This window comes from Somniosus microcephalus, chromosome 3, assembly GCF_052327205.1.
Source record: "Somniosus microcephalus isolate GS21.2 chromosome 3, FLI_Smic_1.0, whole genome shotgun sequence".
Classification (NCBI taxonomy): Eukaryota; Metazoa; Chordata; class Chondrichthyes; order Squaliformes; family Somniosidae; genus Somniosus; species Somniosus microcephalus.
The window spans coordinates 27574884-27808980 of record NC_140989.1 but is presented as its reverse complement, the minus strand read 5'-3'; the positions used below and the strand labels follow the sequence as shown (position 1 = coordinate 27808980).

The following is a 234097-nucleotide window of genomic DNA, read 5'->3' as shown; positions in this document are numbered from 1 at the left end:
GACGCGTCGGGCTCTTAGGCGGTCTGCCCCGCGGTGGGGGTTGGCCCACTTGAACGGGTTCGTCTGGCTCTAGGTGCGCCAGCTTGAGCCGGTCGACTGACACCTTGTCAGTTCTGCCGCCCACTTCGAGGAGGAAGAACTTGTTCCCCGCCTGGAGTACCTTGTAGGGTCCGTCGTATGGGGGCCGTAGAGGTCCTCGGTGGGCATCATGGTGCACGAAAACAAATTTGGCCATGTGCAGGCTAGGTGGTACGCGGGTTGCTGGTTCGCCGTGCCGGCCGGTGGGTACCGGAGTGAACTGTTGTGCTCGGTTGGCGAAAGCGCGGCGTCGCTGGTCAGCTGACCAGGGGGTCGTGGCGGTGGGCAGGAACTCTCCGGGTACGCGCAGCGGCTGGCCGTACACGAGTTCCGCCGCCGAGGCTTGCAGGTCTTCCTTGACCGCGGAGCGTAGGCTGAGTAGCACCCACGGGAGGCGGTCGATCCAAGCCTCATCCTCGAGGCTGGCGCGGAGGGACGCCTTCATGGACCTGTGGAAACGCTCGCACAGTCCGTTGGCTTGGGGGTGGTAAGCCGTGATGCGGTGAACGGCCACCCCGACGTTTTGGGCGATGGCGGCCCACAGATCAGAGGTGAACTGCGGGCCTCTATTCAACGTCATGTCGGAGGGGACGCCGAACCGAGCGACCCAGGTACCGATGAACGCCCTCGCGATGTCGGCGGTGGTGGTGGACGTCAGTGGAATGGCCTCGGGCCAGCGGGTGGTACGGTCCACGATTGTCAGCAGGTGCGTGTGACCTTGTGATGGCGGCAGGGGGCCGACGATGTCGATGTGGACGTGGTCGAACCTTCTTTCTGGCACGGTTAACTCCTCGAGTGGGGCTTTGATGTGCTGGTGGATTTTGGCATGCTGGCAAGCTATGCAGGATCTGGCCCAGACACGCACATCTTTGCGCAGGCCGCGCCAGACAAATTGGTTGGCCACCAGTCTAATGGACGCGCGGGTGCCGGGGTGTGAGAGGCCGTGGACGATGTCGAACACCCGTTTTCGCCAGGACGCCGGGACTACGGGGCGGGGTTGCGCCAAGGAGGTGTCGCATTTGACTGTGACGGCGGACGGGCCGCAGGCGACGTCGGTCAGTCGCAGCCCTGGGAGGGTAGTGGGCGCGGAGAGCAGATCGGGGTCGGTGCATTGCTCCGCTGCCAGTTGAGCATAGTCCACTGCCAGGTGGGCGCCGTGGACGGCGGGGCGGGATAGGCAGTCGGCCACCACGTCTCGACCGGAGACGTGCCGACACCGCGGCGAGCTGGCGTTGTTGCCTGGCTGACCACGGGTCCGCAGATTTCGCCATCGCGAATGACGGGGGTTTGTGGTCGACAAACGCGGTGAAGAGGCGGCCCTCCAGAAGAAATCTAAAATGGCGGACTGCCATGTACAGTGCGAGGAGCTCGCGGTCAAAGGCGCTGTATTTGGCCTCCGGGGGGGCGCAGTTGGCGGCTGAAAAAGGCCAGCGGTTGCCAGGCCCCGTCGACCCACTGTTCGTACACGGCGCCGACCGCTTGGTCGGAGGTGTCCGTGGTGAGGGCCACCCTGGCGTTGGGCTGTGGGTGAGCGAGCATGGTGGCGTCGGCGAGCGCCTTTTTGGTTGAGTCGAAAGCGGTCAACATGTCCGCCGACCACTCGATCGCCATTCTGTCTTTCTTACCCCGGAGGGCTTCGGATAGGGGCCGCATGAGGGAGGCCGCTCCGGGAATGAAGCGGTTGTAAAAGTTGATCATCCCCAAGAACTCCTGGAGGCCTTTGATGGTGGTAGGCCGGGGGAACTGCTGGACGGCTTGCACCTTGGCGGGCAGGGGAATGGCTCCGTCCTGCGTGATGTGGTGGCTGAGGAATTCGATCCTGCTGAGGCCGAATTGGCACTTGGCTGGGCTGATGATGAGTCCGTGCTCACTGAGCCGCTGGAACAGGGTGCGGAGGTGCTCGATGTGTTCCTGCTTGGAGGAACTAGCTACCAGGATATCATCCAGGTAGACAAAGAGGAACTTCAGGTCCCGGAGGACCGAGTCCATGAGCCGCTGGAAGGCCTGGGCCGCGTTTTTGAGGCTGAAGGGCATTCGGAGGAACTCAAATAGCCCAAAAGGGGTGATTATGGCCGTCTTGGGAACGTCCGTGGGGTGGACTGGCACCTGATGGTAACCGCGCACCAGGTCGACTTTGGAGAAGACTGAGCGGCCGACCAGTCTAGCCAAGAAGTCTTGAATGTGCGGTATGGGGTACCGATCCGGCGTGGTGGCGTCGTTTAGGCGCCGGTAGTCCCCGCAGGGGCGCCATCCCCCGTCGGGTTTGGTGACGATGTGGAGTGGGGAGGCCCAGGGGCTGTTAGAGCGGCGGATGATGCCGAGCTGTTCCATTGTGGCGAACTCGGCCCGCGCGATCTCCAGCTTGGCTGGGTCCAGCCTGCGGGCGTGGGCATACACCGGTGGGCCTGTGGTGGAGATGAAGTGTTCTACCCCGTGCTTAGCAACCTTCGCGGAGAAGGTCGGGTTGGTGAGGGCTGGGAACTCAGCCAGGAGTGCTGAGTAGTCGTCCGTTGAGCGGGCGCGGCACTGCCATGCCATTTCGGTGGGTTGGGGGGGGCCATGGCACCCGGGACAGGTGACATGGTGTTCATGTCCACGAGGCGGCGCCGAGGCATGTCGACCAACAGGCCGTGGGCGCACAGGAAATCCGCACCGAGGAGCGGGGAGAGCACCGTGGCGGTGATAAACTCCCAGTGGTAGCGGCGGCCTGTGAGGTCGATGGTGACGGTGCGGGTGCCGTACGTCCGGATGTCGGTGCCGTTGGCGGTAGCCAGCGCAGGGCCGCGGCCGCCTCGCTGGATCTCGAGGGCGGACGCGGGGATGATGCTGCGCTGCGCGCCCGTGTCGCATCGGAAACGGCGTCTGGAGGCGCTGTCCGTAATGTACAGCAGCGCGCCTGCTTGCCCCACGGCCATCGTGTAGGCCGGTGTGGGGGCGGTTGGAAACGTGCAGGGATGGCTGCAGCGGCGTGCCCGTGCGCCGAACTGGGTATGGAAGTAGCAGTAGCCCTGGGTCGGAGGGCTTGGGGGACGCGGGGGCCTCGTGGCCGAGCGATAGAGGGTGGAGCGCGCGCCGACGCTGCGGAGGCCAGGTCGGGGGTGACGGCGTGGTTGGAGCTGGCGGACCGGAGCTTATCGGCTTCGTCGGCCAGGGCCTCGAGGTCCGTGAGGCTGGACGCCACAATCGCCGGGCGGATGCTGGGAGGTAGTTGGCGGATAAAGAGCGTGCGGAAGAGGGAGCCGGGCAGTTTCTCGTCGGTCAGAGCAAGCATGTGTGAGAGCAAGTCTGGCGGCGTGGAGTCACCGAGGCCCGGGAGGTCGAGGAGGTGGCAGTTGAGCACGAATTGGGAGGCTGTGAATATTTTAATGAGCGCGGCCTTGAGATGTGCGTACTTGCCTTCCTCCGGAGGGTTTTTTAGCGTTGTCCAGACTTTCGTGATTGTGGAGCTGCCCAGGGGGGCGAGGAGGTAGTCGTACATCGTTGCGTCGGCGGTGATGCCGCGGAGTCGGAATTACGATTCGGCTTGAAGGAACCAGGCGGTGGCCAGGTTCTCCCAGAACTCCGGCAGCTTCACAGAAACTGCGTTTGTGTCAGCCATGGTTACGCTTAGGAGTCGTCCTGAGCGTCGGGGTCACCAATGTAGGAGTCTACGTACTCCTAGCAAAAAATACTGAACTCGGAGAGGTTCAACAGAAAAGGTTTAATTGTTGAGGCTGCATGCTGAACACAAAATGGAGTCAGAGACTACACAAAGTACAACTGTCTTTCCTCAGTGCACAGCTTCGACTGCTCCTCCCCCGCTCTGGGCTTAACTATGTTGCAGATCGAGTTTCTTAAAGGTATGATCCTTCTTAAAGGCATGATGCCTGATTTATAGTCTACGGACCGGAAAGCGGATTGTGTCCGTTCTGTGATCGGTACGCCACAGTACCCAATTTGGTGTCACCTCAGAATCCATTACAAGTTAGCAAGCTGGGATTTACATGCTACAGCCATTTGAGGTCAGCACTCAGACTTCAAATGGCTATGTAAGGACTAAAAATATCCGGGATTGACAGTAATGGACTCAGACAATGGATCAGATTTTCCTGACTTGTGTCAAAGTAATGGCGCATCTACATCATCGGAACCCTTGAACGGTGCAGAAGAAAGAGGAAATTATGGAGTAATTGAGTTATACCATTAAATATGCTCGCCATGGGGCTGCAATGGCGGGATTGGCAGCAAATGCCATAAATTGGACTTTTGTGCTCACCATTAACATCGCAGTACATTTGTGCCACCAATTGCTGGAACATCACTCCGATAACGGCGTAGCATGGACAATGTCGAATCGGGGACCTTGTGAATGGCCTGCCCAATGACTTATTTCTCTGACCAACCACGTGGCACTATAAAATGCTGAAAACAGACGCTATAACTCAGATTAAGGTGAGGCACTGAGAGGTGAGTGACCTGCAACTTCTGAAAACACCTTACATCAACTTAAAAAAAAACTTACATTTAAAGAAGCCTTGTTACAATGCAGAAAAAGTAATTACTGTAACAGTGTCTTGCATACACTTTACCACAGATGTATCTCAAAAAGATCTGAAAAAGAGAGTGTAAAACTTTGGAGAGGAGGACCTGCGAACATCGTGAGAACTTCTCTGATCCTGTGCAGGATGCGCAGTTGGGAATCACAGATCATAACACTCGGAATGGTAACCATTCCTATTTATGAACGTGACGGGTTCATCCACATCGATGGCCGCCTGCACTTTGGGGAAGCCCCAATCCTATGGAAACCAATAGAACTTTGCTGTGCTGGGGACATGTCATATTTGATGAAGTTGGATGTCCTGCGGAATAGGGCATCTGTGACCTGTTGAATGCAAGTCCTCACACCGCGTTGGGTAATGTTACAGAGGTTACTATTGCCTGCCTGAAAGGAACTGCACGTGTTGAAATTGAGGGCTATCGTCAACATCATGGCCACTGAAAAGGCCCTGCGGGAGGTGGACTGTGACTTCGGGTCCTCTTTTATGATAAGAGATGTCTCCTTGGTGAAATGCAGTCTGCTCACGTTTAGCTCCACCATTGTCTGAAAGGACATTAGTTCTCCGCAGGCTCTCTTGGTGGGGTGGAGTAATAATTATACCTGCTCACTGTCCAGCCATGGTGCCTCACTCAACATGCCTGCTCCCTCTGCTTCTCTTCCAAGTCGTCCATTATGATCAGAAACAATGGAACACCAGTGTAGACCAATGCACTACTTTCACCCTCTTCTGCGTGTGGAAATAGCTTTGTGCTCTGAAAATTATTACCTTCTGACAGTAACAGGAGTGTGGATGGCAAGACTGGCACAAAAAGACTGCCAAGAGATAAAAAGAATTTAAAAACCTCTAGAAACAATTAATTTACTGCTAGTGAGACTTGACAGTTGCACTGTTCCCTTTGTTGGCCGCCCTGGTTGAGGGACATGTGAGTGTTGGACATCCTGGAGAGTTATGTGTTGGACATCCTGGAGAGTTATATGTTGGACATCCCGGAGAGTTATGTGTTGGACATCCTGGAGAGTTAATGTGTTGGACATCCTGGAGAGTTAGGGGTTGGACATCCTGGAGAGTTAGGGGTTGGACATCCTGGAGAGTTATGTGTTGGACATCCTGGAGAGTTACGTGTTGGACATCCTGGAGAGTTATGTGTTGGACATCCTGGAGAGTTATGTGTTGGACATCCTGGAGAGTTAGGGGTTGGACATCCTGGAGAGTTATGTGTTGGACATCCTGGAGAGTTAGGGGTTGGACATCCTGGGAGAGTTAGGGGTTAATAATCAAACTTCCTTGTATCTTGGAACAACAGACTTTCTAATATAAACAAGATATGAGAAGCAAGCATAGCTCGTCTTCTGCTATTGACGTCTGAGTATTATCTACGAGAAATGCTTGTGCAAGGAAATAAATGACTGACAAGACATCAAGTATGAGTGATTAAAATATAACTTTATGGCTGGAGTAATAAACACAGGCAGAGGGATCTATTAACTATAGCATAGAAAGATAACGGTTAATAAAATCTACTCTTCAGAGGATTCGAGAAGAGTTAAATCAGGAAGAGTTGTTTGCGAGAAGTAGCTTTGACGTAAACAACTACAACTATTTACTCAAATAGACTGTTTTCACAGGATTCAGGAACAGATATATAGGACAGATATATAGGAACAGGAGTAGGTCATTTAGCCCCTTGACCCTGTTCTGCCATTCAATGAGATCATGGCTGATCTGTGATCTTTATACCCAGCTTTGCCCCCTATCCCTTCAATACCTTTGGTTAACAAAAATCTACCAATCTCAGATTTAAAATTAATAATTGATCCAGCATCAATTGCCGATTGTGGAAGAGAGTTCCAAATTTCTAACCCCCTTTGCGTGTAGAAGTGTTTCCTAACGCCACTCCTGAAAGGCCTGATTCTCTTAATTTTTAGACTATGCCCCCTAGTCCTAGAATCCCCAACGAGCGGAAATAGTTTCTATCTACCCTATCAGTTCCCCTTAACATCGATCTAATCGCCACTTAGCTTTCTAAATTCCAGGGATTGCAACCCTAGTTTGTGTAATCTCTCCTCGTAATTTAACCCTTAGAGTCCAGGTAGCATTCTGGTAAATCCACGCTACATTCCCTCCAAGGCCAATATATCCTTCCTAAGGTGTGCAGCCCAGAACTGCTTACAGCTTCTCCAACCTGTCCTTGTAGCTAAGAACTCCCATCCCCGGAACCATTCTGGTAAATCTCCTCTGCACCCTCTCAAGGGCCTTCACATCCTTCCTAAACTGGACGCAATACTCTAGTTGTGGCCTAACCAGCGCTTTATAAAGGTTCAGCATAACTTCTCTACTTTTGTACTCAATACCTCTATTTATGAAGCCCAAGATCCCATATGCTTTGCTAACTACCCTCTCAATATGTCCTGCCACCTTCAGGGACCTATGCACATTAATTCCCAGGTCCCTCTGTCCCTGCACACTCTTTAAAACTGTGCCATTAAGTGTATATTGCCTCTCCCTGTTCCTTCTGCCAAAATGCACCACCTCACACTGTATTAAATTCCATCTGCCACTTGTCTGCCTATTCTGCTAGCCTTTCTATGTCCTGTTGCAGTCGATTGATATCATCATCACTGTTTGCACCCCCCAAGTTTGGTGTCATCGGCAAATCTAGAAATTCTCCTTTTTATTCCAATATCCAGGTCACTTATATATATATCAATCAATAAAAGCAGTGGCCCCAGCACAGACTCTTGGGGAACACTACTGTCTACCATCCTCCAGTCTGAAACACAGCCATTTACCACAACTCGCTGTTTTCTGTCCTTAAGCCAATTCCTTATCGAAGCTGCCACTGACCCACCTATTCCATGAGCCTCAATTTTGTTAACCAGCCTTCTATGTGGTACTTTGTCAAGCGCCTTCCTAAAATCCATGTGGACAACATCCATTGCATTCCCTTCATCATTCCTCCCTGTTACTTCATCAAAAAATTCAATTAGATTAGTCAAACACGATCTGTCTTTTTCAAATCCGTGTTGGCTCTCCTTAATTATCTTAAACTTCTCCAAGTGCCCGTTAATTTTTTCCTTGATTATTGTTTCTAAAACTTTACCCACCACTGATGTTAAACTGACTGGCCTGTAGTTACTAGGATTGTCCTTACACCCTTGGACAATGGTGTCACATTTACCATTTTCCAATCCTCAGGCACTTCCCCTGCACCTAGGGAAGATTGTAAAATTATGGCAAGCCCTTCTGCTATCTCCTCCCTTCTACTTCTACCCTCTTGTATTCTAGTCCTCTAGATATAAAGGCCAGCATTCCATTAGCCTTTTTGATTATTTTCTGTACCTGTCCATGACATTTTAATGATCTATGTACATGGACCTTCAAGTCTCTGGATCTCCACTGTTTCTAGCTTTTCTCCATTTAGAAAGTACTCTGTTCTATCCTTTTTAGGTCCAAAGTATATGACCTCGCATTTGCCTACATTGAAATCCATTTGACACAGTTTTGCTGATTCACTTTATCTATTAATATCTCTTTGTAATTTTATGCTTCCATCTACACTGCTTACAACGCCGCCTATCTTCATCTGCAAACTTTGATATATGACTTTCTATCCCATCATTTAAGTCGTTAATAAATACGGTGAATAGCTGAGGCCCAACACAGATCCTTGCGGGACACCACTAGTCACATCCTGCCAGTTAGAGTACCTGCCCATTATCCCTACTCTCTGTCTCCTGCCGCTCAGCCAATTTCCTAACCAGGTCAACAATTTGCCTTCAATTCCATGAGTTTCAACTTTAGCTAACAGTCTCTTTTGAGGGACTTTATCAAATGCCTTCTGGAAGTCCATATAAATAATATCCATAGACATTCCCATGTCCACTACTATAGCCACCTCTTCAAGAAATTCAGTCAGGTTCGTCAGGCATGATGTCTTATCTGTGACATGTATCTTTGATGTAGGCAAAATATATATGGTGTATAAAGGAGCATGGTGATCAACAGTTCTTCAGAGGGCTGGAAAGATAGAACTTGAAACCAAATGCCACTCTCTGTGCAGCATAGATCGATCACCTATACTGAATATCAGTAAAGTCTGTTCCATATAAGAACATAAGAAATAGGAGCAGGAGTAGACCATTCGGTACCTCGAGCCTGCTCTGCCATTCAACAAGATCATGGCTGAACTGATCTTGGCCTCAACTCCACTTTTCTGTCTATTCCCCATAACCCTTGACTCCCCTGTAGTTCAAAAATCTGTCTATCTCAGGTTTAAATATATTCAATGACTCAGTCTCCACAGCTCTCTGAGGTAGAGAATTCCAAAGATTCACGACCCTCTGAGAGAAGAAATTCCTCCTCATCTCCGTTTTAATCTCCCTCACCTCTTTTTCCGGTACTTGATGACTGTATTGGTGCCGTTTCCTGCTCTCGCCCTGAACTAGAAAATGTCATTCACTTTGCCATATTAACTGGGATAGTCAGAGTGTGAAAGGCTTAGAGGGTGCGGAATTCTTAAAAGTGCATCCAGGAGAGCTTTTTGAGCCAGCATGTAGAAAGTCCTGCAAGAGAGGGGGCGGTACTGGACCTAATTCTAGGGAATGTAGCCAGGCAAGTGGTAGATGTGTCAGTAGGAGAGCATTTTGGTGACGGTGACCATAATTCGGTGAGATTTAAGGTAGTCATGGAAAAGGACAAAGATGGACCAGAAATAAAGGTTCTAAACTGGGGGAAGGCCGATTTTAATATGATGAGGCAGGATCTGGCCAAAGTGGACTGGGATCAGCTACTGGTAGGAAAATCCACTTCAGAGCAGTGGGAGTCTTTCAGAAAGGAAATAGAGTCAACGCCAAGGTCAAGGGTGGGACCAACAAGCCCAGGGAACCCTGGATGTCAAGGGATATACAAGAATGGATTAGGAAAAAAAGGGAGGCTTTTGGCAGATATAAAGGACTAAAAACAGTGGAAGCCCTAGAGGAGTATAGAAAGTGCAGGGGAGTACTTAAAAAAGAAATTAGGAGAGCAAAGAGGGGGCATGAAAAAACACTGGCGGGCAAAATAAAGGAAAATCCCAAGGTGATTTATAAGTATATTAAAGGCAAGAGGATAACCAGGGAAAGAGTAGGGCCCATTAGGGACCAAAGTGGCAATCTGTGTGTAGAGCCAGAAGATGTAGGTGAGGTTTTAAATGACTATTTTGCATCTGTGTTTACTATGGAGAAGGGTGATGTAGGCATAGAAATCAGGCAGGGGGATTGTGATACACTTGAACAAATTAGTATTGAGAGGGAGGAGGTACTAGCGGTTTTAGCGGGCTTAAAAGTGGATAAATCCCCAGGCCCTGATGGGATGTATCCCAGGCTGCTGTGTGAGGCAAGGGAGGAGATTGCAGGGGCTCTGACACAAATTTTCAGAACCTCTCTGACCACAGGGGAGGTGCCAGAGGACTGAAGAACAGCTAACATAGTATCATTGTTCAAGAAGGGTAGTAGGGATAAACCAGGGAATTACAGGCCATCATTCGTAGGGAAATTATTGGAAAACATTCTGAGGGACAGAATTAGTCTCCACTTGGAGAGGCAGGGATTAATCAGGGATAGTCAGCATGGCTTTGTCAGGGGGAGATCATGTCTGACCAATTTGATTGAATTTTCAGAGGGGGTGACTAGGTGTGTGGATGAGGGTAGTGCAGTTGATGTAGTCTACATGGACTTCAGTAAGGCTTTTGAGACTGGTCAAGAAGGTAAGAGCCCATGGGATCCAGGGCAATTTGGCACATTGGATCCAAAATTGGCTTAGTGGCAGGAGGCAGAGGGTGATGGTCGTAGGTTGTTTTTGTGACTGAAAACCTGTGTCCAGTGGTGTACCGCAGGGATCGGTGCTGGGTCCTTTGCTGTTTGTAGTGTACATTAATGATTTAGATATGAATGTAGGAGGTATGATCAGTAAGTTCGCAGATGACATGAAAATTGATGGAGTGGTAAATAGCGAGGAGGGAAGCCTCAGGCTACAGGACGATATAGACGGGATGGTTAGATGGGCAGAACAGTGGCAAATGGAATTTAACCCTGAAAAGTGTGAGATGATGCATTTTGGGAGGACAAACAAGGTAAGGGAATACACAATGAATGGTAGAATCCTAGGAAGGACAGAGGATCAGAGGGACCTTGGTGTGCATGTACATAGATCCCTGAAGGCAGCAGGACAGGTAGATAAGGTGGTTAAAAAGGCATATGGGATATGTCATGAATCTTATCATTCATGAAGAAATGACTCATGAAATAACAGTGGGTGGCCAGCTGGTGGCGCCGTCCAAGGAGTATGAATACTCGGGCGTGGGCCCAGCTTGCCCAGGACGTTTTTGTAACCGGGAACTAGTGATGTAACTAGAATCCCATGGTTGTGAAACAGTTGATTAAAGCCTTGTTTTACACTCAACCAAGTGCTTAGTGAGTTTTCTTACGTCAATTTAATCAACTGAATATCGGCTCCACGCTCTGAGTGATTTCAGGAACAGCCAGCTACGACTTCAACTGTAAAAGGAACTCCAACATAGTAATCAATCCATCATGGACAAACTACTGAGACCCGCCCGTCTATAGCTGGGCCCAAGCACTGATCCCTGCGGTACCCCACAAGTCACAGCCTGCCACCCCAAAAAAGACCCATTTATTCCTACTCTCTGTTTCATGCCTGTTGACCAATTTTCAATCCATGCCAGTATATTACCCCCAATCCCATGTGCTTTAATTTTGCACACTAACCTCTTATGTGGGACTTTATCAAAGGCCTTCTGAAAATCCAAATACACCACATCTCCCTTATCTAGTCTACCAGTTACATCCTCAAAAACTCCAGTAGGCTTGTCAAACACGATTTCCCTTTCATAAATCCATGTTAACTTTGTCTAATCCCGTTGATATTTTCCAAGTGCCCTGTTATCGTATCCTTTATAATAGATGCTAGCATTTTCCCTACTACTGATGTTAGGCTAACCGGTCTGTAGTTCCCTGTTTTCTCTCTCCCTCTTTTAAATAGTGCTACCCTCCAGTCTGCAGGAACTGTTGCATAATCTATAGAATTTTGGAAGATGACAACCAATGCATCCACTATTTCCATGGCTACCTCTTTCAGTACTCTGGGATGCAGATTATAAGGCCCTGAGGATTTAACGGCTTTCAGTCCCATTAATTTCTCCAGCATTTTTTTTTTACTAATACTAATTTCCTTTAATTCCTCCTTCTGACTAGACCCTTGGTTCCCTAGCATTTCTGAGAAGTTATGTGTGTCCTCTTCTGTGAAGACAGAACCAAAGTATTTGTTTAATTGCTCTGCCATGTCCTTGCTCCCCATTATAAATTCTCCCGTTTCTGACTGTAAGGGACCTACATTTGTTTTCACAAATCTTTTTCTTTTTACATACTTGTGAAAGCTTTTACAATCCGCTTTTATGTTCCTTGCAAGTTTACTCTCATACTCTATTTTCCTCCTCTTAATCAATCTCTTGGTCCTTTTTTGCTGAACTCTAAACTGTTCCCAATCCTCAGGCTTGCTACTTTTTCTGGCAACTATATATGACTCTTTGGATCTAAAACTATCCTTAATTTTTTTTGTTAGCCATGGTTGGGCCACTTTTCCTTTTGTGCTTTTGTGCCAGAAAGGAATTTATAACTGTTGCAATGCATGCATTTGTTCCTTAAATGTTAGCCATTGCCTACCACCGTCATGCCTTTTTTATGAAGCTCCCCAATCTATCATAACCAACTCACTCCTCATACCTTCGTAGCTTCCTTTGTTTAGATTTAGGACCCTAGTTTTGGATTGGACTTCTTCACTTTCCATCTTAATGAAGAATTCTATCATGTTATGGTCACTCTTCCCTAAAGGATCCCGCACAACAAGATTATTAATTAACCCCTTCTCACTGCACAATACCCAATCTAGGATAGCCTGTTCCCTAGTTGGCTCCTCAACGTACTGGTCTAAAAAACCATCTTGTACACACTCCAGGAATTCATCCTCCACAGTATTATTGCTAATTTGGTTTGGCCAGTCAATATGTAGATTAAAGTCACCCATGATTACTGTAGTACTCTTGTTACATGCATCTCTAATTTCCTGTTTGATGCCATCCCCTACATTACCACTACTGTTTGGAGGCCTATAGAGAACTCCCACCAATGTTTTCTGCCCCTTGGTGCATCTTAGTTCCACCCAGACTGATTCTACATCTTGATTTTCTGAGCCAATATCCTTTCTCGCTATTACTGATTTCATCCTTTACTAACAACGCCACCCCTCCTTTTCCTTTTTGCCTGTCCTTCCTAAATATCGAATATCGTTGGATATTCAGCTCCCAGCCTTGGTCACCCTGCAGCCATGTCTCCGTAATCGCAATTATATCGTATCCATTTACATCTATTTGTGCTGTTAATTCTTCTACCTTATTACAAATAAAGGAAACTACGATGGTATGAGGCGCGAGTTGGCTAGGATGGATTGGGGAACGTTACTTCAAGGGTTGACGGTGGATAGGCAATGGCAAACATTTAAAGATCGCATGGATGAACTACAGAATTTGTTCATCCCTGTTTGGCATAAAAATAAAACAAAAAAGGTGACTCAACCATGGCTGACAAGGGAAATTAGGGATAGCATAAGATCGAAGGAGAGGACATATAAATTGGCCAGAAAAAGCAGCGAAATTAAGGATTGGGAGCAGTTTAGGATTCAGCAACGGAGAACAAAGGGATTAATTAAGAGGGGGAAAATAGAATATGAGAGTAAGCTTGCAGGGAACATAAAAACTGACTGTAAAAGCTTCTACAGGTATGTGAAGAGAAAAAGATTGGTGATGTCAAACGTAGGTCCCTTGCAGTCAGAATCAGGGGAATTTATAATGGGGAACAAAGAAATGGCAGACCAATTAAATACATACTTTGGTTCTGTCTTCACAAAGGAGGACAAAAATAACCTTCCAGAGATTTCGGGGAACATAGGGTCTAATGAGAGGGAGGAATTTAATGAAATCAGTATTTGTAGGGAAATGGTGTTAGGGAAATTAACGGGATTGAAGGCTGATAAATCCCAGGACCTGATAATCTACATCCTAGGGTATTTAAGGAAGTGGCCCTAGACATAGTAGATGCATTGCTGGTCATCTTCCAAAATTCTATAGACTCTGGAATAGTTCCCATGGATTGGAGGGTAGCTAATGTAACCCCACTATTTAAAAAAGGTGGTAGAGAGAAAACGGGGAATTATAGACCGGTAAGCCTGACATCGGTAGTGGGGAAAATGCTAGAGTCCATTATAAAAGATGTAATAGCAGAGCACTTGGAAAACAGTGACAGGATCGGACAAAGTCAACATGGATTTACAAAAGGTAAATCATGCTTGACTAATCTACTAGAATTTTTGAGGATGTAATTGGTAGAATAGATAAAGGAGAACCAGTGGATGTGGTGTACTTGGACTTTCAGAAGGCTTTCGATAAGGTCCCGCATAAGAGATTGGTGTGCAAAGTTAAAGCTCATGGGATTGGGGGTAAGGTACTGACTTGGATAGAGAACTGGTTGGCAGACAGGAAGCAAAGAGTTGGAATAAACGGGTCTTTTTCCGAGTGGCAGGCAGTGACTAGTGGGGTACCGCAGGGATCGGCGTTAGGACCCCAGCTATTCACAATATATATTAATGATCTAGACGAGGGAACTAGATGTAATAGCTCCAAGTTTGCAGACGACACAAAGCTGGGTGGGTGTGTGTGCTGTGAGGAAGATTCAGAGAAACTCCAGTATGATTTGGACAGGTTGGGTGATTGGGCAGATGCATGGCAGATGCAGTATCATGTGGATAAAGGTTATCCACTTTGGTGGCAAAAACAGGAAGACAGATTATTATCTGAACGACAATAGATTGGGAAAAGGGGAAGTGCAACGAGACCTGGGTGTCCTTGTGCACCCAGTCGCTGACGGTAAGCATGCAGGTGCAGCAGGCGGTTAAGAAGGCAAATGGTATGTTGGCCTTCATAGCGAGAGGATTCGAGTACAGGAGCAAGGATGTCTTGCTGCAGTTGTACAGGGCCTTGGTGAGACCACACCTTGAGTATTGTGTGCAGTTTTGGTCGCCTTATCTGAGGAAGGATGTTCTTGCCATGGAGGGAGTGCAGCGAAGATTCACCAGACTGATACCTGGGATGGCAGGAATGACGTATGAAGAGAGATTGAGTCGATTAGGCTTATATTTGCTAGAGTTTAGAAGAATGAGAGGGGATCTCATTGAAACTTATAAAATTCTAACAGGACTAGACAGACTAGATGCAGGAAGGATGTTCCCGATGGTCGGGGAGTCCAGAACCAGGGGTCACAGTCTAAGGATAAGGGGTAAGCCATTTAGGACTGAGATGAGGAGGAATTTCTTCACCCAGAGAGTGGTGAACCTGTGGAATTCTCTACCACAGAAGGCAGTTGAGGCCAACTTATTAAATATATTCAAGAAGGAGTTAGATATATTTCTTAAGGCTAAAGGGATTAAGGGATATGGGGAGGAAGCAGGGACAGGGTACTGAATTTGGATGATCAGCCATGATCTCATTAAATGGCGGAACATGCTCGAGGGGCTGAATGGCCTACTCCTGCTCCTATCTTCTATGTTTCTTCTATGTTTCTATGTTCTCCAGCTCCTTGCTAGCAGGGAAGTGCGGGTGGCCCATGAGAGGGGACATGGAAGTGTGGGCTCCTCTCAAAGTGCTTACACTTCTCCCCCGTTGCCACCCCCTCTGTTAGAGCCCCAGATGCCTCCTCAGACCGCGATGCCCGAGTCTGCCCCTGCGCAGTCGCAAGAGGAGCAGACTTTGGCGGGGCCATCAGAGGCTCCAAAACCCAGAGGACGTCCGACAAGAATGTTTAAGCAGTCGCAGCAGGGAAGTGAGCAGGTTGCCTCTACCTCTGCTGAAGCCACAGGGGTAGCACCTCATAGAAGCATGTGTAAGAGATAGATGACACACAAGCAGATTCACAAGGGTAGCCACTTGGGTGTTATATTCAATGTTAATGTCAAGTTTCCATTAATGTGATCTCAACCATAAACATTTTTATTTTCACCACTTTCAAATTTGGACAAATTTGTGTGCACCTTTTGAAGTGGCTTAGTGAGTTGCAGTGAATGGTGAGACATAATGGTACCTCCAGCAATGGCGGTCAGTGTGAAAGGAATGGCTTGGTCACTGTAGAGATCCTTTATGGTGTTGCTGTGGGGTGGTGCCAACCTGGCGCAGCATGTGGCAGCCATATGGGTGTACTGCGTAAAGTTAAGTAAATCTGGCCATGATGAAGCCATCCCTGGCCTCCCATGCAGCAACGTGCTCGGGTGCTGGTGGGATCTGGCCCGCAGATTCCACCAACTCCTGCTCCTCCTCGTCTTCCAGCTGATGCTCATTCTCCTGCTGCTGCTCCTCGTCCTCTGAAGAGGCTGTGTGCTCAGTGCCTTGCTCCTCATGCAGCGTTAATCCTTGCTGCTGCGCTATGTTGTGCGGGGCACAGCAGACCACGATGATTCTGAATACCCTGGCTGGTGCGTACTGATGGCCACTCCAGATCTGTCAAGGCATCTGAAGTGCATTTTGAGCATGCCTATTGTCTGCTCTATGACACATCTGGTGGAAATGTGGCTTTCATTATATCTCTCCTCGGCCTCAGTACTTGGCCTCCTCAAGGGTGTCATGACCACGTTTTCAGTGGATAGCCCTTGTCTCCAGACAGCCAGCCGGAATGTCTGCTCGGAGGAGCTAAGAGCTGAGAAAGGGTGGACTGGCAAAGGACGAAAGAGTCATGGCAGCTGCCAGGGAATTTGGCACACACATGCACATTGAGGGAGTGGAAACCCTTTGGTGGCAAAGTTGATCTAATTGGCTGACTTGTCAACCGGGGCATCGGTGACCTGTGGGATGCATCTGTGGCGGCCGACTACGAGATGCTGCAAATGTCCGCTGCATATCCCTGGAGGGAACCTGAAACAAAGAAGTTGAGGTCGCCGGTGACTTTGACAGCCAATGGTAAGGCATATCCACCTGCTCCTCTGGGCTGCAGGTCTTGCTCCAGCAATCGGCAACTGTCTGCGACGACCTGGCACGATAGCCTGAGCCTCCTTTGGCACTGCTGCTCAGTCATGTTGAGGAAGCTCATCCTCTGCCTGTACATCCTGTGTTGGAGGGTACCGCCTCTGGCACGGTGCAACCCTTCGCTAATGCCCTTTGTCCTGTGCAGCATCAGGTGGTTGAGGGGAAGGTTGGTGGTATTGTTGTTGGTGCTACTGGTATTGGGGCTCATTGTGGTATGATTCTGAAGACCAAGGTGAGACAGTATAAACGGCACCCTTGCTGATGGAATAGATGGCAGGTCAAGTAGAGATGAGAGAAGCAATCTGTCAATGGTGTGATAGGTTCTACCAATGAGGTGAGACTGGTTGGAGACATTGCTGGAAACACTTGCAGCCTCTAGAAAGCTAAATCTGTGCTGGGAATGCAGTCCGCAACAGCTTCTGCCTGAGGAAAGTAACCAGCTCTGAGGTGGGAACTTTGAAAATACATTTCATGCTGTCAACTAATCAGCTGGATCAATGGCCACTCAACTCCCACCTCAGGTTGACTGACATGGTTCCCGAGCTGCATGAATCCCGTGCTCATGCAAGGAAATTTGAAAGGTAGGCTAAAAAAGGCGCTTAAGGGTCTGACAACAAGTTGATAATCATTGAAATTAGGTCGCCCGCCTCTGCCGTTCGGGTCGCTGCCGCACTGGCAAACGAGCCCGAGGGAAAGGTGCGTGGGGGCGCAATGATGGCGGGTTCCCGATCCACTCCAACTTATTTGAAATTTCCCACCCTACCCGCCTCTGATCGCACCCGCACGGACCCCAAAAAATTCCGGCCATGATGGCAGCAGTCTGAGCTTGCATGGCAGCAAGCTGATCTTGAATGACAGTAGTCTAAGCTTCCACTGCAGCACTCACACGTTGGGTGGCTGTGGCTTGTGCTGCATTGGAGTTTGCAACATCAGCCATCAGATGCTGCATCATGGTTGGGTCCACAAGTCCTCCGGCGAGCTGGCACCTGCACTATCCTTGCCCCCTGCCCTGGCTGCAGTGCAATCGAGCCCAGTGTCTCACCACATGCAGATCCCGCGTTTAATCTGTCCTCTTATTAAGTAATGCGCCGTGTCAGTATCTGAGCTGGTGGCTGCAAGTGTGAAATCAACTAACGGTGTCATCATCACTCTCTTGTTGGTGTTCCTCCACTGCGTGACCAGGTTGTACCTCTTGGGTATCTGAAAGGAAAAAGGCACATGGGTAAGGTTCTGGTGAGGGGTGGGGGGTAAAAGTAAGAGGTGCATGCTTACACCATCTTCAGCTTGTAAATCAGAAGAGATTTTGGGACAAGGGGAAAGTGGGATGTGAGAAGGAGAAATAGATATGAGGATACCGTCATCTTCGATGGTTTCAGCCCTGCCGCTGGCCACGAACTTAAAAATGGCTGTTCCAAGACTGGCTAGCACTGTCTCATCCATGGGGATTAGACATGCAGAAGTGCCTGTCACTTTTTGGTTACCTCCTGCTGCCTACCTTGTCCTATAAGAGAGAGGGAAGTGCATCAGTGAGTGTCGTGCAATCTGTTTGGGTGATATGGCTATCATGGTTTAATAGTTTGCAGTGTGTGCAAGCTGTGTGATGTGGGTGTGAGTATTGCAGCAGTGATAAACACGTGAGAGTGAGGCGAACCTATGAATGTCAGGTATGCGCCCTGATTGATAGAGATTGTAGATAGGTGAGTAATGGGGTGTGGTGAATTGAGCAGTGGCTGAGGCTAGTCGTGCAGTTGGTAGGATATGGCATTTGAAGATGCATTCACTGGCCTTGACCACACGTGTGAGGTCATTGAACTTCTTGCGGCACTGCATCCAGGTCCTCGGGGCTTGACTCCTGGCATTGAACTCCTGCTATCTGCTCCCACTGTCCTTTGACCTTGTGACTGGAGGGCCTCCTGCCCCCCCTCCCCACTCCCGCCTACTCTGGAGACAGGACATCTCTGCTCTCCACCTCCTCCACCAAGACCTCCAGTGCAGTGTCCAAAAAGCTTGGAACCTGCTTTCTCCCACGTTCTGCCATTCCTCACTGTTCCCCAGGACAGATTCGCTTCCTGCATGACTCCCAGCACCTGCTGCAGCCACAATGCACCTCCCCTTTAAGAGGTGCAGGCTAGCTTTAAGCAGTGCAGGCTAGCTTTAAGTGGTGCTAGGAAGTTACAGTTTTGGGCCCCATGCTGATGTGTGCAGCCAATCAACTGCAGGTAGCACTTGCTGCATGCAGAAATTCTAATCAGCAGGCAGCACGAAGTTGGCATGCTGCCTGCCTTTCAGTCGAGCGCAGGTTAATTGCACATCATGATCCCTGTGCCCGTTTTCGGGGGCTATCCAATTTAGCCCCCCGAGACTATGGAGCTCTGATATTTCCTTATTCTATCACTTTCACATTGATGTGAAATGGTTTCAAATGCACATAGGGACAAAGGTACTAATAATCCCAGAATCAAGCACGCGGTATGACACTGGACAGCACTAAAGCCAAGCGATGAGAGACTACCTCCAAGGTGTAGTATCACAACACTTCAGTTTCAAGTTGGGTGCAGTCTGGTGCAAAGCAAAATTTAAGTTTCCAGGCAGAACGTGGGAATTTTTAATCAGCACACTTTCCACTAACGTTTAAAACTGGCCAATTAAGCATAACTGAACAGAGAACAACATTGGAACCAGGAACATAGCACAGATCTGCCGTCTGCACAAATTGAGATTCAGCTCAGCAAGACAGGCTTCAATTCCTTGGTCAGAGCAGGCATTGTCTGTTGGTGGAGCACCCCCTGCAGATGCCTTGGCCAAGCCTCATTCTGTGGTGCCTTGCAAAGCAGGGGAGAAGACATCCACACCTAGGGCCCCATTCCAGCATCAATGTGGTGTGACACAACCCATGAGGTGAGCTTCAGGGTTGTTGATAGTGACCAGTGTATTCTGATCTCCAATTGGTATCCAGGCAATTACACAGTACTCCATTTAGGCTGAGCCACAGCTGTAATAGCCAAATAATTCTTATGATTTTTAAAGCTTTCCAGCATGGCATCAACTTGCCCCCATAGTAAGAAAAGAACATAAGAAAAATCAAAAATAATGAAAAGACCATTCTGTCCATTGAAAATTACCTCACTAGTACTTTACCTCTCCCACAATAGCATTCAACTTCATTTTGAAGGCTCCTAATGTGTTTACCTCTGTGGATCCATCATGGAAATTATTCCAAACATTTGAGTAAAGAAAAAACAAAATGCTAGAAATACACAGCGGGCCAGTCAGTATCTGTAGGGCGAAGAGACATATTGGCCTAGAAATTGGGTATAGCCCCGCTTGAGGCGTTAGAACTGGCGATGCGCAAAGTTTATAGCCAGACGAAACTTATCGCTGCCTGGCGAGATATTGGGTTGCATCGCCCCCAAAGGGGATTGAGGCGCTAACTCAGACGTTGCACGGGGCTCCTAAGGCGCAAAAGTTCAGGCGCTACCCAATATCGTCGCGGACGGGCGCAGCGCAGGTGATCTCAATTACCGGAAACCACGAGACTTCCAGGCGCCGGCCGGCTCTTAAAGGGGTTGGTCAGTCAGCCTGAGCTGCTACACTCAACGCCCTGTAGGCCTCAGATTCGGCGCTCGCCCTTCTCTGGCGCAACAAACTTGGTGAGGATGGAGAAGGTGAGACAGAGAGCAGAGTGCTTCAGCACTGAGGCCCTGGACCACTTGGTGTCTGCAGTTGAGCGCCGTCGAGATGTTCTGTATCCTGACAATGGCAAGAGGCCGAATCAAAAGGCTTACCGGCGATCTTGGAGGGAGGTTTCTCAGAGGGTCAACTCCAACAGCTTGGCGACCAGGACCCCTGTTCAGTGCAGGAAGAAATTCAACGACCTCACTCGGGTCGTTAGGGTGAGTGTTGGTTGTGCAAACTTCTGATTCCCTCCATCTGCACCTAACTTCGAGGACCCTGTTGCCATGATGCCCCAATGGCCATCTGTCAGCAAGCACCCATGGCCCTTTCTGGGCACACACATGGACATTTCTCTCAAGGCCACATGTAAGGGCTCTTGCACCATAGGGGGGCATGAGATGATCTCTCAAGGCATCATGTAAGGGCTCTTGCACCATGGGGAGCATCAGATGATCTCTCAAGGCATCATGTTACAGAACTTCCCCTTCTTTCCCCTGCAGTCCAAGCTGGCGACGATGCGGAGGGAGCAGCGTCGAACCGGTGGCGGACCTCCACAAGTGGTCACTCTCGAGGATAGAGTGCACCAGATTCTTGGAGGACGTCTGTCTGGTCCTGTAACCACTGCAGCTACCGACCCCATTCTCGACAGCGAGGGTAAGGCTCTCACCTTTTGCAACTGTCTCCTTCCACTTGGTCCCCCCGCCAGCATGCTTCCTCAGTGTGCCGCAATCTGCCATGCCTTTCCGCCAACCTGTCCTTTTGCTAAAGCCACTCTTCCACCTCCCTGCTTTCAGATGATGCATCACCAGCTGGGGCTCCACGCCCTGAAGCTGCCAGTGCCAGTGCCTCCAGAGTTGAGGATCAGGAGGAAGCCGGACCATCCGCTCCAATCTCAGAGGAGCATACACATGTACAGACTGGGGATAGTAGTTCCCTGGAGGGGAGGGGGCGGGCGCTCTGATGATCAGGCAGTTGCCGGACCAAGCGGCATGCAGCAACGCAAGGGGGGTAGGCAAGTTCGGCCACCGTCTCCCCGGAGGGCAAGGCAGGTAGTGATGACTGCTGCACAGAGTGCAGAGGAGGTGCGTCGCCTGGCTGAAATGAGCACCCAGGCCCGGCTCAGGCACACTGAGCTGATGGCTGCAGTGGGGAGGATGCCTCAGTCAATAGATTCACTGGCAAAGAGTGTGTTGGACTTCGGGGCAACAATGGAGAGGACTCTCCAGGGCTTCGGGGCAACAATGGACAGGACTCTCCAGGGCTTCGGGGCAACAATGGACAGGACTCTCCAGGGCTTCGGGGCAACAATGGAGAGGTCTGTCGAGGGCTTTGGGGCAACAATGGAGAGGTCTGTCGAGGGCTTTGCACCAACAATGGAGAGGACTGTCCAGGGCTTCGAGGCCGCTATGGAAAGGACTGTTCAGGGCTTCGGACAATCCCTGGAAAGGTCTGTCCAGGGCTTGTCCGAGGCAGTGGAGCGGTCAGCACCGGCCTTGTCCGAAGCAATGGAAAGAACTGTCCAGGGCTTCTCCGAAGCACTGGCACCTGGCTCACAGGTCCTCACTGCTGCCACGCAGTCACTTGCCGGCCTCGTCCACACCCAGATTGAGGCAACGCGAACTCTCACTGCAGCCACCCTATCTGCATCAGCTAGGATCACCCCGGGCCCTTCCAGTCCCATACAAGGCCAGGAATCAGTGGAGCATGCGATTGTGGCGGATGAGCCGAGCCGGTCCCCTCAGAGAGCCAGTGTGTCGTCCGACAATGGTGCAGGTGTCCTCTCGGCAGGTGACCATTCCACATGCCAGCGCTGGCACGTCTGCAGTGCAGCTGCCACCACCTGCAGTGCACACTGCTTCCAGCCATGCTCAGATCAAGCATCCTGCATCCGCACCCTCCAAGCCCAGAGGTCGGCCAGGCCGTCCCTCAGGGGCTTCTGCGCTTCCAGACAGTCAGCAGGCGTCCCCCAGCCTTCACCCCGCCACTGGGGTTCAATTACGTAGGAGCAGCAGGGAGGGAAGGGGCCGAGCGCGAAAGAGAAGTCGTTCTCCATCAAGGGGCCAGCAATAGAGGGAGGTCCTGAGACGTTTCTTTGGCCAAACTCAAGGAGACCCTCACCTGTTGGAATTGTTGGAAAAAGTTTGTTCAGTTTGGCGGCTTTGCCGAAGAGTTTAGTGTTATTTTGTTTGTTATGGTTTCTGTTGACATGACGTTGTTTTGCTGTAATGAAAGACTTTTGTGACAATAAAGAGAAGTTTAAATGTGCTAAGGTGTACGTGAATAATTACAGTGATGCTGGCCTTCAGATGCTTTCAAACATCCAAAGTGCGCAGCAGTTAAGACACTCATCATTCCGCCAGAGGGGCCTCGATACGACTCCTCATGAGCCAGTGACGGATGGCCCTTCCACTTTCAGGAGCCCTTCCATCTTCCCCCTCCTGCTCCTCCTCCTCCTCGTCCGCATGCTCCTCCGCCTGCTTCTCCAAGGTCAGAGGGAAGGTGATGAATTGACGCCTTCTCCTATAAAGGGCAGCTGTAACTTGCCGGATGCAGCAGTGGACTGCAGCCTGAGAGATATTCGCGATGTCCCCAATGGCTCACTGAAAGGATCCGTTGCCATAAAAATTGAGGCCAACAGTCAGTTTAGCGGCCACCGACAGAGAGGTCATGCACCGTTGACGCGGCTGCAGATTCTCAGTAAGCAGGTGGCACAGCTCAGTAAAAACGTCCATCCCGATTCGGAGCCTTCGCACACACTGCTCCTCCGACATGTCAAGGTATGACCCCTAAAGACCCTCGCAGCATACCCTCGGATTGGGCAACCTCCATTGCCCCTCCTCCTTCTGGCCAATCCCGGCCCTCCCGCCGTCTTTCTGCCCCTTCATAGTGTTCGGCCAGGAGCCCATCGCCCTCCAAAGCATCTCCCATTCCGATGCCAGTTGGTCAGAAGGCTGTTAGGTCTAGTGCTCCAACTGCTCCGGACAGGTTTGAGGGTCCCAAGTACTCTAATGCTAAAATCCAAAAACTCTGCTCCACAGTAGCTCCCCAACTCTCTCCACCAACGATCGCAATGAACAGGCCAAGTGGCTGAAGCTTCTATACTAGAGCTGTCCCCTTTAAATAGCGCCCCCTGACTCCGAGAAGGGCCTGCTAACGCTCCCTCGAACTGTCACTAATAGCGCTAGGCGTTAAGGCTCCGGGCGCCACCCAATATCCACTCAGGCGCCCCTAAAAGGCGTTGCACAATGAAATGACGTCATTATGTGCTTGCGGGCGCGCGCAAACACTTCGCGCAGGCGTTAAATGTATAGTCAATATGGGAGTTGTCGCTATCTTCATTGCGCCCGCCCCAACATTAGGCAACGCCCCAATTCTCGGTCTCTTAAGGCGCTAACCGCTGGCGCAAACAACCGAATTTCTAGGCCAGTATGACATGTCAGGTGTATACTTCTCATTAGAACATGGAAGATATATACCTGAAATGCCATAACCTATCTTTTCTCTTTACACATGCTGACTGACCTGCTGTGTATTTCCAACATCTTCTGTTTTTATTTCATACTTCCAGCATCTGCAGTTTTCCTTTTTACTTGAGTTGAGCTGTTCTTCCCAATATTTGTTTTAAAATTGTCCCACTATTTTTAAATTAAGGTCTCTGATCCTGCTTTTCTGATTTAATTGGTAATAGTATTCTGGGTTTAGCCTATCTCTACCTTTTAAACATTTGTATGACTCATTGACATTCCTTTCCCGCCTGCCCCCAAAATCTTCCTAGACTGTAGCCTGATCTTTCCTTATTCATCTTTTTATACTTAACAGTTCTCTGCACCCTCATGGTGTGGTACTAAGCCAAAATAGGACAAGAAGGTCCAATATTCTGTGGATAGATAGCCAATCGTATACAAGGCAGCAGTAAGAGGTGTTACAATTAACTTCAACACCTCTCGGCTAGTTACAACAGAGGTTATTGCAGTGCAATACAGGTCATTGTACACAAGTTTATTCTAGAATATTTAGTTATTAATTTTTTTAAACCACCTTTTTAAATGTCTTAATGTTTCAGTCTTTATATAGATCTTGTTATTGCCTTCTTGGACCGACGCCTGCCTCAAAGTTAAGGCTATTATATAGCAGGGTGGTGGAAAAGGTCACCAGTTAGCAGTTACCAGAGATAATTTTCTTAAAGGGAGCTTCATAGAAACTATTTATATGTGGGGAGCGAACGTCAGATAATGAGAAATACCGCAGTAAGAAATCTGTTTTCTGTACATTGGGCTGGATTTTCCAAGCCCTGAGGAGGTGGGCATGGAGGCGGGGCAGCCGGTAAATTAGGATAAAGTGGGGGCGGATGGCAAACCCGCCCCATCCCGCCTCCGTGCCCTTTTGCCAGGAGGCAGGAAGATGTGCTGCCTCGGGTCCCATCTCCTGGAGGCGGGAAAGGCATTTAATCCTTTTAACTGCCTGCTAACAGGTAGTTAACAAGCAGAAAAAAGGATTAGTGCCATTTTACCTTCACAGGTGAAGGCTTCCCGACTTCAGAGAACCCCGCCGGGTTGGAGGAGACGTGGAGGAGGTCTGCGGCGGTAGGAGGTACCTGGAAGTAAGATGTAGAGGTGAGTGATGGGTGCAAGTGTAGAGTGGTAAGTATGTAAGGTGAGTGATAAGTTTTAAAAAATGTTCACTTAGCTTGTTTTCTTCCAGCAGCCTTCAGCCGCGCTGGATTGGGAGAGCCAACATCCTTCTTGTCAATTTCACAGACTGGCTGTTGGAACCTCCGAACCGACAGTCATGTGAAATTTACAAAGTTGAAAGGTTTGATGAGTCCTGAACACAAGGGCTTCACAGAGCTGTCAAATGCTGACATTTCTTCTTTCAAGAAGCCTTGACAGATAGCACGTCTGACGTTGATGTGCTCTGTCAGTGACTTCCTCCCTAATTGGCTTGATGAGCCCGCAGGGCGGGCTTAAGGTCAATCGGGAAAATCCCTGTGGTTGGTCAGGCGAGGATGGAGGTGGGACATTGACACGACAAGCAGCAGTCCCACCTCCAACTCGCCTCTATTCACAAAATCCAGCCCATTGGGTCCATGGAGCAGGTTGTGTTGAACTACTGAGAGCAGGGAGGAAGTTTTTCAGGGGGTCAGTGGGCGCGTTTGGTGGCCAGTTGGGTGGGAAAAACTCACCGCCACGCTAGTTTCCCAGATGTCGGGTCTGTCATTGCTGAACAGACCCGACACCAAACGGCGGGGGAGGCAATTTAGATATTTAAGAGCTTGTTAACAGGCACTTAAAAACTATTTTAAGCTCACCTTCAAATTTTACAAGTTCACCCACGGGTTCCCTGCTGTTCGGGGATCACGTCAGGTAAGCAGGTCGGGAGTTGTGTCACCATGATATAATTTCTTTACTTGACAGCTGCAAATGTGCTATAAAAGCTCCCATCTCATAGCTGTTCACTTTCCAAGATTAGAAGCTGTTGCTTACTGCATTTGGAAGACAGATTGAGCTTTATGCAGGTTGCAAGTGTTTGGAGGTGACTCTGTATCCAGTGTCACCTCATTGGAACAACCTCTCTCACCGTTGACAGATCGCTTCTGTCATCTCAACTTCACCTGCCATCTATTACATCAGCATTGGTGCCCTTGAAACTATCTCACCTTGGTCCTCAGAATCCCACCACGATCAGCCCCAACACCAGCAGCACCAGGCACTCCAGCAGCACCAACAACAACAACACCAACCTTCTCCGCATTCAACTGATGCAGCCCAGGACACAGGGCATCTGCACCTGAGCACATTGCTGTCCAGGAGGCTAGGGATAGCCTCACCATAGTCAGATTTACTTCACTTGACGCTGTACACACTGGCTGCCACATAATGCGCCAGGTTGGCACCATCCCACACCAACAACATCCCTACAATGCCCAAGCCATTCCTTCCACACTCCTCGCCATTGCCGGGGTACCATTATGTCTCACCATTCACTGCAACTCACTAAGCCACTTCCAAAGGTGCACACAAATCTGTCCAAGAACGCAAAGAGCTGAAAATAAAGATTTCAATGTTTGACAGCACATTAACAGAAACTTTACATGAACATTGACTAAAACACCCAAGTGCCTACACTTGTGTGTTGTTACTTGGTATGATTGGACTAAGGTGAGGGTGAGTGTGAGGGTTGGCTAGTGAGATGGGGAAGTGATAATGTAGATAGGGATGGGAGGAGGTGCAAGGTAAGTTGGTGTGAGTAAGGATGTGCAGGAGTAGGGTAGGAAAGGCAGAGTGATGGGGATGTGATCAGTGGCACAGCAGGATGAGGTTTAGTGTGGCTTTGCAATAATGTTTTGTGATCTACTGAGATCATTGAAAGGTTTGCAGCACTGCAGCCTGGTTCTCCTGATGACATCCCTGCTTGTGTCCTCTTGTGCAATGTGCAACCAGGCTGCGTTGATCTCCTGGGGCGGTCTCTTCCGCTGTAATACCTGCTGTAATTTCTGATTCAAGTTCTGTTTCATACATCAGACTTAGGCATGCTAACGTCTTGCTTTCTCTTAGATAACAGAAGATGCCCCACGCAGCTTTCAGTTAGGTGCTGCCTTATTCAACTTTGTATGGTATATGGTGAAACTACCGAATGTTGAAAGGTAATGGTTAACAGTACAAAATAAGTTGTTGATTTAATGCTTCTGTATAAAAGTCATATGTTCAGTAACCTTGTGTTTAGACATGAATATTTCCATGAGGAACTGGAATATGTTTGATACTTGCTGAGAAGGAACTACAAAGATATACAAATACAGCCCAATTTTGAGAGGTTGACATTGCACCTGTTTAAATAGATACCAGAGGGGTAATTTTATGAGACTGCATTACCATCAGGGTGGAGTCGTAAAATTACCCCATAGTTACATTTTTGACTTCTGCTGTGGCAATTAAAGAAGGCCAGCCCCATGGTGCGGGGGGAGGGGGTGCGAGTGGAGCGAGAGCATTTTATACAAATATCAATTTTTTTCCTGCTGGCAGAAACATGAGGTTGAGTTTCCTTCTCTAGTCTAGTCTATTCTGATGTCACTGACAGAAAATATTCCTTTGCATCCCAAGCGCAGGTGTAGAGACCTCAGACTAGCCTGTCCAGGGACTGAAAACCATGAGCAGCTGAGGTTGTCGAGTATCCAACTGGTAGTGTGGTTTCTTGGCGTCCCATAGCTCTGGATCAACTCTCAGGCTAGTTTCAAGTCACGGGCCCTGTTTCTAATGGAGCCACTCAAGGACACACCCCCGTTAATCACATCATGTAGCAACGTAGCAGGGAGGGAGAGAGCTTGTGCAGCAGGCAAAGAAATAACTTGATGTTTGTCAAGAAATATCAAGATTTCTGCAAGTATTCAATGTAAGTAGTGGGGACTGTATTGGTAAGCAGATCTAACCTGAAAGCTCTAGAGAATACATCTGTAACTTGCTCGATGCATCTGTCCACAGCTGTTTGACTTATGGTCCCAGCAACTGCTTGGAATGACCTGGTGACATGGAAGTTCAGATCAGTTGTGAGCTTAACAACCATTGGTAAACTGATACATAGATACATAGATACATAGAAGATAGGAGCAGGAGTAGGCCATTCGGCCCTTCGTGCCTGCTCCGCCATTTAATGAGATCATGGCTGATCCTTTAATTCAGTATCCCGTCCCCGCCTTCTCTCCGTAACCCTTAACCCCTTTTGCCCGTAGAAATATATCTAATTCCCTCTTAAATATATTTAATGAGCTGGCGTACACTGCCCTCTGTGGCAATGAGTTCCACAGGTTCACCACTCTCTGAGTGAAGAAATTCCCCCTCATCTCTGTCCTAAATGGTTTAGCCCTTATCCTTAAATTATGTCCTCTAGTTCTGTTCTCACCCGCCAAGGGAAACATTCCTTCTGCATCCAGTCTGTCTAGACCTGTCAGAATTTTATACACTTCTATGAGGTCCCCTCTCAATCTTCTAAACTCCAGTGTGTACATCCCTAAACTACATAGTCTCTCCTCATAGGTCATTCCCGCCATTCCTGGTATCAGCCTGGTGAATCGCCGCTGGTGCAGGTGGGCTGTCGGTCCCCTAGCAGCATGTGGCATAACACTGCAACAGAAAGCAAATCCTGTGCAAGCGCTGCTCCTCGGTGAAATGCAGGTAGGCACTCCCCTGCCTGTATACTCTTGTGTGGTGCCACCGATGGGTAGGTGCCTCTGGTGCAGCCTCAGCAGCTACATCTCCCTCTATTGCTCCTTCTCCTTCCAAGAAGTAAAGTCAGTGGGAAACCAATTAATTGTGCCCTGTCTGAAAAGGGAGGAAAGTGGCAGCCCCTGTGAAGATAGAAACATAGAAGATAGGAGCAGGAGTAGGCCATTCGGTCCCTCGAGCCTGCTTCGCCATTCAATGAGATCATGGCTGATCATCCAATTTCAGTACCCTGTCCCTGCCTTCTCCCCATATCCCTTGATCCCTTTAGCCTTAAGAAATATATCCAACTCCTTCTTGAATATATTTAATGAATTGGTCTCCACTGCCTTCTGTGGTAGAGAATTCCACAGGTTCACCACTCTCTGGGTGAAGAAATTCCTCCTCATCTCTGTCCTAAATGGCTTACTCCTTATCCTTAGACTGTGACCCCTGGTTCTGGACTCCCCGGCCATCGGGAACATCCTTCCTGCATCTAGTCTGTCCAGTCCTGTTAGAATTTTATAAGTTTCAATGAGATCCCCTCTCATTCTTCTAAACTCCAGCGAGTATAAGCCCAATCGACCCAATCTCTCCTCATATGTCATTCCTGCCATCCCAGGTATCAGTTTGGTGAATCTTCGCTGCACTCCCTCCATGGCAAGAACATCCTTCCTGAGATAAGGCGACCAAAACTGCACATAATACTCAAGGTGTGGTCTCACCAAGGCCCTGTACAACTGCAGCAAGACATCCTTGTTCTTGTACTCGAACCCTCTCGCTACGCAGGCCAACATACCATTTGCCGCCTTAACCGCCTGCTGCACTGCATGCTTACCTTCAGCGACTGCTGCACAAGGACACCCAGGTCTCGTTGCACTTCCCCTTCTCCCAATCTATTGCCGTTCAGATAATAAGCTGCCTTCCTGTTTTTGCCACCAAAGTGGATAACTTCGCATTTATCCACATTATACTGCATCTGCCATGTTTCTGCCCAATCACCCAACCTGTCCAAATCATACTAGTTCCCTCGTCTAGATCATTAATATATATTGTGAATAGCTGGGGTCCAAGGACCGATCCCTGCGGTACCCCACTAGTCACTGCCTGCCACTCGGAAAAGGACCCATTTATTCCAACTCTTTGCTTTCTGTCTGCCAACCAGTTCTCTATCCAAGTCAATATCTTGCCCCCAATCCCACGTGCCTTAACTTTACACGCTAATCTCTTATGCGGGACCTTATCGAAGGCCTTCTGAAAGTCCAGATACACCACATCCACTGGTTCTCCCTTATCTATTTTACCAGTTACATCCTCAAAAAATTCCAGTAGATTAGTCAAGCACGATTTACCTTTTGTGAATCCATGTTGACTTTGTCCGATCCTGTCACTGTTTTCCAAGTGCTCTGCTATTACATCTTTTATAATGGACTCTAGCATTTTCCCCACTACCGATGTCAGGCTTACCGGTCTATAATTCCCCGTTTTCTCTCTGCCACCTTTTTTGAATAGTGGGGTACCATTAGCTACCCTCCAATCCATGGGAACTGTTCCAGAGTCTATAGAATTTTGGAAGATGACCAGCAATGCATCTGCTATTTCTGGGGCCACTTCCTTAAGTACCCTAGGATGTAGATTATCAGGCCCTGGGAATTTATTGGCCTTCAATCCTGTCAATTTCCCTAACACCATTTCCCTACAAATACTGATTTCATTCAGTTCCTCCCTCTCATTAGCCCCTATGTTCCCCGACATCTCTGGGAGGTTATTTGTGTCCTCCTTTGTGAAGACAGAACCAAAGTATGTATTTAATTAGTCTGCCATTTCTTTGTTCCCCATTATAAATTCCCCTGATTCTGACTGCAAGGGACCTACGCTTGACTTCACCAATCTTTTTCTCTTCACATATCTATAAAAGCTTTTACAGTTAGTTTTTATGTTCCCTGCAAGCTTATTCTCATACTCTATTTTCCCCCTCTTAATTAATCCCTTTGTCCTCCTTTGCTGAATCCTAAACTGCTCCCAGTCCTCTGGTTTACTGCTTTTTCTGGCCAATTTATATGTCTTCTCCTTGGATCTTATGCTATCCCTCATTTCCCTTTTTTGTTTTATCTTTATGCCAAACAGGGATGAACAAATTCTGTAGTTCATCCATGCGATCTTTGAATGTTTGCCATTGCCTATCCACCATCAACCCTTTGAGTAACATTCCCCAATCAATCCTACCCAACTCGCGCCTCATACCATCGTAGTTTCCTTTATTTAAATTCAGGACTCTAGCCTCTGAGTCAACTACTTCACTCTCCATCTTAATGAAGAATTCTATCATATTATGATCGCTCCGACCCAAGGGGCCTTGCACAACAAGATTGCTAATTAATCCTTTCTCATTACATAATACCCAGTTTAAGATGGCCTGGTCTCTAGCTGGTTCCTCGACATATTGGTCCAGGAAACCATCTCGTATACACTCCAGGAATTCCTCCTCCACAGTATTGTTACTAATTTGGTTAGCCCAATCTATATGTAGATTAAAGTCACCCATGATAACTGCTGTGCCCTTATTGCACACGTCTCTAATTTCCTATTTAATGCCATCCCCAACTTCCGCATTACTGTTTGGAGGTCTGTATACCACTCCCACTAACGTTTTCTGCCCCTTGGTATTTCTCAGTTCTACCCATACAAATTCCACATCATCAGAGCTAATATCCTTCCTTTCAATTGTGTTAATCCCCTCTTCAACCAGCAATGCTACCCCACCTCTTCTTTTTTGCCTATCTTTCCTGAATATTGAATACCCCTGGATGTTGAGTTCCCAGCCTTGGTCACCCTGGAGCCATGTTTCCGTAATCCCAATCATATCATATCCGTTTACCTCTATTTGCACAGCTAATTCATCCACCTTATTACGAATGCTCCTCGCATTAAGACACAAGGCCTTCAGGCTTGTTTTTTTAGCTCTCTTACACCTTTTAGAATTATTATTTACTGTGGCCATGTTTGATTTTAAACCCTTGGGCCTAGAAATTCAGTTTGGGGTGGCCAGCTCGCTCGCGCCCAGGAAGTACCGCTGCGTGCGGAGCCACTTGCGCCCGCCGGAAATTCAGTTTCAGCGCCCCAACTGGAAGGCGGCCGCTATTCAAGGGTTTCGGCACCCCCGCTTGGGGCGCTGAAACTGAATATCGGCGCGCTAGGTGCCACAGCGCCACCCGCTGCAGAGCGGCAGGCTGCGGTAGGTGCGGGCAGGCGGCCGCCGAAAAAGCGGCCGACCGCACCTCCGCCTTAACTCGCCCCACTAACGCTACAGGACGGCCCCGTTTTCTGATCGCTGTTTGCGGCCGCTGCGGAAGAGGCGGCCGCAACTAAATATGGTGGTCGGGCCGGTAGCGGGGCGGTAGCGGGGCGGTAGCGGGGCACTGCGCACACCGATGACGTCATCGGTGGCGGCGCAGCGCTACTGGCTAACGCCGCCATTACCGCAGCGCTGAATATCGGCGAAAGCTCAGCAAGTGGCGCAAAAGCCCTCTTTGGGCGAAAACTGGGCGCAAAGTCTACTGAATTTCTAGCCCTTGATTTCTCTGACTGCCACCTTTGTTTTTCCTCTTCCTTTCTTTTGCTTCTATCCTTGTTTCCCTTTCCTCTGTCTCCTTGCTCAGGTTCCCAACCCTCTGCCATTTTAGTTTAAACCCTCCCCCAGAGCACTAGCAAACACTCCCCCTAGGACATCAGTCCCGGTCCTGCCCAGGTGCAAACTGTCCGTTTTGTACTGGACCTACCTCCCCCAGAACCGGTTCCAATGTCCCAGGAATTTGAATCCCTCCCCCTTGCACTATTCCTCTAGCCACGTATTCATCTGAAATATCCTTCTATTTCTACTCTGACTAGCACGTGGCACTGGTAGCAATCCTGAGATTACTACCTTTGAGGTCCTATTTCTTAATTTACCTCCTAACTCCCTATATTCAGCTTTTAGGACCTCATCCCGTTTTTTACCTATATCGTTGGTACCTATATGCACCACGACAACTAGCTGTTCACCCTCCCCTTCCAAAATGTTCTGCAGCCGTTCTGAGACATCCTTGACCCTTGCACCAGGGAGGCAACATACCATCCTGGCAAAAAGTCAGATGACAGAAAAAGCAAAAATGCCACACCTATAAAACTTTTCACAGCATCTGTAAATGTAAGCCCTGATTTTAACTCTGGTGGGAGTGCAGCAGGAACTGGGGCGCTGGTGTGAGGCTCGAGCCATTTAAACTCCCGGGCCTTAGTTAAATGTTCAGTGGCAAACTCCCACCCGAACCCAGCATAAATCACTAGGATACAGGTGGGCAGAAGCAGGTTTTTGGGTGCCAGAAGGCCGCCGCCAGGGACTCATGCCGGAGACTGTTCTGTTAAGATAAGTGCTCTGGGGTGAGGACGAGTGGGGTAGCGTAGTCTTGAGGCAACTACAGTCGGGGAGGGGGAGGGATGCTAGGGCAAGGGCAGCCCAAGCACTCCTGGTTTGTTTAAATGGTGTTAAAATCAGACTTTTCAGAGTCTGAGTTCTTTAAATTCTCTTCCGCTTTCATTACATTGCCTAGCAATCCTGAACACCAGTTTTATACTAGTGTGATTCAGCACAAATGATATGGAAATTATGGAAATTGGGACGTACTACATCCCCATGTCATTACTGCCTCACTTGCATGTGCCCGCCCAAAAAAGGACAGGAGTTGCTGTCAGAAAAGACAGCAGAAAATGGGGCCGGAGCCCAAGTGCCTGGAGATCTTGCATAACGGATCTTCATTACGATAGATCTTCTGTAGGTGTACCAGTGATTGTCACATGTTTCATTCTCCTTATCACTAGACGCTTTTCAAAATTTGTGCTTTCTGCACTTACTGGATGAAACAATAAAAAAGTCCATTCCCTTTTCAACATAAAACATAAGTGTTTCTCTCGTGCACACGAATAATGTTTTGCTGAGATTCTGTTCTATACTGCCCTTGTCTCAGCTGACTCCACTTTAATGAACCACTGGGAGACACACACGTCGTCTTGCCCATTGATTTTTTTTTCTCCCACCAATTTTTCTCCTGTGGGGAAGATCCTTATGCTTCACTTCACACCATCTTAGCATAGAAACGCCACCGTATATAGAATTGAGTATGAGCATGCAGCCTAGCAATCTATGAGGTCATGCTTTGTTGAATCAAATGTGCCAGCACCATTGCACCATGTCATAATTTTGCACATGGACCTTAATTATGCTAATTGTTCCATGGTTTTATATCAACATGTACGCATCCACAGAGAGCAAAATTGGCTTCACAGTTAATTGCAGAGATAATAGTGAAAAGAACATAAGAACATAAGAAATAATAAAAAAGTGATTTTGTCTTTGTGCCTTCCTACAGCATATGTCTTTTTTGAGTGTTTATTTTCCTAGCAATGTGCAGCAATTAACAAAATATGATCCTGACATCCTATTGCTTGATGAACCAGTTTAACATTTGAAGATGAAGATGAAGATGATAAATTTAAGATTGAGGTTCTTTACAGACCTATCCAGGAGGATGTAAGTAATTATATGGTAGAAGAGAGGCGAAAGATTTTGGTATTTCTTCTGCATTCTATTTCTTTAAATGATTTTTAAATTCTTACACAGTTTACTGGCAGTCATTTTGTCTATTGTTTGCTATTTAGGAACTCAGGATTTGGGTCGTTGACCCTGAAAAAGCTTCTTCTGCAGAGCTGAATAAAAAAGCTGAAAGGCCTTCTCTAGTAAGAACATAATATATTATTCATTGTTGTATGATTCTTACCTTAATTTATTTTACTGAACAAGATCACACTTGAAAGTTAGTCCTTGATACATATAATCTCTATATACAAATTGAAAGTCTCCCCACTTCATGAGAGAAACACTCAAAACTCAGGGACACATTTAATGTTGAAACTTCCAATCAGGTGACCTACATAAGAACATAAGAAATAGGAGCAGGAGTAGGCCATTTGGCCCCCTTGAGCCTGCTCCGCCATTCAGTGAGATCATGGCTGATCTGATCTTGGGCTCAGCTCCATTTCCCGGCCCGCACCCCATAACCCGTCACTCCCTTAGTGTTCAAAAATCTGTCTATCTCCACCTTAAATATATTCAATAACCCAGCCTCCACAGCTCTCTGGGGCAGAGAATTCCACAGATTTACGACCCTCTGAGAGAAGAAATTCTTCCTCATCTCAGTTTTAAATGGGCGACCCCTTATTCTGAAACTATGTCCCCTGGTTCTAGATTCCCCCAATGAGGGGAAATATCTTATCTGCATCTACCTTGTCAAGCCCCTCAGTATCTTATATGTTTCAATAAGATGCCCTCTCATTCTTCTAAACTCCAATGAGTATAGGCCCAACCTGCTCAGCCTTTCTTCATAAGTCAACCCCTTCATCTCAGGAATCAACCTCATGAACCTTCTCTGAACTGCCTCCAATGCAGGTATATCCCTCCTTAAATAAGGAGACCAAAACTGTATGCAGTACTCCAGGTGAGGTCTCACCAATACCCTGTACAGTTGTAGCAGGACTTCCCTGTTTTTATATTCCAACCCCCTTGCAATTAAGGCCAACATTCCATTTGCCTTCCTAATTACTTGCTGTACCTGCATGCTAAATTTTTGTGTTTCATGCAAAAGTACCCCCAGGTCCCTCTGTACTGCAGCATTTTGTAATCTCTATCCATTTAAATAATAATTTGCTTTTTTATTTTTCTTACCAAAGTGGATAACCTCACACTTTCCCATATTATACTCCATCTGCCAAATGTTTGCCCACTCACTTAGCCTATCTATATCCCTTTGCAGATTCTTTTTCCTCTTCACAACTTGCTTTCCCACCTATCTTTGTATCATCAGCAAATTTGGCTACATTACACTCAGTCCCTTCATCCAAGTCATTAATATAGATTGTAAATAGTTGAGGTCCCAGCACTGATTCCTGTGGCATCCCACTAGTTACCATTTGCCAACCGGAAAATGACCCATTTATCCCGACTCTCTGTTTTCTGTTCGTTAGTCAAACCTCTATCCATGCTAATATATTATCCCCAACCCCGTGAGCTCTTATCCTGTGCAGTAACCCTTTATGTGGCACCTTATTGCACACCCTCCTGTTCCTGACAATGGACTAAATTTGAATTATTAACCTAAAGGGTGTGACTGCCTCCTGGAACACAGTGTCCAGGTAACTTTCCCCCTCCCTGATGTATCGCAGTGTCCGAAGCTTGGACTCCAGCTCATCAACTCTGAGCCGAAGTTCCTCGAGCTGCAGACACTTACTGCAGATGTGGTCGCTGTGGATCACACTGTGTCCACTAGCTCCCACGTGCTACAGCTGCAACACATCGCCTGCCCTGCCATCTCTATTGTATTTTATTTAATTAATTAGGGGTTTTCAAGTTTTGAAATATGAATTATCTATGTTTAATTTTTAATCCCAGCTCTCAATATAAACCAATGCCCAAGTTTAGAAAAAGAGAGAAATACTCACCAACCAATCACTTACCTGCTTTCCTGTGATGTCACTTCTTGTTTTTTGTTGTTCTTCAAATCGTCGGAGGTGCTGCCGCGACCCAGGTCCGCACTGCCTTGAACTCCCGCTGTTTTTATCTGCCACCTCCTCTGGTGCCGCCGCCCAGGTCACGCTGCCTTGAACTCCCGCTGTTTTTATCTGCCACCTCCTCTGGTGCTGCCGCCGCCCAGGTTACGCTGCCTTGGATTCCCGCAGTTTTTATCTGTCACCTCCTCTGGTGCTGCCGCTGCCCAGGTCCGCACTGCCTTGAACTCCCGCTGTTTTTATCTGCCACCTCCTCTGGTGCCGCCGCCCAGGTCACGCTGCCTTGAACTCCCGCTGTTTGTATCTGCCACCTCCTCTGGTGCCGCCGCCCAGGTCCGCACTGCCTTGAACTCCCGCTGTTTGTATCTGCCACCTCCTCTGGTGCTGCCTTGAACTTCCGCTGTTTTTATCTGCCACCTCCTCTGGTGCTGCCGCCGCCCAGGTCACACTGCCTTGGACTCCCGCTGTTTTTATCTGCCACCTCCTCTGGTGCTGCTGCCGCCCAGGTCACGCTGCCTTGAACTCCCGCTGTTTTTATCTGCCGCCTCCTCTGGTGCCGCCGCCCAGGTCACGCTGCCTTGAACTCCCGCTGTTTGTATCTGCCACCTCCTCTGGTGCTGCCGCCGCCCAGGTCACGCTGCCTTGAACTTCTGCTGGTTTTATCTGCCACCTCCTCTGGTGCTGCCGCCGCCCAGGTCACGCTGCCTTGAACTCCCGCTGTTTTTATCTGCTGCCTCCTCTGGTGCTGCCGCCGCCCAGGTCACGCTGCCTTGAACTTCCGCTGTTTTTATCTGCCACCTCCTCTGGTGCTGCCACCGCCCAGGTCACACTGCCTTGGACTCCTGCTGTTTTTATCTGCTGCCTTCTCTGGTGCTGCCGCCGCCCAGGTCACGCTGCTTTGGACTCCCGCTGTTTTTATCTGCCACCTCCTCCGGTGCCGCCGCCACCCAGGTTCCTAGTCTTCTTCCTTCCGCCCTCCACCCATCTTCCCTACGCCCCCACCCATCTTCTTCCCTACGCCCCCACCCATCTTCTTTTCTCCATCCCCCCACCCATCTTACATAAGAACATAAGAAATAGGAGCAGGATTCGGCCCTTCAAGCCTGCTCCGCCATTCAATGAGATCATGGCTGATCTTCTGCCTCAATTCCATTCACCAGCCCTATCGCTATATGCCTTGATGCCCTTACGAGTCAGAAATCTATCGACTTCTGTTTTGAATATACCCAATGACTGAGCCTCCACAGCCCTCTGGGGTAGAGAATTCCAAAGATTCACCACCCTCTGTGTGAAGAAGTTTCTTCTCATCTCAGTCCTGAATGGCCAACCCTTTATTCTGAGGCTGTGGCCCCTGGTTCTAGATTCCCCAGCCAAGGGAAACATTCTCCCAGCATCCATCCTATCAAGCTCTAATAATTTTGTATGCTTCAATGAGATCCCCTCTCATTCTTCTGAATTCAAGAGAATACAGGCCTAGTTTACTCAATCTCTTCTCATACGACAGGCCCTGCATCCCAGGAATCAATCTCGTGAACCTTCATTGCATGCCTCGATGGCAAGTACTGTATATCCTTCCTTAGGTAAGGAGACCAAAATTGTACGCACCGAGGAGAAGTGCCGGGCTCTTGGAACGCAGTCGGCACTCCGCGGGAGGGGGGCTCAGGAGGCCGGGGACGGCAGCGTGGAGAGGTGCTGGCAGGCGGCCAGCAAAAAAAATGGTCGCCCCGCACCTCCTTTAATTAGCACCTGTACCGCCGCAGGTAGGCCCCCTGAACCGTTCGCAAATAGTGTCTGGCGTTAAAGCAGGGGGCGCAACTAAATATCGTGATCGGGGCGGTAGCGGGGCGCTGTGCGCACCGATGACGTCATCGGTAGTGGCGCAGCGCTAACGGCTAGCGCCGCCATTAGCGTCCCGCTAAATTTAGCGGGAGGCATGGCCAGTGGCTTCCGACCCACTTAGCACCCTCTTAAGGCGCTAACGGGTGGCGCAGCCCACTGAATTTCTAGGCCAAAGTATTTAATTTCTCAGCCATTTCCTCATTCCCCATTATAAATTCTCCCATCTCTGACTGTAAAGGACCTACATTTATCTTCGCTAGTCTTTTCCTTTTCACATACCTATAGAAGCTTTTACAATCTGTTTTTATATTTTTCGCTAGTTTGTGCTCATATTCCATTTTCCCTTTCTTTATCAATTTCTTGATCCCCCGATGCTGATTTCTAAAAGGATCCGAATTGTCAGGCTGACCACTTTTTCTGGCAACCTTATAAGCTTCCTCCTTTGACTTAATACTAGCTTTAATTTCTTTTGTTAGCCATGGTTGGATCACTTTCCCTTTTTGGGTTTTTATGTCCTAGAGGAATATATGTTTGTCTTCTTCCCTCCATGCCCCCACCCATCTTCTTCCCTCGACCCCCACCCATCTTCGTCCCTCGACCCCCACCCATCTTCGTCCCTCGACCCCCACCCATCTTCTTCCCTCGACCCCCACCCATCTTCTTCCCTCTAACCCCCACCCATCTTCTTCCCTGTACCCTCACCCATCTTCTTCCCTGTACCCCCACCCATCTTCTTCCTTCTACCCCATCCATCTTCCTCCCTCCACCCCATCCATCTTCTTCCCTGTACCCCCACCCATCTTCTTCCTTCTACCCCATCCATCTTCCTCCCTCCACCCCATCCATCTTCTTCCCTGTACCCCCACCCATCTTCTTCCTTCTACCCCCACCCATCTTATCTCCACCCCCACCCATCTTCCTCCCTCCACCCCCACCCATCTTCCTTCCTCCACCCCCACCCATCTTCCTCCCTCCACCCATCTTCTTATCTCCACCCCCACCCATCTTCCTCCCTCCACCCCCACCCATCTTCTTATCTCCGCCCCCACCCATCTTCCTTCCTCCACCCCCACCCGTCTTCCTCCCTCCACCCCCACCCATCTTTTTCCCTCTAACCCCCACCCATCTTCTTCCCTCTAGCCCCCACCCATCTTCTTCCCTCTACCCCCCACCCATCTTCTTCCCTCTACCCCCCACCCATCTTCTTCCCTCTACCCCCACCCATCTTCTTCCCTCCACCCCAACCATCTTCTTCCCTTTAGCCCCCACCCATCTTCGTCCCTGCACCCCACCCATCTTCATCCCTCCACCCCCCCACCCACCTTCCTTCCACCCCCACCCATCTTCTTCCCTCTGCCCCCCACCCATCTTCTTCCCTCTGCCCCCCACCCATCTTCTTCCCTCCGCCCCCCACCCATCTTCTTCCCTCCGCCCCCCACCCATCTTCTTCCCTCCGCCCCCCACCATCTTCTTCCCTCCGCCCCCCACCCATCTTCTTCCCTCCGCCCCCCACCATCTTCTTCCCTCCGCCCCCCACCATCTTCTTCCCATTCTGCTTACATCCTACCTCAGTCTAGCTGTATGTTCAGTTATGTTTGCTTTGCCATATCATGCAGATTATTTACCTTTGTGCTTCTACACCAGGATAAATAGATTATAGTTTTCTGGCGCTGTACTGATCCCAGACCACTTTTTAGCCTCTTTGGTTCCCTCAATAGAGAGGGAGATCTTATACTTGAACAATTTTTTTGATAACTTTTAAAATTTGGCAGTATGCTATTGTTTATCAGGCCAAGCAGTTTTTTGGTGCCATTTGAAGCCTGATGTCTATGTTTCATTGAAATTTTCCAACCTAGCACCTAGAATGGTTCACCTCTAAGCATTGTCTAGTTTTGTTGATGACAACATCTAAAAGCTTGCTAGCAAAGTGAGAGCACCATGATTTTCTTTTTTTTTTACAAAAGATAGTTGTTTCTGGACATTTTGAAATGGGCGCTCCTCTGAAAGGAGGCAGCTTTGAAATATAATCAAGTATAGGTGTGATGTTCGTTATACTGATCACAGTTTTGAAACCAAATAACTGGCTGGTAAAGGTCATACTTTGTCAATAGTGCAGTGCTCCATATCACAAGTTGTTGATCTTGGTGAAGCTACCAGGGAGTGGACTCCGGGTGCTACCCCTTTCCATGAAAGAAGATAAATAAAGAATGAGTTACACTGGGTATCTTTTAATGGGAAACTTAAGAGTGGTATTTTAAGAACTCCAGAGAGCAGGTCACCTAATTGCTCTGCCAATGTGATTCAGTGGAACCTAAAGAGGGAATAGCTGGAGCGGCTGGAACCGATCATAAAAATAAAGGCCACAAAATCAGTACTATCATATTTGATTTTACTGAGCTATTCACTGTTTAAAACTGATATGTGTTTTCACTCAACAGTTTTCTCGTATTTTGACCAAAGAATTCTTTAATCTGGGACAGGAGCTAACACTGACAACGTTTCCCACAACTCACCGTTATGAATCAGCATTTAATATTGCAGAGGGGTACGTATAGGTTTAACAAAGGATCTTAACTCTCACTCATTCAATCTTCATATACATATAAGAATTGCCATCATGCTGTTCAGAATTTACAAGGACGCCAGAATACAGGAAGGAAAGAAGACAGGCCAGCCAAGCTCTTTCATGAACAAATTTAACCATTTCAAATTCTTGTCTTATCTCAAACGAATATCCATAAACTTTTGTTGAATTAGGGATTGGTCTGAATCCTTCTAAATGCTGTAACTATTACTGCATTGGGTAGCAATCTTTGACAGAAGAGAATCCATTTTAACTCCCCGAAAATCGGCACTCACGGCCTCAAAATGGAATTGGTACCTGTAGTGTATGTGCCTTTAAGAGCCCCCTGTGTACTGTAATGCCGGTAATGGCTACTCGGGCTATATAAGCCTGTATATTGTGTTGTATCAGTTAGTTCACCTCCAGACTTTGTTCAGTAAACACCTGTGAAACCAACTCCTGCCTTCAGTGTCTCTATTAACACACGGATACAACAGTGGCGACGAATTGGAAACGGACTTACCTGCAATTCGGCAGCACCTCAAGGACATCGATTCCTCAGACGTCCAAAGTCGAAGAAAAGCAAGAAAAAAAAACTGTGGTTTCACCAGCTAGCCGAGCTGGTGGCAGGTACTGCAATAATCCTTCCTGGGCGGGCTGGGGCTCCATCGGCTGGCTCTGCGGCGAGGCCAAGCAGTGAAGGCGGAGGCAAGCAGAAACAGACGGGGGGGGCACTCGGGAGACGGCCGGCGCTGCAAAGCAGGTTGGCGTTCGGACCTAGCAGAGGGGGGGAAAAGTCCCAGAGAGTCCGGCGGGAACGAGTCTCCACCTGTAAATAAAAAATTTTTTTTTTTTTAAACCGCGGAAAACCGCGTTGTCAGCAGCAGCAGCGGCGGGAAAGCGCAGGAAGCGCCATATCTTTTCTGCAGGAAAGAAAGAAAAGCGCGGGAAGCGCCATTTTTTTTCCAGGATGCCTAAGGCTGGCAATATTGATGCTTTTGATAACGATATAGAGGATTGGACCACATATGTGGAAAGAGTGGAGGTATAATGCACAGCAAATGGAATAGAAAATGATAAAAAGGTGTCAGTACTTCTAAATCTAATGGGCGCAAAGACATACGGGCTGTTACGAAACTTAATCACTCCAGCCAAACCCCAAAGGACAAGAATTTTAAGGAAATTGTTGATACCCTACAGGAGCACTTAAACCCAACACCGCTGCTGATAGCGGAACGATTCAAATTCTTCAAGAGGAATCAGCACAAGAATGAAAGTAACGCTGATTACCTCACCGAATTAAGAAAGCTATCAAAGCACTGCCAATTCGGGGCAGGACTGGCAGATTCTCTTCGAGACAAATTCGTCTGCGGTCTCCTAAGTGAAGGAACACAGAAAAGGCTGCTTTCTGAGAAAGATTTGACACTGGACAAGGCTTTCAGTATGGCTGTATCATACGAAGCAGCCGCAAGTGGAGCTGCAGAGATACAGCAAAAGACACAGGACTTCGGCACCCATGAAATGACACAGAGTTTCGAGAGATGTTATCGCTGCGGCAGATCCACCCATGACCAGAGGGACTGCTGGTTCAAGGACAAAGCATGCAGGCAATGCGGAAAGATTGGACACATTGCACGGGTATGCCGATCTGGACAAAAAAAATCCACGGACAGGGAAAAAAAAATCAATAAAGAAAAGTACAGAAAGTTACAGTAGCTCTGAAGACCAGAAGAGCGATAGCGACTCCGGAAACAAGAGACTAAGCTGTCTCAAATTCCATAATGTAATTGCCAAAGAAGATTACCAGACCATTTGGGTTACCCTCACGATAACAGGGTCCCCAGTTAAAATGGAGCTAGATACAGGATCAGCTCTGACCATCATAAATCGACGGGATTACGAGCGGCTATTTCTGCATATACCTTTAAAAGACACATCCATTGTCTTGAAAACATATACGGGGCAGAAAGTATACCCCAAAGGAAAAATAAGGGTGCCTGTTGTATACAACGGCAAGGAAATACAGAAGTTGTATTTATACGTTCTACAAGATGGTGGTCCACCGCTGTTGGGACGTGAATGGATAAGGAAGATACGTTTAGACTGGCACTCCATTCAGGCACTGACGGTGACCAGTAAGAAAAAAAATGATGATGACGTCATACCTGAACGATTAAAAGACATCTTGGTCAACGCCAAGGAAGTGTTTCAAGAGAAACTAGGAACCTTGAAAGGCATCACCGCCTCAATAAAAGTGGAAGATGCGGCAATTCCCAAGTTTTTTAAGGCAAGGCCGGTGCCATACGCAATTCGTCCAGCAGTCGAGGCAGAGCTGAAGAATTTGGAAAAGGCAGGCGTATTATCCAAGATAGATTGGAGTGAGTGGGCAACACCCATCGTCCCGGTCATGAAGAAAATGTTGAATAATGATAACTGAAGAACAGAGAAAAATTCGCATCTGTGGAGACTTCAAGGTGACTGTAAACCCGGTCCTTCACACGGTACAGTATCCTCTTCCGAGGATAGAAGATATTTTCGCCTCACTATCAGGAGGGAAACGTTTCACCAAAATTGACTTGGCACAGGCATATCTACAGATGGAGGTTGAAGAGGCCTCTAGAAAGTATCTCACGATAAATACACACAAAGGCCTGTACCAGTACAATTGACTGGTTTTCGGAGTAGCATCAGCTCCAGCTATCTGGCAAAGAGCTATGGAGCAAGTCCTCCAAGAGATTCTGGGGACTCAATGCTACCTAGACGACATCCTTGTAACAGGAGAAAACGACAACGAGCACCTTGCCAATTTGGAGCAGGAGCTCACTAGGCTGAGAGAACGGGGCCTACGAGCAAATCGCCCCAAGTGCGAATTTTTCCACAAACAAATATCATATTGTGGCCACATAATTAATAAGGAAGGGTTGCATAAGTCACCTGAAAAAATTGAAGCAGTCATAAAAGCCCCAGCACCTGAAAATGTTTCACAATTAAGGTCGTTCCTGGGATTGATAAATTACTATCATAAATTTTTACCGAACTTATCCACTCTTCTACACCCTCTTAATGAACTGCTACAAACAGGAGTAATTTGGAAATGGAGCGAAGACTGTAAACATGCCTTCCATAAATGCAAAGACTTAATCACGTCCAAGGAAGTTTTGGCTCATTACAACCCATCACTGCCAATCAGACTGGCGTGCGATGCATCCCCTTACGGCGTAGGAGCGGTATTATTGCATAGATTCCCTGATGGCTCGGAATGGCCGATAGCTTTTGTGTCACGATCATTGAACTCAACTGAGCGTAACTATGCCCAAATTGACAGGGAAGCACTCAGCCTGGTATGGGGAGTGAAGAAATTCAACCATTACCTACACGGACAAAAATTTACCTTGTTGACTGACCATCAACCCCTCATCTCCACATTCAACCCTAAAAAGTGTTCCCATTATGACAGCGCAAAGGCTACAGAGGTGGTCCCTTTTTCTAGGGGCACACCAATATGACATAGAATACAAAGGATCAAAACAGCATGGGAATGCTGATGGTTTATCGCGCATACCGTTGCCAACGGTAGAAGAGGCACCTACAGTAGACCCAGTGGAGATGTTCCACTCTACCATAGTCGAATGTCTACCAGTAACAAATTCTGCCATTGAAAGGGAAACGAGAAATGACCCGACTCTCTCTCTCTCTCTCGAGTCTACGATTTAGCAGTGAAGGGATGGCCAGCACATGGCGAACCACTGTTGCCAGCATTCTCGCAAAGAAGAGAACAGCTGTCAGTGTGCCGAGGAACCTTGATGTGTGGATCCAGAGTGGTGATTCCACCCAAACTCCAGGATAAAGTGCTAAAGGAGCTTCACGAGGGGCATCTGGGTGGAGTGAAACTGAAGAACCTAGCCAGTGCGTTTGTATGGTGGCCAGGTATCGATGGAGACATCGAAGAAATGACCAAGAGCTGCCTAGGATGCCATAAGGTCCAAAACGCTGCACCACAAGCCCCTCTACATCCATGGGAGTGGCCCTCATCTCCATGGCAAAGGGTACACATCGACTTTGCTGGTCCATTTATGGACTCAATGTTCTTAATCGCGGTTGATGCACACTCCAAGTGGCTGGAGGTAATAAAGATGTCCACCACCACCACGGAAAAAACCATCACAGTATTAAGGACCATATTTGCCAGGAATGGGCTGCCTGAACAGATCTGTTCTGATAATGGACCGCAATTTGTGTCCGAAGAATTCAGGAAGTTCTTAAAAAACAATGGGGTTAAGCACTACACGTCCGCCCCATACCATCCCGCCACCAATGGATTGGCTGAAAGGTTTGTCCAGACCTTCAAGAAGGCCATAAAGGCCATGGGTAATGAAGACATAAAACTTCAGCATAAGGTAGATAACTTCTTGTTTGCATACAGGAATGCAACACATATGGTTACAAACCAAACTCACGCCATGATGTTCTTCAATAGAAGCCTAAGATGCCGGCTGGATTTGATCAAGCCAAACATCAGAAGGGACGTGGAGAACCGGCAATTTCAAGGCATGAATGAAAGGCCAACTAGAACCTTCCAGATAGGTCAACAAGTTTTGGCCCGGGACTACCGTACCGAGAAATGGCAGCCTGGAACTATTTGCACATGACTAGGACCGCTGATGTATACCGTGGACATTGGAGAAAGCATAATAAGGCGCCATGCTGACAAGATCATAGTCATCCGAAAAGGGACAACCTACACCACAACTCTATACGCCTAATGATGAAGTAGAGATACCCATAGTATCTACCTCCGATCCAGTGATACTGGAACCAGATGAACCCGACACTGGCATTCAAGCCGAATCAGCCTTGCCAAAAGGACCTACTACACCACCAGAAACTACTACACCACCGAGGCGTTATCCGGACCGAGTCAGGAAGCCTCCAGAGAGACTGACTTATAATTGATTAACTGCAGCAATGTGTAGATTATTGTTCTTGTAACATGTAATTAATGATTACTTAAAATATTATGTACTGGTTGGCTAAAAGGGGAGGAATTGTAGTGTATGTGCCTTTAAGAGCCCCTTGTGTACTGTAATGCCGGTAATGGCCACTCGGGCTATATAAGCCTGTATATTGTGTTGTATCAGTTAGTTCACCTCCAGACTTTGTTCAGTAAACACCTGTGAAACCAACTCCTGCCTTCAGTGTCTCTGTTAACACACGGATACAACAGTACCCTTACCGCACAGTTAACCCTGATGATATGGCCGACGCCATTTTGAAAGGAGTCTACCACTGGTCGTCCAAAGCGCCTGCCTGTTTCAGGCGATAGCCCCCTTTAATATGCAAATAGGGGTCCTATGACATTCTCTGCACCCTACACAAAACATTGTTGGTAGAGCTGCATGAATTTCAACATGAAGTTGCTCTGGAAAATATTTGCTCAAATATAAGCAGCGGTCTATAGATATACAGCAGTTATGCAACGTCAAATCAGGAAACAGTTTAATTTTAACACTAAAAACAAATCCCGTCTTTTCTAAATAGTGTGGCCTAGAAATTGGATAAGGCCTGCAAATGGCTGCGGGCATCGTGATGTGCGACTATACCGCACCCGTTCCATCCATTGTAGGCAGCACACAAACTGTGTGCTGCCTGCTGATTTAACTGACCGCAGCGTGCAGCCCAGCCTTAAATGCGCTGTTGAATGACTGTGTGCCTCAGCAGGGGGGCCTATGTTCATGCGAGGCTAGTACCAATTAAAGTGAGCCTGCACTTCTTAAAGCCATCCTGCACCTCTTAAAAGGGAGGTGCTTTCTGGCTGCATTAGGTATTGGAAGTCGTAGAGGAGTGTGTGACCTACAGGAAGAGTGAAGATGGCGTAACATGGCAGAGAGAGGGCGCCCAGATTTTCTGATGCAGCACTCAACGCCTTGGTACCGGAGGTGGACAGGAGGAGAGATGTCCTCTATCCACGGGGGGCCAGGAGGCCCTCCAGACACACGCTGAGAAGGGACTGGGAGCAGATAGCCATTGCTGTCAATGCAAGCAGTGTAGCCCCGAGGACCTGGATGCAGTGCAGGAAGAAATTTAATGACCTCACATGAGTGGTCAAGGTCAGTGAATTCGTCTTCAAATGCCATATCCCACCATCTGCACCACTAGCCTCATACACTGCTCAGTGGACCACATCCCCATCGCTCACCTACCAACAATCTCTATTGAACATGACTCCTACCTCACATTCATAGCTTCACCTCACCCTCACACACTGCTGCAAGCCTCACACCTGCATCTCACAGCTTGCAAACACTGCTAGCTATTCAATTATGACAGGCACGTCACCCAAACACATTGCACCAGACTCACTGACACACTTCCCTTTCTCTTGCAGGACAAGGTGGCTCACAACCGGAGGCAGTAGGACCTAACCGGCGGGGGACAGGCACGCCTGCATAACCTAACCCTCATGGAGGAGATGGTGCTGGAGATAATTGGAGTGGCCATCACTGAGCCCGTGGCCAGCGGCGGGGCTGAAACAATGCAAGATGTCGGTATCCTCATACCTAATCCTCCTCACATCCCACTTCCCCCTTATCCCACAATCTCTTCTGCTTTACAAGCTGCAGATGGTGTAAGAATGCACCTCTTGCTTTCCCCCCCTCCCCTCACCACAATCCTACACTTGTGCCTGTCTCCTTTCAGATAGCCAAGAACTGCAACCTGGCCAGGCAGTGGTGGAGGAGCAGGAAGTGAGAGAGAGAAGGAAGTGATGCAGAAGAGGCACCATCGTTCCATTTCACACTCAGCCACCAGCTCAGATACTGACACTCTGTGTACTTTAGAAAGAAAAAAAGAAAGACTTGCATTTATATCGTGCCTTTCATGACCACCAGATGTCCCAAAGCGCTTTACAACCAATAAAATACTTTTGTAGTGTAGTCACTGTTGTAGGAAACACAGCAGCCAATTGCGCACAGCACGCTCCCACAAAGAGCAATGTGATAATGATCAGATAATCTGTTTTTGTTACGTTGATTGAGGAATAAATATTGGCCAGGACACCAGGATAACTCCCCTGCTCTTCTTGAAAATAGATCTTTTACATCCACCTGAGCGAGCAGACATGGCCTTGGTTTAACACCTTACCTGAAATACGGCATTTACATCCACCTGAGCGAGCAGACATGGCCTTGGTTTAACACCTTACCTGAAATACGGCACCTTCGACAGTGCAGCACTCCCTCAGCACTGCACTGGAGTGTCAGCCTAGATTTTTGTGCTCAAGTCTCATGGGGTGGGACTATGAACCCACAACCTTCTGACTCAGGCGAGAGTGCAACCCACTGAGCCACAGATGACATTGACGTACCACTGTGACACCCTGCAAGCCCCTTTCAACACTGGTAACTGTAGCCATGATGGCAGCAGGATGCTTCCAAGGCAGCAAGTTACGCTTTCATGGCAACAAGCTGAGCTTGCATGACTTCATCCTGAGATTCCACTGCAGCACTGCAGAGAATAGGGATCTGCATGTGGTGAGACATCAGGCACGAGTGGCCTGCAGCCAGGGCAGGGTAGCACAGGTGCCAGCTTCCTGGAGGGCGAGGTCGCACACAGGTTCTGCTGCACAGGACTCAGATGAGGAGTTCGATGGGGCGGCTTACAGAAGAAGGCTGATGGGTATGCACAATGAAATGCTTGATGCAAGGGCAGGCCGGCCAAAATGCCTGAGAGCAATGTCAAGGAGCTTGGAGGAGTTCGCCACCAACCTTGTGCAGGGCTTTGCACAGAGCTTGGAGCCCATCCTTTTCAGCATGGAAGTGATGGGCAACTCCATTAGCGCACTTGTGGACCCAACCATGATGCAGCGTCTGATGGCCTGTGTCTCAGCTTCAATTGCAGCACAAGCAGAAGCCACCCAATGTCTCAGTACTGTAGTGGAAGCTCAGACTGAAGTCATGCAAGCTCAGTTTGCTGTCCTCGCCTGGTCTGAGACTGCAACAGGTGGCAGATTTCAGTAAGCACCTCCTTAGTGAAGCAGAAACGTCGCATGCACGGTTCCTGTCTGAGGTTGAGGTAGAAGAAGTGCTCCCTGAAGACCCTGGGTGGATATGACCTCCTGCTGAGAGCCCTTCTCTCCTCCTCCCTCTTCGAGCAGCTTGTCCTCCTCTGTGCCGCCTCTGCTCATTCTCCCTATCATGCTGCAGGGTAAGGAGGATACAAACTACAGCACCTGTGTCTGGGAGCAACTGGTCTGTGCAGAAGCCTTGAAGTAACCTGCCACACCACTCCCTGGACACTTCAGCATGTTCAGCTCTGTGTATTTAAGAGAGGGCGTTGGCTGCAGTGTTGAGGTCAAAAATGGCAGCACTGGCATCAAATCAGCATTACACGCTAACTGACGTCACGATCTGCATACTCTGCACAGTTCCAGCGCATGCTCCTATTGCCCGTGGTAGCGACTTCACCAAAATTGTGTCCCGCGCGACCCACACCAGACGGCACCCCTAGTGCTGAAAAACTGGCCGCTATGGAGCCGAATTTCTTGGCCTGTGCCTTTTAGAGAGTTTTTAAAAATGTGAAAGTTGGTATGTACTGTATTACATAATAAAACAGTCATTTCATAAACATTACAATACAAACAAGCTTTATTTCCTCTTTTAGAAAACTCAGGTAAATGCTAACAATAGACAGGTTACGTGACAAAAATCAGGGCACATCTTTGTATGGGCATTTTATAACTTTTTTTACTACATCAATGTCAAGAATCATTTCCTTCAGTTGATTCCATTGGTCTGGCGATAAAGAGGTGCCTTTTTCTCCTGGCTTTATCTCACCATCTTAGTTCATCCAGTATTCTCTGATATCTACTAGGACTTTGCCTTTAACCTCACGCACACTGATGTACCTCAATTTGCCAATCTAAAATAGATTATCATTTCTGTCACTTTTAGTGTATTTTGTAGGTGAGAAGTCTCTCTAGCCCAGAGATTTGTGGCACAGACCTAATCGAACGAACCATAGTAACTCCTGTTGCTAAATTTCGAGTCAGGATTTTTTTCTTTGTGTTCCACTGTATTTCTTCCTTCCAAGTACCGCTCATCATCATGCAAAATAACAACAGAAAATGCTGGAAAAACTCAGCAGGCCAAGCAACATCCGTGGAGAGAAATTAGAGTCGACGTTTTGGGTCTAACCCTTTTTCAAAACTGGAAAGGAAATGAAATAGATCGAAAGGCAGGGGTGGGAGACAACAAAAGAAGTGAAGAGACATTAAGAGGTATTCAAAACGAGACGAGATGGTGATAGGACTAGTGGAGACAAAAGACAGCTCTAGATTAGGTGTGAAATGTTCTGGCAGAATGAGAGACAGCTGCTATGTGGGAGAGAGGAAAAAAAAGGAAAGGGGGGGAGGGAAAAACCAAAACAAAGGGGTGGATAAAAGATATAAGTAAAAATGTAATAGGGGCCGAGGTTATGATCTGAAATTGTTGAACTCGATATTGAGTCCGGAAGGCTGCAAAGTGCCTAATCGGAAAGTGCCGATTAGGCACTTTGCAGCCTTCCGGACTCAATATCGAGTTCAACAATTTCAGATCATAACCTCGGCCCCTATTACATTTTTACTTATATCTTTTATCCACCCCTTTGTTTTGGTTTTCCCTCCCCCCACCCTTTCCTTTTTTTCTCTCTCCCACATGGCAGCTGTCTCTCATTCTGCCAGAACATTTCACACCTAATCTGAGCCGTCTTTTGTCTCCACTAGTCCTATCACCATCTCGTCTCGTTTTGAATACCTCTTAATGTCTCTTCACTTCTTTTGCTGTCTCCCACCCCTGCCTTTCGATCTATTTCATTTCCTTTCCAGTTTTGAAAAGGGTTAGACCCGAAACGTCGACTCTAATTTCTCTCCACGGATGTTGCCTGGCCTGCTGAGTTTTTCCAGCATTTTCTGTTGTTATTTCGGATTTCCAGCATCTGCAGTATTTTGCTATCATGCATCCTGCTCAAGGGAGGTTTGGTGACATGAATTGTGAAATTATCAACAGTTACATTCTGATCAGCTGGCAGGAGGCATAATTTAAGCAAATGGAGAAGAAAAAAGTTTACATAGAGGTTCTCCCCCTCCCTCTTCAGTTCAGTGAAGCGTATTGCTTTTGAATGGTGCTCTGTACAGTAGTCAAATTGAGAATTGACAAAATTAGCAGAAGTGCATCAACTGTGACGGGGCAAGTTGAAGACATGACTGGTGTCCCTGGGATCTCTACTTGTGCTTTGAGTTAATAGGTCACCCAAACATAAAGATAATTTTCAGCATAGTCCTTTTGATTCTTTCAATAGGTACTGGACAGTCAACATTTACAATGTAACTACTGAGATAATTCTGACAATTAGTGGCAGACCTATTACTTTCGAAGATTTATTTATCATGGATACATCCTACACGATTGAAAAACATCTCGATCTCTCTATCATTAAAGCACTTGGGTATCTATCACTGAAACTGGCTCAGGGCAGCAATCACTTGATCGTGCACCACCCATGTTCTGCAAGCAGTGCTTTACTTCTGACAGATTATGGTACCTTTATAACCCATGATGGTTTTATTACGGTGGAGGAGCTGAAAATTGTGCCTACTGAACTACAGCTTCAAGAACAGAACAAAGTAAAAACAGCTGCGTTCGTGGAGAGAGACATCTTATTTCTTATTGGACAGTCAGTTTACATAAGACATGCAAAAGGTTTTTATACAAAACTTGGAGCTGAGAGTGATCTACCCGAAAATGGGATTATTGGCCTACTGAGCAGGACGTCGTGTGCAGCTGTATATCCAATGGTAGGTATATTTAAATTATTACTGAACTAAAAATATTTTTCTCTTCATAATCTTTTGCATTTTTTAACTATCCAGTGGGCCGCAGTTGTAGTTACTTTAAAAGTACCAGAGATAAGCCAGTAATGTTTGGAGGTGAGTAGAATAGGAGACAGCTTATGGAAATAGTCTTTCAATGAACACAGCAGTATCGGTGCTTTTGAAAACAGGTACAGAAACAATGAAAGTCTTTTAAAAGAAACTGTCAGAACATACATGCTATTACAGGGGATGGCTGTGAGAACCAGGATTCCTTTTAAGAGCCTTCCTTACACGATCAAAGGTATGCCGGAGTTTGGCTCAGCTACCTTTTTGTGGCACTGCCCGGGAAATTCAGGTGTCATATCTGAGATCATCCCTTGCATTCAGGTGATATTTACATTGAGAGGTCCCTGCCCTGTTGATCTAGGCCGGCTCAGGCCTTGCATCATTGTCTTGCCATATATTCCTACCCCACTTGGGATGCAGCTACTGACCCATGTGCAGGAATTCATAGCTGTATGGAGTTGCATGACTCCAAGAGATTATCAGAGAAAGTTACTATCTCCATCTCACTAGCACCCTCTTAAATTCTCTTAGGTGGTCAGTTCAGACCACCTATATGATCCCATCATAATAGCAACATCATCAGCCAAGGGAGACAAAACAAAACAAGAGCAGGGGCAATAAGAAGAGTTCATCTCGATCAGGAGAGATTTGGGGGGATTTTAGTGCTGTAGGTTGAGGGATAAATGTTGGCCAGGACAACTGCACTGCTCCTCTTCAAATAGTGCCACAGGATCTTTTACATCCACCTAAGAGGGCAGACAGAAATTTTAATTTGATTTGATAAGGTTTATTTAAAGATTTTTTGAGGTTTATTTACAGTTTATTTGTTTAATTTATTTGGTCCTACCAAAAGAGAAGAGGGCAGACGGGACCTCATTTTAATTTCTCATCCTTCAGTCCTGCAGTGGAGTGTCAGCCAATATGATGTGCTCTAATCTTGGAGTGAGACTGAACCCATGACCTTCTGACTCAGAAGTGAGAGTGCTACCACTGAGTCCAAGGTTGACATCTTACATACTAAAATGTATGCTTCATAGCTGGGCTGACCCACTGTTATTTATACCAGTTAAGTACCTATTTGGATGGTTAACAAGTAACCATTATTGTAGGCGAGCTTGGATTGGCTCAATTGCACATTAGATGTAATGCAAGAAAGTACAGAGTTAAGTCGATAATTGCCACATAAAAGGTTACTGCACAAGATAAGAGCTCATGGGGTTGGGTGTAATATATTAGCATGGATAGAGGATTGGCTAACTAACAGGAAACAGAGAGTTGGGATAAATGGGTCATTTTCAGGGTGGCAAACTAACTAATGGGGTGCCACAGGGATCAGTGCTGGGGCCTCAGCTGTTTACAATCTATATTAATGACTTGGATGAAGGGACCGTGTGTAATATAGTCTATTTTGCTGATGATACAAAGATAGGTGGAAAGCAAGTTGTGAGGAGGACACAAAGGGCTGGATTTTACCAGCCCTGAGGAGGCGGGTTTGGAGGCGGAACTGGTGGAAAAATTTGAAATAATGACAGCGAGTTCCGATCCCGCCACCACGCAACTTTGCCAGAGGCAGTCTTGCAGAGTGTGTTTTAGTCGCGCCTCCAGGCGGCGGGATAGGCCCCTAAGGCACATAACTACCACTTACCTATCTCTATAATGCCATTTTGAGAAGCCTTTTACATTTTGCCACATTTCCAGTATGCTGCACGTCTCTCCTGAAACTCGCCAGCTAATCCTGTCGAGTTGACAAGTGTCTGGCTTCCTAACAGCTGCACCATTAAAACGGAGCTGTCAACAGGGGTCAGTTGCAGGTGGCAGAACTTTGTTTTTTCAGGTCTTGGAGAACTTTTTACAGGTCCATTGATTTTGGAAGTGGTGAAGCTGAGATCCATCTCCACTGTGACCTCCTGGGAAAACCCTCTGCCCGCATTGACTGTGCGCTTCCTCAACGGAGATATCTACCAGCAGCATGGGAACCATTTATTTCCTTTCATCCTGGTCCTCAGATTCGGAGGATGACCAGCCGCGGCAGCAGCAGAACCAGGCACAACAGCAGCAACAACAGGAACACCAACCTGCTGCTCACCCACCTGATGGTGCACAGGGCAGAAGGCGCCAGCGTAGGGAAGCATGTTGCTTTTTACAGGATGAGGATGAGCTTCCACAACGTGACTGAGCAGCAGTGCCAAAAGAGGCTGAGACTTTCGCAAGAGGTAGTCATTGACATCTGCGCAATGCTGCACCAACACCTGGAGCCCAGAGGAGCGGCTGTCAAAGTCACCACCGCACTCAACTTTTTTGCTTCAGGCTCCTTCCAGGGATCATCAGCAGACATCAAGCGGCATCTCCCAGTCGGCCGCACACACTTGCATCGCGCAGGTTACCGATGCCCTCTTTGCAAAGTCGCACAATTACATACACTTCTCCACGGATCAAGCAAGTATAATCGTGTGTGCGGTTGGCTTTGCAAATATGGCAGGCTTGCCAAGGGTGCAGGGTGTTGTAGACTGCACACATGTGGCCCTTAAGGCACCCCATCACAACCTAGCTCTTTTTGTCAACCGCAAGGGCTTCCACTCCCTCAACGTGCAGTTGGTGTGTAACCACAATAAGGACATTTTGCATGTTTGCGCCAATTACCCTGGTAGTTGCCATGACTTGTTCATCCTGCGGCAGTCTAGTGTGCCTCTGCTCTTCAATCCGCCAAACCAACTTTGTGGATGGCTACTTGGAGATGAGCTAGCCCCTGAAGACGTGGCTAATGTCACCGTTCAGGAGGCCATCCAATGAAGCTGAGGAGCGCTACAACTCCAGCCACATTTCGACCAGATCCATCATTGAGCAAACCATCGGCTTGTTGAAGATGTGCTTCAGATGCCTTGACAGATCAGGTGGAGCCCTGCAGTCTCAGCAGCCAAGGTCTCCAGAATCGTCATGGTCTGCTGTGCACTGCACAACAACGCACAGCATCGTGGCTTGCAGCTGCCTGAGGAACAAGTGGCTCATCGCATAGCCTCCTCAGATGAGGAGAATGAGAACAAAGACCTTGCGGATGTGTATCAACCAGCTGCAGCAGCACGTGAGCACGTTGCTGCCCGGGATGCAAGGGATGCACTCATCTTGGCCAGATTTGCTTAAGTTGCCCATTCAAACACGTGCCTGGCACCTACTTACCACACCATAGACAATGGACAAGAACCTGTGGCTTCCTATCACTCTGACCACCATCATGACAAATACAATTCGCCCTGAGCCCTCAATGTGGAACTTCCATTTCTGAATTGACAGAGTCAAGAACTTCAACAGTTTGCCAACACTTCATCATTTTAATACATTGACTAAAGGATGGCATTTAACAATTAAACACAACAGAACACCCAAGTGACTACCCTTATGACTACTTGTGCTTTATCTTCCTCTTACGCGTGCTCCTACGTGTTGCTTCCCCTGTGGCTTCAGCAGATGTGGAGGCCCCTTGCTCACTCTTATGCTGCTCCTGCTTCGACACCTTTGGCGGGCGTCCTCTGGGGTTCCAAACCTGTGAGGACTCGGCAACAGTCTGCTGTTCCTGCGGCTGTGCAGGGGCTGAGACACCCATCTCAGTTGTGTGAGGACTCTGGTGGGGCTCTGACCGAGGGCTCCACAGTGGCATGGGAGTGTGAGTGCTTGGAGAGGAGCCCCTACTTCCTTGTTGTCTGCCACCAACATCCCTCTCATGGGTCAGCCCCACTTCAGAGCTAGCAAGTGGCTTGACAGCACCTTGCTGCACTTCAGGGGGGCCAGGAGGACCCGTTTCTGCACTGGCAGTCCTACTCCAGAGGACTTCCATGAAGGTCTGGTTTCTCTGATCAATAGCTGTCCATCGCTCCTCCAGAGATGTCAGTCTATTCTGAACATTCACTATGTTTTCCACACTCTGGCAACTTAGCTCCCCCATCGCCGTAGCCATCCTCTCCTCTACCGTAGCCATCCTTTCCAGAGAGGTAGCCATCCTTACCACGGAGGTAGCCATCCTTTCCACAGAAGTTGCCATCCTTTCCACGGTGATGTGTTCATTCGCCAATGCCTCCACAAAGGCTCTGCTCATGTTAGAGTTGGACTCCTCCATCCGCTCCACATTCGCAGAAACCCTGGAGACTAAACCTGCCAGAGACTGCTGCACCTGTTCCTGGAGTTCCAGCACCACTTTCCTTCTGGATTGATCCGGAGGCACAGGGTCGACATGCAGCGGAGCCAAGCTGGAAGCGCCCTGCGGCCTCTGACGAGGACTCTCCACTGCTGTCCCTGTCTCCACCATCTGCTGATGCTCACTTGTGAGCTGTGATTCACCAGATAACAACACTATATGTCCCGAAGGTCCCACCGAGGTGTGAGTGTCTGTGCTGGTGCTGGGTGCGCTTAATTCTGCTGACGCTGTGCCCTCAGAGGTTGCAGGTTCCTCTGAGGATCTTTCGGCTCAGCCGCTTCCTCATGGACAGTGGGGGAGTAAAGCACAGGTGGTCCTGTGGGGGAGTAAAGGAATGAGTTAGACATGTGATATAAACGTAGCATGCACATGGAATAGTGCAGATGATCATAAGTCAATCTGTTTGAGCATCAGAAGCCATATCAGTCACTCATGCAATGTCAATAAGAGAGATGCAAAACTATTCTGTCACCAGCTTGCTCTGATGTGCCCGTCTGTCCGTCCCCCACTTCCACATCCTCCTTGGCACCAGCGATCTCTAGGGCCGCCTCTTCTGTGCTGGTAAGATGGGCTATTTAGGCTGGCCCTCCTCTGGTCTTCGCCCTTTCCCTCTTATTGTGGGCTCTCTTTTCCTGCAATGAGGGACACAAGTGGAGTTTGAGTGAGAATGATAGAGTAAGTGTAGATAATCCATAGCATAAATGCTTAGAAGGACACAAAGATGGAGTGAGGTCTCAAAACTAAGGGCTGTGTGTTGTTTGTTGTCGTCATAGCATAACAGTGATAGGGAGTGTGAGGGCAGCATAGTTGAATAGTTAAGTGATTGTGCACATAGAGAGAGGGGATGGTTAAGGATGTAAGGGTAAAGTGGGATGTGTAGGAGTAGGTTGACAATGTAGAGTGATGGCGCTGAGAGGAGATGGGGCACAGAATGAGGGTAAGGGTGATGTTATACTCACTTTGCCTGTTCAGACATGGTAATTGAACCTCTTTCGACACTAACCAGGTTCTGCTGTACATCGATCTGGAACTGACCTCCTGGGCAACTTGCAGCCACACAGCTTTGGTCTGATTAGGAGGTTTTTTCCTCCCAGAGGATGGAAAGAGTACCTCCTTTTGTGCTCTGGCTCCCTCCACCAGAGGATGGAGTGAGTCATCATTAAAGCGAGGTGAGGCCTTGGGCCTTGAAGTCGACTATCCACTAGCTCCAAAAACTATTATGAACAGAAGCAAACACAAGCATATAGGCACAAAATGAACCAAGGCTGCTTGGAGCCCTTAAATGCAGCTGGAGAAATGACATCATCAGAGGTGAGTTTCAGGCCCAAACACTTATTGGGCCAGGGGTTCGAACGCGCTGGGAATCAATTGCCCAATTAGGGCAAAATCGCAATTCTTTTTCCCGCCCGACAGCGGAGGTGGGATCAGGACCCGACGACCACCTGACCCGTCCCCAACCCGCCACCAATCATAAAATCCAGCCCAAAGAATCTGCTAAGGGATATAGATAGGTTAAGTGAGTGGGCAAAAATTTGGCAGATGGAGTATAATGTGGGAAAATGTGAGGTTATCCACTTTAGAAGGAAAAATAAAAAAGTAAATTATTTTTTAAATGGAGGGAGACTACAAAATGCTGCGGTACAGAGGGATCTGGGGGTCCTTGTACATGGAACACAAAAAGTTAGCAGTCAGGTACAGCATGTTGGCCTTTATTGCAAGGGGGATGGAGTATAAAAGTAGGGAAGTCTTACTGCAACTGTACAGGGCATTGGTGAAACCACACCTGGAGTACTGCGTACAGTTTTGGTCTCCTTATTTAAGGAGCAATATACTTGCATTGGAGGCAATTCAGAGAAGGATCACGAGGTTAATTCCTGCGATGAAGGGGTTGTCTTATGAAGAAAGGTTGAGCAGGTTGGGCCTATACTCATTGGAGTTTAGAAGAATGAGAGGTGATCTTATTGAAACGTATAAGATTCTTAGGGGACTTGACAGGGTGGATGCAGAGAAGATGTTTCCCCTCATGGGGGAATCTAGAACTAGCGGGCATAGTTTCAGAATAAGGGGTCGCCCATTTAAAACGGAGATGAGGAGGAATTTCTTCTTTCAGAGGGTTGTGAATCTTTGGAATTCTCTACCCCAGAGAGCTGTGGAGGCGGAGTCATTGAATATATTAAAGGTGGAGATAGACAGATTTTTGAATGATAAGGGAGTCAAGGGTTATGGGAAGCGGGCAGGAAAGTGAGTTGAGGCCAAGACCAGATCAGCCATGATCTTATCGAATGGCGGAGCAGGCTCGAGGAGCCAAATGGCCTACTCCTGCTCCTATTTCTTACGTTCACACATTTTAAGCAAATTGCTCTAAAAAAAGGGAGAAAAATTAGCTCCCATTTACAATGTCCCCCAGTGTGCTACAAAAAACTGAAGTGTTAGCACACCAAGGGGGCTAAATTTGGTTGATTTGCTAACGAGGGTGCTAACGGGGCACAAATCAACTAGCGCATGGGCGCGGTGCCTCTAACGCCTCCCGCAAAATTCAGCATGGCGCTGCGCCGCTGGCGATGACGTAATTGCCGTGCGCAGCACCCCGATCACGCCCCGGCTGTAATACTGGGTGGCGCCCCCCCGACTTACCGCCGGACGCTATGTCCGCCGGGGTCAGGGGGGCCTACCTGCAGCCGGGGCATCACTAGTTAATGGGGAGGTGGCGGCCGGCCATTTTTGTTGCTGGCCGCCTGCCAGCGCCTGCCCCCGTTGCTGTCCCCAGCCCCCGTGAAGCCCCCCCCCGCGGGGTGCCTGCTACTCTTCGTGAGTCTGGCACTCCTCTTGAGTGCCGGGACCTTTACCAGCACTCCCGATCCCTGGTGGCCCAGCTGGGCGCCGGGACGCGCTGCGCTCAGCCCCTTCCCTTTTAGAAGGCCTGCAGTACCGCAGCGCGACGTGCCGCAGTGCCGCGATATTGGCTCGCAGTGCCCCAAGAGGGGCGTGGGGCACTTCCAGTACCGTCCCTCCTCCCTCTCGGGGCGCTACCTGGGAAAATTGGCCACCGGGGCGCTACCCAATTTTTACCCCCAAGTGCTTAAGTCTCATTTTACTCTAAGCTGCCTGAATATGTAGGTGCTTACTCTCAGTTTCTTTTGTACTGGTTTTCTAAAATGTTCTTAATTGGATGATGTCCCACTCTTTAATTGCTCAGCAAATTTAAGCCGTGCATAGGTTCAACCATATAGATCGTGTAGTTTGCAGGTTCAATTCCCAGTTTATACTGAGTTATCTGATTAGGTGCTTGATTAGAGAGGGTAAGATCGACAAGAGTCGCTGCTCTTGATCACCATCCAGCGCACTGTACTTGAAGTGCGTTTGTGTGAATATTCAGTAAGGACAGGATTGTACTTAGCTGTGGTGTTCTCTTTGGTCAAATAACCTGCTGACAATCACTGTCGGGGATCACACATGAATAATGCTCACTTGGTAAAACTGCTGGAGGGCGTCTGAGGGTACCTCACCAAGGAAACAACATCTTCAGGGAGGAGAAAAGAGAATTGGTAGATTTTTAAAAAAAAGAGGAATAATGTCCAGATGATTCCTTGTCCAAGGGATTACAAATTGCTAACACAAAAGCAAAATACTGCGAATGCTGGAAATCTGAAATAAAAACAAAATGCTGGAAATACTCAGCAGGTCAGGCAGCATCTGTGGAGAGAGAAACAGAGTTAACGTTTCAGGTCAATGACCCTTCGTCAGAACTGGAAAAAGCTGGAGATCGAACAGGTTTTTAAGCAAGTGCAGGGGCAGGGAAAGGGGGGAGGGGAGGAAAGAACAAAAGGGAAGGTCTGTGATAGGATGGAAGGCAGGAGAGATTAAGAGATGGTGCAAGGCAAAAGGAGATGGTAATGGGACAAACAACAACAGCACCACCCTTGTCAGCAGGTTTAATGACAATGTTGGGGTTGGATCTGAGAGAATGGAGTGCTGCAAGTTCAGAGGGAGGTGGGTTGGAGTGAGTGAGGGGAGCCGAGAAATTGAGACGGCCGATGTCACACCAGCAGTTTGCAAAGAAAAGATCTAGAGAGGTTAAGAGGCCAAAGGGGGAGGGGTCCAGGTAGAACGATAATTCTGAAAATGGGAGAAAGGGTCAGCTGTGCGGCGGGAAGACTCCTGGCCAAAGAAGTGGGCACGGAGATGAAGGCAGCGGAAAAAGAGCTCGGCATCGTGCCGAGCTCGAAATTCATTGAGATGAGGGCGTAAGGGGATGAAGCTCAGGCCTTTGCTAAGGACTGATTATTTGGGGTCAGAGAGGGGAAGGTCAGAGGGGATAGTGAAAACACAGCAGGGGGTCAGATTGGAAAAAGGGATGGGGTCAAAGGAAAGTGAAAGGGAAGAAGGTTCTGGAGGGGTGTTGGTGTCCAAGAGTTGTTGAAGCTTGCGATCCTTGACACCTGAAAGGAAGAAAAAAAGTTTTTTGTTAAAGCGCCGGATGAGGCAAACGATGAAATGGAGCTGCAGATCACGACAGCTTTGAGATAGAGTGAGTTGGTGCTGCTGAAGAGAGAGGTCAAGAGTGTTCATGTGGCGATGCATGGCATTCAGCGTGGATCTCAGGATACGGCGAGAGCAGTGGTTTGAGGAACGCTGAATATCTTGGAGATATCGGTAGTCCTGGGTGGATCCAAAACATCAGGGGTGGAATTACAGTTGGAACCTGTAACATTTGCATATTGATTTATCATTGGCCCGCAGGCATCTGTAAGGAATACCTATTATATTCACATGTGATCACATGCTGAGTTGTCATTGGCCTGCAGGCATCTGTAAGGACTGCTATTGTTTTGGAGGACCCAGCGTCCTGACTCCATCTGGTCCACACGGTGCTGTATTGATTGAGAAAGCTTACAGACCTGATGCTTCATTAAAAGAGTTTAAATTGTAATACTCTGTTGTCCTGCAATTTATTATTTTTGTACAAAGTGTGCAAAACAAGACATGGTGTCAGAACAGGGATTTGAAATGGACATCGTTGGAGCTCCCTTACCCTGAATGAATTGGGAATCTTTGAACTTACCTAGAGAATGGAGCAAGTTCAAGCAACACGTGGAGTTGATGTTTTCGGGTCCACTGAAAAGCAAAGGGGAGGAAGAAAGATTCAGCTACCTACTCCTGTGGATCAAAGAAAAAGGGAGAGACATTTTTAACACCTGGTCTCTCACCACGGATGAAGCAAAGGTACTGAAAAGTTATTTTGACCATTTTGAATCATATGTGATGCCCAAGACAAATACGATATTCAGTAGGTACAAGTTTCAGGAGATAGTACAAGGAGCTAGTGAGTCGTTTGAACAGTTCGTGACTGAGTTAAAACTGCTGGTAAAAGACTGTGCATATGCAGATAAAGATGAGATGGTCAGAGACCGCATCGTGTTTGGAATACATTCAGCTAAAGTGAGAGAGAAACTTTTGAATGTTGGGTCCGGGCTAACGCTGGACAAAGCTATGGACATAGCTAGATTGCACGAGATAGCCCAAGCACAGTTGAAAACCATAACCGGTGCCATGAGCAGCTCGAGTGAACAGACTGCATGCAGTTAATAGATACACACCAAAGAACACTGCCCAGAGAGCGTGTTTCAGAACAGAAAGAACAGTGAGAGTTCTAAAAATGGGTGACACAGACATAAAACGCTTCAAAAACTGTGGATATTGTGGAAACAACTGGCATGGAGAAAAGGAGTACTGCCCTGCCAAAGGAAGGCAATATACTAAATGTGGTAAACGGAACCACTTTGCTAAAGTTTGCAGGACTGTTTTTGGAAAAACAGTACACACAGTGAGTGAGAGCCAAATGCCAGATAGAGAGCCAAATGCAGAAGAACTGTTTATTGATTCTGTGTCACAGAATAAACAGATTTCAGAGACTGAGCAAGCCTATGCCGATATTGAGATAGGAAAACAGGGCAAAGAGCTTAGGTTTAAACTAGACACGAGCTCAGGTTAATGTAATTCCTCTGAGTGAGTATCACAGCTTGAAGGATGAGTGTGAGCTACAACCCACCTCACACAGACTGACCAGCTATGGGGGTGAGCAGCTCATTGTAAAAGGCACATGCATGATGAAATGCAAGTACAAAGAAAGCGACATGATGTTGGACTTTTACATTATTGACACTCGAGCACCTCCAGTGCTAGGTCTAAAGGCATGTTTAGACATAGACCTCGTCAAGCTAGTGCTATCATTGACAGCACCAGTTGAGAAGCAGACAGTCATGGAGGAGTTTGCTGACATTTTCAAAGGAATCGGACTATTCCCAGGTGAATGCACTATTCACCTTGACCCAGCAGCAACCCCTGTGGTTTGCCCACCGAGAAGGATACCCCTTGCTCTATGTAGTCGCCTGAAGGAGGAGCTGCAGAGCATGGAGAATACAGAAATCGTCCAGGAAACAGAACCGACAGAGTGGGTCAACGCATTGAGAAACCACGTACAGGCAAGCTCAGAGTCTGTCTCGACCCCAGAGATTTGAACAAGGCTATCAAACGCCCTCACTACCCTCTACCAACGCTAGATGACATCACACCCAAGCTAGTGGGAGCATGTTACTTCAGTGTAATGGACGCATCAAAGTACGGACTAGGCGCAGTATTACTGCAAGAAGGAAAGCCCATCGGCTATGCTTCCAGATCTCTCACAGACAGTGAAATCAACTGTGCTCAAATCGAGAAAGAGCTATATGCAATTCTGTTTGGATGTAAGCGTTTCCACCAATATGTCTATGGCCGACAAGTCATTGTGGAATCCGACCACAAGCCCCTCGAGTCAATCATGAGAAACCATTAGCCGCAGCCCCACCAAGGCTACAGAGAATGATCCTTCAGCTACAGAAGTATGACTTCACAATCATTCACCGTCCAGGCAAAGACATTCCTGTCGCAGACACGCTCTCCAGAAAGTCTCTTCGCTACCAGGACAGCAGCCTCAGTGAAGGCATGGATGTGCAGGTGCACATGGTGTACAACAGCTTACCTGTGAGTGACTCAATACTGAAGGAGATCCGAGCAGCAACAGAGAAAGATGCACAACTTGCACTGCTGAGCAAAGTCATACATGAAGGATGGCCTGAGGAAAGGAGGAAATGCCCTCAGAGCATATCTGAATTCTGGAACCAGAGACGAACTGTCACAAATCAACGGAATCGTCTTCAAAGGGGAGAAAATCATCATTCCTACCAGTCTCAGAGAAGAGATGTTGACAAAAATTCATGCTGGACATATGGGCATGGAAAAATGCAAACAAAGAGCACGTGACATTATGTTTTAGCCCGGAATGTGCAAACACATTGAGGACATTGTCGGAAAATGTTCCATTTGTCTAGAACGCTGCCCATCAAATGTCAAAGAGCCCATGATACCTCACCGTATCCCAGTCAGACCCTGGCAGGTCGTCAGCTGCAAGCAAGTGCATGCAAAATGTGTACAGAGACAGCAACACCAAAAGAGATACTATGACAGGTCAGCTAGACTACTGCTGCCGCTGCACAATGGAGAATCCGTCAGAATCCAGGAGCATGGCTACTGGAATCCTGCAGTCGTCATCCAGCCAGCTGACACTGAGCGATCGTATCACATCCGCACCCCAGAAGGACACCGTAATCGCAGGCACCTCCTGAACACCAAGGAACAACACCGTCATTCCGATGAGAGGATCAGTTCCATACCACACAAGGTCGGGACGAGAGGTCAAGCCTAGAGTTATCCTTGACTTGTGAACTGCGAAAGGGTGTAGGCGGATCGCTGCCCTAAAAAAAAATAACTGTACATCGTTATTGAAACGTTGAGATGTTTTCAGTGCTAGTTAAATGTTGAGTTTACTTATATGTTGATGCTACTGAGAACATTATGTAGAAGAAAGGTTCAAAAGTAATGCATAATATTTTCTTTTAAAAGAAAGGGGATGTAACATTTGCATATTGATTTATCATTGGTCCGCAGGCATCTGTAAGGAATACCTTGTACGAGTCTACATATTCCTAGCAAAAAATACTGAACTCGGAGAGGTTCAACAGAAAAGGTTTAATTGTTGAGGCTGCATGCTGAACACAAAATGGAGTCAGAGACTACACAAAGTACGACTGCCTTTCATCAGTGCACAGCTTTGACTGCTCCTCCACCGCTCTGGGCTTAACTATGTTGCAGATCGAGTTTCTTAAAGGTGTGATCCTTCTTAAAGGCATGACGCCTGATTTATAGTCTACGGACTGGAAAGCGGATTGTGTCCTTTCTGTGATCGGTACGCCACACAGCTCCCCCCAGAATCCGCTAGTAGGGAGTGTACGAACCGGCGTGGCGGCTTGATGGCACGGCCGGAACAGCTCTTGGCGGTTGGTGTCGGGAGCGGGGCAGTCGGACGCGTCGAGCTCTTAGGCGGTCTGCCCCGCGGTGGGGGTTGGCCCACTTGAACGGGTTCGTCGGGCTCTAGGTGCGCCAGCTTGAGCCGGTCGACCGATACCTTGTCAGTTCTGCCGCCCACTTCGAGGAGGAAGAACTTGTTCCCCATCTGGAGTACCTTGTAGGGTCCGTCGTATGGGGGCCGTAGAGGTCCTCGGTGGGCGTCATGGTGCACGAAAACAAATTTGGCCATGTGCAGGCTAGGTGGTACGCGGGTTGCTGCTTCGCCGTGCCGGCCGGTGGGTACCGGAGCGAACTGTTGTGCTCAGTTGGCGAAAGCGCAGCGTTGCTGGTCAGCCGACCAGGGGGTCGTGGCGGTGGGCAGGAACTCTCCGGGTACGCGCAGCGGCTGGCCGTACACGAGTTCCGCCGCCGAGGCTTGCAGGTCTTCCTTGACCGCGGAGCGTAGGCCGAGTAGCACCCACGGGAGGCGGTCGATCCAAGCCTCGTCCTCGAGGCTGGCGCGGAGGGACGCCTTCATGGACCTGTGGATTCGCTCGCACAGTCCGTTGGCTTGGGGGTGGTAAGCTGTGGTGCGGTGAACGGTCACCCCGAGGTTTCGGGCGATGGCGGCCCACAGATCAGAGGTGAACTGCGGGCCTCTATCCGACGTCATGTCGGAGGGGATGCCGAACCGAGCGACCCAGGTACCGATGAACGCCCTCGCGATGTCGGCGGTGGTGGTGGACGTCAGTGGAATGGCCTTGGGCCAGCGGGTGGTACGGTCCACGATTGTCAGCAGGTGCATGTGACCTTGTGATGGCGGCAGGGGGCCGACGAGGTCGATGTTGACGTGGTCAAACCTTCTTTCTGGCACGGTGAATTCCTCAAGTGGGGCTTTGACGTGCTGGTGGATTTTGGCACGCTGGCAAGCTATGCAGGATCTGGACCAGACGTGCACATCTTTGCGCAGGCCGCGCCAGACAAATCGGTTGGCCACCAGTCTAATGGACGCGCGGGTGCCGAGGTGTGAGAGGCCGTGGACGATGTCGAACACCCGTTTTCGCCAGGACGCCGGGACTACGGGGCGGGGTTGCGCCAAGGAGGTGTCGCATTTGACTGTGACAGCGGACGGGCCGCAGGCGACGTCGGTCAGTCGCAGCCCTGGGAGGGTTGTGGGCGCGGAGAGCAGATCGGGGTCGGTGCGTTTCTCCGCTGCCAGTTGAGCATAGTCCACTGCCAGGTGGGCGCCGTGGACGGCGGGGCGGGATAGGCAGTCGGCCACCACGTTGTCTCGACCAGAGACGTGCCGGATGTCCATGGTGAATTCGGACACCGCGGCGAGCTGGCGTTGTTGCCTGGCTGACCACGGGTCCGCAGATTTCGCCATCGCGAATGTCAGGGGTTTGTGGTCGACAAACGTGGTGAAGGGGCGGCCCTCCAGAAGAAATCTAAAATGGTGGACTGCCAGGTACAGTGCGAGGAGCTCGCGGTCAAAGGCACTGTATTTGGCCTCCGGGGGGCGCAGTTGGCGGCTGAAAAAGGCCAGCGGTTGCCAGGCCCCGTCGACCCACTGTTCGTACATGGCACCGACCGCGTGGTTGGAGGCGTCCGTGGTGAGGGCCACCCTGGCGTTGGGCTGTGGGTGAGCGAGCATGGCGGCGTCGGCGAGCGCCTTTTTGGTCGAGTTGAAAGCGGTCAACATGTCCGCCGACCACTCAATCGCCATTCTGTCTTTCTTACCCTGGAGGGCTTCGGATAGGGGCCGCATGGGGGAGGCCGCTCCGGGAATGAAGCGGTTGTAAAAGTTGATCATCCCCAAGAACTCCTGGAGGCCTTTGATGGTGGTAGGCCGGGGGAACTGCTGGACGGCTTGCACCTTGGCGGGCAGGGGAATGGCTCCGTCCTGCGTGATGTGGTGGCCGAGGAATTCGATCCTGCTGAGGCCGATTTGGCACTTGGCTGGGCTGATGATGAGCCCGTGCTCACTGAGCTGCTGGAACAGGGTGCGGAGGTGCTCGATGTGTTCCTGCTTGGAGGAACTAGCTACCAGGATGTCATCCAGGTAGACAAAGAGGAACTTCAGGTCCCGGAGGACCGAGTCCATGAGCCGCTGGAAGGCCTGGGCCGCGTTTTTGAGGCCGAAGGGCATTCGGAGGAACTCGAATAGCCCAAAAGGGGTGATTATGGCCGTCTTGGGAACGTCCGTGGGGTGGACTGGCACCTGATGGTAACCGCGCACCAGGTCGATTTTGGAGAAGACTGAGCGGCCGGCCAGTCTAGCCGAGAAGTCTTGAATGTGCGGTATGGGGTACCGATCCGGCGTGGTGGCGTCGTTTAGGCGCTGGTAGTCCCCGCAGGGGCGCCATCCCCCATCGGGTTTGGTGACGATGTGGAGTGGGGAGGCCATGGGGCTGTTGGAGCGGCGGATGATGCCGAGCTGTTCCATTGTTTCGAACTCGGTATGCGCGATCTCCAGCTTGGCCGGGTACAGCCTGCAGGCGTGGGCATACACCGGTGGGCCTGTGGTGGGGATGAAGTGTTCTACCCTGTGCTTAGCAACCTTCGCGGAGAAGGTCGGGTTGGTGAGGGCTGGGAACTCAGCCAGGAGTGCTGAGTAGTCATCCGTTGAGCGGGTGCGGCACTGCCACGCCATTTTGGCGGGTGTAGGGGGGGCCATGGCGCCCGGGACAGGTGACATGGTGTTCATGTCCACGAGGCGGCGCCGAGGCGTGTCGACCAACAGGCCGTGGGCGCACAGGAAATCCGCACTGAGGAGCGGGGAGAGCACCTTGGCGGTCATAAACTCCCAGTGGTAGCGGCGGCCTGCGAGGTCGATGGTGACGGTGCGGGTGCCGTACGTCCGGATGTCGGTGCCGTTGGCGGCAGCCAGTGCAGGGCCGCGGCCGCCTCGCTGGATCTCGAGGGCGGACGCGGGGATGATGCTGCGCTGCGCGCCCATGTTGCATAGGAAACGGCGTCCGGAGGCGCTGTCCGTAACGTACAGCAGCGCGCCTGCTTGCCCCACGGCCATCGTGTAGGCCAGTGTGGTGGCGGTAGGAAACGTGCAGGGATGGCTGCAGCGGCGTGCCCGTGCGCCGAACCGGGTATGGAAGTAGCAGTAGCCCTGGGTCGGAGGGCTTGGGGACATGGGGGCCTGGGGGGCCTCGTGGCCGAGCTGTGTGGCCGCGCGATAGAGGGTGGAGCGTGCGCCGACGCTGCGGAGGCCAAGTCGGGGGTGACGGCATGGTTGGAGCTGGCGGACAGGAGCTTATCGGCTTCATCGGCCAGGGCCTCGAGGTCCGTGAGGCTGGACGCCACGATCGCCGGGCGGATGCTGGGAGGTAGTTGGCGGATAAAGAGCATGCGGAAGAGGGAGCCGGGCGGTTTCTCGTCAGTCAGAGCAAGCATGTGTGAGAGCAAGTCTGATGGCGTGGAGTCACCGAGGCCCGGGAGGTCGAGGAGGTGGCAGTTGCACAAGAATTGGGCGGCTGTGAATTTTTTAATGAGCGCGGCCTTGAGATGTGCGTACTTGCCTTCCTCCGGAGGGTTTTGTAGTGTTGTTCAGACTTTCGTGATTGTGGAGCTGCCCAGGGAGGCGAGGAGGTAGTCGTACATCGTTGTGTCGGCGGTGATGCCGCGGAGTCGGAATTGCGATTCGGCTTGAAGGAACCAGGCGGCGGCCAGGTTCTCCCAGAACTCCGGCAGCTTCACAGAAACTGCGTTTGTGTCAGCCATAGTTACGCTTAGGAGTCGTCCTGAGCGTCGGGGTCACCAATGTAGGAGTCTACGTACTCCTAGCAAAAAATACTGAACTCGGAGAGGTTCAACAGAAAAGGTTTAATTGTTGAGGCTGCATGCTGAACACAAAATGGAGTCAGAGACTACACCAAGTACGACTGCCTTTCATCAGTGCACAGCTTCGACTGCTCCTCCCCTGCTCTGGGCTTAACTATGTTGCAGATCGAGTTTCTTAAAGGTGTGATCCTTCTTAAAGGCATGACGCCTGATTTATAGTCTACGGACCGGAAAGCGGATTGTGTCCTTTCTGTGATCGGTACGCCACAACCTATTATATTTACATGTGATCACATGCTGAGTTGTCATTAGCCTGCAGGCATCTGTAAGGACTGCTATTGTTTTGGAGGACCCAACGTCCTGACTCCATCTGGTCCACACGGTGCTGTATTGTTTGAGAAAGCTTACAGACCTGATGCTTCATTAAAAGAGTTTAAATTGTAATACTCCGTTGTCCTGCAATTTATTATTTTTGTACAAAGTGTGCAAAACAAGACAGAACCCACGTGAAGTAAGTTGGAGCCAGAGACCGTTGCTGAGGAAAGGTATGTGGCTGTGAAAGCAAGTTTTGGTAGATACCTGATCAAACACGAGAAGGGAGACAGAAAGCAATGAAGATGAACAAGGTAAAAGAGACAAACGGAAATCCCGTCGGAGAGAAGAGCAGAACTTCTTCAAGGTGGGCATTCTTAGAAGAGGAGTGGCAGTGAATTAAACACTAATACAAAAGCAAAATACTGCGGATGCTGGAAATCTGAAATAAAAACAGAAAATGCTGGAAATACTCAGCAGATCAGGCAGCATCTGTGGAGAGGGAAACAGTTAATGGCCCAGAAATTCGGGTTGGGGGCTTCCCGGAGGTGCAAGCCTCTGACCTGCACTTACCTAGCGCGCCGGCCGTTGTGCTCTGGGCCCGCGTGGAATTCTGATCCTGGGCCTGCTCCAACTGCCGGCACGCAATGCTTGCGTATCCCAGGGGCGCAGTTAGTTCGAAGCATCCCCTGGGATCACGTGGGCCATGGAGAGCCAATGGTAGCTGGGAATCTGTATTCATAGATTTGACAGGATGACCTGTCAAATCTATGAATACAATTCAGCCCCAAAACATCACTAAAACTTCAAATAATTTTTTTTTAAATCACATTTTTAAAATAACTATAAATTACATAAAATAACTTTTAAACAATAATTAAAATTTTTGAAAAAATTAATTACAGTTTCTAACAGAGCTAAAAATAAACTTACCTTTCTTTAAAGTATTTAAAAATAATAAACCTATGGAAAAAATGTTTTAATTTAACTTAATTCACCGCTTACCTAGTTAAAAGCAGGCCTTGCGACTGCTTTTTACAAGCGTAGCTCCTGGAGACTTACCCTCCTGGAGAAACCTGCAATAAAAACATAAGTTCCAGGCGCACGCGCTGCCTCTCCAGCACACGCGTTCAACCTGTGAACCCCTTCCTTTAAGGGAATGGAAGTTCCGGTTTCCCGCGCGTGCGCAGTGCATGCACGAAACCGGCACTTTCGTTGGGCCTACGCGTGAGTACCCAGCACGTACTCGTGGGGACCCGAAGTTCTGGCCCATGTTTCAGGTCAATGACCCTTCATCAGAACTGGAAAAAGCTGGAGATCGAACAGGTTTTTAAGCAAGTGCAGGGGCAGGGAAAGGGGGGAGGGGAGGAAAGAACAAAAGGGAAAGTCTGTGATATGATGGAGGGCAGTAGAGATTAAGAGACGGTGCAAGGCAAAAGAAGATGGTAATGGGACAAGTTAAGAAACAAAAGATGGCTCTAGATGAAGTGTAAATGACTGGCAAAATGAAAGACAGCTGCCATGTGGGAGAGAGAAAAAAATATATATAAATGGAAAAAAAAGAATAGGGGCAGAGGTTATGATCTGAAATTGTTGAACTCTATGTCGAGTCCAGAAGGCTGTAAAGTGCCTAATCGAAAGATGAGGTGCTGTTCCTCGAGCTTACGTTGAGCTTCATTGGAACAGTGTAAGAGGCTGAGGACAGTGAGGTCTGAGTGGGAGTGGAGCGGTGAATTAAAGTGACAGGCGACCGGAAGCTCGGTGTCCCCCTTACGGACTGAACGGAGGTGTTCCGCAAAGCGGTCACCCAATCTGCGTTTGGTCTCCCCAATGTAGAGGAGACCACATCATGAGCAGCGAATACAGTATACCAAGTTGCAAGAAGTACAAGTAAATCACTTTCACCTGGAAGGAGCATTTGGGGCCCTGGACAGTGGGAAGGGTGGAGGTAAAAGGGCATGTGTTGCATCTTGTGTTGATTACAAATTGCTGTTTTATGTGGAAGATGCACTTCCAGCAATTACAAAGACTTCATCTGTGGTAGGGCTGACCAACCTTTATCTCATGAGCTGATGCAGCTTTTGGGGGGGATTTGTGACTTCGGCTGACAGTGTAAAACGGGCGATATCAATTTAGTCACCTGTTAACATCTCTCCTGATTTTCATTTTCATTGAAGTCAATTTCATGCCTCTTTTTGTTAACTATTCCTGTTCTGCTGAAGTTTTGTTAATATTTCAATTATAGTTGACATTCTGGTGATCTTCCAGACGATATTTGGCTATTTTTGTTTCAATAGAAATATTCCCTGCAATTCTCAATTTTTTTTTATAAAGCAGAGAACATTTTCCAGAAAAAGCCAAAGAATAACAGAACTAAAAAGGTACTGGAAAAGTGAAATATATATTTAAATGTTTCTTTAAAGACATCTGCCCTCCCTTTACACCCACCCCAGATGGGAGAGCAGAGCGCACACTGCAATCATGTTCAAAACTGGGGAATTTGCACTGTGTCTTACTTAAATATATTAAACATTAAATGAAATTCCTGTATATTTTGTGTGAGATTACTTTAGGCCGGCCTGAAGTGACCAAGCCTTCTGGCTGGAACACAAGTCCTTATATTTAAAACTTAATAGCTCTTTGTCAGTAATGTATTCAGTTTCTTCTTCTGGCTCTAGAACTTTTGAACAATTGACCACCCCTTGATGGTAATTTAACATGACTTTTCTCAGAAAGCACAGAGGAGGAGGTTAAGAATTCTGCATACAACAGGTGTTATTTCTGATCACATAACTGTAACCCACTTTATTAAAATTTTTACCTATTTCAATTTGTTTTGCAGGAAGGACATATATTGAGTTCAGCTGTTGTATGGACTAGCAACAACTTGTATCTTTTAAATTCAAAGAGAGCCTCATTTACCAAACATTTAAAACTACCTGATTGGTCATCTGTCCTTAAATTTCCAAAATTTTCCACGATAAACATTGGTGCAGTATCATTTGGTTCTCGTCCTCCTGAAGTTGGCGTTCTGATAGAGGTCGGGACATACAATAATCAAAGAAGACTATTTTTAACCATTTACAATGAAGAAATCGATACATGGGTACTTTCCAGCCTTTTCTTGTATGCTGATTCATTCTATTTGCCTGTTAGCCCTTTTTCTATGCAATTTACTGAATCAGCTTTGCCAGTGGTGTTTATCTGGAACAATAATTCAGTGTTCTATAGCTTCAGAAACAACAGTAAGAGTGGAAAGATGACTGTTAATGGAGACGAAGACCTTTCCAGGGCAGTGGAAGGAAGCAGTATCCATCAAATTATTTTTGGTTAAGTACTTTGTCTTCTTAATAAATTATATATTGCTATTAAAATGTTATGTAGGCAGTAAAGATGTTGGTCCAGATGTTGCAGTCAGAAGGAACGGTGCTTGTCGTTCATCATGCTTACAGGCAGCTGCCAGTTCCTAGAGATCATTTTCAGCACGGCGTCCTCTACAGGGAATCTGTGGTGTGTGTGTGAGTAGGGAAAGCAACAGCGTATCTCTTTAACCAATCAGATTGAAGCATTCTCACTGAGACACGCAGGGGATCATTTTAACCCCTAAAAACAGGTGGGTTGGGGTCGAGTGAGATGTAAAATTTTAAAAATCTGGACCTCAACCCCAACCCGTCTACAACTCCACAGCATGCGGGGAAACCTGTACTTCTGGGTTTCCTGACCAAAACTCCTCCCCCCCTCGCTTTAAAAACCCGCCCCTGTCAATATCGGGAGCGCAAAGTAAATCAGGAAGTATATAATTCAATGTAAAATCAGTGAGGGAAAGAAAGAAGAGATTAAAAGAGAGATAAAAAAGAAGAGATTAAAACAGAGAGATAAAAAAGACAAAAAGTTTTAAAAAATGATTTTGATTTGCAATTTAAAAAAATCTCCAATAATTTAAAACTGAAGGAATGCAACTCCACACTTATAAAAGTTAATTTTCAGTGCTAGAGAGGATGTTTGGAAGTAATTATGACTTACCACGCCATTAAAAATTCACTTACACCTGAATGCACAACCCCTAACTTTTTCTGCCGTGTTTAATGGGTATCTCATAGGTAAGTACTGCAACTTCACACCCCTTATGTATTTTAATGCTGAGTCTCGCGCATGGGTACTGGTGTAACAAAGTTTTTGGAGGAGTAGGGCAGCTCGGACAGCAACTTCCTAAATTCTGCGTTTAACTGCACATGTATGCATGCTGGAAGTTGTCTAATTTACTTCATAATAATGGTGAGCGCTGATAGCCTCACTTTTATTCTTAACTACAAAATCCAGGCCAATGATTAAAGGGAAGGAAAGTGTCAGGAATACTTTTGTTCAAAGTATTTCCCCATTGTCTACTGAAAAAATATGTAGGAGTGATTTTGCAAGACAAGCCTCTGGGCAGGAAGCCTTGGCACATTGACGTTAATGACTGGAAAACCTGGAGCACTGTGAAATGGGTGTGTTGGCCTCTGCTTCCACTTCTATGTTCCGGGTGAGTGATCCTTTTCATTGGGAGTTTCATTTTACGAAATTAGCCCATAAGTCTATCTCTAATTATAACCTAAATTACATATTAAAAGTCTTGGGGGCTAAATTCGATAGACCTCGAAAACGGGCACGGGAATTGCGATGCGTGATTAACTCGTGCCCGTTGCTTCCAATGTAGGCAGCACGCAAACTTTGTGCTGCCTGCTCATTTAAATGCAGCCAGCGGTAAACGGGCTGTTGAGTGACTGCACACCTCAGCAGGGGGCCCAAGTTTGTGCGAGGCTAGCACCACTTAAAGCTAGCCTGCACTACTTAAAATCAGCTTGGACCTCTTAAAGGGGAGGAGCATTCTGGCTGCATCAGGTGCTAGAACTGTTTGTGGAAGTGTGTCTGAGCAGGAAGCAGACTAAATTATGGCGCAACAGGAGAGTGTGCTCCAAGGTTCTCTGACACTGCACAGGAGGCCTTGGTGGAGGAGGTAGACAGGAGCAGAGAGGTCTTCTAGCCACAGGGAACCATATCCCACCAACTGCACCACCAGCCTCACACACTGCTCAATGCACCATAACCCCAACATTCACCTACCAACAAGCTCTATCAAATACAACTCATATGTCTCATTCATAGCTTCACCTCGCCTTCACACACTGATCATTGCTGCAAACCTCATACCCATTTCTCATAACTTGCACACACTGCCAGCTATTCAACTATAACAGGCATATCACCCAAACACATTGCACCACACTCACTGACACACTTCTTTCTCTCTTGCAGGACAAGTTGGCGCATAACCAGAGGCAGTAAGAGCTAACCGGCGGGGGACAGGCACAGCTGCATGACCTTACCCCCATGGAGGAGACGGTGGTTGCAATCATTGGAGTGGCCATTGCTGAGGCCGTAGCCAGTGGCGGGGCTGAAAGTTTTGAAGATGACATACCTAATCCTCCTTCTCACATCCCACTTCCCCCTTATCCCGCAGTCTTTTGATTTAAAAGCTGCAGATGGTGTAAGCATGCAACTCTTACTTCCCCTGCTCCCTCCAACCCTATCCTTGTTCCTTTCTCCTTTCAGATACCCAAGAACTGCAACCTGGCCAGGCAGTGGTGGAAGAGCAACAGGTGGAAGATGAAGAAGGCAATGATGATGAAGATACAGCACCGTCACTTGATTTTACACTCGCAGCCAGCAGCTCAGATACTGACACTCCATGTAATTTAGAGGATAGTTTAGATGCAGGATTTGTATGTGGTGAGACACTGGGCACAAGTGGCCTGCAGCCAGGGCATGGGACAAAGGTAACGCAGGTGCCAGCTCCCTGGAGGGCGAAGTCACACGTGAGTTCTGCTGTAGAGGACTCATGAGCACGTCGATGCGGCAGGCTGCAGAAGAAGGCTGAAGGGTGTGCACAATGAAATGCTTGGTGCAGTGGAAAGCCTGCGGTCAATGTCCAGGAGCGTGGAGGAGTCCAGCACCAACTTGGCACAGGGCTTTGCGCAAACCTTGGAGCACAAGTAGAAGCCATCCAACATCTGGGTGCTGCCGTGCAAGCTCAGACTTCTGTCATGCAAGGCCAGCTTGCTGACATGCAAGCTCAGACTGTTCTCATGCAGGCTCAGTTTGCTGCTATGCAAGCTCAGACTGCTGCCATCATGGCTGCGGAAACCAGTGATCAAAGGGGCTTGTAGGGTGTCACAGCAGTCCAGCAATCTGTCCTCCAACAGATTACTAGTATTGCTGAGGTGTCGCCCCCGGGGGAGTGGCAGTGGTTCCGTGGTGCACGAACCTGCTGTCCTCTCATGATGACAGCATTTGTCCTTCCACCACTGCCACTCCCCCAATACCCTTGCTGTTACCTGTCAGGCAGCCAGCCAGCCAGGACTGCTGCTGCCCAAGCTGAGATGGTGCAGTCTGCAACTAGGACCTCTAGGCCCAGAGCTGCTTGAGGTCATCCTCAAAGGCCATCTGCAGTCTCCTCCACTGAAAGTCAGCAACTTTCCACCAGCCATGTTGAAGCCACTGGGGAAGCACTGCTCAGGAGCATTAGGGCGGGCAAAGGCACACGGAAGACAGGCACTAAGGAAATGCACAAGAGTGATTAGTTGACTTTCGTGTGTAATGTGGTGTGATTTTATTTATAAATTTGGTTTGGAATGTTTATTTTGTGGTGATGTTTATTTTTGCATTGTGGCCAAGTGGACACTGTGATGATCAGTGACAGAGGGAAGGTAAGTTGTGGAACTGTTGGTGAATGGAAATTGGGGATGCGTTTATTGGTATCGCAGTCGAATGAGTCGGTCACGTACAGCCTGGGCAGAAAGGGGCTGTCTAGGTTGCCTCCTCCCTTCTTCCTCGCCGTATACCTGGTGGCAAGGGCTGTGCCCTCATGATGGCGAGGTTGTGGAGCATGCAGCAGACCATGACGCATCTTGAAACGCGCTCTGGTGAGTACTGCAGGGCTCCTCCAGAGCGGTCCAGGCAGTGGAAGTGTTGCTTAAGCATGCCAATGGTCTACTCGATGATATTACATTATATGCATGCTGCCCACGTGTGTGTGGGTTGCGCACCAGAATCATGAGCCATGTTGTTAACGGATAGCCCTTATTGCCCAGTAGCCACCCTCTGGTTTATCGTGGTGACTCAAATGCAAATGGCACAGCGGACTGCCGCAGAATGAAGGCATCATGACTGCTGCCAGGATACCGGGCATTCACCTGCATGATTCGCTGAGTATGGTCACACACCAGCTGGACGTTGAGGGAGCAGAATCCTTTTCGGTTGCAGTACATCTCAGAGTTTACATGCAGCGCCTGCAAAGCAACGTGCGGGCAGTCAATGGCACCCTGCACCATGGGGAAGTCTGCAATCCTTGCAAACTGCGTGCTTGCTTCGCCTGTTGCTCTTTGGCCAGAGAGAATGAAATGTATTCAGCTCTCTTGGAATACAGAGCTTCAGTTACCTCCAATGTTCCCTCTAAGCATCCGCGCAGTAATCTGCAAGGTCCTGCCCAGGCCACTCACCAGCTTTTGCATTGTAAATACCGCGCATCAATCATCCCATTCATTTATTTTGGATGCGCGGCCCATTCAAAATACCGCGCTTTAAAAGTCAGTGAGCCAGCTGCACGGGAGCTGAAGAGTCCGCGCAGCTTAAAGGAAACATTGCTGCGCATGCGCAGAAACTTAAAGGGACCGCTCATTAAGAGAAATAGGCCGCGCAGGACAATGTGCAGCTTACAGGGAACATTGGTTACCTTCCGTATGCAACAGTGGACAGCAAACTGCACGATGTTGCAAATATCTCCTACTCCAGCCTGGAAGGAGCTCAATCCATAAAAGTTCATGGCCACCATCACATTCGCCTCTGGCAATGCGGTCCTCAACCCTGCTATGAGGTTGTGGCTGTGGCAAGTGGCAGATTTCAGTGAGGATGTCTTTAGTGATGCGCAGGCATCTGACACACTGTTGTTCCTCGCTGAGGTTCAGGTAGGAGTAGTGCTCCCTGAACACCCTGGGTGGATATGGCCTCCTGCTCCCCCTCCTCCTCCCTCTTCCAGCAGCTTGTCCTGTTCTGTGTCGACTCTACTCATTCTCCCTGTCATGCTGTATGCAAAGTGGAATGCATACGACTGCACTCATGTCTGAGAGCAAGCGATCTGTGTAGAATCCTTGAAGTTAGGACAAAGTCCTTCAGAACCTGCCTCATCATTCCCTGTAGACTTTAGCAAGTTTAAAGATCTCTAGAAACCACCAAACACTTCTACAAACACAGCAACAGCGAGTAGAAATCAATCAGCAGCTAACCTGTAAGTAGGTGATGATCCCTTTAAATAGTGCTGCTGGGGGGTACCTTCCTGCTGCTGAACACATGTTCAACTGTGCAAGCTTAAGAGAGGGCGTTAACTGGAATGTTGAGCTCCAAAATGCCAGCCTACTGATCTGCCTACTCTGCATACTTCCAGTGGATGCACCCAATGCGTGCGCTAACGCCCTCCCCAAGATGGCGTCTGGCACAGCCTGCACCAGAAGTGTGTACACATGCTGCAGATGCCATTTTGGAACCTAAATGGCACTTGTAGCGCCCAAACAATGGGTGCGATGGAGCCAAATTTTGCGGCCTTTATGTTTGCACGCACTCCCTGTCTGCACCATTTGACTTCCTGTTGCCACATTTTTGTCTCACTTTTTGTGTCAACTTTTTCCATTATAAATTTCTGTGTTGACATTAATAATGCACTTCCCTGTGTAAACTTGTCATGCTGATTGCGCAATCACAAGTGGCTCTAGAACTTTCTGAGCCATCTGTGCCAGCTCAGCTGCCACCTTGATTTTTTTCCTGAGTGAATTTATGTAGCAGACAAATTGCTTTTAAATTTCAAATTTCACTTGCTATATTTAAGATATTTGTTTCTCATCACCTCATTGGTAATAAGCATGTTTTGTATATTTAACAATTTCACAGTTTTGTTCTCAACTGCTGTAGGACCTGGCCACTAATGATCGGGTGCCCCATGGTTCATTTCCACCGCCCCAACTCTAGTGTAACTTATGAGTACATACAGCCTTATTTCAACTTGCCTCCCCCTTCTTTCCCCGCCCCCCAGCTGCTAAAGAATGAATTGTGATTAGCTGGCCTGATTTGGGACAGTGTTGCTCTCCACCGGGTAACCTCCAACTGTTGCTTATGGCCACCAGCTCATCAATCTATTCCAGACCAGACCTGGTTTGCCTCTCCGCATTCTTGCTGCTTGTGCACCCGCCCAGTCCATTGCACCCATCCGTCACAAGCTGTTCCCCGTGGCCCCTTTACCTGCTCATCTCTGCCCCCTCAGCCCCCCTCCCTCCTCTTCCCCTCACCCCCTCTGCTCCTCATCCATCCCATCGTCCGTTCTTTGCAACTCCTGCTCTTCCCACCACCCCCCCCCCCCCCAACTCTGGTCGCTCCAACCCCTCTCACCTTTCCCCCTCTTGCTTTATGTCCTTATATTTCTATATTATTTACATTGTAAATTCGTATATCCACATTTATAATGGAAGCTCTGCAGTTATTTCGCTGCAATTACACCATCCCACCAGTTGTAGCGCTGCAGCATCTCCATTGGTGGCAGAGAGCATTACACCTTGACAAGTTTACATAAGCAGTTTCAATTATTAACGTGAAGATATGACTTTAAATATAGATTCTTCTCTGTATAATGAAAATACAACTATTTTCTACTTATTCAGTAATTTAATCTATGTTTTCTTTTTAATTATTACAGATCATAAATTGAATATTCTAATTAAGATGGTCAACAATGTAATGCTTTATGGCATAGTTGGCATAGATACACTGGTGAAGCTCCACGTATGGGAACGGCAGGATTCAAAGATAATCCTTTACTCAAACCTTCTAAGTCAAATTTTTGTAATTAAATTAGTAAATTCTGTAATCCATGAACACATATACCCTCTGCAATCAGAAGTTTTCAGTTCTTTATTAAAGGAAGATGTAGCAAGATGTCCATTCAGGAAGTTCTCCCACAATATGGATTTGCCGGTGTACTATCTAGACATGGGAGAATCTCTGTTCTTTTGGTCTGAAATTATCTACATAGAGGAAACAGGTTTACAAATAGAATTAATAGATTACAATAAGAATCTGCTTCATTGGGTGACTAACACTAGCTACCAAATAACTCTACGTTTTTATACAAGAACCATGGTACGTGATCATTCGCTAATAATTGTTTTCAAAATACTGAATATCCTTTCACAAATTTTAAAATGCAGTCAGACCCACTTTTGTTGGTCACAGACTTATAATACGGGTGATTTTAACCTTTGGAAGGGCTGCGCGATTAAAATTGCTTCAGAATACTTATTGCTCTGTTCCCACTGCGTTCCTGTCGTCCGCTATTTTAAACTTGCCTTGGGTAGGCAGAAGCCATGTGAATATATGTAACTCGGCGTGCTGTGACACAATTCGGATCCCATTGCCATTTTAATGCAAATCACGAAAGTCCTGGCCAACACTCAACTCACCAGTAAAGCCGAGCAGGATTGGTCTCTCAGAGCCACTAAAGCAGTATTTAAAGGGACACTCACGTGCTGGTAAATGGATCATAGAATGTTTGTGCTATTTGGATTGCCAGAAGAGTTTGCAACTTCCAGGTTGTTTCTTTCTGATATTTTCCACCTTCAGTAAGCTTTATCTGCTTATAATGGGTGCTGTTCTTGCCAGTTTTATGTGGATGGAGGAACAATTGGAGCAAGAGGAGCACCAGCTTCAACAACAAGCATGAGCAGCAGTTGTGTCTATTAGAAAACAGCAGGTGAGAGAGATGCAGGAAGTCATGCCGAGTGCAGAAATACAGGTCAAGAGTCAAGATTGGACAAAGTCAACATGGATTTACAAAAGGTAAATCATGCTTGACTAATCTACTGGAATTTTTTGAGGATGTAACTGGTAAAATAGATAAGGGAGAACCAGTGGATGTGGTGTATTTGGACTTTCAGAAGGCTTTTGATAAGGTCCTGCATAAGAGGTTAGCATGCAAAAGTAAGGCACATGGGATTGGGGGAAAGGTATTGACTTGGATAGAGAACTGGTTGGCGGACAGAAAGCAAAGAGTTGGAATAAACGGGTCGTTTTCCGAGTGGCAGGCAGTGACTAGTGGGGTACCGCAAGGATCGGTCCTAGGACCCCAGCTGTTCACAATATATATTAATGATCTGGACGAGGGAATTAGATGTAATATCTCCAAATTTGCAGACGACGCAAAGCTGGGGGGGGGAGGATATGCTGTGAGGAGGATGTCGTGAAACTCCAGCACGATTTGGACAGGTTGGGTGATTGGGCAGAAACATGGCAAATGCACTATAATGTGGATAAATGTGAGGTTATCCACTTTGGTGGCAAAAACAGGAAGGCAGATTATTATTTGAATGGCAATAGATTGGGAGAAGGGGAAGTGCAAAGAGACCTGGGTGTTCTTGTACACCAGTCGCTGAAGGTAAGCATGCAGGTGCAGCAGGCGGTTAAGAAGGCAAATGGTATGTTGGCCTTCGTAGCAAGAGGGTTTGAGTACAAGAACAAGGATGTCTTGCTGCAGTTGTACAGGGCCTTGGTGAGACCGCACCTTGAATATTGTGTGCAGTTTTGGTCGCCTTACCTGAGGAAGGATGTTCTTGCCATGGAAGGAGTGCAGCGAAGATTCACCAGGCTGATACCTGGGATGGCAGGAATGACGTATGAGGAGAGATTGTGTCGATTGGGCTTATACTCACTGGAGTTTAGAAGATTGAGAGGGGATCTCATCAAAACCTATAAAATTCTGTCAGGCCTGGACAGACTAGATGCAGGAAGGATGTTTCTGATGGCCGGGGAGTCCAGAACCAGGGGTCATAGTCTAAGGATAAGGGGTAAGCCATTTAGGACTGAAATGAGGAGGAATTTCTTCACCCAGAGAGTGGTGAACCTGTGGAATTCTCTGCCACAGAGGGCGGTGGAGGCCAGTTCATTAAGTATATTCAAGAAAGAGTTGGATATATTTCTTAAGGCTAAAGGGATCAAGGGATATGGGGAGAAGGCAGGGACCGGGAACTGAATTTGGATGATCAGCCATGATCTCATTGAATGGCGGTGCAGGCTCGAAGGGCCGAATGGCCTACTCCTGCTCCTATCTTCTATGGATCTATGTATCTGAAGAGCAGTGGCTCAGGAGGCTGTGCTTCTCCAGGCAGGCTGTTGCAAACCTTTGAAGGAGACTTCGTTCAACAGAACCTGCCGCCTGCTGGACCAGAGGGTCAAGCATGCCAGTGGCTCTCAAAGTCACCAAGCACTTGTTTGTGACTGACTCTTTCCAGTCCAAAGGGGACATCGCCTGCATCTTCCCATCTGAAGTACACAGTTGTATTAAGCAGATCACCAATTCCTTGCTCGCCAGGGCAAATCAGTATATCACTTCCCCCATTGACCTCAACAGTCAACACGAGAGAACTTCAGGTTTTGCAGCAGTAGCTGGCTTTCCTCATGTCCGGGGCATCATTGACTACACACATGTTGCCACCAGGGCACCAGAAGAACAGCCATCAGCCTTCGTGAATAGGAAGGGCTACCACTCCATTAATGTTTCTGATCACAGAAACAGGATCATGCATTCGTAAATGTACCCAGACGGCTGCCATGATGCAATCCTGCGATATTCAACCATCCCTCAATATTCGACCCTTCCACCAACATGATAGGATAGCTGCTGAGAGAAATGGGATACTCCTTACACACATAGCGGTCTGCACAGTGTGGGCTTAAACGGAGTGGACTTGAACAGAGTGCTTTGGTTGGGAATTTGGAAAGAGTGGGAATTTGGAGAAGAGAGGGAAGAAATTGTTGCTTTTTGCCTACACTACTTCTTGTACTTTGTGTTACAGGTAGATATTTAATTTTAGTACCCTTAACTTAATCTAGATCAAGTAAGTAGTCAGGAAAACTACACTGTAAACTATGTTATCTAATTCCAAATTTAATTAAATAAATCAAGTTCACATAGGGATGGCAGTGCAGGCGGTGTGCAGCAACTGCAGCATGTGGGAGTTTGTGGAGAGCATTGTGATCCTGGACAACCACGTTCGTAGTAGGTGCCTGCATCTTGAGGAACTTCAGCTCAGTTTTTGAGCTGGAGTCTGAGGTGCAGACATTGCGGGGCATCAGGGATGGGGAGAGTTACCTGGACACTTTGATCCAGGAGGCAGTCACACCCCTTAGGTTAGGTAGTGCTACAGGTCTGGTTAGTGGTCAGGCGCAGGAAGGTGTGACTGCACCTCAGGCAGGTAAGGGGACCGACTGCAGGTGCACTGCTGGAGGAACCTCAGCCTTTGCCATTGTTCAACAGTTATGAGGTTCTTACTGACTGTGTAGATGAGGGAAAAGCCTGTAGGATGGATGAGCTGGCTGACCATGGTGCAGGAGGCCTTTCAAGTGGGGGGAGTGAAAGGGAATGTAGTTGTGGTAGGGGACAGTATAGTCGGGATAGATACTGCTCTCTGCAGCCACGACCGAGAGTTCCGAAGGTTGTGTTGCCTGCCTGGTGCCAGGGTTAAAGACATCTCCTCTCGGCTGGAGAAGAACTTGGAGTGGGAGGGGGAGGATCCAGTTGTCATGGTCCACGTAGGAACCAACGACGTAGGTAGAACTAGGAATGAGGTTCTGCTGAGGGAGTTTTGAGGAGCTAGGATCCAAATTAAAAAGCGGAACCTCAAAAGTAATCATCTCTGGATTGTTACCTGAGCCACGTGCAAATTGGCATAGGGACAAACAGATTAGAGGTTTAAATGCATAGTTCAAAGTGTGGTGTGGGAGGAAGGAGTTTCAGTTCATGGGGCACTGGCACCAGTATTGGGGAAAGAGGGAGCTGTTCCGTTGAGATGGGCGCCACTTAAATCGGGTTGGGACCAGTGTCCTGGCGAACTGAATAACTAGGGCAGGAGACAGGGCTTTAAACTAATGGGGGGGGGGGCGGATTCAGGAAAGAGTAAATTTAAAAGCAGTGAGACATGTCAAGGCTCTAAAGCAGAGTAGAGTTTGGAGTAAAAATAAACTGGGTCAGAAAGGGACAGAGAGACTAACAAAGGTAATAAGGCATCAGTGACTAAAGTGACATCAGGGAAAAAGAAAAATAAGTCAAAGCTAAAGGCACAATATCTGAATGTGCAGATAGAAATGAACAGGTTTGATCTAATAGCCATTACGGAGACATGGTTGCAAATTGGCCAATGTTGGGAACTAAATATTCCAGGATACATAACCTTCAGAAGGGATAGGCAAAATTTAAAAAGGAGGAGGGGTAGCCCTGATAATAAAGGATGGGATAAAGACAGTAGAGAGAAAGGATCTTAGCTCTGAAAATCAAGAAGTAGAATCAGTTTGGGTGGAGCCAAGAAACAGCAAGGGGCAGAAAACATTGGTGGGGGTTTATAGGCCCCCAAACAGTAGCTGTAATGTAGAGCAGAGTATAAATCAGGAAATTGGAGGCGCATGTAACAAGGGTAATACAGTAATCATGGGGGATTTTAATCTAGATATAGAGTGGGCAAACCAAATTTGCAGTAAAGTGTGGAGGATGAATTCATGCAATGTATGCAAGATAGTTTTCTAGATCAGTATGTTGAGGAACCAACTAGGGAACAAGCTATTTTAGATCTAGTATTGCGCAACAAGAAAGGGTTAATTAATAACCTTGCAGTAAAGAGGCCTTTAGGGAAGAGTGACCATAATATGATAGAATTTTATATTGTGTATGAAAGTGACTTAGTTAAATCTGAAACTAGGGTCTTAAATCTAAACAAAGCAAACTACAGGAAACTTTGTGCTATCCGGAGGTTGAATGTCCGGCAGCTTCGATCTAACGGCAGAAATCAGCAGCCGTTTTGGTTAGGTTTTTTTCTTCTCCTAGCATTCTTTTCACAGGCAGGCTCTTTGTAGCTTAGCAACAGCTTCAGAGACGCTTCCAAGCTACTGGGCCGCGTGTTTACAAGCTGTTGCTGAGCAACAGTGTTTGTGGTCAGATACGGCAGGCTCTGGAAGGTGTCTCTGTATCTTAGCAACAGCTTCAGAGACGCTTCCAAGCCACGGGCCGAGTGTTGACAAGCTGTTGCTAAGCAACAGTCTTTGTTGTCAGATACGGAGATGAAAAGCTCCTATCTGATAACATTGACGCTGGTCTATCCGGAAGTTTTGAGGCAACAGCAGCAGCTCGGTCCCGTGGGTGCCGGATAGCACAAAGTTTCCTGTACGTAGGTATGAGGGACGAGTTGGCTAAGGTAGATTGGGAAACTACATTAAAAGGTATGACAGAGGACAAGCAATGGCTAGCATTTAAAGAATTAATACATAATTTACAATGAATATACATTCCTTTAAGGCACAAAAATCCCACAGGAAAAGTGGTCCAACCGTGGCTAGCAAGAGAAGTTAAAAATAGTATTAGATCAAAGGAAGAGGCTTATAATGCTGCCAAAAAGAGTAGTAAGCCTGAGGATTGGGAGGATTTTACAATTCAGCAAAGGAGAACCAAGAAATTGATAAAGAAAGGGAAAATAGAATATGAGAGTAAACTAGTGAGAGACATAAAAACAGACTGTAAAAGCTTCTATAGGTATGTAAAAAGGAAAAGATTAGCGAATGTAAAAGTTGGTCCCTTACAGGCTGAGACAGGAGAAATTATAATGGGGAATAAGGAAATGGCAGAGAAATTAAACAAATACTTTGGCTGCGGTTTTATCAGCACTGAGAGGGCGGGTTTGGAGGCAGGTCAAGGATTAAAATCGTTTTGATTGATGGCGGGTTGCGATTCTGCCATCAACCCGCTTGCACACCACTTTGCCAAATGCTGGCTCTGGGCATCCCGATTGGTCCTGCCACCAAGCGGCAGGAGAGGCCCTTAAGACAGTTAACAGCTTGTTAAACCACACCAGCTGATTGTGCTGGGTTCAGCAAGTGCCTGACTTCTTGACAGCTGCAGCTCCAGCATAAAAATGGACCTCTAACATGGCTCACTTACAGATGACAGAACTTTGTTTTTTCAGGTCTTGGAAATTTATTTGCAGGTCTACTGATCTTGTAAGTGGTGAAGCTGAGATCCATCTCCACTATGACCTCATGGGAAAACCCTCCCCCCACATTGACTTAGCCCGTATAACTTCTAGTCCTCAACTGAACAACAGCATGGGAACCATACTCTGCCATCCTGGTCCTCAGATTCGGAGGAAGAGCAGCTGCGGCAGCAGCAAAACCTGGCACAACAGCAGCAGCAACAACAAGAGCGCCAACCTTCTCAGCCACCTGATGTTGCAGAGGGTGTCAGCGCAGTCCTGCACGTCGCCACAGGTGATACCCCCAACACATGGTTTACAGGCTGAGGATGAGCTTCCTCAACATGACTGAGTAACAGTACCAAAGGAGGCTGAGACTTTCACGAGAGGTAGTTGCTGACATCTGCGCAATGCTGCACCAACACCTGGAGCCCACAGGAGTAGGTGGACACCCCTTACCAGTGGCTGTCAAAGTCACCACCGCCCTCAATTTTTTGCTTGAGGGCCCTTCCAGGGCTCATCAGCAGCATCTCCCAGTCGCCCGCATACACTTGCATCACACAGGTTACCGATGCCCTCTTTGCAAAGGCGCACAATTACTGATGTAATAAAACTCACTACGCACTTGGTTTGAGCATAAAGCAAGGCTTTAATCAACTTCACAGAAATCACACAGTGCAGATAGAGGCCATTTCGGCCCATCGAGCCTGCACCGACACATATCCCAGCCAATCCCCGTAACCCCTACACCAACACCAACATATATCCCACCCTATCCCCATAACCCCACGTATTAAATCCCCCTAACACTAAGGGTCAATTTATCATAGCCAATCAACCTAACCCGCACATCTTTGGACTGTGGGAGGAAACCGGAGCACCCGGAGAAAACCCACGCAAACACGGGGAGAATGTGCAAACTCCACACAGACAGTCACCCGAGGCCAGATTCGAACCCGGGCCCCTGGCGCTGTGAGGCAACAGTGCTAACCACTATGCCACCGTGCTGCCACTTGTTTCAGAACATGGAAGTCTAGTTGTATCCACTAGCTCCTTGTCTTTACAAAATGTCCCCGGAAAGCTGGGGCCAACGCCCGAGTATTTATACTCCTTGGACGGCGCCACCAGCTGGCCGTCCAGTGTTATTTCATAGGTAGTTTGTAGATGATGAGATTTATGACAATTACATCCACTTCTCCACGGATGAAGCAAGTATAACCGCTCGTGTGGTTGGCTTTGCAAAGCTGGCAGGCTTGCGAAGGGTGCAGGGTGTCGTAGACTGCACACATGGCCATTAGGGCACCCCATCACAACCCAGCTGTATTTGTCAACCGCAAGGGTTTCCCCTCCCTTCACGTCCAGCTGGTGTGTAACCATAGGAAGAACATTATGCATGTTTGCGCAAAGTACCCTGGTAATTGCCATGACTCGTTCATCCTGCGGCAGTCTACTGTGCCTCCGCTCTTCAATCCGCCAACCCAACTTTCTGGATGGCTACTTGGAGACGAGGGCTATCCCCTGAAGACGTGGCTAATGATGCCGTTGAGGTCATCAAACGAAGCAGAGGAGTGCTACAATGCCAACCACATTTCCACCAGAGCCATCATCGAGCAAACCATCAGCTTGCTCAAAATGCGATTCAGATGCCTTGACAGATCAGGTGGCGCCCTACAGTACTCAGCAGCCAGGGTCTCGAGAATCATCGTGGTCTGCTGTGCACTGCACAACATCGCACAGCATCGTGGCTTGCAGCTGCCTGAGGAACAAGCTGCCTCTTAAGATGAGGAGGAGGAAGACCTTGTGGAGGCGGATGCGCCAGCTCCAGCAGCACGCGAGCACATTGCTGCAAGGGATGCACTAATCTTTGCCAGATTCGCTTACGTAGACGAATCAAACACATGTGGCTGGCACCTTCTTATCACACCATACACAATGTACAAGAACCTGTGGGTTCCTATCACTTTCACCAACATCATTACAAATGCAAGTCGCCCTGAGCCCTCAATGTGCAACATTTCGTTTCCCAGAACACATAGGCCAGAACTTCAACTGTTTGCCGTCACTTTTGTTTAATACATAAACAAAAGGATGACAATGGCAAATATTAAACAGAACAAAAGACAACAGAACAGAACACCCAAGTGACTACCCTTGTGACTAATTGTGCTTTATTTTTCTCTTACGCATGCTTCTACGTGGTGCTTCCCCTGTGGCTTCAGCAGATGTGGAGGCACCTTGCTCACTTTGATGCTGCTCCTGCTTCGACACTTTTGGCAGGCGTCCTCTGGGTTTGCGAGCCTGTGAGGGTCTTGGCAACAGTCTGCTCCTCCTGCGGCTGTGCAAGGGCTGAGAGGCCCATCTCAGTTGGGTGAGGACTCTGGTGGGGCCCTGACCGAGGGCTCTGCAGTGGCATGGGAGCGTGAGCGCTTGGAGAGGAGCCCACACTTCCTTATTGCCTGCCACCTACATCCCTCTCATGGGTCAGCAGCACTTTAGTGCTAGTAAGTGGCTGGACAGCACCTTGCTGCACATCAGGGGGGCCATGAGGAACTGTATCTGCACTGGCAGTCCTCCTTAAAAGGACTTCCATGAATCTCTGGTTTCTCTGTTCAATATCTGCCCACCGCTCCTCCAGAGATGTCAATCTATTCTGAACATTCACCATGTTTTCCTGACTCTGGTGACTTATTTCCTCCATGACCATAACCAGCCTTTCCACGGAGGTTGCCATCCATTCCATGGTGGTGCATTTATGCGCTGTTGCCTCCACAAAGGCACTGCCCATGTCAGACATGGACTCCTCCATCCTCTCCACACTCACAGTAACCCTGGATGCAAAACCTGCCAGAGACTCCTGCACTTGTTCCTGGAGTTCCAGCACCGCTTTCTTTCTGGATGGCCCAGGGGCACAGGGTCCACATGCAGCTGAGCAGAGCTGGGAGTGCCCTATGGCCTCTGACGAAGACTCTCCACTACTGTCCCTGTCTCCACCATCTGCTGATGCTCATTTGTGAGATGTATTACACCGGGTGACAACACTACTGTATCTCGCGAAGGTCCCACCGAGGTGTGTGTATCTGCACTGGTGCTGGGTGCGCTTAATTCTGCTGACACTGCACCCTCAGAGGTTGCAGCTTCCTCTGAGGAGTCTTCAGGCTCTTCCTCCTGGACAGTGGGGAAGGGGGCTCTCGATGGTCCTGTGGGGGTGTAAAGGCATGAGTTAGACATGTACGGGCTCAATTTTCATTGAGCCATGGAGTCGGGCTTGGAGGCATGCGGGGGGTTAAAATAGCAAAAACTGGCGTGCGGGACCCCCCTCCACCTGGTTCCTGACTCCGAGCAATTTTAACTCAGGCGTGCCTGATGGTCCCGACTCCGTCCCGCATCCAACAGGTGGGACTGGTCTTTAAGGCCCTTAATTACCACTAAATGGCCTCTATAATCCTATTTTTTAACAGGCCCTTGCAACTATAACCCTTTTCCCAAGTAAAACACGCTTGGTGGGAATCACGAATGTAAAACCTGGCGGGAGCACTATTGGATTGCTGACTATCAGCTGCAGGTCAACCATTAAAGAAGAGATTTGATCAGCCATCATTTGCAGGTGGCAGGACTTAGTGGTCTGAGGTCTGGGGCAACTTTTACAAGGCTTAACCACACCTGTGGAAGGTTGGAGCCTCACACCCATCTCCAGTGTGGCCTCCTGGGAAACCCCTCTTGCCACCTTCACTCAGTGCTTCCTCAATGGAGGCATATACCAGAAGCATGGGAGCCATTTATTTCCTTCCCATCTGGGCATTAGAGGGGCTCGAGCACCAGCCGTGGCAACAGCAGAACCAGGAACAACAGCAGCAGGAGCGCCAGGCTGCTGCTGACCCATCTGAGGCTGCACAGGCCAGAAGGGGCCAGCGCCTGGAAGCCCGTCGGCGCAGGAGATACCCCCCCAACCAGGGTCTACAGACACAGGGTCACCTATCTCAACATGTCTGAGCAGCAGTGCCAAAGGTGGCTCCGACTTTCGCGAGAGGTAGTGACTGACATTTGCGCAATGCTACAGCAAGACCTGCTGCCCAGAGGACCAGGTGGACAAGCATTACCAGTGGCCATCAAAGTCACCACCGCACTCAACTTTTTTGATCATTCCAAGGATCAGCAGCAGATATCAGCGGCATCTCCCAGGCGGCCGCACACACTTGCATCATGCAGGTAACCGATGCCCTCGCGCACAATCACATCCATTTCACCAAGGATCGAGCAAGTGTCACGGCGCGAGCGGTTGGATTAGCTCATTTGGCAGGCTTTCCAAGAGTGCAGGGTGTCGTTGACTGCACACATGTGGCCCTTAGGGCACCCCATCACAATCCAGGTATTTTTGTCAACCGCAAGGGCTTCCACTCCCTCAACGTTCAGCTGGTGTGTGACCACAAGAAGGAGATTTTGCATGTTTGTGCCATGTACCCTGGCAGTTGCCATGACTCCTTCATACTGTGCCAGTCTAGTGTGCCTCCGCTATTCAGTCCGCCAGACCAACTTAACGGATGGCTTCTTGGAGACAAGGGCTATCCCCTGAGGACGTGGCTAATGACGCTGTTGAGGAGGCCAGCCAACGAAGCTGAGGAGCGCTACAACTCCAGCCACATTTCCACCAGATCCATTATCGAACAAACCATCGGTTTGCTGAAGATGCACTTCAGATGCCTGGATAGACCTGGTGGAGCCCTGCAGTACTCAGCAGCCAGGGTCTCCAGAATCGTCGTGGTTTGCTGTGCACTTCACAACATGGCACAGCGTCATGGCTTGCAGATTCCTGAGGACCAAGTGGCTCCTCACATATCCTCCTCAGATGAGGAGGAGGAGGAGGGCGAAAACGAACATCCTCCAGAGGCCCATCAACCAGCGGCAGCATTACGCAAGAACATTGCTGCCCGAGATGCAAGGAATGCACTCATCCTGGCCAGATTTGCTTAGCCTAGTCAATCAAACACTTTTGCCTTGCAGCTTCTTACCAGAGCATTAACAATATCCAAGAACCAGAGGATTCCTAGCACGCTGACCACCATACTGACAGCTGCAAGTATTCCTAAGGCCTCACTGTGGAAGCCCCAATAGCGAAATGACAGAAGCCACAACTGCAACATTTGCCATCAGAATTTTTATGTACAATTATGATGTAATGGCATTTTTACACGAAACACAAAATTCCACCCAAGTGACTACCCTTGTGACTACTTGTGCTTTATCTTCCTCTTACGCATGCTCCTATGTAGTGCTTCCCCTGTGGCTTCAGCAGATGTGGAGGCCCCTTGCTCACTTTCCTGCTGCTCCTGTCTCGACACCTTTGGCGGGCGTCCTCTGGGGTGGCGAGCCTGTGAGGGATCGTCAACAGTCTGCTGCTCCTGCGGCTGTGTAGGGGTTGAGACATCTATCTCACTTGGCTGTGGACTCCGGTGGGGCTCTGACCGAGGGCTCTGCAGTGGCATGGAAGTGTGAGCGCTTGGAGAGGAACCCCCACTTCCTTGAGGTCTGCCACCAACCTCCCTCTCATGGGTCAGGACCCCCTCCGCACCTGCAAGTGGCCGGAAAGCACCTTGCTGCACATCAGGGGGGCATGGGGACCTGTATCTGCAATGGCAGTCCTACTCAGAAGGACTTTCATGAAGGTCTGGTTTCTCTGTTCAATAGATGCCCATCGCTCCTCAAGAGATGTCATTCTATTCTGAACAATGACCATGTTTTCCATATCCTGGTGACTAAGCTCCTCCATGGCCATAGCCCTCCTCTCCTCTACCGTAGCCATCCTCTCCTGTACGGTAGCCAGCCTTACCATGGAGGTAGCAATCGTTTCCACGGAGGTAGCCATCCTTTCCGTGTTGATGCATTCATGCCCCAATGACTCCACAAAGGCTCTGCTCATGTTCGCTATGGACCCCTCCATTCGCTCCGCACTCTCCATTAACCCTAATCCTAAATGTAGCGACCCTAGCGACAAAACCTGCCAGAGACTCCTGCATCTGTGCCTTGAGTTCCATCACCTCTGATCTTATGGATGGACCCAGAGACAGAGGGCCGACATGCTGCTGAGCCGAGCTGGCAGAGTCCTGCGCCCTCAGACTAGGACTCTCCACTGCTGTCCCTGTCTCCACAATCTGCTGATGCTCACTTGTGAGCTGTGATACACCAGGTAACAACACTACTCTATGTCCCGAAGGTCCCACCGAGGTGTGAGTGTCTGCGCTGGTGCTGGGTGCGCTGAATTCTGCTGAAGCTGCACCCTCAGAGGTTGCAGCTTCCTCTGAGGAGTCTGGCTGCTCAGCCTCTTCTTCCTGGCTAGGGGGGATGGATGCTTGTGATGGTCCTGTGGGGGAGTAAAGGAAAGAGTCAGAGATGTGATGCAAAGGTTACGTGCACATAGCTTTTTGCAGATGCTCATAAGTGCATCTGTTACAGCTTCACAATCATTATCAGCGACTCATGCAATGTCAAAGAGAGAGATGGGAAACTTTTGTCACCAGCTTGCTGTGTTGCACCCGTCTGTCCATCCCCCACATGCAAATCATCCTCAATGCCCATGATTTCCAGGATGGCCTCCTCCCAGGGGGTCAGGTGGGCTATTGAGGGTGGACCTCCTCCTGTCCTGGCTCGCTCTCTTTTGTTGTGAGCTCTCTTTTCCTGCAATGAGGGAGACAATTTGAGGTTGAGTGAGAATGAAGGAATGAGTGTAGAGATTGCATAGCATAGATACTTAGAAGGAGACAAAGATGGAGTGAGGTTGCAAGACCAAGGGCCCTCCCTGTGTGTTGTCAGTTGTGTTCAAAGCATCAGAGTGATAGGGAGTGTAAGGACTGCATGGTGGAATAGTTATGTGAATGTGAGCATAGAGAGAGAGGGAATGGGTAAGGGTGCGTGGATGTCAGTGTCAAGTGGGATGTGGAGGAAGAGATTGCTAAAGCTGAGTGCTGGTGAGGAAAGGCAATGGGGATCAGATTGAGGGTGATGGGAAATTCATACTCACTTTTCCAGTGCACTGAAGGTCATGAAATCTTTTCCTGCACTGTATCCAGGTTCTGCGGGTGACTCCCAAGGAGTTGACCTCCTCAGCCACCTGCATCCACACTGCCTTGGTCTGAGTGGGAGGCCTCTTCCTCCCTGATGAAGGGAACAGGACCTCCCTGTTGGCCCGAGCCCCATCCACCAATGCCTGCATTGCCGCCTCGTCAAAGCGAGGAGCTGCTCTTGCCCTCCCACTTATCATCTTTCCTGCAGGTCCCTCTGACACCACATGGAGAAAGCTTGGAAGCCTGCAGAAGAAGCAAGGCTTGCTGTGGACCTTAAATGCAGCAGCAATGATTACGTCATCGGAGGGGACTTTCAGTCATGAAAAATCCCTTTGCAAAGTCTTCCCACACGTTGGAAATCAATTGGCCAATTGAGTTAAAATTGCATCAATCTCCCACATCCATTTAGATTCGTGTGGGAAACACGAAATTCGGATAACACGACAACAGCCCGCACCTGAGTTAAAATCGAGCCCGTAATATTAACGTAGCATGCACATCAAATTATGCAGATGATCATAACTCAATCTGTATGAGCATCAGATGCCATATTAGTCACTCATGCAATGTAAATGAGAGGGATGCAAATCTATTCTGTCACCAGCTTGCTCTGCTGCACCCATCTGCTCGTCCCCCACTTCCAGATCCTCAGCACCTCCGATGATTTCAAGTGCAGCCTCCTCAGTGGTGGTCATATGGGCAATGGAAGGTGGCCCTCCTGTCTTGGCCCTCTCCCTCTTATTGTGGGCTCTCTTTTCCTGCAATGAGGGACACAAGTGCAGTTTGAGTGAGAATGATGGAGTGAGTGTAAAGAATCCATGGCATAGATGCTTAGAAGGAGACAAAGATGGAGTGAGGTACCAATACCAAGGGCCCTCCCTGTGCATTGTTAGTTGTTGGCATTGCATAACAGTCATAACGAGTGTGAGGGTTGCATAGTCGAATAGTGAAGTGATTCTGTACATAAAGAGAGAGGGATGGGTAAGGGTAAAGTGGGATGTGCAGGAGTAGGTTGACAATGCAGAGTGCTGGTGATGAGAGGAGATGGGGAGCAGATTGAGGGTAAGTGTGATGTTATACTCACTTTTCCTGAGCGTACCAGGTCATTAAACCTTTTCCTGCACTGGACGCAGAAGCGAGCACACTATGATCTGGAGCTGACCTCCTCAGCAATTTGTAGCCAGGCTGCTTTGTTTTGCTGAGGAGGCTTCCTCTGTCCAGAGGATGGGAAGAGTACCTCTTTGCGCCCTCTCACTCCATCCACAAGAGCATGGAGGGAGTCATCACCAAAGTGGGGAGAGGCCTTGCCTCTTGCAGCAGTCATGGGTACAGTTACCAACACGAAAACCAGCAGAAAAGGATGAGAATAAAACAAGGCTGCATGGGCCCCTTAAATGCAGCTGGCTGACAGACATCAGCAGAGGCGTGCAGCAGACCCGAAACCACTAATTGGGTCGGGTGGCGTGCACGCAGAGATTCAATAGGGCAATTAAGTTAAAATTTTAATTTCTGACCGACTGAAAGTGGAGGCAGGACCACAACTTGCAGGCCACCTGACCCGCACCAAACCCGCCGCCAATGATCAAATCGCGGCCTTTGTGTCTGTCTTCACGGAAGAAGACACAAAAAACTTCCCGGAAATAGTGGACAACTAAGGGTCTAGCAAGAATGAGGAACTGAAAGATATTAGTATTAGTAAAAAAGTACTGGAGAAATTAATGAGACTGAAAGCCAATAAATCCCCTGGACCTGATGGCCTACATCCTAGGGTTTTAAAAGAGGTGGCTATAGAGATAGTGGATGCATTGATTGTCATTTTCCAAAATTCCATAGATTTTAGAATAGTTCCCGTGGATTGGAAGGTAGCAAATGTAACCCCACTATTTAAGAAAGGAGGGAGAGAGAAAACGGGGAACTACAGACCAGTTAGCCTGACAGGGAAAATGCTAGAAAGAACGTGGTAACACGGCACTTAGAAAATAATAATAGGATTGGGCAGAGTCAACCCGGATTTATGAAAGGGAAATCATGTTTGACAAATCTGTTAGAGTTTTTGAGGTTATAACTAGCAGAATAGATAAGGGGGAACCAGTGGATGTGGTGTATTTGGATTTTCAGAAAGCATTCGATAAGGTGCCACACAAGAGGTTATTAAACAAAATTAGGGCTCATGGGATTGGGGGTAATATACTAGCATGGATTGAGGATTGGTTAACGGACAGAAAACAGAGTAGGAATAAACGGGCCATTTTCAGGTTGGCAGTCTGTAACTAGTGGGGTACCTCAAGGATCAGTGCTTGTGCCTCAGCTGTTCACGATCTACGTCAATGATCTGGATGAGGGGACCAAATGTAATATATCCAAGTTTGCTGATGATACAAAGCTGGGTGGAAATGTAATTTGTGAGGAGGATGCAAGGATGCTTCAAGGGGTTATAGACAGGCTAAGTGAGTGGGCAAGAACATGGCAAATGGAATATAATGTGGAGAAATGTGAAGTTATCCACTTTGGTAGGAAAAACAGAAAAGCAGAGTTTTTTAAATGGAGAGAGATTGGGAAATGTTGGTGTTCAGAGGGACCTGGGTGTCCTTGTACACCAATCACTGAAAGTTAACATGCAGGTACAGCAAGCAATTAGGAAAGCAAATGGTATGTTGGCCTTTATTACAAGAGGATTTGAGTATAAGAGTAAAGACATCTTACTGTAATTATATAGGGCCCTGGTGAGACCACACCTGGAGAATTGTGTACAGTTTTGGTCTCCTTACCTAAGGAAGGATATACTTGCCATAGAGGGAGTGCAACAAAGGTTCACCAGACTGGTTCCTGGGATGGGGGGATTGTCCTATGAGGACAGATTGAGTAAACTAGGCTTATATTCTCTAGAGTTTAGAAGAATGAAAGGTGATCGCATTGAAACATACAAAATTCTTACAGGGCTTGGCAGGGTAGATGCAGGGAGGATGTTTCCCCTGGCTGGGGAGTCCAGAACCAGGGGTCACAGTCTCAGAATAAGGGGTCGGCCATTTAGGACTGAGATGAGGAGAAATTTTTTCACTCAGATGGTGGGGCATCTTTGGAATTCTCTACCCCAGAGGGCTGTGGAGGCTCAGTCGTTGAGTATATTCAAGACAGAGATCAATAGACTTTTAAATATTAAGGGAACCAAGGGATATGGGGATAGTTCAGGAAAGTGGAGTTGAGGTAGAAGATCGGCCATGATCTTATTGAATGGTGGAGCAGGCTTGAAGGGCCAAATGGCCGACTCCTGCCCCTATTTCTTGTGTTCTTATGGCTCATGACAGCCCTCTGCTACCCCACTGCTACTGAGCAAATGCAATATAATCAATGCCATGGGACCACCAGCACACCATAGGGCTGCTGTTGCTTTATCTGCGCCAAATGTAGTCCTCTGTGTATGGCAAGTTTGTGCAGGATGCAGCGCATCACTATATGGCAGATATTGCATGGAGCCTCCAGACATGTTCTAACATCTGAAGGCTACTGGCTGGTCTTCTGGTGCCATGATGGCAACATGTGAACAGTCAATGATGCCCTGGGCGTGAGCAAAGCCAACTACTGCTGCAAATACCTGAGCTCTCTTGTGTTGACTGTCGAGGTCAGTTGGGAAGGTAATGCACTGGTTAGCCCTGGTAAACAGGGCATTGTTGGCCTGCTTAATGTAGCTGTGGACTGCAGACTGGGAGATGCAGGTGATGTCTCCTGCTGCAGATTTGAAGGAACCGGTGACAAAGATGTTAAGGGCTGTGGTGACTTTGAGAGCCATTGGCACAGCATAAAACCAACCCCCCTCTCCCCGGTCCAACAGGCAGCAGGTCCTGTTGCAGGAGGTTGTAGAGATCTGCCACAGCATGCCTGGAGAAGCACAGGCTCCTGGCACACTGCTCCTCGGATAGATCCAAAAATGTGACTCTTGGCCTGTGTGCCAGGTATGGCCTCCACCGCGTAGTTCCCCCCCCCCCCCCCCCTTCAGCTGCTGCTGGTGCAGTTGCTGAGGCTTTTGCTGCAACTGTTCCTCCATCCAAATGAAATTGTCAATAATAGCACCTGTCATAATCAGATAACACTTACTGAGGGTACGATAGGCAAAATATATCAGAAACAAGCTGGAAGTTGGAAACTCTCCTGGCAATCCAGTTGGCACAAAGATCCTATATGCAAGTGAGTGCCTCTTTAAATACTGCTTCAGTGGCTCTGAAAGATCAATCTTGGTAGGTTTGAGCACTGGGCGGGACTTTGTTGTTATGTAAAAATGATTTTAATTGCATCATAGGACCCTGATTTGTATGCCCGTTGTACCCCGCGAATTCACTCTCTAACCCATTCATTCTGCATAACCCTGCCTGCCTCTGGTGGGTGCCTCAGTTGACTCAAGAAACTGGTTAAGTTGGTGACAGGCAGGAACACAGCATCAAGTACTCTACCGCTAATGTAAGGGTTAAAATCGGCCTTGATGAATATTCTTGCATGTATTAGCCTCTTTTTCACAGTAATGTAATAAAACCCATAAAATGTATTGTACATTATACCCCCCCCCCCCCCTAAAATAAGTAATTTCCGTCTGGATATTGTTAGTGTGCTTTAGAAACAGCAGTTTATAAAAAGTATGCACTTGTTTAAGCACTTGTCATCAATAAGGAAGTTAAATGCCCGAACAATATGACTCACGTGTGAAGCACTTTGGGACCTATTACAATGTTAAAGGTCCGAATAAATGCATGTTATTGTTGTAGGTCCCCAAGTTCTCTGGGCTTAACTAATTGGGATGTGCCCATTTCAGACCAAAAAATAAGATAAAACTAAGAACTCAAACAGGACAGCTGAGAAAGGAGGGAAAACGAAAGAGTTAAACAACCTCTGTCATTGTTCAGAATTCACTGCCATCCAGTTCATAGAACCATAGAGGTTAACAGGAGGCCATTCGGTCCATTGTATCTGTGCTGATGCCTTACGAGAGTTATCAAAAACAATCCCACTGCCTTGCTCTATTCCATAGCCCTGTATCTTCCTCTGATCAAATATTTTTCCTTAAAAGATGCAACAGTCTTCGCCTCAACCATTTCCTGTGGCAAAACATTCCATGCTCCAACTACCCTCCTTGTAAAGAAATTTCTCCTAATCTCTCTCCACACTCTCTTAGTGACATTTTTAAATTTATGACTTCTCAACCAGAGGAAATAATCTTTCCCTATTCGCTCTGTCTAAACCTTTCATAATTTTAAAAACCTTTATTAAATTTCCTCTTAGTCTTTTCTGCTCCAGTGGGAATAGTGCCAATAGCGCAAGTCACTCCTCATCCCTGGCAGCATACTTGTCAATGTACACTTTTATGCTCTCTATGGCTTTAGTGTCTTTTCTATAACAGGCCACCCAGAGCTGCACACAGTACTCTAACTGGGGCCTAACCAATGTCTTGTACAAAAGAAAAATTTAAGTAGTATTACATTGTATTTACAGCACAGAAACAGGCCATTCGGCCCAACAGGTCCACGCCAGTGTTTATGCTCCACACGAGCCTCCTCCCACCCTACTTCATCTAACCCCATCAACATATCCTTCTATTCCTTTCTCCCTCGTGTTTATCTATAGCTTCCCCTTAAATGCATCTATGGTAGTCGCCTCAATTACTCCCTGTGGTAGTGAGTCCACATTCTAACCACTCTTTGGGTATAGAAGTTTCTCCTGAATTCCCTATTGGATTTATTAGTGACTATCATATATTGATGGATTGTAGTTCTGGTCTCACCCGCAAGTGGAAACATCTTCTCTACATCTATCAAACCCTTCCATAATCTTAAAGACCTCTATCAGTCTAATCTTTTCTAGAGAAAAGAGCCCTAGCCTGTTCAATCTTTCCTGATAGGTATAACCTCTCTCTCAGTTCCTGTATCATTCCAGTAAATCTTTTTTGCACCATCCCCAGTGCTTACATTGCTACTTTTAGTGATAAGTATATCTGTACACCCCAGATCCCTCTGCTCCTCTAGGCACTCATTTTCCAAGCTGTATGTAGCCTCCTTATTCTTCCTACCAAAATGTACCACCTCACACTTATCTATATTGAAATTCATTTGTCAATTACGCACCCATTCTGCAAGTTTATTAATGTCTTGCTATATTTTGTCACAGCCCTCCTCTGTATTAACTGTACCCCACAATTTGGTGTCTTCTGTAAATTTTGAAATTGTACTTCTGATTCCCGAGTCCAAATCTGTTATGTAAATGGTGAACAACAGTGGTCCCAGCCAATATTCCCTCTGATTTTTTTTCTTGCACTGTCCCTTTAAATTTACTACCAATGGCCGCACATGCGTGGTATCTTTTCCAGCGGCAACGGCTGCTGAGCGGTCTGCGCGGGACCTCCTGATTGATGCATGGCCATGTGCCCAGACACCTTAGCGGGAATGTTGGTCCCAGCACTGATCCCTGTGGAACACCACTTCCCACCTTATGCCAGTTTAAGTAACTACCTTTAACCCCTACTATTTGTTTTCTGTTTTAGAGCCAGCTTTCTGTCCATTCTGCTACTTATCCCTTAACTCTACATGTTCTGACCATAGTCACAAGTTTACTATGCAATACCTTATCAAAGACCTGTTAGCAATCCAAATATATTACATCTACTACATTACCCTTATCTACCCTTTCTGTTACTTCTTTAAAGAATTCAATAAGGTTGGTTGAGCATGACCTTCCTTTTTGAATCCATGCTGACTATTATATTTTCACTTTCGACATGTTTTTCTATTACATCTTTGTGTAAGGATGCCATTATCTTTCTTACCGTTGATTTGTTAAGCTAATTGGTCTATAGTTCCCTGGACTTGTTCTCCCTATTTAAATATAGGAATTACATTAGCTGTCCGCCAGTTCTCCGGCACTATTCCCTTTTCTAACAATTTTTTATATATTTAATAGTGCCTCTGCTATCTCTTCCCTAACTTCTTTTAATATGCACAGATGCAATCCACCCAGACCGGGGTTTTATCCCCTCTAGAGTTGGTTAGTTTATCAATTGTCTCCCCCCTTTCTATGTTAAATGTCTTTATATTTTTTTAAAATCTCTTCTAATGTCATGTCCACCATGTTAGTCTGCTAAATACTGAGGCAAAGTCATTATTTTATATTTCTGCCATTTCGTTGCCATTCCTACATTACAACAGTGACTACACTTCAAAAGTACTTCATTGGCTGTAAAACATTTTGGGACGTCCGGTGGTCGTGAAAGGCGCTATATAAATGCAAGTCTTTCTTTCTTTCTTTCATTACCTGTGAGTTTATTGTGTGTATCCTTTAGTGGCCTTATCCTGATTTTTCTTTTGTTATTTATGTGCCTGTAGAATACTTTACTATTTCTTTTTACATTCCTTGATAATTTAATTTTGTAGTTTTTCTTTGCCTTCCTAATTGTTTTTTTGACTTCTTTCCTAATTTATTCATATTCCCTTTCTTCGTCCTCTCCTTTATTGTCAATGTACTTAGTGTATGCCTTTATCTTTAGTTTTAAATTAGCCCTTATTTCTTTATTCATCGTGTACCATTACTCACTAGTTTGTCCTTGCTTTTAAGTGAGATATATTTCTCCTGGACTCTATTGATCACCATTTTAAACCTTTCCCACTGCTGTTCTATTTCTATGTTTATTGGTAAATTTTTCCAGTTTACTTTTCCTAGTTCCATTCTCATCCCCTTAAAATAAGCTTTTTCCAATTTATTCCTTTGGTTTTTGTCTTACTTATGTCCTTCTCAATCTTTATCTTAAATCTTATTATGATATGATAAGTATTGTCTAGATGTATTTATATCTTCTTCTTAGGCAGTCCCTCGGAACCGAGGATGACTTGCTTCCACACTAAAAATGAGTTCTCAGGTGACTGATGAGTCCAATGCGGGACCTACAGTCTCTGTCACAGGTGGGGCAGACGGTGGTTGAAGGGGCGGGTGGGTGGGGTGCTTGGGTTGGCGTGCACTCCTTCCGCTGTTTGCGCTTGGCTTCTGCTTGCTCCCGGCAAAGAGACTCGAGGTGTTCGGCGCCTTCCTGGATGCTTCTCCTCCACTTTGTGCAGTCTTGGGCCAGGGATTCCCAGGTGTCAGTGGGGTGTTGCACTTTTTCAAGGAGGCTTTGCGGGTGTCCTTGAAGCATTTCCTCTGCCCACCTGGGGCTCTCTTGCCATGCGGAGCTCCGAGTAGTGCGTTTGTTTTGGCAGTCTCATATCGGGCATGCGGACGATGTGGCCCATCCATCGGAGCTGATCAAGCGTGGTCAAAACTTCGATGCTGGGGATGTTGGCCTGAGCGTGAACACTGACGTTGGTGCGCCTATCCTGCCAATGGATTTGCAGGATCTTGCGGAGGCAGCATTGGTGGTACCTCTCCAGTGCTTTGAGGTGCCTACTGTACATGGTCCAAGTCTCTGAAGCATACAGGAGGGCGGGTATCGCTACTGCTCTGTAGACCATGAGCTTGGTGCTGGGTTTGAGGTCCTGGTCTTCAAACACTCTCTTCCTCAGGTGACCGAAGGCTGCACTGGCACACTGAAGGCGGTGTTGGACTTCATCATCAACATCTGCCCTTGTTGATAGTAGGCTCCTGAGGTATGGAAAGTGGTCCACGTTGTCCAAGGCTCGTCATGGATTTTGATAATCGGGGAGCAGTACTGTGTGATGGGGGCAGGTTGGTAGAGGACCTTTGTCTTACGGATGTTTAGTGTAAGGCCCATGCTCTCGTACGCTTCGGTGAAGGTGTTGACGATGGTTTGGAGTTCGGCTTCAGAGAATGCGCAGACGCAAGCGTCGTCTGCATACTGTAATTCGATGACAAAGGATGGGACGACCTTGGATCTGGACTGGAGGCGACAGAGGTTGAACAGTTTACCGTTTGTTCTGTAGATTAGCTCCACTCTAGTGGGGAGCTTACTGATGGTGAGATGGAGCATTGCAGTCAGGAAGATTGAGAAGAGCGTTGGTGTGATGACACAGCCTTGCTTGACCCCGGTCCGTACTTGAATTGGGTCTGTGATGGAACCATTGGTCAGGATCACGGCTTGCATGTCGTCATGGAGCAGGTGGAGGATGGTGACAAACTTTTGAGGGCAGCCAAATTTGAGGATGGTGTCGAAGGCCTTTGTGAGGTCAAAGAATGCCATGTACAGCGGTTGTTGCTGTTCCCTGCATTTCTCTTGTAGTTGATGCGTGGTGAAGATTATGTCCATTGTGCCCCTTAGTGGGCAAAATCTGCATTGCGACTCTGGGAGGAGCTCTTCAACCACTGGGAGAAGGCAATTGAGGAGGATTCTTGCGATGACTTTCCCTGTGGCAGACAGCAGGGAGACTCCTCTGTAATTACCGCAATCGGACTTGTCACCTTTCTTGAAGATGGTCACGATTATGGCATCTCTGAGATTCCCTGGCATGCTCTCCTCCTTCCAAATAAGAGAAATGAGATGTATTTATATAGTGCCTTTCACAATTTCAAGACACCCCAAAGCTACAATGAATGAAGTACTTTTGAAGTGTAGTCACTGTTGTAATGTTGGGAAATGCGGCAGCAAAATTACGCACAGTAGGGTCCCACAAACAGCATTGAGATAATGACCAGATAATCTGTATATTAGTGATGTTGTTTGAAAGATAGATATTGGCCTAGACACTGGGGAGAACTGCCCTGTTCTTCTTAAAATAGTGCCATAGAATCTTTTATGTCCACCTGAGTAGGCAGATGGGACCTTAGTTTAATGTCATGTCTAAAAGATGGCACCTCTGACAGTGCAGTGCTCCCTCAGTACTGTACTGAAGTGTTAAACTGGATTATGTGCTCAAGTCTCTGGATTGGGACTTGAATACAACATTCTGACTCAAAGGCAAGAATGCTATCACTGAGCCAAGGCTGACATAAATTTATCATTACTTCTTTATTCTATGCCCCTATTTATGAACCCAAAATTGTGTTGGCCTTTTTTTGATTTATCTACCTGCTCCCTCACTTTCAGGGAGTTATGTATTTGAACCCCTAGGTCTCTAGCCATACTCTTCTGTGTCTTCCAAAATGTATTACTTCACCCATATCCCAATGAAATGTGTCTGCCATTTGCCTGCTCATTCCACTATCCTGTCTGTGGGGCTGATTTTAACATTTGGCACAGTGCGGGCAGTCGACGGGCAGAACATGCCTGCCATCTGTTTTATGTTGCGGTAAGGCCCAAGACATAGCTCTTTAGGGTCAATTGGTGCGATCTGTCGTTTCATCAGACAAGGCTCTTTGTCAGGAGGGCTAACTTGTAATATTTACCAGTGCATATTGCAGTTTTAACAGATCACAGCAATGCTGTGAATTATGATGGCAATGTTAGAGCCATTTGGTCCCACACTTAACAGATTACTGAAGAAACTGTTTGTCATTTTAGTCAATTTGGTTTCAGCACCAAAAAGACTACAGGAATTCAGAAAACTATACAGCAGACCTGTAAGTATGTTTGTTTTTATCTTTATCATGATACTTATCTTGCCCTTAAAATCAATGGTTTGAGCTCCAATTTGAATCTTCACCCCCCCCCGCCTCCCCGGAGCCCATGGGAGCGGGGCATGCGTGCGCTTAAAATAGGGGCAGTGTACTTATCTCTCTGTTCGTGCCACACTGCAGCCGGCCACTATTTTAACTCCCCAGTTTAGGGAGATGTGTGAGGCAGGTGATGGCCTCATCAGTATTCAAAAGTCGGGGTTCAATTACGTCAAGTTTGGCTTTGGTCTGTTACAGCAGCAAAGTAATACTGATGCATATCTTCTGAATAATAAAAGAAAAAGAAAGGAAGACTTGCATTTATGGAGCGTCTTTCATGACCTCAGGACATCCCAAAGTGCTTTATAGCAAATTAAGTACTTTTGAAGTGTAGTCACTGTTGTAATATAGGAAACGCGCGAGCCTATTTTTTTTTATTCGTTCCTGGAATGTGGGCGTCGCTGGCAAGGCCAACATTTATTGCCCATCCCTAATTGCCCTTGAGAAGGTGGTGGTGAGCCGCCTTCTTGAACCGCTGCAGTCCGTGTGGTGAAGGTACTCCCAGAGTGCTGTTAGGGAGGGAGTTCTAGGATTTTGACCCAGCGACTACGAATGGACGGTGATATATTTCCAAGTCAGGATGGTGTGTGACTTGGAGGGGAACTTGAAGGTGATGGTGTTCCCATGCGCCTGTTGCCCTTGTCCTTCTAGGTGGTAGAGGTCGTGGGTTTGGGAGGTGCTGTCGAAGAAGCCTTGATGAGTTGCTGTAGTGCATCTTGTAGATGGTACACACTGCAGCCATGGTGTGCTGGTGGTGGAGGGAGTGGATGGGGTGCTATTCAAGCGGGCTGCTTTGTCCTGGATGTTGTCAGGCTTCTTGAGTGCTGTTGGAGTTGCAGTCATCCAGGCAAGTGGAGAGTATTCCATTGCACTCCTGACTTGTGCCTTGTAGATGGTGGAAAGGCTTTGGGGAGTCAGGAAGTACGATACTCGCTGCAGAATACCCAGCCTCTGACCTGCTCTTGTAGCCATAGTATTTATGTGGCTTGTCCAGTTAAGTTTCTGGTCAATGGTGACCCCCAGGATATTGATGTTGGGGTATACGGCGATGGTAATGCCATTGAATGTCAAGGGGTGATGATTAGACACTCTCATGTTAGAGATAATCATTGCCTGGCACTTGTGCGGTGCTAGCTGTTCTTAATAAAAATGACTAGTTATTAATGAACATAACATGGTACCAGGATTGGTAAGATCTGCTGAATATTGTGCAACGCGACATGGAGAATTTGAAGTCACCAGAGCGTTTGAAACTCACAGGAAATGTCGACTACAATTGGCAGACTTTTAAACAACAATTCGAACTCTACATTGCTGCCATCGGGTACGGTACAAAGCCAGACGCAAGGAAAATAGCGTTGCTGCTCACGGTTGCAGGCCCACAGGTGATAGAGGTATTTAATACATTTGTATTTAATCCAGAGGAGAACAGAGGAAAATTAGACGATGTGCTAAAGAAGTTTGATACACATTGTTCTCCCAAAAAGAATGAAACCTATGAGAGGTACTGTGGTGTATGTAACCTGTTCCACCTTAAGAGAACTACCTTAAGAGATGTACTACTTTCTCTTGGCTACTGTATACTGTAATACCGGTGGTGACCACACCGGTATATAAGTGTTGTGTAGGGATTTGCTGGGCAGTTCAGCCCTGACCTCCGAATAGTAAAGACCTGTTAAAAGTTATTCTTGTTGTCTGTGTCCAGTGATTGATCATACGCATAACTGGGACACACAGACTCAACAGCGGCGACGAGTCCGATCTTACCCTGCGGCAGTTTGACATCCAAGGCAGCTTCGTCCTCAGAACGGGCGTCGAGAAGAGGCATCCGCCCTCATCACCCTGCTGAGCACCATCGCACGGGAGGCATCAAGAACCCGGGTTAAAAAGAAAAAAAATTCTGACCATGAAGCCCTCCATCAGCGACAGGCAGTGATCATCCCTTCTACCACGGTGGTGGGTAAGCCGATCAGCGACACGAGCAGAAAGTCGGCCGCGTTGGCTGTGGAGTAGGGGAGGGAAAACGGAGGAATAAGGGCGGAGAACTCGACCACGGCCAGTAAAAAGGGCCGGGCTGCAATCGAGGCCGAGAGGCGCAGCGACTGGGGCAGCTTAAGGCACGAGAGCCGCGGAGAACTCAAACGCAGCCGGTGTAAAGGACCGGGCTGCAAGCGGGGCTGCGAGGCAAAGCAGCGTCGGGGAATTGAGAACCACTGGGGAGGCAAGAACGGCAGCAGCAAGGCAATCGCCATTGCAGCCAGCGGGGGAAGAAGGCAAACGCGGGAATCCGCCATTGTAGTCGGCGGGGGAAGAAGACGAGCGTGGGAAAGACCGCCAAGCGCGGGAAGCCACCATTTTAGTAGGCGGGGGAAGAAGACAAGCGCGGGAAGCCGCCATTTAAAAAAAAAAAATTTTTAAAAACTTGCAAGGATGCCTAAACATAGGAACATTAATACCTTTGATAGCGATATCGAAGATTGGACCACGTATGTAGAACGCATGGAAGTTTATTGTAAAGCAAATAAGGTACCAGATGATGAGAAAGCACTAACCTTATTAAGCTCAATGGGTGCGAAGACATACGGGCTATTGAAGCACCTTCTATCACCAGATAAACCGGCGGATCAGACTTTCGCAAATATTGTTACTGTCCTGAAAAATCATTTAAACCCCACGCCGCTGATGATAGCGGAACGATTTAAATTTTACAGAAGAACGCAGCTGAAAGACGAAAGCAACACTGAATTTTTAATTGAACTGCATAAGCTATCAAAGTACTGTCAGTTTGGAACAGGACTAGCAGATGCGCTGAGAGATAAATTTGTGTGTGGATTGTTAAAAGAAGGAACACAAAAGCGACTGCTTGAGGAGAATGATCTTACGCTTGATAAAGCTGTCACTATTGCAGCATCGCACGAAGCCACAGCGAAAGGCACGGCAGAAATGCAGCTACGGTCACCAGAACTCAGCACCAATCAAATGGTCTTGGGTACAGTAAAATGTTATCGTTGTGGAAAGACAACGCACGATCAGAACCAGTGCTGGTTCAAAAATCAGGAATGCAGAAAATGTGGCAGGCTTGGTCACATAGCTAAAGTATGCCGGTCAGGAAAGAAGACCAGCAACAAAAAGTCACCGCAGGAAAAGTACAGAAAGATACACAAGGTGACAGAGAACAGTTCGAACGAACAGAAGTCAGATTCAGACTCCAGCAGTAATGAACTGGGTAGTCTAAGAGTACACAATGTTGGTAAGGAAGCAGACCTCCAAACAATTTGGGTCACACTTCAGATAGCAGGAGTCCAAGTGAAGATGGAATTGGACACTGGATCGGCATTGACGGTCATGAATAAGAAAGATTACAAAAGGTTATTCCCACATATTCCCCTACGGGATACGGAGATTGTATTGAAAACATACACGGGGCAAAGAGTATACCCCATCGGGAAGATAGAGGTAAAGGTGGTCCACAAGGGCAAAGAAAGCCGAGGAATGGACTTATATGTGCTACCTGAGGGAGGTCCACCACTACTGGGACGGGAGTGGATTAGGAAAATAAATATGGACTGGCATTCCTTAAAAACACTAACGGTAGATTCCGGTAAAAAAGATGTCAAACCTAAACGATTGTCCAGAATATTGGACGATGCTAAAGAGGTGTTCCAACAGGGACTGGGAACACGGAGAGGAATTACGGCAAATATCAAGGTTGAAGAACATGCAAACCCGAAATTTTTCAAAGCCAGACCGGTACCTTATGCGATACGACCTGCTGTAGAAGCTGAGCTGGAAGGGCTAGAATGTTCAGGAGTACTGTCTAAGGTAGACTGGAGTGAGTGGGCCACGCCCATTGTTCCCGTCATGAAGCGTTCATCGAGCAACAAGCCGGGGGAACCGGGGAAGGTTCGCATCTGTGGAGATTTCAAGATCACTGTTAATCCGGTGCTTCACACGGTGCAGTATCCGCTTCCGCGGATTGAGGATATCTTCGCTTCGTTGTCTGGCGGGAAACACTTCACCAAGATAGACCTGGCGCAGGCGTACTTACAGATGGAAGTTGAGGAAGAGTCACGCCAGTATCTCACGATCAACACGCATAGAGGCTTGTACCGGTATAATAGACTGGTTTTTGGAGTGGCATCGGCTCCAGCAATTTGGCAGAGGGCCATGGAGCAGGTATTACAGGGAATTCCAGGCACACAATGTTACCTGGATGATATTCTGATTACAGGAGATGATGACGAGGAACACCTTGCAAATTTGGAACTGGTGCTCACCAGATTGAAAGAATATGGACTTCGAGTTAATCGCCAGAAATGTGAGTTCTTTCAGAAGCGGATCTCGTACTGTGGTCATGTCATTGACCAGGAGGGGCTTCATAAGTCTCCTGACAAGATCGAAGCTGTTGTGAAGGCTCCCGCTCCGGATAATGTATCCCAGTTGAGGTCGTTCCTAGGGTTGATTAACTATTACCATAAGTTTCTGCCAAATTTATCCACGGTGCTGCACCCGCTGAACGCTCTTTTGCAGAAGGGAGTACCATGGAAGTGGAGCGAGGACTGTAAGAGGGCCTTTCGCAAAAGCAAGGCATTGATCACCTCAGAGGAAGTGTTGGCTCACTTCAACCCAACACTGCCTATTCGTTTGGCTTGTGATGCTTCTCCATATGGTATTGGGGCAGTACTCTCACACAAGTTGCCAAATGGCCTGGAGAGGCCAGTCGCGTTCGCATCCAGATCATTGACCTCCGCTGAGCGCAACTATGCTCAGATAGATAGGGAGGCTCTCAGCCTTGTGTGGGGAGTAAAGAAGTTTAATCATTACCTGCAGGGCCAAAAGTTTACGCTTCTGACAGACCACCAGCCGTTGGTATCCATTTTTAACCCTAAGAAGGGTGTTTCGGTGATGACAGCACAGAGACTCCAGAGATGGTCCCTTTTCCTAGGGGCACATCAATATCAGATTGAATTCAAAGGTACAAAGCAGCATGGTAATGCTGATGGGCTGTCGCGCCTGCCACTACCTACAGAGGAGGAGGCACCGACGGTTGACCCTGTTGAGTTATTTCACTCGACCATCATCGAATGTTTACCAGTCACCAATGCAAGTATTGAAAGAGAAACCAGGAACGACCCGACACTGTCCCGGGTCTACGAAGTGACAGTGAAGGGATGGCCAGCACATGGTGATCCACTGTTACCGGCATTCTCAGCAAGACGAGAACAGCTGTCCATCTGTCAAGGAACATTGATGTATGGAACAAGGGTGATTATTCCTCCTAAGTTAAGAGAGAGAGTTCTAAAGGAACTGCATGAAGGTCACCTGGGGGGAGTCAAAATGAAAAGCCTTGCTAGGGCTTATGTGTGGTGGCCGGGTATCGACCAACAGATAGAGGATCTGACAAAAAGCTGCTCAGGGTGCCAAAAAGTGCAAAATGCACCTCCGATTGCACCGCTGCATCCATGGGAATGGCCTTCAACCCCATGGCAACATGTACATATTGACTTTGCTGGTCCATTCATGGACTCCATGTTTTTAATTGCGGTGGACGCACATTCTAAATGGCCAGAAGTGATTAAGATGACTACCACTACCTCGGAAAAGACAATCGCGGTGCTAAGAATGATATTTGCAAGAAATGGATTGCCAGAACAAATATGTTCAGACAACGGACCGCAGTTCGTGTCAGAAGAATTCCAGAAATTCATGAAGAAGAATGGGGTGAAACATTATACCTCTGCCCCATATCATCCGGCTACAAACGGGTTGGCCGAGAGATTTGTACAAACGTTCAAAAAAGCAGTAAAGGCCATGAGCGAAGATCAGATTCCACTACAACACAAGGTGGACAAATTCCTACTGGCATATCGAAACGCCACTCATGCAGTGACAAACCAAAGTCCTGCCATGATGTTCTATAACAGAAGGTTGTGCTCCAGGTTGGACTTGTTAAAACCAAATGTGCGGAGGGAAGTTGAAAACAAACAGTTCCAGCATATAAATAACAAGACCACTCGGAGTTTCGAAATAGGACAACCAGTGTTAGCCAGGGACTATAAAAACGAGAAATGGCAATCTGGAACAATTCGGGCCAGACAAGGACCCCTGATGTACACGGTAGATATTGGTGAAAATGTAATACGGCGTCATGCCGACCAACTGGTAGAATCGAGAACAAGGGTTGAACCCATGGTTACGGCAGAGACAACCGTGGAAGAAGTTAGTGAACCTGAAGCATCTACCTCAGAAGTGAATGTACCTGATGATGATGTCCAATCCATAAGAGACCAACTAGATGAGTCACCCCAGCAACGAGAATCAGAGACCCCTGAAAGGCGTTATCCAACTCGAATCAGGAGGCCTCCTCAGAGACTGAACCTTTGAACTGTTTTGCATGAAGTTGTATATATATATATGTTATTATGTTATGTTAAATGGGGATATAACTGTTAAGCTAAAAAGGGAGGATTGTGGTGTATGTAACCTGTTCCACCTTAAGAGAACTACCTTAAGAGATGTACTACTTTCTCTTGGCTGCTGTATACTGTAATACCGGTGGTGACCACACTGGTATATAAGTGTTGTGTAGGGATTTGCTGGGCAGTTCAGCCCTGACCTCCGAATAGTGAAGACCTGTTAAAAGTTATTCTTGTTGTCTGTGTCCAGTGATTGATCATACGCATAACTGGGACACACAGACTCAACAGGTACATCTTCTGTTCTCGGACACAGCAGCAAAATGAGATCTGAAACTGAAAGCACAGACATGTAATTTCTCTGAGCTGAAAGCATCCATGATTCGTGACCAGATTGTGTTTGATATTCATGATAAAAAAGTCAGGGAACGTCTGTTGAGAGAAACCGAACTAACATTGGAAATTGCTGTGAAAATATGCCAAGCCAGCGAGCTAGCTCGAAAGCACGCGAAGACTTTCAGTGAAATCAATAATGATGCGATTGTAATGAGTGATAATGCTGCTGTCGGTGCTGTGTCCTACAAGGGGAAGAAATGTGGGCAGAACAGAAATGAAAAGCAATCGGAGGATGAAATTTTTAATTGTAAACGCTGTGGTTACAAACATCAGTTAAGACAATGCCCAGCATTTGGAAAAATGTGCACAAAGTGTAATGGAAAGAATCACTTTGCCAAACAATACTTTTCAAAAGTAAAAACAAAGAAAGGGCAACGAGTTAATGTGATTGAGGACACTGATTTAAGTGAGACATTTTTTGTACGAATGGTGTCATGTGACAATGTCAAAAATGATACAGAAAATGTGCAGCCCTCAGATATGGACAATGCTGAACATAAAATTAATGCAGTAAAAGAGGACAAATGGATGATCCCACTGCAGATAAATGGAGCATTAGTTACATTGAAACTGGACACTGGGGCAAAAGCAAACTTAATCAGTATGAGTGACATTAAAAACATGAAAGAAAAGCCCCAAATACAGAAAAAGTCAGTACTACTGAAGGACTATAATGGACAGAAAATAGATAGCTTAGGTGTATGCAGACTTAAAGTGACAGTGAAAGACAAAGTGCATCATCTCATGTTTTCTGTTGTGGCTGAAGGACTTGATTCACTACTGGGTGACAAAGCTTGTGAGGACTTAGAACTGGTCAAGAGAGTATACCGTATAAACTGTGCCATAAGCAGACCAGATGACTCAGTGGATTCTGTAGTAAAACATTTCCAGGATGTGTTCAAAGGATTTGGAGTTCTACCATTCACTTACAAAATCCAGCTAAAGGAGGATGCTCAGCCAGTGGCACACGCTCCATGAAGAGTTCCAGCACCCCTGCGTGACCGGCTCAAGAAAGAACTGGACAGAATGACCACACTAGGAGTCATCAGGAAAGTCAAAGAGCCAGCAGACTGGGTTAACTCCATGGTATGTGTAAAGAAAAAGAACAATGATCTAAGAATATGCATGGATCCAAAGGACTTAAATGCAAACATAAAACGTGAACACTACCAGATTCCCAAGCGAGAAGAAATCACCAGTGAAATGTCAGGTGCCAGATACTTTACAAAGCTTGATGCCTCACAAGGATTTTGGCAACTAAAACTGGATGAAGAGAGCACCAAATACTGTACCTTCAACACACCATTTGGCAGGTATTGTTTCCTCAGAATGCCTTTCGGGATAAAATCTGCATCTGAAATCTTTCATAGAGCGATGGAACACATAATTGAAGGTCTGGAAGGAGTTCGGGTCTATGTTGATGACATCATCATCTGGGGCTCCACACTGAAAGAACACAATGAGAGACTGACTAAAGTGCCACAGAGCATACGCCGGAATGGACTGAAGCTTAACAAAGCCAAGTGTCAGTTTGGCATCCAGGAATTCACTTTCCTAGGAGATAATCTATCTGGTAAAGGAATAGAGCCAGATATGGAAAAAGTAAACGCCATACTCAACATGCCCCGACCCACTGATAAAAAAGGAGTGCTACGCATCATGGGGATGATAAACTTCATTGGAAAGTTCATTCCTAACTTGTCAGCCAAGACAACCTGTCTGCGAGACCTACTACATAAAACAAATGAGTTCGCATGGACAGAAAAACATGAACAAGAGTGGATGAACCTCAAAACAGTGCTGACAACCACACCTGTACTCACTTTCTTTGACCCGACAAACAGAATCAAAGTGTCAACGGATGCATCAAAGGATGGCTTAGGCGTGGTCTTGCTACAAGCAGAGGGTGAAGATTGGAAGCCTGTTGCCTATGCCTCCAGGTCTATGACTGATACTGAGTGTCGATACGCCCAGGTTGAAAAGGAATGTCTAGGCTTGGTAGTTGGATTAGAAAAGTTCCATGGCTACATATATGGACTTCCCACCTTCACAGTTGAGACAGACCACAGCCCACTGGTTGCCATCATAAAAAAGAACCTGAATGAGATGTCTCCAAGGATTCAACGACTCATGATGAAGCTGCAAAGATATGACTTTGAACTGATCTACACACCAGGCAAATACATAGGCCTAGAAATTGGGTATAGCCCCGCTTGAGGCGTTAGAACTGGCGCTGCGCAAAGTTTATAGCCAGATGAAACTTATCACTGCCTGGCGAGATATTGGGTTGCATCGCCCCCAAAGGGGATTGAGGCGCTAACTCAGACGTTGCACGGGGCTCCTAAGGCACAAAAGTTCAGGCGCTACCCAATATCGGCGCGGCCGGGCGCAGCGCAGGTGATCTCAATTACCGGAGACCACGAGACTTCCAGGTGCCGGCCGGCTCTTAAAGGGGTGGGTCAGTCAGCCTGAGCTGCTACACTCAACGCCCTGTAGGCCTCAGAATCGGCGCTCGCCCTTCTTTGGTGCAGGAAACTTGGTGAGGATGGAGAAGGTGAGACAGAAAGCAGAGCGCTTCAGCACTGAGGCGCTGGACCAGTTGGTGTCTGCAGTTGAGCGCCGTCGAGATGTTTTGTATCCTGACAATGGCAAGAGGCTGAATCAAAAGGCTTACCGGCGATCTTGGAGGGAGGTTTCTCAAGAGGGTCAACTCCAACAGCATGGTGACCAAGACCCCTGTTCAGTGCAGGAAGAAATTCAACGACCTCACTCGGGTCGTTAGGGTGAGTGTTGGTTATGCAAACTTCTGATTCCCTCCATCTGCACCTAACTTCGAGGACCCTGTTGCCATGATGCCCCAATGGCCATCTGTCAGCAAGCACCCATGGCCCTTTCTGGGCACACACATGGACATTTCACTCAAGGCCACATGTAAGGGCCCTTGCACCATGGGGGGCATGAGATGATCTCTCAAGGCATCATGTAAGGGCTCTTGCACCATGGGGGGCATCAGATGATCTCTCAAGGCATCATGTAAGGGCTCTTGCACCATGGGGGGCATCAGATGATCTCTCAAGGCATCATGTAAGGGCTCTTGCACCATGGGGGGCATCAGATGATCTCTCAAGGCATCATGTAAGGGCTCTTGCACCATGGGGGGCATCAGATGATCTCTCAAGGCATCATGTAAGGGCTCTTGCACCATGGGGGGCATCAGATGATCTCTCAAGGCATCATGTTACAGAACTTCCCCTTCTTTCCCCTGCAGTCCAAGCTGGCGATGATGCGAAAGGAGCAGCATCAAACCGGTGGCGGACCTCCACAAGTGGTCACTCTCACGGATCTCAAGGAGAGAATGCACCAGATTCTTGGAGGACGTCTGTCTGGTCCTGTTACCACTGCAGCTGCCGACCCCATTCTCGACAGCGAGGGTAAGGCTCTCACCTTTTGCAGCTGTCTCCTTCCACTTGGTCCCCCCGCCAGCATGCTTCCTCAGTGTGCCGCAATGTGCCATGCCTTTCCGCCAACCTGTCCTTTTGCTAAAGCCACTCTTCCACCTCCCTGCTTTCAGGTGATGCATCACCAACTGGGGCTCCACGCCCTGAAGCTGCCAGTGCCAGTGCCTCCGGAGGCGAGGATCAGGAGGAAGCCGGACCATCCGTTCCAATCTCAGGGAAGCATACACATGTACAGACTGGGGATAGTAGTTCCCTGGAGGGGAGGGGAGGGGGCTCTGAGGATCAGGCAGTTGCCAGACCAAGCGGCATGCAGCAACGCAAGGGGGGTAGGCAAGTTCGGCCACCGTCTCCCCGGAGGGAAAGGCAGGTAGTGATGACTGCTGCACAGAGTGCAGAGGAGGTGCGTCGCCTGGCTGAAATGAGCACCCAGGCCTGGCTCAGGCACACTGAGCTGATGGCTGCAGTGGGGAGGATGCCTCAGTCAATAGATACACTGGCAAAGAGTGTGTTGGACTTCGGGGCAACAATGGAGAGGACTCTCCAGGGCTTCGGGGCAACAATGGACAGGACTCTCCAGGGCTTCGGGGCAACAATGGAGAGGTCTGTCAAGGGCTTCGGGCCAGCAATGGAGAGGACTCTCCAGGGCTTCGGGGCAACAATGGACAGGACTCTCCAGGGCTTCGGGGCAACAATGGAGAGGTCTGTCGAGGGCTTTGGGCCAACAATGGAGAGGACTGTCCAGGGCTTCAAGGCCGCTATGGAAAGGACTGTTCAGGGCTTCGGACAATCCCTGGAAAGGTCTCTGCAGGGCTTGTCCGAGGCAGTGGAGCGGTCAGCACCGGCCTTGTCCGAAGCAATGGAAAGAACTGTCAAGGGCTGGCTCACAGGTCCTCACTGCTGCCACGCAGTCACTTGCCGGCCTCGTCCACACCTAGATTGAGGCAACGCGAACTCTCACTGCAGCCACCCTATCTGCATCAGCTAGGATCACCCCGGGCCCTTCCAGTCCCATACAAGGCCAGGAATCAGTGGAGCATGCGATTGTGGCGGATGAGCCGAGCCGGTCACCTCAGAGAGCCAGTGTGTCATCCGACAATGGTGCAGGTGTCCTCTCTCGGCAGGTGACCATTCCACATGCCAGCGCTGGCACGTCTGCAGTGCAGCTGCCACCACCTGCAGTGCACACTGCTTCCAGCCATGCTCAGATCAAGCATCCTGCGTCCGCACCCTTCAAGCCCAAAGATCGGCCAGGCCGTCCCTCAGGGGCTTCTGCGCTTCCAGACAGTCAGCAGGTGTCCCCCAGCCTTCACCCCGCCACTGGGGTTCAATTATGTAGGAGCAGCAGGGAGGGAAGGGGCCGAGCACGAAAGAGAAGTCGTTCTCTGATGGGCCTTCAATAACCACAAAACTAGAAGTTATAGACTTAAACAAGTTGGCTTTTAATCACTAAGATCAGAGCTAACATCTCAACATGCCGACTGGTTCACAGGAATGAGTCATACAGATCCTGGGATCTTTATGTGAGAGAAGTCAGGGGCGGAGCCAAGAGCCAAGACCTGGAACCTCCCAGGTTAGTCGGGAAAGAGGAAGTGAAACTATACACAGTGGGGGAGGGTAATATACATGAGTGCAAAATGAATACAGGAGCAAGACAAACAGATTTCATTACATTCATCCCTTCTATAGATTTAGTCCATCGGGGTGATGTTTCTTAAAAGTTGGTATAAGTGAGTCTGTCAGGAGGTTTTGCAGTTCTCAGTGATCGGCGCAAAGCCGGTTGGGGTGCCTCTAGGGGAGTGGATTCTGGTTCCTCCGCTGTCCGGGCCTCCGCAGTGTCTTCCAGGTTATCTGCAGTGTCCACCAGGTTAAAGTTGGGTATTGATACCTCTGGGCGTCCTGTCTCTTTGTAGTGTAGGTCTTCATCGGGTAGTCTCCCATCGTTCTCTCCGCTCCCCGAGGGAGCGAGGTCTTTTATGGAAACAGTGTCCTCTCGCCCGTCAGAGTATTCGATATAGGCGTACTGAGGGTTTGCATGGAGGAGCTGTACCTTTTCCACAAGGGGGTCCGCTTTATGGCCTCTCACGTGCTTCCGCAATAGTACTGTCCCCGGAGACGTCAGCCACGCGGGTAGAGATATGCCCGAGGTGGATTTCCGGGGTAAAACGAACATCTTTTCGTGAGGGGTAGCGTTAGTGGCAGTACATAACAGAGACCTTATGGAGTGGAGCACGTCTGGGAGGACTTCCTGCCAGCGGGAGGTCGGAAGGCCTTTTGACTTTAAGGCTAACGTGACAGCCTTCCAAACAGTAGCATTCTCCCTTTCCACTTGCCCATTACCCCGGGGGTTGTAGCTAGTGGTTCTGCTAGTGGCTATCCCCTTCGAGAGCAAGAACTGGCGCAGCTCGTCACTCATGAATGACGTCCCCCTATTGCTGTGTATGTAGTTCGGCATGCCAAACATGCAGAATAGATTACAGAGACACTTGATGACCGTGGCACTGGTCATGTCTGGGCAGGGAATGGTGAAGGGGAAGCGGGAATATTCATCAATGATATTGAGGAAGTATACGTTACGGTCGGCAGAGGGAAGGGGTCCCTTGAAGTCCAGACTTAGGCGCTCGAATGGCCATGTGGCTTTGATAAGGTGTGCACGGTCAGGCCTGTAGAAACGAGGCTTGCATTCCGCACAGATGCGGCAGGCTCTGGTCATTGCCCTGACCTCCTCGATGGAGTGGGGCAGATTGCGGGACTTTATAAAATGGTGTAGTCAGGTGACCCCTGGGTGACAGAGGTCGTTGTGGAGACCCTGTAATTTGTCCGTATGAATGCTGGCACACATTCCCCGCGATAGGGCGTCTGGGGGTTCATTAAGGGCTCCCAGCCTGTACATAATATCATAGTCAAACATGGATAGTTCGATCCTCCACCTGAGTATTTTGTCATTCTTGATTTTCCCCCTTTGTTATTAAACATGAAAGCCACCGACTGCTGGTCGGTGAGCAGGGTGAAACGTTTGCCGGCTAGGTAGTGTCTCCAGTGCCGCACTGCCTCCACTATAGCCTGTGCCTCCTTCTCGACAGAAGAGTGCCTGATTTCAGGTCCCTGAAGGGTTCGGGAGAAGAAGGCCACAGGTCTCCCAGCCTGATTGAGGGTCGCAGCTAAGGCAAAGTCTGACGCATCGCTTTCAACTTGAAAGGGAATGCATTCGTCCACTGCACACACTGCAGCCCTTTCAATGTCCTGTTTAATACTGGTGAAAGCCTCCCGAGCTTCAGCTGATAGTGGGAAGGACGTCGATTTAATGAGGGGTCGGGCCTTATCAGAGTAATTGGGCACCCATTGGGCATAATACGAAAAAAATCCCAGGCACCTTTTTAAAGCTTTGGGATTGTGTGGCAGGGGCAGTTCCTTTAGGGGGCGTAATCGGTCAGGGTCCGGTCCAATTACCCCATCTTCCACCACACAGCCGAGGATACAGAGACGGGTTGTGTTGAAGACACATTTGTCTTCGTTGTAGGTTAGATTCAGCTTTAGGGCAGTTTTTAAAAATCTCGCAAGATTTAGATCGTGGTCTTGCTGGTTGTGCCCGCAGATAGTGACATTGTCCAGATAGGGGTAGGTAGCTTGTAGTTTATTCTCGTCAACCATGCGGTCCATCTCACGTTGGAAGACCGAGACCCCATTTGTTACCCCGAAGGGCACGCTGAGAAAATGGTAGAGGCGTCCGTTCGCCTCGAAGGCAGTGTATGGGCGGTCCTCCGTTCTAATGGGGAGCTGGTGATACGCGGATTTGAGGTTGATAGTCGAGAAGACTCGGTATTGCGCAATCTGGTTGACCATTTCTGATATGCGGGGTAAAGGGTAGGCGTCCAGCTGGGTATAAATATTAACAGTCTGGCTGTAGTCAATTACCATCCATTTCTTTTCGCTATTTTTAACTATGACTACTTGGGCACGCCACAGACTGGTACTGCATTCAATAATGCCTTCCCGCAGGAGTCTGTCCACTTCCGCCCTGATAAAGTGTCTGTCTTCCAGACTGTACCGTCTACTTTTGGTCGCTATGGGCCTACAGTTCGGAGCGAGATTAGCGAATAAAGAGGGCGGGCTGATTTTTAATGTTGATAGGCCGCAGACTGTGAGTGGTGGCTGGGACCCGCCATATGCTAGCGTGACACTTTCATGGTGGCACTGGAAGTCCAGGCCCAAGATTACATTAACACAGAGTTCTGGCATCACGAGGAGTTTAAAATCCTTGTAGTCCGTGCCTTTTACAGTCAGTGTTACCACACAGTAGCCCAAAATGTCCGAAATGTGGGGCTTAGCAGCCATAGCAATTCTGCTCCGTGTAGGGGTTAGCGTTAATGAGTGCCGCCGTACCAGGCTAGGGTGGATAAAACTCTCGGTACTCCCACAGTCAATTAAGCATTTTGTTAAATTCCCGTTCACCTGTATGTCCATCATAGATTTTGTCAACGGGTGTGGCCTGGATTGATCCACCATGATCGAAGCCACTGTTGGGCCCTGGGCGGCCGTTGAGTCTAGAAAAGATGGCGGATCCCAAGATGGCGGCCCGCACGGCACGCACGAGGCGGTGACGGAGTTGGAAATCGGATTCCCCCTGCAGACTTTGCTAAAATGCCCCTTTTTCTTACATTTGAAGCATGTAGCGTCCTTCGCTGGGCATCGTTGTCTGGGGTGCGTGGCCTGGCCGCAGAAGTAGCATTTCGGGCCTCGAGACATTGCCGCTGTAGTAGGACTCTTGGGTGAACTTCTGTGTGGGGACTCCGGCGGTGTAGAGCTGGTCTGAGACCTGGATGGGGAAGATCGCTGATTCCAAGATGGCGGCCCGCTCGGCGCGCACGAGGCGGTGAGGGCCGCATGGCCGGAAGAATAAGAGTCAGAGTTTTTCTGGGCCACGTCCAGCGATCGCGCAGTGGCCACTGCCTTTTTTAAGTCCAGGACCTCCTTTTCCAGCAGTCTCTGCCGGATATAATTAGATTTGAGGCCCGTGATGAAGGAATCGCGGACCAATTCGTCAGAGTACACGTTGGCCGTCACGGCCTTGCAGTTACAGTCCCGGACCAAGTCCTTTAGGCCCTGTAAGAAATCGCCCATTGATTCCTCAGGTCGCTGCCTGCGTGTAGCCAGCAGATGTCTGGCGTACACTTCATTTACCGGCCTCTGGTATTGGGCCTTCAGGATAGTGATGGCCTCCGTGTAAGAGGTGGCGTCCCGGATGAACGAATAAATCCGATGACTAACGCGAGTAGTCAGTAGACTCAGTTTATCTACCTCGCTAGCGGATGAGGCCCCCGCGAAGAGTTCGAAGCATTTGAGCCAGTGTCCAAATTGATTTGATGCTTCAGCAGAATGTGGATCCAAGTCCAGATGCTGTGGTTTTAGGAGTCGATCCATTCTAGTATTCTTTAGTGATTAAAATTGATGTGCCTTCAATAACCACAAAACTAGAAGTTATTAACTTAAACAAGTTGGATTTTAATCACTAAGATCAGAGCTTACATCTCAACACACCGACTGGCTCACAGGAATGAGTCATACAGATCCTGGGATCTTTAAGTAAGAGAAGTCAGGGGCGGAGCCAAGAGCCAAGACCTGGAACCTTCCAGGTTAGGCAGGAAAGAGGAAGTGAAACTATACACCGTGTGGGGGAGGGTAATATACATGAGTGCAAAACGAATACAGGCAAGACAAACAGATTTCATTACAATCCATCCTAGTATTCTTTAGTGATTAAAATTGATGGGCCTTCAATAACCACAAAACTAGAAGTTATAGACTTAAACAAGTTGGCTTTTAATCACTAAGATCAGAGCTAACATCTCAACACGCCGACTGGTTCACAGGAATGAGTCATACAGATCCTGGGATCTTTATGTAAGAGAAGTCAGGGGCGGAGCCAAGAGCCAAGACCTGGAACCTCCCAGGTTAGTCGGGAAAGAGGAAGTGAAACTATACACAGTGGGGGAGGGTAATATACATGAGTGCAAAACGAATACAGGATCACGACAAACAGATTTCATTACATTCTCCATCAAGGGGCCAGCAGTAGAGGGAGGTGCTGAGACATTTCTTTGGCCAAAATCAAGGAGACCCTCACCTGTTGGAATTGTTGGAAATAGTTTGTTTAGTTTGGCGGCTTTGCCAAAGAGTTAACTGTTATTTTGTTAGTTATGGTTTCTGTTGACATGACGTTGTTTTGCTGTAATGAAAGACTTTTGTGACAATAAAGAGAAGTTTAAATGTGCTATGGTGTACGTGACTAATTACAGTGATGCTGGCCTTCAGAGGCTTTGAAACATCCAAAGTGCGCAGCAGTTACGACACTCATCATTCCACCAGAGGGGCCTCGATATGAGTCCTCATGAGCCTGTGACGGATGGCCGTTCCACTTTCAGGAGCCCTTCCATCTTCCTCCTCCTCCTCGTCCGCATGCTCCTCCTCCTCCTCCTCCTCCGCCTGCTTCTCCAGGGTCAGAGGGAAGGTGATGAATTGACGCCTTCGCCTATAAAGGGCAGCTGTAACTTGCCGGATGCAGCAGTGGACTGCAACCTGAGAGATATTCGCGATGTCCCCAATGGCTCACTGAAAGGATCCGTTGCCATAAAAATTGAGGCCAACAGTCAGTTTAGCGGCCACCGACAGAGAGGTCATGCACCGTAGACGCGGCTGCAGATCCTCAGCAAGCAGGTGGCACAGCTCAGTAACAACGTCCATCCCGAATCGGAGCCTTCGCACACACTGCTCCTCCAACATGTCAAGGTATGACACCTGCTGCCTAAAGACCCTCGCAGCATGCCCTCAGATTGGCCAACCTCCATTGCCCCTCCTCCTTCTGGCCAATCCCGGCCCTCTCTCCCGCCGTCTCTCTGCCCCTTCAAAGTGTTCGGCCATGAGGCCGTGGCCCTCCAAAGCATCTCCCATTCCGATGCCAGTTGGTCAAAAGGCTGTTAGGTCTAGTGCTCCAACTGCTCCGGACAGGTTTGAGGGTCCCAAGTACTCTGATGCTAAATTCCAAAAACTCTGCTCCACAGTAGCTCACCAACTCTCTCCACCAACGATCGCAATGAACAGGCCAAGTGGCTGAAGCTTCTGTACTAGAGCTGTCCCCTTTAAATAGCGCCCCCCGACTCTGAGAAGGGCCTGCTAACGCTCCTTCGAACTGTCACTAATAGCGCTAGGCGTAAAGGCTAAGGGCGCCACCCAATATCCGCTCAGGCGCCCCGAAAAGGCGTTGCACAATGAAATGACATCATGATCTGCTTGCGCTCGCGGGCGCGCGCAAACACTTAGCGCAGGCGTTAAATGTATAGTCAATATGGGAGTTGTCGCTATCTTCATTGCGCCCGCCCCAACATTAGGTTACGCCCCAATTCTCGGTCTCTTTAGGCGCTAACCGCTGGCGCAAACAACCGAATTTCTAGGCCATAGTGTTAGCAGATGCACTATCCCGAGCACCCACAATGAGTCATGTGAGCTCTACTGAAGAAGACGTGGATGTTCATGTGAGTATGGTCACTGCTGCGCTGCCCGTGTCAGACACAAAATCAAAGCAAATAGCAGAAGAAACAGTAAAAGATATAGTATTACAAACAGTAATAGAGAACATTCATCATGGTTGGCCAAAAGGTTCCTGTCCAAAATATTTTCACATAAGGTCAGAATTGAGTGTCGCAAGTGGACTATTACTAAAACAGAACAGAATAGTCATTCCACAGGCTCTACGTCAAGACATGCTCAAAAGGATTCATGAGGGACACCTCGGAATTGAAAAATGCAAAAGGAGAGCAAGAGACACTGTTTATTGGCCTGGCATAACTAAGGACATTGAGAACATGATAGGCAAATGTGAGACATGTCAGAAACACCAAAACAAACAAGCAAAGGAACCAATGATAGTAGCTGACATACCAGCAGCACCATGGCAAAAGGTTGGTATGGACCTTTTTCATTTAAATGGTAAAGACTATCTAATAGTGATTGACTACTATTCTAACTATCCTGAGATGGCGCTGCTCTCAAGCACCACAGCAAGCAGTGTCATATTGCATGTGAAATCCATCTTCGCCAGACATGGAATTCCCAGGATTGCCGTTAGCGACAATGGTCTGTGCGTCAACTGTAAGGAGTGGCAACAGTTTGCAGCACATTATGACTTTCAACACATCACATCCAGTCCTTTGTATGCTCAGTCGAATGGTAAGGCAGAGAAAGGTGTTCAAGTTCTTAAGCAGCTACTGAAGAAAGCGACAGAAAACAAGTCTGATCCTTATCTCGCCCTGCTGAGCTACCGAGCCTCACCTTTAGACTCTGGTTCTTCACCTGCTGAACTCCTAATGGGTCGCAAGTTGCGTACCACGCTACCCTGCTGTGCAAAAGAAAAGCAGAGTAAGGAACTGAGACAGAGACTTCAACTGTTAAAGCTGAAACAGAAATCATACTATGACAAGTCATCCAAAACTCTGAAACCATTGACAAGGGATGATGTTATCAGGATTGAAGATCCAGATGTATGGAACAGGAAAGCTACAGTTCTTGAGGAAGTAGGACCAAGGTCATACACTGTTAGAACTGAGGAAGGACAGATTCTCAGGAGGAACCGCCGTTCCCTCCTAAAAACACAAGAGACTATCGAAGAGCAAATCGATGACAATGCCGCAACTGAATCTTGTCACTCACCACCAGAACAATCTAACATAAATACACATACAGGCTCTCATGAAAACACATCAGACTTACCTGTGCTGAGAAGACCCACACGTGAAGTAAAAAAGCCTGATAGACTTAATCTTTGAGTACAAAGAAAACTACATTGAAAATGTATTGACTGTTGAAGATGTTTATGTTGTTATGATTGATTGATACTGATTTTGTTTAACCTCAAAGAAAAGGGGATGTAATGATCAGTAACCTGTTATTCCGGAATGGTACACTAGGTGGTGCTGTATGTATATAAGAGTGGGCTACCCACGATGCACCAGGCTACCCACAAGGCAGCAGTCAAGATGGATGCCTCTACAGATACTGTACCTAGTCCACATGTGCTCAATAAAGTGTCTAGCAAAAGCTAGCTGTCCTTAATAAAAACGACTAGTTATTAATGAACATAACAGAGAGTATTCCATCACACTCCTGATTTGTGCCTTGTAGATGGTGGAAAGGCTTTGGGGAGTCAGGAAGTGCGACACTTGCTGCAGAATACCCAGCCTCTGACCTGCTCTTGTAGCCACAGTATTGATGTTGCTTGTCCAGTTAAGTTTCTGGTCAATGGTGACCCCCCAGGATGTTGATGTTGGGGTATATGGCGATGGTAATGCCATTGAATGTCAAGGGGTGATGGTTAGACACTCTCATGTTAGAGATAATCATTGCCTGGCACTTGTGCGGTGAGAATGTTCCTTGCCAATTATCAACCCAAGCCTGAATGTCATCCAGGTCTTGCTGCATGCGGGCATAGACTGCTTCATTATCTGAGGAGTTACAAATGGAACTGAATACTGTGTAATCATCAGCGAACATCCCCGCTTCTGACCTTATGATGGAGGGAAGGTCATTGATGAAGCTGCTGAAAATGGTTGGGCCTAGGACACTGCCCCGAGGAACTCCTGCAGCAATGTCCTGGGGTTGAGATGATTGACCTCCAACAACCACAACTATCTTCCTTTGTGTTAGGTATGACTCCAGCCAGTGGAGAGTTGTTCCCCTGATTCCCATCGACTTCAATTTTACTGTGGCTCCTTGATGCTGCACTCAGTCAAATGCTGTCTTGTTGTCAAGGGCAGTCACTCTCACCTCACCTCTGGAACTCAGCTCTTTTATCCATGTTTGGACCAAGGCTGTAATGAGCCGAGTGGTCCTGGCGGAACCCAAACTGAGCATCGGTGATCAGTTTATTGGTGAGTAAGTGCCGCTTGATGCACTGTTGACAACACCTTCCATCACTTTGCTGGTGATTGAGAGTAGACTGATAGGGTGGTAATTGGCCGGATTGGATTTGTCCTGCCTTTGCTGTATCCAGTGCACTCAGCTGTTTCTTGATATCACGTGGAGTGTATCGAATTGGCTGAAGACTGGCTTCTGTGATGTTAGGGACCTCAGGAGGAGGCCGAGATGGATCATCCAGTCGGCATTTCTGGCTGAAGATGGTTGCAAGCGCATCAGCCTTGTCTTTTGCACATGCGTGCTGGGCTCCGCCATCCTTGAGGATGGGGATGTTCATGGAGCCTCCTCCTCCCGTTAGTTGTTTAATAGTCCACCACCTTCACAACTGGATGTGGCAGCACTGCAGAGCTTTGATCTGATCTGTTGGTTGTGGGATCACTTAGCTCTGTCTATAGCATGCTGCTTCCATTGTTTAGCATGCATGTAGTCCTGTGTTGCAGCTTCCCCAGGTTGGCAACTCATTTTTAGGTATGCCTAGTGCTGCTTCTGGCATGCTCTTCTGCACTCCTCATTGAACCAGGGTTGGTCCACCCGGAGGTGTAATGGCCAGGAAACACGGAAATGTGTGTTTTCTCTAGGTCCTGCTGAATTTAACAGCAGGCCCTCATTTAAGTTTTTTAACTCTGTTTCCCGGACGGCAGCCGGCCAGATTGAGCGACAGACTACCTGTCGGGCAGGAAGGCCTACGGTGCTAGACCGCAGCCGGGGAGCAGAGAGGAGGGAGGGGGCAAGACATTGGGGAAGGGTGCTAGAGAGCACATTGAGGGGGCCATGATTCAATCGGGGGGGCCAGAGAGGACACGGTGTGGGGGCGGCGGTGGGGGCCCGGCTGGAGAGGACATCGGGGTGATCATGATTAGATTGGGAAGGCCGAAGAGATCAGCTAAGTTTGGTGGACCAAGGGAAGCACTCCAGCTCTTCCTGCCCACAAGCAGTGCTGTAAAGACACTCACCTGATGGATCCGACCCTTTTCGCCTTCCATCAGCTACCGGCGGGGTTCCCGAGCCCTGGGGAACCAAGCCATCAGGCGTTAATAGTAAAACTCTGGTTAAAATTGAGGCAAGCAGCCTCATTAAAATATTTTAATGATAGACCCACCTCTGTAGAGTAATCGCTCATGCCACCCCCCACCCCCGATTAAAACCTGTAGTTGGCACATTGGAGGCCAGGTGGGATCAGGTTTCCTATTTTTGAATTTTTAGCCCTCTTGCCCCTCTCCCACCCATCTTGGTGGTTCTAATTACCCCCAAGTCTCTGTATTTAGACTTGAACCCACAATCCTTTGACTCATAGGCCTGAGTGGTAACCACTGAGTCACAGGCCTTACCATGGCATAGTGCTTTCCACTCTTAACTTGAGGTGTCTTTTCAAGAAAGTAGGACTAAATCGACATTAGGATTTTTATTTGAAGTACTAGGAAGGAGCATAAACAATGGCACAAATCATAAACATCTGTTTATTTGATTGTCATACAAATGACAAAATGGTTTGTGATGGTATTGGACGGCCGTGCTACCTAAAGCTAGCATCCCTCAAGAAGATCAGATAGATGGAGTGTATTTCTATTCATACCATTATTAGAAATGTTGTACTTGAAACCTGTTTTAATAAGATGTGTGCAATATCATGCTGTTTCAGAAAAGCAACAAGTGGTGTTTTAACTGTGGAATTCCAAACCCATCCTATCGAGTATACTTGTGAATTTTCATCCAGGAGGGTATGTTTTAAAGAAACTATTTTATTTGTGTGTTGATAAATTTACAGTGGTGATGTTTGAAATGATAACAGAAAATGGAATAGTGACTTGAGTTTGTCATTTATCAAAAATAAGTGTATGCAGTGTAGTGTCACCAGGATCGTAATGTATAAATCTCCTACTTTACAGCTGCCATTTTAATAGAAACTCTATTATTTTAAAATTCCACATTCCCCACATATCATAAGTAGTTCAGCCTAGCTTGATAGGTTCTGAAAACATACATGACAATGTCATCATAACCTTGCAGATAGGCAGCGCTGTCTGTGGTCTGTAACTCCCACATTATATAAATCCCCAGCACATGTGTCGTTGGTCCACTTCATTTTCTTCCCAGCCAAAGGTCCTTTGCTCCTCTTTGAAACAAAATTACTAGCCTCTCTACAGGAGCATTTTAGATTAAGCGGACATCAGAGTATTAAACATTTTGTTATTGGATCTGGCCTGTCCGGGATCTTGTGTTTCTTTCTCGGATTTCACAGGATGTTAAGGTGTTGACTCAGGTTGGTATTGGCTGATGAACTTCCAGAAAATCGGCATACATGATTATGTGCATAAGCAGGGTTTCTGCCTCACTTCTGGTGAAGTTATGGCGGCAAAGCAGGGGTATCTGAGGAAGATTCCCTGCCAAAAAAAAAAGAAAAGCTTTCGGGAAGAATTTTAACTCCTGGGCGGGAATGCAGCCTAGCGATCAGCTGGCCTATTCAGGAGCAGCAGTGGGAGGCGCAGCTGATTTTGAAGGCCAAGGCACATTATTTAAAATTTGCAGTGCTATGTGGCTAGAGTGGGGGAGTGAAACTAATTGGATAGCTCTTTCAGAGCCGAGATAGGCACGATGGGCCAATTGGCTTCCTTCTATGATGTATGTGATAAATCCATTAAGTGGAACAAGGACTCAAAGAGGCGATATCGTAGAATTAACACGAGTACTTTATTAACAACTGGGAAACACGTTTACAGACAGCCTGCATCAGCATCCTGGCATTCCACCTTGTGCTGACCTATACAGGAAGCAACCCTCTGACCTTAACAGGAAGCAAACCTCTGACCTTAGTAGCAGCATTGGCTACAGCACCACCTGGTGGATAACCTTAATCATAACATCCCAGATTACTATATCCCTCCCCCCTTAAGATTTCAGTATGAATTTCTTAACAAACAACCATTCCTGAGGGTCACATAAGGAGTCTCCATTCATCATGTTCCATACTTGATTAATCTAACAGTTCAGTATCAATCTCTCTGGTGGCTTGCGAGCCCTTTGTGAACGTCTAACAGTAAAGTCCCTGCTTGTTTGTGGTGAAGCCACCAGCTGCTCCTGAACAGTGCACAGAGTATCTGACTCTGCAACGATGGTTTCCTCTTGACAGATAGGTTCCTGTGGAATTATCTCTGTCCCTGGTGGTGGCACTACAGATGCACTTGGATAACTGGGGGCAACCCTGTCTTCAGTCGTTGCATCTGGAACCTTCATTTCAATTTCCCCTTGTCTGGGAAGTATCTTATCTACATGTCTGCGTACTACCCTACCATCTCCCAACATGACCTTGTATGATACTGGACCTGTCATTGAGTCTATGAAGCCAGGAATCCACTTTGGTCCATAACTGAAATTCCTGGTAAGGATCGCATCTCCTTCTCCAAAACTTCGGCTCTTTGTTCTTTTGTCATGGTTCTCTTTTTGTTTGTTTTGTCTGTTTTCCATTTTCCTTTTTAGGTCTGGGTGGACAAGGTCAAGAGTGGAGCGTAGTCTATGACCTAATAACATCTCAGCAGGAGGGAGTCCTGTGGTGGATTGAGGTGTTATTCTGTAGCTGAACAGAACCTGTGACACTTTGGCTGCTAAACTCCCTTCTGCACTTTTTTTCATCATCTCCTTAAATGTTTGTACGGCTCTCTCCACAAGTCCATTCGAGGACGGATGATATGGAGTCGAGGTCACCTGCACTATGCCATTTTTTCTCAAGAACCCTTTTGTCTCTATACTCACAAAACAAGTGGCATTGTCACTCACCACGATCTCCGGTAGCCCTTGATTACTGAAGCTCCGATGCAGGCAGTCTATAGTAGTAGTGGCGGAAGCAGAATTTACAGGATAAACATCCATCCATTTGGAATGTGCATCAATGATTATGAGGAACATCTTCCCCATGAATGGACCCGCATAATCTAAGTGCAATCTTCTCCATGGTTTATCCGGCCACTCCCAGGGGTGGAGAGGAGCCGCTGCTGGTGCCTTCCGGTGTTCCTGACAAGTGCTGCATGTCTTGACTAGATTTTCTATCTCCTCATCTAGCTTTGGCCACCACAAGTAACTCCTAGCCAAGGCTTTCATACGCGAGACCCCAGGATGACACTGATGTAGTTGCTCTAGGATAGACTGTCGTGCTGGCCGTGGAATAATCACTCGTGCTCCCCACAACACGCAACCATCCTGCACACTCAGCTCTGTTTTCCTGACACTGTAGGGTGTGAAGTCAGCCCCTTCCGGATGCTGTGGCCATCCCCTCACCACATATTCTCGAACTCTAGACAGTACTGGATCTTTACCTGTCCATGTTCTTACTTGCTCTGCAGTCACAAGTGCTGTATCAGTGTCCTCCAACATCAAAACTCTGTCCTCTGGAGCTGCACGGATAGGTGTGCCTGGCAGTGGAAGATGGCTCAAGGCATCTGCGTTCCCATGGTACTTGCCCGCCTTGTAGACGATGACATACTCATATGCCCTCAACGTCACTGCCCACCTCTGGATCCGGGGTGACACCATCTGTGGAACTGCTTTCATTTCGTTGAAAAGAGAGAAAAGAGGTTTATGATCGGTGCATATGGTGAACTTCCTGCCATATATGTACTTGTGGAACCTCTGTAACCCAAACATTACTGCTAACCCCTCTTTGTCTAACTGGGAATAGTTTTTTTCTGCTGGTGTTAGAGTTCGGGACATAAACCCTATTGGTCTTTCAGTTCCATCTTCCATGCAGTGTGAAAGAAGTGCCCCCACCCCGTAAGGTGAAGCATCACAAGAGAGAATGATGTCTTTCTCTGCATTGTAGTGTACCAGCACATCCGACGACAGCATCAGTTTCTTGGACTGTTCAAATGAAACCCCCTGCTCCTCTCCCCACTGCCACTGTGTCTCCTTGCGCAGTAGTTTGTGAAGAGGTGCTAACACAGTTGACAAGTTTGGTAAAAATCTGTCATAATAGTTCAGCAGTCCCAGGTAAGCTTTTAACTCAGCCACATTTGTAGGAGCAGGGGCATCCTGCAGTGCTTGTACCTTCTACTTGAGTGGATGGAGCCCAGTGGCGTCCACTCTGTGTCCCAGGAACACTGCCTCATTCCCCAGGAAAGTGCACTTACTCCTCTTGAGCTGGAACCCTGCCCTCTCCAATCTCTGTAGTACCTCTCTCAGAGTGCTCAGATGCTCCTGGTCGGTTCTTCCCGTCACCAGAATGTCATCCAGATAGATGGAAACATGTGGAATCCCTTGCAGTACACCTTCGATTGTCCTCTGGAAGATAGCTGGACTAGATGAGACACCAAACGGTAAGCGGTTATATGTAAACAAGTACTTGTGTGTATTTATGGTGACATACTTCTTTGATTCGTCATCCAGTGTAATCTGCAAGTAGGCATGACTCATATCCAACTTGGTGAATTTCTTTCCTCCAGCCAGGTTTGCAAAGAGATCCTCTGTTTTGGGAATAGGATACTGCTCTAGTTTGGACACCCGATTGACAGTCAATTTATAGTCTCCACAGAGTCTTACCGAATTGTCTGGTTTTACCACAGGTACTATGGGAGCTGCCCATTCCGAACATTTCACCGGCTCCAGTATGTTCTCTCTCATTAGACGGTCAAGCTCAGCCTCTACCTTTGGCTTCATGGCATAAGGCACAGGTCATTGTTTAAAAAACCTTGGCGGTGCCTCCTTGTCTACATAAATCTTAGCTGGGGGGCCATTAAATGTGCCAAGTTCCTCCTTGAACACACTCTCATGTTCACTCAACACTTCTTGCAAAGTCAACTGTTTGCCCACATCTATTTGATGTACTGCTCCCCAGTCTAATTTAAGTTCTTTTATCCAGCCCCGACCTAACAGGTTTGGTCCGGTACCCGATACTATAACTACAGGTAGCTGTTCCACTGTGTCCCTGTGTTGCACAGTTACCTTAGCTGTACCTAATGTCGCTACTCGTTCACCTGTATATGTTTTAAGATGCAGGGAGCAAGGCTTTAACTCTGGAACTTTTGCACGGTTCCACAATTTTGAGTACTCTGCCTTGTTCATTATGGTCACGCCGCACCCTGTATCCACTTCAAAGTTCACCTTAGAGTCATTTACTGTCAGTTGCAATGTGCTAGGGGCCACTTTTGGAATGTTCTCTAACATGCTATACATTATGAACATGTCCTCTTCCTCAGCTTCCCCGCTGATGTGGTGTGCTCCATGTTTTTTCACTTCTCTCCCTTGGTTTTGCTGTCCTCCCCCTTTTGGTTTGGATTCCTCCACAGGTGATTTCGCCCTGCAAGCTCGTTTTATGTGTCCTTGTTTCCCACACTTGTAGCACTTTTCCTCCAGAACCGGCATTCACTCGCCAGGTGATCGCCCTTGCATCTATAACATGCCTTCACATGCTCACGTTGTGGTTTCTGACGCATGTTCAACTTGTGTAGCATTAGCCCTGTCTGAACCCTGTATTTCTTTTACATCTCGGTTCGCTGTCTCTATGGCTTGAGCAAGTTCCAATGCTTTTTCATAAGTAAGCCCAGTCTCGGATAATAATGTACGCTGCATTCGGTTGTCCATAATTCCGCAAACTAGCTTATCTCGCAGCATTTCCTTCAGGTTGTTCCCATAATTGCAATCTTGTGCTAATTTACGCAACACCGCTACATAGTCCATTACGCTCTCTTCCTCTTTCCTGTTCCTTGAATTAAACTTGAACCGCTGTACAATCTCACTAGGCTTAGGGTTGAAATGTTCTTTTAGCAAAGCCACTAATTCAACAAATGATTTGTCTCCAGGCTTTTCAGGACTGAGCAGATTTTTCATCAACTGTAGGTTTGGCTTCCCACTGAACTAAGCAGAATGGCTTTCCTTTTTCCGGCATCATTTATTTCATTTGCTTTGAAAAAATAACCCAACACTTCACAGTATTCTTCCCAGGTTTGTGCTTGAATATCAAAAGCGGAAACCGTTCCTACCATGGCAGCCATGCTCTCTTCCAGCTTGTAGCTAACTTTAGCTCGTGATTTTGTTGTTTAAATGTCCCGGCAGACTTTTCTTCTTTATGCAGGGTACTTAAGTTGCCTCGTCGCCAAATGTGATAAATCCATTAAGTGGAACAAGGACTCAAAGAGGCGATATCGTAGAATTAACACGAGTACTTTATTAACAACTGGGAAACACGTTTACAGACAGCCTGCATCAGCATCCTGGCATTCCACCTTGTGCTGATCTATACAGGAAGCAACCCTCTGACCTTAACAGGAAGCAAACCTCTGACCTTAGTAGCAGCATTGGCTACAGCACCACCTGGTGGATAACCTTAATCATAACATCCCAGATTACTATAATGTATGATTCTATGGCCCTAATATTTATGGGGAGGCGGGGAGGGAGTGCGATACTGGGTGGGGGGGGGCGAGAGGAATCCCGGGAATATGGAGGTCCTGCCGAATTTAATAAAAAGGCTTCATTATCAATTTTTTATTCCGTTTCCCACGCTTCTCCTCCCTCCTCAATACAATCCGGCACTCTTCTACTTCCCCATCCAAGCTGACAGTTTTCTCCCTCTCACCCCCAGCATCTTTCTGCCCCTGACACTTTATTTGAAGTTTGCAACAAAGGTAAAAGTGTAGCAGGAGAAAAATCCCAGTCACACAATTTTAAAAATTTAATTCACAGGTTTCACATATTTCTGTGGGCTGCCCTCTGAAGAAATACATAAGAGTACAAAGGTATGGCATATCTTTGCATTTGACTTTGTAATTTTGTTCCATTTCAGCCTTCCTTTCACTTTGGTCAGGAAAATGAGTTGATCAAGTACCGATGCTGCCTAGAGTTGTTGGAAATTTCATCACGTCACTTCTCACCTCCTACTGCGCTGCCCCCGTGTTCCCGCCGTTGGTCACCCAACATGTCATCCATTACAGGTACCGCCTTCCCACGCTAATTGGAAAGCAGACAGACTCTCCTTTATCCCATTGGATGATTCTTGACTCTCAGTCAAACAGCCTTTTTCCCATATTCAATATTTTTATAACTAACAAACAAAAGTGTTCAAAGAAAATGAAAAAAAACACAATTTGTTTTAATGACCTTATGAATTTTCTCCAGGGTTGATTGCAACAGTGTCCTGGAGATTAATACTCAATTCCTGGAGACTCCAGGTCAATCCTGGAGTGTTGGCAACCCTAATGCTGCCCCATAAGGTGGCACGCATACATGGGAAGCAATGTTTCCTTTAAGCTGCGTGGCCGCGCAGCACACTGCAGCTCCCGTGCAGCCAGCTCACCGGCTTTTAAATTGGAAAATCCGCGCATGCACATTATTTTGAATGGGCTGCGCAGCCCACTTTTGCTCCTCCTGGCCCCACAAAGAAAGTAAAAAACAAAAGTTAAAATGTAACAGTTTGGTCCTCTTCTGGCCCCGACATCTCTTCCTGCTAGATTGGGCTGCCAGGAAAGCCACAACCCGATCTGCATATTTAAAGAAAGATCCCAGCTGGTTTCCAGCACTTCTCAGAAGAGCATGTTAAAATAGAAGCAGGTGGGAAGAGAGCAGGACGTCAGTGGGTTAGTCCCACAAGCAAATTTGAAATCGCCCTTCATATCATGGTACCGTTGGATATAATAATCAGCCACTAGCAATATCCAGCCTGCTGGATAAATGTTGGATCTGTCAAGAACCTGATGAGACAAAAGCGAAATACTGCGGATGCTGGATATCTGAAATAAAAACAAAGTGCTGGAAATACTCAGCAGGTCAGGCAGCATCTGTGGAGAGAGAAACAAAGTTAATATTTCAGGTCAATGACCTTTCATCAGAACTGGAAAAGATTAGACTACAGGCTAGGTACATTCCAACAAGAGGGAAGGGTAAGGGAACCAAAGCAAGGGCTCCTTGGATGATGAGGGAGATAGAGAAGATGATGAAACAAAAAAAGAGGGTGCATGATGCATGTCAGGTGAATTCTTCAAGGGACAACCAGACCAAATACAGTAAGTTGAGAGGGGAAGTGAGGATGAAAATAAGATTGGCAAAGAGGGAATATGAGAGTAGAATGGCGGTTAACATAAAAGGGAACCCAAAAACTCTTCTACCGGCATGTAAACAGAAAGCGGGTAGTAAGAGGCGGGGTGGGGCCTATTAGAGACAAAGAAGGTGATATATGCTTAGAGGTGCAGGGCCAGGCTAGAATACTCAATGAATACTTTGTATCGGTGTTTACTAAGGAGGTGGATGCTGACAAAATATCGGTAGAAGTGGAAAAGGTAGAAGCAATGGAAAGGGTGAAAATTGATAGACAGGATGCGCTAGAAAGACCGGGTATGCTTAGAGTGGACAGTCGCCTGCTCCAGATGGCTTGCATCCCAGGTTGCTAAGGGAATTGGGGGAGGAGATAGCGGAAGGGCTTGCCATAATTTTCCAATCTTGCCTAGATGCGGGGGAGGTACCTGAGGATTGGAAAGTGGCAAATGTGACACCATTGTTCAAGAAAGAGTGTAAGGACAATCCTAGTAACTACAGGCTGGTCAGTTTAACATCAATGGTGGGTAAAGTTTTAGAAACAATAATCAAGGAAAAAATTAACGGGCATTTGGAGAGGTTTAAGCTAATTAAGGAGAGCCAACATGGGTTAGTAAAAGGAAGATCGTGTTTGGCTAATCTAATTGAATTTTTCGATGACGTAACAGAGAGGGTTGATGAAGGGAATGCAATGGATGTTGTCAACATGGATTTTCGGAAGGTGTTTGACAAAGTACCACATGGAAGACTGGTTAACAAAATTGAGGCTCATGGAATAGGTGGGTCAGTGGCAGCATGGATAAGGAATTGGCTTAAGGACAGAAAACAGCGAGTTGTGGTAAATGGCTGTGTTTCAGACTGGAGGATGGTAAACAGTGGTGTTCCCCAAGGGTCAGTGCTGGGACCACTGCTTTTTTTGACATACAGTATATATAAATGACCTGGATATTGGAATACAGAGTAGAATTTCTAAATTTGCCAATGACACCAAACTTGGGGGTGTGGCAAACAGTGATGATGATATCAATCGACTGCAACAGGACATAGAAAGGCTAGCAGAATGGGCAGACAAGTGGCAGATGGAATTTAATACAGAGAAGTGTGAGGTGTTGCATTTTGGCAGAAGGAACAGGGAGAGGCAATGTACACTTAATGGCACAGTTTTAAAGAGTGTGCAGAGACAGAGGGACCTGGGAGTTAATGTGCATAGGTCGCTGAAGGTGGCAGGACATATTGAGAGAGTGGTTAACAAAGCATATGGGATCTTGGGCTTCATAAATAGAGGTATTGAGTACAAAAGTAGAGAAGTTATACAGAACCTTTATAAAGCGCTGGTTAGGCCACAACTAGAGTATTTCGTCCAGTTCTGGTCACCACACTTTAGGAAGGGTGTGAAGGCCCTTGAGAGGGTGCAGAGGAGATTTACCAGAATGGTTCTGGGGATGGGGGATCTTAGCTACAAGAACAGGTTGGAGAAGCTGGATTAATTTATTACAGCCCAGGAGGTTGAGGGGTGATTTGATAGAGCTGTACAAGATTATGACAGGTTTGGATAGGCTAGATGGGGAAAGGCTGTTCCCACTAGTCGATGGGACAAGGACCAGGGGACACAGATTTAAGGTTTTGGGCAAGAGATACAGGGGGGATGTGAGGAAAAACTTTTTTACACAGCGAGTGGTGATGACCTGGAATTCACTGCCGATGGAAGTGGTGGAAGCAGAGACACTCAATGTTTTCAAGGGGGGACTGGATAGGCACTTGAGGGAAATAAACTTGCAGGGCTATGGGGATAGAACGGGGGAATGGGACTGACTGGGTTGCTCTACAGAGAGCCGGCACGGACTCGATCGGCTGAATGGCCTCCTTCTGTGTCGTTATGACTCTATGAGATGTAGCAGATTTTAAGCAAGTAAAGAGGCAGGGAAAGTGGGGAGGGGAGGAAAGAACAAAAGAGAAGGCCTGTGATTGGGTGGAAGGCAGGAGAAATTAAATGACAAGAGGGATGATGGAGCAAGGCGAAAAGGGGGTGGTAATGGAACAAGTAAATAAACAAAACATGAGGCAAATAGAAGGGAGAGGGAGAAAGGAAGCAAAGGGAGCGAGCAGAGGAAGAGGGTGGAGAGGATCACGATGAGCATGATTGGATTTTGTTAAATGTGCTGAATATACATAGTCAGTTCTCTATAGACTGTCAGTCGAGTCATCTGAATCCTGATGTGTTTTTAATACATTTCACAGTTTCTGTTGTGCTTTAATTAACATTTATTACCTGTTCCATTTATTTCAGACCCAGGTTATCAGGATGTGAAACCAAAAATCTCACATATTACAAAATTCCTGGGTGAGAAGTAAATATTTTGCAACATCTGTTTAATAAGAACATAAGAAATAGGGGCAGGAGTAGGCCATTCGGCCCCTCAAGTCTGCTCCGCCATTCAATAAGATCATAGCCGATCTTCTACCTCAACTCTACTTTCCTGCACTATCCCCATATCCCTTGATTCTCTTAATATTCAAAAATCTATCGATCTCTGTCTTGAATATACTCAACGACTGAGCCTCCACAGCCCTCTGGGGTAGAGAATTCCAAAGATTCACCACCCTCTGAGTGAAGAAATTTCTTCTCATCTCAGTCCTAAATGGCCGACCCCTTATTCTGAGACTGTGACCCCTGGCTCTAGACTCCCCAACCAGGGGAAACATCCTCCCTGCATCTACCCTGTCAAGCCTCGTAAGAATTTTGTATGTTTCAATGAGATCACCTCTCATTCTTCTAAACTCTAGAGAATATGGGCCTAGTCTACTCGATCTCTCCTCATAGGAGCGTTATGCATAAGGGAAGTAATGTGGCATTTTTATGGCTTAATTAACAGCACAATTTTGAATTTGCAAATAAAGATGTACCATTGTAAATGGAAAGCCCATATTAAGGAATATTAACATTATTAAAAATATAGATTGCATAAATGTAATTACTTTCTTCAAAGTTATCCAATCTTTTTGTATTTCTATACAAATTGTAGAAGACTTTGGGGAAAAAATTTGGTTGCTTTGCACCTCCCGTTAGTGCCGCAAGGTGGTGCGAAACACCTAGCGCCTGGGCGCGACACCTCTAATGCCTCCCGTGAAATTCAGCGGGAGGTTAGTGGTGGCGGTAGCTGGTAGCGCTCCGCGGCGCTGCGCCTCCGGCGATGATGTCATCGACATGCGCAGCGCCCCGCTCATGCCCTGGCCACAAACTTCGCTCATGCTCCCTGACCTACCGCCGGACGCTATGTCTGACAGGGTCAGGGTGCCATGTTTGCGGCCAGGGCGGCGCAAATTAAAGGACAGGTGCCGGGCAACCATTTTTTGGGGGGAGCCAGCACCTGCCCCCTCTCGTCGCCTCCTGCAGGGTGCCGGCCACGATCGGTCAGCCCAGCACTCCTTTTGAGTGCCTGGCTCTTTTGCCAGCACCCCTCTCCCCGGTGGTCCAGCAGGGCTGCCGGTGTGCGCTGCACTAGGCCCCTCCCCTTTAACTGTGGCGCTGCTGCACATAGCGCCTCAGTATTCAATGGGAGCGCCCCAAGGGGGAGCGCTTCCAGTAGCGCCCGGCCTCCTGCTTGGGGCGCTACCATTCAATTTTGGGCATGGGGTGCTAACTTTAGCCCCAAAGGGGAAGCGACCCAAGTTTTCCCCCTTTAACTTTTAAATAATATACTTTGGCCTAGAAATTCGACATTGGTAAAAACCTGCCGGTGCCACCACAGGCTGGTGTTAAGAGCTGCCGAAAATGATGGCGCTGGCAGGACTGGCAAATTGGCGCTGGTGGCTAATTAACATTAGCCCAGCGCCAAACTTACCATGCAACACCATTCTGGTGGCGTTAGTCCTGGCAGGAGACCCCAGTGTAGTGTGGCCGCAGCGTCATTGCAGCAAGAGCTGCCTTCTCTTAAAGCAAGGCTGTCATTTCAGAAAGCAGTTAAAGCAGAACTACCTTCTGAAATGAAAAAAATAAAAACATGTAAAAAAAGGCAGTTTTTAACCCTTACAGCTCAACTGCCTTCTAAAAAAAAATTAACATGGAAAAGAATTCCCAAATGGCAGTGTTCAGCTCTTAAAGCTGATGTACCTTACGCACCTAAAAAAATGCTAACAGTGTTTCAGCACTAATATAAATGGCTCAGCAAGCCAGGGAAAGGGCACCCAGGGTCTCGCACGCAGCACTCCAGCTTTGTGCAGGGGGTCAACACTGAAAGAGAGGTCCTCTACCCACAGGGGCCAGGAGGTCCTCCAGAAAGAAGGATGTGGGACCAGATCACCGAGGCTGTCACTGCCAGTAGTATCGCCACCACCACCTGGCTCCAGTGCCCAAAGAAGCTTCATGACCTCAGATCACTGTTCAAGGTCAGTGAATGCATCTTCAAAAGCTGTATCCTACCGACTGCACCACTAGCCTCACACACTGCTCATTGCACCACCCTGCCCACCACCCCCATCACTCACCTACCAACAATCTGTACCAAACACAAGGCACACCTCCCATTCCTAGCTTCACCTCACCCCCTTGGAGGAAATGGTGCTGGCCATTCTTGGCAGGGGCATGGCTGAGCCCTTGGCCAGCAGCGGGGCTGAAAGGATACAAGATGTTCGTATCCTCATATGTTATCCTCCTTCTCGCATGCACCTCTTGCTTTCCCGCCTTCCGCTCACGACAACTTCACCCTTGTGCCTTCCTCATTTCACACACCCAAGAAAAGCAGCCTGCCCAGCCAGTGGTTGACCAAGAAGATGGACAGGTGTGTGAAGAAGAAGAATGGGAACGGTGGCATGCTGGTTATGTTACTGGACTAGTAATCCAGAGGCCTGGACTAATGATCCAGAGACATGAGTTCTAAATCCCACAATGACAGCTGGGGAATTTAAATTCAGTTAATTAAATAAATCTGAAAAAGCTAGTGTCAGTAATAGTGACCATGAAACTACCAGATTGTCGTAAACCCATCTGGTTCACTAATGTCCTTCAGGGAAAAAAATCTGCCGTCCTTACCTGGTCTGGCCTATATGTGACTCCAGACCCACAGCAATGTGGTTCACTCTTAACTGCCCTCTGAAATGGCCTAGCAAACCACTCAGTTGTAACAAACCGTTACAAGAAACAATAAGAAGAATAAAACTGGACGAACCATCGGCATTGACCTAGGCACCGGCTTCGGACATGACAACAGTACACCCAGCCCAGCAAAGTCCTCCACACTAGCATCTGGGGACTTGTGCCAAAATTAGGAGAGCTGTCCCACAAACTAGTCAAGCAACAGCCTGACATAGTCATACTTACAGAATCATACATTTCAGCCAATGTCCCAAACTCCTCCATCATCATCCCTGGGTATGTCTGATGGGTCTGTCCCACCGGCAGGACAGATCCACCAGAGGTGACGGCACAGTGGTATACAGTTGAGAGTGGCCCTGGGAATCCTCAGCATTGACTCTGCACCCCATGAAGTCTCATGGCTTCAGGTTAAGCATGGGCAAGGAAACCGCCTGCTGATTACCACCTACCAGCCTCCCTCAGCTGATGAAACAGTACATGTTAAACACCACTTGGAAGAAGCACTGAGGGTAGCAAGGGCACTTCAATGTCCATCACCAAAAGTGGCTCGGTAGCACCACTACTGACTGAGCTAGCCGAGTCCTGAAGGACATAGCTGCCAGACTGGGCCTGTGGCAGTGGTGAGAAAACCAACATGAGGGAACATCCTACTTTATCTCATTCTCACTAAGCTACCTGTCGCAGATGCATCTGTCCATGACAGCATTGGTAGCAGTGACCACCGCACAGTCCTTGTGGAGACAAAGTCTCGCCTTCACACTGAGGACATCTTCCATTGTGTTGTGTGGCACTACTACCGTGCTAAATGGGATAGAATCAGAACAGATCTAGCAGCTCAAAACTGGGCATCCATGAGGCACTGTGGGCCATCAGCAGCAGCAGAATTGTATTCCACCACAATCTGTAACCTCATGGCCCAGCATATTCCTCACTCTACCATTACCATCAAGCCAGCGGACCAACCCTGGTTCAATGAGGAGTGTAGAAGAGCATGACAGGAGCAACACCAGATGTACCTAAAAATGAGGTGCCAACCTAGGGAAGCTACAACGCAGACTACATGCATGCTAAACAGTGGAAGCAGCATGCTATAGACAGGGCTAAGCGACCCCAAAATCAATGGATCAGATCAAAGCTCTGCAGTCCTGCCACATCCAGTCGTGAATGATGGTGGATAATTAAACAACTAACGGGAGGAGGAGGCTCCATGAATATCCCCATCCTCAATGATGGCGGAACCCAGCATGCAAGTGCAAAAGACAAGGCTGAAGCATCTTCAGCCAGAAGTGCTGAGTGGATGATCCATCTCGGCCTCCTCTTGAGGTCCCCACCATCACAGAAGCCAGTCTTAAGCCAATTCGATTCACTCCACATGATATCAAAAAAAGGCTGAGCACACTGGATACAGCAAAAGCTATGGGCCCTGACATCATCCCGGCTGTCGTGCTGAAGACTTGTGCTCCAGAACTAGCCGCGCCTCTAGCCAAGCTGTTCCAGTACAACTACAACACTGGCATCTACCCAACCATGTAGAAAACTGCCAAGGTATGTGATGCGCTATCAACAATACCAAAGACTACGAGATGGACTTAAATGAAGTAGGCTTTTATTGACTAAGAACTAGAGCATGCCTCTGCTAGTGAATCCATCCTAAGAGCTCCTGGGGGAAGGGTGGTGAGTCACCTTTATACCCGGGCTTAGGGGTGGAGCCAGGGGCTGAGACATGCCTGGACTTGTACAGGGTTAACAGTGGTTTACCACACAGGCATGTACAGGTTAACAGTGGTTTACCACATTCACCCCTCGTTTAAAAAAGAGTCCGGCGGGGTGAAGTGTTTCAAAAGTTCGTATACGAAAGTCTCTCCGGGGGTCTTGTCTGCCGTAATGATCTTCATGGTGCCGGTTGCGGCGGTTCTTTGCCCGCGGCCGCTTCTCGCGTGGGACGGAGCACTGGCGTGTCGTCCTCTCGGGGTAGGGATGGCACCGGCATGTCGTCAGTTCATGGTAGACACCCCGGTGGTGCGTCGTGGGTAGTGGTGGTGGGTGGAGGTAGTGGATGGTGATCGATGGTGTTTCGGGTGGTACCTGAGGGTGCGAGGTCTCGAATTGAGACTATGTCCTCCCGCCCGTCAGGATACGCCACGTAGGCGTACTGTGGGTTGGCGTGGAGGAGGTGAATCTTTTCGACCAGGGGGTCCGTCTTATGGCTCCTCACGTGTTTCCTGAGCAGGACGGGTCCCGGAGACGTCAGCCATGGCGGTAGTGATGTCCCCGAGGTGGATTTCCTGGGGAAGACGAACATCTTCTCGTGAGGGGTGGCGTTTGTGGCAGTACAGAGCAGTGATCGTATGGAGTGGAGCGCATCGGGGAGGACATCTTGCCAGCGGGAGATTGGGAGGCCCTTGGATTTTAGGGCGAGCTTGGCGGTCTTCCACACCGTTGCGTTCTCCCTCTCTACCTGTCCGTTACCCCGGGGGTTGTAGCTGGTAGTCCTGCTCGTGGCTATGCCCTTCTCGAGCAGGTACTGGCGCAGCTCGTCACTCATGAACGACGAGCCCCTGTCGCTGTGGATGTAATTGGGGAAGCCAAATATGGCGAACAGGTCGTGGAGGCACCTGATGACTGTGGCGCTGGTCATGCCCGGGCAGGGGATGGCGAAGGGGAAACGGGAGTACTCGTCAATAATATTGAGGAAGTACGTGTTGCGGTCAGAGGAGGGAAGGGGCCCCTTGAAATCGACGCTGAGACGTTCGAAGGGGCGGGTGGCTTTAATCAGGTGTGCCCTGTCTGGCCTATAAAAATGCGGTTTGCATTCGGCGCAGACCTGGCAGTTCCTGGTCATGGTCCTGACCTCCTCGATGGAGTAAGGCAGGTTGCGAGCTTTAATAAAGTGGAAGAACCTGGTGACCCCCGGGTGGCAGAGATCATTGTGGAGGGTCCGTAGCCTATCGACTTGTGCGTTGGCACATGTCCCACGGGATAGGGTGTCTGGGGGCTCATTAAGTTTCCCGGGCCGGTATAAGATATCGTAGTTGTAGGTGGATAGCTCGATCCTCCACCGCAATATCTTATCATTTTTGATTTTCCCCCTTTGTCTGTTGTTAAACATAAATGCTACTGACCGTTGGTCAGTGAGCAGGGTGAAACGTTTACCGGCCAGGTAATGTCTCCAGTGCCATACAGCCTCCACTATCGCCTGGGCCTCCTTCTCGACTGAGGAGTGTCGAATTTCGGGGCCCTGGAGGGTCCGTGAAAAGAAGGCCACGGGTCTCCCCGCCTGGTTAAGGGTTGCGGCTAGGGCGAAGTCGGATGCATCGCTCTCCACTTGGAAAGGGATGGACTCATCCACTGTGTGCATTGTGGCCTTCGCAATGTCCTCTTTTATGAGGGTGAAGGCCGCACGGGCCTCTGCCGTCAGGGGGAAGGAGGTTGACTTGATGAGGGGCCAGGCTTTGTCCGCATAGTTGGGCACCCACTGGGCGTAGTAAGAGAAGAACCCTAGGCATCTCTTCAGGGCTTTTAGGCAGTGGGGGGGGGGGTAGTTCCAGGAGGGGGCGCATTCGGTCGGGGTCGGGGCCGATGACTCCGTTTTCCACCACGCAGCCAAGAATAGCGAGGCGCGCGGTGCGGAACATACATTTTTCTCTGTTGTATGTCAGATTCAGCCGTTGGGCCGTATGGAGGAATTTTTCTAGGTTGGCGTCGTGGTCCTGCCGGTCATGGCCGCAGATGGTGACGTTGTCTAGATAGGGGAAGGTGGCCTGCAGCGCGTTCTGGTCAACCATCTCCCTTTGGAAGACCGAGACCCCGTTGGTGACGCCGAAGGGGACTCGGAGGAAGTGGTAGAAGCGACCGTCAGCCTCGAAGGCCGTGTACTGGCGGTCCTCAGGCCTGATGGGGAGCTGGTGGTATGCCGACTTCAGATCAATCGTCGAGAATACCCGGTATTGTGCTATCTGGTTGACCATGTCAGATATGCGGGGAAGTGGGTATGCGTCTAATTGCGTGTATCGATTGATCGTCTGGCTGTAATCAATAACCAGGCGCTGTTTCTCGCCGGTCTTTACTACCACCACTTGGGCTCGCCATGGGCTGGTGCTGCCCTCGATAATCCCTTCCCTCAGGAGTCTTTGTACTTCTGATTTAATAAAGCTCCTATCCCCGGCACTGTACCGCCTGCTTTTAGTAGCAATTGGCTTGCAGTCTTTGGCGAGGTTAGCGAACAACGGGGGGGGGTTTGACCTTCAGGGTGGACAGGCTGCATACTTTGCGTGGCGCCGTGTTTAAATTCTGCTGGCTGCAGACTGTAAGTGGGGGCAGGGGCCCGCCATATGCCATCGTGACGCTCTCCAGATGGCACTGGAAGTCTAATCCTAGCAGTACGGGAGCGCAGAGCTGTGGCAGGACGAGGAATTTAAACTCTCTGTACTCCACGCCGTTCACTGTCAGAGTCGCTACACAGTAGCCGCCGACGTCCGCCGTATGGGACTTTGAGGCCATAAAGACCTGGTGGCGTGTGCGCATAACCGATAAGGAGTAGCGTCGCACCGTGTCGGGGTGGATGAAGCTCTCCGTGCTTCCGCAGTCGAAAAGGCAATTTGTGGCATGGCCATTTACCTTTACGTTCATCATGGACCTGGCTAGTTGATGGGGCCTAGATTGGTCCAGGTTGATGGAGGCCATCGTCGAGGTCGGTGGGTCGCTGTAGTATTCGCCCACGCCGAGGGCCTGGTCCCGAGATGGTGTCCAAGATGGCGGCTCCCCCTCGGCTGGTGGTGTCCAAAATGGCGGCCCGCACGGCTCACACGTGGTTGGTGGGGTCCAAAATGGCGGCCTGTACGGTTCACACGCGGCGCTGCTGGAATTGGGGGTCGATTTCGCCTTGCACACTCTCGCGTAGTGGCCTTTCTTGCCGCATTTGGAGCAGGTCGCGTCCTTTGCTGGGCATTGCTGTCTGGGGTGCTTGGCCTGGCTGCAGAAGTAGCATTTCTGGCCTCTGGTCATTGCAGCTGTAGTTGGGCTGCTGGCGGCTTGTGGCCTTACCGGGTCCCAAGATGGCTGCTCCCGTGGCATCCACGTGGCCATCCGGTCAGGGGGGTAGGCGTCCATGTTCTGGAGGGCCACGTCTAACGAGTTAGCGAGGGCCACCGTCTTCTGCAGGTCGAGCCCCCTCTGTTCCAGCAGCCTCTGCCGAGTATAGTTGGACCTGATGCCGGCTACGTAGGCGTCTCGGATCAGGTCTTCCGTGCATTCCTTGGCCGTCACCACTTTGCAATTACAGTCCCGGCCGAGGACTCTCAGTGCCAGTAAATATTCAGCGCCCGATTCCCCGGGGCGCTGTTTTCGGGTAGCCAGGAGGAGTCTGGCGTAGACCTCGTTAACAGGCCTCACGTATTGTTCCTTTAGCGTCGCGATGGCGGCCGCGTAAGTAGTGGCGTCTCGGGTGATTGAGTAGACTCGGTGGCTCACCCGTGAGTTCAAGACAAGCCGTTTCGCGTCATCTGTAGTGACAGTAGTGCTGGAGGCCTCCAGGAAGGCTTCGAAACAGCTCAGCCAGTGTTCAAAGTTATTGGCTGCATCTGCTGCTTGAGGATCCAGGTCTAAACGTTCCGGCTTCAAGATTTGCTCCATGTTGAAAATTTAGTCAATAAAATTGATGCGCTATCAACAATGCCAAAGACTACGAGGTGGACTTAAATGAAGTAGGCTTTTATTGACTAAGAACTAGAGCATGCCTCTGCTAGTGAATCCATCCTAAGAGCTCCCGGGGGAAGGGTGGTGAGTCACCTTTATACCCGGGCTTAGGGGTGGAGCCAGGGGCTGAGACATGCCTGGACTTGTACAGGGTTAACAGTGGTTTACCACACAGGCATGTACAGGTTAACAGTGGTTTACCACAGTATGTCCTGTCCACAAAAAGCAGGAGAAATCCAATCCGGACAGTTACTGCCCCATCAGTCTACTCTCAATCATCAGCAAAGTGATGAAAGGAGTTGTCGACAGTGCTATCAAGCGACACTTACTCACTAATAACCTGCTCACCAATGCTGAGTTTGGGTTCCGCCAGGACCACTTGGCTCCAGACCTCATTACAGCCCTGGTCCAAACATGGACAGAAGAGCTGAATTCCAGAGGTGAGGTGAGAGTGACTGGCCTTGACATCAAAGCAGCATTTGATTGAGTGTGGCATCAAGGAGCCCTAGTAAAATTAAAGTCAATGGGAATCATGGGGAAAACTCCCCACTGGCTGGAGTCCTACTGAGCACAAAGGAAGAAGATTGTTAGAGGTCAATCATCTCAGCCCCAGAACATCGCTGCAGGAGTTCCTCAGGGTAGTGTCCTAGGCCCAACCATCTTCAGCTGCTTCATTAATGACCATCCCTCCATCATAAGGTCAGATGTGGGGATGTTCGCTGATGATTGCACAGTGTTCAGTTCCAATCACAACTCCTCAGATAATGAAGCCATCCAAGCCCGCATACAGCTAGACCTGGACGACATTCAGGCTTGGGCTGATAAGTGGCAAGTAACATTTGCGCCACACAAATGCCAGGCAATGACTATCTCCAACAAACTAGAGTCTAACCACCGCCCCTTGACATTCAACAGCATTAGCATCGCTGAATCCCCCACCATCAACATTCTGGGGGGTCACCATTGACCAGAAACTTAATTGGACCAGCCATATAAATACTGTGGTGACAAGAGCAGGTCAGAGGCTGGGTATTCTGCGGCGAGTGTCTCACCTCCTGAATCCCCAAAGCCTTTCCACCATCTACAAGGCACAAGTCAAGAGTGTGATGGAATACTCTCCACTTGCCTGGATGAGTGCAGCTCCAACAACACTCGAGAAGCTCGACAATATCCAGGACAAAGCAGCCCGCTAGATTGGCACCCCATCCACCACCTTAATCATTCGCTCCCTCTACCATCGGCGCATCTTGGCTGCAGTGTTTACCATCTACAAGATGCACTGCAGCAACTCGCCAAGGCTTCTTTGGCGACACCTCCCAAGCCTGCAACCTCTACCACCTAGAAGGACAAGGGCAGCAGGCACATGGGAACACCATCACCTGCAAGTTCCCCTCCAAGTTACACACCATCCTGACTTGGAAATATATCGCCATTTCTTCATAGTCGATGGGTCAAAATCTTGTAACTCCCTCCCAAACAGCACTGTGAGATTGCAATTAGGGATGGGCAATAAATGCTGGCATTGCCAGCAATGCCCACATCTCAGGAATGAATTAAAAAAAAGAAACGCTGTCACTCGATTTCACACTCCCAGCCATCAGCTCCTCAAGGTTGACCAGCAAGGCTATTTGCATTCGCCCCCACTGAAATTCAGCAGCCTTCCACCTACCATGCTGCAGCCACTGGGGTAGCACTGCGTAACATCAGTAGGCGCACACATGATAGAAAAAAAAGACTTGCATTTATATAGCACCTTTCATGTCCACCGGATGTCCCAAAGCACTTTACAGCCATTGAAGTACTTTTTGAAGTGTAATCACTGTTGTAACGTAGGAAATAGTCACTAACGGAATGCATAAGGGTGATGATTTGATTTATTGCTGTAATATTGGATGCATATATGGATAAAGTTGGATTGGAAAGTTTGCTTTGTGGTGGCTTCTATTTCAGCATTGTGGCCAAGAGAACTCTGTGATGGTCAGTAACAGAGGGAAAGTAATGTGTGAGACTAATGTTGAAAGGGAAATTGTGGTTGTGGTCACTGGGACCGTAGGCGGATGATTCCCTCCCGGATATCCCGGCCAGAAAGGGACTATCTGGGTTGCATCCTTCCATCTGCTTCCTCCTCTTCTGTTTCCTCCTCTTCTGCTTCCTTCTCTTCTGCGTCTTCCTCTTCTGCGTTTTCCACTTCCCTCTGCGAATGGATGCGGTAAATCTAAAATAAAAGCATAAATTGCTAGAAATACACAGCAGGTCAGGCAGCATCTTGACCTGAGACGTGAACTCTTTCTCTCTCCACGGATGCTGCTTGACCTGCGGATTATTCCCAGCATTTTCTGTCTTCTCAGAGGCCTTCCTTTACCATCCGAAGCCTTGAAAATGTCCAGCAGCACTCCCTGCACACTTAAAAAATGTTTTAACATATATTGCACCAAGCCACTGCTTCAATAAAATAATGCTTCAAACTGCGCGCAAAATTCAGTCTCATTACACAAAGAAAAGATTGGAGTTCTAAATCAAGCGCTAATGGCATAGCTCAGTGGCGTTAAACTCGAAGCGCTGACCAATATCAGGTGCAGACTAATCACAAGTCATCATTGCCACAGGCTCTTTCCAGTTCTTAAAGTGGAGGTTCATTGATGCTGCAGAACTTCATTCTCATCATTGCTGGCTGTGCAGCCATCTCAGCCAGCAGCAGCAGGTCAAGGAGAAGGAGCCAGGCAACTCAAGCAGCCGTAATGATGGCAGATCCATGCCCCAGAGAGAGAGAGAGCCCGCAGATTCTGCGACCATGCATTGGAGACATTGGTGTTCGCAGTGGAAAGACGGAGGGCGGTGCTTTACCCGGAAAGTGACAGGAAGCCTTTGCTGCAAGTCTTCCGCGCCATGTGGAGGGAGGTAGTCCAGCTTGTCTCGGGCAGTACTGTGGTCCCCAGGCCCCACACACAGAGCAGGAAGAAATTTAACAACCTCACTCGGGTGGTCAGGGTGAGTCAATGCTTCAACAAATGCTACATACCACCATCTGAACCACAGTCTGCACACACTGCCCAAAGCAGCACACCCCCAGCACTCACCCACCAACAATCTCTACCTACCAACACTCACACCCACATCTCACATCTTGCACACAATGACAACTATGGCAGGCACATCATCAACCACATTGCTCCACACTCACACACTTTCCTTTCTCTTGCAGGCCAAGGTGGCTCGCAACAGGAGGGAGCAGGAGTGCACAGGCGGGGGACAAGCCAAAACCACTGTCTGAACTAGAGACTCGAGTGCTGCAAATTATAGGGTGTCATGTCCACCTGCGACATTGACCCCTTTGGGACAACAAAGGTATGTTCATCCCTACTCCCTTCTCACATCCCCCTTCCCCCTCACCCCACAAGCCTTTCACACTTTCCAGCTAATCATGCCGTATGCATGCATTTCTCCCTTCCTGCCCCCTCCCTACCCCTTAACCCGAATCTTGTGCCTTTATGCTTTCAGATAATGAGTAAGCACCTGAGCACCCTGTCCCTGAGGGTACCGTTGAGAGCGAGGCGGGAGAAGAGGAGGAGGAAGAAGACACTGCGTCACTGCATGTCTCACCCGCAGTCACCAGCTCAGCTACTGGCACTATGCCTTCTTTAGAGGCTAGTATATACTACATAAGAACAGAAGAACTAGGAGCAGGAATAGGCCATTCGGCCTGACATCGGTAGTGGGGAAAATGCTAGAGTCCATTATAAAGGATGTAATAGCTGAGCACTTGGAAAAACAGTGACGGATCGGACAAAGTCAACATGGATTTACAAAAGGTAAATCGTGCTTGACTAATCTACTGGAATTTTTTGAGGATGTAACTGGGAAAATAGATCAGGGCGAACCAGTAGATGTGTATTTGGACTTTCAAAAGGCTTTCGATAAGGTCCCGCATAAGAGATTAGCATGTAAAGTTAAGGCACATGGGATTGGGGGAAAGGTATTGACTTGGATAGAGAACTGGTTGGCGGACAGAAAGCAGAGAGTAGGAATTAACAGGTCTTTTTCCGAGTGGCAGGCAGTGACTAGTGGGGTACCACAGGGATCGGCCCTTGGGCCCCAGCTATTCACAATATACATTAATGATCTAGATAAGGGAACTAGATGTAATATCTCCAAGTTTGCAGACGACACAAAGCTGGGTGGGCGTGTGTGCTGCGAGGAGGATACCGAGAAACTCCAGGATGATTTGGACAGGTTGGGTGAATGGGCAGAAGCGTGGCAGATGCAATATAACGTGGATAAATGCGAGGTTATCCACTTTGATGTCAAAAACAGAAAGGCAGACTATTATCTGAATGGCAATAGATTGGGAGAAAGGGAAGTGCAACGAGATCTGGGTGTCCTTGTGCACCAGTCACTGAAGGTAAGCATGCAGGTGCAGCAGGCGGTGAAGAAGGCAAATGGTATGTTGGCCTTCATAGCGAAAGGGTTTGAGTACAGGAGCAAGGATGTCCTGCTGCAGTTGTACAGGGCCTTGGTGAGACCACACTTTGAGTACCGTGTGCAGTTTTGGTCACCTTATCTGAGGAAGGTGTTCTTGCCATGGAAGGAGTTCAGCGAAGATTCACAAGGCTGATCCCTGGGATGGCAGGAATGACGTATGAGGAGAGATTGGGTCGATTGGGATTATACTCGCTGGAGTTTAGAAGAATGAGAGGGGATCTCATCGAAACTTATAAAATTCTGACAGGTCTGGACAAACTAGATGCAGGTAGAATGTTCCCGATGGTCGGAGAGTCCAGAACCAGGGGTCATAGTCTAAGGATAAGGGGTAAGCCATTTAGGACAGAGATGAGGAAGAATTTCTTCACCCAGAGAGTGGTGAACCTATGGAATTCTCTACCACAGAAGGCGGTTGAGGCCAAGTCTTTAAATATATTCAAGAAGGAGTTAGATATATTTCTTAAAGCTAAAGGTATCAAGGGATATGGGGAGAAGGCAGGTACGGGGTACTGAGTTTGGATGATCAGCCATGATCTCATCGAATGGCGGAGCAGGCTCGAGGGGCTGAATGGCCTACTCCTGCTCCTATCTTCTATGTTTCTATGTAAGCCTGCCCCGCCATTCAATAAGATCCTGGCTGATCTGATCTTGGCCTCAACTCCGCTTTCCCACCCTTTCCCCATAACCCTTGACTCCCCTGTAGCTCAAATATCTGTCTATCTCCGCCTTGAATATATTCAATGACTCCGCCTCCACAGCTCTCTGGGGTAGAGAACTCCAAAGATTCACGACCCTCTGAGAGAAGAAATTCCTCCTCATCTCCGTTTTAAATGGGTGACCCCTTATCCTGAAACTATGCCTGCTAGTTCTAGATTCCCCCACGAGAGGAAACATCCTCCCTGCATCTACACTGTCAAGCCGCCTCAGAATCTTATACGTTTCAATAAGATCACCTCTCATTCTTCTAAACTCTAATGCGTATAGGCCTAATCTGTTCAACCTTTCTTCATAAGACAATCCCTTCATCTCAGGAATTAACCTATTGAACCTTCTCTGAACTGCCTCCAATGCAAGTATATCCTTCCTTAAATAAGGAGACCAAAACTGCACGCAGTACTCCAGGTGTGGTCACACCAGCGCCCTGTACAGTTGTAGCAAGACTTCCCTACTTTTATACTCCATCCCTCTTGCAATAAAGGCCAACATTCCATTTGCCTTCCTAATTACTTGCTGTACCTGCATGCTAGCTTTTTGTGGTTCATGTACGAGGACCCCCAGATCCCTCTGTTCCGCAGCATTTTGTAATCTCTCCATTTAAATAATAATTTGCCTTTTTATTTTTCTTACCAAAGTGGATAACCTCACATTTTCCCACATTATACTCCATCTGCCAAATTTTTGCCCACTCACTTAACCTATCTATATCCCTTTGCAGACTCTTTGGGCAGGATTTTCATTGGGCCGTTGAGGCAGGATTGGAGGCATGTGGGGGGTTAAAATCCCGAAATCAGGGGCGGCACAAGCCCATCCCGCACCCAAACCCGTCTCCATGCCAGTTTCAAAGGAGGTGGGTACCCGACCTGTGCTGGGAGCCGCCTCCCTGAGGCAGGAAGGGGATTAGTGCCAATTAACTGCCTGTTAACAGGTAGTTAAAAGGCAGTTTTTAGCCTAATCCCTATTTTCATTCTTGAAGTGTGGGATTCCCGACAGCTCCAAACCACGTCAAGTTAGCAAGGCGGGCCATCGGGCTGAAGGGCTTGGAGGGGTCGAGATGTCCGGTGTTCAGGTGAGTGATGGGTGCATGAGTGCAGAGGTAAGTGTGTTAAGTGTGTTTAAAGTGTTTAAAGAAGTTTTACTTACCTTTACAGCCTTCCTTCCTTCAGGTCTCGGGAGTCCCTCATCTCACCGGCACAGAAAGCAGAATGGCCGCGATCTGTCAAAAATTGCAGCATTCAGCTTTCTGTTCCGGAGAGATCTCTAAATCATCCTGAGAGGAAGGAATTAACAGAGTACAGATTGTCAGTGTTTGACAGCTTCAAACAGTTGTCAAATGCTGATATTTCATCTGTCAAAAGGTCTTGACAGATGAAATATCAATCTGTGATGTCACCTGTTGCCGGGTGGCCCTTAATTGACCTGCTGAGCCCGCTGGGCGGGCTCAACAAGGTCAATCAAGTCAAAATCGCATGGGTTGGCTACAACTCGATGGAGGCGGGACTACAACCCCAAAAGTTGTAGTCCCGCCTCCCCAATGAAAATCCAGCCCTTTGTGTCCGCCTCACAACTTGCTTTCCCACCTATCTTTATATCATCAGCAAATTTGGCTACAGTACACATGGACCCTTCATCCATGTCATTAATATAGATTGTAAATAGTTGAGGCCCCAGCACTGACCCCAGTGGCACCCCACTAGTTACAGTTTGCCAACCTGAAAATGACCCATTTATCCCGACTCTTTGTTTTCTGTTAGTTAGCCAATCCTCTATCCATGCTAATATATTACCCCCAACCCCGGGAGCTCTTATCTTGTGCAGTAACCTTTTATGTGACACCTTATCGAATGCCTTCTGGAAATCTAAATACACTACATCTACTGGTTCCCCTTTATCCACCCTGCTCGTTACATCCTCAAAGAACTCTAGCAAATTTGTCATACACGATTTCCCTTTCATAAAACAATGTTGACTCTGCTTGATTGTATTATGATTTTCTAAATGTCCTGCTATTACTTCCTTAATAATGGATTCCAGCATTTTCCCAATGACAGACATTAGGCTAACTGGCCTATAGTTTCCTGCTTTCTGCCTCCCTCCTTTCTTGAATAGGGGCGTTACATTTGTGGTTTTCCAATCTGCTGGGACCTCTCCAGAATCCAGGGAATTTTGGTAGATTACAACCAACGCATCCACTATCTCTGCAGCCACTTCTTTTAAGACTCTAGGATGCAGGCCATCAGGTCCAGGGGACTTGTCAGCCTTTAGCCCATTAGTTTGCCTAGTATTTTTTCTCTAGTGATAGTCATTGTTTTAGATTCCTCCCTCCCTATAGCCCCTTGATTATCAATTATTATTGGGATGCTTTTAGCGTCTTCTCCTGTGAAGACTGATACAAAATATTTGTTCAAAGTCTCTGTCAGTTCCCTGTTTCCCATTATTAATTCCCCAGTCTCATCCTCTAAGGGACCAACATTTACTTTAGCTACTCTCTTCCTTTTTATATACCTGTAGAAGCTCTTACTGTCTGTTTTTAGATGTTTTGCTAGTTTACTTTCATAATCTATCTTCTCCCTCTTTATTTTTTTTTAGTCATCCTTTGCTAGTTTCTAAAAATTTCCCAATCCTCTGGCCTACCAGTAATTTTCGCAACATTGTATGCCTTTTCTTTCAATTTGATACCATCCTTAACTTCCTTAGTTAGCCACGGATGGTTCATCCTTCTCGTAGAGTCTTTCTTTCTCACTGGAATAAACCTTTGCTGAGAGTTATAAAATATCTCCTTAAATGTCTGCCACTGCTTATATACCGTCTTACCCTTTAATCTATTTTCCCAGTCTACTTTAGCCAACTTTGTCTTCATACCTTTGTAATTGCCTTTATTTAAGTTTAGGACACTAGTTTCAGACCCAAGTTTCTCACCCTCAAACTGAATTTGAAATTCTATCATGCTTCTTCTTTTTCTTATCGTGTCCACGGACAGTCTATACATAGCCCAGCCAGAACTGGACACATTTTTGCGCCTTGTTGTTGAATTCAGCAAGATCTGCAACAGTGCAGGGTTCCTCTAATGATGGGCATTGCAGGAGATGTTGCATAGTCTGTGCCTGAGTTCCACATTCACAAGTTGTCAGGCTGGTTGAATATCCCCAGTTGCTTAGTGACACCTTTGAGCAACCTACACCGGTCCTAAGTCTGTTAAGGCACTTCCAGGTTGCCCAGTTGCAATTAGCTCCTGGGGGAAGGCTTTCATCAAGTAAAATTTCCATCGCTGGGGGTTGTTCAAGACTGGCGAGCCGGTCTTTCCACAAGGCGATGCGGGCTTCAGATGAGGTTGATTGTAATTGATCATGCTATGATCACTCTTCCCCAGAGGATCCTTTACTATGAGATCATTAATTAATCCTGTCTCATTACACATTACCAGATCTAAAATAGCCTTCTCCCTGGTTGGTTCCACAGCATATTGTTCTGAGAAACCATCCCGAATACATTCTATGAACTCGTCCTCAAGGCTACCCTTGCCAATCTATATGAAGATTAAAATCGCCCATGATTAACGCAGTACCTTTCTTACAAGCCCCTATTATTTCTTGATTTATACTCTGTCCTACAGTGTAGCTACTGTTAGGGGGCCTATAGACTACTCCCACCAGTGACTTCTTTCCCTTTTTATTTCTTATCTCCACCTAAACTGTAGCGGGATCTGCACAGGTTGATGCACCAGGGACGAGAGGGCTGCAGCAAGGCCAGGGCGAAAGGGTAGCTCAGGAGCCAGCTCCCCAGAGGGAGAGTTCGCATGCAAGTTCTGCTGCACAGGACTCAAATGAGGACCTCAATGGGGAGGCATTTAGAAGAAGGATGATGGGCATGCACACGGAGATGATAGGTGCAATGGCAAGGGTGCCCGAGAACCTCTCGGCAATGGTAAGGAGCATGGAGGAGTCCACCTCCAACATTGAACAGAGCTCTGCGCACACCATGGAGCTCATCATTTCCAGTCTGCAAAGGATGGTAGACTCCCAGAGAGACCGTGGTGACCCAGGCCTGATGCCGCGTGTGATGGGCGATCTGGCAGCTTCCATTGCAGCACAGGCAGAAGTGATGCAACGTCTTCATGCAGTATGCTTGGTGGCATTCAATCTCAGACTGCTCTCATGCAGTCTCAGCTTGATGCAATGCAAGCTGCCATCATGGCTGGGTCTACCACCATCGACTGGGGCTTTCACGGCATTGCAGGCTAGCAATCTGTGCTGCAACAGATTGCTAGGGATGCTGAGGTGTTGCCCCAGGGGAGTGGCAGTGAGTCAGTGGAGCAGGAAGCTCTCTCAGGATGACAGCATTCCTGCTCCCACCACTGGCACTCTGCCATTGTCCTTGTCGCTACCTGTCGTCCAGCCAGCCCAGAATGCTGCCGCCCATGCTGAGGTGGTGCAGTCTACAGCTGGGCCTTCCAGGCTCAGAGCTGGTCGAGGGCGTCCTGCAAGGCCATCTGAAGTCTTCCGCACAGACACTCAGCAGCCTTCCACCAGCTGTGCTGCAGCCACTGTGCCAACACTTCGTAGGAACACTAGAGTAGGCAAAGGCACAGTAACGAGAGGCACTAAGGGATTGCACAAGGGTGAATAGGTGTTTGTATTGTTGTAAATATGTGTTCAATGATTATTGATGAATTTATTAATTCAATTTGGATTATTTTGTGATGTCTCTCATTTCAGCTTTGCGCGGTGATATGGCCTGCGATAGAGATGGAATGATGGGGATGTGGTGAGCAACGGGGATCTAGGGTTTAATTTATTGGAACCGCAGTCTGATGATCCAGAAGACCAATTGAGTGGCTGCCTCCTCCCTCGCTCCTGTTCTTCCTCCTCCGCCTCATCTTCCTCTTCCTCCTCCTCCTCCTCCTCTTCTCCCTCTTCCTCCTCCTGAGGTGGTCCCGCAATCCCAGGTGACAAGGGCTGGGCCCTAATGATGGCCAAGTTGTGGAGCATGCAGCAGACGAAATAGGACACCCGCTCAGCCGAGTACTGGAGGGCTCCTCCCGAGCGGTCAAGGCAGCGGAACCGTTGCTTGAGCAGCCTGATGATCTGCTTGATGATGTTCCTGCTGGCGGCATGGCACTCATTATATCAATGCTGGGCAGGAGTTTTGAGTTTGCGGAGGGGAGTCATGAGCCAGGTGGATAGCGGATAACCCTTCATAGAATCATAGAAAGTTACAGCACGGAAGGAGGCCATTTTGGCCCATCGTGTCCGCGCCGGCCAACAAAGAGCTATCTAGCCTAATCCCACTTCCCAGCTCTTGGTGTACTTTTTAAATGTGGTTAGGGTTCCTGGCTCTACCACCCTTTCGGGCAATGAGTTCCAGACCCCCACAATCCTCTGGGTGAAGAAATTTCCCCTCAAATCCCCTCTAAACCTTCCCCCAATTACTTTAAATCTGTGCCCTCTGTTTTTTGACCCCTCTGCTAAGGGAAATAGATCCTTTCTGTCCACTTTATCTATGCCCCTCATAATTTTATACATCTCAATAAGGTCTCCTCTCAGCCTCCTCTGTTCCAAGGAAAACAGACCCAGCCTATCCAGTCTTTCCTCATAGCTAAGATTCTCTACTCCCGGCAACATCCTTGTAAATCTCCTCTGCACCCTCTCTAGTGCAATCACATCTTTCCTATAATGTGGTGACCAGAACTGCATGCAGTACTCTAGCTGAGGCCTAACTAATGTTTTATACAGCTGAAGCATAACCCCCCTGCTCTTGTATTCTATGCCACAGCTAATAAAAGCAAGCATTCCATATGTCTTCTTAACCACCTTGGCCTGCTACCTTCAGGAACCTGTGGACATGCACTCCAAGGTCCCTTTGTTCCTCTACACTACTCAGTGTCCTACCATTTAATGTGTATTCCCTTTCCTTGTTTGCCCTCCCCAAATGCATTACCTCACACTTCTCCGGATTGAATTCTGTTTGCCGCTGTTCTGCCCACCTGACCAATTTATTGATATCTTCCTCCAGTCTACAGCTTCCTTCTTCAGTATCAACCACACAGCCAATTTTAGTATCATCTACAAACTTCTTAATCATACCCCCTATATTCAAGTCAAGATCATTGATATATACCACAAAAAGCAAGGGACCTAGTACTGAGCCCTGTGGAACCCTACTGGAAACAGCCTTCCAGTCACAAAAACACCCATCAACCATTACCCTCAGCTTCCTGTCTCCAAGCCAGTTTTGAATCCAACTTGACACTTTGCCCTGGATCCCATGGGCTTTGAACTTCGTGACCAGTCTGCCATGTGGAACCTTATTAAAAGCCTTGCTAAAGTCCATATATGCTACATCAAATGCACTACCCTCATCTACCCTCCTTGTTACCTCCTCGAAAAATTCAATCAAGTTTGTCAGACACGACCTTCCCATAACAAATCCGTGCTGACTATCCTTGATTAATCTGTGTCTTTCTAAATGAAGATTTATTCTGTCCTTCAGAATTCTTTCCAATAATTTTCCCACCACCGAGGTTAGGCTGACTGACCTGTAATTACTCGGTCTATCCTTTTCTCCCTTTTTAAACAGGGTACCACATTAGCAGTCCTCCAGCACCACACCTGAAGCCAGAGTGGATTGAAAAAATGATGGTCGGGGCCTCTGCTATTTCCTCTTTCACTTCACTTAACAGCCTGGGATACATTTCATCTGGGCCTGGGGATTTATCCACTTTTAAAGCTGCTAAACCCCTTAATACTTCCTCTCTCACTATGTTTATTTCATCTAATATTTCACACTCCTCCCCCCCGATAGCAGTGTCTGCTTCGCCCCTCCTTTGTGAAAACAGATGCAAAGTATTCATTAAGAACCCTACTGACATCTCCCGCCTCCACACACACATTACCCTCATGATCTCTAATAGGCCCTACCCTTTCTTTAGTTATCCTCTTACTCTTAATATATTTATAAAACATCTTTGGGTTTTCCTTGATTTTACTTGCCAAGTTCATGCTCTCTCTTTGCTTTCCTAATATGATTTTTAATTGCACCGCTGCACTTTCTGTACTCCTCTAAAGATTCTGGAGTATTTAGCCCTCGGTATCTGTCATACGCCTCCCTTTTTTTCTTTATCCTACCCTGCATGTCTCTAGACATCCAGGGTGCTCTAGATTTGTTAGTCCCACCTGTTTCTTTAAGGGCACATGTTTGGTCTGAACCCTCCGGATCTCGTCCTTGAATGCCTCCCACTGCTCTGACACTGATTTACCTTCAAGTAGCTGTTTCCAGTCCACTGTGGCTAAATCCTCTCTGAGCTTAGCAAAATTTGCTTTCCCCCAATTTATAATTTTTATTCCTGGTCTATCCTTGTCCTTTTCCATAACTACCTTAAATCTAACAGAATTATGGTCACTAGCACCACAATGCTATCCCACTGATACGCCTTCTATCTGCCCAGCTTCATTCCCTAAAACTACGTCCAGAACCGCCCCCTCCCTTGTTGGGCTTGCTACATACTGGCTAAAAAAGCTCTCCTGGATGCATTTTAGGAATTCCGCACCTTCTATACCCTTCACACTAATTTTATCCCAGTTAATATTGGGGTAGTTGAAATCCCCTACTATTACTGCCCTATAGTTTTTGCACTTCTCAGAAATTTGTCTACATATTTGTTGTTCTATCTCCCTCTCACTGTTTGGGAGTCTGTAGTACACTCCCAGCAGTGTGATTGCCCCTTTTCTGTTTTTCAATTCGACCCATATGGCCTCGTTTGATGATCCCTCCAACATATCATCCCTCCTCACAGCTGTAATAGTTTCCTTAATCAATACCGCGACCCCCCTCCCTTTTTACCTCCCTCTCTATCCTGTAACCAGGAATGTTGAGCTGCCATACCTGCCCCTCATTCAGCCACGTCTCTGTAATTGCGATAATATCATAGTCCCAAGTATCTACCTGTGCCCTCAGCTCATCTGCCTTGTTCGCTATACTCCTTGCATTGAAGTATATACCATTTAGTACAGGCAAACCTCCTTGTTGACTACTATCTAGCCCTTGATTCCTCTGTCCTTCCAATTTACTTTCTACGTTTTTGTTTTCCAATTCCAGTTTTTCTTCCCTCCCTATTGACTCTATACTTAGGCTCCCATCCCCCTGCCAAGCTAGTTTAAACCTTCCCCAACAGCACTAGCAAACCCTCCCGCGAGGATATTGGTCCCATTCCCGTTGAGGCACAACCCGTCTGGTTTGTAAAGGTCCCACCTCCCTCAGAAACGGTTCCGATTCCTCAGGAACCTAAAGCCCTACACCATCTCTCCAGCCACGCATTCATCTGCTCTATCTTCCTATTTCTGAACTCACTAGCACGTGGCACTGGTAGTAATCCAGAGATTACTCCCTTTGAGGTCCTGCTTTTCAACCTCTTTCCTAGCTCCCTAAACTCTGCCTGCAGGACCTCATCCCTCTTCCTACCTATGTCATTGGTACCGATATGGACCACGACCTCTGGCTGTTCACCATCCCTCCTCAGAATGCCCTGCAGCTGTTCAGTGACATCTTTGACCCTGGAACCAGGGAGGCAACACCATCCTGGAGTCATGTCTGCGGCTGCAGAAACACCTGTCTGCTCCCCTAACTATTGAATCCCCTATCACTATTGCTCTCCCTCTCCTCTTCCCCCCCCACCACCCCCCCCGCACCCCCCCCCCCACCGCCTGTGCAGCTGAGCCTTCCATGGTGCTGTGGACTTGGCTCTGGCTGCACTCCACAAAGGAACCATCGCCCTCACCAGTACTCAGCACCGAATACTGGTTGGTGAGCAAGATGGGCTCATGGGACTCCTGCACTACCTGCCGGGTCCTCCTCTTCTGTCTGACGGTCACCCATTCCCTTTCTGCCTGCACACTCTTAAGCTGCGGGGTGACCACCTCCTGAAACGTGCTATCCACGTAGCTCTCAGCCTCGCAGATGCACAGCAGTGACTGCAGCCGCCGCTCAAGCTCCGTAACTGTAATGTAAGAACATAAGAACATAAGAAATAGGAGCAGGAGTAGGCCAATCGGCCCCTCGAGCCTGCTCCGCCATTCAATAAGATCATGGCTGATCTGATCCTAACCGCCAATCCACTATCACAGAACCATCTCCTGAATCTAACAGAATTAGACACACGAAATAGGAGCAGGATCAGGCTACACGGCCCCTGGGCCCGCTCTGCTACCCACAGGGCCATGACCGATCCGAACCTAGACTCATGTCCAAATTCCTGCCCGCTCCCCGTAACCTTTAATTCCCTTTACTTCTAGGACACTGTCTATTTCTGTTTTAAATTTATGTAATGATGTAGCTTCTACAGCTTTTTGGGGCAGCATATTCCATGGACCTACCACCCTCTGAGTGAAGTAGTTCCTCCTCATCTCAGTTTTGAAAGAGTAGCCCCTTATTCTAAGACTATGCCCCCTAGTTCTAGTTTCACCCATCATCGGGAACATCTTCCCCGCATCCACCCGATCCAACCCCTTCACAATCTTATATGTTTCAATAAGATCGCCTCTCATTCTTCTGAACTCCAATGAGTAGAGTCCCAATCTACTCAACCTCTCCTCATATGTCCATCCCCTCATCCCCGGGATTAACCGAGTGAACCTTCTTTGTACTGACTCGAGAGCAAGTATGTCCTTTCTTAAGTATGGACACCAAAACTGTACGCAGTATTCCAGGTGCGGTCTTACCAATACCTTGTACAACTGAAGCAATACCTCCCTATTTTTATATTCTATCCCCCTAGCAATGAAAGCCAACATTGCATTGGCCTTCTTAATCACTTGCTGCACCTGCATACTAACCTTTTGAGTTTCGTGCACCAGGACCCCCAGATCCCTTTGTACTTCAGTACTTTCCAGTTTCTTGCCATTAAGATAATAACTTGCTCTACGATTTTTCCTGCCAAAGTGCATAACCTCACACTTTCCAGTATTGTATTCCATCTGCCAAATCTCTGCCCACTTACTTAGCCTGTCGATGTCCCCTTGCAGGTTTTTTATGTCCTCCTCACTCACTACTTTCCCTCCCATCTTAGTATCATCTGCAAACTTTGATATGTTACACTCGGTCCCCTCCTCCAAATCGTTAATATAGATTGTAAAGAGTTGGGGACCCAGCACTGACCCCTGCGGAACACCACTAGTTACTGATTGCCAGTCTCTCTGCCTTCTGTTAGATAGCCAATCCTCTATCCATGCCAGAATATTACCCCCAATCCCGTGATTTTTTATCTTAAGCAATAATCTTGTGTGTGGCACCTTGTCAAATGCCTTTTGGAAGTCTAAATACACTACGTCCACTGGTTCCCCTTTATCCACCCTATACGTTACTTCCTCAAAGAACTCCAGCAAATTTGTCAAACATGACTTCCCCTTCATAAAACCATGCTGACTTTGTCCTATTAAATTATGATTATCCAAATGTCCTGTTACTGTCTCCTTAATAATGGACTCCAAAATTTTACCTACCACAGATGTTAGGCTAACCGGTCTATAGTTTCCAGCCTTCTGTCTACTGCCCTTTTTAAATAAGGGTGTTACATTAGCAGTTTTCCAGTCTGCCGGGACCTTTGCCGAGTCCAGGGAGTTTTGGAAAATTATTACCAATGCATCCACAATCCCTACCGCCACTTCCCTCAAGACCCTAGGATGTAAGCCATCAGGTCCAGGTGATTTATCCGCCTTGAGTCCCATTATTTTACCGAGTACCACTTCCTTAGTGATTTTGATCGTGTTTAGCTCCTCCCCCCCTTTAGGCCCCTGTTTGTCCAGTGTTGGGATATTCTTAGTGTCTTCTACTGTAAAGACTGATGTAAAATATTCATTCAGTGTTTTTGCCATCTCCATATTTCCTACCATTAATTTCCCGGTCTCATCCTCTAAGGGACCAACATTTACTTTAGCCACCCTTTTTCTTTTTATATAACTATAAAAACTCTTACTATCTGTTTTTATATTTTTTGCTAATTTCCTTTCATAATCTATCTTCCCTTTCTTAATCAATCTTTTTGTTATTTTTTGCTGTCTTTTAAAGTTTTCCCAATCCTCTATCCTCCCACTAGATTTGGCTACCTTATATGCCCTTGTTTTTAGTCGAATACTATCCTTAATTTCTTTACTTAACCATGGATGGCTGTCTTTTCTTTTACACCCTTTTCTTCTCAGTGGAATATATTTTTTTTGGAAGTTGTAAAATAACTCCTTAAATGTACACCACTGATCATGTATCGTCTTACCCTTTAATCTATTTTCCCAATCCACTCTACTCAATTCCGCTCTCATACCTTCATAGTCTCCTTTATTCAAGCTTAGCACGCTTGTTTGAGAGCCAACCTTCTCACCCTCTAATTGAATATGGAATTCAACCATGTTATGGTCACTCATTCCAAGGGGATCCTTTACTAGGACATTTTTAATTCATCCCATCTCGTTACACAGGACCAGATCTAAGGTTGCTTGCCCCCTGGTCGGTTCAGTTACATACTGCTCAAGAAACCCATCCCTAATACACTCAATGAACTCATCCTCAAGGCAGCCCTGCCCAATTTGATTTGTCCAATTAATATGATAGTTAAAATCCCCCATAATTATAGATGTTCCCTTATTACAAGCCTCAACTATTTCCTGATTGATACTCCGTCCAACAGAGTTGCCACAGTTCGGAGGCCTATAGACTCCGCCCACTAGTGTTTTTTTCCCCTTATTATTCCTTACCTCCACCCAAACTGTTTCATTGTCCTGATCTTTTGACCCAATATCATTTCTCTGTATTACAGTGATTCCTTCCTTTAATAACATCGCCACCCCACCTCCCCTTCCTTCCTGCCTGTCCTTCCTGATCGTTAAATAACCTGGTATGTTTAATTCCCAGGCATTGTCACCCTGCAGCCATGTTTCTGTAATGGCCACAAGATCATACCCATATGTAGTTATTTGTGCCATTAACTCATCTATTTTGTTACGAATGCTATGTGCATTCAGATAGAGAACTTTCAAAGATGTTTTGTGACACTTAGTTCCTGCTTTTGCCCTTTTTATTACTTTACCTTTTACTCCATACCTTCTGCCCCTTCCTGACACGCTCTGGTTTTTAATTTCCCCACTGCTACCTAAGTCTATGACCTTCTCTGTTGTCATTTTTATTATTTGCTCTCTAGGAACCTCCCCCCCACTAGTTAGTTTAAAGCCCTCTCTACAGCCCTAGTTATATGATCCGTCAGGACTCTAGTCCCAGCACTGGCCAAGTGAAGCCCGTCCCAACGGAACAGCTCCCTTTAAGGGGGAGAACTACTTTTTACAGCTCCTGTATCCTGTAGTACCGGCAGTGACCACACCTGTATATAAACCCTGAGTAGTGAGCTGTACAGTCAGTTGCAGTTTGAACCCTCATTCAGTAAACACCTGTTGATCGTTCCCTGCAGTCTGTTGTCTGATTATTGAAGGACACAACAATACACGGATATAACATTGGCGACGACGCAGATTCGAACCTACCTGCAACTCTGCATCACCTCCCAGGGATTCGCTCCTGGAGAACAGTGGAAGGAGGTCGAGTCCAGAAGCACGGGCGTCGACCACGGGCAACCGCCCAGTCATCCAGCGGAGATTTGAGCACCGCAGGGGAGGCTGTCGAGAGCCAGGCTTGGCTTTCCAGTCACGGTGGTCCAGCGAAACGGGCTGGCAACAGGTACTGCGCAGACCCTTCCCGGACAGCGGTGGCTGGAGCCGACCGAGCGGCACAGAAGAAGGCCGAGCAGCGTCGACGGGGGAGAGAGAGAGGGCAGAGCGCACAGGGCGCAGCCGGTGTTCAGGACCGAGCGGCGTCAACGGGGAGAGAGACAAGAGAGAGCAGAGCGCAGCCGGTGTTCAAGGGCCGAGCAGCGTCAACGGGGGAGAGAGGCGCAAAGGAAAACGCGAGGTGCTGCCATTGCCATGAGGACAGCAGAGAGCGGCATTGGCAGCAGCGCAGGAGCAGCGCACGAAACCCACAGGGCGTCACCATTTGCCACGAGGACCGCCGAGAGTGGCATTGGCAGCAGCGTGGGAGACGCCATTTTAAGCTGCAGTGGGGAAGAAAGGAAAGCGCGGGAGGCGCCATTTTAAGCCGCAGCGGGGAAGAAAGGAAAGCGCGGGAGACGCCATTTTAAGCCAGTCTAACCACACCCAAAAATGCCGAAGAGTGGCAGTATCACAGCGTTCGACAATGAAGTCAAAGATTAGACGACATATGTCGAACGCATAGAAGTATACTGCAAGGCGAATGAAGTGCCAGATGACAAGAAAGCGCTGGTATTGTTGAATTCAATGGGTGCAAAAACGTATGGCTTACTACGAAACCTAGTAACCCCAGAGAAGCCAGTAGAAAAGGATTTTGAAAACATAGTGTCAATCCTACAGGACCACTTAAACCCCACACCGCTGCTGATAGCAGAAAGATTTAAGTTTCACAAAAGGAGCCAGCATAAAGATGAAAGTGATGCTGAGTATTTAACGGAACTGCGCAAGCTATCGAAACACTGCCAGTTTGGAACGGGACTAGCAGATACTTTAAGGGACAAGTTTGTGTGTGGGCTTCAAAGTGAAGGAACCCAGAAACGGCTTCCATCAGAAAAGGATCTTACGCTGGACAAGGCTTTCAGCATTGCAGTATCACACGAAGCAGGAGCATGGGGCGCTGCAGAGATACAATGGAGACTGCAAGAATATGGCACAAATGAAATGTCATACGGAATAGTGAAGTGCTATCGCTGCGGCAGAACAACACATGACCATAATGATTGCTGGTTCAAGGACAAAGTGTGCAGACAGTGTGGAAAAGTAGGACACATAGCAAGAGTCTGCAGGTCGGGAAAGAAAACCCGCAGCAAGAAATCTCCACAGGAGAAGTACAAGAAGGTACATAAGGTGACGGAGAGTAGTTCAGACGAACAGAAGAGTGATACAGACTCCGGAAGCAAGGAGCTGTGTTGTCTGAAACTACATAATGTGATCAAAACGGAGGATCACCAAACTATCTGGGTCACACTCAAGATAGCAGGAGTCCAAGTGAAAATGGAATTGGACACAGGATCAGCCCTAACAGTCATAAACCGAAGGGACTACAAGCGGCTATTCTCACATATACCCTTGAGAGATACAAAGATTGTCTTGAAGACGTACACGGGGCAAAAAGTCTACCCCAAAGGAAAAATAAGGGTGAACGTTATATATAACGGCAAGGAAACACCAAAAATGGACCTATATGTATTGCCAGATGGAGGACCACCACTACTAGGACGTGAATGGATCCAGAAGATATAGCTAGATTGGCATTCCATACAAGCACTGACTGTAGATGCCAAAAAGGATGATGACGTCACACCTGGACGAGTGTCAAAAATGCTAACTGACGCACAAGAAGTGTTCCAGCAGGGACTCGGAACACTAAAAGGCATAACAGCGATGATCAAAATAGAGGAAAATGCAAGCCCAAAGTTTTTTAAGGCCAGACCGGTACCTTATGCGATCCGCCCAGCCGTCGAAGCAGAGCTGGAAGGTTTGGAACGTTCAGGAGTACTGTCCAAAGTGGAATGGAGCGACTGGGCTACACTCACCGTTCCTGTAATGAAGAGGTCGTTGAGTAATACGCCTGGGGAACCAAAGAAGGTTCGCATCTGTGGGGGCTTTAAGGTGACAGTGAACCCAGTCCTTCACACTGTACAATATCCGCTTCCGCGGATTGAAGACATTTTCGCCTCGCTATCTGGAGGGAAACGCTTCACTAAGATTGATCTGGCCCAGGCGTACCTGCAAATGGAGGTAGAAGAAGCCTCGAAACAGTACCTCACGATCAACACTCATAAAGGTCTCTACCAATACAACCGGCTGGTGTTCGGGGTAGCATCAGCTCCGGCTATTTGGCAAAGGGCAATGGAACAAGTCCTGCAAGGGATTCCAGGGACCCAGTGTTATTTGGACGACATCCTGGTCATGGGCGAAAATGACAGTGATCACCTCGCCAACCTGGAGCAGGTGCTCACTAGATTGAAGGAATATGGGCTCCGAGCTAATCGCCACAAATGCGAGTTTTTCCAGAAGCAGATCTCATATTGTGGCCACGTTATTGATAAAGAGGGGTTACATAAGTCCCCTGAAAGATTGAGGCAGTAGTCAAGGCTCCAGCACCGGAAAATGTGTCACAACTGAGGTCGTTCCTTGGGCTGGTGAACTACTAGCATGAGTTATTGCCGAATTTGTCTACCGTACTACACCCACTGAACACCCTACTGCAAACTGGGGTACCATGGAAGTGGAGTGACGAATGTAAACGAGCTTTCCAGAAGAGCAAAGCATTGATCACATCAAAAGAGGTGTTGGCTCATTTCAACCCAGCACTACCAATTCGGTTGGCGTGTGATGCATCACCCTATGGCATTGGAGCGGTGCTGTCGCACAAATTCCCGGATGGCTCGGAGAGGCCAGTAGCCTTTGCGTCTCGGTCACTAACCTCAGCCGAGCGTAACTATGCCCAGATTGACAGGGAGGCCCTCAGCCTAGTGTGGGGAGTGAAAAAGTTCAATCACTATCTGCACGGGCAGAAGTTCACCTTGCTGACAGACCACCAACCACTTGTCTCCATCTTTAATCCAAAGAAGGGCGTTCCGGTGATGACTGCGCAACAGCTACAAAGATGGTCCCTTTTTCTAGGGGCGCACCAATATGAAATCGAGTATAAGGGCACGAAACAGCATGGAAACGCTGATGGGCTATCACGCCTGCCACTGCCTACTGCGGAGGAAGCACCAGCAGTGGATCCTGTCGAAATAATTTCATTCGACTATAATTGAATGCTTGCCAGTAACTAACGCTGGTATAGAGAAGGAGACCCGAAATAACCCGACACTGTCTCGGGTATATGATTTGACGGTGAAGGGATGGCCAGCACATGGCGACTCACTGTTGCCAGCATTTTCATCCAGAAGAGAACAGCTGTCAGTATGCCAGGGGACCTTGATGTGTGGATCCCGAGTGGTAATTCCACCCAAGTTAAGGGAGAGAGTGCTCAATGAGCTTCACGAAGGTCATCTGGGAGGGGTGAAAATGAAAAGCCTTGTTAGGGCTTATGTGTGGTGGCCGGGGATCGATCAGCAAATCGAGGACCTGACAAAGAGCTGCTCAGGGTGCCAGAAGGTCCAAAATGCACCACTACATGCCCCTCTACACCCATGGGAGTGGCCCTCATCTCCATGGCAACGGGTGCATATTGATTTTGCTGGTCCATTCATGGATTCAATGTTTTTAATAGCCGTGGATGCGCACTCGAAATGGCCTGAGGTGATCAAAATGTCCTCCACCACCACGGAGAAAACTATTGCAGTCCTGCGGACCATTTTTGCCAGGAACGGCTTGCCAGAGCAGATTTGCTCTGATAACGGACCACAGTTTGTGTCCGAAGAGTTTCGAAGATTTATGAAAAGGAATGGGCATTACACATCCGCCCCGTATCATCCAGCCACAAATGGATTGGCTGAGAGGTTCGTACAAACCTTTAAAAAAGCAGTAAAGGCCATGTGCGATGACGACATTCCACTGCAGCATAAGGTGGACAATTTCCTGTTAGCCTACAGAAATGCAACACATGCAGTCACCAACCAGGCCCCGGCCATGATGTTCTTTAACCGAAGTTTGAGATCTCGTCTGGATTTGCTCAGACCAAATGTACGAAGAGATGTTGAGAGTAAGCAATTCCAGCACATCAATGAGAAGCCGGCAAGGAGCTTCAATGTAGGGCAACCAGTCTTGGCCCGCGACTACCGAACAGAGAAATGGCAACCAGGAACGATATGCACACGGCAGGGGCCGCTAATGTACACAGTGGATGTTGGGGAGAACATTGTGAGATGCCATGCTGACCAGATCCTAGAGTCACAGGAACGAGTCAACCCCATGTCTCGGCCATACGTACCTGGTGAGGAACCCGACATACAGGTCGCATCTACCTCAGAAACAATAGCATTGGAAGCTGATGAATCAACTGACGACAGGGTGTTAGAATCGCCTCCGCACCAAGAGCGAGACACTCAGGAAAGGCATTATCCAGAAAGAATCAGGAAGCCTCCCCAAAGACTGAATTTATAAATAGACTATTTTCAGTTAATGTTGCATGTTAAAAGTGTTAATTGTAATTAGTTTGATATTTAATTGTTAAATGAGTGTTATGGTACTGTTAATCTAAAAGGGGAGGAATTGTAATGTATGTACCTTTAAGGGGGAGAACTACTTTTTACAGCTCCTGTATCCTGTAGTACCGGCAGTGACCACACCTGTATATAAACCCTGAGTAGTGATCTGTACAGTCAGTTGCAGTTTGAACCCTCATTCAGTAAACACCTGTTGATCGTTCCCTGCAGTCTGTTGTCTGATTATTGAAGGACACAACATTAAGATACACGGATATAACAGTAACCTGGTGCTCGAGCTGCTGTAGCTGGCGACACTTCCCGCACATGTGGTCGTCCAGACCACAGGAGGTGTCCAGGACTTCCCACATGGCACAGGATGTGCATTCCACGAGTGTGAGCTGCCCTACCATACCTCTAATTAATCTCTAATTTACTAAACTAGCTGGAATAAACTTAAAAACTTTAATAAAGCTAAGTAAAAACACTTAACAGATACTCACCAATCAGTTCCCTCCTCTTGTGCCGACGTCACTTTTGACTTCTGACGTTAATCTTTGAAAATTCTGCCAGTGCTGAGTTGGCACCGCCACTGCCGCCTCGCCGCTCCTCCCAGGTCCTCACTGCCGCCGCTGCTGCTTCTGCTGTGGGGCCTACCTGCGCCTCAGGCTCTCTTTATACCGCCGCTGCCGCCTCGCCACTCCTCCCAGGTCTGCACTGTCGCCGCTGCTGCTGTCTCCGACCAGCCAGCTGCGAGCTTGACGTGATGGCTGGAAGAGTGCTAGCACACCAATCTGGCGCAGGAGGAAGGTATCGTGGCTGCTGCCAGGATAGCGGGCATTCACATTGAGGATTCACTGTCTGTGGTCGCATACCAACTGCACATTAAGTGAATGGTAGCCTTTGCGGTTACGGAAGATCTCAGGATTGTTATGCGGTGTCTACAAAGCCACGTGGGTGCAGTCAATGGCGCCCTGTACCATTGGGAAGCCTGCTATCCTGGCAGAGCCACATACACGCTCGCCCTGCTTCTCTCTGGTGATGGGGAAGGAAATGTAGTCCCTTCTCCTACTGTAGAGAGTCTCTGTGACCTCCCAGATGCAGCGATGGATGACAAACTGCAAGATGTTAGCTATATCTCCTATTGCAGACTGGAAAGATCCACTGGCAAAGAAATTGAGGGCGACGGTGACCTTGACTGGCACTGAGAGAACCGAGGTCACCCTGATCTGAGGCTGGAGATCTGGTTGCTGGAGAGTTCTGTGACCACCTCCTTAGAGAAGCGGAGCCTTCTAATACACTGCTCTTCACTTAATTGGAGGTAGGAGAAGTACTCTCGGAATACCCTGGGAGGGTAAGGCCTGTTGTTGAGAGCCCTCATGCCCTTTCTCCTCCCTCTGACCACATGTTCCAGTCTTTCACGTTGCCTCCACTCCCTCCGCCATAGATCCTGGAGGGCGAGGTCAACTGCCAGTACAGCCCCCATTAATGTAACCAAGTGTAGCACTTCGTTATGTTGTGAGAATAAATGTAACTAACTGTTAGCAGCCACAACACTCCTGATACTAAACAACTTTTAAATGACTGAATTAAACTGTTGCACAACGTCAAACTGACAAGGAAGCAGTGAAACAGCACTAACCTGACAGCTGCGACTCATTACTCATGATCCCTTTAAGTAGCACCCCTGGAGCCGGCATCCGCCTGCTTGACACCTCCTCTCCCTGTCACTGTTAGGGCGAGGTGCTAAGGCAGAAGGCAACAATGAACTTTGCAGATCCGGCGCCCAGTGAGCTCACTAATGTTACGATCTACCTGGCGCTGAGGTCCCCATGCTAACTCATAGTGGCAGTGCTATGGGGGGGCCAGATTTAGCATGCATCACTGGATTCGCCTCGCCCTGGCGCTACTGCATCAGTGCCCCATTAGCACCCCCGTCAGGTGCTAACTGGAGGCACCAACCAACTGAATTCTTCCCCCAAAGTCTCTGTCAGTCTGCTGTACGCTCGCTTTTCAGACCAACCTTAGGACCCAGCGCTAAACTCAGCGCGAAGTTAAAGCTCTCAGAACATGACGTTATGCTCTTGATATTTGCATCTCTAGGGCCAGCACTACTATCAGCAGCGCTAAGACCCTCATCAAAATGGCAGCTGCTGAGTCCCGCACCAGAGAATGGCATTAGAGTGGCGGCCACCATTTTTTGCCAGGATTGCAATGCTAATTCGTGGCGATAAGGTAGGGCATTTCTGGGCTAATATCTAAACTTATGTTGACCATCAGTGAAAAGATATACACAATAATAGTCTCGCCCCCTCTTTCCCTCACCCCATCTCCAGTCCCCCTCCCCCTCGTACATCATGACCCTCTGCAAGCCTGAGGATTGGGAGCAGTTTAGAGTTCGGCAAAAAAGGACCAAAAGATTAATTAAGACTGGAAAAATAGAGTATGAGAGTAAACTTGCAAGGAATGTAAAGGCAGACTGTAAAAGTTTCTACAAGTATGTAAAAAGAAAAAGATTAGTGAAGATAGTAGGTCCCTTACAGTCAGAAACAGGAGAATTTATAATGGGGAACAAGGAAATGGCAGAGCAATTAAACAAATACTTTGGTTCTGACTTCATGGAAGAGGACACAAATAACTTCCTAGAAATGCTAGGGAACCAAGGGTCTAGTGAGAAGGAGGAATTAAAGGAAATTAGTATTAGTAAAAAAAATAGTGCTGGAGAAATTAATGGGACTGAAAACCGATAAATCCCCAGGGCCTGATAATCCGCATCCCAGTGTACTAAAAGAGGTAGCCATGGAAATAGTGGATGCATTGGTTATCATCTTCCAAAATTCTATAGATTATGGAACAGTTCCGGCAGATTGGAGGGTGGCAAATGTAACCCCACTATTAAAAAATGAGGGAGCGAGAAAACGGGGAATTACAGACCGGTTAGCCTAACATCTGTAGTAGGGAAAATGCTAGAGTCTATTATAAAGGATGTGATAACAGGACACTTAGAAAATATCAATGGGATTAGACAAAGTCAACATGGATTTATGAAAGGGAAATCGTGTTTGACAAACCTACTGGAGTTTTTTGAGGATGTAACTGGTAGAATAGATAAGGGAGAACCAGTGGATATGGTGTATTTGGATTTTCAGAAGGCCTTTGATAAAGTCCCACATAAGAGGTTAGTGTGCAAAATTAAAGCACATGGGGTTGGGGGTAATATACTGGCATGGATTGAAATTTGGTTAACAGACAAGAAACAGAGAGTAAGAATAAATGGGTCTTTTTCAGGGTGGCATGCAGTGACTAGTGGGGTACTGCAGGGATCAGTGCTTGGGCCCCAGCTATTCACAATATATATATCAAGGATTTGGATGAGGGAACCAAATGTAATATTTCCAAGTTTGCTGACAACACGAAACTAGGTGGGATTGTGAGTTGTGAGGAGGGTGCAAAGAGGCTTCAAGGCAATTTAGACAAGTTGAGTGAGTGGGCAAATACATGGCAGATGCAGTATAACGTGGATAAACGTGCTGATGTACAAAGGGATCTGGATGTCCTTGTACACCAGTCACTGAAAGCAAACATGCAGGTGCAGCAAGCAGTTAGGAAGGCAAATGCTATGTTGGCCTTCATTGCAAGAGGATTTGAGTACAGGAGCAAGGATATCTTACTACAGTTATACAAGGCCTTGGTGAGACCACACCTGGAGTACTGTGTGCAGTTTTGGTCTCCTTACCTAAGAAAGGATATACTTGCCATAGAGGGAGTGCAGCGAAGGTTCACCAGACTGATTCCTGGGATGGCAGGACTGTCGTATGAGAAGAGATTGGGTCGACTAGGCCTGTATTCACTAGAGTTTAGAAGAATGAGAGGGGATCTCATTGAAACGTATAAAATTCTGACCGGGCTAGACAGACAGGATGCAGGGAGGATGTTTCCCCTGGCTGGGAGGTCTAGAACGAGGGGTCACAGTCTCAGGATATGGGGTAGGACATTTAGGACTGAGCTGAGAAATTTCTTCACTCAGAGGGTGGTGAACCTGTGGAATTCTCTACCACAGAAGGTTGTGGAGGCCAAGTCACTGAATATATTTAAGAAGGAGATAGACTTCTAGACACAAAAGGCATCAAGGGTTATGGGGAGAGAGCGGGAATATGGTATTGAGATAGAGGATCAGCCATGATCATATTGAATGGCGGAGCAGGTTCGAATGGCCTACCCCTGCTCCTATTTTTCTATGTTTCTACGTCCATCTTATCCCTCTGCTCTCTCCTTTTGCTCCCTTTCTCCCTTCCCCTTCTATTTGCCTCATCTCACCTCCCCAGCCTTAGTTCAATTTTCTCCCCACCCTCAACTAATACTAGACCTAAAAAAAATGTCCTTGGTCTTGACTCCCATGTGCGATGCCGCTAGCAGTATAAATGTGACTGTATCACCAACAAGAGGAAGAAACCCCGAGCTTCTTTCCCATGCTGAGATGCACTGGGATAATTGTAGCCATCACCCCCAGCTGAAGATTAGAACACTCAGCACAGACACAGATTAAACCTGGGCCTTCCTGCTATTTATAGCTTTGTGTCATAGGATGCAGTGCTATTACTCACTAAGCCACCGTGTGCAGGTCACTGCTCCTCTGCTAAAGTGAGGCCACCACACCCATGCATTTGAAAAATCTCACTCGGCTTATTTTTCAGAATGGAAATACAATTCTGTATATCATAGTGATTTTTCTGTGTTCAGGTCAGTTTTAAGAGGCTCAAGGAAAGGAGATGTGGTGAGTTCTCCAAACTCTGAGATCCTTATTTTTATTAAATTTTTTATTTTAAATATAATTTTTATATTTAAAAAATGTATATTTGATTTAAATATATTTTCTAATTTTTTTAATTATTTTACTTCTAGGATGTGCTTTATAACAGGAAAAGATTTGGTTGCCCAATTAGGGTTTATTACAAAACACCTTTCAAGCCAAATGTAGATTTGTAAGTATTTGCTACTACTTTAAAACAAAGGGGGGATTTTTAGCACACAAAATGGGTGGGGTGGGAGCGGATAGGGGAGTGAAAATTTTAAAAATCTGAACCCCAATCCCAACCCGCCCACTTCTGGGTTTAATGGAGGCAGGACAAGCAGCGGGCAACCAACCCGCTTCCAGGAGGCAAATTGGCAATTTAAATATTTTAATGAGCTTGGCAGCCTCTGATTTAACCTGCTTTGCAGGTTTTACAGTGGGCTGCCGGGTTTCCCAGGCCTCGGGAAAATCTGCAGCTGAAGTGAGACGAGGACAGCTTTGGGGAGAAGGTAAGTGCCTTTACAGCACTGCTTGTAAGCCAAGAGGAGTTGGAGTGCTTCCCCCTGGCCCCTCAAGCTCCCCACATCAGACCGCACCCTGCCACCCCCCCCCCCCCATACAAAGGCCCGCGGACCCCCTCGGGGTCAGGGATCCGGCCTCCCCCAGGGGTTAGGGATCGGACCTTTGCCCAGGATTGGGGATCAGACCTACCTGGTTCTATGGCCTGACTGGAAGCCAAGCCTATCAATCAGGCTGACTTCCGGGTGGGGAACATGTCAGAGCCAAAAGACTCTCCACAGCATGCGAGGAAACCCAGACTTCCAGGTATACCATCCGAAACTCCGTCCCTGCCTACGCAACCCATCCCTGTTACTATCCAGGCCAAAATGTTTGTGAGGTCTGAGCACTAAGGCTATAAAATCAAACACATGGTATGAAGCTTACCATTGCTGAAATAAACTAGGTTTTGCATCACAGCTAGGCAAAGGACCTGTAATTTCATAATGAATACCTCTAGTAGTAAGTGTTTTGAGCCCAGGAGTCTGGGCTCCCCAGGGCTCAGACACTCTCACCCTCTTCTCCTTCTTCAAATCAGTATCCTTCTCCACTTAACATCCCACTATCCCATTGTGTTAATGATTCCACTCGGCATTCATCAACATTCTTCAAGTTGCACGCTCTCCATGCACATAACCTCCAACACTTTCACAGTTCAACGGTTGAAACATCACATCTTGATCTGCTTCATGTCTTTTGATGCGGCAGTGAAAATCATGTTTCTTTCAATTCTTCGAAAATGAATTTCTTACATGTTTCTCACAAGTCATAAGAACATAAGAAATAGGAGCAGAAGTAGGCCATTTGACCCCCCAAGCCTGCTCCGCCATTTAATGAGATCATGGCTGATCTGAGCTTGGGCTCAGCTCCATTTCCCTGCCCGCTCCCCATAACCCATCACTGCATTATTGTTCAAAAATCTGACTATCTCCACCTTAAATATATTCAATGACCCAGCCTCCACAGCTCTCTGGGGCAGAGAATTCCACAGATTTACGACCCTCTGAGAGAAGAAATTCCTCCTCATCTCAGTTTTTCTGAAACTATGCCCCCTAGTTCTAGATTCCCCCATGAGGGGAAACATCTTCTCTGCATCTACCTTGTCGAGCCCCCTCATCAGTATCATATGTTTCAGTAAGACCATCTCTCATTCTTCTAAACTCCAATCAGTATAAGCCCAACCAGCACAACCTTTCTTTAGAAGTCAACCCCTTCATCTCAGGAATCAACCTCGTGAACCTTCTCTGAACTGCCTCCAATGCAAGTATATCTCTCCTTAAATAAGGAGACCAGAACTGTACGCAGTACTCCAGGTGTGGTCTTACCAATACCCTGTACAGTTGTAGCAGGACTTCCCTGCTTTTACACTCCAACCACCTTGCAATAAAGGCCAACATTCCATTTGCCTTCCTGATTACTTGCTGTACCTGCATGCCAACTTTTTGTGTTTCATGCACAGGGACCCCCAGGTCCCTCTGTACTGCAGCATTTTGTAATCTCTCTCCATTTAAATAATAATTTGCTTTTTTATTTTTCTTGCCAAAGTGGATAACCTCACACTTTCCCACATTATACTCCATCTGCCAAATGTTTGCCCACTCACTTAATCTGTCTGTATTCCTTTGCAGATTCTTTGTGTCCTCTTCACAACTTGTTTTCCCACCTATCTGTGTATCATCAGCAAATTTGGCTACATTACACTCAGTCCCTTCATCCAAGTCATTAATATAGATTGTAAATAGGTGAGGTCACAGCACTGATCCCTGTGGCACCCCACTAGTTACCGTTTGCCAACCTGAAAATGACCCATTTATCCTGACTCTCTGTTTTCTATTCGTTAGGCAATCCTCTATCCATGCTAATATATTACCCCCAACCCCATGAGCTCTTATCTTGTGCAGTAACCTTTTATGTGGCACCTTATCGAATGCCTTTTGGAAATCCAAATACACCACATCCACTGGTTCCCCTTTATCCACCCTGCTCATTACATCCTCAAAGAATTCCAGCAAATTTGTCAAGCATGATTTCCCTTTCACAAAACCATGCTGACTCTGCTTGACTGTATTATGATTTTCTAAATGTCCTGCTACTGCTTCCTTAATAATGGACTCCAGCATTTTCCTAATGACAGATGTTAGGCTAACTGGTCTATAGTTTCCTGCATTCTGTCTCCCTCCCTTCTTAAATAGGGGTGTTACATTTGCGGTTTTCCAATCCGCTGGGACCTCTCCAGAATCCAGGGAATTTTGGTATATTGCAACCAATGCATCCACGATCTCTGCAGTCACTACTTTTAAGATCCTAGGATGCAGGCCATCCAGTCCCATTATTTTACCGGGTACTTTTTCTTTAATGATAGTGATTGTTTTAAGTTCCCCCCTCCCTATAGCCCCTTGGTTATGTATTATTGGGATGGTTTTAGTGTCTTCTACCATGAAAACTGATACAAAATATTTATTCAGAGTCTCTGCCATTTCCCTGTTCCCCATTATTAATTCCCAAGTCTCATCCTCTAAGGGACCAATGTTTAGTTTAGTTACTCTCTTCCTTTTTATATACCTGTAGAAGCTCTTACTATCTGTTTTTATATTTCTTGCTAGTTTACTCTCATAATCCATCTTCTCTCTATTATTTTTTTAGTCGTCCTTTACTGGTTTTTAAAAATTTCCCAATCCTCTGGCCTCCCACTAATCTTGGCAACATTGTATGCCTTTGTTTTCAATTTGATACCATCCTTTACTTCCTTAGCTAGCCACGGATGGCTCTCCCTTCTCTTAAAGTCTTTCCTTCTCACTGGAATATATTTTTGTTGAGAGTTATGAAATATCTCTTTAAATATCTACCATTGCTTATCAACCGTCTTACCCTTTAATCTATTTTCCCAGTCCACTTTAGCCAACTTTGCCTTCATACCTTTGTAATTGTCATTATTTAAGATCAGGACACTGGTTTGAGACCCAGCTTTCTCACCCTCCAATTGAATTTGAAATTCAACCATGCTATGATCACTCTTTCCTAGAGGATCCTTTACTATGAGATCATCTATTAATCCTGTCTCATTACACAGTACCAGATCTAAGATAGCCTGCTCCCTGGTTGGTTCCACAACGTATTGCTCTAGGAAACCATTCCGGATACACTCTATGAGCTCTTCCTCGAGTCTACCTTGGCCTATTTGATTTGTCCAATCAATATGAAGATTAAAATTGCCCATGATTATTGCTGTACCTTTCTTACAAGCCTCCATTATTTCTTGATTTATACTCTGTCCAACAGTGTAGCTACTGTTAGGGGGCCTATAGACTATGCCCACCAGTGACTTATTTCCCTTATTATTTCTTATCTCCACCCATCTTGCTCTTCTGAGCCAATATCATTTCTCACTACTGCACTGATCTCATCCTTTATTAACAGAGCTACCCCACCTCCTTTTCCTTTCTGTCTGTCCTTCTGAAATGTCAAATACCCCTGAATATTCAGTTCCCAGCTTTGGTCACCTTGCAACCACGTCTCTGTAATGGCTATCAGATCATACTCATTTATATCTATTTGTGGCGTCAACTCATCTATCTTGTTACAAAAGCTACGTGCATTCAGATAAAGAGCTTTTAATTTGGTCGTTTTACTATTTTTCTGTGCTTTGAACCCACTCTCTGATGCACTCTTATTTTTATACGTTCTGTCCCTTCCTGTCACAATCTGGTTACCATTAGCCCCATCACTACCCTGCTCTGTTGCCTTCTCCTTTCTCTTTGACTTTTTTAATTCCCGCTCACCTGAACCCACCCCCCCCACTATTTAGCTTAAAGCCCTCTCTACAGCCCTAGTTATTCGACTCGCCAGGACACTAGTCCCAGCATGGTTCAAGTGAAGCCCATCCCAATGGAACAGCTCCCTCTTACCCCACTTTTAATTAGTAGTGGGCCAGAATGAGTAGCAGATATTGAATCATTTCTCCTGGTTTAATATCTGGGAATTTTTTTTAATGGCTCACTTGCATCTTTCATTGTGCCGCACTTTGGCTAGTAAATGGGGTAAGAATTCATGTGGCCATGAATGCAAAAAATGCTTAGCCATCGCATGCAAAATTATGGCCTGGCTGCGGCAGAAGAAGTGTTTGCATTTGGCAGACTATTGTTAGCTGAACCACAGGGCTGGATTTTCTCAATGGGAAGCTTTTGGAGGCGGGACTGCTGCTTGCCAGCTTTTAATCATGCCCCCATCAGCTTCTGGCCAACCAGCGGGGATTTTCCCCTGATTGCCCAGCGGGCTCAGCAGGCCAATTAGGGGGAAGTCAGTGACAGAGCACGTTAACGTATGATGTGCCATCTGTCAAGAACTTTTGAAAGAAGAAATGTCATCATTTGACAGCTCTGTGAAGCTGTCAAACACTGACATTCTGTATAGTTTGATGAGTCCTTGGGGGAAAAATTCAGTATCGCCCCTTTTGGGGCACCATTATCGGCCTTGCACAAAGTTTAGCGCCTGGCGCTAATTACCACCCCCGACGGCAAACTTGGCTTTTGTCGCCCCTGGATGTGATTGCAGCGCTAAATCAGGCGCTTCACACCTGTCTTAAGGTGCAAAGGCCGAGGAGTGAGGCGCTACCTCAGAGCACTGGCGAAGCAAGGAAGGGCAAACCAAAATGAACCTGCAAAGTGCTGCTCAGTACCCAAAACTCCTTCACACAGCGTTGAATCTCTCCAGAAGTCTTTCTCTCTCTCAGAATGCATGGTGCAAGAATGTCACCAACAAATAAAGGCATGAAGCAGTCACCTTTAAATAGCGCTCCCCCAGTCCCTTCCTGACTGCAAAATGCTCCCCTCAACCTGTCGTTGCTAGCGGCAGGCGGTAAGGCAGGGGGTGCCACTCAATATCCGGTCTGGGGCGCTACTGGGGCGTTGCACACTCGACTAACGTCATGATCTGCCGGCGCAGGAGATCGTGGTGGTAGTGTTTAGCGCCGCCACAAAATGTCTAGTTAATTTCGCGAGCGGCGCAAACATCGCCACGCCCGGGCGCTAATTGCTTTGCGCCCCATTAGCGCCCTCTTAAGGCGCTAACGGGAGGCGCAAACAACTGAATTTTTCCCCCCTTGTGTTCAGGACTCATCAAACCTTTCAACTTTGCAGAAATCAACTGGCTGTTGGTTCGGAGGATCGAACAGCCAGTCTGTGATATCTACAATGGAGATGTCGGGACTCTGGCTCCACAGCGGCTGAAGGCTGTAGGCAGAAACAAAGTAAGTGAACATTTTCTAACACTTTACACTCACTTTACATACTTACCACTCCACACTTGCACCCCTCACTCAACTCTACATTGCACTTTCAGACTTTTCCGACCCCCGCAGACCTCCTACTCATTTCCTACACCCTGGCGGGATTCCTGCACTTCAGAACGAAAAATGGGGATAATCCTATTTTCTGCCTGTTAACTACCTGTTAATAGGCTTTAATCCCTTTCCCGCCTCAAGGAGATGGGACCCGGGGGCAGGACGCCTTCCCGTCTCCTGGCAAGAGGGCATGGAGGTGGGTTGGGGACGGGTTTGCCACCCGCCCCCAAATTCTGCAACTTTACCGGCAGTCCCGCCTCCATACCTGCCTCCTCGGGGGCTGACAAAATCCAGCCCACGGTATTAGGAATCCTACCACTAACCCAGTGCCAAGTAACGGATTAGAGTTTCTTTAAATGACAACAGTTTGTTTTCACCCATTAATAAGGTGCTATCCAATGTTCTGGCAGCCTGCCCAACAGCAGCTGTGCAACTGGAAATGAGTAGAAAGATTTGGCACTGACTTCTGTCTAGAGGGTACGTTGTTCACATTGGATGCTACAGTTTAAGCATAAACTTCTAGGCTGAGGCCAATATTCAGACCACAACTTTGAGCCACCACAGCAAACTGCACAAGAAGGTAAAACCTTCAAAGTAATCCAAAGATTCAGGTGCAATTTTTTCAGTTAAATTCTTTTCATTTTAGAGTGATATGTTTCTGATTGTTTTTCCAAAGCATTGTATGTTCTGGCAACTTGGCAGGTAATTGTTATGGAAACCATGGGAAGTGATTAAATAGACTGTGACTACCTCTGATTGGTTAATTGTCCTAACATGCATGCTTATTATAAACTAAATGTGGGTTTCTAAATTTAGACATGTAATCAGATTATATAGGGATAACGTAAACATTTGAAGGAAGTTAATAAATATGAGTGGAATTATCAACAAGTACCATTGTTTAAAAAGGAAGAAAGGGATGTATTGATTTCTTTGTGGGTTCAATGACGAGACACTTATGAAAGAGAATGTCTTTTAATCTAAAGTCTTTTCAACTATACAGCATTTACAGGAGACATCATGTAAAAGATCCATCTAGAACAAAACTGAAACTAAACTGCCTTGCTTGTCTCTGTCACATGCCCTCTGCTGGTCAGGCACAAGCAATCAATACATGCAAACATGCTGGTAAGGCATCATAATCAAACAGGCAAATACCATCTCTATTTGCTGATATCATTACATCTCCTTTTCTTAAAACAAAAGTATTTTACTTTTAACTAACAACATGTTTTCTTTGTATTAATCTGCATTTTAACTGTAACACTTAATGAACTTACATTATCATTATCATGATCAAGGTTTTTTAACCTTGCTTTGTGTGTTCACATGAAATATGTCAATACACTAGAACTTGACGAAAGAATAAGATAACATTACTTCCTTCTATAACAATAGTCCTTAAATTTGCTCAATGAGTCTCTCAGGAGGCTTCACGTGTCTTGAGGATTTTCTGATTGATTGTCCTTGAATCTGAGTTGTTGCCTCAGATGATGTGTTCTCAGCTGTGTGATCGGGTTGTTCAACAGTATCAGTCTCTTGACCTGCTGTGGCTGGTCCCATGAGAAGGTCTCGACGATTTGTTCTCAGAACAGCATCCTCATCTGTCTGAATGGTGTATGATCTTGATTGAACTTCACTCAGGACAGTTCCCTTCTGAGTCCATGTGTTTGTTTTGTCTTTGAACCTTACTTGGTCACCAGTGTGGAGTTCAGGTAGGTTTTGTGTTCCTCTGTCATAGTAGTACTTTTGCTTTTCTTTCTGTTGTTCTTTGAACTTCCTCACTTTCTCCCCCTCTTTTGTTTTCAGGAGGTTCTCCGGGATGGGTAGGTTTGACCTTAGCCGACGTCCCATCAGGAGTTGGGCTGGTGACATACCACACTCGAGCGGCATTGTGCGGTATACAAGCATGCTCTGGTAGAAGTCAGTTCCACTGTCTTTTGCCTTGTACATCAGTCTTTTCACTGTCTGGACCGATTTTTCCACTAGTCCATTGGACTGTGGATAGTGAGGACTTGACGTTGTGTGGACAAAGTCCCACTCTTTGGCAAAGTGTCGGAAACTTGCATTGTAAAACTGAGGTCCGTTGTCTGTGAAGACCTCGCTTGCCACGCCATGTCTGGAGAATATGGCTTTCATACATGTTATCACAGCATCTGCAGTGGTGGTGTGCAGTCTACAAACCTCTGGATACAGGGAGCAATAGTCTGTGACTACAAGATAGTCCTTCCCTTGACATACGAATAGGTCAGCGCCTACCTTCTGGTAAGGTCTGTCTGGTGCTGGGTGTGGCTTTAGTGGTTCTACCGGATTGCTTGCTCGATATTTCAGGCATATTGTGCAGTTTGACACCTCATTTGTCACATCTTGGTTGATTCGTGGCCAGTACATCATCTCTCGTGCTCTTTTCTTACACTTTTTGATTCCCAGATGTCCTCCATGGATCTTTTTTAACATCTCTTTTCTCAGACTCTTTGGGATAACTATTTTACTTCCTTTGTAGATGATGTCTTCGACCACTGATAGTTCCGCCCTGCAGTTCCAGTACTCTGCCATGTCAGGTGAGCAGTCTTGCTTCATGTTGGGCCATCCATCCAAGATGCTTTTCCTCAGTCGTCTCATTGTTTCATCTTTGTTTGTCTCATTCTTTATGAGCTCCATTTTTGCATCTGCTATGGGCAGTGCACGTGTGATCATGTCCACGTAGGCGTTCACTTTTTCATCCGTTTTGGTGTTTGCGGGCTCACTTGGGTTTACAGCTCTGGACAACGTGTCTGCTGTATACATCAGCTTCCCCGGTGTGTACGCAACATTCAGTGTATAGCGTTGCAGCCTGATCATCATTCTTTGTATTCTAAGCGGACAGCTATTTAGTGGCTTTTGGAACAATGCAATCAAGGGCTTATGGTCAGTCTCTACACTGATTGCTTGTCCTGCCACAAACTGGTGAAATCTTTCACAGGCGTATGTGATGCTGAGCAGCTCCTTTTCTATTTGAGCATATCGCGTCTCCGCGTCTGTCATTGAGCGCGATGCATATGCAATAGGTTGCCAGTAGTCATATTTTTGCAGAAGAACAGCACCGAGCCCACTCTGTGATGCATCTGATGATATCTTGATGGGTCTCACTGGGTCATAAAACCTCAGAACTGGTTCCTCTGTGAGCAGTTTCTTTAGATCGCTCCATGACTTCTCATGCTCATGATTCCATTCCCATTCTATGTTCTTTTCAGTTTGTCTTCTCAGTGGCGCCATCTTTTCTGAGAGGTTGGATATGAATTTCCCCATGTAGTTGATCATTCCATTAAACCTCTGCACGTCCTTTTTGCATTGTGGCTTTGGCATATTCTCAATGGCGGACACCTTTCTGGGATCTGGTCTGATGCCCTCACTGCTAAGGATATCTCCCACGAATGTCAGTTCTGTCACCCCGAGCTGGCATTTCTCTCTATTCAGCTTCAGGTTTGTTTTCCTTGTTGCTTCCAGCACTTTTTTCAGTCTCTCGTCATGCTCAGTTCTCGTGGTTCCCCATACTATGATGTCATCCATTGATGTATCAACTCCCTCCAGGTGCTCATAGATCATATGGATAGTTTTGTGATACACTCCAGGAGCTGAGGCAATGCCAAATGGTAACCTTAGGAATCTGTATCTGCCAAATGGACTGTTGAACGTGCACAGTCTTGAACTTGCTTCGTCCAATTTCATCTGCCAAAATCCTGATGATGCATCTAACTTGCTGAAATTTAGCATTTGCAAACTGTGCCATGATTTCCTCACGTGTAGGAAGCTTGAAGTGCTCTCTCTTTATTGCTCTGTTTAGATCTCTTGGATCCAGGCAAATTCTGAGCTTTCCATTCTTTTTGTCCACTATGACGAGGGAACTCACCCACTCAGTTGGCTCATCTATCTTCTGAATCACGTTCAGGCTTTCCATCCTGTCCAACTCTGCCTTCAGTTGCTTTTGAAGAGCAAACGGAACTTTTCTGCATGGATGTATGACCGGTGTCATACTTTTATCTACTCTGATCGTGTGTTCTCCTGGAATGCAGCCTAGACCCTTAAATAGGTCTTTGTACTCTTTCATGAGTTCATCATAGACTGTCTCTCCTTCGCTTTCCACAACGAGGACTCTCTTTACCAGGTTCAGTCTCTCACAGGCTTTTAAACCTAGTATGGCTTGCACATCCTTTGGCACCACGATTAATGCTAGCGTGTGCTCTCTGTCCTTGTGTGTTACTTTGACAATGCATCTTCCTTTCACTGGTATATCAGTACCTGAGTATCCTGTCACTTTCACTTTTATTCCATGTATCTTTGGTCTGGGTCTAATTTTCTTAAAATCAGTCTCTGATATCACATTAACTTGTGCTCCAGTATCCAATTTAAATGGAATGTGTATGTCATTCACTTTTAGTGTCAACATCCAGTCTTATTCTTCTTTTTTGTTTTCAGACACAACATCTACATAGAACTCCTCTATCTCGCTTTCATCTACTGTATGGACCTTGCTTTGTTGCGCTTGGTTCTTACAGCAACGGGCATAATGGTTGTTCTTGTTGCAACTATTGCATGTTTTACCATATGCTGGATACTTTCTTGGTGGATGCTGTGTACCGCATCGACTACATGACTTTCGATTGTCCCTTTCATTTTCGTTTGCTGGCCACGCCTCTTTTTTCACATTGGCGCTCGTTTTGTTAAACAGTTTGTGATGTAAGAAAAAGGAGTCTCACACATCAAGTAACTTTAAAGTAAGCTTTAAGCAACTTATAATCACACTATATACAAGAGAGGTCTTCACCATGCCTCTGGTAGAAGCCCCTTTACAATACTGAGCAGTTCAGTATTTATACCAGTCCAACAGGAAGTGACGTATGACAGGAAGTGATGTATGTACAAAGTTCACAGTTCACAGTTCACAGGAAGTGACACATAACTTCTCGGAAGTTATTATTATTATCACATTCTTCCCTCCTGCAGGATTAGAAGGCTGTGGTCTTCCTTTTGTTCCGCAGCCGCCGAACGAGGAAGAGTCGCACCCGTTTGGGTTCCCGTCGTAGAGGGTCGCTGGTCCGCTTACATGCGGTTGGCCATTGGTCAGAGTCTGTGTGGCCTGGATTACCCTGTGAAGGGTTGGGGAGATCATGGCTTCGTGTACGAGCCCCAATAGGTTCAAAGTCGGTCTGCCTCTGTTCAGAGGGAGGTGCAGAGCTGGTCTGTGGTGGATCAGTACTTTCGTGCGCGGTACTGGGAGGGTCGCAACTTTGAGTATGGGGTTCTACCAGCACCAAGCTAGTTGGTGTCCGATCAGGATCCTGGAGAGGGGTACCCGATAGGTTCCAAGAGTTTCCTGGTAAAATACCATCACCCGATGTCCCACTAGGTCCTGGTGGGCAGGGAGCCAGATCCCGTAATGATACAGTAGATTCTCGGCTGTCGGGATATCGTATGTTTGCATAGGTGAGGTTGGCATCGGTTAGTTCGACCTCGTCTACGAGAGGGTCATTTTTAGACGTCCGAACGTATCTTTGGAGTAGTACAGGTCCAGGAGTAGTTAGCCATGATGGGAGTGATGTCCCGTGAGATGAGCGACGCTGGAATCCAAAGAACCGCTCATGAGGTGTAGTATTTGTGGCTGTAGAAAGAAGGGACCGTATAGAGTGCAATGCATCCGGAAGCACTGCTTCCCATTGCTGGTCTGGTAGGCCCCGAGATCTTAAAGCAAGACGTACGGAATTCCAGATGATACCGTTATACCTCTCTACCTGCCCATTTCCGATGGGATAGTATGGTGTAGTTTTGCTTGTAGCAACTCCCCGTTCTGAGAGGTAGTCCTTGAGTTCCCTTGACATAAAGGATGGACCCCGATCTGAGTGAATATAAACCGGCATGCCACAGAGAGAAAATACCTGCTCAAGACAGCAGATTACTGTGGACGCCAGCATATTGGAGCAGGGGAAGGCAAACGGAAAACGTGAATATTCATCAATCATGGTGAGTAAATATGTGTTCTGAGTGGAAGAGGGCACTGGGCCCTTAAAATCGATGCTAAGTCGTTGCATCGGTTGGGTTGCATGTATGAGCATACCATCTGAGGGGCGGAAGAACTGAGGTTTTAATTTCGCACAAAGCCGGCATTCTGAGCATATTTTCTTTACATCTCCAGTAGAAAAAGGGAGATTCCGTGATCGTACGAAATGTAGCATGCGCGTAACACCAGGATGACACAATCCATTATGGACATCTATGAGAGTAGAGGACGACATAGCGGAGCAGAATGCCCGTGTGAGGGTGTCCGGGGCCACATTCTCCTTGCCAGGTCGATAGTGAATGGTATAACCAAAAGAGGCCAGTTCCATCCTCCAAAGTTGTATTTTATTATTCTTAATTTTGGTTCGTTTTCGATTATCGAGCATGAAGGCGACTGATCGCTGGTCCGTGATTAATGTAAAGTGCTGGCGAGCTAGAAAATGGTTCCACTTCCATAATGCCTCTATGATGGCTGTGGCTTCCTTCTCAACCGGAGGATAATGTAGCTTGGCACCTTGTAAGGTCCTGGACATAAATGCTACAGGACGACCTTCCTGATTTAGAGTAGCCGAGATCGCCACCTCCGAGGCATCGCATTCGACTATGAAAGGGAGATTCTCATCGATGGAGTGAAGAGCCGCTTTCTCCAACTGTTTTTTGAGAAGGTTAAAGGCTGCAACAGCCGCTGTTTCCAATGGAAATGATCCAGCATGCAGCAAGGGTTGGATTTTGTCTGAAAAATGAGGAATCCATTTAGCGTAGTATGCAAACAGACCGAGAGCCCGACGTAAAGAAGCCGGATTCTTAGGTGACGGGAGCTCTTGGAGCGGGCGAAGTCTTTCTGGGTCTGGCTTAATGATACCATTGCCTACGCAGTAGCCAAGGATGTTGATGGTCGGTTGCGACTCAACAGACTTAGATTCATTCAAGGTTAAGTTACGGCGATGGAGGGCATCCCGAAATTTTTGGAGGTTGGCGTCGTGTTCCTGTTGATCGTGACCTGCAATAGTAATGTTATCAAGATAGGGAAAAGTGTCCCTTAGGTTTTCCTGTTTAACCAGGCCATCCATTGCCCATTGGAAGACAGCCACTCCATTAGTAACCCCGAATGGGAGGCGACGAAATTGGTACAGCCGTCCATTAGCCTCAAAGGCCGTGTACTGCTTATCTGAGACCTTCAAGGGTACCTGATGATAGGCACTTTTTAAATCGTAAGTTGAGAACACTTTGTATTCGGCCAGTTTATTAACCATATCATCAATGCGTGGCAATGGGTAGGCGTCCAAGTCAGTATATTGATTGATGGTTTGCGAATAATCAATGCATAGTCGTTGTTTGTGAGGTTTTAGAGGGTTCTTGACGATGACGATTTGAGCCCACCAGGGCGACGAACATGGTTCGATGATATCCTCTGCTAAAAGTCGAGAAATTTCAGCCTCAATAAAAGATTGGTCTTCCTGACTAAAGCGCCGTGATTTCATTATTATTGGTTTGCATCAAGGAGGAATACTGGCAAATAATGAGGGTTCATCAAGTGAAGCTGCTGATAATGCACAAAACGGTAATTTAGACAGTATATTAGAAATAGTAAGTCCAGGTTTGGATCCGCCGAACTCAATGGTGAGTTTCTTATGCTGTTTTTGAAAATCCAGCCCTAAGATGAGATCACTACATAAGTCCTTGAGCACTGAAAGTCGGGTGGAGGGATACAGGCGACCATTAAGTGTCATATCAACAACACAAAAGCCGGAGGTTCTGGTATTAAGTGATGACTGAGCCATCGCAATTGCCTGGTCCGATGGGAAGACATGTAGTTTCAATTTTGCAACAATCTGTTCTGTAATGAAACTATCAGTACTTCCTGAGTCAATTAAGGCATCTAAGATATGCCCTTTAATTGAAACTTTTGTAGCTGCATGAAACAGGTTCTGTGGGCAAGCAGCTGCAATTGGTGTCGTTGCACAGAGAGTGGCTGAAACTCTCGGTGTGCTTCTTCGGGAGAGAGCTCGAGAGGAAGCTTGATAGGTCCTAGCTGGAGCATCTTGATAGGCCCTAACTGGGGCAGTTCGGTAGGCCTTAGCTGGATAGGCCCTCGTAGAGGCTCTTGATTGGCAAACTTTTGCAAAGTGTCCCTTTTTATCGCAATGACTGCAGATCGCATTGCGAGCAGGGCAGAATTTCCTAGGGTGAAAAGAATCTACACAAAAGAAGCATTCCTTCCTAGATTGCCAAGAGGCTGCTAAAGTGGGGTCATCCTCCTCTTCATCAGAATTATCAGGATTAGATTCCTCCATGATAGGGTTCACCTGAGACCACTTGAATTGTCTGGTTGCAGTTACAGCAGCAGATCGAGGTCTGGGCAACTGATAGAGGTCTGCATTTCTCTTTGCCAAATCCAGAGAACAAGCTAGGTCAAAAGCCTTTTGTAGCTCAAGTGTTTTACTTTCTAGTAGACGCTGGCGTATAAATGGAGAGGCAATCCCGCAGATGAAAGCATCACAAATCATTTCTTCGCGGTACAGCTCAGCTGAGGCTGCCTGAAAGTTACAATCTACGCTGAGCCTGCGAAGTTCTTGAAGGAATTCGTTAATCGATTCCCCTGGCCCTTGTCGGGCTGTGGCCAGTAGATGTCTAGCATAGACCTCATTTGGAGTCTTGGCATACAGTTTTTTAAGTGCCCAAATCACCTCATCGTAATTATCCCATTCATCAACATATTCAAACACTGTTGGGGTCACATAGTTGATAAGTATCCTCAGTTTAGTAGGAGCATTCGCTTTACATTCATCAAGAAAATTCTCAAAAGTACGATACCAATGCTTCCATACCCTGCCAGCTGCTGGTGTGTTTGGGTCCAAGTCCAGACGAGTAGGTTTAAGGATGTTTTCCATGATGGGTGGTTCCCTGGATCCTTAACTCCAAGTTTGTCCGAAGGTCTAGTATTTGTGAGTGTAAATACTAAGTTGCTTAAATTGATGTAAGAAAAAGGAGTCTCACACACCAAGTAACTTTAAAGTAAGCTTTAAGCAACTTATAATCACACTATATACAAGAGAGGTCTTCACCATGCCTCTGGTAGAAGCCCCTTTACAATACTGAGCAGTTCAGTATTTATACCAGTCCAACAGGAAGTGACGTATGACAGGAAGTGATGTATGTACAAAGTTCACAGTTCACAGGAAGTGACACATAACTTCCCGGAAGTTATTATTATTATCACAGTTTGTATCCGTTCTTTCTCACTGCATCCACGTTGCAGCTATTGTCACTGAACAGCTCCTTTGCCTGCGACTTCACAGTCTCTGTAGTCCTACACAGTGCTATGGCTTTTCCCAGGTCTAGATCTTGCTCTCTTAGCAGTCTTTCCCTTAGACCATTATCTGGAATACCACACACCAGCCTGTCTTTTATCAGCGAGTCTGTCAGTCCCCCAAATTCACATGTTTTGCTTCTGTTTCTCAGTTCAGTCACATACTGATCAATAGTCTCACCCGTTTTCTGTACACATGTGAAAAATCTGTGCCTCTCAAATGTCACGTTACGTTTAGGTATGCAGTAGGCCTCAAACTGTTCCATTATTTTATCTAGCTTCATTTTGTCTCCATCAGCAGCGAATGTGAAGTTATTATACACCTCCAGCGCTTCATCACCCACGACATGTAAGAACAGTGATGCTTTCATTTTATCACCTTTCTCGTCAGCTCCTATTGCTGATAAATACAACCCCAAACGTTGTTTGAACCTCCTCCAATTTTCAGCCACATTACCTGTCAACTGAAGCGTCGCCGGTGGGTGTAAACCTTCCATTTTTTCACTTCGTTAGCTATTCTCCAATGGTAAGCAACGATGTTCTCTTTTGGCTTGCTAATTTGTGGAGAGCTGATTTAACTTCAGATTTTTTCTCTTCATCTCTTTCAGTCACTTCTGACACCATGTATTGATTTCTTTGTGGGTTCAATGACGAGACATTTATGAAAGAGAATGTCTTTTAATCTAAAGTCTTTTCAACTCTTTATACAGCATTTACAGGAGACATCATGTAAAAGATCCATCTAGAACGAAACTGAAACTAAATTAAACTGCCTTGCTTGTCTCTGTCACATGCCCTCTGCTGGTCAGGCACAAGCAATCAATACATGCAAACATGCTGGTAAGGCATCATAATCAAACAGGCAAATACCATCTCTATTTGCGGATATCATTACAATGGATAGACTGAGTAATTACAGGCCTGTCAGCCTAACCTCAGTGGTGGGCAAATTATTGGAAAAAATTCTGAGGGACAGTATTAATCGTCATTTAGAAAGGCACAGATTAATCAAGGTCAGCATTGATTTGTTGAGGGAAGGTCGAGTCTGACTAACTTAATTGAAATTTTTGAAGAGTTAACAAGGAGGTTTGATGTAGTCTACACAGATTTTAGCAAGGGTCTTGACAAGGTCCACGTGACAGACTGAACATGGGATCCAAGGGAAAGTGGCAAGTTAGATCCAAAATTGACTCAGTGACAGGAAGTAAAGGGTAATAGTGGACGGATGTTTTTGTGACTAGAAGGCTGTTTCAAGTGGGGTTCTGCAGGGCTCAGACTTTGCTTTTTGTGGTATATATCAATGATTTAGACTTCAATGTAGGGGGCATGATTAAGAAGTTTGCAGATGATACCAAAATTGGCCGTGTGGCTTGATAGTGAGGAAGAAAGCTGAAGAAAGCAGGAAGATATCAATGGACTGGTCAGTCCAGTGGAATTCAATTCAGAGAAGTATGAGGTAATGCATTTGGGGAGGGCTGAGAAAGGGCGAGGGAATACACAATAAATGGTAGGATACTGAGAAGTATAGAGGAACAGAGGGACCTTGGAATGCACGTCCACAGATCCCTGAAGGTAGCAGGACAGGTAGATAGGTGGTTAAGAAGGCATATGGGATACTTTCCTTTATTCGCTGAGGCCTAGAATATAAGAGCAGGCAAGTTATGCTTGAACTGTATAAAACACTAGTTAGGCTACAGCTAGAGTACTGTGTACAGTTCTGGTCACCACATTACAAGAAAGATGTGATTGCACTAGAGAGGGTACAGAGGAGATTTAGAAGGATACAAAAGCAAAATACTGCGGATGCTGGAAATCTTTACGATGAATTTACGAGGATGTTGCCAGGACGAGTATTTTAGCTATGAGAAAAGATTGGATAGGCTGGGGTTGTTTTCTTTGGAAAAGAGGAGACTGAGGGGAGATTTAAGTGAAGGGTATAACATTATGAGGGGCCTAGATTGAGTGGATAGGAAAGACCTATTTCCCTTAGCAGAGAGGTCAATAACCAGGGGGCATAGATTTAAAGTAATTGTTAGAAGTATTAGAGGGGAGTTGAGGAGAACTTTTTTCACCCAGAGGGTGGTGGGGGTCTGGAACTCACTGCCTGAAAGGGTGATAGAGGCAGAAACCCTCATCGCAATTTAAAAGTACTTGGATATGCACTTGAAGTGCCGTAACTTACAAAACTACGGACCAAAAGCTGGAAAGTGGGATTAGGCTGGATAGCTCTTTTGCGGCCAGCACTGAAACGATGGGCCAAATGGCCTCCTTCTGTGCCGTAAACTTCTATGAATGTATGATTCAATGAAGTAGGGTTGGATGATAAGTGGAGAAGGCTATTGACATGAAGGACGAGAGTGTGAAAGAGTGAATGAACCCTGGGGAACCCAAACTGCTGGGCCTTTTGCGTGCGCAAAACACTTAAAAATGATGACATGTTTCTGTGTGAATGACTTAATGTTCAGCAGAAATGCTTTTAACAGAGGTAAGCTTGTCTCCTAAAATGTTTTAGCTTGAAACTGTAGTGTAAGTTTCGCAAAATTCAGGCAGTTCCCCCCCCGAAGATTATTTAATTAAAAGAGACCCTGGTTGGACTGATTTTAAAAATCCAGGGGCACACAAAATGGCTGCGGTCAACCTCGTGACCAAAAGCCTGTAAGTTCCAATTGTGGACTCTGTGACAAGCTAACAGCTTGGGTATTTTTGTTGTCTATGAGATCATGAAACCAGACAGTGTGGCAGTACTACCGAGTGTCCCTTACTTACCTGTACATAATTCCCTTTACCTGTGTTTGTATAATGTTTACCTGCACGGGGCATTGCCCCTTTAAGAGCGCGAGCTGGCCCAGCTCGGCCTTCCGCTCCTGCGGCGGCCGCCGGCACAGCTCGGCCTCCCGCGCCCGCGACTTCAGCCGCATTGGCCAGCTGCAGTGCCGGGTGACTCCTGCTCCCGCGGCTTCGGCCGCAACGGCCAGCTACAGTGCCGGGTGCCGGGAGAATGCGATAGCGCCATCACGTGAGTCACGTGACCGCCCCAAGCGCGGGCAAACGCGACGACGTCACGTCGCGAGTCACGTGACGCCCCAAGCGCGGGAAACGCAGACAATGTGATGACGTCACGACGCAAACGTGATGACGTCATCACGCAATCCACAGGACTGCGGACTCAGTCCTCGTGGCATCCCCGCTGGGACAAGACCTACTCCACGGCTCTCCTGCATCCATCGCCATTGTTTGCTGTATTACATCTGTTTCCTGCATTAAATAACTTATTGATTGTTCTCCTGAAGTCGAACTCAATTATTTACATAGTTACATAGAGATAGGAACAGGAGTAGGCCATTCGGCCCTTCGAGCCTGCTCCGCCATTCAATGAGATCATGGCTGATCTTCATCTGAGATCTTAGCTGATCTTACCAGTTCAGTACCCCGTCCCCGCCTTTTCTCCGTAACCCTTAATCCCCTTAGCCTTCAGAAATATATCCAATTCTCTCTTGAAAATATTTATTGAATTAGCCTTCACAGCCCTCTGTGGCAGGGAATTCCACAGGCTCACCACTCTTTGAGTGAAGAAATTCTTCCTCATCTCTGTTTTAAATGATTTGCCCGCTATTTTTAGACTGTGGCCCCTGGTTCTGTGCTCCCCTGCCATTGGAAACATTCTCTCTGAATTCAGCCTGTCCAGGCCTGCCATAATTTTATATGTTTCGATGAGATCCCCTCTCAATCTTCTAAACTCCAGTGAGTACAAGCCCAAACTATTCAATCTCTCCTCGTAGGTCATTCCCGCCATTCCAGGTATCAGCCTGGTGAATCGCCGCTGCACTCTTTCCATGGCAAGAACATCCTTCCGCAGATGGGGCGACCAAAACTGTACACAATACTCCAGATGCGGTCTCACCAGCACCTTGTACAGCTGTAGTAAGGTATCCCTATTCCTATACTCGAACCCCCTTGATATGAAGGCCAACATACCATTTGCCTTCTTAATCGCCTGTTGCACCTGCATGCTCTCCTTCAGTGACTGGTGCACAAGAACACCCAGGTCCCTCTGCACTTCCCCATCTCCCAATCTATTGCCATTTAGATAATAATCTACCCTCCTGTTTTTACCCCCAAAGTGGATAACCTCGCATTTATCCACATTATAGTGCATCTGCCACGTATCCGCCCATTCCCCCAACCTGTCCAAATCGCACTGTAGCCTCCTGACATCCTCATCAGAGCCCACCCCTCCTCCTAGTTTAGTGTCGTCAGCGAATTTGGAAATATTGCATCCAATTCCCTGATCCAGATCATTTATATATATTGTGAACAGCTGGAGTCCCAGGACAGATCCTTGCGGCACCCCGCTGGTCACTGCCTGCCACTCCGAAAACGAGCCGTTTATTCCAACTCTCTGTTTTCTATCCGCCAGCCAGTTCTCTATCCACGTTAATACTTTGCCCCCAATCCCATGAGCCTTAATTTTGCATGATAATCTTTTGTGTGGAACCTTATCGAAGGCTTTCTGGAAGTCAAGGTACACCACATCCACTGGCTCTCCCCCATCTATTTTACCAGTTACTTCCTCAAAAAATTCCAGCAGATTAGTCAAACACGATTTACCCTTTGTAAATCCATGTTGACTCTGTCCGATCCTTTCCCCATTTGTCAAGTGCTCCGCTATTTTATCCTTAATAATGGACTCTAGCATTTTGCCCACAACCGATGTAAGGCTTACTGGTCTATAATTCCCTGCTTTCTCTCTACCCCCCTTTTTAAATATTGGGGTAACATTAGCTACCCTCCAATCCACGGGTACTGTTCCCGAGTCAATGGAGTTCCGGAAGATGATCCTTAGAGCATCTGCTATCTCCAGGGCCACCTCCTTAAGTACCCTAGGATGTAGTTTATCAGGCCCCGGGGATTTGTCGGCCTTCAGTCCCCTCAACTTACCCAACACCATATCCCTAGAGATACTAATTTCTGTCAGCTCCTCCCTCTCATTAGTCCCTATGTTTGCCGATATTCCTGGGAGGTTATTTGTGTCCTCCTTTGTGAATACAGAACCAAAGTATGAGTTTAATTGGTCTGCCATTTCCTTATTCTCCATTATATATTCTCCCGAATTGGACTGCAAGGGACCGACTTGGGATTTTACCAGTCTTTTCCTCCTGATATACCGATAAAAGCTTTTGCAGTCTGTCTTTATGTTTGCTGCAAGTTTACTTTCGTATTCTATTTTCCCCTTCCTGATTAATCCCTTTGTCCTCTTTTGCTGTATCCTGTACTGCCCCCAATCTTCCGGTCTGGTGCTTTTTTTTGCCAGTTGATATGCCCTTTTTTTTGATTTTATGCTGTCCCTAATTTCCCTCGTTATCCACGGTTGAGCCACCTTTTTAGGTTTATTTTTATGCCAAACCGGTATAAACATGTTCTGGAATTCTTCCATTCTATCTTTGAATGCTTGCCATTGTCTATCCACTGTCAATCCCCCCAGAAACACCACCCAATCAATCTTACCCAATTCCCGTCTCATACCCTCGTAATTCCCTTTATTTAAGTTCTGGACCTTAGTCTCTGATTCAATTTCCTCACTCTCCATCTCGACTGAGAGCTCGATCATATTATGATCGCTCTGACCCAAGGGGCCTCGTACAAGAAGATTGTTGATAAGTCCCTTCTCATTGCACAATACCCAGTCTAAAATGGCCTGATCTCGAGTCGGCTCCTCGACATATTGGTCCAGATAACCGTCCCGAAAACATTCCAGGAATTCCTCCTCCTCAGAATTTTTACTAATTTGGGTAGTCCAATCAATATGTAAATTAAAGTCACCCATGATGACAGCTGTGCTCTTATCGCACGCTTCTCTAATTTCCCTTTTTATGCCTTCCCTCACCTCCATATTACTATTTGGAGGCCTATATATCACACCCACTAACGTTTTCCTCCCCTTGCTATTTCTCATTTCTGCCCCTACAGATTCCGTTTCATCCGAGTTAATATCCTTCCTTTCCATTGCATTAATCCCCTCCTTTACCAGCAATGCTACCCCACCTCCCCTACCTTTTTGCCGATCCTTCCTAAATATTGTATATCCCTGGATGTTAAGTTCCCAGCCTTGCCCACCCTGCAGCCACGTTTCTGTAATCCCAATCAAATCATACTTGTTTACCTCTATTTCCACAACTAATTCATCCACCTTGTTCCTAATGCTTCTAGCATTAAGATACAAAGCCTTCAGGCTTGCTTTTAGTAGGAATTCGTCCAATACCTACTTAGGTGAACCCGAATTCCCACATTGGTGACCCAGCGACGTGAGTACGGGAGCTCATCAATACCTACATTGGTGAACCCGTATCCGTGAACGTTTTTCACGGAAGCAACGCGCAGCCTGAACCTCGTCTTCACAGAAGACGACCGACGAACAACCAACGAACAACAGGCGACGAACACCAGTTCCTACATTGGCGACCCCGTCTTTGCGAACGTATTCGCAAAGGAAGCACAGCCTGGAGGTGATCCCGTTTTTCACGAACGAAACGCAGTCGGACCCCGATTTTTGTGAATGATTTTCACAAAAGAAGCACGCCATGGAAGCATCAGCCGTTTCACTGTCGCTACCACGATTCAGGGAGCAACAACCGCCCTCGTGCTTTGTAAAGGTGGAAGCCCTGTTCGCCGAGAACATCAATGCAGCACAGACCACGCACTTGCTTACGGTCTCCGTATTCGACATTTCTACCGCCACACGGATCGTCCGCTTCCACGACATCTCCCAACGCAAATGCAAGTATGAATCCCTCCAAGCGCGGGTTCCGCAGGTTTTCGGGCCCACAAGATCGGAGCGCGCCCCCGCGGAGATGCCACGAGGACTCGCTCCTCACAAACCACGAGGACTCGCTCCTCACAATCCACGAGGACTCGCTCCTCACAAACCACGAGGACTCGCTCCTCACAAACCATGAGGATGCACTCCTCGCGCACCACGAGGACCCATCCATCGTGAACCACGAGGACCCATCCCTCGTGAAACACGAAGACTCATTCCCCGCCGACGACACACCAGCCCGTCAGCCTGCTGGTTGTGTTACCTACCACACTTTTTGGCGAGAAAGAGAAGCGTGCCGCCTTCTCGGCAGTTTTTCCACTAAGTCCACAACAACTGGAAGCGTTGCCGCCCTCTCGGCAGTTTTCCTCTACCGAACTCTACAACAACTAGAAGCGTTGCCGCCCTCCAGGCAGTTTACCCCTACCGAAATCAACAACAACCCGGACCGTTGCCGCCCTTTCTCCAGTTTTCCCCTCGACAAACGCAAACATCTACTGACGCTGCAAACATCGAGGACGGGTCCAATGGGCATCCCACGGCCGCGATCGGCCACGTGAAAGTTGCTGTCCTCACCGATCACTGATCAACGCAGCAACTGTTCACTCTCTGTTGTGTTACCGTCGTAGCACTACGGCACGCACCGTTCCATGCGTTCCAGTCTCCCGAAGACTTCGCTCACCTGTCGGCGAGTTCACCGACCTCGCCCGTCAAGTCCTTCTGGATCGCCCGTTCGGCGTTCCTGCAGATTTCGTCAGAACAAGGACTTGTTCCAACATCAACAGAGCGATCGTCTGCGTCCGCCCAACCTGCCCGTCACTCTAACAAGGCCTGCTGTTTCGCCCCAGCGCCCGTTCGAACCACGGGCTGCAGAGGTCACACGTCCCCACGATCCTTCGCCTGACGGATACGTTTTATTCGCCACGATGCGCGTAAGGATCCGCTCACGACCAGCATCTTTAGACTTCGCCCGCCAAGTCGAGACAGCACGCCCGCTGAGACCACCAGCTCGTCAGACCATCTCATCTTTGGACTTTCGTTAAAGCGAATTCTGGGGGGCCGTATGTGGCGGTACTGCCGAGTGTCCCTTACTTACCTGTACATAATTCCCTTTACCTGTGTTTGTATAGTGTTTACCTGCACGGGGCGTTGCCCCTTTAAGAGTGCGAGCCGGCCCAGCTCGGCCTTCCGCTCCCGCGATGGCCGCCGGACCAACTCAGACTTCCGCTCCCGCGGCGGCCGCCGGCACAGCTCAGCCTCCCGCGCCCGCGACTTCGGCCGCATCGGCCAGCTGCAGTGCCGGGTGACTCCTGCTCCCGCGACTTCGGCCGCAACGGCCAGCTACAGTGCCGGGTGCCGGGAGAACGCGATAGCGCCATCACGCGAGTCACGTGACTGCCCCAAGTGCGGGCAAACGTGACGACGTCACGTCGCGAGTCACGTGACGCCCCAAGCGCGGGACAACGTGATGACATCACGACGCGAACGTGATGACATCATCACGCAATCCACAGGACTGCAGACTCAGTCCTCGTGGCGTCCCCGCTGGGACAAGACCTACTCCACGGCTCTCCTGTATCCATCGCCATTGTTTGCTGTATTACATCTGTTTCCTGCATTAAATAACTTATTGGTTGTTCTCCTGAAGTCGAACTCGATTATTTAGTAGGAATTCGTCAATACCTGCTTAGGTGAACCCGAATTCCCACAACAGAACTTTTACATTTATGTATTGGGAGCAAACTCAGTTACATTCAGGCCCCTGTTTACAGGCCATCAAGCTTGTTTACTCAAACGATCCAAATGATCAGCGGAGCCATCCAGGTTAGGCTGGCCCCATCAAGGAATCTGTTGAACAAAGGAGAGCAGTTATGGGACCATTAGAAGCTATTACCGGCCATCTAAGTCGATGGGCCAAGATCGACACCTTTTGTTCAATTCCAACCCGCTCAAATCAGACAAAGGATGAGCTGATTTAGCGCGTGAGATAAGGGCTACCGAGAGGAGTATAGCCCCTCAGGAAGCCATGCTCTCTCTCCTTGCCTCCCGCACCCTGCCTGCCACCACCCGAGGAAGAGGACCTACAAAGAAGAGCCCGTCCCGAGAGGTGAAATACCCTGCCAGAGACTATTTTATTACTGGGGCATTTTCACCTGGACGGTACCCTGTGCAGCATTGAAACCACGTGGCATCGAAAGGCAGCAGGGCAAAGAAGCACGATTCTTGTCTGTTTAAACGACTTGGACTGGTGAGCATGGAATTCTGACCCCTCATAAGGTAGCCTAGCGAGGTTTAGAGGGTGGGAGTTAAGGGGATTGCTAAAATTGTCATTTTAGTCATTTTCCCTCGATGTGCCATTTATTTCCCATCCCTGTTAAGTGTAAGTGTACTGCATCCATATTATCCTTTGTATAGAATCGTTCTCTGGTAATAAAATCTTGGCTTTTCTTTGCACCAAACCACTGGTCTGCTCATTTTCTATATCGCTACCTGCAAATAAGTCCGGTGGTCAGAACTCCAAAGGGGCGAGCAATTCGAGCCGCTCAAAGGGGGCAGTCAGAGGCATAACTGACGAACCCAAGACACCCACACAGTAAAACCCCTTACAGTAGCTAGGATTTGGAGTGATAGTAGTATTAGAATTTTTTGGTGAAATTAGCTACACATTAAGGCCCCTTTTGGTCAGGAACTGCATTTACCTCAAAGATGCAAAAGCAATAATGAAATAAAGAATCTACAACAGATGATTTGTGTAGTTGCTCAGAAAAAAACTTGATGGTATTTGCAGATCATCAATTACAGAAATTGAACGCAGCCAGAGCTTTTGTGATTCATTAGTGGTCTCTATAGACTTTTTTGACTTTGGCCTATAGATTGCATTTTATTATTTTTATTTAAACTGCACATCCTTACAACCTTATTGGGCTCATGTGTGTCACTAACCTTGACCATGTATGGTTGATAAATTAACATGAACATATGAAGCTGAACCATTGCTGATATATTGTCTGCATTTCTACTGATGGTTATTAAGCTTCCCTCACACTATTAGAATCATTGAATGGTTACAGCATGGAAGAAGGCCATTCGGCCCGTCGAGCCCGTGCCAACTCTCAGCTAGTCCCACTCCCCTGCCCTTTCCCCATAGCCCTGCAATTTATTTCCCTTCAGATACTTATCCAACTCCCTTTTGAAAGATAAGATTGAATCTGCCTCCATCACCCTTTCAGGCAGTGCATTCTTAACCACACGCTGTGTAAAAAAGTTTTTTCTTATGTCGCCTTTGGTTCTTTTGCCAGTCACCTTAAATCTGTGTCCTCTGGTTCTCGACCCTTCTGCCAATGGGAACAGTTTCTCTCTTATCTACTCTGTTCAGACCCCGCATGATTTTGAACACCTCTATCAAATCTCCTCTCAATCTTCTCTGCTCCAAGGAGAACAACCCCAGCTTCTCCAGTCTATCAACATATTGAGTGCAGCGATTCTCCTACATCACCACAAAGCACTCACTGTTAAAACACAAACATGCAAAGCTGTCAACAGGAACAGGCTAAAAAGGTAACTATCTATCCTAGGCTTATAAACGTGTCTGCACAGCGCCTGTTTTTCAGGCGCTAACCAACCTAGTAAGCCCCCAATATGGCGGGCAGGAAGTGCGTGCACATTTTCATTTGGATGTGTGCTGTTCACCATATTGGAAAGGAAAAATAATCGTTGTGCAGTGCCCTCATCTGAAACAGGCGTTAGGCTCTTTGCATATGCAAGTATGGGTGCTAATGCCTGTTTTAGGCCCCCACTGCAAGATTGGTTTGCCCTGAAGCAGCTGTCACCGACTGCACTCAGGAAAATCAGACCTCGGGACCGCTTGCTACCAACGAGGTAAGTTTTTGAAATATACTTATCTGAATGTGGAGCCAGAAAAGCTCCTCCAGACACTACATTTAAAGAACGCGGGCCGTCGCAGCTCCCGCACCCCAATCGCATCTGCGCCCCAATTTTGCCGCGGTCTCCGATCTTCCTCCTCCCTGACCCTGATCTCTCTCCCCGCCTCCACGTACCTCAGGATACAGAGACAGGGTGAGAAAAGGTCATTAAAGTGGGAGGAGGGTCATGTGGAGTATAAACACCAGCATAGACCAGTTACATTTTTTTTTAATGTATTCACAGTGATTATTGATGTGGGTGTCACTGGCAAGGCCAGCATTTATTGCCCTTGAGAAGGTGGTGGTGAGCTACCTTCTTGAACTGCTGTTCTTTATAACTGAGAGGCTATTTCAGAGGGCAGTTAAGAATCAACCACATCACTGTCAGTCTGGAGTCACATATAGGCCAGACCAGGTAAGGATGGCAGAATTCCTTCACAACAATCCAGTAGTTCCATACTAGCTTTTTATTCCAGATTTATTTAATTAACTGAATTTAAATTCCCCAGCGTGGTGATTTGAACTCTTGTCCCCAGATCATTAATCCAAGCCTACTGGATTACTAGTCCAGTAACAGAACCACTATGCTACTGTTCCCATTACATATAATCACCTTTTCTGTCATATAGATTCAATGTAACTAGAACTGTAGGCTTTAATTGTTCATAATTGTTTTAATGAAGTGTGATATGGGCTTGTACTGATGAATAATCATTAAGATATCAGGCCAACAAACAAACGTGGAATTTCAAGGTTTTTTTGTGTTTGATTGTAGGTATTTGGGTGAAAATTTCCTTGGTCATGTAACCGCCAATTTCATTATTTGGGAAGAACAGGATAGGACTGACTTCTATTATAATACAACCATGCTACAGGTAAAAATCTGATATTATACCATATATAAATGGAAAATCTGGTCCACAGAGCTTGGCAAGGCAGCAGCGCATACGGTGCAGCAGCTGACCATTGTGGTGGTGGCAGAAAAGCAGCTAATTGTTCATAACGGCATAATGGAGATATGTGGGAAACAGTGCTCCCTTTGATGAGGAAGAATTGTGGGTCCTGCTGCATCAAAGGAGGATGGCCCTATTTGGGGCTGCAGGTCACTTTCTAGTAAAAGCACAGGTACATGCTGCATGGAAAGAGGTTGCCAATTGAACTAACCCAATTTTCTTATAATTGACTTAGAATGAGCAGTGCGGGAGATCCACTAGTACATTTAAAACTTAATGACCAGAAGCGGAGTGGAGAGAATTTAAATTGGCACCTGACAGCATAAACAAGATTCTGCCTAACGGGAACCTGTACCGTATAAATGCATCCAGTGATAATACACTCAAGTTTCAATCATTTTCTCAGCCATTTAGTGCATTATGGCAGCTTCATTTGATTATGCAACTAGAGCAAGTGTTACCTATAAGGTGGTAATCTTCATAGATTTAAATCCTTTTTGAATTTTCTTTGTTTAGGCTGGTTGTCAGCAGGAAGCACAGACCTGGGAATCCATGCTAGAACTTCACAAAGGAAATCTTGTGCCACGAAAAGATATCTGGGGTCCTGGGGTAAATGTGATTGTGTTTTTAAAATAATTGCTACTCATCATTTAACACGTGGGCATTAAGCAGTTCAGTGTTTAAATTTCGAGCCTGATATTTAAAGAATGAGACATCAGATGATTATATATACTCGTTCCACTCCCATGGAGTTGCACATGGGAAGTCAAGACCAAATCCTGTATTTAGGTCAAGCATGTTAGAAAGTGGGATTACTGGACCCAGATGGGGAAGTGGGTTCAGGGGAGGAGAGGAGGGAGATCTCAGGGGGAGAAGGAGGAGTGGAGGGAGAAGGCAAGGGAGAGGGAGATGGAGAAGAGTGGCTGATAGGGGGCAAGGGATGGGGAAGGGGATGAGGAGTGGGGCAGGGGAAGAGGAGGGGACAGACCAGGAGGAGGGATGGAGGAAAGGGAGCAAAGGAAAACAATGAAGGGTTATGTGGCATTGGGCTAGGGCCTATTTATTCATACTGGGGGGGGAGGAGGGAAGTGGAGAGGAGCGTAGATGGCGAGATAGGAGAGATGAGGAAGAGGAGGGGGACAGAAGGTGAGGGCAAATGAGAGATGGCAAGGGTTGGGTGGTGTTGTGTGTGGAAGGGGGGAACTGTGTCGGGCCAGAGATGGGAGGGAACAAGCCTTTTCTTCTCATGTGGGGTGGGATGTTACAGAGGGTAGGTTTTCAGCTTAGGATGGGTTTTGGTGCTGTTACTTCTGATGAGGAGTAGCTATCAATATGAGAATTTACCGTTGGGAAAGAACCCAAACCAACAAGAGCACTGACTTGTTTCAGAATGTCCTCCACCCCTGCAGGAACAGCATCACAATGTGGAGCATGTTTTGTGAGGTAGCCAAGCAATTGAAGTCAGAACACGACTGCATTGCAATTTGTTCTGAGCTCATAACATAAAAACTTCAAAAGGAAGTCAAACACACAAAAAGGCCGCATCTTCTGGGAGTTGTTTCTCAGCGGTTTGGTGGGAGGAATGCTGAAATTTAGTTCTCATTGAGTGGAAGGTGAGCGACTGCTCTCGGAGAGCAGAAATAGACCCGAATTTGTGCTAAATTGAGGTCACGGAGGGAAGCTTAAGCTCAACTGGGATGGGGGGATTTCTTTTTAGAGGGAAAAGCTGAATATATGCTCATTGCAGAGTGGGGGGGAAGGCCCACTATGTGCTCAGTGAAGGGGGTAAGGCTGAGATTTTCTTTGGTGGGGAATGGGTTGGAAGGCCAGGCTTGTTCACACTGTGGGAGTCAGTGGGCTTGTAGTGGATGTTTGTCGATAGCCTATTCCCAGAAATGGAGACAGAGAAGTCTTTCTTCCCCTCCCCCTTTCCCTGCCTCTGCTCCTGCTTAAAACCTGTTATATCTCTAACTTTTTCCAGTTCTGACAAAGTGTCACAGACCTGAAATGTTAACTCTGTTTCTCTCTCTTCCCTTCCCTTCTTTGACTTCTCTGTCTCCATTTCTGGGGATAGGCTATCGGCAAACATCCACTACAAGCCCACTGACTCTCACAGCTACCTGAACTACACTTCTTCCCAGGACTCTATTCCATTCTCCTAGTTTCTCCGTCTCCACCACATCTGTTCTGACGATGCCACCTTCCATATTGGTGCTTCCGATATGTCATAGAATCATAGAAAGTTACAGCACGGAAGAAGGCCATTTCGGCCCATCGTGTCCGCGCCGGCCAACAAAGAGCTATCCAGCCTAATCCCACTTTCCAGCTCTTGATCTGTAGCCCTACAGGTTAGAGCATCCCAAGTGCACATCCAAGTACTTTTTAAATGTGATTAGGGTTCCTGCCTCTACCACCCTTTCAGGCAGTGAGTTCCAGACCCCCACAATCCTCTGGGTGAAGAAATTTCCCCTCAAATCCCCGCTAAACCTTGCAGCAATTACTTTAAATCTGTGCCCACCTGCTAAGTGAAATCTTTCTATCCACTTTATCTATGCCCCTCATAATTTTATACACCTCAATAAGGTCTTCCCTCAGCCTCCTCTGTTCCAAGGAAACAGACCCAGCCTATCCAATCTTTCCTCATAGCTAAGATTCTCTACTCCCGGCAACATCCTTGTAACTCTCCTCTGTACCCTCTCTAGTGCAATCACATCTTTCCTGTAGTGTGGTGACCAGAACTGCATGCAGTATTCTAGCTGCTGTATTGATTTCTTTGTGGGTTCAATGACGAGACATTTATGAAAGAGAATGAGTTTTAATCTAAAATCTAAAGTCTGTTCAACTCTTTTAACAGCATTTACAGGAGACATCAGGCTAGTGATGCATCTAGAACAAAACTGAAACTAAACTGAACTGCCTTGCTTGTCTCGGTCACATGACCTCTGCTGGTCAGTCATAAGTAATCAATACCTGCAAACATGCTGATAAGGCATCATAATCAAACAGGCAAATAACATCACTATTTGCTGATATCATTACAGCTGCGGCCTAACTAGCGTTTTATACAGTTCAAGCATAACCTCCCTGCTCTTATATTCTATGCCTCGTCTAATTAAGGCAAGTATCCCGTATGCCTTCTTAACCACCTTATCTATCTGTCCTGCTACTTTCGGGGATCTGTGGACATGCTATCCAAGGTCCCTCTGATCCTCTGCACTTCTCAGTGTCCTACCATTTATTGTGTATTCCCTTGCCCTATTAGCCCTGCCCAAATGCATTACCTCACACTTCGCTGGATTGTATTCCATTTGCCACTGTTCTGCCTGCCTGACCAGTCCATTGATATCTTCCTGCAGTCTACAGATTTCTTCTTCACTATCAACCACACGGCCAATTTTTGTATCATCTGCAAACTTCTTAATCATACTTCCTACATTCAAGTCCAAATCATTGATATATACCACAAAAAGCAAAGGACCCAGTACTGAGCCCTGCGGAACCCCACTGGAAACAACCTTCCAGTCACAAAAACACCCTTCGACCATTACCCTTTGTTTCCTGCCTCTGAGCCAATTTCAGATCCAACTTGTCACTTTGGCTTGGATCCCATGGGCTTTTATTTTCGTGACCAGTCTGCCATGCAGGACCTTATCAAAAGTCCTGCTAAAATCCATATAGACTACATCAAACTCACTACCCTTATTGACCCTCCTTGTTACCTCCTCAAAAAATTCAATCAAGTTAGTCAGACACGACCTTCCCTTAACAAATCCATGCCGACTGTTCCTGATTAATCCGTGTCTTTCTAAATGAAGATATATCCTGTCCCTCAGAATTTTTTCCAATAATTTTCCCACCACCGAGGTTAGGCTGATTGGCCTATAATTACTCGGTCTATCCCTTTCTCCTTTTTTAAACAACGGTACCACATTAGCAGCCCTCCAGTCCTCCGGCACCACAACTATAGCCAGAGAGGATTGGAAAATGATGGTCAGAGCCTCTGCTATTTTCTCTCTTACTTCTCTTAACAGTCTGGGATACATTTCATCCGGGCCTGGGGACTTCCACTTTCAAAGATGTTAAATCCCTTAATACTTCCTCTTTTACTATGCTAATTTCATCTAATATTTCACGCTCCTCCTCCCTGATTGCAGTTTCTGCATCGTCCCTCTCTTTTGTGAAAACAGACGCAAATATGCATTAAGAACTATACCCAGATTATCCACAACCTCGGTGTCCTATTTGACCCCCAAGCTGAGCTTCCAATATCTGCATGACAAAGAACATCTACTTCCAGCTCCGTAACACTGCCTGCCCCCATTCCAGCCTCTGCCCATCTGCTCCTGAGGCACTAATTCATGCCTGTGTCACCTCTAGAATTGACTATTCCAACACTCTCCTAGCTGGCCTCCCATCTTCCACCCTGCATAAACTTAAACTCAACCAAGCCTCTGCTGCCAGGGCCTGCTCACCCATCTCCCAGATGCTCGCTGACCGACATTGGCTCCCGGTCCACCAGTGCCTCCAATTTAAAATCCTCATCCTTGTGTCCAAATCCCTCCATGACCTCGCTCTCCCTATCTCTGCAACCTGCTCAAGAACTATGTGTTGCTCCAACTCTGGACTCTTGTGCATCCCCCACTCATTTCACTCCAGCATTGGTACAGGTCTCATGCTCTGGAATTCCCGCCCTAAATCTCGTCACCTCTTTACCGCCCTCTTCTCCTCTAAGCCCCTGTTTAAAAGCCGCCTCTTTGACCAAGTGTTTTGTCACCTCTCCTAATATCTTCTTTTTGGCTCAGCATCCATTTTTGTCTGTTTACACTTCTTGGGACGTTAAAGGTGCTATATAGATGCAAGTATTTGTTGTATTGTCATACAGTATGCTGAGGGTATTGTAATGAAATGAAAAGACTTCCATTTTCCTAATATCATGTAATGTTCACAGGAGATTATTGGTATAACAATATGATAATAAAGGTTTATGTTGATATATTTTGGGTTAAGAATTATAGGTCTTGTTTTGAGGCTGGTGGATTGGTTAAAAACCTGGACAGACCGTATGAAATTCTGAACCGAACAGGCTCTATGTACCTGACCTGGCCAACTGACCATATCGGAGTTTATGTTTTCAGCGTGAAAATAGTGGATCCCAACTACAGGTTGTTTGATACATACTTTACAGTTATACAAAACAATATTTGTAAGTTGAAATTCTGAACAAAGAATGTGAAAAATGTATTCATACTTCATACTTCAATCTCTGGAATAAAATAATTTCATTCTAAAGGCAGAATTCCCTTCTTTAACACTGACACACTATTGGGGAAACTTTGCCCTCTGCAGTACGGGTAGAAAATTGCTCATTTTCTTGTGTCAGTGCTAGCATTTTTGCCACTGGTTTCATACTGTAGTGTCCATAATGTCAGCTGTGGCTCAGTTGGTAGCACCTTTGCTTCTAAGTCGGAAGGTTGTGGGTTAAAGTCTCACTCTGGAGACTTGAGCACAAAAACCTAGGCTGCATTGTCGGAGGTGCTGTCTTTTGGATGAGATGTTAAACCAAGGCCCTGTCTGCTCTCGCAGGTGGATGTAAAAGATCCCACGGCACTATTTTGAAGAAGAGCAGGGGAGTTATCCCCGGTGTCCTGGCCAACATTTATCTCTCACTCAACATAATTTAAAAAACAGAGTATCTGGTCATTATCACATTGCTGTTTGCTGCCGCGTTTCCTACATTACAACAGTGACTACACTTCAAAAGTACTTCATTGGCTGTAAAGCGCTTTGCGACGTCCTGAGGTCGAGAAAGGTGCTATATAAATGCAAGTCTTTCTTTGTAGTGCTTATGTAATTGTTTGTGTGTGTTAATACTTGTTGCCCATGTTAACGCACAGACCTGGGACTAAAGGTTTCATTTTTGCTTATGTCCTTGTTAATGAGCATTTAATGGGAATAGCGCAAATTGGTTCAGCATTTACTTCATTCTCAGTGTGCTAATTTTCCCAATTGAAGTTGGCATAAAAGCACCTGGGACAACTGGCAGAGGACAAAGGATGAACAGAGTAATAGATATCTTACAGAAATAGTCAAGGAAGATTTTTTCAGGGAATACAGTAGCATGGGTGCACCATCAATCTGCCGTTGGTTGACATGTTGGAAGAGGAGCAACAGGAGAGGGCAGCCCAGAAATGTCAAGGGCACAGAATTCACAATTTTGCAGAGAGAAGCACAGTATATATGCAGCTAAGCAAAGCACAAATAAACTTGAAGTACCTTGCTAGCTGAAGTTCAACAGGCATTATATTATTCTATCTGCATATTAGGATAATAAGTCAACAATCTTTCTCACCCTTTCTTACCTATTGCAGTACTTCTGAAATATCCTCAATATTACCCTTCTGTGCTGCAATTACAACATGTTAATGGATAAATTCAGGGAAACATTACTCTTTTGTAAAGCTATTCAGGCAAGTATAAGCAGCAATGCAAGAAAATTGACATTCATCCTCATTACTTGTATTGCCATTTTTCTTCAAATGAGACATCTTCTGTAGATCCTTGCATGTGCACTGGATGCAAGATACTGTGTTCACTGCATGCACAAATGCCTCTCATGATTGCCAGACTTTGGCCTAGAAATTCGGTGGTGCCGGGCGCCGGAATTACCACTGCGAACGGAGCCATTGTGCCCGCCGGAAATTCAGTTTGAGCGCCCCAAGAGGGACGCGGGGCGCTGCTCGAGGCGCCCCACGTCCCTCTTGGGGCGCTCAAACTGAATATCGCAGCGCAACGTGCCGCAGCGCCACACACTGCGGCACGGCGCGCTGCGGTACTGCAGGCCTTCCTCCCCTTCTTAAGGGGGAGGGGCCTGCACCAGCGCGATGACCGATTGTGAGTGCCGGCAAAAGAGCCTGGCACCGAGAAGTGCCGGGCTCTCGGGACACAGCCGGCACTGCCCGGGGGGGGGATCAGGAGGCCGGGGACGGAGGTGCTGACAGGCGGTCACCGAAAAAAATGGCCACCCCGCACCTCCACCTTAATTTGCGCCACTACTGCCACAGGTAGGCCCCGTGAACCAGGCGCGATTTGCGACCAGCGTTACAGAGGCGGGCGCGACCAAATATCGCGATCGGGGCGGTAGCGGGGTGCTGCACACGCCGATGACGTCATCGGTGGCGGCACAGCGCTACAGGCTAACGCCACCATTAACGCCCCGCTAAATATCACGGGAGGCGTGGCCAGTGGCGCTAAAGCCACTGAGTGCCCTCTTTAGGCGTTAACTGGTGGCACAGCCCACCGAATTTCTAGGCCTTAGTATTGGCTACCTTCCACCTCAAAGAGCAGATTTCATTAGTGTTCCAGAGGGGAAAGATTGTGCTTTGGCAACAGGCTGGATATGGGGTAAAATATATCTGCTGAGAGTTTAACTGGACGCCAAGGTTGGCCATCACCAGATTTAGCTTGAAAGGGGTAAACGGGGAGATTGACGAAGTTAGAAACACATAGGTGTTAGTGTAAGCTGAAAAGATCACTTCAGTCTTGCTGACATTGAGCTGAAGGAAATTTTCACTCATCCAGGAATTAATGTTGGCCAGGCAGTTGGAAAGTACAGCAACAGCCTGGTGGTGGTGAAGATGTAGAGTTGGGTGTCATCAGCATACAGGTGAAAGCTAAAGATATGGGGTAGGGCAGGGAGTTGCATTGTTTTTTGTGGTGGATCAGCTGTGGAGTCCAGCTGCCTGATCTTGGTGGCTGCTGATATTCAGACATTTTAATTATCTGCTTGCAGATACCAGGCAGGAGACACGTTGGCACTCAGGACCAGGGGACAGAAGTGTGGGGGAGGAGGGGGAACATTCATTTTTGGGCTCTGTTTTTATGGACATGCCAGTTTTTAAAAATTGTTTTATTTGAGGGTTATGGGACATATAAACTTGATATTTCCCAGGTTGCTGCATCCTAGTGCTATTCAGGGTTTTTTGTAGGCAGTAAACAAATAGATGAAGGGAGTTCCTTTAAGCTTCCTCTTTTTCCATGATATCATGGCCGCGATTTTCCCAGTGGAGGCGGGTTGGAGTCGGGTTGAGTGGTCAGCGGCTTCCGATCCCGCTGCCAGCTTCAGCTGCTCCGAAATCACGATTTTAATTTAACTGGGCTTATTAAGCCCGCCGTGCGCACTACCAGCGGAGTCAGTGGGTTCGGGTGTGCTGCTCACCTCTGCTGACATCTTCCATTCAGGAGCTTTTAAAGGGGCCCACGTAGCCTTAGCATTTCATTTGGTTTATGCTGTTCCTGAAAACAGGTCCTCTGAAAATGACTGCTGCAAGATCGAAGGCTGCTCCTAGATTTGATGATGACTCCCTCCACTCTCTTGTGGGGGGAGTAAGAGGGTGCAGGGATGTTCTGTTCCCTCTCGATGGCCCAAGGATGCCTCCTCAGCAGACAAAGGCAGCTGGCTGCAAATTGCTGAGGAGGTAAGCGCAAGGTCCTTGTGCTCACGCACCTGGGTGCAGTGCCGAAAAAGATCTTCTACGCTCAGCAAAAATGAGTATCACATCACACTTATCTTCAATCTGCTTCCCATTTGTTCTCATCACCAGCACTCTGCATTGTCAACCTACTCCTCCACATCCCAACTTACCCTTACTTCCCTTGCACCCTTACCTATCCCTCTGTCTCTATGTACAGAATCATTTCACCATCTTACTATGCACTACTCACACTCGCTCTCACTGTTATGCAATGACAACAACTAACAAGGCACAGGGAGGCACCTTGGTTTTGGCACCCCAGTCCATCTTTGTCTCCCTCTAAGCTTCAATGTTATGGAATCTTTACACTTACTCCATCAATCTCGGTGAAACTCCACTTGTGTCCCTCATTGCAGGAAAAGAGAGCCCACAATAAGAGGGAGAGAGCGAGGACAGGAGGAGGCCCACCATCACTCGCAACTTTAACAAACGTTGAGGAGGCTGCTCTCGACATTGTCGGAGGTGCAGAGGAGCTGGAAGTGGGGGATGGAGAGACAGGTGCACTAGAGCAAGCTGGTGACAATAGATTTGTAACCCTCTCATTTAGATTTCATGAGTGACTGATATGGCATCTGATGTTCATACAGATTGAGTTCTGATCATCTGCACAATAGGATGTTTCTGCTACCTAAATTTCACATGTCTAACTCATGCCTTTACTCCCCCACAGGACCATCAAGAGACCCCCTCCCCACTGTCCAGGAGGAAGAGCCAGACGACTCCTTAGAGGAACCTGGAGCCTCTGAGGGAGCAGCGTCACCAGAAATCAGCGCACCCAGCTCCAGTGCAGAGACACACACCTCGGTGGGTCCTTCACGACCTTGTCACCTGGTGTATCACAAGTGAACATCAGCAGATGGTGGAGACAGCGACAGCACTGGAGAGTCCTCGTCGGAGGTCGCAGGACTCTCCTACCTCTGCTCTGCTGCATGTAGACGCTGTGCCTCTGGGGCCATCCAGAAAGAGAGCAGTGCTGGAACTCCAGGAACAAATACAGGAGTCTCTGACAGGGTTTTCATCCACGGTAACTGCGAGTGTGCAGGGAATGGAGGAGTCCATGTCAAACATGAGCAATGTGGTGGTGCACTCAATGGCGAATGTAGGTGCCGCCATGGAAAGGATGGCAACCTCCATGGAGGACATAAATCACTAGACTCAAATGAGCATGGTGACTCTTCTAAACAGATGGTCTGATATGGAAGATAGATGGGCATCTATTGAGAAGAGGAACCAGAGGTACTTGGACGTCCCCATTATGAGGACTGTCAGTACAGAGACGGGTTCTCATGGCCCCACTGATGTGCAGCAAGGTGCCCTCCAGCCACTTGCTAGCAGTGAAGCGCGGGTGACCCATGAGAGGGATGTTGGTGGTCAACAACAAGGAAGTGTAGGCTCCTCTCCAAGTGCTCACACTCCCATGCCACAGCAGAGCCCTCAGTCAGAGCCCCAGATTCCTCACCCAACTGAGATGGCCGTCTCAGCCCCTGCACAGATGTTATAAGCACTCAATGTGGCCAGAGGGTATTCCAAGGAGGTCACAGTGCACATGGATCTCAGCTTAAACACTCACAAGCTCAATAGACCTGCAAAATGTGTTACAAAACCTCAAAGCACAAAGTTCTGAAAGTCAGCCATGTTGCTCCTCCGCTATTATGCTGTAGGAGCAGCTGTCAACAATTCATCTACTGGCTGAACCCAGCACAATCAGCTGGCGTGTTTGTCACACGTCGTGCAACACGCTGAAAATTTCTTAAAATGGGAAGAGCCAATTAAAACGGGATTATGTAGGCAGTTAACAAGCTGCCTTAAGTGCCGTTTGGTGTCGGGTCTGATTGGGACTCGCAGACCCGACACTTTGCAAAGTTGTGTGGCGGCGGGTTAGCAACCCGCCGTCAATCATTTGGATTTTTACTCCCGATCCGCTCTCTGAGCACCGGTAAAATCATGGCCTATGTCTTCTCTCTGTGCTGACTGTAAAGACCCCATGTGAAATCAGTGTGGGCAATCTTATATGCACAGACCCCTTTATTCAGCACACATAGAGGCATAACGGCACAGAAAGAGGCCATTCGGCCCATCGAGTCCATGCTGGCTCCCTGTAGAGCAATCCAGTCAGTCCCATTCCCCCGCTCTATCCCCGTAGCCCTGCAAGTTTATTTCCCTCACGTGCCTATCCAGTCTCCCCTTGAAAACATTGAGTGTCTCCACTTCCACCACGTCCGTCGGCAGCAAATTCCAGGTCATCACCACTCGCTGCGTAAAAAAGTTATTCCTCACGTCCCCCTTGTATCTCTTGCCCTAAACCTTAAATCTGTGTCCCCTAGTCCTTGTACCATCAACTAGTGGGAACAGCCTTTCCCCATCTAGCCTATCCAAACCCGTCATAATCTTGTACACCTCTATCAAATCACCCCTCAACCTCCTTTGCGCTAATGAAAACAAATCCAGCTTCTCCAACCTGTCCTTGTAGCTAAGATCCCCCATCCCCGGAACCATTCTGGTAAATCTCTGCACCCTCTCAAGGGACATCTTGACTGTGAGATAAAGAAGGTTGGTGTGGGATATTAAAACTTGAACATTGATGCATTTTCTGAGGTTGGGTTTAAAGCACATTAAGGGAGAGGGGGAGATTTCTGTTGTTCAATATTCTGAGCAAAATCATAAACGTGCATAAAGAACATTATCACTAGTGAATAAATTCTCCCCAGTGTAAATAGAGCTTTACTCTTCAGCTGGACTATCCCAGGAGTGTCCAATCTTTTTGACTTCATGGGCCACAGAGGTACATACCATAAAGCTTCGGGATCCACTTACCAAGATTAAATCCAGATTCCCATGGATTTGCATATATCTCAAATTGTTGAGACGAGTAGATGTTCTGATTTAGGATTTATCTGCCAAAACAGCCCTTTCCAAACTCTCGCATTCACAAGATTCAAACAGGATAAACCAGCAAATAAGAAATATGAGCATAAATTAGAACTGGATTGCCCAGGCCAACAGTACATGATTGCCAGAGGTCAGGGATCGAATATGGCTCGTGGACCACAAGTTGAACGTCTCGGGCCTAAAAGTAAAGTAGCTCATTCTAGTCACCTTGATAAATGAAATTTTCCAGCCCTGGTGTTACTGTAACCAGGTACAGAACTTGCTGTAGCTCTCAAGAATGTATTTTCCATTACTTTCCTGTTATTTTTAAATTACTAATCTTATATATTTTTGTTTCCGCAGTTTTTGTGAATTGACAGCTCAATTTGCTGTGCAAACCTATGGAGTGTTAATCAGGTATAGTTTCTGTAACAAAAATAATCATCTAGAGTAGTCCAGTGTGCAACCCATATCAACATTGAGCAGCATAACATACGAGACTGTAAAGAATTATTTTAACTGAGTTTAAGAGTTTCTTTTCAATAGGCATGGCACAGTGGAATTTTGTGCATCATTTGAATTTTAGGGCACAATTGATGGGAAATATGCAGTATGGCAGCTTTGCATCATTTGCATTCCATTATAATACGCTTGCCCATATTTACTGGTGTAACCTCAGGAAATTAAAGGCCAAAGGGGGAAAAATTCAGTATCGCCCCATTTGGGGCGCGATTATCGGCTGGGTGCAAAGATTAGGGCCTGGCGCTAATTATCACCTCCGACTGCAAACTTGGCTTTTATCGCCCCTGGAGGTGATTGGAGCACTAAATCAGGTGCTTCACAACTGTCTTAAGGTGCAAAGGTCGAGGAGCGAGGCGCTACCTCAGAATGCTGGCGAAGTTCGTGTGATGTCAGCAATGGAACACAGACACACTGGCGAAGGCCAGTTCTTAAAGGGGAGTTCTGACGAAAGGTCATCGACCTGAAACGTTAACTGTTTCTCTCTTCACACCTGCTGAGTTTCTCCAGCATTTTCTGTTTTTATCTTAAAGGGGGGGGGTTGATCTTGCTCTCCATCCACATCCTGCTCATTGCAGCCGTGAATCTCGGCCTGGAGAGACCTGTACATCAAATCTGCTGGAAAGAACAATGGAGAGACCCAGGGAAAGAGCTCAGAGTGCAGCCCCACAGTCTCTTCTAAATCGATACAAGGAAGGGCAAATCAAAATGAACCTGCAAAGTGCTGCTCAGTACTCAAAAATCCTTCACACAACGTTGAATCTCTCCAGAAGTCTCCCTCTCTCTCTCTCAGAATGCGTGATGCAAAAATGTCACCAACAAAAAAAGGCAGGAAGCGGTCGCCTTTAAATAGCGCTCCCCCAGTCCCTTCCTGACTGCAAAACGCTCCCCTCAACCTGTCATTGCTAGCGGCAGGTCGTAAGGCAGGGGGCGCCACTCAATATCTGGTCCAGGGCGCTACCGGGGCGTTGCACACTCGACTTACGTCACGATCTGCTGGCGCAGGAGATCGTGGCAGTAGTGTTTAACGCCGCCGCAAAATGTCTAGTTAATTTCGTGAGCGGTGCAAACATCGCCACGCACGGGCGCTAGTTGCTTTGTGCCCCATTAGCGCCCTCTTAAGGTGCTAACGGGAGGCACAAACCAACTGAACTTTTCCCCCCAAAGTGTTCAAAAATGTCACGGCAAAAACAGTTTATTTGAGTGTCTAGTCTGTAGGTGTAAAACAATCATGCAAAATATTCTTATCTTCTAGGACATGCATTATTGTTCTGTGTCAATTGTTCCTCCATTATCAATTGTATATTTAATTTAATATTTATCCTAAAATGTCTCTACTTCAAAAGAATTGAGGTCAAATGCTGGAGATTCAAACACTTCTGACACTCTTTACAATTTACAATCTATATTAACAATTTGGAGGAAGGGACCGAGTGCAACGTATCCAAGTTTGCCGATGATACAATGATGGGAGGGAAAGCAGTAAGTGAGGAGGACATAAAAAACCTGCAAAAGGACATAGACAGGCTAAGTGAGTGGGCAGAAATTTGGCAGATGGAATATAATGTTGGAAAGTGTGAGGTTATGCACTTTGGCAGAAAAAATCAAAGAGCAAGTTATTATCTAAATGGAAAGAAACTGCAAAGTGCTACAGTACAAAGGGATCTGGGGGTCCTGGTGCATGAAACACAGAAGGTTAGTATGCAGGTACAGCAGGTGATCAGGAAGGCCAATGGTGTTGTATCCGTGTGTTAATGAAGACCCGGAAAGCAGGAGTCGATTTAACAAGTGTTTACTGAACAAAGTCTGGAGGTGAACTCAACTATACAAGAAACTATACAGGCTTATATACCCGAGTGGTCACTACCGGTACTACAGTACACAGGGGCCTCAAAAAAAAATAGTTCTTCTTAAAGGTACATACACCACAATTCCTCCCCTTTTAGATAAATAGTACATAATATTTTAAGTAATCATTAATTAACATTTTTACCAGAACAATAATCTACACATTTGCTGAAGTTAATCAATTACAAATTCAGTCTCTCTGGAGGCTCCCTGACTCGGTCCGGATAACGCCTCGGTGGTGTAGTAGGTTTCGGTGGTGTAGTAGGTTCTTTTGGCAAGGTTGATTCGGCTTGAATGCCAGTGTCGGGTTCATCTGGTTCCAGTATCACCGGATCGGAGGTAGATACTATGGGTATCTCTGCTTCATCATTAGGCGTATAGAGTTGTGGTGTAGGTTGTCCCTTTTCGGATGACTCTATGATCTGGTCAGCATGGCGCCTTATTATGCTTTCTCCAATGTCCACGGTATACATCAGCGGTCCTAGTCGTGTGCAAATAGTTCCAGGCTGCCATTTCTCGGTACGGTAGTCCCGGGCCAAAACTTGTTGACCTATCTGGAAGGTTCTGGTTGGCCTTTCATTCATGCTTTGAAATTGCCGGTTCTCTACGTCCCTTCTGATGTTTGGCTTGATCAAATCCAGCCGGCATCTTAGTCTTCTATTGAAAAACATCATGGCGGAGGTTTGGTTTGTAACCACATGTGTTGCATTCCTGTACGCAAACAAGAAGTTATCTACCTTATGTTGTAGATTTATGTCTTCATTACCCATGGCCTTTATGGCCTTCTTGAAGGTCTGGACAAACCTTTCACCTAATCCATTGGTGGTGGGATGGTATGGGGCGGACGTGTACTGCTTAACCCCATTGTTTTTTAAGAACTTCCTGAATTCTTCGGATACAAATTGCGGTCCATTATCAGAACAGATCTGTTCAGGCAGCCCATTCCTGGCGAATATGGTCCTTAATACTGTGATGGTTTTTTCCGCGGTGGTGGAGGACATCTTTATTACCTCCGGCCACTTGGAGTGTGCATCAACCGCGATTAAGAACATTGAGTCCATAAATGGACCAGCAAAGTCAATATGTACCCTTTGCCAGGGAGATGAGGGCCACTCCCATGGATGTAGAGGGGCCTGTGGCGGAGCATTTTGGACCTTCTGGCATCCTAGGCAGCTCTTGGTCATGTCTTCGATGTCTCCATCGATACCTGGCCACCATACAAACGCCCTAGCTAGGTTCTTCATTTTCACTCCACCCAGATGCCCCTCGTGAAGCTCCTTTAGCACTTTATCCTGGAGTTTGGGTGGAATCACCACTCTGGATCCACACATCAAGGTTCCTCGGCACACTGACAGCTGTTCTCTTCTTTGCGAGAATGCTGGTAACAGTGGTTCACCATGTGCTGACCATCCCTTCACCGTTAAATAGTAGACTCGTGAGAGAATCGGGTCATTTCTCATTTCCTTTTCAATGGTAGAATTTGTCACTGGTAGACATTCAACTATGGTCGAGTGGAACATCTCCACTGGGTCCACTGTAGGTGCCTCTTCTACCGTTGGCAACGGTAGGCGCGATAAACCATCAGCATTCCCATGCTGTTTTGTTCCTTTGTATTCTATGTCATATTGGTGTGCCCCTAGGAAAAGGGACCACCTCTGTAGCCTTTGCGCTGTCATAATGGGAACGCCCTTTTTAGGGTTGAATATGGAGACGAGGGGTTGATGGTCAGTCAACAAGGTAAATTTTTGTCCGTGTAGGTAATTGTTGAATTTCTTCACCCCCCACACCAGGCTGAGTGCCCCCCTGTCGATCTGGGCATAGTTACGCTCAGCTGAGTTCAATGAGCGTGACGCAAAAGCTATCGGCCGCTCCGAGCCATCAGGGAATTTATGCGATAATACCGCTCCTACGCCGTAAGGGGATGCATCGCACGCCAGTCTGATTGGCAGTGATGGGTTGTAATGAGCCAACACTTCCTTGGACGTGATCAAGCCTTTGCATTTATGGAAGGCACGTTTACAGTCTTCGCTCCATTTCCAAATTAGTCCCGTTTGTAGCAGTGCGTTAAGAGGGTGCAGAACCGTTGACAAGTTCGGTAAAAATTTATGATAGTAATTTATTAATCCCAGAAACGACCTTAATTGTGAGACATTTTCAGGCGCTGGGGCTTTTACGACCGCTTCAATTTTTTCAGGTGATTTATGCAACCCTTCTTCGTTAATGACATGGCCACAATATGATATTTGTTTCTGGAAAAATTCGCACTTGAGGCGATTTGCTCGTAGGCCCCGTTCTCTCAGCCTCGTGAGCACCTGCTCCAAATTGGCAAGGTGCTCGTTGTCATTTTCTCCTGTTACAAGGATGTCGTCTAGGTAGCATTGAGTCCCTGGAATCCCTTGCAGTACTTGCTCCATAGCTCTTTGCCAGATAGCTGGAGCTGATGCTACTCCGAAAACTAGCCGATTGTACTGGTACAGGCCTTTGTGTGTGTTTATCGTGAGATACTTTTTAGAGGTCTCCTCAACCTCCATCTGTAGATATGCCTGTGACAAGTCAATTTTGGTGAAACGTTTCCCTCCGGACAGTGAGGCGAAAATATCTTCTATCCTCGGAAGAGGATACTGTACCGTATGAAGAACCGGGTTTACAGTCACCTTGAAGTCCCCACAGATGCGAATTTTTCTCTGTTCTTCAGATTTATCATTATTCAGCGTTTTCTTCATGACCGGGATGATGGGTGTTGCCCACTCGCTCCAATCTACCTTGGATAACACGCCTGCTTTTTCCAAATTCTCCAGCTCTGCCTCGACTGCTGGACGAATTGCGTATGGCACCGGCCTTGCCTTAAAAAACTTGGGAATTGCCGCATCTTCTACTTTTATTGAGGCGGTGGCAACCAGTAACTAGTGGTGTTCCGCAGGGGTCAGTGCTGGGTCCCCAACTCTTTACAATCTATATTAACGATTTGGAGGAGGGGACCGAGTGTAACATATCAAAGTTTGCAGATGATACAAAGATGGGAGGGAAAGTAGTGAGTGAGGAGGACATAAAAAACCTGCAAAGGGACATAGACAGGCTAAGTAAGTGGGCAGAGATTTGGCAGATGGAATACAATACTGGAAAGTGTGAGGTTATGCACTTTGGCAGGAAAAATCATAGAGCAAGTTATTATCTTAATGGCAAGAAACTGGAAAGTACTGTAGTACAAAGGGATCTGGGGGTCCTGGTGCACGAAACTCAAAAAGTTAGTATGCAGGTGCAACAAGTGATTAAGAAGGCCAATGGAATGTTGGCTTTTATTGCTAGGGGGTTGGAATATAAAAACAGGGAGGTATTGCTGCAGTTGTACAAGGTATTGGTGAGGCCGCACCTGGAATACTGCATACAGTTTTGGTGTCCATACTTAAGAAAAGACATACTTGCTCTCGAGTCAGTACAAAGAAGGTTCACTCGGTTAATCCCGGGGATGAGGGGGTGGTCATATGAGGAGAGGTTGAGTAGATTGGGACTCTACTCATTGGAGTTCAGAAGAATGAGAGGCGATCTTATTGAAACATATAAGATTGTGAAGGGGCTTGATCGGGTGGATGCGGTGAGGATGTTCCCAATGATGGGTGAAACTAGAACTAGGGGGCATAATCTTAAAATAAGGGGCTGCTCATTCAAAACTGAGATGAGGAGAAACTTCTTCACTCAGAGGGTGGTAGGTTTGTGGAATTTGCTGCCCCAGAAAGCTGTGGAAGCTACATCATTAAATAAATTTAAAACAGAAATAGATAGTTTCCTAGAAGTAAAGGGAATAAAGGGTTACGGGGAGCGGGCAGGAAATTGGACATGAGTCTGGGTTCGGAATGGTCATGGCCCTGTGGGTAGTGGAGCGGGCCCAGGGGCCGTGTAGCCTTGTTCTGCTCCTACTGTGTTCTAATTCTGTTAGATTTCAGGAGATGGTTTTATTCCTGTTCCTGGCTGGGGTGGAGATCGCCTTTACAGAAGGTAAGTACTGTAGAAAATATAGGGACAGAGTGATCTCCTGGAAGAATTTCGATCGCCTAGATGGGTCGGAGAGGAATTTCCCAGATTTTTTTCTCCCAAATTGGCCATTGGGTCTTTATCTGGTTTTTCGCCTCTCCCGGGAGATCACATGGGTTCGGGTGGATGCAGAGTGATAGAAGATTTGAGGTTAGGATCAGATCAGCCATGATCTTATTGAATGGTGGAGCAGGCTCGAGGGGCCGATTGGCCTACTCCTGCTCCTATTTCTTATGTTCTTATGTTCTTATGTTCTTTCAGGGTTCCTAGTTCCTGTTGAAACACTTCTTTGGCGTTAGCCAAGATTTCTTTTAATCGTCCAGGGATGATGTCATCATCATTTTTTTTCTTACTGGTCACCGTCAGTGCCTGAATGGAGTGCCAGTCCAAACGTATCTTTCTGATCCATTCACATCCCAGCAATGGTGGACCACCATCTTGCAGAACGTATAAATACAACTTCTGTATTTCCTTGCTGTTGTATACAACAGGCACCCTTATTTTCCCTCTGGGGTATACTTTCTGCCCCGTATATGTCTTCAAGATAATGGATGTGTCTTACAAAGGTATATGCGGAAATAGCCGCTCGTAATCCCGTCGACTTATGACGGTCAGAGCTGATCCTGTATCTAGCTCCATTTTAACTGGGGAACCCGCTATTGTGAGGGTAACCCAAATGGTCTGGTAATCTTCTTTGGCAATTACATTATGTAATTTGAGACAGCTTAGTCTCTTGTTTCCGGAGTTGCTATCGCTCTTCTGGTCTTCGGAGCTACTGTCTGTCATTATTTGTACCTTCCTGTACTTTTCCTTATTGACCTTTTTACTCTCAGCGGATTTTTTTCCAGATCGGCACACACGTGCAATGTGTCCCATCTTTCCGCATTGCCTGCATGCTTTGTCCTTGAACCAGCAGTCCCTCTGGTCATGGGTGGATCTGCCGCAGCGATAACATCTATCGAAACCCCGTGTCATTTCATGGGTGCCGAAGTCCTGTGGCTTTTGCTGTATCTCTGCAGCTCCTCTTGCCGCTGCTTCGTATGATACAGCCACACTGAAAGCCTTGTCCAGTGTCAAATCTTTCTCAGAAAGTAGTCTTTTCTGTGTTCCTTCACTTAGGAGACCACAGACGCATTTGTCTCGTAGAGAATCTGCCAGTCCTGCCCCGAATTGGCAGTGCTTAGACAGTTTTTGTAATTCGGTGAGGTAATCAGCGTTACTTTCATTCTTGTGCTGATTCCTCCTGAAGAATTTGAATCACAGAATCACAGAATCACAGAATCACAAACAGTGCAGATAGAGGCCATTTCGGCCCATCGAGCCTGCACCGACACATATCCCACCCGATCCCCGTAACCCCTACACCAACACATATCCCACCCTATCCCCGTAACCCCACATATTTAATCCCCCTAACACTAAGGGTCAATTTATCATAGCCAATCATCCTAACCCGCACATCTTTGGACTGTGGGAGGAAACCGGAACACCCGGAGAAAACCCACGCAAACACGGGGAGAATGTGCAAACTCCACACAGACAGTCACCCGAGGCTGGATTCGAACCCGGGTCCCTGGCACTGTGAGGCAACAGTGCTAACCACTATGCCATCGTTCCGCTATCAGCAGCGGTGTTGGGTTTAAGTGCTCCTGTAGGGTATCAACAATCTCCTTAAAATTCTTGTCCATCGGTTTGGCTGGAGTGATCAAGTTCCGTAACAGCCCGTATGTCCTTGCGCCCATCAGATTTAGAAGTACCGATGCCTTTTTATCATCCGCTACTTCATTCGCCTTGCAATATACCTCCACTCTTTCCACATATGTGGTCCAATCCTCTATATCACTATCGAAAGCAGTAATATTGCCAGTCTTAGGCATCCTGAAAATCAAAAATGGCGCCTCCCGCGCTTTCTCTTCTTCCCTGTCGAGTCAAGATGGCGCCTCCCGCGCTTTCCGCCGCTGCCGCTGCTGCCAACTCTGTTCTCCGCGGTTTTTTAATTACATATATATTTTTAAACAGTTTCTCCGTCACTCCGTCGGACTCTCTGGGACTTTCCACTCCCTTTGCTTGGTCCGAACGCCGACCTGCTTTGCAGCGCCGGCCGTGCCCTGAGTGCTCCACCCTCTGTCTCTGTTTGCTTCTGCTTTACGACTCGCTGACTGGCCCCGCTGCAGAGCTACCCGATCGAGCCGCAGCCCACCGCCCAGGAAGGATTAGTGCAGTACCTGCCACCAGCCCGTTTAGCTGGTGAAACCACAGTTTTTTTTTTGTTTTTTTTCTTCGACCTTCGTCTGAGGAATCGATCTCCTTGAGGTGCTGCCGAATTGCAGGTAAGTTCGTTTCTAACTCGTCGCCACTGTTGTATCCGTGTGTTAATGAAGACCCGGAAAGCAGGAGTCGATTTAACAAGTGTTTACTGAACAAAGTCTGGAGGTGAACTAAACTATACAAGACGCTATACAGGCTTATATACCCGAGTGGTCACTACCGGTACTACAGTACACAGGGGCCTCAAAAAAACATGGGCCTAGAAATTCAGTTGCGTTCGCCAGCCGTTAGCGCCATAAGAGGAGTAGATTTCGAGCGCTAGGCACTTAGCGCCCGGGCGCAGACCGATCTGCGCCTACGCCCAACTTCAGTTGACATTTAGCGCCGGCGCAAAGTGTTTGCGCGCGCTCAGCTGCGCGCGCAGCTTATGACGTCATTTCGTCGTGCAACGCCATTTGTGCGCCCCAAACCGGAACTTCAGTGGCGCCCGCCCAATGTGGGCGTGGCGCTGTTAAGAACTGTGAAGTGGAACGCAGCAGAGGCCCTGCGGGCCTCGGGGAGCGCTAATTAAAGGGCACTTAGACTGAACTATAAAGGCCAGCCATTTTGCTGCAATGACTTTAGTGCTACGGATTTCTGGACAGAGACCAAGGAAGAGACCTTACTGATTTGGGCCAACATAGGAGAGGTATTTTTGGCTTCTGGCCAGAGCTTGGAAATTTGACTCATTGTGATTTCACTGTTTGCAAGTATATTATGGGGGCTGCATGGGGTTCCAACCCTCAGTTCCAGCATTATGTGCGAAGGACTCGCAGACGCTGTGTGAGAGGGGCAGCCATGCCTAGACGCAGAGGGGCCATCAGGCGTCGGTAACGTAGGCCTTACCCACTCAGGGAATACCGGCAGCAGGTGTCCTATCTCACCATGACTGCCGCGCATTGTGTTAAGAGGCTGCGCTTCAGAAGGGAGGTGGTTGCAGAGATCTGCCAGCTGCTTCACAGAGATCTGCGTCCACAGCTGATGTGCAGGACGTCTCTGTTGGTGGAAGTGAAGGTCACGGTGGCTCTGAACATTTATGCAAGCGGCTCCTTCCAAGCCGCTGCTGGGGACATAGCGAACATCTCCCAGTTCGCCGTGCATCGCTGCATCCGGCAGGTCACCGATGCCCTTTTCGCAAGGAGACACCAATTCATCTCCTTCCCCATGACCCTAGAGAGGCAGGAGCAGCGTGCAGTCGGATTTGCGAGGATCGCCGACTTCCCCATGGTGCAGGGCGCCATTGACTGCACGCATGTGGCTATGCGGGCACCTATCCACAATGCCGAGGATTACCGCAACCGGAAGGGCTACCATTCCCTCAATGTACAGCTGGTGTGTGACCACAGGCAGCGCATCCTAGCTGTCAATGCCCGCTTTCCAGGCAGCAGCCACGATGCATTTATCCTGCGCCAGACTACTGTGGCTGACATGTTCCAGGCACAGCCTCCCCCAAGAGGATGGCTTATCGGGGACAAAGGCTATCCTTTGTGTACATGGCTCATGACCCCGCTCCGCGCGCCCAGGACCCCTGCTGAGGAGGCATACAACGAAAGCCATCAAGCCACAAGGAACATCATGGAGCAAACGATTGGCATCCTCAAGCAACAGTTCCGCTGCCTGGATCGTTCCGGCGGATCTCTGCAGTATTCGCCGGATAGAGTCTCCCAGTTCGTCGTCGTTTGCTGCATGCTGCACAACCTGGCTATCCGCAGGACTCAGGCACTGCCACCTCACGTTGGACCACCACCTCAGGAGGATGAGCAGGAGGACCATGAGGAGGAGGAGGAGGAGGAGGAGGAGGAGTACCAGCCCAGGAGGGAGCCACAAGGTCCAAGGGCCGTCCGTCGGCGGCTTATTGAACGACACTTCTAGGCCCCCTGTCAGGGAATGGCTTGTGGCAATGAAGGCACATGAATGCAGCCGCTCCGCAAGCCCTCAGCCGGTTAACGCAACAACCACTTGAAACATCACACATGGACAAGCTGAATAAATAAAAAGCTTTATTGAACAAACTCAGGGCCCTTCCCACATGAAACCCAAAAACAGACAAGACCCCCAAAAAACAGTCAAAAACATATCTCACTCCCACAACCTGGGGAGGAATAACAAAACTTGTCCATCCAAATGGCCTTCATCCTCGGCCTTACCAAGACAAACCCCCCCATACAGAACACAAACACCCCCATATAAAAAAACAGTTGCCTTCATCTTCGGCCTTACCAAAATAAACCCCCCCCATACAGAACACAAACACCCCCATATAAAAAAACATTTGGCAACACACTCTACTTTATGTGCCGAGAGGGCGAGTCCTTGTCCAGGCTTTTCCGGCCCCTGGCCGACCTGCTGCTCCGCCTCAACCTGGGCCCTGTGGGTGTTGCAAGGCTGGGGGAAGGCTCCTGAGGGGCACAATGCGTGACGGCAGATACCCTTGGGGGTCAGCCTAGACGAGCTCCGGCCCTGGAGGGGCCGGCTGCTGACTGCTGCAGCTGTGGCTGGGCAGCATCAGTCTCTCCAGCAGCTCGTCGCAGCTTTGCTGGGGGAGTGGCAGTGGCGGCTGCAGCAATGGGGGCAAGCTGGCTGATGCCAGGCACTCGCTGGTCGCCAGAGACACTGGCAGTCGGCCGGGCTGGCACTGCAGCAAGCGCAGCAATCTGGTGAAGGCCAGACCGCTGTGCTGCAGCAGCGCGGCGGGTGCCCTGGCGATGCGTGCGTGACACAGCGAGTGTGGCAGCAGTGAGTGCCCGTACTGCCCTGGTCTGTGCCCGCATCAGACCAGCCAGTGACTGCACGGCACCACTCGTTAACTCTCCACTCGCTGCCTGTGCTGCCCTGAATTCGGACGGACTCGCGTCCTGTGATGCCCTGAATTCTGCCCGACTCGCGTCCTGTGATGCCCCGAATTGTTCGAGACCCCTGGCCTGTGCTGCCGCGAGTTGGTCGAAACCCCTGGCCTCTGAGGCCCCGAAATCGGCCACACTATGAGCCAGGGACTCAATGGCCTCAGGCAACCATGCCACAGCCCCTATGAACTCGGTGTGGCGACGATCCGAGTCCGCGGACATTTGATCAAGGAGGCGCACCTCCTGGGCGAGGACCGTCTCCGGACTGGAGGCCGAACTCTCCCTCCGGGGAGAAGGCCGCCGAGCTGGCCGACCCTTCCCGCGTGGCTAGACGCCACTGGGCCCAGCAACTGCACTCCCCTGCAACACTTCCCCCCTCTGGGGAGAAGGCCGCCGAGCTGTCCGACCCTTCCCGCGTGGCAGGATGCCACTGGGCACAGGAGCTACACCCCCCTGCAACACTTCCCCCTGGCTCTCCTCCAGGCAAGACGTGTGCCCTCCATTGCCATCCCCTGGCGCGGATGAGGGTTCCCCCGATGTGCCACCTTCCTCTTGCTCCTCGTCGTCCTCCTCTTCCGAGGGACTGACACTCGCAGCTTCAGGGACCTCCTCCTCACCAGCTGAAAGCAGGAAGGCACAAGAGTAGCTTTAGAGTGAGGACAGGGCGTCAGCGAGGGAGGCATGAGTGGTGGCATTATGCGCATTGGTTGGACAGTGGCAAAGGATGTAGATCTGAAGCACAAGGGGAACGAGAGAGGTCCAAACGGTCATGTCCTTACCATTGGGGCCCAGCACAGGGTCGGCATCTCCAATTGCAACGGGGCCAGTCACCCGGGCACCCATGAGTCGACCCACGCGCTCCTCCAGGTCACTGAGCTCCTGGAACTGGGCACGGCCTCCCCCGGTGACAGTCCGGCTCTTCAGATTCTCGGCCAGCTTGGCCTGCAAGAGAAAGGACGGCTTCTAAGTACAGTGTGGTGCCCTGTTGTTGTGTGCACTGCCTCCCATGGTGGAATAGCTTGGCCAGTGTGGTGCCCTGTTGTTGTGTGCACTGCCTCCCATGGTGGAATAGCTTGGCCAGTGTGGTGCCCTGTTGTTGTGTGCACTGCCTCCCATGGTCGAATAGCTTGGCCAGTGTGGTGCCCTGTTGTTGTGTGCACTGCCTCCCATGGTCGAATAGCTTGGCCAGTGTGGTGCCCTGTTGTTGTGTGCACTGCCTCCCATGGTCGAATAGCTTGACCAGTGTGTAAAGTGCAGAAAGTGCTATTGATGTTCATGCCAGTGCCATAGCTGCTGGAGGAGGGCTGGCCATTAGGCCTTTGAGGTCCCTTTGCCCATAATGTGAGGTGCACATGCAAGGATGAGGAGGACACTGGAAAGGGTACTCACCCTGACCAACCGAGTGAGGTCGTTAAACTTTTTCCGGCATTGGTCACCAGTCCTGGGGACATCGCTGTTGGCTGTGACCCTCTGGCCGATTTCCCTCCAGGCTCTCCTGTACAGCCTCTTGGGAGCCTTCTTGCCACTGTCCGGGAACAAGATATCTCTTCTCCTCTCCAAAGCCCTAACCAGCACCTTTAAATCATGGGCAGAGAAGCGCTGCACTCGCTCACGGGCCCTCTGCATCCTTGCTGGCGCTATTTCTCTCCAGCAGCAGTGTTTAGGCCTAGCTGGAGGGCTGCAGTATCCAGGGCGTGGCAGCAGACCAAGTCGACCCTTCCCCCTTTAAGAGCTGGCCGGCGCCAGGGTGTCTGCTGTCAATCAAAACATGACCGCACCTGCGCTGCGCCCGGCCTCGGCGGTATCAGTCTGCACCGCCGGCTTAGTGCCTAAAGATAGGGGTGCAACGCCAGTTTTAGCGCTCGAGCAAACTCCTTGGCCAAAGCTACTGAATATCGGCGAAGTGGCCTCCACTTTCCGGCGGGCGCAAACTTTAGCGCCCGCCCGACTTTACCGCCCCAAAAGTGGCTATACTGAATTTCTAGGCCATAGTTCCTCTTAAAGGTACATACACCACAAATGGAATCTTGGCTTTTATTGCAAGGGGGCTGGAGTATAAAAGCAGGGAAGTCTTGCTGCAGTTATACAGGGTACTGGTGAGGCCACACCTGGAATATTGCGTACAGTTTTGGTTTCCATATTTAAGAAAAGATATACTTGCTCTCGAGGCAGTTCAGAGAAGGTTCACTCGGTTGATTCCGGAGATGAGGGGGTTGACTTATGAGGAAAGGTTGAGTAGGTTGGGCCTCTACTCATTGGAATTCAGAAGAATGAGAGGCGATCTTATCGAAACATATAAGATTGTGAGGGGGCTTGATCGGGTGGATGCGGGGAGGATGTTTCCACTGATGGGTGAGACTAGAACTAGGGGGCATAATCTTAGAATAAGGGGCTGCCCTTTCAAAACTGAGATGAGGAGAAACTTCTTCACTCAGAGGGTAGTAAATCTATGGAATTTGCTACCTCAGAGAGCTGTGGAAGCTGCGCCACTAAATAAATTTAAAACAGAGATAGACAGTTTCCTAGCTGATAAGGAAATTAGGGGTTACGGGGAACGGGCAGGGAAGTGGACGTGAGTCTAGGTTCGGATCAGCCATGGTCCTATTGAATGGCGGAGCAGGCCCGAGGGGCCGTATGGCCTACTCCTGCTCCTACTTCTTATGTTCTTATGGTGTTCTTTGCACATGCTGCTATGTGATCAGATGAAGGACACCATTTCGTGTTGTGCTTGAGTTATTACGTTACATTATGATTTGATATACTAAAAGGAGAAAACAAAACATGCTGAATTTTCTTTGCCAGAAATTCAGGCTTTGCTGAACCATATTCCTTATGTAGTTTTGACAAAAGATAATTGACTTCTTTAGGACCTTCTTGTTGTACATATATTCAGATATGTTATATTCATATTTGCAAAACTTTTATGTTTCCTATTTCTATAAGAATTCCTCCGTAACAGCTTCTGGCACCTGCCTGGAGCACATATTGAGAAACTGTGCACTCCCAGCCTGTGTTTTTGTGTCCATTAAAACTAACGGGCATAAAGTCATGGGGGAAAAATTTGATTGATTTGCCCCTCCCAATAGCGCCCACCACGATCTCCTGCGCCCACAGCTCGTGACGTCAGTCGAGCTTGCAACGCCCCAGTAGTGCCCCGGACCGGATATTGAGTGGCGCCCCCTGCTTTTCCGCCTGCCATTAGCAACGACAGGTTGAGGGGAACATTTTGCAGTCGGTAAGGGACTGGTGGAGCACTATTTAAAGGCGGCCGCTTCCTGCCTTTTGTTGTCGGTGACATTTTTGCACCACGCATTCTGAGAGAGAGAGACTTCTGGAGAGATTCAACGCTGTGTGAAGGAGTTTTGGATACTGAGCAGCACTTTGCAGGTTCATTTTGATTTGACCTTCCTTGCATCGATTTAGAAGAGACTATGGAGGCTGCACACTGAGCTCTTTCCCTGGGCCTCTCCATTGTTCTTTCCAGCAGAATTGAAGTAACAGTCTCTCCAGGCCGAGATTCAAGACTGCAATGAGCAGGGTGTGGATGGAGAGCAAGATCGACCCTCCCCTTTAAGAACTGGCTGGCGCCAGTGTGTCTATGTTCCATTGCTGACTGACATCACATGAGCTTCGCCAGCACTCTGAGGTAGCGCCTCGCTCCTCGGCGTTAGTGCCTTAAGAGAGGTGTGTAGCGCCTGATTTAGCGCTCCAATCACCACCAGGGGCGATAGAAGCCAAGTTTGCAGTCGGAGCTGATAATTAGCGCCAGGCGCTAAACTTTGCGCCCGGCCGATAATTGCACCCCAAACGGGGCGATACCGAATTTCTCCCCCATAGGGTGGGAGTGCGCAATTTCCTGATCTGCGCACTGGGCATGCGCCAGTAGCTGTCTCGGTTTATGTTTCACTCCTCTTGTGAATAAATACATTAATCGCTTTAATCTGTGAAAATCTGGTCTGCATTTAGTATCTGAAGAGTGTTTGGTGTTGCAGCACAAGACTATGTAAAATCCAGTAAGCAAATCAGTGAAAGTAGGCTACTTGTTCAGGTACACGCCTCAGCTAAGGACAGATCATAGAAAAAGAAAAGCTTCCAGATTGTGTGGCACCCAGTCTGTTTATGGAAATCACTGTTAAACTGTCAAGAGAGAAAGTGGTTCAGTTGAAAACCTGAAACTGTAACAAAGGCCATTACAGTGAGTCTAGCCGATGAGCTCGTTAACACTGCTAAGGAATCTCATAACGTGGATGAGTCCTACCATATGGTTATAATTTCAGAACCCCAGAAATCAAATAAATATTCTATTTGAGAATATATTTTGTTTCAAAAAGTACAAAAGCAGTACCGTTTGGAGAAATGAAGGATAATTCAAATTACATTAAAAATTCTCTTGAGAATATCATTTCATAAATCTTCATAAATATGTATTACCTGCAATTTATAAAGCATTCAAACCATATCTCTTAATAATCAAAGGTTCTGTCTCATTACAGGGATGACAGCACGATTGTTGTCTCTTTGGTGTTGTCCTTTATATTTATTCTACTCTGCAGCTTTGCCTACAGTTACTTTAAATATATGAAGATCTTCAGCGAGATGCCGTACTACAAACAATTGCATAAATATTCTTGATAACAAATATATGCATCCTACAGAACAGAGACAGCATTATAAATTCCATAATTCTCTTTATTTTACCACAAATAAATGTTTATGCAATATTCTTATCTAATTATCAAATAGTTAAAATGCTTAATGAAATACAGCACTTGTGAGAATTGTTATGCTATTCATTCCCAATAAAATTATTTATGTTAAATGACACACATTGGCCACGATTTTGTAAATGGATGCGGCGTGGGAGCGGGTCAGCTGGTTTCCGGGTTCCAGTCCCGCTCCCCAATTGCATCCGGCCCACGGACATGATTTTACGTTGATTGACCTCATTAAGCCCGCCCTGCGGGCTTGCCGGCCAGTTAAGAGGACGCCGGTCAGGTGACGTCATTTGATGATGCGTCATCTGCTGGTTTTCTTAAAGGGACCATGCACAATTTTACTTTGACAGCTGATTTCTCAGTGTTTGACAGCATTGAGGTGCCGCAAACACTGACAATCACTGTTCAAAGGTGAGCTCTTGTACCCAGGCTCTCCAATGACTCCCTCCATAGACTAGAACAGATGGCAGCTGCAGGTGAGGTTACAGAAGCAATCTGTCACTGGTGAGAGAGGTTCTCCCAATGAGGTTGGACTAGACATCTAATTCCAAACTTGTTACCTACAGAAAAGTGTAAATGGATTAAAAATGATTTTCCCAACATTTTCTTACCTCTGAAGCTCACCAGTGCACCATTGGATCCTTCACACCACTTTGGCAGCTCTCATCAATGCAGAAACATTACAGCAGACTCACAACAAGCCATACTTACCTGGCGTGGTGTCCGGACATCGGGGAAGCTGAGGCAGAAGTGGCAAAATTGAAAACGAGCCTGTTAACAACTATCAAGTACCTGTTAACAGGCAGGTAAGTGGCTTTAATCCTCTTCCCGCCGCTCAGTGTCGGGTCCATGTGCAAATCAGGGACCCAACACTTGGGAAGATTGATTGGAGGCGGGTTGACAGTGGGTTTCCTACCCGCTGTCAATCTTTGCAATTTTGACAGCGGTCCCGTCTCCAAACCCGCACTCTTGGCCCTGGCAAAATTCCGGCCATAGTCCATGAACTTCGACAACAAAGCAAGCACTAGGTTTGATGTGTGCTGTTTCCAGGTTTTTTTCTGGGGCGGGGTGGGGGGGCGGTGGTGGTGTTTTGGGGAGATTTACATAGAAATTACACAGAACTTAAAAATCGGAAATAATCCGTCCGGTCCAACCACTCTGTTGGTATTTAACCTCCACATGAATAGTAGTTCTAAAATCCCATGTGCCCAACCTGTTCCCATATCATTTACTAAAAGCAAAATACGGCAGATGCTGGAAATCTGAGAAAAAACAGAAGGTCAGGCAGCATCTGTGGAGAGGGAAACAGAGTTAACGTTTCAGGTCAATAACATAACCTTTAACCCACTTTTCCTTCAACTACCTATCTAACCTAAATGTTGATAAGGCTTTCGCTTCAATCACTAACTTTAATAATGCATTCCTCAGCCAACAACTCCCTCTGTAAAAAAGTGTCTCCTGTTCTCCATCCTAAATCTTACATCTAATCTTATATTTACATATCCTTGTTCTAAACCACAGCAATGACTGAAAACATAGTTACTTTATAATCTGTCCTATCCCTTCATAATGCTTAACATCTCTAACAAATCATCCAGTAATTTCCTCTTCTAACAAAATCAGCCCCAAATTTTCAAGTCTTTCTTCGTATTTGGATTTCCTCATACCAATCATTATCCAAACAGAGCTACAGTAAATAATAATTCTAAAAGGACTAAGAGTGTTAAAAAAAACAAGCCTGAAGGCTTTGTATCTTAATGCGAGGAGCATTCATAATAAGGTGGATGAATTAGCTGCGCAAATAGATGTAAACGGATATGATATAATTGGGATTATGGAGACATGGCTCCAGGGTGACCAAGGCTGGGAATTCAACATCCAGGGGTATTCAATATTCAGGAAGGACAGGCAAAAAGGAAAAAGAGGTGGGGTAGCACTACTGGTTAAAGAGCAGATTAACACAATAGTAAGGAAGGATATTAGCTCTAATGATGTGGAATCTGTATGGGCAGAGCTGAGAAATACCAAGGGTCAGAAAACGTTAGTGGGAGTTGTATACAGACCCCCAAACAGTAATGCTGAGGTTGGGGATGGCATTAAATGGGAAATTAGAGACACGTGCAATAAGGGCACAGCAGTTATCATGGGTGACTTTAATCTACATATAGATTGGGCTAACCAAATTAGTAACAATACTGTGGAGGAGGAATTCCTAGAATGTATACGGGATGGTTTCCTGGACCAATATGTCGAGGAACCAACTAGAGATCAGGCCATCTTAGACTGGGTATTATGTAATGAGAAAGGATTAATTAGCAATCTGTTGTGCGAGGCCCCTTGGGGAAGAGCGATCATAATATGATAGAATTCTTCATTAAGATGGAGAGTGAAGTAGTTGACTCAGAGACTAGGGTCCTGAATTTAAATAAAGGAAACTACGATGGTATGAGGCACGAGTTGGCTAGGATGAATTGGGGAATGTTACTTAAAAGGGTTGATGGTGGATAGGCAATGGCAAACATTTAAAGATCACATGGATGAACTACAGAATTTGTTCATCCCTGTTTGGCATAAAAATAAAACAAAAAAGGTGACTCAACCATGGCTAACAAGGGAAATTAGGGATAGCATAAGATCCAAGAAGAGGACATATAATTTGGCCAGAAAAAGCAGCAAACCTGAGGATTGGGAGCAGTTTAGGATTCAGCAAAGGAGGACAAAGGGATTAATTAAGAGGGGGAAAATAGAGTATGAGAGTAAGCTTGCAGGGAACCTAAAAACTGACTGTAAAAGCTTCCATAGATATGTGAAGAGAAAAAGATTGGCGAAGTCAAGCGTAGGTCCCTTGTAGTCAGAATCGGGGGAATTTATAATGGGGAACAAAGAAATGGCAGACCAATTAAATACATACTTTGGTTCTGTCTTCACAAAGGAGGACACAAGTAACCTCCCAGAGATGTCGGGGAACATAAGGTCTAATGAGAGGGAGGAATTCAATGAAATCAGTATTTGTAGGGAAATGGTGTTAGGGAAATTGACGGGATTGAAGGCCGATAAATCCCCGGGGCCTGGTAATCTACATCCTAGGGTACTTAAGGAAGTCGCCCTAGAAATAGTAGATGCATTGCTGGTCATCTTCCAAAATTCTATAGAGTCTGGAACAGTTCCCATGGATTGGAGGATAGCTAATGTAACCCCACTATTTAAAAAAGGTGGTAGAGAGAAAACGGGGAATTATAGACCAGTAAGCCTGACATCGGTAGTGGGGAAAATGCTAGAGTCCATTATAAAAGATGTAATAGCAGAGCACTTGGAAAACAGTGACAGGATCGGACAAAGTCAACATGGATTTACAAAACGTAAATCATGCTTAACGAATCTACTGGAACTTTTTGAGGATGTAACTGGTAGAATAGATAAGGAAAACCAGTGGATGTGGTGTATTTGGACTTTCGGAAGGCTTTCGATAAGGTCCCGCATAAGAGATTAGCGTGCAAAGTTAAAGCACATGGGATTGGGGGTATGGTACTGACTTGGATAGAGAACTGGTTGGCAGACAGGAAGCAAAGAGTTGGAATAAACTGGTCTTTTCCCGAGTGGCAGGCAGTGACTAGTGGGGTACCGCAGAGATCGGTGTTAGGACCCCAGCTTTTCACAATATATATCAATGATCTAGACGAGGGAACTAGATGTGATATCTCCAAGTTTGCAGACGACACAAAGCTGGGTGGGTGTGTGTGCTGTGAGGAGGATGCAGAGAAACTCCAATATGATTTGGACACGTTGGGTGATTGGGCAGATGCATGGCAGATGCATTATAATGTGGATAAATGCGAAGTTATCCACTTCGGTGGCAAAAACAGGAAGACAGATTATTATCTGAACAGCAATAGATTGGGAAAAGGGGAAATGCAACGAGACCTGGGTGTCCTTGTGCACCAGTCACTAAAGGTAAGCATGCAGGTGCAGCAGGCGCTTAAGAAGGCAAATGGCATGTTGGCCTTCATAGCGAGAGGATTTGAGTACAGGAGCAAGGATGTCTTGCTGCAGTTGTACAGGGCCTTGGTGAGACCACACCTTGAGTATTGTGTGCAGTTTTGGTCGCCTTATCTGAGGAAGGATGTTCTTGCCATGGAGGGAGTGCAGCGAAGATTCACCAGACTGATACCTAGGATGGCAGGAATGACGTATGAGGAGAGATTGGGTCGATTAGGCTTATATTCGCTAGAGTTTAGAAGAATGAGAGGGGATCTCATTGAAACTTATAAAATTCTAACAGGACTAGACAGACTAGATGCAGGAAGGATGTTCCTGATGGCAGGGGAGTCCAGAACCAGGGGTCACAGTCTAAGGATAAGGGTTAAGCCATTTAGGACTGAGATGAGGAGGAATTTCTTCACCCAGAGAGTGGTGAACCTGTGGAATTCTCTACCACAGAAGGCAGTTGAGGCCAATTCATTAAATATATTCAAGAAGGAGTTAGATATATTTCTTAAGGCTAAAGGGATCAAGGGATATGGGGAGAAAGCAGGGACAGAGTACAGAATTTGGATGATCAGCCATGATCTCATTAAATGGCGGAACAGGCTCGAGGGGCTGAATGGCCTACCCCTGCTCCTATCTTCTATGTTTCTAGTGAGTCTGCGCTGTACCCTCTCTATTGCCTCAGGTTTAATACAGATGCACCAATACATCTTACCTCTTACCATGAATCCCAAATTTCCATTAGCTTTATTTAATGGTATTATCCACTTGAGGTGCTGCTTTTAATATCTTGTGAACCTTAACCCACCAAATCCCTCTGCTTTTCCGTATCATCCAACTTTCCCCAAAAGTACTAATATTTTTGCACCAAAATGTACCACCTCATATTTACTAACATTGAATTCCATCTGTCACTTTTTTTATCCAGTCCATCATCAATATCCCCTCACTGCTTCCTTTGATCCTCAGAATTATTTATTATCCCTCCTATGTTAGTATAATTTGCAAATCATTCCCTCTAGCTCTATATCTGACTCATTGATGTACATAGTGAACAGAAGTGGTCCCAGAACATAACTGAAGGTAAAAATGCTAAACTGGGGAAGAGCTAATTTCAGTGATTTAAGAAGGGATCTAGCACATGTAGATTGGAAAAGGTGATTGCACGCAATGTTCCCTCTAATTTTTTTTGTACTGAGCAGGCCACGAATTCCTTTGAGCATGACCTTTTTGTCCGTGGGCAAATTTTACAACAACAACTTTTACAACAACTTCTCTTCTCTTAGGCAGTCCCTCAGAACCGAGGATGACTTGCTTCCACATTAAAAATGAGTTTGCAGGTGACTGATGAGTCCAATGAGGGACCTACAGTCTCTGTCACAGGTGGGGCAGATGGTGGTTGAAGGGGCGGGTGGGTGGGGTGCTTGGGTTGACGTGCACTCCTTGCGCTGCCTGCGCTTGGCTTCCGCTTGCTCCTGGCAAAGAGACTCGAGGTGTTCGGCGCCTTCCCGGATGCTTCTCCTCCACTTTGTGCAGTCTTGGGCCAGGGATTCCCAGGTGTCGGTGGGGATGTTACACTTTTTCAAGGAGGCTTTGAGGGTGTCCTTGAAGCGTTTCCTCTGCCCACCTGGGGCTCTCTTGCCGTGTCGGAGCTCCGAATAGAGCGCTTGTTTTGGGAGTCTCGTATCGGGCATGCGGACAATGTGACCCGTCCATCAGAGCTGATCGAGCGTGGTCAAAGCTTCGATGCTGGGGATGTTGGCCTGAGTGAGAACACTGACATTGGTGCGCCTATCCTGCCAATGGATTTGCAGGATCTTGCGGAGACAGCGTTGGTGGTACCTCTCCGGTGCTTTGAGGTGCCTGCTGCACATGGTCCATGTCTCTGAGGCATAAAGCAGGGCGGGTATTACTGCTGCTCTGTAGACCATGAGCTTAGTGCCGGGTTTGAGGTCCTGGTCTTCAAACATTCTCTTCCTCAGGCGAATGAAGGCTGCACTGGCACACTGAAGGCGGTGTTGGACTTCGTCATCGACGTCTGCCCTTGTTGACAGTAGGCTCCCGAGGTATGGAAAGTGGTCCATGTTGTCCAAGGCCTTGTCGTGGATTTTGATAATCGGGGGGCAGTACTGTATGGTGGGGGCAGATTGGTAGAGGACCTTTGTCTTACGGATGTTTAGTGTAAGGCCCATGCTCTCGTATGCTTTGGTGAAGGTATTGACGATGGTTTGGAGTTCGACCTCCGAGTGAGCGCAGACACAAGCGTCGTCTGCATACTGTAATTCAACTATTGTAGTGAGGGATTATGGAGTGTCCTCCTCAAATTCGGCTGCCCTCAAAAGTATGTCACCATCCTCCACCTGCTTCACGACGACATGCAAGCTGTGATCCTGACCAATGGTTCCACCACAAACCCAATTCACATACTGTGATGAAATAACTCTGTGTTCTGGCATTTGTATTGTCTGTTGTTGCTGTACTTGTTAATGTCTAGAATGTTCTACAGATGTAACCACTAATGCTCCTCCCTAGCCCTGCCCCTCTGGATCCTTCTGGATTGGTGTGAGTCTTACTTATAAGGGCTGGGTCGGTGATGAATGATGGTTGCCCTGTGTTAACTTGATGCCATGTTCTTTCTTAATAAAAGCCTTTAGTTTTAAGCTTTAACCTCTTGGATTCAGGCAGTTATTTGGCACATCAATTTTATTAAGTAACAACTTTTGGAAGATGAATCGATTTTTGAAACCAGAGCGTCTGGATATCGATCCCCATTTGGCAGACGCGTCGAAGAAATTTACGCATTGGCTTCGATGTTTTGAACACTTCATCGCATCGTTCGATCCGACGGTTAACAAGTTGGGTCTTCTAACCAACTTGGTAAGTCATAAAACTTACTCTATAATTGAAGATATTACTACATATGAAGAGGCCCTCGCAGTCCTTAAGGCCCAGTACCTTAAGTCGGTTAACGAAGTATACGCCAGGTATCGTTTGTCTACTCGCAGGCAATTACCCGAGGAATCCCTGGACGATTTCCTGCAGGACCTTAAGGCTTTTGCTAAGGATTGCAACTACAAGGCTGTCTCTGCCAAATTGTATCAGGAAGAAGCCATCCGCGATTCTTTCATATCTGGCCTCCGATCTAATTATATTATGCAGAGACTCCTCGAGAACGACTCGTTAGTTTTAAAAACGGTCGTCGCTACTGCTCGATCGTTAGATGTAGCCCAGAAGAATTTGGAAGTGTATGCATCAGCCCATGCGTCTTTTTCAGCCTCGTGTGTTCCGAGTATGGAGGCATCCATGACACCAATGGAGCCTCCACTCAATCCTATTGTTGCGGCTGTACCCCATGGGTCTAAGTGTTATTTTTGTGGCAAATCTAAACACCCCAGGCAACGATGCCCAGCCAGAGAGGCTACCTGTTTTAAGTGTAAGAAACGGGGACATTTTAGTAAAGTGTGTAAGGGTAATCCAGTACCCGATGTCTTTTCTGCTGCCACCTATCGTTTTACTCTAGCCTCGGTTACGGCTGATCAGACCATACCGTGTTCCTTGTCGAAATCTATGATGGACATCAAGATTAATGGTCGTCCTACTGGGTGTTTGATAGACTGTGGCAGTACTGAAAGTTTTATACACCCCAACCTTGTTAACTCCTGTTCATTGAAGGTGTATCCTACTCGAAGTGAAATCGTGATGGCGTCCAAGTTCCTTACTTCGGAGGTAACTGGATATTGCAAAGTCACATTGATCGTTAAGGATACGGAGTATAAGGATTTTAAACTCCTCATATTACCTCAGTTGTGTGTGAACTTAATTTTAGGCTTGGACTTCCAGTGTCAGCATGAGAGCGTCACCCTTAAGTATGGTGGATCCTAGCCTCCGCTCACAGTCTGCGGCCTTTCTACTTTAAAAATAAGTCCGCGCTCTTTGTTCGTGAACCTTGCTCCTAATTGTAGACCTATAGCGACTAAGAGTCGACGGTATAGTTCAGAAGATAAAAAATTTATAAAAGAGGAAGTGGAAAGGCTTCAACAGGAGGGAATCATCGAACACAGTAATAGCCCATGACATGCCCAGGTGGTGGTGGTTAAAACTAATGAAAAGAAAAGACTTGTGGTCGATTATAGCCAGACTATAAACTTGTATACCCAATTAGATGCCTATCCTTTGCCTCGTATTTCTGAGATGGTGAACCAGATAGCTCAGTACCGCGTGTTCTCCACCATTGATTTAAAGTCTGCCTACCATCAACTCCCCATTAAAATAGAAGACCGACCTTATACGGCCTTCGAAGCTAATGGGCGCCTGTACCAATTCCTTAGGGTGCTCTTTGGAGTGACGAATGGGGTATCCGTCTTCCAATGGGAGATGGATCGTATGGTGGATGAATACGCGTTGGAAGCAACATTCCCGTACCTGAACAATGTTACTATCTGTGGGCGCGACCAACGGGAGCATGATCAAAATCTCGTGAAATTCCTAGAGACTGCAAAGAGGTTAAACCTGACCTACAACGAAAACAAGTGTACCTTCAATACTACACGTTTGTGTATTCTTGGTTGCGTTGTGGGGAATGGGGTAATCGGACCAGATCCTGAAAGATTACGCCCACTTAAGGAATTACCTTTACCTCATACTGTAAAAGCTTTAAGAAGGTGTCTGGGATTCTTCTCGTACTATGCCCAGTGGGTGGCTAACTACTCAGATAAAGCCCGACCTCTTATTAAGTCGACGTCTTTTCCGCTATCGGCGGAAGCTCAGGAGGCTTTCCTTAATATCAAACGGGACATTGAGAAGGCAGTGGTATGTGCCATGGATGAGAAAATTCCTTTTCAAGTGGAAAGTGATGCATCTGATTTTGTGTTGGCAGCAACTCTTAACCAAGCTGGTAAACCAGTAGCTTTCTTCTCTCGTACATTGCAAGGACCAGAAGTTCGGCATTCTTCAGTGGAAAAGGAGGCACAGGCGATTATTGAAGCAGTCAGGTATTGGAGACATTATCTCGCTGGCCAACGTTTTACGCTCATTGCTGACCAGCGATCTGTGGCCTTTATGTTCAATACTAAGCAGAGAGGCAAGATCAAAATTGATAAGATTTTAAGATGGCGAATACAACTGTCAACATATGACTATGATATTCAGTACAGGCCTGGAGTATTTAATGAGCCATCGGATGCTTTGTCATGAGGAGTATGTGCTAGTCTAGGTATAGATAAGCTTCAAAGTCTCCACGACGCACTCTGCCACCCTGGGGTTACCAGAATGAACCACTTCATTAAGTCCCACAATCTACCCTACTCTATTGAGGAGATCCGGACAATGACTAGAACCTGTCGTGTTTGTGCTGAATGCAAACCCCGCTTCTATAAGCCGTCCGAGCCAGCTCATCTTATTAAAGCAACTCGACCATTTGAGCGTTTGAGTCTCGATTTTAAAGGTCCCCTTCCATCGAGCGACTGTAATGTCTATTTTCTTAATATTATAGACGCGTACTCTCGGTTCCCTTTTGTTATCCCCTGTCCAGATGTGACTAGTGCTGTTGTAATTAAATGCCTCTGCCAACTGTTTTCCTTGTTTGGCATGCCTAACTATATACATAGTGATAGGGGTTCTTCCTTTATGAGCGAAGAATTGCGACAGTTTTTGCTATCGAAAGGGATTGCAACGAGTAGAACTACCAGCTATAACCCTCGTGGTAATGGGCAGGTCGAAAAAGAAAATGTGACAGTGTGGAAGGCTATCGTACTGTCTCTGAAGTCGCGAGGCCTGCCGACCTCTCACTGGCAGGATGTCCTGCCAGACGTGCTGCATTCCATAAGGTCTCTTTTGTGTACAGCGACGAATGCCACCCCTCGTGAAAGGATGTTTAGTTTTCCAAGAAAAGCTACTAATGGAGTATTGTTACCCACATGGTTGACGACCACGGGCCCTGTGCTGTTGCGCAGACATGTGAGAGGCCACAAGACTGATCCACTGGTGGAGGAAGTACAACTCCTCCATGCTAATCCCCAGTATGCGTACATTCAATATCCGGATGGGCGAGAGGATACGGTCTCTATTAAAGATCTTGCACCTGCTGGAGCTTGAAAAGAGTTCGACTCTGAGAGTAGAGTTTTCAATCGTGGTATTGGACCTTCAGAGACACAAATCCTCAATGTGGAAAACACTGATGATTCTGGGAATTCGGATGAACCGGAGTTAGTACTCCGGGAGGAGCCTCAGCAAGAGTTACGTCGTTCCCAGAGGACTATCAGACCTCCTGACAGACTGAATCTATAGCAGGGGGTGAATGTGATGAAATAACTCTGTGTTCTGGCATTTGTATTGTCTGTTGTTGCTGTACTTGTTAATGTCTGGAATGTTCTACAGATGTAACCACTAATGCTCCTCCCTAGCCCCGCCCCTCT

The 234097-nt window shown here is 47.6% G+C and overlaps 1 protein-coding gene across 1 annotated transcript; it reads left to right on the top strand.

Moving 5' to 3' along the window:
- Positions 1-26954: 26954 nt before the first annotated feature.
- LOC147120926 (cation channel sperm-associated auxiliary subunit epsilon-like) lies at positions 26955-223809 on the top strand. The gene is made up of 18 exons (XM_085979704.1): positions 26955-27055; positions 34098-34170; positions 34299-34376; positions 40478-40584; positions 50938-51433; positions 71035-71521; positions 77971-78413; positions 101759-101817; positions 123783-123861; positions 129812-129864; positions 133443-133496; positions 169060-169093; positions 169222-169301; positions 195863-195962; positions 196557-196649; positions 201048-201202; positions 207803-207856; positions 223479-223809. The coding sequence occupies exons 1-18, from the start codon at positions 27030-27032 to the stop codon at positions 223615-223617; spliced, it is 2610 nt and encodes an 869-aa protein (XP_085835830.1). The 5' UTR covers positions 26955-27029; the 3' UTR covers positions 223618-223809.
- Positions 223810-234097: the final 10288 nt, after the last annotated feature.

What these genes read in the sequence shown, in the direction of transcription:
- LOC147120926 (XM_085979704.1), top strand. Translation starts at nt 27,030, where the DNA reads ATGGTGAAACTACCGAATGTTGAAAG. An exon ending in GCTCAAGGAAAGGAGATGTG is followed by an intron (nt 169,094 to 169,221) that starts GTGAGTTCTCCA and finishes TTTTACTTCTAG; the next exon opens with GATGTGCTTTATAACAGGAA. An exon ending in ACCTATGGAGTGTTAATCAG is followed by an intron (nt 207,857 to 223,478) that starts GTATAGTTTCTG and finishes GTCTCATTACAG; the next exon opens with GGATGACAGCACGATTGTTG.